At 45.4% G+C, this 288,358-nt stretch overlaps 6 protein-coding genes across 8 annotated transcripts; 3 read left to right on the top strand and 3 right to left on the bottom strand.

Moving 5' to 3' along the window:
- Positions 1–121,901: 121,901 nt before the first annotated feature.
- Positions 121,902–287,430, top strand: LOC143957208 (uncharacterized). Its single transcript, XM_077467352.1, has 19 exons — positions 121,902–121,991; positions 124,853–124,984; positions 125,109–125,206; positions 125,287–125,386; positions 125,493–125,603; positions 125,896–125,997; positions 126,387–126,515; positions 128,725–129,553; positions 178,628–178,706; positions 180,408–180,593; positions 180,680–180,803; positions 180,928–181,013; positions 181,109–181,217; positions 181,312–182,414; positions 278,519–278,714; positions 279,007–279,108; positions 281,130–281,224; positions 281,350–281,422; positions 282,205–287,430. The coding sequence occupies exons 1-19, from the start codon at positions 121,946–121,948 to the stop codon at positions 283,074–283,076; spliced, it is 4,572 nt and encodes a 1,523-aa protein (XP_077323478.1). The 5' UTR covers positions 121,902–121,945; the 3' UTR covers positions 283,077–287,430.
- LOC143957132 (uncharacterized) lies at positions 142,788–168,962 on the top strand. Its single transcript, XM_077467286.1, has 8 exons — positions 142,788–142,926; positions 150,529–150,619; positions 151,035–151,132; positions 151,213–151,315; positions 152,462–152,554; positions 154,307–154,392; positions 164,175–164,280; positions 165,032–168,962. Exons 2-8 carry the CDS (start codon positions 150,586–150,588, stop codon positions 165,793–165,795), a joined length of 1,284 nt encoding a protein of 427 aa, XP_077323412.1. The 5' UTR covers positions 142,788–142,926; positions 150,529–150,585; the 3' UTR covers positions 165,796–168,962.
- LOC143957116 (uncharacterized) lies at positions 186,488–206,523 on the top strand. Its single transcript, XM_077467264.1, has 8 exons — positions 186,488–186,571; positions 187,057–187,142; positions 192,161–192,258; positions 192,407–192,503; positions 195,027–195,097; positions 197,941–198,001; positions 199,032–199,156; positions 201,304–206,523. The coding sequence occupies exons 2-8, from the start codon at positions 187,112–187,114 to the stop codon at positions 202,675–202,677; spliced, it is 1,857 nt and encodes a 618-aa protein (XP_077323390.1). The 5' UTR covers positions 186,488–186,571; positions 187,057–187,111; the 3' UTR covers positions 202,678–206,523.
- On the bottom strand, positions 212,171–229,594 carry LOC143957124 (uncharacterized). 3 transcript variants are annotated; one of them, XM_077467275.1, is made up of 9 exons: positions 229,561–229,594; positions 226,971–227,086; positions 224,277–224,356; positions 222,909–222,985; positions 220,258–220,366; positions 218,292–218,371; positions 218,113–218,206; positions 217,774–217,877; positions 212,171–215,220 (listed from the first exon to the last, which is right to left on the bottom strand). In XM_077467275.1, the coding sequence occupies exons 3-9, from the start codon at positions 224,308–224,310 to the stop codon at positions 214,189–214,191; spliced, it is 1,530 nt and encodes a 509-aa protein (XP_077323401.1). In that variant the 5' UTR covers positions 224,311–224,356; positions 226,971–227,086; positions 229,561–229,594; the 3' UTR covers positions 212,171–214,188. The 3 variants fall into 3 exon arrangements, with proteins under 3 accessions (XP_077323401.1, XP_077323400.1, XP_077323399.1); XM_077467274.1 differs by lacking the exons at positions 226,971–227,086; positions 229,561–229,594 and having other exon boundaries at positions 212,171–215,217; positions 224,277–224,514; XM_077467273.1 differs by lacking the exons at positions 226,971–227,086; positions 229,561–229,594 and having other exon boundaries at positions 224,277–224,468.
- LOC143957118 (uncharacterized) lies at positions 241,228–256,797 on the bottom strand. The gene is made up of 8 exons (XM_077467265.1): positions 256,732–256,797; positions 255,467–255,506; positions 255,267–255,364; positions 253,400–253,508; positions 251,816–251,910; positions 249,515–249,614; positions 245,713–245,774; positions 241,228–243,308 (listed from the first exon to the last, which is right to left on the bottom strand). Exons 2-8 carry the CDS (start codon positions 255,498–255,500, stop codon positions 242,019–242,021), a joined length of 1,788 nt encoding a protein of 595 aa, XP_077323391.1. The 5' UTR covers positions 255,501–255,506; positions 256,732–256,797; the 3' UTR covers positions 241,228–242,018.
- On the bottom strand, positions 265,250–276,525 carry LOC143957120 (uncharacterized). The gene is made up of 8 exons (XM_077467267.1): positions 276,481–276,525; positions 275,930–276,039; positions 274,872–274,969; positions 273,472–273,574; positions 271,283–271,380; positions 269,132–269,246; positions 268,645–268,778; positions 265,250–266,621 (listed from the first exon to the last, which is right to left on the bottom strand). The coding sequence occupies exons 2-8, from the start codon at positions 275,961–275,963 to the stop codon at positions 265,449–265,451; spliced, it is 1,755 nt and encodes a 584-aa protein (XP_077323393.1). The 5' UTR covers positions 275,964–276,039; positions 276,481–276,525; the 3' UTR covers positions 265,250–265,448.
- Positions 287,431–288,358: the final 928 nt, after the last annotated feature.

The following is a 288,358-nucleotide window of genomic DNA, read 5'->3' as shown; positions in this document are numbered from 1 at the left end:
GGGATACCCACCAGTCGTACCTACCCACAGAACAGCCATCTGCAGCCGCCAGCCATAGCCACTGTAGGGCAAAGGGGTGGGGTTGGAGGTCGAGCCAGGGGGCGCCAAAATTAGGTTTCGCCTAGGGTGTCAAAATTCCTTGCACCAGCCCTGGACAGAGGTGACCCATGTCAAGGGTAATGAGGGGCCTGCCTATGCTTTGGTTAGGGGGCCAATAGGTAGAGCTTGGGATTTATCAGAATTCACCCTTAGCCTGGAAAGGCCAGAAAATTCTGAAATAATGTTCAAAGCTGCTCGGAGTGCGGGTCCTGGCTCACTGAGAAATAGCATTAGCTCATCGTCAGCTCGGGCAGGACTTTGACCAACCTAGTTGCAAAGACCTTGGCCAGAATTTTGAGGTCATAGTTTAATAGGGACATTGGCCTATAGGAGGCGCAATATTTCTAGTCTTTGCCTGGGTTGGGGAGGAGTATAATATGGGCACCAAAGGGGGTAGGGAGTTATCTTTAAGGCATCAAGAAAAGAGTTGCTGAAGCTTAGGAGCTAAACTTTCCGCATACCGCCTGTACCAGTCTCCTGGGAGAAGATCTGGGCCAGGGTTTTTGAGGGTGGGAGTGAGGCTATGGCAAGTTCTATTTCAGGGATTGATATTGGAGCGTCCAGAGTCTCTAGCTCTTCAGGGGGCAGGGTAGGTAGTGACAGTTGGTGCAATGCAGAGCTAATAGATTCTGGGGTGGGGCATTGAGGTGATTTGTTCTCGGGCAGCTCCACGCAATGGGAGGCTCCCGCTGTGTGACGCTTCTCTTCTTCTGACAGTTCTTATATAACGGAGGATGGGGCCCCCCGGTGACTCCGTCCCCTCTGACGCACGGTTCTATGCATCAGAAGGACCTGGTATGCTCTTGAACGGGAACCCATGCCGTTTTTTTTTTTTATTAAAGTCGCGTTGTAAATCGCCCCCAAGTCGCGCTGTGATTCACACTCAAGTCGTGTCCAAGTTGCCTCCCAAAGTCATGCTGGAAGTCATGTTGCCCCTGTGTCAATGGACTGTTATGATACAAGTTCAATAGACACAGATTGTTATTGTTAGAGTCACGTCGAATTTCCTATTCTATATCGAACTGTGTCGAAACAAAAACGAAAATAAAGCATTTATTTATGTTGGATCTTTTGTTTTTCGAATTCTGTGCTTTCGTTATCATTTGTCAAAACAATAACGAAAATATCAGAAATTCGGCCGAAAATGCATTCTGCCTAAAACTAATGCATATGTCTAACAAACTCCAGTTTTTGATATCAGCTCAGGTACAACAGTTTGAAAGCATGGTTCCACCACAAGGTTGGCTAGGAGGTGACCATTTTTATCCCCTAATTCAAATATTCTACCTGTCAGTAAGCAGACATCAGTCTGGGTCAAAAAAATAGGATTTTTATATACAGCTTACCTGTAAAATCCTTTTCTTGAGAGTACATCACACAGGAGCTTCATTACATAGTGGGTTATATAGGCACCTCTGGTGATTGGACACTGGTTAACCCCCAATTAAGGAGAATTCCTCCCCTATATAACCCCTCCCATATGGGAGGCACCTCAGTTTTGTAGCAAAGCAATAGGAAACCACGTAAAACCCAAAGAGGGGCGGGAGCCCTGTGTCCCGTGATGTACTCTCAAGAAAAGGATTTTACAGGTAAGCTGTATATAAAAATCCTATTTTCTTGATCATACATCACGGGACACAGGAGCTCATTACATAGTGGGATGTCCCAAAGCAATGCTCAGATTGAGGGGAGGGAGACACAGATCATAATTATAGACCGCCATGGCCCGGAGGACCTAAACTGCAGCCTGCAGTACACTGCGCCCAAAGGCGATATCCTCTTGCCCTCTGACATCCACCTGATAGAATCTGATGAATGTGTGGACTGATGACCAAGTTGCAGCCTTACAGATCTGAGCCAGGGAGACCTGGTGATGCACTGCCCAAGAAGCACTTACAGCCCTAGTTGAGTGCGCTTTCACTTGAAAAGGAGGGATCTTCCCTTTAATACTATAGGCCTGAGAAATAATCTGTCTAATCCACCTTAAGAGAGTGGATTTTGATGCCGCCTGGCCCTTCCTAGGGCTTACAGCAAAATAAATAAGCAATCAGTTTTCCTTATCTGAGCAGTTGCCTGAAGATAGATACTGATTGCCCTTACCACATCCAAAGTGTGCAAAGATTCCTCTTCTGTGGACTGTGGGTCCGGAAAAAAGGATGGTAGGATTACATCTGGATTCAAATGGAATCCTGAAACCACCTTAGGCAGAAAGGACCTGTTGAGATGCATAACCACCCGGTCCTTATGAATAATTAGATACGGCTCTTCGCTGGAGAGAGCTGCTAGTTCTGACACTCTTCTAGCCGTGGATATGGCTACCAAGAAAACCAATTTTTTAGTCAAAAGAACTAACGAAGCCAGATGCAAAGGTTCAAAAGGTTGCCCCTGCAAAGCCGAGAGAACCAAATTCAGATCCCATGGGCATACCGGAGGTTTGACTGGCGGCCTTATCCGCATAGCCCCCTGGATGAAAGCCCGCGCCAGGGAATGTGATGCAAGGGGCTTCTGAAAAAACACTGACAAGGCCGAAATCTGCCCCTTGATAGTGCTTATGGCCAAATTCATTTCTAGGCCCAACTGGAGGAAGGCCAAGATCCTGCTAATGACATACTTTCTAGGATGCCATTCCCTGAGTTTACACCAGGAAACATATGCCCTCCAGATTTTGTAGTAAATAAGCCTGGAGGCCGGCTTTCTGGCATTGACCAGAGTAGAAAGGACTGGCCCCGAAAGCCCACGGTCTCTCAGAATGTGGGTCTCAGCAGCCAAACCGTCAAATTCAGACTGTGTAAAGCAGGATGGTAAATTGGACCCTGTGAGAGCAGATCTGGCGGGAGACGGAGGATCCACGGCCTGCCTACTGCCAACTTCATGATCTCTGCGTACCACGGTCGCCTGGGCCAAGCCGGGGCTACCAAAAGAACCGACTTTGTCTCCCTCTTGACTCTTCCCAGGAACTGCGACAGAAGCGGGCACGGGGGGAAGGCATAAATCAAATTGTACTGATCCCAGGGAACTGTCAGAGCATCCGACCCCAGAGCAAATGTATCTGTTGTCCTTGACACGAATTTGTCCAGTTTTCTGTTGAACCTGGATGCAAACAGATCTACGTCTGGAGTACCCCACCTGCGATATATGTTCCAAAACACGTCGGGGTGCAGAGCCCATTCTCCTGGGCACAACTGTTGGCGGCTCAGAAAATCCGCCTGCCAATTTTCCACTCCTGGAATGAAGACTGCAGAAAGGCATGGAACATGCCTTTCTGCCCAGACAAGTATGCGATTCACCTCTTTTTGCGCAACCAGACTCCTGGTACCACCCTGGTGATTGATATAGGCCACTGCTGTGGCATTGTCGGACTGAACCCGAACAGGGAGACCCCGTAGTCTGAAAGACCAGTTTATGAGAGCCATATAAACTGCCCGGATCTCCAAGACATTTATGGGCAATAGCTTCTCGATCGCAGACCATTTCCCTCCAAGACATTTATGGGCAATAGCTTCTCGATCGCAGACCATTTCCCCTGCGAGCACGTCTCCTCCAACACTGCTCCCCAGCCTGTCAGGCTGGCATCTGTCGTAATAATCTTCCATGGAAGAGGAAGAGAAGTTTTGCCTTTCAGCAAATTTTCAGTTTGTAACCACCAGACGAGACTCTTGCGTGTCCCTGGGGATAGACGCATAGGAAGATCCAAGGACTGGGGCTTCCTGTTCCAAGCCGCAAGAATGCATCTTTGCAGAGGCCTTGAGTGGAACTGGGCGAATGGAACGGCCTCGAAGGAGGTGACCATTTTCCCTAACAGTCTCATGCACAACCGAATGGGGGAAGATCTTCTGCCCAGAATTAGGCGCACCAGATCCCCAATGGCCAAGGCTTTTGGTCTTGGTAGAAACACCTTGCCTTGAGCGTTGTCGATAACCATACCCAGGTATTCCAACCTGGTAGCAGGCTGTAGGGGCGACTTTTCTAGGTTTATAATCCAACCTAGGCGTTCCAGGTGTTCTAGCGTTCTGGTAACACTGTGGTTCAGGAGCACTACTGTTTTCTCTATGAGAAGCAAATCGTCTAGATAAGCAGTGACGGCTATACCCTGAGCTCTTAGGTTTGCCAAGAGAGGGTCCAGAATCTTTGTGAAGACTCGAGGGGCCGTAGCGAGCCCGAACGGCAAGGCAACAAATTGAAAATGGCGCCGCTCTACCACGAACCTTAGATACTTTTGGTGTGCGAGAAAAATTGGCACATGGAGATATGCATCCTTGATGTCTATTGATGCCATAAACCCTCCCCCTTGCAGGGAGGAGACCACAGTGCGAATTGACTGCATTCGGAAGGACCGGATGCGTGAAAACCGGTTCAGATCCTTCAGATCCAGGATAGGTCTGACACTTCCATTTGGCTTTGGAACGGTGAAGAGATTCGAGTAAAACCCTGAACCCTGTTCTTTTGGGTCCACTTCTACTATCACCCCCTGGGATAGTAAGTGATCTAAGGCCAGAAATAGCGGTCTTTGCTTTACTGGGTCCCTGGGGATCCTTGACCTTAGAAAGCGAGAAGGTGGAATCTCCTGAAACTCTAGCTTGTAGCCCAGAGATACCGAAGAGACCACCCACTTGTCCCGGATCTCTTCCAGCCAGGCTCCCGCAAAATGCAGGAGCCTTCCCCCCACTCGGCCGAGTGGGGGCGCCCCTTCACAAGGAAGCTTTTGGGCTCTGCTTGGCAGGCTTTCGCCCCAGGATTTCTTCTGCCCCTGGGCCCGGCCTTGAGCCTTTCCTGTAGAGGAGGGTTGAGAAGGCCGTTGCCACTGCTTAGAGCTTGATGCTCCGGGAGAGAGGGATCGTCTAAATGATGGGCGTTTGCTCCTTCTGACTGGCAGGAGAGTAGATTTACCCCCTGAAATTTTTTGGATGAATTTGTCTAATTCTTCTCCAAACAAACGTTCCCCTTTAAACGGGAACCCAATCAAATGCTTCTTGCATGATAGCTTAGCTGCCCAGTTCTTTAGCCATGGGGCCCTTCGCATGTGTACCAACAGGAGAGACAAACGAGATGCTTGTTGGACAGAATCCAAAATCGCATCAATCATGAAACACAGAATTTGAGGTATTTCTGCATAATTCTCCACTTCCTCACTGGGAAGGAGGCCAAGCATCTGCTTAACCTGTTCCTTGAGTAACTGACACAACCCCACAGCTGCGACTGTAGGTTGAACTACAGCGCCAGTCATGGAAAAGGAGGTTTTTAATAATGTTTCCAGCTTCTTATCAGTTGGATCTTTAAATACCTGAGCGTTATCCAAAGGACAGGTCAGGTTTCTATTCACGCAAGAAACAGCCGCATCGACAGATGGGACCCCCCATTTCTTGGTGAAACTTTCCTCCAGAGGATAAAGCATAGAAAACCTTTTAGGAGGAGCAAACAGTTTATTGGGATGTCCCCAATCCTCATACAACAATTTATCCATTAAGGGATGAATTGGAAAGGAAAAGGCAGTCTGTGGGACTTTTCTGACTCACAGGGAAGAAACAGAGGATGTAGCGACCTCAGCAGCAGGCATTCTGAATGTGGTACGCACCAATTCAGTATAATACTGCACCTGCTTTCTGAGCGCCTGGGAGGAGGGGACTCTCTCCTCTTCCTCTGATCCATCCGACTGCTCAAGATCCCTTTCCCAAGATAGGGATCTCTCCTCATTGTCAGAAGCATCATCTGAAAGAGGAATCTCAGCAGAGGGAGGGGATCTACCCCTTTTCCTGCTATCTTTCAGGGAAGCTGAAATAAAATTCATGATTCTCCCTTCAAAACCCTCCAATGTAGCCCTAAGGGAGTCCTCAGTGACGTATACCGGGGCTGAAATATTAGGAGAGGCTGGAAAACCTGACAGGGGCACTGACTCATCCTGTGAGGCTGGCTCCAGTCTTGCAGGGGGGGATGGTAACTTACAGGCATTTTTAGAACCCCTGGACCTAGGCGGTGATTTACCAGTGCCCTTGTTACCTCCCCCTGAGACCCTCTTCAAAGCAGAGGTACTAGTACAAAGTGCAATCACTGTTGTGCTTAAAGTCTTACAATAAATATATATGCTTAAACTGCACAACCTGATGCTGAGTAGGTGTCTAAAGTTTGCCTGGATCCAATCCCTTGGGATGCTTACTGCCCACAGCTCCTGTGTCTCCACTTACAGCCCCCTGACGCTCCGGGCTTTTTAAAACTGCCACCTGGAGCCTGCGCAGTACACACTCCGCTCTTCTCCATTAGCTCGGGAGCGCTCTTGGCGCGCGTGCATGCGCTAGCGTGCACGAGGGCCGCCGGTATTCGGGGGGAAGGGAATCGCCATCGGAGCTGCGTGGGACCCCCAGACTACGTGGGACCCCTGTATTACCTTTATTGTGGCAGGGATTGCAGTGGAGACGTGAGACATCTGGAGAACCAGGCTTCACTAAGCGTGTGTACTGAAAGGCATGTAAGTATGCATCAGGCTGCTCTTACTGCCTCTAGTGGTGGAAACCAGGTAAGACATACTACTACTCAATGAAGAAATCCATAATATAATTTATATAGGATTAACTTCCCTTACCTGTCCTCGCCGCAGGAATTGCTGAAAACAGACAGATTCCAGCCTTCACCCATCACGGCAGGCAGAGTTGTGCCAACCTTCAGGTTTTTTTGGGGTTCTTTCTCAGAAGAACCTCCTACCTGGACCTTGTAAAAGACTCTGCCAGAAACTTTCGTGCCACTATGTAAATAGTACACCAAGTCTGGTTTTCCCAGAGCCCAGTCTTCCAATAGGAGAGGACTTACAGGCAAAACCTCGTTTCTTCGGATGACGAGGGTCGGGTACCAGATCATCTTGGGAGTCAAAATATCGGCCCGAGATGGATCCGGTTAGTTGTAGCCCTTAGGCCCCCGCAGGGACCTGCACAGAGCTTTCTTCATAGCATATGTTTTACGTGACCAACCACCATAGACACTGGCGAAAAAACTGAGGTGCCTCCCATATGGGAGGGGTTATATAGGGGAGGAATTCTCCTTAATTGGGGGTTAACCAGTGTCCAATCACCAGAGGTGCCTATATAACCCACTATGTAATGAAGCTCCTGTGTCTCGTGATGTATGATCAAGAAAGTATAATGCAATGCAATTTCACTTCGGGCTTGGGCCAGTTGAAGGTGGTTGGATGGCGTGGGATGCTCTGCAAATGAGGCAGAAGCATCAGCTTCCAAACTCTCCAATCTTGAGTTTTCGGAATTACAATCAATTCTTGTGGCTTTAATAGCTGATATGTAGCTGCCTCGGATCACAGCCTTGAAGGCAGCCTATACCATCATGGTTGGTGCAGTATTCATATTGTGGGACCAATATGAGTCAATTTGAGGGGAAACTATTTCATCCACACTTTTATTGTGAATCCATCTGGGAGCCAGTCTCCAAGTACCTGGATCCTTCTGACCACCCAGCCAAAGGCACAATTCGAGAGGGGAGTGATCAGAAAGACCCCCTGAAAGATACGAGGCTCCGGATATTTTAGGGAGAATCTGGGAGCTACCAAAAGCGAGGTCTATTCAGGAGCCTGATTTGTGGGCTGCAGACAAGAGGGAAAAAACCATCACCATCGCTATAGCTCTGTAGGGGCGAAAGTGTCAGCCCACTGGGTGAGATCTAGGGAGGCTGTTCGCTGTAAATTATAGGAATCAAGAATAGGATCTAAGATAGAATTAAAGTCACCAGCAAACAAGATGTATTTAGAAGAGAGGGGGGGCTAGCTTTTCATAGATGGAGAATAGCAAGGTGTGGTCCACTGGTGGAGGTAGATATACATTGACAAAGGCCCAAAATATTGAGTGAAGTTCCAGCAGTAAGATTATATACCTGCCACCGGGGTCTAGTATCACTCTCTCCACCCTGCAGGGCAGTGCTTTATTTAGAAGAACGGGTAACTCCTCTTGCATAAGAGGAGTAGGTAACGTGGAAAGCTTGTCTCACCCAGGATCTACATAAAGCCAGTATACGACTTCCTGTGAAATGGGTCTCTTGTAGAAAGGGTATGTGGGGCTTATGTGATGCTAGAAATTTAAATAACAGGGGTCGTTTGAATTTGTCATTGAGACCCCGTATGTTCCAGGAGCCATATTGGAGTAAGAACAAATAATAGGCGGAGACCATCACCCTGCCCCTCGAGGGCGACCATTATACATTTCCCACAGTGAAACTAAATACAAATAATGAGGTATAATGATGGTAAGCATAATCAGATAAATGGGTACACGAGCAGTAAAAACATTGAAAGTTAAACCATCTACTATATAGCCAACCCCCCCCCCCCCTCCCCCAACATAACTAGGCTAGTTGTAGCATCTATTCTTTATCATTTTCCTTCTATTTCAAAATTATGTGCCACTTTGTGTTAGTCTATCACTTAAAATCACAATAAAATAAGTTTTTGTTTGTAACATGACAAAATGTGGAAAATTTCAAGGGGTATGAATACTTTTTCAAGGCACTGTACATCGAGGGACTTAGAATTTTTTTAAAAACTGTTTCCTGTAGTTTTTACTTTTTCACATTTTTTTGATGAACGGGTACGGGTGGCACTGGCTAGGAAGGGGTTAAACATCTAGGGTGATGAAAGGGTTAAATGTGTGCCTAGCCAGTGTTTTGGTGTACTATGTACTAAGGCAAGCAATAGATTTATTCCCTGCTTTGGGGGGAAATATAAACCATTACTTCCCTGCTGCCAGGACAGGGCTCTATGTGAATTCCCAATGATCAGCAGGTGCCAGTGGTAATCCATTGGCCGGCACCCGCTAATTGACGTCTGCTGTGTTTAATCCCAGTGCTGGCCAGGTTGTGCGCTTCCTACCCGGAGGTGCCGGATCACATCTAGTACGTTATCTGGCGCAGGAGAGACACCTTGCTGGCGTATATGTATGTTATGCGGTCGGCAAGTGGATAAGTGAAACTTAAACAGGAATAGTGATGGCCGAACGGTTCGCCCAGCGGTCGTTTCGCGGCGAATTACAGCTGTTTGCGATTCGCCCGATCGGCGAACTATTGTCGCCGTTCGCCCGGCGGACTTCCATATTTACTGTGTAAAAGAACTTTGACCTATGATGACACATCCATCATGGGGTACAGGACAGCCAATTGAGACATTACAGCACATGGACACTTGGACATTCCCCCTAACTTATAAATAGACCCGATCCGGCGGCCATTTTACATTCTTTCTTCTGTCACTATAGGGAGAGGTTGCTGTGTGGAGCAGGGAGAGATTGCAGTGACCCAAATCGCTAGCTATTTGGTACACAAAAGTTCTTTTCAGGACTGGTATAGGTGTTAGGTGTAGTTGAGGATATAGGTTTGAGGCAGTGCTGTGCTAGTGATTGTTGCAGCAGCCTGATTGTCTTTTGTCAGAGAAAGGGACAGGACGGTGTGTGCTGCAGGGAGAGTCAGTTTAATCATTAGCTGTTACTATCAGGTCCACAAAAGTGCTATTCCAGTAACCAGTTATTGTTCCAGCAGCCTCTGTTTTGTCAGTTTATATAGGGACAGGCAGAAAGCTGTGTGTGAGGCAGTGAGGGTCAGTTTAAACAGTAGCTGTTACTATATTAGGTCCACAAAGGTTCTTTTCAGGACTGGTATCAGTGGTATGGTAATAGGCTTGTACACGTATAATATTCTTTCTTCCAAATATAGAAAGAATATTATACTTGACTGCTGCCTTTCTGCTGCAGTCTGCTAATCATTCACAACTCACTTGGTCCACAAAGCTCTTTATTAGTGATGGACGAACTTCCGACGGGACGTTTCGCGAACGCGAAACGCGAACGGACACAAACGTTCGCGAAAACGACCGTTCGCCGCGGGCTCCATTGACTTCAATGGGAGGCGAATTTCGCAAACCTTTAGGTCGAATTTGCGGCCACGGGGTAATTATTAGGGGGTAGCACGTAGTCCCACCACCTGGACAATAGCATAATACATGTATGAGGTGAATTTGGGATCGATAACTACAAGCATTTTTTTTTTATTTGGGAAATTGTTCTGACAATTCAGGACTATGGAGCTAATGAAGGCAATGGAGGAGAGGGAAGGTCAGGGACCAGGGTAGGCAAACAAGAGGGTGCAGGAGATACAGAGCACTGACAGCAGCACCGTAATACAGAGCACTGACATCAGCACCGTGACATACAGCGCTGACAGCAGCTCCGTGACATACAGCGCTGACAGCAGCTCCGTGACATACAGCGCTGACAGCAGCTCCGTGACATACAGCGCTGACAGCAGCTCCGTGACATACAGCGCTGACAGCAGCTCCGTGACATACAGCGCTGACAGCAGCACCGTGACATACAGCGCTGACAGCAGCTCCGTGACATACAGCGCTGACAGCAGCTCCGTGACATACAGCGCTGACAGCAGCTCCGTGACATACAGCACTGACAGCAGCTCCGTGACATACAGCGCTGACAGCAGCTCCGTGACATACAGCGCTGACAGCAGCACCGTGACATACAGCGCTGACAGCAGCTCCGTGACATACAGCGCTGACAGCAGCTCCGTGACATACAGCGCTGACAGCAGCTCCGTGACATACAGCGCTGACAGCAGCTCCGTGACATACAGCGCTGACAGCAGCTCCGTGACATACAGCGCTGACAGCAGCTCCGTGACATACAGCGCTGACAGCAGCTCCGTGACATACAGCGCTGACAGCAGCTCCGTGACATACAGCACTGACAGCAGCTCCGTGACATACAGCGCTGACAGCAGCTCCGTGACATACAGCGCTGACAGCAGCACCGTAAGCAGCCCCAGGAGGAAGTCAGCACAGCACAGGGATGGTGTGATCCCCTCATAATAAGAACCCCCAGGAGGAAGTCAGCACAGCACAGGGATGGTGGGAGCCCCTCATAATAAGAACACCCAGGAGGAAGTCAGCACAGCACAGGGATGGTGGGAACCCCTCATAATAAGCAGCCCCAGTAGAAATATGACACCGCTCAACCTCTTCAAAGAGGAGGGTAGGGGCATATAGTACGGTGTGCTTTTTTGGGTCAGGGAAGTGAGCCAAATGAATTAAGAAGGTCTGTGTGCTTGATTCCAAAAATTGTTTATAGACATATACATGGTCTACTGATCACATGTGTTGAATTCCTCCGAGATCCATGCCTCATTCATTTTTAGAAATGTGAGGTAGTTAACACTGTGGTGAGCTAGGCGAGTACGCTTATCGGTCACAATCCCCCCTGCTGCGCTGAACGTCCTTTCGGACAGGACACTGGATGAGGGGCAAGCCAACAGTTCGATTGCAAATTGGGCAAGCTCTGGCCAGAGGTCAAGCCTGCCCACCCAGTAGTCTAGGGGTTCATCACTCCTCAGAGCGTCCACATCGGCCGTTAACCCAATGTAGTCGGACACCTGACGGTCTAGGCGTTCCCTGATGCTGGATCCGGATGACACCTGTCGATGGGTCGGCTGAAAGAATGACCTCATATCCGAAGTCACCAACACATCTTCAAACCGGCCTCTTCTTGCAGGCGCTGTTGGATTGGTACCCGCAAATCCTTCTCTGGGAGTGGGAATTGCTCCTCTGCCAGCGCACGCAAAAGCAGAATGCAGCATTTCTCGAAGCAAGGCCTGGAAGTGCTGCATTCTGACAGCCCTCTGCGACGGCGGTAACATTTCCGCCATTTTGTGTTTGTACCGGGGGTCTAAGTACGTTGCCACCCAGTACTGGTCCTTGACCCTCATGCTTTTTATACGGGGGTCCCTATTAAAACACTGGAGCATGAAGGCCCCCATTTGCACTAAAGTGGAAGCGGTGTGGTGGCCTGGCTCCTGCTCATCATCCAGGATAATGTCGTCCTCTTCATTCTCCTCTCCCCATCCTCGCACAACAGGGATCCCAGAAAGGTTTAAAGCATGCTCTTCTTGCTCCTGCTCATCCGCCCCGGCACCATCCTCCTCTGACTCCTCATCAGACTCCTGTTGTTGACTTGTCTCAGATAGAGTAGCCCCCCCTGGGAATTCATCCAGCATTGCGACTTCCTCATCTTCCCGCTCCTGCTCCTCCACAGCCTGATCAATGACACGACGCAATGCACGCTCCAGAAAGAAGGCATAAGGTACCATGTCACTGATGGCGCCATGGCTGCGACTGACCAGTTTGGTGATCTCCTCAAATGGCCGCAGAAGTCTGCATGTGTCGCGCATGAGCAGCCACTGGCGCGGTGAAAAAAAACCCAGCTCCCCAGAACCGTTTCTTTCGCAGAGTTCATACAGGTAGACGTTAACTGCACGTTTCTGCTGGAGCAGCCTATCAAGCATATAGAAGGTTGAGTTCCATCGCGTCGGGCAATCGCAAATAAGACGTCTGACCGGCAGATGGTGTCGCCGCTGAATGTCAGCAAGGCGAGCCATGGCCGTGTAAGATCTTCTGAAATGGGCCGAGATTTTCCTTGCCTGCCGCAAGATGTCCTGGACCCCAGGGTATTTGACAAGGAATCGCTGCACGACCAAGTTTAAGACGTGTGCCATGCACGGCACGTGCGTGATTTTGCCCTGTTTCAATGCGCTAAGCAGATTGGCACCGTTGTCACACACCACTTTACCAACTGTCAAATTGAGCGGTGTTAGCCACTCATCTGCCTGTGAACGCAAAGCTGAAAGGAGTGCCGGGCCAGTGTGGCTCTTTGCTTCCAGGCACAACAGACGCAGCACGGCATGGCAACGTCTCACCTGGCATGTGGAATAGGTTCTGGGGAGCTTGGGCGGTGCAGTGGAAGAGACGCTAGCAGCGGAAAAGGAGGAGGCAGCTGAGGAGGAGAGGGAGGAGGATGGAGTAGGAGGAGGAGAAGAAGAGTCAGGCCTGCATGCAATCCGTGGCGGTAAAACCAAATCTACACGGGTGCCACGGGTTACATGCTTGACGGCCGTCAGAAGGTTCACCCAGTGGGCAGTAAAACTGATATACCTTCCCTGCCCGTGTTTGCTAGACCACGTGTCTGTGGTCAGATGTATCTTGGCACCGACACTGTGTGCCAGAGATACATTCACTTGCCGCTGAACATGGCCATATAGCTCTGGGATGCCCTTCTCTGAGAAATACTTCCTTCCTGGGACCTTCCATTGTGGTGTTCCAATGGCCACAAATTTGCGAAAGGCCTCCGAGTCCACCAGTTTATATGGCAGTAGTTGGCGGGCTATGAGTTCTGACAAGCCAGCCGCCAACCGTTGGGCAAGAGGGTTATCCGGCGTCATCATTTTTTTACGCTCAAACATTAGGCCCACGGAAGCCTGCCTTTTTGCAGAAAAATGTGAGCTTGGCGTGATGGAAGGTGGAGTGGAGGACAATTGTGAGGAGAGAGGAGAAGGAGAAGTAGAAGACGAGGCTGGACGGTGAGAGCCTGCAGTGTGGCTTTGTGTGTTCCGTTGCTCCCACTGGGCTCGGTGATGGCTGCTCATGTGCCTTCTTAAGGCGGTCGTCCCTAGGTGAGTATTGGGCTTACCGCGACTAACGCGTTGACTGCAAAGATTGCAGATGGCAACGCTATTGTCAGCAGCGGACACGTTAAAAAAAGCCCACACTGCGGAGCCATGTGCCGGTGTCCTGGGAGCGCCAGATGTGACCGTACATGGTCGATGACTCGCTCCTGATACATTTGCAGTCTGCTTTGTCCCTGCTGTGCAATGTAAGTCATTGCTGCTTCTCCTCCCTATCTGCTGGTCCATATCTCCCTCTGAACTCCCCTCCTCTTCCTCTCTTGTGGGCACCCACGTGACATCACTAGACACGTCATCATCAACGTCACCTTCCCCACCGCTATAAGTAGAGTAGGCAGCAACACCGGGGACCAACCTCCTCCTTGGGCTGATCTGGGTACTGGCGTCAGACTGCTGAGTAGCGCTTGTTGCTACCTCCTCTTCCTGATCCAATACCAAGAGTGGCTGCGCATCAGAAATGTCCTCTTGATATGGATCGGAAAATAATTCCAGTGACTCAAGCGGAAGGTATGTGGTGGTGGTGGTGGTGGTCGTGTTGTTGGTGGTAGTGTCTTTGGGGGTGCACATAGCAGAGAGTGAAGAAGAGGGTGCAGATCGAGAGGATGAGGAGGGTGCAGAAGAGTAAGGCTGAGCGAGCCACTCAACCAAGTCTGGTGCATCCTTTAAAGTAATTGAACGCACCTTCTGCAACTTCCCACTTTGGCTCAAGCCTGTTGCTCCTGCCCTACCCCTACCACCCCTGCGGAAGGGCCTGCCTCTTCCTCTGCATGTCATTTTTTAAATGACCCTGTGACAAAACTCTTAGTCCCTATACCGCTGAAGGACTGCTGCAGTATAGGTGAGCGGTCAGCAGTGGTGCACGTCAACCCTATCTATTGTGGACCGATAGCGGTCCTTACAGAACAGCAGACTGTACCGCACTCAAGCCTATGTACCGTAGCACCCTATACCAAGTTACCAGTCCTTATAAGAACTTTTGTGGACCAAGCAGGTTGTGTATTAGTGTTTAGCAGACTGTACGTCAGTCCCTATACCGCTGAAGGACTGCTGCAGTATAGGGCAGCGGTCAGCAGTGGTGCACGTCAACCCTATCTATTGTGGACCGATAGCGGTCCTTACAGAACAGCAGACTGTACCGCACTCAAGCCTATGTACCGTAGCACCCTATACCAAGTTACCAGTCCTTATAAGAACTTTTGTGGACCAAGCAGGTTGTGTATTAGTGTTTAGCAGACTGTACGTCAGTCCCTATACCGCTGAAGGACTGCTGCAGTATAGGGCAGCGGTCAGCAGTGGTGCACGTCAACCCTATCTATTGTGGACCGATAGCGGTCCTTACAGAACAGCAGACTGTACCGCACTCAAGCCTATGTACCGTAGCACCCTATACCAAGTTACCAGTCCTTATAAGAACTTTTGTGGAACAAGCAGGTTGTGTGTTAGTGATTAGCAGACTGTACGTCAGTCCCTATACCGCTGAAGGACTGCTGCAGTATAGGTGAGCGGTCAGCAGTGGTGCACGTCAACCCTATCTATTGTGGACCGATAGCGGTCCTTACAGAACAGCAGACTGTACCGCACTCAAGCCTATGTACCGTAGCACCCTATACCAAGTTACCAGTCCTTATAAGAACTTTTGTGGACCAAGCAGGTTGTGTATTAGTGTTTAGCAGACTGTACGTCAGTCCCTATACCGCTGAAGGACTGCTGCAGTATAGGGCAGCGGTCAGCAGTGGTGCACGTCAACCCTATCTATTGTGGACCGATAGCGGTCCTTACAGAACAGCAGACTGTACCGCACTCAAGCCTATGTACCGTAGCACCCTATACCAAGTTACCAGTCCTTATAAGAACTTTTGTGGACCAAGCAGGTTGTGTATTAGTGTTTAGCAGACTGTACGTCAGTCCCTATACCGCTGAAGGACTGCTGCAGTATAGGGCAGCGGTCAGCAGTGGTGCACGTCAACCCTATCTATTGTGGACCGATAGCGGTCCTTACAGAACAGCAGACTGTACCGCACTCAAGCCTATGTACCGTAGCACCCTATACCAAGTTACCAGTCCTTATAAGAACTTTTGTGGAACAAGCAGGTTGTGTGTTAGTGATTAGCAGACTGTACGTCAGTCCCTATACCGCTGAAGGACTGCTGCAGTATAGGGCAGCGGTCAGCAGTGGTGCACGTCAACCCTATCTATTGTGGACCGATAGCGGTCCTTACAGAACAGCAGACTGTACCGCACTCAAGCCTATGTACCGTAGCACCCTATACCAAGTTACCAGTCCTTATAAGAACTTTTGTGGAACAAGCAGGTTGTGTGTTAGTGATTAGCAGACTGTACGTCAGTCCCTATACCGCTGAAGGACTGCTGCAGTATAGGTGAGCGGTCAGCAGTGGTGCACGTCAACCCTATCTATTGTGGACCGATAGCGGTCCTTACAGAACAGCAGACTGTACCGCACTCAAGCCTATGTACCGTAGCACCCTATACCAAGTTACCAGTCCTTATAAGAACTTTTGTGGACCAAGCAGGTTGTGTATTAGTGTTTAGCAGACTGTACGTCAGTCCCTATACCGCTGAAGGACTGCTGCAGTATAGGGCAGCGGTCAGCAGTGGTGCACGTCAACCCTATCTATTGTGGACCGATAGCGGTCCTTACAGAACAGCAGACTGTACCGCACTCAAGCCTATGTACCGTAGCACCCTATACCAAGTTACCAGTCCTTATAAGAACTTTTGTGGACCAAGCAGGTTGTGTATTAGTGTTTAGCAGACTGTACGTCAGTCCCTATACCGCTGAAGGACTGCTGCAGTATAGGGCAGCGGTCAGCAGTGGTGCACGTCAACCCTATCTATTGTGGACCGATAGCGGTCCTTACAGAACAGCAGACTGTACCGCACTCAAGCCTATGTACCGTAGCACCCTATACCAAGTTACCAGTCCTTATAAGAACTTTTGTGGACCAAGCAGGTTGTGTATTAGTGTTTAGCAGACTGTACGTCAGTCCCTATACCGCTGAAGGACTGCTGCAGTATAGGGCAGCGGTCAGCAGTGGTGCACGTCAACCCTATCTATTGTGGACCGATAGCGGTCCTTACAGAACAGCAGACTGTACCGCACTCAAGCCTATGTACCGTAGCACCCTATACCAAGTTACCAGTCCTTATAAGAACTTTTGTGGAACAAGCAGGTTGTGTGTTAGTGATTAGCAGACTGTACGTCAGTCCCTATACCGCTGAAGGACTGCTGCAGTATAGGTGAGCGGTCAGCAGTGGTGCACGTCAACCCTATCTATTGTGGACCGATAGCGGTCCTTACAGAACAGCAGACTGTACCGCACTCAAGCCTATGTACCGTAGCACCCTATACCAAGTTACCAGTCCTTATAAGAACTTTTGTGGACCAAGCAGGTTGTGTATTAGTGTTTAGCAGACTGTACGTCAGTCCCTATACCGCTGAAGGACTGCTGCAGTATAGGGCAGCGGTCAGCAGTGGTGCACGTCAACCCTATCTATTGTGGACCGATAGCGGTCCTTACAGAACAGCAGACTGTACCGCACTCAAGCCTATGTACCGTAGCACCCTATACCAAGTTACCAGTCCTTATAAGAACTTTTGTGGAACAAGCAGGTTGTGTGTTAGTGATTAGCAGACTGTACGTCAGTCCCTATACCAATGAAGGACTGCTGCAGTATAGGGCAGCGGTCAGCAGTAGTGCACGGCAACCCTATGTATTGTGGACCGATAGCGGTCCTTACAGAACAGCAGACTGTACTGCACTCAGGCCTATGTACCGTAGCACCCTATACCAAGTTACCAGTCCTTATAAAAACTTTTGTGGACCAAGCAGGTTGTGTGTTAGTGTTTAGCAGACTGTGCGTCAGTCCCTATACCGCTGAAGGACTGCTGCAGTATAGGGCAGCGGTCAGCAGTAGTGCACGGCAACCCTATGTATTGTGGACCGATAGCGGTCCTTACAGAACAGCAGACTGTAACGCACTCAGGCCTATGTACCGTAGCACCCTATACCAAGTTACCAGTCCTTATAAGAACTTTTGTGGACCAAGCAGGTTGTGTGTTAGTGATTAGCAGACTGTACGTCAGTCCCTATACCAATGAAGGACTGCTGCAGTATAGGGCAGCGGTCAGCAGTAGTGCACGGCAACCCTATGTATTGTGGACCGATAGCGGTCCTTACAGAACAGCAGACTGTAACGCACTCAGGCCTATGTACCGTAGCACCCTATACCAAGTTACCAGTCCTTATAAAAACTTTTGTGGACCAAGCAGGTTGTGTGTTAGTGTTTAGCAGACTGTGCGTCAGTCCCTATACCGCTGAAGGACTGCTGCAGTATAGGGCAGCGGTCAGCAGTGGTGCACGTCAACCCTATCTATTGTGGACCGATAGCGGTCCTTACAGAACAGCAGACTGTACCGCACTCAAGCCTATGTACCGTAGCACCCTATACCAAGTTACCAGTCCTTATAAGAACTTTTGTGGACCAAGCAGGTTGTGTATTAGTGTTTAGCAGACTGTACGTCAGTCCCTATACCGCTGAAGGACTGCTGCAGTATAGGGCAGCGGTCAGCAGTGGTGCACGTCAACCCTATCTATTGTGGACCGATAGCGGTCCTTACAGAACAGCAGACTGTACCGCACTCAAGCCTATGTACCGTAGCACCCTATACCAAGTTACCAGTCCTTATAAGAACTTTTGTGGAACAAGCAGGTTGTGTGTTAGTGATTAGCAGACTGTACGTCAGTCCCTATACCAATGAAGGACTGCTGCAGTATAGGGCAGCGGTCAGCAGTAGTGCACGGCAACCCTATGTATTGTGGACCGATAGCGGTCCTTACAGAACAGCAGACTGTAACGCACTCAGGCCTATGTACCGTAGCACCCTATACCAAGTTACCAGTCCTTATAAGAACTTTTGTGGACCAAGCAGGTTGTGTGTTAGTGATTAGCAGACTGTACGTCAGTCCCTATACCAATGAAGGACTGCTGCAGTATAGGGCAGCGGTCAGCAGTAGTGCACGGCAACCCTATGTATTGTGGACCGATAGCGGTCCTTACAGAACAGCAGACTGTACTGCACTCAGGCCTATGTACCGTAGCACCCTATACCAAGTTACCAGTCCTTATAAAAACTTTTGTGGACCAAGCAGGTTGTGTGTTAGTGTTTAGCAGACTGTGCGTCAGTCCCTATACCGCTGAAGGACTGCTGCAGTATAGGGCAGCGGTCAGCAGTAGTGCACGGCAACCCTATGTATTGTGGACCGATAGCGGTCCTTACAGAACAGCAGACTGTAACGCACTCAGGCCTATGTACCGTAGCACCCTATACCAAGTTACCAGTCCTTATAAGAACTTTTGTGGACCAAGCAGGTTGTGTGTTAGTGATTAGCAGACTGTACGTCAGTCCCTATACCAATGAAGGACTGCTGCAGTATAGGGCAGCGGTCAGCAGTAGTGCACGGCAACCCTATGTATTGTGGACCGATAGCGGTCCTTACAGAACAGCAGACTGTAACGCACTCAGGCCTATGTACCGTAGCACCCTATACCAAGTTACCAGTCCTTATAAAAACTTTTGTGGACCAAGCAGGTTGTGTGTTAGTGTTTAGCAGACTGTGCGTCAGTCCCTATACCGCTGAAGGACTGCTGCAGTATAGGGCAGCGGTCAGCAGTAGTGCACGGCAACCCTATGTATTGTGGACCGATAGCGGTCCTTACAGAACAGCAGACTGTAACGCACTCAGGCCTATGTACCGTAGCACCCTATACCAAGTTACCAGTCCTTATAAGAACTTTTGTGGACCAAGCAGGTTGTGTGTTAGTGATTAGCAGACTGTACGTCAGTCCCTATACCAATGAAGGACTGCTGCAGTATAGGGCAGCGGTCAGCAGTAGTGCACGGCAACCCTATGTATTGTGGACCGATAGCGGTCCTTACAGAACAGCAGACTGTAACGCACTCAGGCCTATGTACCGTAGCACCCTATACCAAGTTACCAGTCCTTATAAGAACTTTTGTGGAACAAGCAGGTTGTGTGTTAGTGATTAGCAGACTGTACGTCAGTCCCTATACCAATGAAGGACTGCTGCAGTATAGGGCAGCGGTCAGCAGTAGTGCACGGCAACCCTATGTATTGTGGACCGATAGCGGTCCTTACAGAACAGCAGACTGTAACGCACTCAGGCCTATGTACCGTAGCACCCTATACCAAGTTACCAGTCCTTATAAGAACTTTTGTGGACCAAGCAGGTTGTGTGTTAGTGATTAGCAGACTGTACGTCAGTCCCTATACCAATGAAGGACTGCTGCAGTATAGGGCAGCGGTCAGCAGTAGTGCACGGCAACCCTATGTATTGTGGACCGATAGCGGTCCTTACAGAACAGCAGACTGTACTGCACTCAGGCCTATGTACCGTAGCACCCTATACCAAGTTACCAGTCCTTATAAAAACTTTTGTGGACCAAGCAGGTTGTGTGTTAGTGTTTAGCAGACTGTGCGTCAGTCCCTATACCGCTGAAGGACTGCTGCAGTATAGGGCAGCGGTCAGCAGTAGTGCACGGCAACCCTATGTATTGTGGACCGATAGCGGTCCTTACAGAACAGCAGACTGTAACGCACTCAGGCCTATGTACCGTAGCACCCTATACCAAGTTACCAGTCCTTATAAGAACTTTTGTGGACCAAGCAGGTTGTGTGTTAGTGATTAGCAGACTGTACGTCAGTCCCTATACCAATGAAGGACTGCTGCAGTATAGGGCAGCGGTCAGCAGTAGTGCACGGCAACCCTATGTATTGTGGACCGATAGCGGTCCTTACAGAACAGCAGACTGTACCGCACCCAAGCCTATGTACCGTAGCACCCTAGACAGACCAAGTTACCAGTCCTGATAAAGAGCTTTGTGGAACAAGTGAGTTGTGAATGATTAGCAGACTGCAGCAGAAGGGCAGCAGTCAAGTATAATATTCTTTCTATATTTGGAAGAAAGAATATTATACGTGTACAAGCCTATTACCGTACCACTGATACCAGTCCTGAAAAGAACCTTTGTGGAACTAATAGTAACAGCAAGTCTTTAAAATTATCCTCACTGCCTGACACACTGCTTCCTGCCTGTCCCTATACAAATTGGCAAAAAAGAGTAGGCTGGAACGATTAGCTGGAACAGCTCTTTTGTGGACCTGATAGTAACAGCTAATGATGATGATGATGATGATGATGAAGAAAGACTAATCTGGCTGAGCTGTCCCTAAAATAGCAGCATACAGCGCTCTGTCCCTTTATCTAAACTGACAAAAGAAACTCAGGCTGCTGACCTAACACCTATACCAGTCCTGAAAAGAACTTTTGTGTACCAAATAGCTAGCGTTTTCTCTGTCCCTACTCCACACAGGATCCTTTCCCTACAGTGACAGAAGAAAGAATGTAAAATGGCCACCGGATCGGGTGTATTTATAGGTTAGGGGGAATGTCCAAGTGTCCATGAGCTGTCATGTCTCAATTGGTTGTCCTGTAACACATGATAAACGTGTCACGAAAGGTTAAAGTTCTTGTATACATTAAACACGTAAGTCCGCCGGGGCGAACGACGGAAAAAGGCGTTCGAACCCGCGGACGGCGAAAGTCGGAAATTCGCCGCGAAACGACCGCCGGGCGAACCGTTCGGCCATCACTACTCTTTATCAGGACTGGTAACTTGGTCTGTCTAGGGTGCTACAGTACATAGGGTTGAGTGAGGTACAGTCTGCTATTTTATAAGGACTGCTATAGGTCCACAATACATAGGGTTGAGGTGCACTACTGCTGACCGCTGCCCTATACTGCAGCAGTCCATTATCAGTATAGGGACTGACGTACAGTCTGCTAATTAGTCACACACAACCTACTTGTTCCACAAAGGTCCTTATAAGGACTGGTAAGGTATAGGGTACTACAGTACATAGGGTTGAGTGAGGTACAGTCTGCTATTCTGTAAGGACTGGTATAGGTCCACAATACATAGGGTTGAGGTGCACTACTGCTGACCGCTGCCCTATACTGCAGCAGTCCTTTATCAGTATAGGGACTGACGTACAGTCTGCTAATCAGTCACACACAACCTACTTGTTCCACAAAGGTCCTTATAAGGACTGGTAAGGTATAAGGTACTACAGTACATAGGGTTGAGTGAGGTAGAGTCTGCTATTCTGTAAGGACTGGTATAGGTCCACAATACATAGGGTTGAGGTGCACTACTGCTGACCGCTGCCCTATACTGCAGCAGTCCTTCATCAGTATAGGGACTGACGTACAGTCTGCTAATCAGTCACATACAACCAATTGTTCCACAAAGGTCCTTATAAGGACTGGTAAGGTATAGGGTACTACAGTACATAGGGTTGAGTGAGGTACAGTCTGCTATTCTGTAAGGACTGGTATAGGTCCACAATACATAGGGTTGAGGTGCACTACTGCTGACCGCTGCCCTATACTGCAGCAGTCCTTTATCAGTATAGGGACTGACGTACAGTCTGCTAATCAGTCACACACAACCTACTTGTTCCACAAAGGTCCTTATAAGGACTGCTAAGGTATAGGGTACTACAGTACATAGGGTTGAGTGAGGTACAGTCTGCTATTCTGTAAGGACTGGTATAGGTCCACAATACATAGGGTTGAGGTGCACTACTGCTGACCGCTGCCCTATACTGCAGCAGTCCTTCATCAGTATAGGGACTGACGTACAGTCTGCTAATCAGTCACACACAACCTACTTGTTCCACAAAGGTCCTTATAAGGAATGCTAAGGTATAGGGTACTACAGTACATAGGGTTGAGTGAGGTACAGTCTGCTATTCTATAAGGACTGGTATAGGTCCACAATACATAGGGTTGAGGTGCACTACTGCTGACCGCTGCCCTATACTGCAGCAGTCCTTCATCAGTATAGGGACTGACGTACAGTCTGCTAATCAGTCACACACAACCTACTTGTTCCACAAAGGTCCTTATAAGGAATGCTAAGGTATAGGGTACTACAGTACATAGGGTTGAGTGAGGTACAGTCTGCTATTCTATAAGGACTGGTATAGGTCCACAATACATAGGGTTGAGGTGCACTACTGCTGACCGCTGCCCTATACTGCAGCAGTCCTTTATCAGTATAGGGACTGAGAGTTTTGTCACAGGGTCATTTAAAAAATGACAGGCAGAGGAAGAGGCAGGCCCTTCCGCAGGGGTGGTAGGGGTAGGGCAGGGGCAACAGGCTTGAGCCAAAGTGCTCAAGGTGCAGAAGGTGTGTTCAATTACTTTAAAGGATGCACCAGACTTGGTTGAGTGGCTCACTCAGCCTTACTCTTCTGCACCCTCCTCATCCTCTCGATCTGCACCCTCTTCTTCACTCTCTGCTATGTGCACCCCCAAAGACACTACCACCAACAACACCACCACCACCACATACCTTCCGCTTGAGTCACAGGAATTATTTTCCGATCCATATCAAGACATTTCTGATGCGCAGCCACTCTTTTTATTGGATCAGGAAGAGGAGGTAGCAACAACCACTACTCAGCAGTCTGACGACAGTACCCAGATCAGCCCAAGGAGGAGGTTGGTCCCCGGTGTTGCTGCCTACTCCGAGATCTCTACTTATAGCGGTGGGGAAGGTGACGTCGATGATGACGTGTCTAGTGATATCACGTGGGTGCCCACAAGAGAGGAAGAGGAGGGGAGTTCAGAGGGAGATATGGACCAGCAGATAGGGAGGAGAAGCAGGAATAACTTACATTGCACAGGAGGGACAAAGCAGACTGCAAATGTATCAGGAGCGAGTCATCGACCATGTACGGTCACATCTGGCGCTCCCAGGACACCGGCACATGGCTCCGCAGTGTGGGCTTTTTTTAACGTGTCCGCTGCTGAGAATAGCGTTGCCATCTGCAATCTCTGCAGTCAACGCATTAGTCGCGGTAAGCCCAACACTCACCTAGGGACGACTGCCTTAAGAAGGCACATGAACAGCCATCACAGAGCCCAGTGGGAGCAACGGAACACACAAAGCCACACTCCAGGCTCTCACCGTCCAGCCTCGTCTTCTACTTCTCCTTCTCCTCTCTCCTCACAATTGTCCTCCACTCCACCTTCCATCACGCCAAGCTCACGTTTTTCTGCAAAAAGGCAGGCTTCCGTGGGCCTAATGTTCGAGCGTAAAAAAATGATGACGCCGGATACCCCTCTTGCCCAACGGTTGACGGCTGGCTTGTCAGAACTGATAGCCCGCCAACTACTGCCATATAAACTGGTGGACTCAGAGGCCTTTAGAAAATTTGTGGCCACTGGAACACCACAATGGAAGGTCCCAGGAAGGAAGTATTTCTCACAGAAGGGCATCCCAGAGCTATATGGCCATGTTCAGCGGCAAGTGAATGTATCTCTGGCACACAGTGTTGGTGCCAAGATACATCTGACCACAGACACGTGGTCTAGCAAACACGGGCAGGGAAGGTATATCACTTTTACTGCCCACTGGGTGAACCTTCTGACGGCCGTCAAACATGTAACCCGTGGCACCCGTGTAGATTTGATTTTACCGCCATGGATTGCATGCAGGCCTGGCTCTTCTTCTCCTCCTCCTACTCCATCCTCCTCCCTCTCCTCCTCGGCTGACTCCTCCTTTTCCGCTGCTAGCGTCTCTTCCACTGCGCCGCCCAAGCTCCCCAGAACCTATTCGACATGCCAGGTGAGACGTTGCCATGCCGTGCTGCGTCTGTTGTGCCTGGAAGCCAAGAGCCACACTGGCCCGGCACTCCTTTCAGCCTTGTGTTCACAGGCAGATCCGTGGCTAACACCGCTCAATTTGACAGTTGGTAAAGTGGTGTGTGACAACAGTGCCAATCTGCTTAGCGCATTGAAACAGGGCAAAATCACGCACGTGCCATGCATGGCACACGTCTTAAACTTGGTCATGCAGCGATTCATTGTCAAATACCCTGGGGTCCAGGACATCTTGCGGCAGGCAAGGAAAATCTCGGCCCATTTCAGAAGATCTTACACAGCCATGGCTCGCCTTGCTGACATTCAGCAGTGACACAATCTGCCGGTCAGACGTCTTATTTGCGATTGCCCGACGCGATGGAACTCAACCTTCTATATGCTTGATAGGCTGCTCCAGCAGAAACGTGCAGTTAACGTCTACCTGTATGAACTCAACGGCAGAACAGGTTCTGGGGAGCTGGGGTTTTTTTCACCTGCTCATGCGCGACGCATGCAGACTTCTGCACCCATTTGAGGAGATCACCAAACTGGTCAGTCGCAGCCATGGTGCCATCAGTGACATGGTACCTTATGCCTTCTTTATGGAGCGTGCATTGCGACGTGTCATTGATCAAGCTGTGGAGGAGCAGGTGCCGGAAGATGAGGAAGTCACAATGCTGGATGAATTCCCAGGGGGGGGCTACTCTATCTGAGACAAGTCAACAACAGGAGTCTGAAGAGGAGTCAGAGGAGGATGGTGCCGGGGTGGATGAGGAGGAGCAAGAAGAGCATGCTTTAAACCTTTCTGGGACCCCTGTTGTTGTGCGTGGATGGGGAGAGGAGAATGAAGAGGACGACATTATCCTGGATGATGAGCAGGAGCCAGGCCACCACACCGCTTCCACTTTAGTGCAAATGGGGGCCTTCATGCTCCAGTGTTTTAATAGGGACCCCCGTAAAAAAAGCATAAGGGTCAAGGACCAGTACTGGGTGGCAACGTACTTAGACCCCCGGTACAAACACAAAATGGTGGAAATGCTACCGCCGTCACAGAGGGCTGTCAGAATGCAGCACTTCCAGGCCTTGCTTCGAGAAATGCTGCATTCTGCTTTTGCGTGCGCTGGCAGAGGAGCAATTCCCACTCCCAGAGAAGGAGTTGTGGGTACCAATCCAACAGCACCTGCAAGAAGAGGCCAGTTTGAAGATGTGTTGGTGACTTCGGATATGAGGTCATTCTTTCAGCCGACCCATGGACAGGTGTCATCCGGATCCAGCATCAGGGAACGCCTAGACCATCAGGTGTCCGACTACATCGGGTTAACGGCCGATGTGGATGCTCTGAGGAGTAATGAACCCCTGGACTACTGGGTGGGCAGGCTTGACCTCTGGCCAGAGCTTGCCCAATTTGCAATCGAACTGTTGGCTTGCCCCTCGTCCAGTGTCCTGTACGAAAGGACGTTCAGCGCAGCAGGGAGGATCGTGACCGATAAGCCTACTCGCCTAGCTCACGACAGTGTTAACTACCTCACATTTCTAAAAATGAATGAGGCATGGATCTCGGAGGAATTCAACACATGTGACCAGTAGATCATGTATATGTCTATAAACAATTTTTTAAATCGAGCACACAGACCTTCTTTCTTCATTTAGCTCACTTCCTTGTCCAAAAAAAGCACACCGTACTATATGCCCGTACCCTCCTGTTTGAAGAGGTTGAGCGGTGTCATAATTCTACTGGGGCTGCTTATTATGAGGGGCTCCCACCATCCCTGTGCTGTGCTGACTTCCTCCTGGGGCTGCTTATTATGAGGGGCTCCCACCATCCCTGTGCTATGCTTATTATGAGGGGCTCCCACCATCCCTGTGCTGTGCTGACTTCCTCCTGGGGCTGCTTATTATGAGGGGCTCCCACCATCCCTGTGCTGTGCTGACTTCCTCCTGGGGCTGCCTATTATGAGGGGCTCCCACCATCCCTGTGCTGTGCTGACTTCCTCCTGGGGATGCTTATTATGAGGGGCTCCCACCATCCCTGTGCTGTGCTGACTTCCTCCTGGGGCTGCTTATTATGAGGGGCTCCCACCATCCCTGTGCTATGCTGACATCCTCCTGGGGCTGCTTATTATGAGGGGCTCCCACCATCCCTGTGCTATGCTGACATCCTCCTGGGGCTGCTTATTATGAGGGACTCCCACCATCCCTGTGCTGTGCTGACTTCCTCCTGGGGCTGTACCTCTGCTGTGCATATTATGAGGGGCTCCCACCATCCCTGTGCTATGCTCATTATGAGGGGCTCCCACCATCCCTGTGCTATGCTCATTATGAGGGGCTCCCACCATCCCTGTGCTATGCTCATTATGAGGGGCTTCCCCCATCCCTGTGCTATGCTGACTTCCTCCTGGGGCTGCTTACGGTGCAGGTGTCAGTGCTGTATATCACGGTGCTGATGTCAGTAGTCTCTATCACGGTGCTGCTGTCAGTGCTGTATATCACGGTGCTGGTGTTAGTGCTGTAAGGATTAAGGTATATGTTGAAACAAAATGGTTGACCTTATGTCTTATATTTTTCTATCCTTCTCTTTAAAATAAGGACTAGTCATCTATTGTCACGTACTCATCAAGAAGAGGCCGCATCAGCCCTAAAAAGCAGTCTACACCCAGAAGATTGTCTTATCAGCTGATAACACCCGGAGAATTGTCTTTACTTTGAAAATGTTGTTTTTTTTACATTTGCTGATGTTTGCCCTTTTCTGTCTATAAAAGATGTAATAAACAAGCCTCAGAGCCACAGTCAGTCAGAGACAGTCAGAGTTAACGACGGACTTCTGAGCAGAAATACTGAATACTTCTGTGTCTCTTTGCTCGGATAAGAACTCTAACTAACAATTGGGAAACGGTAACATAACCTGACAAATAGGTGACTTGTTGAGGTCACACCTAACATTTCTGGCGCCGCGAATAGGGACTCGCTGAAGACACTACAAGAGGCGAACGAACATAAGGACGGAACGAAATGGTCGGGCACATCAAAGAACCACAGACAAATCCTGCGCAGGTAAGAAAAGCTTTATTTTCTTGTAAACTCTGTGCTTCTTAGATTTGTGCCCACCTGATCTGTCTGAATTGTTCTTCAGGTAAAAACCAACCTCTGTAGTATGCGGGTCTTGAACTTAATATTTTGGCTTATGTTACCGTTGTTTCTTGTCTGTCTACTTGTCATCTGTCTGTTGTGAATGAGATAAGCCCTGTTTGTATGGTGTGAATTGAAACATATATCATCCCAATGGGTAACGGAATGCGCCCTTAACTCGTAAGAGTACTTTGGGGGTCCGACACTTAAGTTTGATATACGCTTTTTGATTCATGAGCCTAAAAACGGGTTGAAAGTATAAGTCCTGACTGCCTCAATAAAGCAGGAATAAGAAACGAATGCTGAGAGATTCCATGGTAATGGGAAGGGAAATAAGGTCTCCACAAAGTCCCGGAGACCTAGTCATATGTGTTTGGCCACCAAAAGGGAATGCTTGTATATGTTGTAGCCGTCAGTCTGGTCATAATATTTGTCAGTTGGCTAGCATATAAGGTAATTCGATTTCAGAAATCTCATATAGGAGAGGGTTTTTAGTATTTTGGCACCCTAGGAGGAGAAGGCAACGAGACACTTAGTAAGTGATCCAAACGCCACCTAGGCAGGACTGTCAAAATGGGCCAGACACATGGTAAACCCCAGGAGGAATCTCAGAAATGTTATGCTGTTAAAGACATAATTACAATGTTGTATGGGAAGGATAAGGCACAGGGCACAAATAGGATTCTCAAGAAATTGGGGATGGATGGAGAAAATGGGCTAAGTGTAGAAGGTTGGGAAGAAATAAAGAAAGACAGACAGGGAGAGATATTGCAGAACGGATGGGTATCACAAATACAATGTTTAATTAAGGTTTCCAACAGGGCTAAAGAGGAGGGATGGGAGTATTGTCAGGAAAAGGGTGGATGGGATATGAAGGTCCGACACAAAAGTCTTCCTTCTGCTCCCGGCGATAGGGTAAATACGGGAGATACTCCACCTCCTTATAACACTACCACACCAGGTAATGAAAGACCAAAACTTTATCCTTCCTTAAGAGGAAGAGGATGGGTATGCCGAGTATGCGGTATCCAGAACCCAGACTGGGCACAGGAATGTGTACATTGCGGCGCTCAAAGACCAGAGCCCGTAGCTCCAGTCCATAGTCGGACTAGGGTAATACAAGTAAATAATCCAAATGCGGGTCAAGCAGGACAGCCACCTACAGTGACCCGACAAGTCGTTCTGAGGACATGGACACCTTGGTCGGCTGACACTCTTATGGCATTAATACAGAATGCTCCTGATCCCGTAGCAAAACCTGCCGCATTCTGTAGATTCGTGACACAATTACTAGACACACATGAAGCAACTTGGCAAGATGGGGAAGATTTGTGTAGACATAAAATGACACTAACGATGTTTAATCAATTTATGAATGAAATTGCTCCACATAGACCACAAGGGGATCCTACCACAGATCCACCAGGAGTACATCCTCGTCATATAGACTCTAGACCCCTGTTTATTGCTCAGTTACGAGAATTTTGCCAAGGGAAACAGCAGGAAAGGGGTTCGACAGCGCCCATAAAACAGGCCCCAGGTCAGACTGTTACAGAATTTTACCTCAACATGGAAAGCATGATGGCTGACGAAGGTCTAGATTTAGCCTTACCCGTCACCATTAGGGCTTTCAATCGACAGTTTATGGAAGGACTAGTACCCCAAATAGGTGACAAACTGAAGGCATGTACTCCCGAATGGAGAGCCATACGGGACAGAGGAACATTGTTGCAGAAAGCACAAGGCATAGAGGCTGATTTAGCAGAAACTAAACCCAGAAGGACACCGGGAGTTAACACTGTTGCCCGGGTCAATGAAGGAGGGAATTCCTCCCGTAAACCTCTTACCTGTTATTACTGCAACAAGGTGGGACATATAAAAAGAGACTGTAGGAAAAGGATAAAAGACGAACAGGAAGGAAACACGGACAGAGACACGAGGGACTACAGACAGAGGCGTACCAATGATAGGGACGATCCGACCGCATGACTTGCCCCAGTCCTAGCTGAATCAGAGAACAAAATGCTCCACATGTTGATGAAGGTGGAAGGTAAACATATTCCTTGTTTGGTTGACACAGGAGCGTCACGCAGTCTGTTGTCTGATTCAGTAGTCCCTCCACACATGACGTCCCGTGACACCATACCCATAAGTGGTTATGACGGTCTTTTGACTGATGCCCCACTGACTAAACCTTAAAAGGTAAAAATAGGGGGAATGGCAACCGCCTGACACTTGTGTATTGTTGCAATATGTAGATGACCTATTGTTATGTTGTCCGGATAACGATACTTGTTTAAAAGCCACTCTATCATTGTTACAATTCCTGGCTGAAAAAGGGTGCAAGGTGAATAGAACTAAGTTACAGGTATGCCAGAAAAAGGTTGTCTTTTTGGGCCACTGTATATCCCAGGGTACTCGACACCTCACTGAAAACCGAGTCCAGGCCATAAGACAAATGAATATCCCACGCAACTTTAAGCAACTTCGTATGTTTCTGGGAATGGTATCATATTGTAGACAATGGATACCACATGCCAGTTCTCTGATGCAGCCATTATATGATTGCTTGAAAATAGTACCCTATGTACTCACAGAAGCAGGTCATGAATCTTTTAGCACCTTAAAAAGGTTACTAATTTCGGCACCTGCGATCGGGATCCCTGATTATACCAAAACATTTCATTTGTACATTGCTGAAATCACGGGACACGCAACAGGGGTGTTGACACAACAACACATCAAACAAAGGCCGGTAGCATACTTCTCGGCGGCCCTCGATCCTGTCTCTAGAGGATCACCGTCCTGTGTACGAGCAGTTGCAGCAGTGTCAATTATCATTGACAAATCCTCAGAAATTGTCTTAGACAATCCTGTAGTGGTACATACCACACATGACATACACGCCATCTTATCACAGGTCCAACCAAAACACATATCAATGGCAAGGCAGCTGCGTCTACAATGCACTTTGCTCCTACCCCCCAATGTTACCTTTCAGCGATGCACTTCTTTTAACTTAGCACAGCTTTTACCATTACAGACAGATTTGACAGGGGGGAGTAATGATGATAATGGTGTAGACACAGCACAAGATACTCAGGATTCTGACACACTTTCATTTCATGACATAACATCTGATGAACACGATTGTTTTCAACTTATGGAACAAGAGATCACGGGGTTCCCACATGTCACAGACATACCCATTGCAAATGCAGAACACACACTGTACATAGATGGTAGTAGATTTGCCGATGACAAAGGTAAATATCACACAGGTTATGCTGTGGTAACGGACACACAGGTAATTGAGGCAAAGTCACTACCAGCACACATGTCGGCACAAGAAGCGGAACTAACCGCTCTAGAGAAAGCCCTAGAACACTTGGAGGGACAAGAAGGGAACATTTACACTGATTCCGCATACGCCTACGGTGTGGCACATGATTATGGCCACATATGGAAAGCTAGAGGTTACCTTACAGCAGCAGGCACACCTGTTAAACATGGTGAAGGAATCAAAAGAGTCCTGAACAATCTTCAAAAGGTTAAAAGAGTAGCCATCATGAAGATAGCGGCACACACGAGCGCAAAAACAACTGAGGCAAAAGGAAACGCATTTGCAGATTTAACTGCAAAGAAGGCAGCTCTAGGGGAAGTAAGCCCTGAGACCTTAGCCACGGTACAGGTGAGTATGCCCGAAACCACATGGCAGCAGCTAATGGAACTACAGGAACAAGCAGGGGCTATTGAGAAGGACCGTTGGGTTAAGGAGGGAGCTGCACCAGGCCTTGACAATGTATGGAGAGAAGGAGACAAAATATGTCTACCCGCTTCTCTATACCCAGCAATGGCAGCGGCTGTTCACTTACCCACTCATGTCAGCTCCAATTCTATGTATAGGATTGTAAGCCAAGGATGGCTAGCCCCTGGATTCAGTAGTACTGCAAGGAACTACTGTGCTGCATGCCAAATCTGTCTGATTAATAACCCAGGACAGAGAGTGAAAACCCCACGTAAACATCAGGTCCGGGCCCAATATCCCTTTCAGAGACTGCAGATTGACTACATACAAATGCCTAAGAGCGGCCCCTTTGAATTTGTTCTCGTGTGCATCTGCCTATTTTCAGGCTGGCCCGAAAGTTATCTTGTGAAATCAGCTACGGCAAAAGCCACCGCCAAGAAACTGATTACTGAGCTGATACCTAGGTTTGGTCTCCCAGAAACAATAGAATCAGATAGGGGGACACATTTCACGGGAGAAATAATGCAAAATGTGATGGCAATGTTAGGGGTTCAACAAAGTTTTCATACTCCTTACCACCCACAGAGTTCAGGATCAGTAGAAAGAGTAAATGGTACAATCAAGCTGAAAATACAAAAAGCTATGCAAGAGTTAAATAAACCATGGCCTGAGTGCCTACCCTTAGCTTTGTTCTCTATTAGGTACACCCCAACAGGAAAAACTGGGTTATCCCCATATGAAATACTGTTTGGAAGTGCACCTAGATTAGGTTTATATTTTCCTCAAAGTATGCAATTACAATGTGATAGTTTAACTACGTATGTAATACAGTTGCAACAACGTCTGACTAAAATCCACAAGAGTGTGTATTCTTCTCTTCCAGACCCTAATTCTGTCACAGGTACACACGATCTACAACCAGGAGACTATGTGTATGTAAAGAAACATACCAGAAAGACACTGGAACCAAGGTTTGAAGGTCCTTTCCAGGTGCTATTGATTACAGCAACCTCAGTGAAATTGGAAGGGAAACCTACCTGGATCCACGCTTCTCATTGTAAAAAGGAGCCAGTTGGCAAATGACAACATGTATCTTTTTATTGTTTCAGTAATTCTGGCTAATAGTTTGGTTACCTCACAGAATAAAATACACAAGGATGAAGGATTTTCTAAAAAAATGTTATTACTGAAGTTTAAATATGCTTATGCCCAGAAGTCAGGATATGAGAAATGTTGGATTTGTAGCAAATTACACCCCAGCACAGCAAGTATACCACTGATGGCAGTTCCTATAAACTATACTGATCTTGCTAACAGTAGCATTAACATAATTAGAACAAATACCAGTGAGACAGTAATGTTTAAGTCAAATGGTCTCGCCTTTTTCCCTGATTGGTGTTTCAACTTAGGGAACACAACGGGAGGAAATGGAGAATGCCAAGACAGCAAGTTTAATTTGTCCATTGTCGTATTAAATGGAAGCTTCTATCCCAGTAATTCCAGCACACACCAGACATTATCTGACTTCCTCACTAACATTGTGGATAATAATGTTAGGTGGTTAGTATCCAACTTATCCCTCTATGGATACACCTCTCGTTATAGAAATGATATCAGTTCAAGATCAGTAGCACTGGGAAATAATATATACATCTGTTGTGAGGATAAATGTTGTACTTGGATACATAACACCAGCATTGAGGTACCTGATTATTATGACATCATTGCACAACACCGTACGGAAGTAAAGAATTTACAAGAGAAGGCCCGAAATATTGGTCGCGACTGGGATCCGTTTGGTGGAACTTTTAGTTTCTCAGGGTTATTCTCTTGGGTTAAGAAGGCAGCAATGACGATTATAGTGGTGCTCTTATTCGTATTTTTCTTTTATGCATGCTTTAAACTGCTCATATGCTTTTGCAAGAAAGCCAAGGTAAATGATGCGGAAAAGATGGAACTTTTGTGAAGATAGGTAGATTTAGTTTCTTGACATCACCCATCTGTCAGAAAAGCCACTCTTCCTGAATTTTAGATGTTGGTACTGTCCAGGGGGATGGGTGTATACCCCTCTGACAACTCGCGGTCAGGGAGAGTACTCTGGATATAGGCTGACTAGAACTTGTTCAGGTGGACCCAGGGCAAGAGGGAGGGGTGATGTCAAAGGGGGAAATGTAAGGATTAAGGTATATGTTGAAACAAAATGGTTGACCTTATGTCTTATATTTTTCTATCCTTCTCTTTAAAATAAGGACTAGTCATCTATTGTCACGTACTCATCAAGAAGAGGCCGCATCAGCCCTAAAAAGCAGTCTACGCCCAGAAGATTGTCTTATCAGCTGATAACACCCGGAGAATTGTCTTTACTTTGAAAATGTTGTTTTTTTTACATTTGCTGATGTTTGCCCTTTTCTGTCTATAAAAGATGTAATAAACAAGCCTCAGAGCCACAGTCAGTCAGAGACAGTCAGAGTTAACGACGGACTTCTGAGCAGAAATACTGAATACTTCTGTGTCTCTTTGCTCGGATAAGAACTCTAACTAACAATTGGGAAACGGTAACATAACCTGACAAATAGGTGACTTGTTGAGGTCACACCTAACAGTGCTTTATGTCACGCTGCTGATGTCAGTGCTCTCTATCATGGTGCTGTTGTCAGATCACTCTACCACGGTGCAGGTGTCATTGCTGTATGTCACGCTGCTGATGTCAGTGCTCTCTATCACGGTGTTGCTGTCAGTGCTGTATATCACGGTGCTGGTGTTAGTGCTTTATGTCACGCTGCTGATGTCAGTGCTCTCTATCACGGTGCTGCTGTCAGTGCTGTATATCACGGTGCTGATGTCAGTACTCTCTATCACGGTGCTTCTGTCAGTGCTGTATATCACGGTGCTGGTGTTAGTGCTTTATGTCACGCTGCTGATGTCAGTGCTCTCTATCATGGTGCTGTTGTCAGATCACTCTATCACGGTGCAGGTGTCATTGCTGTATGTCACGCTGCTGATGTCAGTGCTCTCTATCACGGTGCTGCTATCAGTACTGTATATCACGGTGCTGGTGTTAGTGCTTTATGTCACGCTGCTATCAGTGCTCTCTATCACGGTGCTGCTGTCAGTGCTGTATATCACGGTGCTGGTGTTAGTGCTTTATGTCACGCTGCTGATGTCAGTGCTCTCTATTACGGTGCTGGTGTCAGATGACTCTATCACGGTGCAGGTGTCATTGCTGTATGTCACGCTGCTGATGTCAGTGCTCTCTATCACGGTGCTGCTGTCAGTGCTGTATATCACGGTGCTGGTGTTAGTGCTTTATGTCACGCTGCTGATGTCAGTGCTCTGTATCACGGTGCTGTTGTCAGATCACTCTATCACGGTGCAGGTGTCATTGCTGCATGTCACGCTGCTGATGTCAGTGCTCTCTATCACGGTGCTGGTGTCAGATGACTCTATCACAGTGCAGGTGTCATTGATGTATGTCACGCTGCTGGTGATCATCTTCTGCACCCCCTTCTTTGCCTACCCTGGTCCCTGACCTTCCCTCTCCTCCATTGCCTTCATGCGCTCCACAGTCCTGAATTGTCACAACAATTTCCCATATAAAAAAAGAATGCTTGTAGTTGTCGATCCCAGATTCACCTCATACATGTGCTATGTCATTGGCCATGTGGTGGGACTATGTTTGCACAGCTATTAATTATTTTGTGGCTGCAAATTTGACCTGTAGGTTTGCAAAGTTCGCCTCTCATTGAAGTCAATGGGGCCCGCCGCGAACGCGCCGGTTCGCAAACTATCGGCCGCGTTCGCAGTCCGCGTTCGTGAAACGTCCCATCGGAAGTTCGTCCATCACTAAACAGGAATAAATAACTGTCCAAAATGAGCCCATGCTACTGTATATACTGTATATACAGTGAAGCAAAACAAAAATTTGGGCTGGCATTCCATTGAATCCATTTTAGATTAAAACTTTGGAAACAGCAGATCAGGGGATAACTAAACTGCTGACTGAGTCGTGATATTTGTCCCACCTGGACACTAGAAGGCAAATGTTTTAATAAATACACATGGTATCAGGTGTGTGTTCCTAAGAAAAGACTTTTGCGCTAAACTTCAATCAAAACTTCAGTTTACTCAACTTGTTTGTCTTCTATTATGTAAGCCAACCCCGTAGGGTAGAATTCCATTGAAGTCTTCCAGCCGGCTACATTCTCAGAATCTGAACTGAACTTCCTGGTAAGTATATGCTGGAATGTCATTATTATATTATTCCTATTATAATTATTAGGGAAGATGCTTGGTAATTGCCCAATGTGAGCTAATTTTGAAAAACAGGTGATATTAATCAATAGAAGTAGAGGGGTAGTCCACCCAACTGTCCGAGATATTGTTAAATTTGTCAAGGAATCCTCGGGGAGAGTAGAGGACTTTTTTATAGGGAAAGGTAAAATTCACTGCCCTCTTCCACTGCTGAATAGTAGGGGATGGCAGGTCTAAGCCACAGTTGGGCTATCTGCATTCTGGCAGTGAATAGGGTTTTCTGTAGGAATATCGCCAGGTACTTCGCCTCCTCAGATAGGGGGAGGAGACAAAGTAAGCACTGGCGTGGGCATAATGTTAAGAGGGGGCCCAGGTGATCGTGAAGGAATTTGATCTGTGACCAGTATTGCTGGATGAGTGGACAAGACCATATGAGATGGTAAAAAGTACTATTAGGCCACGTACACACGGGCGGACTGTCTGTCCAACTTAGTCCGCTGAAACACATTTCAGCGGACAGTCCGCTCGTGTGTGGGCTTCAGCGGACTTTTTCAGCGGACAGTCTGGCGGACTAAGTCTTTCGGAATTTCCGTAATATTGTCCGTCCAACTTTGGTTTCAGCGGACAGTCCGCTCGTGAGTAGGCAAGTTGGACGGACTAAGTATGGCGCATGCTCAGAAAGGATTTACACGGCGAAAGGTTGCATTGCTGTGTATTGGACGTCCTATTTCTAGTCCCGTCGTACGTGCTGTACACGTCATCGCGCAAGCTTTCAACGGACTGTCTGTTCATCGTGTGTGGTCAAGTCCGTTCATTCAAAAGTAGGACGGACTGTCTGTCGGATTGTCTGACTGACTTAGTTGGCCAGACAGTCCGCCCGTGTGTAGGCGGTTTTAGTATCGCCACACCTGAGGCAGGCTGGATCGACGTCTGATTTATACCTGGACAGACGGGTAGGAGTGATGTAAGACCTATGGAGGATGTAAAGGTGGGGGAGTCGGTCTGACACTTTAGGTGATACTTTTTTTTAGAGGTTTCTAGTATTTCCCCCTATTGCTTGTCCTCAAGGTCAGTCTCCAACTTAGTCTTCAGCTGGTATGCATGAGCTGTGGTCTTGGGTAGAAGAAGGTGATTGTACAGAAAATAGATTAATTTCTTAGGGTCTTCACCAAGGACCACATCCGCCAAGAGCACCGATTAAAGCCTAGGGATGAAGACACTGAATTGGGATTGAAGGGCATGTCGGACCTGTAAGTAGCGAAAGAACATGTGATTGGGAAGATCAATTCTTTGAGGGCTTGGAATGGCTTAACAGCACCTCCCGTGATGAGTTGAGTCCTGGCTATCCATATTTTGTGGTCAGGGATGGTCATTAGTTCTGGAAGGTGGGGATTGTCCCAAAGTGGCGTGTGGGCATGCAGGGGGGCCCCAGTAATGGTTTGTGTTAGTTGCCAGATTTTGCTGTGGTGTGATAGTGTCAAGGCTGGCTTAGCTCTTCCTCCTCTGGGCTGGCCGCTCAGCTGTCGGCTAATTGCCAGCTCTCTTCTCTTTCCACAGTTACCAGCTGTTCCCGATGATGCTTGTCTGACCTGCCTTCCAGCTCACTTTTTCCTTTGCCTTCGCGTTGGTCACATCACAAGGAACCATCTCCTGCTGTTTGTTTCAAGACTGGCTTGCTGACATCCCTCCTGGCTTCTTATCCTGCTTGCGGTTGCTCTCCTTGGATCCCTGACTTCTGGCCTGGCTGATTACCTGATCTAGTTAATGAACTTTGGACTGGCTGACTACCCGATCTGGTTACTCAACTCTGGCTATGCTTGACTACGCTTTTTTCTATTTACCTTTTTATTTTTATTAATAATCAAGTGTGATTTGATTGTACTTCTGTCTCAGTCTGTTTCATGGTTTCTGACAGATAGCATATGTCGCCTATTGCCTAAGCGGGATAGGCCCCGGTGTTTGCAGAAGAGTATCTGGAAGGGATGGGCTACTACATCAGTAGCCGCCATACACACTAGCAAAAGATGGGATAATTGGGAGGCTATGTAATATAGTGCTGGGTCGGGAAGGGCGGTGCCCCCCAGATAGATAGGGCACTTCAAAGTCTGCCATGACAGCTTGTGCCTGGAGGAGCCCCACACAAATGTGTTGAGGATGGATTCCATAGTTCTGAACATGGGGTTGGGATGTATAGTGGGGCATGCCAGAAGAGGTAGAGTGTCAGGTCACCTGAGAACAGGTGACAGATGCACTCCACTAAGATAGTGGACCCTAGGACTGACGGCTGCGGATTGTACCCAGGGAGCTAGAGCATAGATTCCACAGGGCGCGGAGTCTAAAAGCCAGCAGGTGTTCACCAGAGCATCTAGTGGTGAGGATGGACTGCTGTGCAGTCTGGCTCCAGGTCGCGGCCCCTAGGGTCTCACAGCTCAGGCTCACGGTAGACTACTGGAGAAGGAAACAGCAGGCTGGAACAACAAGGATAGTAAAGGGATAAGGCAGAGGTCAGGGCAACTAGCAGACAGGAACAACAGAGTACACGCCAAAGGTTCAGGGTCACAGACAGACAGGGATAGTCGGGTACACAACATAAGGTCAAGGTCAAAAGCAGACAAGAATAGTGGAGAACGCGCCAAGGTCGGTAACAGAGACAAACGTAGAGCACACGGCAAGCAGGAAACAGGAAGCCAAACACACAGTGAATACACAATGGTTGATCAGCACCTCTGGCTTGCAGTGCACAGGTTAATATAGGGTTCCCTGATAGGGCCTGGGGTGAAGCCATGCTTAGAGGAGAGGTTATAAAAACCACAAGGTGGAAGTGGCTGATCTCTTAGTCTGATCACATGAGGAGAGGTGAGCAGACAGAGGAAGATTACTGCATAACCATGACATAGAGTAGTTTGGGGAGGAGAATCATTTTTTACTAGATTGATACGGCCCATGACTCCGAGAGGGAGCCTGGACCAGACCTGGGTTTTATTTTTAAGGAGATCATACAGTGGTTACAAGTATAAATGTGTGTAGTCTGTGAGGGAGTGGGAGCATTGCACACCCAAATATTTGAATTGGTTGGTCCTCACTAGGGGGAGAGCTGTCTGTGTGGCAATAGGGGCAGTGATATCTATAGGAAGGATTTGGGACTTGGACCAATTAATCTGCAGTCCAGAGAAAGTGTTGGATTAGGTGCAGGGCCACAGTCAGCGAAGAGCCTGCATCTTCCAAGTAGAAGAGCATATCGCCTGCATAGAGACTGAACACCTCAGTCAATTGTCCCATGCGGAGGCCCCGTATGTCTGGATGCACCCTGATGCCAAAGGCCAGAGGTTACAGCATTGGAGAGATGGGGCAACCGGGTTCCTCGAGACAGAGAAAATGGACTAGACGTCTTTCCGTTTACCTGGATCCAGGCGGTGGGAGCTTGATAAAGGAGTTGGAGCCACTTGACAAATCTAGGATCGAAGCCAAATCTACGGAGACATTCCCACAAGTAGCCCCATTCCACAGAATCAAATGCCTTGGTGGCATTAAGGCTAACCACCACCTGCGAGCCAACGTTGTCATGTGTAGCTTGGAGGTTCATGTACAATCTTCTAAGATTGAATGCACAGTTTTTATTGGGCATGAATCCTGTTTGATCAGCATGTATGAGGCTGAGTATTACTTTGTTGAGTCTGATGCCCTGTACACAAGGTCGGAATCTTCAGACGGAAAATGTGCGATCAGATCATGTTGTCGTAAAATCCGACCGTGTGTAGGCTCCATCTGACTTTTTCCGTCTGAATTTCCGACGCACAAAGTTTGAGAGCTGGATCTCAAATTTTCCGATAACAAAATACGATTGCGTCAATTACGATCATGTGTAGCTTAGTCCAATGCACAAAGTGGCACGCATGCTCAGAAAAAATTATGAGACGGAAGCACTCAGTCTGGTAAAACTAGCGTTCGTAATTGATATAGCGCATTCGTCACGCTGCAATGTTAAAAATTGTTCAATGCAGCGCATTCTCTTTTTCTTTATAATTCTTTATAATGCTAGAAGAATTAAGTTTTTTTGCTGCTCATATTCACACAGACTTCTCACAAACTTCTTTCTTTATTCTTTCTCCTGATTTCATGAATAGAATATTTTTATTCCCGTGTTACATTTTATATACAGTGAGCATGTGTGAAACTACGCCCGCCCCTGACGTTCTTTCTAGTCTATTCCCCGCCCCTTCTCTTTCGGCGCAGTGGGAAGAGCACATGGCAGAGACACAGCAGGTGATTGGTAATTATTCCAGTAACGAGGACGACGAGGAAAGCCCGGAGCCAGAAACGTCCCGATCCCGGAGGAGGCGATTTAAGGCCTCAAATATGTCTTTTGTAGAGATGTTGGAGATGGTGGACATATTGAAGAGGAACGACTATGATGGGAAGTATGGACCTTACCCAAACCCAAAAAGGCTAAGATCATGACTAAAGTTTTGATGAGTCTTCAGAAGAATTTTGGGGTATGACAATTCAAGGATCAACTGAGGAAATGCTGGTCAGACCTGAAACTGAGGGAGCACAATCAGTACACAAGGATCAAGCGTGTTCTTCAAAAAAGTTAGTAGTTGTCGTGTGTTCATATTCATATTATTATTGTTTGCATACTGCTCCATGTGCCTTTATTTAGTGTTGTACAGTTTAAAATGGCCACTTTCATGTTCATGGGTTCAACAATCGTTCGTAGTAAACATTGTTCGTTCGCCCACTTAAAATACAACGTTTTTTGAAAGTTGCAGTTAACTACATTTGTTCATGCCTATTTCTAGTCAAAGGAAGTTTGTTGTCTAGAGGGGTTTGTAACTAGAATGAAATGCAAACTTGATTCAGTGTAAAGGAGAGGCCACTCAGTAGCTGTTTACAAATCTGGACTCAGGAGCACTAGTGTGGGACACCAGAATACCCTTTTTATTAGGGTGTCTCACACACGTGCTCCAGTGGATACTATAGGGGTGTCTCCATCTGTCAAACTTGCACAAAACAGGTAAGTATTCCAGCTTTAGAAAGTCTCTAAAATAATGTTTTCAGCTTTGAACTCTGCCAAAAAAGACAATTGTACGACACTTCCAAGCAATGTTTCATATTCCTATTTCTGCCCTCAAATATCTCTTTGCTAAAAGTATTCATTTTTTACATTCTCATAGGGGAGAGAAGACTCAGAACGTCTGAGGACACCAGAGATCCCACACCTCCCAAAGAAGGGAAAATCCAAAAATCAGAAGTGGAGGAGGAGGTTGTTGAAATTGGTGAAAATGGCACCACAGCAGGTGAGTGTCTGAGACCACAGCTTCAGGCAATAGATGTATGCCTCCATTTTTATAATACATGGTATGTTTTTTGGCTTATTTTTAGGTGATGTGGATGTTGTGGAAGAATCGCATTTTACCAGTGAAAGTGCCCAGATCCTCATTGGGGAGATAATGGGATGCAATCGCGATTTTATTAATCTCAAGAAAAACATCAATGAGGTTCAACAAAAAATGAAGAACATCATTGATGTTTTAGGGAGAATCTAAAACACCCAAAACTAACTAGCATCAATTTTATCTTTTAAAAAACAGTTTTATATTTTGACAAAAGCCAAATTTGGAAGATGCACACAGTGCTCTCTCCCATCAAGGGGGATCAATGTATGTATTTTGTGGGTGCAACCCCTTCCTTGCTACTAAAGAGATGAAGGGGTTTCACCCCCAAAACACTTACAGCACATGTTGACATTAGGCATGGGATCAGAAGGAAAATGCCCAGTTTGAATCACAATTTGTGTGCATCTTCCAAATTTGGCTTTTACAGGGGTGACACCCCATGTGATGTAGGCAATATCAACACAGTTTGGACATACTCATGTCTGATATTGTCTTCACTTTTCAAAGTTGAACTTTGTAAGTTACTCAGTTCCGTATGTGATGCTTTGATACATGCCTGTTTCCTCAAAAACAGCAAGTTAAATTAATGTTACCAAAAATAATGTTATATACACCAAATATGTTGGTTTGTTGTAAAACCCTTTTATAAACGCACATGTGAATTGGCTTTGAGTAAAAATTTTAATTATCAACAATGTGTGGCTTCCTTTTTCAATGCGCAAAAGCAATATTTGTAGTAAAGTTGTTGTTTTCTGTGGCAATGGGTGTTATTTACTAAAGGCAACTCCACTTTGCACTCCAAGAGCAGTTTCAAGTGCACTTTTGCAGTGCACTTGTAGTGTATAGTGGATTTGCCTTTAGTAAATAACACCCACAGTGCTTTTTAATTTTCCCCAATCACGGCATTTTCATGAATCCACACATTTCTGCCATGGTGCTGAAAATGAGCAATATTTTTGTCAGTAATGCGCTACATACATTAACAACAAAAACAAGGTGTGTGTGCAGCAGACCCACAGCATAATAATATTATCTGAAGAAGAGACTGTCACCTCATCTCGTCCAGAAATTTGGTATGCACTGTTGAAGAAAAAGGCCCAAAAAATAACCAAAAAAAAAGAAGCTAGGAGACACCTAAAACAAACCCAAGCAGTAAATGAAAACAAATATTATTGCAGTTTGAAAGATAAATTTATTTAAAAAATGCCTCTCAGACATTGTCTGGCATATCAATGGCCCCCCTACCCGTACAGTACTCCGCGTATTGGTTTCTGACCTTGCGGCGCTTTGGGGGGGCAAGCCAGGACAGCCAGCTTCAAGTGCCGTCAGGTTGGCAAGTTCCAGAAAGTCTGCCTCAGGCCCAATTAGTTTGGTGAGTATTTTTTTTTTTTTAATTGTGCAAAATGCAGTAGGAAAGCACTATATGGTTCAGTTTATATTCCGCTATGTGGATGGGTGTCAAAAATAGGCAGAGCCGGCTGGCCATTATCCCAAAAGCGTTCACCACTCTTCTGGCTCTGGCCAGCCGGTAATTAAAAACCCTTTGGTCTGGGGTGAGGGTCCTCATCGGGAATGGCCGCATAAGATGGTCCCCCAGTGCAAACGCTTCATCCTCGACGAGTCCTTCCACATTCTCCTCTGGAGGTGGCAAGCCCAAACTGCCACTCTGGAGACGCCAGTAGAACTCCGCTGCGCAATCACTCCACCATCCGACATCCGGCCATTTTTCCCCATGTCCACATACAGGAGCTCGTAAGTAGCTGACACCACTGCCAACATCATGATACTATTATACCCCTTGTATAATAATAGTAGGACCCTGAGTTGGGGGGGAGGGATGATGCGGACGTGTTGCCCATCAATTGCACCTGCACAATTGGGAAAGTCCCAACGGGTGGCAAAGTGGGAGGCCACAGTCTGCCATTCCTGTGACGTTGAAGGAAACTGTGGAGTCAAACAAGAAAAAAAAATTGTCATTTTGTACATCAACATTGCAAGCAGATTAGACACAAACATTTTTGGCCAACATCAGTATAACATTTTTGGAAATGAGTATTTAAAGCCAAAAGTATAAGATCCCCTTATCAGATTCCTCACCCCATCTGATGGCCCATTGCAAACAATTAGGGGGGGGGATGTTTTGGACAGGTAACCCTCTCCACTTCATTGAGAGCCGAATGCATAAATAATGTGGGATACTTTGGCCAGCCCCTCCTTACTTACACTATTGGCAGCCCACTGGACTGGTAAGACGTGTCATAATACCAAAAAATATATACACACTGAACAAATGGAAGCACATTTTTACATTCTGCTATTACCTATCAAGATAATAATAGGAGAAAAAAACTTTAAACAGTAGCATTTGAAAGTATAGAGGCAGGCCCTTGCACTACATGCTTTGGTGAATTTATCCATAAATCTGACCACGAAAGAGGTAGGTATAGTGTGTATGGGTTTGGCAAAGTCAGCAGATAGAGGATTGCTATCTGCTGACTTAGCGGTTGGGGGAGAGGGGTTCCTAATGAGTTTGGCCTACCAAACTCCTCTGGCACTCAGCATGAATTTAAGGACACACGTAACATTTATACACATTTTGGGGGGGTGTTTAGGGGAAAGCACTACTGTGGAGCTGACAAAATACATTGTTAAGTGACTAGGCTTTAGGTGTATATGGGCCCAGAAGAGCATGCTGGGGAGGTTAGTGAAGGCAAATATGCATGAAGGACAAAAAAGGAACTTTAAAAGCTTCCAGCATGCATGAAGACAAAGGGTCACAGCATATTACAGCATATTACAATCATGGTAATTAGGGAATGATGAAAGAAATACAATACATTAGCAAACATTAAATATATAGAATGTGATGTTAAAGGAGAAAACGTAATTATAAAAACTTAATATAGTCCTTCTGAAGGGCCTGAATGATGGCAGAACAGGTCTCTGGAATAATTATCCCCAGAGCCTGGGGGGAGATGCCTGTAGAGAACTTGAGGTCCTGAAGGCTTCTGCCTGTCGCCAAGTACCACAACGTGGCGATTAGCCTCTGCTCTGGAGTGATGGCTTGCCTCATGCAGGTATCCTGCCTGCTGATATAAGGGGTCAGCAAACCCAACAGACAGTGAAAAAGTGGTCTGTCATCCTGAGATAATTCCTGAAATCATCAGGCTTATTCTCCCGGATCTCACAAAGCAAAGGCATGTGCGAGAATTGGTCACGCTGGAGCAACTAATTCTTGCTCTATGAACTCCTCCTCGCCCTGTTCATGGATTGGGCTTGTGTCAAAGCTAACAGCCCAACACCAAGCCCCTGCACAGTACAAACTCTAAGACCAGTATGTACATGCAACATGGCTTCAAAACGGTCGGCTGGTCAGAACGGACTATCAGAAAGCACCGATAAACAGCAAGGCCTGAAAGAACAAACTGAAAATCAGCATCGAGAAGACAATAAGCACTGAAAATCAAGGAGTACTATCTAAAATAGCCCGCAATGACAAACAAATGCAAACTTACTACACGCACTGATAAGCAGATACGCACCGACAAACACAAACTGAAGAGCAATAATCATCTGAAGCACAAGTCTGAAAAGTGCGAATCATCTCTAACCAAACTTCTACTAACACGAGATCAGCAGAAGGAGCCCAAAGGGTTCCGCATGTGGTGCTGAACTTCCCTTTTATAGTCCCGTCGTACGCATTATATGTCACCGCGTTCTTGACAATTGGAAATTCTGACAACTTTGTGCGACCGTGTGTATGCAAGACAAGTTTGAGCCAACATCTGTCGGAAAAAAATCAGAGGTATTTTGTTGTCGGAATGTCCGACCGTGTTTACAGGGCATGAGGGTAAGAATTTGGCCAATATTTTAACATTTAATTGTAGGAGTGAGATAGGGCGATAAGAACTCAACATTGACAATGCTGCAGTGGCTGCACACGCAGCAGAGGGCCATCAATGAGTACCTGTGCGACTATGGCACCAGGAAAGGGTAAGGGGAGCTTGGTTTTTTCCCCATGCCAGTGGACCATGATCAGGGATGCATGCACTGTCCTGTCACCATTTGAGGAGGCCACGAGGATGATAAGCAGTGACAGTGCATGCATCAGTGACACTGTCCCTCTTGTCCACCTGTTGCGTGGAATAATGGACAGGGCACTTGAGGTAGAACAGAGGGAGGAAGAGGAGGACTTCCTTACCTCTCAAGGCCCCCTTTATCCAGACAGTGTCATCCTTAGTGACCCAGAGGACTCCGGACCGAATGCCTCAGCTAACCTATGCTGCATGGCCTCCCTGATCCTGCAAATCCTGCGGAAGGATCCTCGTATTCGTTGGATCAAGGAGGGGGATCATTACTGGTTGGCAACCCTCCTTGATCCACATTACAAGGGTAAGGTTGCGGACCTTATCTTGCTATCACAGAGGAAGTAGAGGATGAAACATCTTCGGGAGGCCTTGCAGAAAGGTCTGTGAAATGCATTCCCAGAGACTGGGAGGTTACAAATTCCTGATCCTGGACAACGTGTTGCTGAGGCTTTGGCCAGTCACAAAAGGAGCGGTGGAGAAGGTGGCCGTCTGACCAATGCATTCAGACAATTTTTTAGTCCGCAGCCCCAAGGTATGATTTGTTCCAGCAACCATTGCCAGCGTCCGATTTACATGGTGCAGGAATACCTAGGGGCAAGATCAGACTTGGAAACCTTTCCCACCGAAAATCCTCTGGGTTACTGGGTCTTGGGGATGGATCACTGGCCAGAGCTTGCACAGTATGCAGTTGAGCTACTGGCCTGTCCTGCATCCAGCGTTCTTTTAGAATAGAATGCACATTCAGTGCTGCTGGAGGCTTTGTAACCAATCACAGGGTGCGCCTGTTCACAGACTCGCTTGATCGACTGACCCTCATAAAAATGAATCAGTCTTGGATCACCACCAACTACCAAGCACCTGATGCTGATGTAACCGAATAATTTTTTTTGAAATGTCAGATCCCTTTAAGACTGCCTATGCTGATGCTGAGTGACTATCCTGTTATGCTGAGTGACTATCCTCTTCCTCCTCAATGATCATGCTGATAGCTTGTAAGAAAATTTTTGGTTCTGGGCACCGCCACCAGTGGCTAAGGCCCAATTTTTCAGCCCCTGTTTGACAGGGGCGTGTAATTAAAAGTTTTGATGCAATAGTTTGCAGCAGGGCTCATTCCTGCACTCCTTTCTGTGAGGTGTTGCAGTGTTGTGGCACCAGTGCCTAAGGCCCAATTTTTCTGCCCCTGTTCAACAGGGACATGTAATTACAATTCTTAATATAATAGTTCACAGCAGGGTGTTCCAGCGCCCACCAAGAGTAACTGTGAGGGCTTACTGTGTTGTGGCAGCACCAGCACCTTAGGTCCAAATTTCTGCAGAACATAAAGGGCAGGCCCCTACTTTCAAACATCCAACTTACAAACGACACCTATTGCAAACGGAAGGCGACAACAAGAAGTGAGATGAAATCTACCCCTAGGAAGGGAAATTCTCTCCTATAAGAGTTGATATGGGAAAACAGTGTCTCCTCTCCACTGATGCTTTATCACCAATCCTTGTTTCACTAAAAAACCCAAATTTTGAAAAAACATTTGTCATTGAGACAGAAAGTGAGGTGAAATATTTTGAAGAGGTGCACAGACAGCGAAAAAAAATATTACAGGGGTGATAACCCTTCACTATTTTTTCCAAAAAACTTAAAATAGATTTTTTGGCTGGAGCTACACTTTAAAAATGTACCAGTTCAAAATTACAAACAGATTCTACTTAACAACAAACCTACAGTCCCCGTCTTGTTTGCACTGCCTGTATACTTTTTTTTTGCATTAATACATGTCCCCTGGAGCAGGACCCGGGCCCCAAACCCTTTTTAGGACAATGAATTGCATATTAGCCTTTAAAATGAGCACTTTTGATTTTGAACGTTCGAGTCCCATAGACTTTAATGGAGTATTAAAGTTTGCGCAAACTTTCGGTCCGTTCACAGGTTCTGGTGTGAACAGAACCGGGGGTGTTCGGCTTATCCCTAGTCTGGAACTACCATCCACATCTACCACCCAGCAAGGACCTCAACCAATAACTAGATCTCAGTCTGGATCCCTTGCTACAGAAGATAGTGAGGAGGAGGAAATGGAGATAAGTTGGTTGTGGTTGTCTGAAATGCCAGGAGTTGATGCAAACTATCTTCCCCGTACAAGAGGAAAGGACAATGGAACCCTTAGGCCAGAGGCTTCAGAATTTGTGCCACAAAATGGACACTCTGAGGATCACTCGTCCGCTAATGACATTGAAGTACAAGAGTCTGAAGTGGGAGAGGACAGTACCTGTCCAAAGATGGTGTCTACACCCAAAGAACAGAGGGAAAAAAGGATTGTGCAGCCGCCAAAGAGACTAACATACGATGTGCTGGGTGAATGGGGACCAAAGATTTAAAGCAGGGGGAGTATGTAGCACTGGGATTTTTGCCATCTAATGTTATGCAATGCTATATTATTGTTAGAACTGCGTTGGCTCCCTCTAGTGGTATGTAATGTGAATAAGACTTAAAGACATGAACAGGAAGTGACTTAATTGTGTTAGGAAAAGGACTCACTTAACCATAGTGCTCACTCACCTACCCATGAACACTAGCTGACTGAACTGCATTATGAGGGGCTCCCACCATCACTGTGCTGTGCGGACTTCCTGTTTTTTTAATCTTTAGTTTTGTTAACTTTTCGTAACAAGTACAAATTTTCGTTATGATGAATTTATCATTATGAGGGGTTCCCACCATCCTTGTGCTGTGCTGACCTCCTGGGGTTTTAACTTTTAGGTTTGTTAACTTTTTGTAACAATTACGAATTTTCGTCATGAATTTGGATTCGAAATTCCTAAACAAAATTTGGAATTTCGTACAGAATTCGTATGCATAAAAATTTCTAATATGACTGTGACGCTAGAAATTTAAATAACAGGGAATTTGTCTTTGAGACCTTGTATGTTCCAGGAGATCAATCTAATGTCATATACAGCCATATTGGACTAAGAACAAATAATAGGCGGAGACAGCCATCCTGCCCCTCGAGGGCGATCATATATAAATTTCCCACAGTGCAATTAAATACAAATAATGAGGTATAATGATGGTAAGTATAATCAGATAAATGGGTACACGAGCAGTAAAAATATTGAAAGTTAAACCCCCTACTACATAGTCAACCCCCCCAACATAACTAGGCTAGTTGTAGCATCTATTCATTTTCCTTCATTTTCCTTCTACTTCACAATTATGTGCCACTTTGTGTTAGTCTATCACTTAAAATCACAATAAAAGACATTTACGTTTTTGGTTGTAACATGACAAAATGTGGAAAATGTCAAGGGGTATGAATACTTTTTCAAGGCACTGTAAATCGAGGGACACTATTTTTTTAGGATTTAGAATTTGTTAAAAACTGTTTCCTGTGGTTTCACTTTTTGACACTTTTTTGGTGAATGGGTACGGGTGCGATGTATCCAAACCCATTCACATAGGAGGGTGGGAATCTTGTTAAAGGGGGCTTCCAGATTCCGATAAGCTCCTCGCCTGCAGACTTCTACAATCGCAGCCCAGGGTTGTCAGGAAGAGGCCCTTGTCCTCATCAACATGCACACCCCCCCATGTTTAGGGTATGTAGCCTGGTATGTTTCAGGAGGGGGGCGCAGCTCGCTTCCCACCCCCCTCCTGACGTGCCGGGCTGCATGCTCGGATAAGGGTCTGGTATGGATTTTGGGGTGGCCCATGCCTTTTTTTTTTGTTTTGTTACATTTAGGCGTGGGGTTCTGCTTACCATACCAGACCCTTTTTTTTTGCCTGTTATTTTAAACATTTTTCTATTGATGGCCAATTGTCAGCCTTCTTTATGTTTACATTCATCTGTCATTGTGGAACCCCACTGACAGATGATGGCTCATGGTTGTTAAGGATGCGGGCGGCCGGCTATCTGGCCTGCTGATTAACAACCAGCTATTTCTTCACACAGAATTTGAATCGGTCGATCATTCTTCGACCGATCCGAATTCTAGTCATTCTGAAAAGTTGGAATTCATTAGAAAATTAATAAACAAAACAAATTTTAACAGATTTAAACTAAATTTGTTACTATTCTATTATTATTTCTATTATTATTATTATTATTATTTAATTCAGAGATTCAGATACATTAGAATCTCTGAAGATCCAAAAATTTGTCCAAATTTGTATTCGGACCAAAACGAATTGCACATCTAAAAATAACAAAGATGCCATACTTACCTGCTTTATACAGTGGTTTTGCACAGAGCCGCTCAGATTCTCTTCTTCTGGGGTCCCCGCTGGTGATCCTGGCCCCTCCTCCATGTCAAGGGCCCTCATAACAAGCCAATTGCTATGGAGGCACTCATGCAAGCTCACTCCAGAGCCGAATTTGTGTGTCCATAAGACACACATATCACAGCTTGGCCTCCTTTTCCTCCTCATTGGCTGTGATTGATAGCAACAGGAGCCAAAGGTTCTTGCTGCTGCCTCTAAGCCAATGTGGTGTTTGAGAGCCGAAAAAGCCTCTGCTGTCATGCACATTGCTGGATCGAGATCGAGCTCAGATAAATTTAAGGGTGGGACTACATGCAGAAGGTTTTTAAACGATAATGCAGAGAATTCATTAGGGTAAAAAACCTTCTCCCTTTAGAACTACTTTAACCACTTAAGGACTCTTGCAATGCAGCACTGTGTCACTTTAACTGAAAATTGTGCAACTCTGTACCCAAACAAAATTGAGGTCTTTTTTCCCCCACAAATACAGATTTCTTTTGGTGGTATTTGATCATCTCAGCAGGTTTTACTTTTTGTGCTATAAACGAAAGAGCAACAATTTTGAAAAAATAAATAACCTTTTTTTGTTATATTAAATATTCAAAACAAATGAGTAAGAGAAAAATGAATTTCTTAATAAATTTAGGCCAATAAGTATTCTGCTACATATTTTTGGTAAAAAATAAATCTCAAAAAGCATTCATTGATTGGTTTGCACAAAAGTTATAGCGTCTACAAACTATGGTATATGTACTGGAATTTTTATTCATTTTTTTTTTCTTTCAGCAATGGCGGCGATCAGAGACTTTTAACAGGACTGCGATGGTATTGCGGACAATCTGACACTTTTGACACTTTTTGGGAAGCAGTGACACTAATACAGTGATCAGTGCTAAGAAATATGCACTGTCACAGTACTAATGACACTGGCTAGGAAGAGGTTAACCTCCCTGGCTGTATGATTATTTCTGAATTTTGTTGCTGAAAGCGGTACAATTATTTTGCATGGGAATTTGCCATTTTATATTGTAGGCCTGTAATTCTTAGGAATAACTCACTTAAATCTGTCCAAACCAGAGTCTAGTAGACATCCCGGGTATGATAAAGTTTGAAAAATGAATCATAAATAATAATATAATAAATAACTATACATAATTATAACAAATAATAAAATAATAATAATAAAAATTATTCAATAATGTAATCAAATCAAAAACACTGAAATTTGCTCAGTTGCAGAATTGTCGCTGTCATTAGATTTAGTGTTTGATGACGAATTTCGCCACAAATCATTATCGCTCAATTCTGCAAGTGATTCTAATTTATAATCGCTGTTTTCTAGCTGGTCTAAAACAACTTTTTACATAAAGGGACACTTTTTGGTTGCTATGGACAATCTCCAAATTCCAGGCAGAAAAAAACTGTATTTATAATATAAAAGTGCATGTAGGGCACTGGACAGACCACTAGGGACAAAGGGAATGTGTAATTTTTTTTATACAGTACTGTAATCTATAAGATTACAGTGTACTGTATATGTACTTTGTTTTTTACATTTTTGAATTTGGCGCCATTCTCCGTCCCCATGTGTCGCAACGCTCAGAGGGAACTGAGCTCGGCGGCACTTGGCACTGTGTGAATTGAGCGAGGAGACAGCTCGCACACACAGCGGGGAGATATCACAGAATCCAGGGGACAAGGTAAGTAACTTTCCCTGTATCCTGCGATGCGATCCCGAGTCTGGTTCGGGGGTTACCGCTAATGGTACGAAATTCCACCCCGAGCCAGACTCGGGAATACCGCCAGGGAGGTTAAACATCTAGGGTGATCAAATGGTTAAATGTGTGCCTAGCCAGTGTTTTGGTATACTATGTAAAGTGCTTTTACTAAGGCAAGTGATAGATTTTATTCCCTGCTTTGGGGGGAAAGATAGACCATTACTTCCCTGCTGACAGGACAGGGCTCTGTGTGAATTCCCGATGATCAGCAGGTGCCAGTGGTAATCCATTGGCCGGCACCCGCTGATCGACATCTGCTGTGTTTAATCACAGCACAGTCGGGTCGCTGGCCAGATTATGCGCTCCCTACCTGGGAGGTGCTATAGATCACATACCTAGTACATCATCTGGCACAGGAAAGACACATTGCTGCCGTATATGTAGGTTATGCAGTCAGCAAGTGGTTAAGTGAAACTTAAACAGGAATCAATAACTGTCCAAAATGACCCCATGCTACTGTATATACAGTAAAGCAAAACAAAAATTTGGGCTGGCATTCCATTGAATCCATTTTAGATTAAAACTTTGAAAACAGCAGATCAGGGGTTAACTAAACTGCTGACTGGGTGGTGATATTTGCCCCACCTGGAGGCTAGAAGGCAAATATTTTAATAAATACACATGGTATCACGTGCGTGATCATAAGAAAGGAACAAACACACGTGACTTTTGCACTAAACTGTAAATAAAACTTCTATTTACTCAACTTGTTTGACTTCTATTATATAAGTCAACCCCATAGGGTATAATTTCATTGAAGTCTTTAAGCCGTCTACATTCTCAGCACTAACTGAACTTTTCGGTAAGTGTATGCTGGAATTTCATTATTATATTATTTCTATTATAATTATTTATTAGGGAAGAATCCTTGGTATTGAACTTTCAGATAATGTTTAAATGACTCCTCTGTTTCATTTTGATTTTAAATGATGGCAAGGTTCCTCATATAGTTTTTTCCATAATGGCTTATTTTAGAAAATGAACATTTAAATTGATTCACAAAATTCAAAAAAGAAAAACACAAGATTGGCTAACCTAGTATTAAACCAGCTATTGTACATATTTCACAATCATTACTAAGCGGATCAGACATCGTTTTATTTTTGTGTCCTGAATGTGAATTTTTTGCTTTTTACCATTTTAAGTCAACATTTATTAAACTCGCATTCCTATATATCTTGCTCACATACATTCAATTTTTTTTTTTTTATCAAATAAAGAGTTTATTGAAAAACCGCACAACAAAACATTCAGACATGCTTTCATTGCAGCCATAAATTCCAATACAGTAGTTATAATATGTATCACATTGTGTGTAACATATGGATTTGTATAAGGGGTCAACTAGCTGTATATAGGCAATAACGTTTGTTCCAATAGTGCAGTATAATTTTCCAATCTCAATTAACAACAATCTGGACTGTGTATCCTGAATCATACGGACTACTATAAAAATTGAACACATAACAATAGCCAGGTATGTGGGAGAGCTAAAAAAAAGTAGTCCACTCTCAGATATTAGGCAAGAAAATGTAACATCACTTTCTCCCTATGCATTTTTGGTTGTTCACCAGGGTTCCCCCATAAGCAATTATTTCAAAAGCCAAAGGTTATACAATTATTTTCATATTTTTGGCACTACCTTCATCACATACATTAGATTTAATTAAATAATTTTATTTATCAAAATCATTTTTACAGTTTAGCAAATTTAGGTAATTTTTCCAAGTTTCCTCAACCTTTAACTACATTTGATAAATAAAGGAGAAATCCATTGTTTTGCTATATTGGTAGCTATAGGAGAAGGGTCAAATAAAAGTATAAAGCATCTTTATGGAAAGAATGATGACCTGCCTGCTCATGTCTACATGACTTTTTTATACCAATCTCCTTAGTGATTTATTTCTGATGTATATTTTAACATGTGGACTCTTGTAGGCTCTCCGGGCTGAATTTAGCTTAACTGGTAATGTTCAGACAGCTCTGAGTCAACTGGCTTTTCAAAGGAAAATGCCATATACTGTACTTGCTAAATTATATTAGTTTGATCCCCATGTAATGTTTTTTGTCCATTCAGTATATTCTCTGCCCTGTGAAGAATTCAGTAAGAAAGTCTTCTGGAAACACAAAGAACAATGAGGGTTATGCGGTAAAACTGTAGAGTGTAAAATCTGGTCCAGCTCTGCATAGAAACCAATCAAACATAATTTCATTGCAGCCATAAATTCCAACACAGCAGTTATAACATGAATCACATTGTATGTAACATATGGATTCTTATAAAGGGTCAACTAGCTGCATATATACAATAACATTTGTTACAATAGTGAAGTATAATTTTCCAATCTCAATTAACAACAATCTAGACTGTGTATCCTGAATCATACGGAGTACTATAAAAATTGAACACATAACAATAGCCAGGTATGTGGGAGAGCTAATAAAAGTAGTCCACTCTCAGATATAAGGCAAGAAAATGTAACATCACTTTCTCCCTATGCATTTTTGGTTGTTCACCATGGTTCCTCCATAAGCAATTATTTTAAAAGCCATAGGTTATACAATTATTTTTATATTTTTGCCACTACCTCCATCACATACATTAGATTTAATTAAATCATTTTATTTATCAAAATCATTTTTACAGTTTAGCAAATTTAGGTAATTTTTCCAAGTTTCCTCAACCTTTAACTACATTTGATAAATAAAAGAGAAATCCATTGTTTTGCTATATTGGTAGCCATAGGACAGTGATGGCGAACCTTGGCACCCCAGATGTTTTGAAACTACATTTCCCATGATGGTCATGCACTCTGCAGTGTAGTTGGGCATCATGGGAAATGTAGTTCCAAAACATCTGGGGTGCCAAGGTTTGCCATCACTGCTATAGGAGAAGGGTCAAATAAAAGTATAAAACATCTTTATGGAAAGAATGATGACCTGCCTGCTCATGTCTACGTGACTTTTTTATACCAATCTTCTTAGTGATTTATTTCTGATGTAGAGCATCACATGTGGACTCTTGTAGGCTCTCTGGGCTGAATTTAGCTTAACTGGTAAAGTTCAGACAGCTCTGAGTCAACTAGCTTTTCAAAGGAAAATGTCATATACTGTACTTGCTAAATTATATTAGTTTGATCCCCATGTAATGTTCTTGTGCATTTAGTATATTCTCTGCCCTGTGAAGAATTCAGTAAGAAAGTCTTCTGGAAACCCAAAGAACAATGAGGGTTATGTGGTAAAACTGGACAGTGCAAAATCTGGTGCAGGTCTGCATAGAAATCAGTCAGACACAGTTTCATTGCAGCCATAAATTCCAATACAGCAGTTATAACATGTATCACATTGTGTGTAACATATGGATTCTTATAAGGGGGTCAACTAGCTGCGTATATACAATAACATTTGTTACAATATTGCAGTATAATTTTCCAATTTCAATTAACAATCTAGACTGTGTATCCTGAATCATACGGAGTAATATAATAATTGAACACGTAAAAATAGAAAGATCCCCTAACAAGTAGATCACAGTAGCTCCCGGTACAGCGGGACTTTTAAGGCAGACCAAAATATGAGTAAAAGATATTTTTGTGAATAAATTTGTAATATGATACACAAAATCGTTTTACAGAACAGTATAAAAATCCATACATATATCAATGCGTGGAATCATACATATAAATATATAGTCTGCACAACATCAAATGTTTCATATATGGTTTTATAATGTGAACTCCAAAACGCCTGACATGTTTCAGGAAAACATTCCCTTCTTCAGAGGCATATCTAAGGAGAACAAATAGCTGTAGTCTGAAAAGGAATCAAAACAAGAGAAATTTCTTTAACAGCATGTTCAACAAGGCAAGATTCACATAGCTTCAAACATATACATCCAGGGTACATACCATTTATTTGTAAATGAACAAAACTACTGAGAATAAATCTCATATCAAGAGTAAATAGTTGTGTGTGAGTATATATATAAATGTATATCAAAGATGTTATCTGCCAGAATTATTGATAGATCACCCCACGGAGATGCACAGCCAGAAAGTGCTAGGGACCCATAGGTGGCCTGCATCAAACCCGCACATAGGTCTAAAAAACAGAAAAAAGAAAGAAAGTACTTATAAATGAACATGTATGTATAAATATCTCAAAACCAAAACAAATAAAAAAATAAATATGATAAAGAGATATAACAATAAGCATCACCAAAAAAAAAAACCTTATATTGTGCTGCTGGGAGAACAGAATATCAATGCGTATGGCGTCTAAACAGTTTGAACAACACATGGAAGCAGGCGTTCGGTGGCCATTTTATATCCACCGGCGCCTGTGCAGTGTAAAATTAAAAATAAATGTAAAGCGCAAGCGCATCGCCTACTGAAAGAGGAAGGGCTGCGCATTGCATTCTGGGACACAAGTGTCCGCAAAAAAGGAAAATCTTCATAACCAGAAACACAACAAAAACACAAACACACCGCCATATCAGCAGTCAGGGCCACGAAGCCCACAACAGTCCAGCATAAACACAGCCCAACAAATAAATAAATTAGAAAAAAGATGAATGAATGACAAAAAAAAAAGGGGGAACTTTTTCAAATTGTTCCTCTCCTATCTAGCCGAGCAAAGAACAAACAAATACAATAAGGAATATTCCAATGAACATCAAAGTTCAGACAGCTCTGAGTCAACTAGCTTTTCAAAGGAAAATGTCATATACTGTACTTGCTAAATTATATTAGTTTGATCCCCATGTAATGTTCTTGTGCATTTAGTATATTCTCTGCCCTGTGAAGAATTCAGTAAGAAAGTCTTCTGGAAACCCAAAGAACAATGAGGGTTATGTGGTAAAACTGGAGAGTGCAAAATCTGGTGCAGTTCTGCATAGAAACCAATCAGTTTCCAGGTTTTAGTGCCAAAGCTTTATTGGACAAGCTGAAGTTAGAAGCTGATTGGCTACCATGCACAGCTGCACCAGATTCTGAGCGCACCAGTTTTAGAAAATCTCCCCCAGTGTCTCTTCTTTCCCTGGTTAGCTTAAGTTTCAGTCACAGCTCACAGTGGGGTCCCATAATAAGTACCAGTTGGTAGGCTGATGAGTGGTCTTTTGTTTAACTTTATTTTTGGTACTTAAACATTGAATAAATACCTTTTGAGGATGAGAAGTGTTTAACTAGTTTCTGCCCAGCCTACAGCCTACCCAGGTCATTGTAGCTGACCGGCCCTGGTGCCATGTGATTGCTGTGACCAATCACAAGTAGGGATGAGCTGAACACCCCCTAGTTCGATTCATGGCAGAATATGCGAGCAGACCAAAAATTTGTGCGAACCTGCAAACCCTGTTAAAGTCTAGGGGACTCAAACGGGAAAAATAAAAAGTGTGAATTTTAAAGGCTAATATGCAAGTTATTGTCCTAAAAAGTGTTTGGGGACCCGGGTTCTGCCCCAGGGGACATGTATCAATGCAAAAAAAGTTTCAAAAATTGCATTTTTTTCGGGAGCAGTGATTTTAATAATGCTTAAAGTGAGAAAATAAAAGTGAAATATTCCTTTAAATGTAGTGTAAAGTAGTAAACAACAGTAACTTCAATCGTGCAATACACTTATGAACTCCTTTTCTGGGAATGTACTCCCAACATCAGTCAATTGTTAGTGAAGTTAGGCTTTGAGGCCTATCTGAGTACGGTTCAATTGAAAGGAACTGTTCCGTGGGACTACAGGTCCCAGAAATACTGTGAGATTAGTATAAGTGTGTGAAATGCGGTATATAACTTCTGGGCAACACCACACCAGGCCTGGATAAATGGATGCCTCCGCTCTGGTTGTCTCAGTCCTGCTGCCAGTCAGCTCCGTCATGCTGCACCGCTCTGCAAGTTGACGGGGACCTTTGCTTGGCTCTGTCAGGCATTCTGGATCCTCCGATCAGGTCACACCACAGCTCCAGCACTCTGTGGTCAAGCACTCTCAGAGGTTGCTGTTCCGCTCCGCACGACGCAGGCCACGGCTCTTCCAAACACCCACATCCTTGTAGGCAGACCACGCGTCCCCGGGAAGAAGAGACAGAAAAATGGCCCCAATGAGACTTTTAATAACTACCCAGCATGCAGTTCAGCCACTCAGTGTTCATGGGTAGGTGAGTGGGCATTGTGGGTAGGTGAGTCCTTTCACAAAGTAAAAGGGTAAAAGGGGGAAAACACTGCGCTACCACAATATAAAACAATCAGATAAGCACAGCGGCTATCACTCAAGCAAACAAAGCTAAACAGAATATAAGAAAACAATAGTAACGTATCCTCTAACAGAGTGGTACTGTGGATACAGAAAAAGTATTAATGTGTCACGTCCTAAAATAATATGAAATGGAATAGAGGAGGGACTATGGACTTTTTAGGCACCATAACACAAAATACAATCTTATAATCCAAAAAATTATTTTTATTCATTAAAAAAGAATATTGTTACAAAAAGGTTTTTTTTTTAATAAAACACACATCACCACCAAAAGTCATGTTCATAGGTAAAAAACAATCTATTACCGCCACTGTAACCAAACCACATTTCGATTGGAATCTATAGATAGATATTATTCTGAACATTTCACAATTAGATTGACATTTTAATAAGAGGCTGAGGAAACAGGATTTGCGGTATAATCATAGTATTCAAGAAGAATGGCTCAACATGTTTCGCGTGTATGCACGCTTCTTCTGGAGCTTTAGCTTTATGACTAGCGGAAGATAGAAGAAAAACAAAATACAATTAAATACATAATATAATAATCATTCAAGTACAAAAAAGATATATTATAAATAAAAATATATATGCAATTGTCAATTATTTGAGCTAAACTGGTGTGTGCCAGGCAGCGAGGATCACCCAACATTCTTGCAACAAAGGAGAGGAACAAAGGCACTGTGGGGGCGTTTATAAAACAATACAATAAGTGCAACCTGAAAGAGGTTACTGACAATAGGAAGTGCCCATAAATATTGTCTTACTGAACAGGTTGCTTATGGGTGTGCAGATTTTATCACCCCAAGCATGCACTCGGGGAGCTCGAAGATATAAATGACAGTGACCATGCACCGACGATGACGCTGGATCGTAACAGAGTATTCAAATATTAGAAAGGGATCCTGAGATTAAAATAGTCGGCAAGGTATCAAAGGCAACCTAAAGAAAAGAGATGATTTGTGCTAGCCTTATATAGAAAACATATATCGTTCAACAAAATTATTTTCTTATGCGATCATTGCAGGCTATCTATCCAAATTTGTATAGATCTATTAAAACACTCACCAAAAATAGAAAACAATTGCCGATAAGAATAGTACTCTTTAAATTATCACTTGGGGATACATAAAGTACTGAAAGCATAGCCCCATGAATGCCAAAAAGACCATTGTAGGGAAGGAGGTCACCGACCACAACCAGGGTTTTAAATGTTAAATAGCCACGCGCCAATTTAAAGGATAGATAGCAGACAGTAAGCCATAATTTAAATATTACCAAGGTGGAGGAGGCCAGCACATCACAATAAACCATCAGTTGCCCCTACAGCCTTTACACATACCTACAAGTTCGTCCTGATGGAAAGCAGCAGTGTCAAGCAGGTCAGGAGGTCAGTATGTAAGTCAGCTGTAGGATAGGCTCTGGATGGTGCAGGTCAAAACAAACCGATCGGAGCTTTTTGTTTTTTCTTTTTCCTATACATCATTCCTATGAGTTTTTTATAAAATTCATTTCTGGATACGCTCCGTCCCAAATATCTGCTCCCTTGGAGTCTGGAGATGACCAGGTGTGGACTCCCACTAGGAGTGCCTGTTTTGTTCGAGTTCCAAGACGGAGAAACAAGCACTCCTTACTCCTTACCATCCTACAGAGCCTGACTGGGACCCATTAAGATTACAAGCCTTACACCATTGGTAAGAGTACCCATCTTTTACTAGTGAAAGATTGATTGCAGACACAGCTTCAGTCAATTGTTTGTTGTTGCTGGTTTCATCCCTTCATACAGTCCTTCTACCTGTTTGGGGTCATCTTATGGGAAGATTTCCATCCATATTTGGCACTTTAAGAGGACTGTTTACAGTGGAAAGAACTAATGGAAGTCCATTTCTTTAGCATAAATTATATGAAGTTATAGTTTCACTGAATCGTACACATTTTTATTTGGGATTATATATCCTCTCAGTATTCACTTTACTAATTCCTATTTTTCAGCTATATTGGCACTTTGTACACTATATTTGTACACATAAATCTCTTGCACATTTCTTAGCGCTACACTAATTATTTTATTTCTTTCACAAAGTAAAACAATTAAGTCACTTCCTCTTAGCTGTTATGTGAAAGTTAAACAAGTCTTTTCTCTTATATTCACCGACCGACACAGCTCTTCTCTGTAACAAAATGGGTTGTCAGCCCAATCACTGGAGACTACTAGTCAAAGTTGTAACACAACACTTCAGAACTTTTAGTTCCGCCCAGGGGGCGGTCACTAGGCTACAACCCCCACAGCCTGCCCTAGCAGACTCAGTTTTATTTTGCCTAGTGAAGGAGATGCACCTAGGAACCCTGCGGGCCCATAGGTCTGTGTTTTTTTGATGCAGGAGCTTGGCTTTTTGCACAAGATGAATGATTCTGTGATCTTCTATCAACAGCCGGCTGGGTGACAGGCTGGTTCACTTATCCTTGTAGTCTCCCCAGTCCGGCCATCGAGCGTGTGCAGGTCGCAGCTACGGCTCAGCAGGCCATGACATACCTCAGCTCCAGAGGTGGTCGTGAGCTTTATGCTCCGGGCGTACATATGACCGGGCTACTGATGTCTACCTCACAGTATGCCGGGCCAGTAGTCTTCCCTGTACTGATCAGGAGTTGGCTAACATGGGATGTCCCCCAGCTCTTCAGGACTGGTAAGTACAGCTCTCCCTGTCTCGGCAGGGTGGAGCAGCTGGGCACTCCCTGGGAGGTTGATTTGGGGGCTCCCCTCACCCCCCTCTCTTCTCTCCCCGGTCCCTAACTCACCTCCTTCCTCCCCTCACGGGGGGGCCATGATGCTGAGTGGTGCGTGCGTGTGCCCTGGGCTCTCACCTGGGGGCTTAGCTGTATGGGGTGCCTGGGTCCTGCAGCTTAGTCCCGCTGGATGCCTGTGTGGTCTGCCCCTGTGTTGGTGCAGCTCTGTGTCTGCCACATGTTTTCTCTAGCCTCTCATATCGCTGATCAGTGGCCATTTTGAGTATGGGCTAGGGTCAGACATGCTTCTGGCTTCAAGCGGCCATTTTCCTAGTGATTCTCTATTAGAACACTGGCGGACATTTTCTTGTAGCCGGACCTCATTTTTTGTGTTCTAGCAGCAGCCCATGTGCCCTCAGCTTCCTGTTTGATCATCACAGAGCGCTGGGAGGTTTATCCTGTGATTCTGGACACGTGTCAGATCGCTCACCAATCGTTCACCGATCGTGTGACCGGCTGGCCACCGACACAGTTTTGCTATCTCTGCATCTGGGAGCGCTGGGGATCGTCAGGCACTGCTGTAATACAGCGCGGAACTGCTCAGGATGGTGAGTCCAGCGGGTTAGAGCCCCTCAGTCAGCGGCAGCAGGAGGGTGGGACTGTCACTGTCCTAAGTCCCCTTCGGGTGGCAGACAGGGTAGGGTCAGCATGGCTTCAGAAACTGCTGTTTCTTCCCCTGAAATCCAGGCAATTGCAACTGGGTCACCTGCGGACTGCGCGGTCCCTATGGACACCCTTACGGCGGTCCTCAATTTGTTCGTTGATAGAGGCGGTACGTGGGCAGAAAGGTGCTAAAAAGCTTTCACCTAAGGTGTTCCCGTATCTGACTTATTTTGATAAGTTTATTTACAAGGAATGGGGTCGCCCGCAACGGACCTTTGCGGTCCCCAAATACATGGCCGTGCGTTACCCCTTTGAGGAAAGCCTTCTCAAAAAGTGGTCGGCTCCTCTGGTCGTGGACCCCCCAGTATCCAGGTTAAATAAAGTAACCCCGATCATGGTTGAGGGGACTCCTGCATTCAAGGATCCCACGGACAGGAAGGCTGAGGCAGTGGCTCGTTCCTTGTTTACGGATGTGGGGTCAGCCGTGCGACCTGTACTGGCATCCGCACTGGTGTTGCAGACACTGACTGAGTGGGCAAAACTTTTGCACCGCGAATTGGGAGAGCAACAGGCCTCCCCTGTCTACATGGAACTAGCAGACCAACTAGTGCAAGGCCTTAAGTACGTTTGTGACAAAGGCCCTGGATACGCTCCCTCTGTTATCCAGGGCTTCAGTGTCAGCTGTGGTGCTGAGGTGCCTGATTTGGCTAAAATGCTGGTCTGCTGACCAGGCATCCAAGAAAGCCCTGACGGATCTTCCTTTCCTTGGTGACCAGCTCTTTGGAGCCACGTTAGATGACATTATTAAAAATTTCACTGGTAGTAAGAGTACTCTACTCCCACAGGCCAGGAAGGCTAAGGAGCCACGCCGCAGGCAAGGGCCCTCTTTTTCCGCTCACAAGCGGCTTTTTCATCCGCCTGGTGCTTCGACAAAACGTCCACAGCCCGACAGGACGCCCACGGAGGGTCAAAAATGTCCCTGGAACCGCAAGCCTAACAAGCCTGCAAACAAAAGTGCTACCGCATGAAGGTTTGCCCCCACCCATGTCTCGGGTTGGGGGTCGCCTTCGGGAGTTTGCGGCCCGGTGGTCCTCCCGGTTATCTGACCAATGGGTCTGCGAACTGATTTCCACAGGCTACAAGATAGAGTTCCTCTCTTGGCCGCCAAACAGATTCTTCCCCACCAGCATACCCGTGTCCCCGGTTCGCCGGGAGGCCCTGTTGGGGGCTGTAAGGGACTTGCTGAATCGAGGGGTGATTGTACCTGTTCTGGAGCGTAACGCTTCCAGGGATTCTACTCAAATCTGTTTGTGGTTCCCAAGAAGGAAGGGGTACGTCCAATCTTGGACTTGAAAGCCCTCAATCACTTTGTAAAACTAAAAAAAAAAAAAAAAAAAAGTAAAACTTGCGCTTGGTAAAAAGTTAGTTGATATAAAAGAAGTCAATTTAAGAGAAACAGCAGCTAAGCACAAAAAACCAGATACTAGGTCTAAATAACAGAAATGTGAAAAACAGTGCAGCGCTTGATATGTATAGATGTAACATGTGACTGAATACAATAAAACAATAGATCAGGAAAAAACTTCAAAACTAGTGTTTCCAAAAAATTGCACATCAATGGTAAAAAATATAGATGTGCATACTGTGCAATGAACAAAAAAATAATAAATTGAAATTGGTTATTAAACCCAAAAAAACAAATTTTAAAAAGCAAATAGTTGTTTAAACTACAGCTTATTGCTATGAGGCACAAACTTGTAATTAAGTGAAAAAAATAAACAACAAGAATAAAAAACAAATCAAAACAAGTCCCATGCCTTGGATGAGTGAAGTGATTTATAAGGTCCCATATATGTGAAGATAAAAGTTCATTAAGTGAAGCGTAAGTGAATAAAACGTTAAAGTTGGTCCCAGGTATCACTGGTGTAGGTGCTTGACCACGTAAATTTTTCCACTGTACAACTTAAGTAAGTAGTAAAGGCTTACCAGAGCAACCATTAGTGTGTGCAGATACGAACTCCCAAACGATTAGGATCGGACAAGATCGTTCCTCCGACGCTCCTCGTATGAATGGATGATTCGAATCACCTTTGGGGGCGGGAAGGTGAAAACTGACCCACACCTTCGGATGTTCCTTGAACGTCGTCCGTTCCGGTCAGTTCGAAAATTTCAAGTTGGCGTGTCACCGAATGGATGAAAAAGGAAAAAACGCCCAATCGTGTGATAAAGTCTAAAACACGTGAACTAGTTCACTGAACTGACCGGAACGGACGACGTTCAAGGAACATCCGAAGGTGTGGGTCAGTTTTCACCTTCCCGCCCCCAAAGGTGATTCGAATCATCCATTCATACGAGGAGCGTCGGAGGAACGATCTTGTCCGATCCTAATCGTTTGGGAGTTCGTATCTGCGCACACTAATGGTTGCTCTGGTAAGCCTTTACTACTTACTTAAGTTGTACAGTGGAAAAATGTACGTGGTCAAGCACCTACACCAGTGATACCTGGGACCAACTTTAACGTTTTATTCACTTACGCTTCACTTAATGAACTTTTATCTTCACATATATGGGACCTTATAAATCACTTCACTCATCCAAGGCATGGGACTTGTTTTGATTTGTTTTTTATTCTTGTTGTTTATTTTTTTCACTTAATTACAAGTTTGTGCCTCATAGCAATAAGCTGTAGTTTAAACAACTACCGGTATTTGCTTTTTAAAATTTGTTTTTTTGGGTTTAATAACCAATTTCAATTTATTATTTTTTTGTTCATTGCACAGTATGCACATCTATATTTTTTACCATTGATGTGCAATTTTTTGGAAACACTAGTTTTGAAGTTTTTTCCTGATCTATTGTTTTATTGTATTCAGTCACATGTTACATCTATACATATCAAGCGCTGCACTGTTTTTCACACTTTGTAAAACTGCAGAGGTTCAGGATGGAATCAGTTCGCTCAGTAGTCACTGCACTCCATCAAGGGGACTCCCTGGCATCCTTGGACATCCAGGATGCGTATCTGCACATACCCATATGCCTTCGGCATCAAAAGTTTCTGCGTTTTGCAGTCGGGGAAGCCCATTACCAATTTGTGGCTCATCCTTTTGGACTGGCATCAGCCCCCCCCCCCCACCCCCAGTATTGGCGTTGCTGAGACAACGTGGGATCGCGATCATGGGCTACCTGGACGATCTCCTCCTGAGAGCATCTTCCGCCTCAGAATTAGAGGAGAATGTGGCGATCACCATGCAGACCCTGCAAGAATTTGGGTGGCCGTTGAACCTAAAGAAGTCGGTGATTGTGCCGACCCAGCACCTGGAGTACCTAGGTTTTCTGTTGGACTCCAGGGAAGCGAGAGTTTTTCTCCCTTCAGACAAATTGCAGACTCTCAGGTCCGCGGTGAAACTGCTGATGAACCGCAAGTGGTCGTCGCTCCGGTTTTGCATGAGAGTACTGGGGCTCATGGTAGCCTCCTTCGAGGCAGTACCTTACGCCCAGTTCCACACCAGAATACTGCAGAAGGAGATCTTGTTAAAATGGGACAAGTCTCAGTTGTCCCTGGATCGACAGATCTAGGTGAGCCAACCAGTCAGGGACTCTCTGATCTGGTGGTTGAGGTCCCCGGTGATTCAGTCCAGAAAATCGTCCCTTCTTCTGAAGTGGACGGTGGTCACTATGGACGCCAGTCTATCCGGCTGGGGTGGAGTGATGGGGGTTCAGTCAACTCAGGGCCTCTGGTCGACGAAAGAATCCGAGTTGTCAATCAATCTGCTCGAATTGAAAGCGATCAGGCAGTGTCTCCACACATGGTTGGTGAGGCTTCAAGGGCGTCCGATCAGGATACAGTCGGACAACACCACGGCTGTGGCATACATAAATCACCAAGGGGGAACAAGAAGCTCAGTCGCTGCTCGGGTGGTCGCGCACATACTTCAGTGGGCAGAGCGACACGTACCGGCCCTGTCGGCCATTTACATCCCGGGAGTGGAAAACTGGCAGGCGGACTATCTGAGTTATCAGATGCTGGACCCAGGAGAATGGGCATTGCATCCGGAGACATTCAGGCTGCTGTGCCTGAAGTGGGGAACACCAGATGTGGATCTATTGGCCTCCTGTCTCAATCGGAAGGTGCCAAGATTCGTGTCCAGGACAAGAGATCCATGGGCAGACGCGTCAGATGCGCTGGTGGCCCCGTGGGATCAGTATCAGCTGGTCTACGCCTTTCTTCCACTGAAATTGTTGCCACGTCTGCTTCGCAGAGTGGAAGCCGAAGGGATCCCAGTGATACTGGTTGCCTCAGATTGGACTCAGCGTCCCTGGTACGCAGATCTGGTGCGTCTGGTGGCAGACGCTCCCTGGCAACTGCCGTTGCGAGAGGACCTTCTGTCTCAAGGTCCGATTTTTCATCCTGCTTTACCATCGCTGGCTTTAATGGCATGGCTGTTGAGAGCCAGGTGTTGAAGAACCGGGGTCTGTCGGACTCGGTGATTCCAATTATGTTGAGGGCACGGAAATCTTCTTCTAGGAAGATATACCATCGTACCTGGAAGTCTTACATCTCCATGTGTGAGGAGAATGGTTGGCATCCGCATTCCTTTTCCATAGCAAGGATCCTGCTGTTTCTCCAGCGAGGAGTAGACCAGAGATTGGCATTGAGCACCATCAAGGGGCAGATCTCAGCCCTGGCTGTCTTTTTTCAATGACCCCTGGCATCGCACTCCTTAGTGGGTACCTTCGTTCAGGGGGTACGACATGTAGTCCCTCCTGCACAGTATACACCTGAAGCTACCCCTTATTGCTGGTGTTGTTCTGTTTCTGTAATACAGGCATCTGCAGTGGTTAAAGTTGGTGTTGTGTGCCTCCTGCACAGTATAAACCTGAAGATACCCTTTATTGCTGGTGTTGTTCTGTTTCTGTAATACAGGCATCTGCAGCAGTTAAAGTGGGTGCTGTGTGCCTCATGCACAGTAAACACCTGAAGCTACCCCTTATTGCTGGTGTTGTTCTGTTTCTGTAACACAGGCAGGCAGCTGCAGTAATTACAGTCGGTGTACTGTGTCATCTGCTCAGTGTGCACCTAAAGCTACCTCAATTGCTGGTTTTGCCATCTCCCTGCAGGCCATTACTATGTCTGGAAGGCCAACAAGGAGAGGCAGAAAGTCACGAGCCAATAAAAGAGGGCAAGCAGGCTCTGTGTCTAGAGACAACAGTGCTGGTCGTGGATGCGGTGCATCATCATCAGCACATGGCCATGGGACACACTTGTCCTTATTTTCGGCAGCTGGACGTGTTGAGCCGCATCATGCCAAAGACTTGGCAGAGTGGATGACCAAGCCCTCCTCATCCTCCTCATTCTCTCTCACCCAGGCTCAGGGTACTAGCAAAGCAGCTGCCAACGTGTCCTCTTCCCTTGTCTCAATGTCATCAGTCACTCCTTCCCTAGACCCACCATGTCCTCCTGAGGAGTTCCCTGAACTGTTTGAGCACAGTGTTGGGTACATGCCCCAGGAGGATGCCCAGCGTTTTGAAGGCTCTGATGATGATACCCAGCTAGAGGAAGGCAGTAGCATAAGTGCAGAGAGAGGGGATGCTCAAGAAGGACAGCAATCTGGCAGTCATGTTCCACCAGCTGCAGCATGTTGCCAGGTTTGCTCCAGTGATGAAGAGGGAGGGGATGATGAGGTCACTGACTCCACGTGGGTGCCTGAGAGGAGGAGGAGGCACATCTCCAACGAGGCAGGATGCCCTTCGGGGGCCCGCTTAAGGGCAGCACATCGACTGAATCACACCGCAGAGCTCCGCCTGTGCTATTTGCAACATATGTCTGAATCGTATGTCACGTGGCCAAAACATCAGCCGCTTGAGCACCACATGCTTGACCAGACATATGTTGACCTGCCATGAACTCGTTGGCAAGCGTACCTTAAATACCCACACCAAAGAACAAAGCGGACCTCTCCTTGCTCCTCATCAGCTGGGATCTCCAACCCCACTAGACCTTCAGTCCTCTCTGAAACCTGCACTGAGAGGAATGAAGATGTAGAATTAGGTGTGTCACAGCCAAATACTTGCGGGCACTCTGCTAGCAGTACACCGACGTCCGATTGAACCAGGCAAATTTCCCTGCCCCAGCTGCTGGACCGTCAAAAGAAGTTCACTCCCAGCCATCCACATGCCCAGTGGTTGAATGCTAGCTTGGCTAAATTGCTAGCACTTCAACTGCTGCCTTTTCAGTTGGTAGACTCGGCCCCCTTCCGTGAGTTTGTGCAATGTGCGGTTCCTCAGTGGCAGGTTCCCAAAGACGATTCCGGCTCTCGACCAGCATGCGGAAGGCAATGTCCATGCCTCGCTGGACAGGGCGGTCGGCGGTAAGGTGCATATTACTGCTGACTCATGGTCCAGCAGGCATGGACAGGGACGTTACCTATCTTTCACGGTCCATTGGGTCACTCTTCTGGCAGCTGGTAAGGATGCAGGACAAGGTGCAGTAGTGTTGGAGGTTGTTCCGCCACCACGCCTCCAAAATGCTACTACTGGTTGTGACACACCTCTCTCCTCCACCCCCTCCTCTTCTTCTTCCTCCATGGTCTCTTCCAGTGCTTTTTCCTCTGAACCAGTGGTCCTCCGTAGGCGTTCAAGGGACTAGGCAAGTACGCAGGCAAAAAGATGCCATGCCGTGCTTGCGCTGGTTTGTTTGGGGGACAGGAGCCACACTGGGGCAGATATTTTGTGAGCTCTGCAGGGGCAGGCCGAGAGGTGGTTGATGCCACACCAGCTTAAGCCAGGAATGGTGGTTTGCGACACTGGCACCAACCTCCTCTCCACCCTCCGACAGGGACAACTGACCCATGTGCCCTGTGTGGCTCATATCCTTAACCTGGTGGTGCAGCGGTTCTTGAGCAGGTACCCAGGCTTATAGGATGTCCTGAGGCAGGCCAGGAAAGTCTGTGTGCATTTCTGCCGATCATATAGTGCCAGTGCTCGGCTGGCTGAGCTCCAAAAGGAGCTGAACCTGCCCAAGAACCGCCTTATATGTGGCATGCCCACCAGGTAGAACTCAACGTTGGCTTTGCTGCAGCGGCTGCACACGCCATCAAAGAGTACCTGTGCGACTACAGCACCAGGACAGGGTCCAGGGAGCTTGGTTACCTCTTGTCCACCTGTTGGGGCATATGCTGCGTGGAATAATGGACAGGGCACTTGAGGCAGAACAGAGGCAGGAAGAGGAGGACTTCCTTGCCTCTCAAGGCCCCCTTTATCCAGACAGTGTTCCTGCTGTCCCACCCATCACAAAGGAGGAGGAGGAGGATTGTGTCAGCATGGAGGTGGAGCCTCACACTCAGCAGCAGCAGCAGTCTTTTAGGGATGATTTACAGTCCCAAGAAACCTGTGGACATATATAACCATGGTGTACTGTTTCGACTATACTTCTGGCAGGCAGGTGATTCAGTTAGCTGCAGTGTATTTCATATATATATATATATATATATATATATATATATACAGTCAGTCTAGTATATATATCCACCACATACAGTTTAGCTAGATCTCACTACAGTCCGTTCCTGGTGCGCTGTTTCTACTATACTTCTGGCAGGCAGGCGATTCTGTGATCTGCAGTGCATAAAATATATATACAATCTCCTACATATATATCCACTGCATTCTACTCTAGCCAAGCCTATATCTGATCTGACTACAGGCCATTCCTGGTGTACGTTTTCAAATAAACTTTCAGGCAGGCAGGTGATTCAGTTAGCTGCAGTGTATATATATAGATATATATATATATATATATATATATACATATACATATATATATATATATATATATATATATATATATATATATATATATATATATATATATATATATACACACACACACAGTCGCATATATATATATATATATATATATATATATATATATATATATATACACACACACAGTCACATATATATATATATATATATACACAATCACACAATCAGTCTAGTGCGTATATATATATATATATATATATATATATATATATATATATATCTCCACTAGATACAGTTTAGCTAGATCTCACTGTGGTCCATTCCTGGTGTACTCACTGTTTCTACTATACTTCTGGCGGGCAGGTGATCCAGCTAGCTGCTGTGTATTACATATATATATATATATATATATATATATATATATATATATATATATATATATACAGTCAGGCTAGTGTAGTGTATATATATATATATATATATATATATATATATATATATATATATATATATATATATATATATATATATATACAATATATATATACATATCCACTGCATACAGCTAAGCTATATCTTACTGCAGGTGGTTCATGGTGTACCCTTTGTAATATATTTGAGGCAGGCACGTGATTCAGTTAGCTGCAGTGTATTTAATATAGAGTATTGGCAGGGTATTGCAGTGTATTGCCAGGGTATTGCAGAGTATTGGCACGGTATTGCAGAGTATTGGCAGGGTATTGCAGAGTATGGCAGAGTATTGGCAGGTTATTGCAGAGTATGGCAGAGTATTGGCAGGGTACTGCAGAGTATTGGCAGGGTATTGGCAGGGTACTGCAGAGTATTGGCAGGGTATTGGCAGAGTATTGGCAGGGTATTGGCAGAGTATTGGCAGGGTATTGGCAGAGTATTGGCAGAGTATTGACAGGGTATTGCAGAGTATTGGCAGAGTATTGCAGAGTATTGGCAGGGTATTGCAGAGTATTGGCAGGGTAAGTATTGGCAGGGTATTGCAGAGTATTGGCAGGGTATTGCAGAGTATTGGCAAAGTATTGCAGAGTATTGGCATGGTATTGCAGAGTATTGGCAGGGTATTGCAGAGTATGGAGGGATGGCTGTGACTGCAATTGTCACAGAGCAGCGCTGTGGGCACTACAGATGCAGTCCACAGCGCTGCTGCCATCCGATTTCTCCCCTCCACTGTACAGATCTGTACAGAGAGGGGAGAGAGGAACCGGCGTCACCATGACGCCGGTTTGTTTACAAGTGATCGATCCGTCATTTGACGGAGCGATCTCATTGTAAACACTGACAGGTGCACCAAGATGGCCGCCGCTCTGGAACTAGGCCAAAGCCGCAGCCTTTCCTAAGGCCGAGACCGCGGAGCGCTCCGCGGAGCGCTCCGCGGGATCGGGGCGTGTGGCGATCCGAGTGGGGTGACCCATTCGGATCACGGATTGGTGCCGATCCGTTGCACCCCTAATATATATATATATATACAGTATATATATATATATATATATATATATATATATATATATATATATATATATATATATACTTTTATATATATATATATATACTTTTTTATATATATATATATATATATATATATATATATATATATATATATATATATATACACACACTTCAGGCGTTGTACACCCCTAGTGCAGTTGCTACTACTTTTCTGCTGGTGTACACAGTACACAATACATACAGTGCACCCATAATTGCTATTAGACTTCTGGTGGTGTACAAAATACAGTGCACTCATAGTGCAGTTGCTACTACTTTTCTGCTGGTGTACACAGTATACAATACAGTGTAGTGTGGTGTTGCAAAACAAAATCCCCATCATGTCCGGAAGGATACCAAGGAGAGGCAGACGCTCATGGGCCACTAAAAGAGGGCAAGCAGGTTTTGTGTCTACATTCCACAGTGCTGGTCATGGAAGTGGTGCATCTTCTGCAGGTGGCCGTGGGGCACGCTTGTCCTTTTTTCTACTGCTGGGACAGTGGCAGAAAAATTGGGCCTTTGGTGGTGGTGGTGCCACAACACTGTAACCCCTCATAGATACTCTTGTTGTGGGCAGGAATGGGCCCTGCTGTGAAATATTAGATCAGAAATTGTAATTACATGCCCCTGTTAAACAGGGACAGAAAAATTTGCCTTAGGCAGTGGTAGTGGTGCCCTAAACTAAAAATATTGTTGGAAGCTAGCATCATCAAGACTGAGGAGGAATAGTCACTCAGCATAGACAGTCTTCAAGGGATCCCACATCCATAGAAAAATCAAGCAGTTACATCAGCATCAGGTGCTTGATAGCTGCTGCTGATCCAAGACTAATTCATTTTTATGAATGTGAGCCTTTCAATGGAGTCTGTAGACAGGCGTACTCTATGATCCATTACAAACCTTTATATGTTTCTATAAAGAAGCCCATACACTATACAGTCTGATTTTAAAATCTCTGTACAATCTCTTTTAGCTTTACCAAAACTATAAAATAGGAGGAGACACAATCTATCCAATCACTCTGTATCCAATCAGGCCGTCTTTTACACTACATCAGGGGTGTCAAACCGTGACCCTTGGGCCGCATGAGGCCCCAGAGAGTTTAGCATGCAGACATAGTAAACAGAATAACTGTGGCAGGCATTGACAAGCCAGGCTAATTCGCATGTGGAGGGATGCTGGGAACACTGAGCAAACACAGTGGGGAAAATAATTATTTGATCCCTTGCAGATTTTGTAAGATTTTTCGAAGTTTCAGCTCCATACATTTTCTATAGGATTAAGGTCTGGAGACTGGCTAGGCTACTCCATGACCTTAGTGTGCTTCTTGAGCCACTGCTTTGTTGCCTTGGCAGTATGTTTTGGGTCATTGTCATGCTAGAAGACTCATCCGCAACCCATCTTCAGTGTTTTCCAGCATGACAATGACCCAAAACATACCGCCAAGGCAACTAAGGTGCGGCTCAAGAAGAAGCACATTAAGGTCATGAACTGGTATTTTCACATAATCTCAATAGTAGATTCTCCTTTTCTCCAAACTTGGAACAAGTTAAAATCACAGAGACCATTATCCGGGAACTCTTCTCATTCATACAAGAAAAACCCTTAAGAAACCCTTAGTCCAGTTAGTACAGCAGATTTATTTTTAATCTAACATCCTTTAGCACTGCTTGAGTGAAGGCCAGAGTGAGTAGCCCAGATTAGGCAAAAGACATCCCTGTTTAGGATAGAAAGCCCTGGAAACCATAAACTATGGAGACTGCAAATTCGGTTCATGTGAACCAGCTCCAATGGCTTCTAAGAACCTGTTGTGCTCTTCTGTGAGATTGAGGAATGAGATAGATCAATCATTGTTTTATCCATGGGTGGGCAGATCTGGTAAGGTCTGGAAAGCATCACAAAAATTCATATTTAAATTCATGTCTTAAAAAAAAAAAAAGCACACTCAACCTATAATGAATGCCAGGTGTATGTGTTCCTTTATGATGGTTTGGACCAAGCAAACATTTGACCATTTATTGTAATGGAACAACCATTTTATGTGTGCCTGACATTCTTTTTCTTTCCATGAATACAAATGATCCACAGAGTCCAAAGATGTTCACCTTGAAGAAATCCCTGTTACTCCTTTTCTTTCTTGGGACCATCAACTTATCTCTCTGTGATGAAGAGTAAGTATGAATAAGACTTTTCAAAATAAAAGTATAGACTTTTAAATCTTACCTATGTGCAAACAGCACATGCCAGACTATGCAAGACCTGTTTTTTCTCTGCTCTAGATACGTTTTAGGTCTTGCTTCACCCCTAACCTGTGATATGACAGTGAAAAGGAGAAGCAGCAGACTGATGAGGTCATTTTTCTGTCGTTTTCTCCTCCTATAAACATGCTTCTTGTAATGATTTTCTTTCTCCTGGTCTTAGCTCTGCTGTACAGGGAATGCAAGAGGCCGATGCCAGGATCAAATTCAAGAGTTACTTACAAACACTTCCTACCTGTAGGATGTCATATTGCGTTCTTAGATTGAAGTGGTGATATCTGGATGATACCTGCAGCTACTGGCATCATCCAGATATCTTTGTTTTCAGCAGGGATGGCTCACAACGTGAAAGCCATCCTAGCAGCTGCTGGATTGCTTTTACAGGCAGTGGGCAGTGCCGGTTTACCACAGAGCTGGCCATGGAGCAGATTGTCCCCGGCCATCTCTATGACCCTGGTTCTGACAGATGTAAACATTGTGAGTTTTTGCCTTTGAAAGCAGAGATTAATTTTTTTTTTTTTATCTCATCTTTTTCATAGTAGAGGAGATATCTAAGGTCTTATTGACTCCAGATGTTCCCATAAAGAGGACCTGTCATGCCTTAATCCTATTACAAGGGATATTTATATTTCTTGCAATAGGAATAAAAGTGATAAAAAATATAATAAATTGAAGGGAGGGCCGTTCACACCATAAAAACGCAGTCCAGATGCGTTCCAGGTGCATTTCTGCGTGCATGTTTTTCATGCATTTCCGGTGCATTTTTCATCCTTGCCAGTGCATTTTTCTTCTTCACCTTAAATGGGGACATGTGCATTCTGGTGTGCTTATGTGCGTTCCAGTGCATTTTTGATGCATTTACTGCGTTCCAGTACAGTTCAGTGCAGAAAAAAATACAGCATGTTCCACTTTTTTTTCTGGAACTGGAACACACTGGTGTGAACTATGTCAATGGGAATTATATAACCTACTATTTATGCATTTCTGATGCAGAAAAAAATGCAGTGGACTGCATGTGGTGAGAACCAGCACGGACAGTGTAAAAATAAAAATAATAATAATACAATTTTCTTTTTAAAGCAACCCCATCCCTTCATGCTCGCACGCAGAAGCGAATGCATATGTTGGTTGCACCAACATATGTATACGGCGTTCGCACCCAGGGCCAGATTAAGAAAATCATGGGCCTGGTGCTGAGGATTTTGGTGGGGCTTTTTATAAAAATTAATTAGTTAAAAATGAAAACATTTTTGGTTATAACAAATTCATTTAAATAGAGAGAGGGAGGATGAGAGAGAGAGAAAGGGATGAGAGAGGAGTTAGGGGTAAGGAAGGGGGATGAGAGAAAGTAAGGATGAGCATGAGCATGTGTGGGAGTGATATCAACGCAGCCCAGCTAAGGCAAGTGACCAAAGCCACAGAACCCCGGAAGGAATACCGGGTGAAGATGGAAGTGCCCGGAACCCGCCAGATTGATCACATCGCATCGCTGGAGGGATCAGTCTGACAGATAAGTGTACCCTAATGTGATCATATTTGGTGCATACTTGTACATTATGGCATAACCTACCTCAGGGCCTCTAAAAAATAGTAATGTTAGTGATGTTTATTACCACTTTAATATCACAGGATCCCAGGAGCCTCTCATGGGGCCTCCTACTGACCCGAAGGCTCTTGGGCAGTGCCCAAGTGCATAGTTGCCAACATTTCAAAATATTTTCAGGGACGCTTTTTTTACCAGTGGTATATTTAGAGTAGTTGACATCCCTTATGTTCCTCTATACATCACAGTAGTAATCACAAATATAAATGAGTACCAATAATGGGGCAGAACAAATATGAGGAGTCAGAAGATTTCCTTTAGTTGAACTAAAAAAAGTGTGCCCCTTCTAGAGCTGGTAACATTGAGGATATTCAATATAATTTTAAAGAACTGTTTTTGTGGGTAAGAGGCATAGGGGAGGAGTATGGATAATATAAAAGTGGGAAGTATGTGCGGGTGAGGGAGAGGAATATGGAGGGTATGGCAGTGGGCACTATGTACAGGAGAGGAGTGTGGGGAGTGTGACAGTGGGCAGTATGCACAGCAGAGGAGTGTGGAGGGTTGAGCGTGGGCACTATGTCCAGGAGAGGAGTGTGGAGTATGCCAGTGGGCAGTATGTACAAGAGAGCAGTGTGGAGGGTATGATGGGGGCAGTATGTACAGGAGAGGAGTGTGGAATGTATGATAAGGGAAGTATGTACAGGAGAGAGCAGTGTGGAAGGTATTATGGGGGCAGTATGTACAGGAGAGGAGTGTGGAGAGAAAGACAATTGGCAGCATGTACAGGAGAGGAGTGTGGAGGGTATGACAGTTGGCAGTATGTACAGGAGAGGATTGTGGAGGGTATGATAGTGGGCAGTATGCACAGGAGAGGAGTGTGGATGATATGACAGCTGGCACTATGTACAGTAGAGGAGTTTATGAAAGAGGGAAGTATGTACAGGAGAGGAGTGTGGATGGTATGATACTGAGCAGTATGTACAGTAGACGAGTGTGGAGGGTAAGACAGTGGGCAGTATGTACAGGAGAGCAGTGTGAAGGATATGACAGTGGGCAGTATGTACAAGAGAGGAATGTAAAGGGTATGACAGTGGGCAGTGTGTACAGGAGTGGAGTGTGGAGGGTTTGATAGCAGGCGCTATGTACATGAGAGAAGTGTATGACAGTTGGCAGTATGTACAGGAGAGTATTGTGAGGGGTATGACAGGGGGCACTATGTATAGGAGAGAAGTGTGGAGGGTATGACAGTGAGCCGTGTGAAAAGGAGAGGAGTGTGGAGGGTATGACAGAGGGCATGATGTATAGGAGAGAAGTGTGGAGGGTATTACAGTGAGCAGTATGTACAGGAGAGGAGTGTGAAGGGTATGACAGACTGCACTATGTACAGGAGAGAAGTTTATGACAGTGGGCAGTACATACAGGAGAGGGGTGTGGAGGGTATGACAGAGGGCACTATGTACAGGAGAGAAGTGTATGATAGTGGTCAGTATGTACAGGAGAGGATTTTGGAGGGTATGACAGTGGACACTATGTATAGGAGATAAGTGTGGATGATATGACAGCGGGCACTATGTATAGGAGAGGAGTGTGGAGGGTACGACAGGGGGCACTATGTATAGGAGAGGAATGTGGAAGGTATGACAGTGAGCACAATGTACAGGTGAGGAGGATGAAGGAATCTGGAAAGGAAAAATGTAAAGGTTTGTGGAAGGATGTTTAGGGACTGCGTAGTGGTTAAATGGACCAGACATGGATTGAAATTATGCCAATTAAGCAGAGACCAGCCATAGTCAATCTATGTATGGACTAGTTGGTTGTACACAAGTCAATCTACTAATCGACTTGAGTACAACCAGCCTGTCAGGTTTTTCCCCCAAAAAATCAGGCTTCCAGCTATAGTTAGCAACACTGATGATTGTATTGTGTGGGTAGGGAAGACTCCCCACTGGCAGATCACAATTACACTGCGGGAGTGATAACCCCACCCACAGGTCAGCAGGTGAGAGGGTGTGTGGGGACAGACTGGGGAGAGAGGTCTGTCAGCAGGGGGGTGTGAGATGGTCATGGAGGGATATCAATCGGGAGGGGGGAGTAACTGGGAGTGACATCTTTTGGAGTAGAATCTGTCATCTGCAGGTTGGGAAATGGTCACCTGTAATATAAGTGGAAGGGAGGTGGCGGAGTGACCTGGATGGTGGTGAGTGTGAAATAAATGATGTGTTTCAAGTTTCTTTCACATTTGCGGTAAAGCTTTCTGCCCTCTGAAAAGTGATCTGTGGTGGATTGCTTTTCAACAAGTGGTATAGCAGCAGCTGACAGGCATTCATGAGGTGCAACTGCCGCCTCCTTGGGGTTTTTTTTTTTTACACTGCTGAATGGCAGTTTTCGATTTTTGGACTATGCTGCTACTGCAAGCAAGTTTGTCTCAGTGGGGGCTGGCGGTTTTTTGTTTGGTGGGGGAGGCAAACAACCCCCCCAGCACCTCACCCCCCACTGTTTGCCATCCCACCGGAATTTACCCAATTGGTGGGAATCATCGGGCAGGGGGAGACAGGCTGCAGCAGGATGGCGTCTTCCTCTGAGATCACGGCAGCTTCCATCGTACCTCTCCTCCCCTTCTCCTAGGCATACAATAGGATCGTCTAAGCTTTCAGTGCTTTAACATATACAGAGCTTGATTCGTGGAGTGGTGATTTAGTGCACATATTCATTTCCTTTTCTAACACATCTGGGTGGACTACGAGCACAATGCTCTGTGCTCCAAGTCCGTATTTTTGAAGCCTATTAGAGTCTATGGTGCTTTAAAAAAACACCCCGCCGCTGTAATTCAGGCACCCGGTATCTGGAATAGGGCAGCTGTGGCCATGGATAGATTCATGTTATGCATGAATCTATCCATTATACATAGAGGGGGTGGCGTCCTCGTGCCCTTAATGCATGGGCTGCCACTGGTTTGGCTAGCAGTTGCAGCGTGGCTCCATTGAAATCAATAGGTGAGTTTGACAGGTGTTGCTGCCTGTAAAACTCTGCAGGCTCCAAGCTGTCCATTGAGCTCAGTGCCTCCGACAAGAAGTGAGGAGAGGCACTTTGAACTCATCCTCTCATCCTCTGTATGTAGCTTCTGACAGGCTGTGCAAGGAGCCCCGTATCTCCAGCACCAAAGATGATAGTGGGCCAATTTTGACCAGTGGTGGGGTAGGTCTTCAACCTGTTCAAGCTGTCCATTGAGCTCAGGGCATCTTACAAGAAGTGAGAAGAGGCACTTTGAGCTCATCCTCTCTGTCTGCTGCAAATAGAGTGTGCCAGCTTGTATGTAAACTGGCCGCACTGTATGTAGCTTCTGACAGGCTGCGCAAGGAGCCCTGTATCTCCAGAACCATAATTGATAGTGGACCAATTTTGACCAGTGGTTGGGTGAGTCTTCAACCAGGGCCGTCTTACTGAGTTGGCACCCCTAGTTACTGCCCAGGGGCCCCATCAGGTCCGGTTCAACTTCTATCACAACTTTCCAGGATGCCTTCAGCTGCGTCAGAGCTGAGGTGTGAAAGAAAGTGTGTGATCCCTGCACTGTAAGTGTGTGACAACGATCAGTGATGCGCTGGGGCCAGGGTCTGTGTATCCACTAGGCAAGCTAGGCAGCCACCTAGGGTGCACTGCTACCTAGGGTGCATCCAGGGCTCTGCAACTGTGATCACTCACTGATGAGGAGATTTGCAGTCACTCAATCGGCCTCCTCTCCTCCTCCGTCCCTGGGATCTGTGCGGTGCCGTGTCCAGAAGCCCTGCCAGGTCACTGCCCACCTCCCTCTCTGGGCTATGTGCAACTACTACTACTACAGGAGCAGAGCGAGCGCATTGTGCCACCGGGTTGGATCCACCCAGGTCCAGACTGGACACATAGAGCACATGCTGGGCATCTGCCCAGACCGGAGCCGCCGTGCCACTTGTCCTGAGTCCAAAGTAGGGAGGACCCGAACACCCCCCGGTTCGGTTTGCACCAGAACTTTCAAACGGACCGCAAATTTGTGCGAACTTTAGAACCCCATTGAAGTCTATGGGACTCGAACGTTCGAAATAAAAAGTGCTAATTTTAATGGCTAATATGCAAGATGTTGTCCTAAAAAGGGTTTGGGGACCTGGCTCCTGCCCCAGGGGACATAGGTCAATGCCTAAAATGTTTTTAAAAATGGACGTTTTTTTGGGAGCACTGATTTTAATGACGATTAAAGTGAAAAAAAGTGAAATATTCCTTTAAATATTGTGCCTGGGGGGTGTCTATAGTATGCCTGTGAAGTGCCACGTGTTTCCCGTGTTTAGAACAGTCCCTGCACAAAATGACATTTAACGGGAAAAAAAGTCATTTCAAACTGCTTGCGTTTTTAATGTAATATCTGGTTCCGACAATATGGATGAAAATCATTGAGAAAAATGGCATGGGTAGCCCCCCGCCCATTACCAGCCCCTTTGGGTCTTGTACGGATATTAAGGGGAACCCTGTACCCATATTAAAAAAAGGAAAGACGTGGGGCCCCCAGGCCCTATATACTCAGAACAGCAGTATACAGACGGTGCAAACAAGACAGGGACTGTGTAGGTTTGTTGTGTTAAGTAGAATCTGTTTGTATTTTTGAACTGGTACATTTTTAAAGTGTAGCTCCAGTCAAAAAATCTATTTTTACTACTACTACTACAGGAGCAGAGCGAGCGCATTGTGCTGCCTGCAACCCCCTCCACCTGGCTTCACCCTCTTCTACCTGGCTGCATCCCCCCTTCACCTGACTGCATCATCCTCTCCACCTGGCTGCACCCCCTCTCTACCTAGCTACATCACCCCCCTCCAACTGCCTGCACCCCTCCACCTGGCTGCATCCGCCCTCCACCTGGCTGCATCCCTCCTCCACCTGGCTGCATCCCTCCTCCACCTGGCTACATCCCCCCTCCACCTGCCTGCATCCCCCCTCCACCTGGCTCCATCCCCTCTGCACCTGACTGCATGCCTCCTGCATCTGGCTGCATCCCCTCCACCTGCCTACATCACCCCCTCCACCTGCCTGCAGCCCCCTCCACCTGGCTGCATCTCCCCCTCCACCTGGCTGCACCCCCCTCCACCTGGCTGCATCCCCCCTCCACCTGGTAGCATCCCCCTTCCGCTGTCCACCTGGCTGCACCCCACCCCTCCACCTTGCTGCATCCCCCTCCCCTGTCCACCTGGCTATAGCCCCCCACCTGGCTGAATCCCCTCCACCTGGCTGCATCCCCTCTGCACCTGGCTGCATCCCCCCTCTCCTGTCCACCGGGCTCTCCCCCGACCCCCCCCCCCCGCTCTACTGCCTACCTGTGTTCCATCAGCTGTAGAGGAGTACAGAGGAGACATAAATGGTCTAATTGACCCTGAATGTCTACAAAAAGAGTACCTGTCACCTATATGCTATTGGTCCCCTATGTAATGGCAATAAAAGTTACGTAAAAAAAAAATAAAGAATAAAAATATAAAAACAAAATGTGTTAAACATCAAAAGAGACACATAGAAATACAAAACATTTTAGAGCTCACCCTCCCCTACACACATACACACAAATGCATGTGATTGCTCTACACGTTACGCATCACTGTGCATGCTGGAATGAGAGCAATAATTTGAGCATCAGAACTACTGCATAACACTAACCTGATGTCCTGCAGTGGCTTTTACATTTTTTGCCTATGAAATAATATAGGGTAGTACTGGTGCTAGAATTAGTATTTTTTTTTTTCTTGAAGTGGGGGGCGCAAGTATCTGGTCTTGCCTGGGGCACAAAATAGTCCAGCACCGGCCCTGGCTGGGGCTGCCTGGTTTGGGCGGCTGCTTCTGCTTGCAGGGACAGGCTGGCTGACCTTTGTCTTTCCTCTCGTTCACTGAGAGATCTGAATGTCGGAAGATGGCAGCTCTGCCTCCGCGATCTCCAGGCAGCAGGTTGGGACTCCCCAGTGAAGTGTGCTGCCTTGTGAACTTCCTAGCCAACCCTCTACCCTTCATTGAGAGACTGTTTTGTCTACTTGTTGTCAAATAAATATCCCAAAAGTGGATCCAGTGTCAGTTATTGCAGTTCTTTGGGCCATCTACCTCGGGAAACCCCTAGACGTACACGAGGTCAGGAAGGTAACGGTAAGCCCAATTAAACCAGCTGCTCTTTCGGGGGTCAGTGCTACACATATATATATATATATATATGTACGGTGGAACAGCGGCTCTCCTGCGCAGCATCACGTACCTAGTACATAATCCTGCACTTCCAGGTCTGAAAGTGCAACACACACGCCGCTCTCAATCCACTCCCACTGTGATTGGACACAGCGGAAGCCAATCAGCAGGTCTTGATATCCACCAGCACCTGCAATCAGTCGGGACACTAGCAGAACAACAGTCTTCCTATGTAAACAAGACAGACTGCCGTTCTGACAGTAGGCAAGGTATTGATCTTGTGTTCCTGCAAAACAGGAACATGGATCAATGCCTTCCCCTAGTAAAAGCACTTCCCACACAGTAACCAAGCACAGGCTAAGCACACAGCAAGCACTCCCTGGACACACAGTTAACCCCAGTTATCATTAGCACAGTGAAAGTGCATGTTTTTAGCACTAATCACTGTATTGTTGTCTATTTACTGGTGTCTATCAACTATTTATACTTTGATTCTTGAGAGTAGGTGCACAAATTGGGGAAGGCTTGTAGGGGCCCCAGTGCACTACTTTGCCCATGATGCTGTTAAGATGGCCCTGTCTTCAACTATCTATCCCCCAAATTTTGGGTCTCTGTGAGCCCTGGTGGCTGAGCCACGACCCTCAAAGTCGATCGTTTTTTTTGGGGGGCAAATGGGCCTAGTGTCACGAACTTGGTAGGAAGCCGAGATGCTGGGAGGGTTCCCCTTGCGGCCCAGCGCAGCACAACAATGAAGATGACACAGGGATGCGGTGCCCACAGGAGCACGGGTTGCCTGGTAGATGAAGATGATTTGCAGGAACTTGGTAGAACAAGTAAAGTCACGGGAAGCAGGCATCTTAGGAGGTCCAGTAGATGGAACCAGAGGAATGTCTGGGGAGCAGAGTCAGAAGCCAGGCCAGGGGCCAGACACAGCAAGACAGTCCAAGATCAGAGGGCAGCTGAGTCCTTAGCACAGGAGGCAGGAACAAACGGAGTCCGTTAGCCAGGCAGGGGTCAGGTGCAGGAAGCAGGCAGGAGGAACTCAGGTACAAGCTGGAAGGTCAAGCCAGGGGATCAGAAGAAGCAGGTCAAACAAGCCGGGTTGATACACAGGAGATCAGGTAAGTGGGAGACACAAGACACAGGAACGCAGGGAAAGCTAACAATAATCCAGTGATGCGCCCCTGTCAGCAGAGCGTTTAAATAGGCAGTGGTGCCCACATCACATCGTGCACACGCGCATTCACCTGATCGCGGCGCTGAGAGTCCGTCTAGTTGAGACAGCGCGTCCCTGCCTATGCTGGTTCACCAACCTTGCGGTATTCTGCCTATTTCCCTGACACCTATCTTAAGGTAAGGGGCCTGGAGCTGCAGCTCCAATAGCCCCTATGTTAATCCGACCCTGTTTGCACCACACATGTGAGGCATTCCCGCAAACATTATAGCAAGAGCAATAATTTTAGCACTAGACTTTCTCTAACTCTAAACTAATAACCTGTAAACATTCTTAAAGCATAGCTTATTGAAAATTTTAGGACCGTAGTCTGTCACCATTCCATGAGCATGCGCAATTTTAAAGCATAACATGTTAGGTATCTATTTATTCAGCGTAACATCAAATTTTAGATTTTATAAAAAAAACATTGGGTTATACGTTTTTTCTGCTTTAAAGTGTATTTTATTCCCAAAAGTTGCTGCGCAAATACCATGTGACATAAATTGCAACACCTGCCATTTTATTCTCTAGGGTTTCTGCTAACAAATATATATATATATATATATATATATATATATATATATATATATATATATATATATATTTCCGGTGTTCTACTGAGGGCATGGATAGATGCGGATCATTTGAAGGTAACCAGCCTAGATCGAAAAGTTCCGGAAACCGTCGTACGTCCTGCTTCTCCTCTCGGTCACCGTAGAGAAAGGCAAAGTGGCCGTCCGATCTCCCTGTATGCCTGGAGTTATCTAAAGCTCCCCAGCGAATCGTCGGATGCCAAGGTTTTTCAATGCGCAAACCTGGGTAGTGGTGACTGAGCCTGGAGCTAAAACGAAGAGCTCTTGTCTGTCCGAGAGCCACTTTGCCTTTCTCTACGTTGACTGAGAGGAGAAGCAGGACGTACGGCGGTTTCCGGAACTTTTCGATCTAGGCTGGTTACCTTCGAATGATCCGCATCTATCCATGCCCTCAGTAGTACACCGGAACGGAATACACGCAAAAGAACCCCGCAGAGGGCTGTCTGCTCGCGCTAACGACTCCGCTGGTTTGGAGTCCACCCATTGCTGGAAGAGTCAAACCTTTTTCAGATCTGGATGTGATAGTGGCAAAGTCAGGAAGATTCCACTGTATTCGTAAAAAGGATTGATTTTCCTGTTCGCTGGCTTCTTTTTGGAACTAAGATTCCCTGATTACAAAGACTCCTTTTTTTCTTGATTGAACTTTACACAGGATGTTTTTTTGATTTACATTTTCTTTGTGATTTGTATTGAGTTTTTCACTTCAATTTTCACGTATATTTAGCGCAACTTTATGTATAATTTTTTTGATTTGACCCATATTTTGATATTAGATGGTTTTTAGTTGCAGCTCTCAGGTTTGCCCCAAGCGCGATATTTTTGTTTGGTTTTTAAAAGAACCAAATACATGGGTAGTAGAGAGAGCCACCTACACAGGGTGGTACTAAAGCCACTTACATAGGGATTTACTACAACCAGGTAGGAGTGCGGGGTTGGTGTTTCACACTGTGCATATTCCACCCCCAAACCCTGCACTCTGTACACAGCACACCCCTAAACCCTGCACTCTGTATGTAGCATACTCATGAACTCTGCACTCTGTGCATAGGGCACCTCTGAACCTTGCACACTGTACATTACGAATTTCGAAACTCTGCTTTCTGTATGTAGCTTACTCCTGAACTCTGTACTCTGTATGTAGCATACTCCTAAACTCTGCGCTCTGTATGTAGCGTACTCCTGAACTCTGTTCTCTGTATGTATGTAGCGTACTCCTGAACTCTGCTCTCTGTGCATAGGGCACCCTTTGAACTGTATTCTGTACATAGCACACCCCGGAACTCTGCATTCTGTACATAGCATACTCCTGAACGCTGGACTCTGGACATAGAGCACTCCTGAACTCTGTTTATAGAATACTCCTGAACTCTGCTTTTTGTGCATAGGTCACCCCTGGAACTGCACTCTATGCATAGCATATTCTTGAACTCTTGAACTGTACTCGGTACATAGCACACCACTGAACTCTGCATTCTGTACATAGCACACCCCTAAACTCTGCACTCTGTACATATCACACTACTAAACTCTGCATTCTAGGCATAGAGCAACCCTAGAACTGCACTCTTTACATAGCACACCCCTGAACTCTGCACTCTGTACATAGCATACTCCTGAACACTGCTCTCTGTGCAAAGGGCACCCCTGAACACTGTACTCTGTACATAGCGCACCCCTGAACTATGTACTCTGTACAAAGCATACTCCTGAACTCTACACATAGCATACTCCTCAACTCTGCACTCTGTACATAGCGTACTCCTGAACTCTGCACTCTGTAGATAGCGTACACCTAAACCCTGCACTCTATACATAGCGTACTCATGAACTCTGCACATAGAATACCCCTGAACTCTGGAATCTGTATGTAATAATCAATGTTGTTTTATTTACTGATAACTGTGCCTTCTCCCAGGAGAAATGCTAATGAGGAAGAAAGAAAAGATCATCAAAATAATCATCAAGATAATTGGAAGTGTGCATTGAAAAGACTAGTTAAACGAGCTTTACCATTTTTGCCAACTGTGGCTGCCGAATTGCTGGAGAATGTGTACTGTGAAATTCCCATAATTCGTCAAAACTGAATTGGAAATCATCTGATGTGGAAAATCATTTAGCTAAATGCTAAATATCTTATAAAAAAAAAATAAAGATGTTGCATACATGTTTTCTTCTTTTTTATTATTTTTATATGATGAACCTACTTTAGTTGGAAGAAATAATGTCCTTAGCACACTTTCCAGGGAATGTAATTATTTATCCACTTTCAGTTGGATTCAGCAGCCCCACTGATCTGGATAGATCCTCCATTTTATCCAATCAAGATAAAAGCATACAGAATGGATCAGTCTACAATTACTTTATACTTTTACTTCCTTCTAATATTAATAAACCATTTTCCATCCAGCAAACCGCCATCAGTAACGCTTACTGGAATTCATTGCAGAATTTATTCCCGTATAAGATTAGCTCTATAGGAGTAAACGGTTTCTCTATTTTCAAAGTGCTATCATCCTCTGTCCATTAACCACCTCCATACTGAGCACTTTTACCCCCTTCCTGCCCAGGCCAATTTTCAGCTTTCAGTGCTGTCACACTTTGAATGACAATTCATTCAACACTGTACCCAAATTACATTTTTAATTACCAGCAGGGTTACCAGCAGGGTTTTTAATTTTATTTTTTATTATACACACTAAATGAACAAAAAAAATAAAATAAAAAAAAAAGCTTTTCTTAGTTTGTGGTATAAAATTTTGCAAACAAGTAATTTTTCTTCTTCGCTGATGTGCGCTGATGAGACTGCACTGATGGACACTGATGAATAGTCATGAGGCTGCACTGATGGGCACTGATCAATGGTTATATCGGTGAAGGTGTCCCTGTAGGGTGCCACATCCAAATTAACTAGACAAAAGAGAAAATCCCCTAGGTGGACTTTTAAGGCACTGATGTAATTTTTAGAGAAAACATATATTTTATTAAACACAGTCAAAACAAAATATATTGGAATGGTTACAATATCTGAGAAGAAGGAGACAGAGATACTCTGAAATGCGTTGGGTAAATTATGAGAATTTTAGTCAATCATTGTAGTGATTTTGTACCTAGTATATGGATATTGTAACCATTCCAATATATTCTCTAAAGTGCCTTAAAGGTCAACCTAGGGGATTCTATTTTGATGGGCACTGATGGACAGTGTTGAGGCCGCACTGGAGGCGGCATTGAAGGGCACTGATAGGCAGCAGGGATGGGTACTAATAGGTGGTATTAATGGGGCTGCATTGATAATCAGTGTAAATGTTGTAAATGTTGTACTCACTGTGTCTTGATAGATAGACTCTCCTTTCCTCACACACTGTCTCTGTCTCTGTGAGGGAAGGAGAGCCCATAACTGGCAAGTCTGTTTACATGTGACTAATCACATCTAATCTAATCACATGGTAAAGGGCTACTGTGGCCCTTTACCCCAATCTGTGATCTTCTGTGTGCAAGGGACACAGCAATCACAGAAACATCCCAATGCATGCCCCAGGGTGCATGCAGGAAGCACGTTCTCCAGAGGATGTCCAAGGACGCCCTCCCAGAACTGATGGACCAGGTTGTAGCTGTATATCGGCTATAGCATGGTATTAAAGTGGCTAAAGGAACTCTGGTTAAAAAAAAAATTCTATTCAAGCGTTTATTCTTAAAATGGAACTTCTGTTCTCCTAATCCTGGCTCTGCCCCCTTCCCCTACCAGAGCCACCATATTTAACAATCAGAGGCATGTGCAGATGTCCTGGAGGGTTCTGCCTGGCCTTCAAGACCAGGCAGAGACCAGCAGTATATCTGCACGTGCCCAGTTCCCTGACCGTGCACAGATAACCAAAGGACAGGGTCTTCACAGCGGTGTTGTCTTTGCGCATGCATGTGGGAAACCCCCTGCATGTGCAGATACACTAAAGGTCTTTGCCAGGTCCTAAAGAACAGTCAAAGCTCTTCAGTAAACAAAATTATGAGGGATGGTGTTGCGCTCCTTATATAGAATTCTATGTTATCCTATATGTGAAATTATCAACTAGTGATAATAACTAAAAAGACATATATTGCAAACATAAAGTGCAAATATGTGGATATCGTATGCCAAAGAAAATTGCATAAATACGTAAGTACGTTAAAAAGGACATAAATATTCACCATTAAGATACCAAAAGTGCAAAGAATCTTGAAAATTATATATGGAATATATATCCAATATGTGCAAAATTGCATAAAAATAAATCAGTGGGTAAGTGATCTGTGATAATTGTGCGAGATATATAAATAATTCATACAGTACTTATTTCATCAAGAAGCGATCAATAAACAAGATTAAATATATATATAGCGATACCCTCACTTAAGAGGGCCGCAAGTTTGGTTTGGGCCCTGAGCACAGCTCCGCCAACCCCCCCCCGGCAATCTGCTCTACCCACTCTGGCACAGTTAGTATCTAGCAATACACATTAAATCGCTTATACTCTAAATATGTGTGTGTGCGTGGGTGGATAACTCAAGCTCATAGACAATCTTTGAAAGTATATAACTGACTTTACTTGTTGTTTTATAAAAGGAATAACATGAATCGAACATTTGGTTTGCAACACATAAGCAGGTCCCTGCAGTAACCAGTAATAAAGATAAACAGAGTAATCAGCATAATAAAGTATTGCTATGCAACTCTAGCGCTGCCCTTTTTCAACTACTTCCCCGCATGGGTAAACTAACACCCAGCACTATCTACCTATGCAGTCAGGCCTGACTGATCTAGATGGAAGTCCAGTGAAACAATATTCGCTAGCAATCTTTCGGTGGTGCACTTGAAGAAAAACTTTGTAATCCAAACGAATAATAAAGATAAAGTATCTGTCTTTAAACAGCTCTCACCACCCGGACAAGTCCAAGTCCGTTTCCTCCGCCGATTCGTCTAGGAACAGGAATCCACCGACCTCCGAGTCTTCAATCCTTCTGGTGTACTGCAGCAAGGATGAGAAAATGTCTCTCAGGTGCAGCTAGGCTGGCAGAGGGCTCTTTGGAAAAGAGCACAAGGCCCAGGCTTCAGGCCTTGTGCCTCCAGCAGTTCAGCACAGACCTCCTCTTGCTAGGAGAGGGGGGGGTGTCCAAACAGAGAGACCGAACTAGGCCTCTCCCCCTCCTTTTATGCCCTCCCCCATGAGTCTCTGGGGCATAACTCCAAACATCCTGGGAACCAGCGGGGTTCTGGGAACAGTAGTTTTATAGTCCTTAAAGAGACCCCGCTACACACTCCCCCCACTTAAACTCTTTGGTCCCCAAAGATAAACTTTTAACACATATCCTGTACCAATTTTGAAAGTGCTGGGTATGATGTTGGTACAGGGAATTTCCACCAGAACTCAGAGGTGGGATTCCCTGTCCCACAGGTCACACTGGCATGAGTGGCCTGCCTAACTGTGCCAGAGAGTGAGCTGGGGTTGCCCTCCACCAAATGGTCAGTGGAGGGATTAGAGCGTTCAGCACTTCTTCTAGCAGTCACAACAGAGTCCTCAGAGCTCTACCCCATTTGAGAGTAGGTCAGCTTCTTGGGGGGTCTCACAACTCGGCGAGCTCTCTGTTCTCTTGGGACTTCAGGCTCTGGTGCCACAGGCTCTACTTCAGGAACACACTCTGACAGCATCACTGGTTCTGGAACATCGGTCCTTTCCTCTTCTGAGTAAATGCTAGGGATATCTTCCCAGCCTTCAGGCACACCACTAGATGGAATGAACTCTGTAGCTTCTGGGTTCAGTGTCCCATCCTGTGTATCCTCAGTAGGTGGGAGATCTATGGCAGAATTTCCTGGAGTTGATGAAGGCCACAGCCACTCAAGCTCTCCTCTTCCACCTTCACCTCGTTGGGAATCTTGTCCATCTCTAACCTGGGAGGTCTAAGACCGAGTGCTAGGTTCCGGGGTATCCAGAATGGAAACAGATTCTGGTGGATTTCTCACTGGAGGTATTCTGACTGCTTCAGTAAGCGGGAGCAAATGATTCCTGTGCCAAGTCTTCAAGGGCCCCACTTTCCCCTCTGGTTTTAACTTATACACAGGCAATCCAGGTAGCTTTCTGCAAATGACATAGGGCTCCGATCTCCATCTATCAGAAAGCTTGTGCTTCCCAGGGATCCCCAGGTTGCGTAGCAGTACACGGTCCCCAGGCTGCAGGTCTTGCACTCGAACCTTCAGATCGAAGTTCCTCTTGTTGCGGACTCCCCTTTGGTCCGAGGCCGCCTGAGCTCGTTCATGGGCCACTTCAAATTGTGTCTAAGTCGGTCCACATATCCCTTGTGGGAGGTAGCAGAGGCATGGTCTAGGGAAATGCCAAAGGCCAGATCCACCGGCAATCTTGCTTCTCTCCCAAACATGAGCCAGTAGGGGGAGTAACCCGTCACATCACTTGTGCTGCAGTTGTAAGCATGCACCAAAGCTGATATGTGTTGGCTCCAGTGTTGCTTCTTCTCTGTCTCTAGAGTTCCAAGCATGTTTAGTAAGGTCCGATTAAACCTCTCAGGTTGGGCATCTCCTTGTGGATGATAAGGTGTAGTCCTGGTCTTCTCTACTCCCAATGAGTCCAGTAGGTTCTGGATCAGACGACTCTCAAAGTCCCTTCCTTGGTCTGAGTGGATTCTCTGTGGTAATCCATAGTGGACAAAGTATTTTTCCATGAGCACCTTGGCCACAGTGGAGGCCTTTTGGTCTTTGGTGGGGAAAGCCTGGGCATAACGGGTGAAATGATCGGTTACCACCAGAACATTTCCCAATCCACTCAAATCGGGTTCGAGGCAGAGAAAGTCAATGCACACCAGATCCATTGGACCCTGACTCTGTAGGTGGCCCATTGGGGCAGCTTGATGGGGTAGAGTCTTCCTCTGGATGCATCGTGCACCAGAATGGCAATATTCCTCCACTTCTGCCCTCATACAGGGCCAATAGAACCGGCTTCTGACAAGCTGGAAAGTTCTCTCCGCCCGTAGATGGCCATGCTGGTCATGTAAGGCAATTAGTACCGTCTCTCGGTGCTTCTCTGGGAGAAACAACTGCCACTTATCTTCTGAGTTATCAGAGGGGCCCCTTCGGTAGACCACTCCCTGATGTACTTGTAGCTTATCCAACTCTTTCCTCAGCGGGCGAGCCTCCTTGAAAGGGTGATGTCGAAGTCCCTCTGGATTCTCGTTCTCCAAAGCTTCAAGGACCAATCTCCCCATGGGGTCTTCCAATTGGTCATAGCTCAGCTCCTTTCTGGACAGCTTTGGCAGGAGTTCCTCTGCTAGTTGAGTTACCCCACAGTAGGGTTGAGGGACTCCCACTGCGGTGACTCCTATCTCCTCTGCTCTGGAGCCCCCTCTTGCTTGAAACTCAGCACCCTGACAGAGTGCTCGCACTCCTTCCGGTGCTACCTGGGTCCAGTCTTCCCAGTCATTGACCATGACATGAGATCTTCGGGACAGGGCATCTGCATCCCTATTTCCAGCCCCTGGTCTGTACTTTAGACTGAAGTTGAATCCGGATAATGCAGCCAACCATCTGTGTCCGGTTGCATCTAAATTTGCAGTAGTGAAGAGGTAGGTCAGAGGATTGTTATCTGTCTTTACGGTAAACTCCGCCCCATAGAGATAGTCCTTCAGTTTGTCTACTACTGCCCATTTGAGGGCCAAGAACTCCAATTTATGAGTGGGGTAGTTCTTCTCCGAGGGAGTCAGGCTCCGGCTCACATAGGCCACTGGTCGCAGATGCTCTTCAAACTCTTGATAGAGCACTCCGCCTAGGCCCTCATGACTGGCATCGACATGTAGCTCATATGGTCTGGTGGGGTCGGCATAGGCCAGGACTGGGGCCATGGTAAGGCTCCTCTTCAAGGTTCGGAAAGCATCTTCACACCTTGGGTTCCACTGATCTTGAACCGACTCACCGGCCCTCCTAGGTCCCAAGCCATCCTCTTCTCCTTCAGTCTTGAGCAATTCGTTTAGTGGCTTGGCAATCCGGGCAAACCCATCCACAAATCTTCTATAATAGGAGCAGAACCCCAGGAAAGATCTGAGCTCTGTGACTGTTGTCGGTCTTGGCCAAGAGGTAACTGCCTCCAACTTCTCAGGGTCTGTAGCCACTCCCTTTTCAGACACTATGTGTCCCAGATAGTTCACAGAGGATTGGTAAAACCGGCACTTCTCGGGAGAAAGCTTGAGTCCCTCTTCGCTGAGTCTTCTCAACACCTTCTCCAACCTGGCCTCATGTTCTTCCAAAGTCTTCCCGAAGACAGTGACATCGTTCAAGTACACAAGGACTTCTATGAGGTTCATGTCTCCAACGGTCTTCTCCATGAGGCGTTGAAAGGTAGCAGGGGCTCCAAACAGGCCCTGAGGCATTCTGTTGAATTCAAAGAATCCCACTGGGGTTATGAAAGCTGTCTTCTCTCGGTCTTCCTGGTGCATGGGGATTTGGTAGTACCCACTCTTGAGGTCCATTACACTGAACCACTTGGCACCAGACAAACTCTGTAGAGCATCCTCTATTCTCGGTGTGGTATACTGGTCAGGGATGGTCCTCCTGTTGAGAGTCCTGTAGTCGATACAAAGCCTCAACGACCCATTCTTTTTCCTGACCACCACTATGGGAGAGGCATAGGGACTTCTAGACTCCCGAATCACACCAGTCTTCTTCAACTCCGCAAGCTGCTCCCTCAGATCCTCCAGATCAGCTAGAGGGACCCGCCTAACCCTTTCCCTGAAGGGTTTGTCTTCTTGGAGGCGGATTCGGTGGGTGGCACTCCTGGCACATCCCACATCAAACTCATCCTTTGAGAAAATCCTCTCCCATCTAGTCAGCTGGGCCTTGGCTCTCTCCTTCCAGGCTCCAGGTAGGTCCGGGTTCTCCATGGAAAGTTTTTCCCAAACATCTCCTCCTTCACCCGTTCCTTTTACTTCTGACCAGCTGACTGGGGCCGCAGGACTCACCTGCCCCAACAGCATCCTGGCAGGGATCTCTATGGGTCTCTCCGTAGGGTTTCTCACACTCACTGGGACTCTTCCTCGAGTCTTCTTCAGGGCCTTGATTGGAATCACTTCCGGTATCACTTCCAGGCCTGAGTGGTCCTCCCTTGGATCGGATTCCAGCATGACAAAGGGGCCAGGCTGCTCCCAGGTAAGCTTCGCCGTGGCCCTGAGGCAGGCTACCTCTCCGGGCTGCAGCACCACTCCTTCTCTCCCAAGTCTCCACACCTTCCCTATCCCCTCTCCTGGGTCTTCTGCTCTAGGACCAACCGTTGGTAGGCTGTCTTCAGCATGGGATGGATATTGGGATCTTGATGGTTTCTCGTCTTCACTAGAGGGGTCAGAAGTCTTCGCACCAGATCCGTATTGGTCCCTATGATGAGGGACATCTTGCTGGCCCCGGGCGGTCTAGGACACACAACTGCCAGGGTGTCAAACACCTCTGTTTTCCCCGCCACAGATGGATCGAAGGTCAGCTTTATGGGTAGGTAACCATCGTAGGGGAAACTCTGAGCTCCCAGGCCCCATATCTCCAGCTCTTCTATCTTCTGTATAGGCAAATAGCTCAAGTGCCTATCATAGAAGTCTCTGTACAACAAAGTCACTTGAGCTCCAGTGTCCAGGAGGGCCTTCGTGTAGACTCCTTCCACCTGGATGGAGACAGTGGGGGACGGGCCGACCAATTCTTCTGGGTAGGGCCGGGTTGAGGCCACCCTCTTCTGGGGACCCGTCTTCATCCAGTTGGTTTTTGACTTTATTCTTTTTCGGGCCTGGTATGCATTGACCCTCCCCAAAGTAATGGGAGTACAAACCCGCTGAGGGATGTTATTGTTTCTTATTTGTAGACATTCCTTCTGAGGGGTCTGGTTTTCTCTCTTTCTCTTCCTTCTATTCAGTTTGGAGTTCACTGAACGGCATGGACACCCGGTTGACTCCCTCACCGGGGCCCTCTGGAGTTTCCCGCCGGCTGGCGGTTATCTATCTTCTTCTTCTTGGGACTGGAACATCTACTGGCGAAGTGGCCACTGCCCCCGCAGTTGTAGCATAGCATCTCTTCTCGGTCTCGAGTGGGGCTTGGTGTTGGTGTTTCTGGAAACAACTCCTTCCTAGGACTTGGTTTCTCGGCTCCCCCTTGACCTTTCGCCATCATAGCAGTCAACATCTCCATCACCTGGGACATCTGTAACTTCAAAGCGGGAGTCATGGCCGGTGTAACTATTGCTACCGGTTGTTCGACAGGCTCGATGAGATGTTCTTCCCTTTTCTCTTCCAGTAGGGCCTCTTCCTCTCTGATCATTCGGATGAGGTCAGTGTACTTCAGATTCTTCCCATCCTGTCGGGCACGCAGTGTCCATGCAATAGGATCCATGGGTTGAGCTCCCCTCAGTACCTGTTGAGAACGGGCCTCATCTACTTTCCTTGGGCTGATCCCCTTCCTTAGGATCATCCTATGCAGGATTTTATCTAAACGTCCCATGTAGTCTGATAGTTTTTCACCTTTCTTCTGGTAGCAATGCTCTAACTGATAAGCAAGTTCAGAGATTTTCTCTGTCCCACCAAACACATTCTGTAATACATCTAGGTACTCCTGCGCATTACAGTCTGTCCTGCTCATCTTCAGATTGCGTACGGCCTCTAGAGCAGGCCCCTTTAGACTTTCCACAATCCTCTGCTTCTTTCTGCGCTCTGGAACTTTCCATTCCTCTAGTGCCTGAGTTGCGCTATCTAACCACTCTTCAAATCCCTCTTCTTCCGAAAGTACAGGTTTCCTCCCTGAAAACATCCAGAGTTTTCTGTACCCTGACATCGGGCAATCTGTGGGATCCTTCTGGCACTGGGCCACAATCTCCCCCAGGACAGCACACAGTTCTGCGCTAAGGGTGGCCGGTGCTGGTCTGAGACTCTCGGGTGAGGTACGGGCCACAGCCTGCGGTGATCCCGTTGGCGATGGCTCCTCCTTTGTTGCGTGCGCCAACCTATAGGATCTGTTGTCTTGTGTCCGTACACAGTTGCGCTTGCAAGCCTCCAGCATCCCATCCCAGTATTCCACTAGCGCGTACTGATATGAGATGTCTGGGTCTGATTTTATCTCCATCACCCATGGTTCATGGTCTGGGGACACTGACTTCATTAACTCCTCTACGGTCTCAGTCGACCATTTCTCCCCTGGGAGGCTAATGACCACTGACTGACTTGGGTCGGCCTTAGCCGCTTCACACCACGCTCTGACTCCCTGTGGGTCCATGCCGGTACCTCTGGCGTGTTCGCCGCTGTCTCAGAAATCCCGGATTTACGAGCCCCCACGTATAGCGATACCCTCACTTAAGAGGGCCGCAAGTTTGGTTTGGGCCCTGAGCACAGCTCCGCCAACCCCCCCGGCAATCTGCTCTACCCACTCTGGCACAGTTAGTATCTAGCAATACACATTAAATCGCTTATACTCTAAATATGTGTGTGCGTGGGTGAATAACTCAAGCTCATAGACAATCTTTGAAAGTATATAACTGACTTTACTTGTTGTTTTATAAAAGGAATAACATGAATCGAACATTTGGTTTGCAACACATAAGCAGGTCCTTGCAGAAACCAGTAATAAAGATAAACAGAGTAATCAGCATAATAAAGTATTGCTATGCAACTCTAGCGCTGACCTTTTTCAGCTACTTCCCCGCATGGGTAAACTAACACCCAGCACTATCTACCTATGCAGTCAGGCCTGACTGATCTAGATGGAAGTCCAGTGAAACAATATTCGCTAGCAATCTTTCGGTGGTGCACTTGAAGAAAAACGTTGTAATCCAAACGAATAATAAAGCTAAAGTATCTGTCTTTAAACAGCTCTCACCACCCGGACAAGTCCAAGTCCGTTTCCTCTGCCAATTCGTCTAGGAACAGGAATCCACCGACCTCCGAGTCTTCAATCCTTCTGGTGTACTGCAGCAAGGATGAGAAAATGTCTCTCAGGTGCAGCTAGGCTGGCAGAGGGCTCTTTGGAAAAGAGCACAAGGCCCAGGCTTCAGGCCTTGTGCCTCCAGCAGTTCAGCACAGACCTCCTCTTGCTAGGAGAGGGGGGGGGGGTGTCCAAACAAAGAGACCGAACTAGGCCTCTCCCCCTCCTTTTATGCCCTCCCCCATGAGTCTCTGGGGCATAACTCCAAACATCCTGGGAACCAGCGGGGTTCTGGGAACAGTAGTTTTATAGTCCTTAAAGAGACTCCGCTACACATATATAAATAAAAAAATATAGAAGAAATAGGAGAAAATATATATATAAAAAATATGAAAAAATATATAAAAAAAATATATATATAAAAAAAATATATAATATATCTTAAAGTAAAATAAGTGTAACAAGCCTCTTAGTGCAAATTTTGGACGTCTATTTCTTGGTCCAATGTGCAACAGTAGTGGAAGTGTGGAAGTGTTTCACAAGGACACTTTGTGCTGCTATCTTAATATTCGGGGGTACTGTGCCTTTAAGTGATGTGCTAAAGGTCTTCAGTGTCACTGACACCTGTGGCTAAAATGAATGGTTACCTTACTGCTGTAAGGTATACAGCATGTAGTAAAATTTGAAGGAATGGATCCCTCCGGATGGACCTTTTCCTAGGCGTTCCTATGGGATGAAGCCAGGAGGACGGGGGGGGGGGAAGGGGGGGAAGGACCCCCCCTTCCTTTAGCCACAGGTGTCAGTGACACTGAAGACCTTTAGCACATCACTTAAAGGCACAGTACCACCGAATATTAAGATAGCAGCACAAAGTGTCCTTGTGAAACACTTCCACACTTCCACTACTGTTGCACATTGGACCAAGAAATAGACGTCCAAAATTTGCACTAAGAGGCTTGTTACACTTATTTTACTTTAAGATATATTATATATTTTTTTTATATATATATATATATATTTTTTATATATTTTTTCATATTTTTTATATATATATTTTCTCCTATTTCTTCTATATTTTTTTATTTATATATATATTTAATCTTGTTTATTGATCGCTTCTTGATGAAATAAGTACTGTATGAATTATTTATATATCTCGCACAATTATCACAGATCACTTACCCACTGATTTATTTTTATGCAATTTTGCACATATTGGATATATATTCCATATATAATTTTCAAGATTCTTTGCACTTTTGGTATCTTAATGGTGAATATTTATGTCCTTTTTAACGTACTTACGTATTTATGCAATTTTCTTTGGCATACGATATCCACATATTTGCACTTTATGTTTGCAATATATGTCTTTTTAGTTATTATCACTAGTTGATAATTTCACATATAGGATAACATAGAATTCTATATAAGGAGCACCATCCCTCATAATTTTGTTTACTTACACATTTGGACACGAGTTTGGTCCCTACGGTGTACGCAGCACCCTGGCTGCGACTGACCAGTTTGGTGATCTCATCAAATGGCCGCAGAAGTCTGCATGCGTCGCGCATGAGCAGCCACTGGCGTTGTGAAAAAAACCAAGCTCCCCAGAACCTGTTCTGCCACAGGGTTGGTACAGGTAGACGTTAACTGCACCTTTCTGCTGAAGCAGCCTATCAAGCATATAGAAAGTTGAGTTCCATCGAATCGGGCAATCGCAAATAAGATGTCTGACCGGCAGATTGTGTCGCCGCTGAATGTCAGCAAGGCGAGCCATGGCCGTGTAAGATCTTCTGAAATGGGCCAAAATTTTCCTTGCCTGCTGCAAGATGTCCTGGACCCCAGGGTATTTGACAACGAATCGCTACACAGCCAAGTTTAAGACGTGTGCCATGCATGGCACGTGCGTATTTTTGCCCTGTTTCAATGCGCTAAGCAGATTGGCACCGTTGTCACACACCACTTCACCAACTGTCAAATTTAGCCACTGATCTGCCTGTGAACGCAAAGCTGAAAGGAGTGCAGGGCCAGTGTGGCTCTTGGTTTCCAGGTACAACAGACGCAGCACAGCATGGTAATGTCTCACCTGACATGTCGAATAGGTTCTGGGGAGCTTGGGCGGCGCAGCGGAAGAGACGCTAGCAGCGGAAAAGGAGGAGTCAGCCAAGGAGGAGAGGGAGGAGGATGGAGTAGGAGGAGGAGAAGAAGAGCCAGGCCTGCATTCAATCCATGGCGGTAAAACCAAATCTACATGGGTGCCACGGGTTACATGTTTGACGGCCGTCAGAAGGTTCACCCAGTGGGCAGTAAAAGTGATATACCTTCCCTGCCCGTGTTTGCTAGACTGTGTGTCTGTGATCAGATGTATCTTGGCACCGACACTGTGTGCCAGAGATACATTCACTTGCCGCTGAACATGGCCATATAGCTCTGGGATGCCCTTCTGTGAGAAATACCTCCTTCCTGGGACCTTCCATTGTGGTGTTCCAATGGGCACAAATTTTTGAAAGGCCTCCGAGTCCACCAGTTTATATGGCAGTAGTTGGCGGGCTATCAGTTCTGACAAGCCAGCCGTCAACCATTGGGCAAGAGGGTTATCCGGCATCACAATTTTTTTACGCTCAAACATTTGGCGCACGGAAGCCTGCCTTTTTGCAGAAAAATGTGAGGATGGCGTGATGGAAGGTGGAGTGGAGGACAATTGTGAGGAGAGAGGAGAAGGAGAAGTAGAAGACGAGGCTGGACGGTGAGAGCCTGGAGTGTGGCTTTGTGTGTTCCGTTGCTCCCACTGGGCTCGGTGATGGCTGCTCATGTGCCTTCTTAAGGCAGTCGTCCCTAGGTGAGTGTTGGGCTTACCGCGACTTATGCATTGACTGCAAAGATTGCATATGGCAACACTATTGTCAGCAGCGGACACGTTAAAAAATCCCACACTGAGGAGCCATGTGCCGATGTCCTGGGACGCCAGATGTGACTGTACATGGTTGATGCCCCGCTCCTGATACATTAGCAGTCTGCTTTGTCCCTCCTGTGCAATCTAAGTTCTTCCTGCTTCTCCTCCCTATCTGCTGGTCCATATCTCCCTCTGAACCCCCCTCCTCTTCCTCTCTTGTGGGCACCCACGTGACATCACTAGACACGTCATCATCGACGTCACCTTCCAAACCGCTATAATTAGAGATCTTGGAGTAGGCAGCAACAGCGGGGACCAACCTCCTCCTTGGACTGATCTGGGTACTGTCATCAGACTGCTGAGTGGCGGTTGTTGCTACCTCCTCTTCCTGATCAAATGCCAAGAGTGGCTGCGCATCGGAAATGTCTTGATATGGATCGGAAAATAATTCCTGTGACTCAAGCGGAAGGTATATGGTGGTGGTGGTGGTGTTGGTGGTAGTGTCTTTGGGGGTGCACACAGCAGAGAGTGAAGAAGAGGGTGCAGATTGAGAGGATGAGGAGAGTGCAAAAGAGTAAGGCTGAGTGAGCCACTCAACCAAGTCTGGTGCATTCTTTGACGTAATCGCACGCACCTTCTGCAATCCTTCAAGCCTGTTGCTCCTGCCCTACCCCTACCACCCCTGCGGAAGGGCCTGCCTCTTCCTCTGCCTGTCATTTTTTAAATGACCCTATGACAAAAGTCTCTAGAGAAATGCAGTATGTATGTGGAAGAAGGTATATAACACCCCGCTTCAATCTGTCGTTTTTGGGGGCCACTGGTCTATCACACCAGTTATAATACTTTTTTTTATTGCGTTTGTCACTCTTTGTAGTATCGCTGCAGAACCGCTCAGCAGTCACAATGCTGCACAGTGGAAATGCACTATACTATGCTTTCTATATGTGCAAGTATTTTATATGTGTATTACACACCTATATACTGCACACCAAATAGTACAACTATACCAGTCCTTAAAAGGACCTTTGTGGACCTAGTAGCTAGTGATTTGCAGACTGTCCCTCAGTCCCTACACTGATAAAAGACTTCTGCAGAATAGGGCAGAAGTCAGCAGCAGTGCACCACAACCCTATATATTGTACACCTATAGCAGTCCTTAAAAGGACGTTTGTGGACCCAGTAGCTAGTGATTTGCAGACTGTCCCTCAGTCCCTACACTGATAAAAGACTGCTGCAGAATAGGGCAACAGTCAGCAGCAGTGCACCAGCACCCTATATATTGTACACCTATAGCAGTCCTTAAAAGGACGTTTGTGGACCTAGTAGCTAGTGATTTGCAGACTGTCCCTCAGTCCCTACACTGATAAAAGACAGCTGCAAAAACGAGCAGTAATCTGCAGCACAGCAATGCACCAGCACCCTATATATTGTACACCTATACCAGTCCTTAAAAGGATCTTTGTGGACCTAATAGTAATAGCTAGCTAGTGATTAAACTGACTGTCCCTGCTCCACACAGAGTCCTGTCCCTACACTGACAAAAGACAGCTGCAATCACCAGCACAGCAGTGCACTGAACCCTATATACTGTACTACACCTATACCAGTCCTTAAAAGGACTTTTGTGGACCTAATAGCTAGCGATTTGTGTCACTACAGTCTGTCCCTGCTCCACACAGCAACCTCTCCCTACACTGACATAAGACAGAATGGAAAATGGCTGCCAGATCAGGTCTATTTATAAGGTAGGGGGAATGTCCAATTGTCCATGCGCTGAAATGTCTCAATTGGCTGTCCTGTACCCCATGATGGATGTGTCATCATGGGTCAAAGTTCTTTCACACTGTAAACACATATGTCCACCGGGCAAACAGCGGCAATCGTCCGCCGATCTGGCGCAACGCGAACATGCAAAAATTTACCGAGAACCGATCGCCCGGCGATCCGCGAGGACATCCCTATTCCCGAACCAGGACAAGTACTGTCAGCGAGTTAAGTGGTGATGTGATGGCCTTTTTTGGGCATCAGATCAGCCGGGGGAGGGGGTGGCTGTGTCAGTTTTGTTCCAGGACACTGTATTGTCCTGGAATAAAGGTGCCCATGGCCTGGGACAGACTTGCAAAATGAGGAACTGTCTTGGCCAATCCGGGAAACGTGGTCATCCTACCCTCATATTACACATCCCTCCTCCAATCACAGAGCCCCCATATCACACATCCCCCCTCCAATCACAGAGCCCCTCATATCATAAATTCCCCCATATTACACATCCCTCCTCCAATGACAGAGCCCCTCATATCACACATCCCCCCTCCAATCACAGAGCCCCTCATATCAAACATCCCCCCTCCAATCGCAGAACCCCCACGTATGAAGAATAGACAGTGAGGAGACTAGTGTCAGGATGGGGGGTATACTGTGTGAGGGATAACGGAGAGGAGGGGGAGGGGACACACACGGTCATGGTCTCACCTGGCTGGCTTTGTGGCCCGGCCACTGACTAACATGCTGTCCTCGGTGTGTGATGGAAGGGGTAGGGATGCCCGGTGTCCACGATCAGCTTCTGACAGAACACGGAGGAGTGGAAATGGAGAGGCACAATCCCTGAGCCCTGCCCCTTGCTTGTGTTTGGAGAGATCATAAATCTCACCTCTTGTGTCTAATTACTGCAGGGCAGAGCCAGCCGTGGAACAAGATAAAATGTTGTATGTTATACATATGTAGCGCTACCCCCACAGGAGCTGAGCAAAAGGTGCCAAACATTACCCATTCGGGTGTTCCCAGAACATTTTGTGTGCGTTTGGTGGTTAGTGCTGTTAGTAGCAGAGCTGGGAAGCTGGCCGCGTCCTTAACAAGAATGAGTCATCACCTGTCTATGGGCTTCCCCGCTGATAGCTAAAAGGAAAAAAATTGCCAGCAATATAAAATAAAATAAAAAACGGTGTGGGGTCCCCCCTCCAGTCCATACCAGGGGCTTATCTGAGCACGTGGCCTCAACATGGGGACAAGGGCCTCCTTCCGACAACCCTGGGCTGTGGGTAGGGGGGGTCTGTGGGCAGGGGGCTTATCGGGTCAAGGGGGCACCCAGATATCCCGACCCCCCATGTGAGTGCGTATGGGGTACATTGTACTCCTACCCGTTCACCAAAAAAAAGTCAAATATAAATAAAAACAGTAGATAGGTTTTTGACAAATCCTTTATTAACCACTTGCTGACCGCCTCACGCAGATATACTGTGGCAGAATGGCACGGGCAGGCAAATTAACGTATGGGTACGTTACTTGCCTCCCACGGGCGGGGGCACATTGCGCCCCCCCGGAGTGATCCGTGCTATGGGGGAGGCCACTGATTCATGACCACCCCCTCACGATCACACCCCGCGAATGAGAATCTTCCTCTGCTGATGTAATGTAAACAGCGGCAGAGGAAGTGATGTCATCTCTACTCGTGTTGGTCTTTTCGTTCCGGCGCCAAGGAGAGAAGACATCAAGTAAGCTTGCACCAACACTACACTAACAGTAGAACATGCAGGCACACTTTTCACCCCCAATCACCCCTTGATAACTCTCCTGCACCCCCTGTCACAGTGACACCAATAGTTTTTTTTTACTGATTATTGCATTGGTGTCATTTGTGACTGTTATAAGTGGTAGAACAGTTAGCAGTAGACCCCTTTAGGTCAAGGGTACCCCCCTAAGCCCCCCTAATAAAGGTTTAACCACTTGATCACCCACCATCGCCAGTGTCACTAAGCAATAATTTTTCTAATCGCTGTATTAGTGTCTGAAGTAGAATAGTAAAGTATTGAACCAGGCAGAATTTCAGCAATGCAGGTTTATTAACAGCTGGTAACACACAGGTTTATGTTCAAAGTATTACAACATATAGGTCTAATTTATACAGTTTTTTTTACAATGCAAGCATATTAGATATAGGTATTTTTATTCCCTAACCAAATTGAAACAATTGTGAATTGTTCTCACCTTCAACCAGAATTGTCATTTTATGCCAATTCTTGGGAACCCCTCACCTGATAGGGACCTGTCGATCAACCAGTAGTCCGGTCCCCTCACAGAGTTCTGGGTTCCAGCTCGACCAAGTTCATGAGGGAAATTCACCTGAGACCACACTCTGGAACAAGTTAAGAAGTCTTCTGACTCGTACAAGGAGACAAGTTATGGACAGATATTTGCCCATTGGTTCTGACCTCTCTGACCCTTTCATTAGGGCAGCATACACAGAGTACAGCCTTATGAGCTCCTATCTGACTTGTCTGACTAACAATTGTAGAGCTTACATTTATATACCCTTTTTACAAGCCTTATCTTAATCGTCACTCCTACATGTGATTGGTCGCTAAGATCTAGGTCAATGTAACTATCCATAAATCTGACACCTGTTTTATAACCAGATAAACTTAATTTTTTTCAGAATTCCTATATGTTCATTAAAGTGATTTATAACTGCTTTTGTCCAATTAAAAACACCTGTGTAGAGATAGCCTGGCACCCAGCTGTGTTATCAAACTCTCCTCATCTTGACAAGATTTAACTAAGTTCAAGAATTACAGCTTTACGACTTTTGGGAGAATGAACTTTCAATAACCCCACCAGATGTGTTTTATGTGTTACTACATAATCATTATACATATATACATATATATATATATATATATATATATATATATATATATACACATACATATACATACACACACACACATACATACATGCACACAAAGCCAATTACCATTAACATACGTATATATATATATATATATATATATATATATATATATATATATATATATATATCCTTATTCAATGTATTTTAACAGTTTTAATGAGGGCTCAAGCAGACCTTTGTTTGACCCTGTCAAACTTAATTTGATGTTCTGTATTCCACCTAATTATTTTAACCACCTTTTTTTTTATCTTTATCTGTCTAATTTATATGCTGTCAAGTGTTTTCCTTTCTAATTAGTGCCTACTTAAAAACTAAAACAATGAACTATCCTAATGAACTTTTACCCAGTAAACTATCTTATAGAAAGTATGAAAAAAGAATCAGAGGGGCCATCTAAAGTTCAACATTTAAAATGAAATCTTTCTAAATCTATGGAAAACACAGTATAAATTATTAAGGAATAATAATTGTTGCTTTACTTATTGAATAATAATATTGATAAGACCACTACTATATAATAATAACAATAATAATATGAATAATAATATGAATAACATAAAATATATATTGGTTAATATGAAATTCTACTACATTTCCCCCCTGTTGAGGCATAAGCCTCACAGCAATTACAGTACAGATCACCCACCATGCCCATCAGAGACCCCATGCACCTGACACTTATCACATAAATTGTCCAAAAAAATTAAAAAATAATTAAATTGTCCAAAAAAATTAAAATAAGTCGGTCCGATCAAAAACACACTGCATCTTCTTCTGTAGCTGCAAAGTCCTTCTCCATATGTGGCACAGAAGACATAGTTGTCAGTATCAGTGGCATCGTGATCATCCTGATGAGAGTTCTTGCAAATATCAAGCTATAAATACCATAACGTATCTTATAAAGCATAAATAACATTTATGGTCGGAGCCCTCCGCTCTAAGAGATATGAAAGAACACATAAACACGTCACAAGACTAACAACATAAAATAGACCTGAATTGTGCCCTTGGTCTGCTGTAAGGTAAGCCCTGGTGAGCTGGGCGGTGAGCCCTGCTCTGCTGGGCGATATGCCAAGAGAAGGCCGCATACCTTAAGAAAGTAAATGGATGTTTCTGTAGAGAAACGTGTTTTAAGTGAAGTACTCTGAGAAGGGAAATGGGTGGGTGGGTACCTTGCACTGGAACCGACACAGACCGTTGTGGGTGGTCTGATTATATACCCTCCGGGCTCCTCCCATAATTACGGGCCACCATACTGGCCCTCTTATTTATGGTCAGAGCCCTCCGCTCTAATGCCCCGTACACACGAGCGGACTTTTCGACATCCAAACTCCGACGGACTGAGTCCGGCGGACTATCCGCTCGTGTGTGGGCTGCAACGGACTTTATAGCTTCGCAAAAGTCTGACGGACTTTAGAAATGAAGCATGCTTCAAATTTTCCCGACGGAACTCCGCCGGACCCGGTCCCCTTCGAAAAATTCGCTCGTGTGTGTGCTACTCCGACGGACTAAAACCGACGCTAGGGCAGCTATTGGCTACTGTCTATGAACTTCCTACGTCGAATCCAGTCATACGTCATCACGTTCGACTCCGTCGGAGTTTGGTGTGATGGTGTGTGGTCAAGTCCGTTCGGTCGAAAAGTCCGCCAGAACTCCGTCGGAACTCCGGCGGAACTCCGGCGGAACTCCTTTGGAGGTCTGTCAGACTTAATCCCTCTCGTGTGTACGGGGCATTAGAGATATGAAAAAACACATAAACACGTCACAAGACTAACAACATAAAATAGACCTGAATTGTGCCCTTGGTCTGCTGTAAGGTAAGCCCTGGTGAGCTGGGCGGTGAGCCCTGCTCTGCTGGGCGATATGCCAAGAGAAGGCCGCAAAAGATTTGGTGTAGGGAGGTAATTATTAATTTATGTACAACAAGACACTACAGGGCAAAGTTGCTGAAAGCTCAGGACATTTCCACTTGTGGACTGGAGATGTATCGAGTAAAGCAGGTGGATTCCCGCCTGCCCATCTTTGATCGCGTGGACTGGGACCCCGTTTCGTGAGGCTGCTGATGCTGCTCCTATGCGAAAGAATGTCCAAGAAAATGACCAAGGTCCTGGCCTAATTTGCTCAAAAGGAACCTGACGTGACTAATGGACTAGTTGCTGCCTGGGGTACTAATCGGGAACGGTAGTAATGGGCTGTCCTGCGAGGGATCGAACATATGGGCCAAAAATTGATCTAGGATGGACACGGGGCACCAGGCTTTGAGAGTTTGGAAAGGTTTTATGTCAACCCCTGGACCGGACTATTGTATTTTGGACACGCTGAGGAGCAAGATGAAGTCTGATGCCGTGTGATGTGGCGTCTACGTAACACTTTACAACTGGGATGGTGACAGTATTCACTGGGGCGTAAGAAGCTGTAGAAAGCCAGGTAGATGGCTGCTTGAACGACCAGGCTGAATTTAGCCAAAAGGGGAATGTGACAGGATGAAAGACACGTCTCGGAATATGGCGCTGGTGACGGGTAGCCGTTTGATACTGATTTGGGGTCATTGCCTGTGAATATCACACAACATGGTCTTGACCGTATGGGCGGCGAACAAGACGGTTTGTTAGGATCTCATAAGGGGATGAAATACTGGATGTCAGCTGAGTGGGGTCTAAGGTATTGTGTGACAATGCCAACTGTGTGCGGTGGCATAATATGAAGACCAGGATGTGATGGAGAACTCTTGGTATTGCTCTGGGGTTTGAGGCTAATAACCTGACATAGAACCTCTAGGCTGCCCGGTAGGCCTTCAGGGTGTTGTGAGATAGTGAAAGATTAATAAGGCAGGTAACGTCGTGAAAGTGTTGTTTGAATCCGAGGTTAGCTACGACCAGTGTGGGATAAGAGACATGGTCGGGTCGGTTCCAGGTTCCTGTAAAAAATAACGAAACAAAGTTAACGGGTAGTGCGTCGGCCAGATTATTGCGTTTTGTCTGGGATGTGGACGCATAGGACGTTAGATTGGTGCTGTGGGGATAGTGGCACCAGCCTGCGCAGGAAGGCCACAATGGCAGGCTACTAGGATTTCCTTTATTCATAATGCTGGCTGTGGCTTGGTTGTCTGTGGCGAACGTCACTGTTTGTCCTGCCCAGTTGTTGCACCAGACTTGAGCTGCTGCAACAATGGGCTAGAGGTCGAACAAAGAGGAGGACTAACTGAACCCAGGAATCAAGAGGATTTCTGACGGCCATGGCCCTATAAACCCAATTTGGCCAAAATTGAGGCGAGGACCTGTGGAGGCTGTGGTGACCATGACTACCTGAGATGAAGAGAGATGCTGAGGGAATACACATTGGCATGCCATTCCAATTTGTAAGAAATTCAACTCCCATGGGCAGATCTGCTATAGCTGGCACATCTTAATTTAAGGATTTAGTCAGGGTCTTTGCCTGGAAGAGAAACACTAAAAGATGGGAGGTAAAAGATCCCCTTGAGTCTGGCTGCTGCCTTGGCTGAAAATGAGCAGTGATAGTCAAAGGATGGGCACCCTGCGTACTTGTGACCTGCTGCATGCAGATACGGGTCCAATTCTACCCTCCTGTTGGGGTTGCTCTGCCTAGCATGTCTCTGACTGTCCCCAAGGCCAGCACAAACTCTGTGACAGTGAGCTTGCGATTAAGTAAAGGGTCTCTGGCCTTCAGGATGACGGAGACATCTCCCCGCGAATATGATTTGTTCTAGGCCAAGTTGTGTACTGCTATGAGGAGGGATGCTAAGTTAACGTCGTTGTCATCCAAGATGTCCTCCTAGATGCCCTGCTAGGACAAGGTGTGCAGGGAAGACGATGGTGCAGAAGTTGGGTGTATCTGTAAGTGAAGGTACGGGAATGACGGTGGTGACTGGAGCTAGTAGGGGCACGGCTGGGCGTACCTCCAGGGCTGTCACTCTGCTTGGACTTCGGCGACTGCTGTTGACAGTGTGGTTACCCAGGAGTGCAGCTGAGTAGTTGCAAAGAAGATAGACTGAAGTGGTGCCTGGAAGGGCTGCCACTGGCGGTGGAAACAGTAGCCTAAAGGCTTGGTTTCCTGGCTGCAGCAGGGTAGGATTTACTCCTGCGACACCGTTCTGCTATGAGTTTTTTTTTTTATTGGTCCAAGCTCTTGTGAGACTGTAAACCGCCGCTGAGCCCGTAAAGGGTGATGGCAGGGCTGAGGCAAAGTCCTCACTGTCTGCCTGCGACATGGCGTCAACTAAAAGCAAGGGGGGGTGCGTATGTTTGAGGTAAGTTGCAAAGGTAGGAGGGGATAGTTGCGTTGGGTAGATAAGATGAAAGGCGGAAGGAAACAAGAAGAATAGGACAAGGAACGACAGCCATAGTGACAGTTGGTTTGCGCTCGAGCGCTGTTGAGTGTGACTTTAGAAAACTCAAAAGAATGCATGACAACCGAGGTGAGCCAGGAGGTGACTGGCTAGATAACCGATAGCTCGGGTGTCAGTCTGTGCTCGGCACAGACTAATGAACCAGAGCGCCCCAGGGCGGACTGGGGTGGGTAGCTGAAGTCTGGTATACTAAGTAGGAATGTTGCGATCTGTAGTTAATTGACGTGGGTTCGGTCTACTAATGCTTGCACTGCCAGCAAGTATGGAGATTAGGCGACCTTGTCTGCGTATTGAAGGCTTGTGCTTCGAAAACAGAGTGAAGTGCACAGAAGTATGTGACAGTTGCTAACGCCTCAGGAGCAGGTCACATTCTGTATGTGAAGTAAAAATATGTAGTGAAAGAGTGTTTAAGAGAAAGGGGGAATCCCATTGAACTAAACACCTGACTTTATGCACTAGTTGTGAAGTCGACTGGTTGGGGGCGAGAACTGAGTTGACCGGGAGCCTGTAGTAAGGTGACATGAGAATTTCGTTTTGACAAGGGGGATTGCAAAGAGCTCTTTGGGGGCAAAGCTGGCCCCCTGGTGAAGATGCAAACCCTCAACAATGTGTTTTTTTTTTTTTTGGGAGATACTGTCCAAACCTGGTGCAGGGTGGACTAACTGGTGTTCTAACTGGCCTAAAAAGGGGAAAGCGACAGAGAAAATGATGAGCAGCCGTGTTGCTACTGGAGACAATGAGTGGCAGTTTGAGCCACTTGCTGAAATGCTTGCAGCGATTGCAAGGAAGCGGCCTTATTTGAATTATGAGGTGAGAATGAATGGATGAATGAGGTGAGCAGCTGTGTTGCTACTGGAGATGAGTGGCCGTATTAAGCTATAGCAGAGATGCTTGCAGCGATTGCAAGAAAGCAGCTTTATTTAAATCTATAAATTAAATCATAAGTGTGTAGGAATGAGGAGAGCAGCCGTGTTGCTACTGGAGATGAGTGGCCGTATTGAGCCATTGCATCGATGCTTGCAGTGATTGCAAGGAGCTTTGTTGAAAGGCGAAAGAAAAGGTTTATAGAGGAAATGTGATTATGTAGGAATGACCATGCGCAACACTGAGCAAATTGGTGGAGAGAATTGTGTATGATCATGTATGGATAGACTGAGAAAGTCAAAAAGTAAGTACTGCTGAATTCGTACAGTCGATGTGACTAGTTTGAACTGGGTTATAGCTATGGAATAGTCTGCGAAAGATTTGACCCATTTGAGTCGGAGATGCAACAGGATTCGGCTTGGTTGTTAGAGTTGCGTTTGGCAAGGACTGGAATCGTTGCGCCGATGCTGCGACTAGACTCGAATCCTCTGTAGATGCGACTGAGAGGCTCATATATGGGATCCGACCGTATCGCTGAGGATATGGCTGGGTTCGGATTGATTGAATTGTGGTGGTGGTTGAAGGGGCTGGTGATTGCCAATGATCCGAAACATAGAAGCGAAGTTGCGACTAGATTCGAATCGGCCGTAGATGCGAAGCGACTACAGGGCTCGTATGACAGAGCTGCCCGTATAGCCGATGACATGGCTGGGTTTGAATCGACTAAATGGTGATGGCGGTTGAAGGGGCTTTGTGATTGCAGAGGATCCGAAACATAGAAGCAAAGTTGCGACTAGATTCGAATCGGCCATAGATGTGAGGTGACTACGGGGCTCGTATGACAGATCTGACCGTATTGCCGATGATATGGCTGGGTTCGAATCAACTAAATGGTGATGGCGGTTGAAGGGGCTTTGTGATTGTCAAGGATCCGAAACATAGAAGCGAAGTTGCGACTAGATTCGAATCAGCCGTAGACGCGAGGTGAGTAAGGGGCTTGAATGTCGGATTAAACCGCATCGCCGTGAAGTGAACGGCTTGAGTAAACCCGCGTTGGGTAGAAAGCATGAAATACATGAAAGACTTACGGTGGCGTAAGTGCGACTTTTTGCAAAACGAACATGATAACGAACATGATAACGTAACTACTAGAGTTTAGAGGAGCGGTAACAACAAAGTCCTACCTGCAACAGCGAGTGTGTAGCGGTCCGAGCGTGGGACAATCGATGAAGATATACGACCGATCTCAAAGGTACAACTGCGTGGACACGCAGTGAGTTGGCAGAGTCAGCCTGTGCAATGCATTTGACACGAATCAGCTTAAAAAATGTATGAGATGAATCTGATATAAATTGGCAGTAAGGAGTATCTGATACGAATTGGTTGTAGAGTGTATGCCATTCCTTACTGTGAAATCAAACACCTATCAACTACCCATCCCCCCAGGCTAGTCAAGTGCAGGAAAAACATCAGGTGGGTTTAATTACACCTCAATCAGCCACAGAAACCCATACAAACAATACCTGTTTATCTCAAAAAAGGATGAGAACAGTGAATCTTATAACCAGTGAAGCCTATGGCGAGTGATAACGACCGACAGCGGCTCGGAGGCTTGGATCTATGAATGAATCGTATGTTGGGTAGAAGGAATTTATGAATGTACTATGCCTGTGCCGAAAGATGTCGGGACATGAGTGTCAACAACTCAGAGGTAGGTTTTGCGAAAGGGGTGCAGGATAGTAAGCATGATAAGCTGCAAGTTTGCACATGATATGAAAAGATTCGGATACTACTTATCTGCGACCATGAGCGGGAACCGCCGACGAAGACCACGAATGAAGAAGCCGAAGTGCACCTGCGATTGGACGCACAGATAGTCGACCGAGAGGGCGCTGAGAAGAGTCGGCCACTTGATGTGCAGTACCTTGCACTGGAACCGACACAGACCGTTGTGGGTGGTCTGATTATATACCCTCCGGGCTCCTCCCATAATTACGGGCCACCATACTGGCCCTCTTATATAGTCTTAGCGAAATGTCATACTCATTATATTACACCTCCCCACTTTTTTTTTCTTTCAAAAAATGATAAAACTATTTATTTATACTAGTTACATAGTTAGTAAGGTTGAATAAAGACACCAGTCCATCCAGTTCAACCTGAGTGAGTGTCTACAATTGTCCCTATCCCTGTACATGGCACACTCACATCAGTCCCTACCCTCAAGGAGCCCACAATCCAAGGTCCCCATTCATATACTAGAGCCTATTTTGTATAGAATCCAATGAACCTAACAAAATGTCTTTGGAGTGTGGGAGGAAACCAGAGTACCCGGAGGAATCCCACGCAGGCACAGGAAGAACATGCAAACTCCAGGCAGGTAATGTCATGGTTGGGATGACGATTGAACATTTTCTCAAAGTTGAACTCTACTCATAAAAATGTGATAAAAATAATGTTAATTTAACAAGAAAAATACATTCCACATTAATTATTATGCTACCAGTTTACTGAAGCCCAGAACCTTTGAGCAGCAGTAGAATTTCAGGCAGACTGGCCAGTAGATTTTAATCAGTGCAAAAACTAGAGCACAACTGAGCATGTGCTGAGCAGAGTGGAACAGTGGATTTTAAACAGTATAGGCATTTATTTTTTACTGTGGTCAGCCTCAAGTGATCCAGCAGGATTAAATTTTCTGACCAAAGTTCCACTTTAAGGTGTTCACAATAATAATACTTATAACATATATATAACCATTAAAACAATTGTAATTCTCTAAATACAGAGTATCACATATAATTATTTAGAATTGTCCATTACTGAAATACTTCCAATCTTCTACCACTGTTAAAATCTTGTACTATGACCTCATGCATAATAAAAACCGTTTGTAAACAAAAACAAAAAAAAGAAATGCTTCCAATGTTTTTGTCTTCAACAATCTCTTGTATACATTCCACTTGCACGTATGTGAATAACACTCCTGCTCGTCTCACTCAGACTTTGACTACTATAGAAACTGAAAATGTCACCGTCATAAATGTGGGTTTAAATAGACAATTGAATTGTGAATTCTTCCACTTCCTTTTATGATCTTTAATGTACTTGCAGTCATCAAGAGTTACTGACATACATTCCTTTAGTGGCTTTGATTGGAACAAGAGATCACATCTAAAACAAGGATCTGTTTAAAAACAAAACTACATCAATTTAGTTACCGTATTTATCGGCGTATAACACGTGCCGGCGTATAACACGCACCCCAAGTTTAAGAGGGAATTTTAAGGAAAAAACTTTTAGGAGGAAAATTTAAGGAAAAAAAACTTACATTTAAATGCCCATCAATGCAGCCTTATCAGTGTCCATCTGAAGCCTTGTCAGTGTCATTTGCAGCCTTGTCATGCAGCCTGTCCATCATTGCAGCCTTGTCATTGCAGCCTGTTCATCATTGCAGCCTTGTCATTGCAGCCTGTCCGTCATGCAGCCTGTCCGTCATGCAGCCTGTCCGTCATTGCAGCCTTGTGCATCGTTGTCCCCTCAGCTTTTGTTTTTAAAAATGGCGAGAGCGGCCGAAAGCCTCCGAGTACGGCCGAGGCGGCCGAGAACTTCCGGGCGCCGCCGAGATACGAAGGACATCTCGGCGGCGCCCGGAAGTTCTTGGCCGCCTCGGCCGTACTCGGAGGCTTTCGGCCGCTCTCGCCGCTTCTCGGCGGTTTTCGGCCGCCTCGGCCCTACTCTGAGGCTTTCGGCCACCCCGGCCATACTCGGAGGCTTTCGGCCGCTCTCGAAAACCGCAGAGAAGGGCCGAAGGCAGCCGAAAGACGTGAGAAGGGCTGAAGGCGGCTGAAAGCTGCCCAGAGCCCAAAAATCGCAAGGAAATCGTGGCGGATCAGCGTATAACACGCACCCGCGATTTTCCCCTGATTTTAAGGGGAAAAAAGTGCATGTTTTACGCCAATAAATACGGTAATCTTTTTTTTTTCTTTAAACACATGAACATTTTATCTCCCACTGTACAGCATTAAGTCTAAGAAACTATCGTTTGCCTCTAGAACTCCTAACTTAGTGACAAATCTATCCAAAGTTTCATATGGCCCAGTAAATTGTATTTAATTTGGTCTACAACAGCCCATACATCCTATCTACCAAAGAATATGAGTGTGGACACAAGATTCTATCGTCTATGCCAAGCATAGAACAGAATGGAACTGATTTTTTATAAAAATGGGTACAATTATCTGATATCACCCCCTTCCTGGGAAACACTTCCCACATCAGACACTTAGCTGTTGTCTCATACATTTGCATGACCATATGAAAAACTTTGATTTATTGTAAAAAGGAGCAGACATTTATTAAAGTATATTTATATCTACAGCTTTGTTTTTTCATCGCAATAAAGTCTATATGCAGAGACAAAGGCATGGTACAGTAGGTCTTGGCGCAGTTCCTTAGGTTGATAAACGGTGTATTTAAATGACAGTTTTTACGAGGGGAGAGAAACTTTATATTAGGCTAGAAAAAACTTCATAAACAATGGCTTATCCCAAAATACTATACCCCCTTATGTTATTTCAAATACCAAGGGAAATAATAGAAAAAGGGGAAGGGGATTTTTTATATTTGTGTTACAGTCTCAGCCTGCATTTAATTCTTGCCCAAAAAAATAATATTGGGGCTTTTCCCTTATATTAGGTTAAACAAATGGCATCAGGTGACATCAAAAATATATTGGAAAACAGAAAAACTTTTTTTAAAGAAGCTTTTTGGAAAAATGCTCTGTGTTAGAACCTCTGTGATCTTTTTTGTAAAACCCCAAAAGATTTTGGGGCTTTTGCCTATTTATTCTGACTGTCTGCTACCCTTGCAAAAGGACTGCATAGACAAACAGTCAGCCTGATAGACGCCTATCTGACTTGTCTGTCTAACAATTGTAGAGCTTGCATTTATATACCCTTTACAAGCCTTATCTCAGTCATCTCTCTTAAATATGATTGGTCGCTAAGATTTACGTCAATGTAACTATCCATAAATCTGACACCTGTTCTACAACCAGATAAACTTAATTATTCCCAGAACTCCTATACAGTATGTTCATTAAAGTGATTTATAACTGCTTTTGTCCAATTAAAAACACCTGTGTAGAGACAGTCTGGCACCCAGCTGTGTGATCAAACTTTTCTCATCTTGATAAAATTTTACTTAAATTCAAGGGTGACAGATTTATGATTTGGGGAGAATTAACTTTCACCAAATGTTTTATACGTCTCACTATATGTATGTATTTTAACAGTATTTATGAGGGCACAAACAGACCTGTTTGACTCTGTCAAACTTAATTAATGTTCTGTACATAACTTTCCCATATTCCACCGAATTATTTTAACCTGTCTGAGACAATTCTATGTAACTATCTATCTAACTATCTAACTTGAATCTATTCTAATGAACTTTCACCTAGTAAACTATCTTATAAAAAGTATGGGAAAGAAGCAGAGAGGTCATCTAAATTTCAACATTTAAAATGAAATCTTTCTAAAACTATGGAAAACACTGTATACATTATTAAAGATTAATAATTGTTGCTTTACTTATTGAATAATAATATTGATAAAACCACTACTATATAATAATAATATGAATAATAATAATAATCAAAAATTATATGCAAATCAATACGAATAATATGAAATACATTGGCTAATATGAGATTCTACAACAAGCCTCAGCTCTGTTACTATGTGCTGTCTGAAATACCAATCAGCTCTCAGACCTCCCCTCACTGATGTAACTTCAGCTCACCACCCTCTGCTTTTCAGATTTGAGAGATCCTGTATAAATTCTGCACTTTGAATGAATGCAGGGGACAGATGTTGCAGATAAACAGGTATAACTTATGTAGGAGGCTTTGTTTCCTCTCTGTGTATCACCTGAGGCCAGTCCCTTCACTGGGTGTATGTATGTAAGTGTTTATTACACTTTAATAAATATTTGGCTTCCTGGGCTTATGGAAAGAACCTTTCTCTTTGTAAAAACAGCAGCTGAACACCAAACTACAGTCCCCAATGGGTAATAGTATTATAGACAAAGTAGAAAGAAGGGGTGCAGCTCTCTAAGACCTTAAAGATATATAAAACCCTAAAAAACAAGCATTATAAAAAAAATTGTAAATCACAACTATGTCCCTTAGTAACAAAACATACAAGTACATACAAGTACATGTGTAATAATTAAACATATCTATGTGTGCTATAACACAGTGCTCATTACAATATATGTTGAAGTTGATTCTTTAGTGCTCAAAAACAATAGGTGGAGAGAACAAGAGAGTCTAAGATCAGAAGTTCATGGGAGGAGCCAAGATGATGGTTTGGGTGACGTCATGAGTTGGGGATGCAGCTCAGAGCAGTGTTCTGCATGGGGTAGAGAGTCCCAGAAGAAGAAATAAGCTCTGGAGAAGACCCAGGAAAAACATGGAGGGACATGATGAGAGAGCAGGAGGACTTTGAAGGAGAGAATGAAACAGTTTGGGTGATATTATGAGATGGAGTTGGGGATGTAGCTCCGAACAGTGTTCTGGATGGGGTAGATCGTCCCAGAAGAAGAAAGAAGCTCTGGAGAAGTCCCGGGGCAAACATGGAAGAACATGATGAGAGAGCAGGAGAACTTCGAAGGAGTGAAGAAAACTGTTTGGGTGATGTTATGAGATGGAGTTGGGGATGTAGCTCAAAGCAGTGTTCTGGATGGGACAGAGAGTCCCAGAAGAAGAAATACGCTCTGGAGAAGTCCCATGGCAAGCATGGAAGGACATGATGAGAGAGCAGGAGGACTTCAAAGGAGTGAAGAAAACAGTTTGGGTGATGTTATAAGTGGAGGTTGAGATTGTTGTGAATTCATGAAGAAATACATTTAATATTCACTGGCAGAGATGAGAGATTTCAGTAGGCCTGAAAAATAGATAAACTATGATATTGCTCTCTTAAAGCCAGTTAAAACAAGATTCATGGACTCAAAGGACTTTGTGATCTCACATGTTTTTCCAAATGTTCAGGGGATTAGTTATCTATAACTGTTACAAACCCTGTGTTGAAACAAGAGACTGGAACAATGGTAACTTTTGTCACCAAACAAAAAGATGTGTACTTATCTTTGTTGGTTAGATTGAGAAGACCAAACCTGTATAGGAAATGACTAAGTATTTATCACATGGAAATAATCCTTAATTAGAAAAAAACATTGTACTCAAGTAAAGACTGTTTGGACAATATAGAACTATGAAGACAAAAGGTTATTGGACTACGTTCACCTTGAGATAAACCTCACATGGCCTAAACTATTGTGTAAGAGTGAGGAACTGTTTAAATAGCTGACACCTTGGCTAACAACCCATTGTATGAATTTTTAGGAACTTGTGGACACAGCTAAGCTATCTAAACACATGGTGTTAGAGAGATGCGAATGGATATGCAAGTCAGGCATATTTTAAAAATACCTATATCGTGATTATAAGTCATTCAAATTATATGTGATATTTGTAGGTCACAAAATAGATATTAGAATTTTTGGATCTAATGATCTAAAGAACTTTGTTATAAAGAAAATATATATGAAAGTGTGATCATAAGTAGAAGTGTTTTATCAATGAATTAGTATTATGAAAAACATATAATCGTGATTATAACTATATAAGAATTTAACCTATGTTTAGATAAACAAATATTAATTGGATATATCAGAATTATCCAGTTATCCATATAAATAATTTTATGTGATATTGATTGATATATATAACCTGTGTCCTTTCTAAATGGACTAAATTTTTATAGATATACATTGATATACATATATCTAACCATTTTATATAATAATTATGTTAAGCATATTTTCTATTATGTTGGTTACGAACATCCCTGAATACTGGATCTATATATATATATTCTTTTCACTAAGATACAAATAATACACATTATAAATATAAAATATATGAACTTAAAGTGGTTGTAAACCCTTACAAACCCCTTTGACCTACAGGTAAGCCTAGATTAAGGCTTATCTGTAGGTCCAAGAAATATCTCCTAAACCTACACGGTTTAGGAGATATGTACTAAAACACAGTCACAGCTGTCTACGGCGCATGCGCCGTAGACAGCGGCGCGCAGGCGCACTATCAGCGCAGGCGCACATTAGCAGTATGCTGCTGCTAACGGCGATATGCCGTTAGTGGCAGCTCCCATGCGCATGCGCGGAAGTGACGTTATTGCTGCTCCGGCGCTGTGAGTGGCCGGAGCAGCAATACCCGGAAGAAGATGGACGCTCCGGACTACAGGGGACAGCGGTGACATCGCTGGCTCCTGTGTCAGGTAAGTGACACATAATGGGCTACTATGCAATGCATAGTAGCCCATTATGCTTTACCTTTGCAGGGAGACAAAGAGGAAGTAAACCCATCAGGGTTTACTTCCTCTTTAAAGAGATAAACTCCAAACACCTGCGAGACACCTGGTGGTTGAAGGTGCTATTACCTTAAAATCATTAGGCTCCTGAGAAAGGTTAATTATTAGGTTTTGCCTGCCAATGAGGAGGGAACACATACCTTTTGGGCAGAACTTAATATAATTTTATGATCTTATTGTTTAAGAGGATATTTAAGAAGCAAGAAAGATGTCAGAAGGGGAAGCTTGGGGACCCACCCTGAAGGGGGACACTGGGAGATGCACATACTCCCAGACAGACTGACACTCATGCACCATGCATGAATACATATTTTAACATTCACGAAGATTCCTGAACCTGGCAGCCATCTTAAAAATCTTGATAACCAACAATCCAGATTAGTAGCCATTTGGAATGAGTAATTATGTCATTTTGATTTTACCTTTTAGGTTCTCTCAAATATTGATGTATTGAATATTCTACTATTGATAATCGTTCTCCCGAATCAATAACTGTCTTTTAGATTTTTTCTCTAAAATTCTAATTTTCATTATACATTTCTTTTTGAATGAATGAATGAATGAATGAATGAAATACTTATATAGCGCACAATGCGAACTGAATCGCCTCTAGGCGCTGTGGCGAGCTTTGATCATCTGCTAAAAGAGGAAGGTCTTGAGTTTTTTCCTAAAAGCCAGGTGATTTGCTTCCAGGCGGATGTTGATTGGTAGAGCATTCCATAGCCGAGGCCCTTGGACAGCGAATCTTCGATCACCCTTGGATTTATACCGGGCTTTGGGCACGAGGAGGAGGTTTTTGTTGGCTGATCGAAGACTGCGGTTTGGTGTGTAATGATTTATTTTCTCCATTAGGTATTGTGGAGCTTCTCTATGCACGCATTTGTGGGTGAGGCAAAGGGTCTTGAACATGATCCGATTTTTTACGGTTAGCCAATGTAAGCTCCTCAGTGAAGGAGAAATGGATTCCCAGGGTTTTTTTCCTGTTATCAGCCTTGCCGCCGTGTTTTGGATCAGTTGTAATCGCGCAAGTTGATATTGTGGTAATCCTATGTAAAGCGAGTTTGCGTAGTCCAGTCGTGAATTAATGATTGTTCCAACTACCACTGCTTTGTCATTCTTTGGGATAAAAGGGATGAGTCTGCGAAGCATGCGCAGCAGATGGTGAGATCGACTGACTACAGATCCTATTTGCGCATCCATTGACATTTGTGCGTCTAAAATAACCCCAAGACTCTTCGCTTTGGTCTTTGGGGAGATAGTCTGCCCAAAGACGGTTGGTGGAGACCAGGAGGTTTTGGTTGCGGGCTTATGATTTGGGTGTAAGATAAGAAGCTCTGTCTTTGATTGGTTCAGCTGGAGGGAGTTGGTGGTCATCCAGTCCTCTATTGATTTGAGACAGTTTTCAAGTTGTTGTTGGTGATCTTTTTTTCCATTGATCCGGAAATAAAGTTGCGTGTCGTCAGCGTAAGAGTGGAAGCAGAGATCTGAGCATCTGATGATTTGAAGGAGTGGGCGAATGTAAATGTTGAAGAGAACGGGTGACAACGGAGAGCCTTGAGGGACTCCGCAGGTGACTGCCCGAGTTTTGGAGAGGAATTTTCCTAGTTTCACTGTCTGTGACCGATTTCCTAGGAAGGACGCAAATCATTGGAGATCTATGTCTTGGACTCCGGCTACTTCTGTGAGGCGGACGAGTAGAGTATTGTGATCTACTGTATCAAACGCTGCACTTAGGTCTAGCAGTACGAGGAGACACGGCTCTCCGTCATCTGCTGCTTCGAGGGCGTCATCCCAAATCTTGAGGAGAGCTGTTTCTGTTCCATGACCCGGGCGGAAGCCTGATTGCAGCGGGTCCAGGAGTTTGTGAGTATCCAGGTGAAGTTGTAGCTGATGTACTACAGCTTTCTCCATGATCTTAGAAATGGTGTTGAGGCTTGTAATCGGCCTACGGTTGTTTGGATCCTGAGGGTCCAGGTTTGGTTTCTTGAGTTTTGCATAGTTGCCACTTTTATTGACAAACAAACGTCTAATTTATTTCACATTGTTCACCACTTACTTACCTGCAGTATAGTAACGGTTGGATGTGTGAAATACAGACGTTCTGTTTAATTGTCAATTATCAATAGGTTATTGATTCTACCGAGAAGTTATCATGGTGATATTAAGTCCAAGGTATTACACTCACATTTTTTTTGGGCGTTTCCATTAATTGTCAAGATGTTCATGTAATGCAATCTGTATTTTAATTTAATGTAAATATTTGTTTTTTGTCAACCAATAAATGTAACTATTTTGTATGATCACTCGTCTCCGTGAATAAGTTTCACATGTATAGACTGTGACATATAGATTGATTTTGTATCTTAAAAATATCTTCGTTAAAAATTACTTATAATAAATACTGTGCGGGAAACTGTCCTTAACCACTTCCCGACCAGCACACGCCGATGTACATTGGCAGAATGGCATGGGCAGGCATACTGGTGTACAGGTACGTCTAATCTTAAATGCCGCCCTGCCTTCGCTGGTCGGGACCCCCTTGAGTGCGGTCGCGGGTCCCGCGGACTCGATCGCCGTGGGCATACCTGCGATTGTCTCACGGGGCGGCTGAACTGGGAGATGCCATTGTAAACAGCATCTCCCCGTTCTGCCTAACAACAAGTGATGCTGATCTCTGCTCCATGTGATTGGAGCAGAGATCAGTGTTCACTAAAAGAAAGCCCAGCCCCCAACAGTTAGTAACATGCCCCTAGGAACACTTAAACCCTACACTGCCACCCACTGGTTAACCACTGCCAGTGTCATTTACACAGGAATCACTGCATTTGTATAGCAGTGATTGCTGTATAAATGACAGTGGTCCCAAAAATGTCCGAAGTGTCCGCCATAATGTCACAGTCACAATAAAAATCGCTGATCGCCACCATTACTAGTAAAAAAAAAATTATTAATAAAAATGCCATAAAACTATCCCCATTTTGTAAACGCTATAACTTTTGCGCAAACCAATCAATAATCGCTTATTGCGATTTTTTTACCAAAAATATGTAGAAGAATACGTATCAGGCTAAACTGAGGGAAAAAATGTTTTTTTATATATTTTTGGGGGATATTTATTATAACATAAAGTAAAAAACAATGCGTTTTTTTCAAAATTGTCGCTCTATTTTTGTTTATAGTGCAAAAAATCTAAACCACAGGGGTGATCAAATACCACCAAAAGAAAGCTCTATTTGTGGGGAAAAAAAAAGACATCAATTTTGTTTTTTTTTCGCAAAAAGTGGTCTGGTCTTTGGCCAACAAAATGGTCCAGGACTGAAGTGGTTAAAAGGCACAACAGGATGTACCTTAGGGCAGAGTTGTGGGTGGGGTGAGGGACCTCCAGAGGATGGAAGAGGCTTTGGAGAAGTCCTGTAGGTGAGCATGGGAGGAGGTAACAAGGTAGTTGGATATAAGGAGGCTTTAGTAAGAGAGAAGAGGATAGTTTTGGTGAACTTTTGAGATGAGGTTGGAGATATAGCTCAGGACAAAGTTGTGAATGGTGTATGTACAGTATCTCACAAAAGTGAGTACCAGGGTTGCCAACTTCCCGCAGCATTTTTTACTGACAAAACATGGACAATTTACTGGCGGAGTACATTTTTTACTGGCAACCTGAGAAATTACACAACTCCTATGAAAAACAAACACAGTGAGTATTTAAACAGTATAAACATGATATGGAAACACTAAGGCCGCGTACACACGCGCGGACTGTTCGCCCAACTTTGTCCGTCCAACAGTTTCGGCAAACAGTCCGCTCAAACTTAGCATGGACGGACATGGCCACACACGACGGACGAACAGTTTGCTGAAACCGTGCGCGATGACGTGAACGGCACGCACGACGGGACGAAAAATACGACGTCCTATACACTGCATTATAGCTTTCGGCGTGAAAATCCTTTCTGAGCATGCGCGCAACTTTGTTTGACGAACAAGCCTACACACGAGCGGACTGTTTGCTGAAACAAGGTTTCAGCGGACAGTTTTACGGAATTTCCGAAAAACCTTGTCCGTCCAACTGTCCGCTGAAACTGTCCGCTGAAAGCCCACACACGAGCGGACTGTCCGCCCAAACACTGTTCAGCGGACAAAGTTGGGCGAACAGTCCGCACGTGTGTACGCGGCCTGACAATACCTATGTAGCACTGACCCACGAAGGAGCTGCTGGTTTTTATTGGGCTTACCATTACCTCACCTGCTCTCCTCTCCGTCCTAGGGGGTCCCGTTGGAAAATAGCCCAAAGAATGTTAATTCCGACACTTAGTCCTTTTTCAATATTTATTTGGGATAAACACAAAGTCCTTCAATAGAGGGTTGTGGGGAGTTCAGGTACCTGGTAATTATGCGTGTTAGAGGTATTTTCCCGATCCAGAGGACAACAGCTTCCACAGACTGGATTCAGCAACCACTGGATAGGTTTCTCTCACCAACCTAGCAGCTGGTGAGGTGCTCAGCAAAAAGTCTCTGCCACAGACTTGTAAATTTAGATGGAACTTCTTGTAATATTAACCTCTTCCCGCCCAGCGTATGCAGATCTGCGTACTCGGCTTCCGGGGGTTATATCGGGATGATGCCCGCACCTGCAGGCATCATCCCGGTAACGTTTTTTTACAGCGAGCGATTGGCTATCCTGCCATAACAACCGAAGCGGCTAAAAGCTGCAGGAGCGGGAGGGGACGTCCCCCCCTCCCGCCACCTCCCGCCGCTGTTACCGGTGCTCCCGCTCAGTCGGGAACACCGATTCAAGCTTCGATGCCTCCGGCTGCTGGGGAGGAACTGGAATGAAGCCTGTAATCGGCTTCATTCCAGTATCCTAATAGTAAACACGGAAGCAACGTCATGACGTCACTTTCGGTTTACTTGGCTGCCAATGGCGCCGGTTTTAAAAAAATATACAGTATTCAGAATCTCCGTTTTCGGTGATCTGAATACTTTGAAGTGTAAAGAGTACCTGTCACCACCTATTACTGTCACAAGGGATGTTTACATTTCTTGTGACAGCAATAAAAGTGATCAAATTAAAAAAAAAACTATTTATTCATTTTAAAATAAAATGCATACAGAAGTCGCGCTCCCACATATGTAAACAGTGTTCAAATCACGCATGTGAGGTATCGCCGCGATCGTCAGAGCGAGAGCAATAATTCTAGCCCTAGACCTCCTCTGTAACGCTAACCTGGTAACCATAAAAAAAATTTAAGGCGTCGCCTATTGAGATTTTTAGGTACCGTACTTTGTCGTCATTCCACGAGAGCGTGCAATTATAAAGTGTGACATGTTTGGTATCTATTTACTCGGCGTAACATTATCTTTCACATTATGTAAAAAAATTGGGCTAATTTTACTGTTTCTTTTTTTTTTTATTCATGAAAGTGTCCCTTTTCCCAAAAAGTTGCGTTCAAAACACTGCTGCGCAAATACCGTGTGACATAAAATATTACAACAATCGCCGTTTTATTCTCTAGAGTCTCTGCTAAATAAATATATATATATATATATATATATGTTTGGGGGTTCCAAGTAATTTTCTAGCAAAAAATATGGATTTTAACTTGTAAACACCAAATGCCAAAAATAGGCTTAGTCATGAAAGGGTTAAAGAACTGTCACACAGTACCTGTTTCCTTCAGTTGACCCTGCGATACTGTATGGTTGATGACCCGGGTTGCGTCCTCCAACCGAGTCTCACGGCTCCTCCAGAGATACCAGCCTTGATGCTCGGTCCTCTCCTGGAAAATTCCTCCAGTCGCTTGGCTTCTCCCCGCAGGTGAGATAGCACAGGACCACTCCTGGATCAGTAGACCCCATGACTTCTGGGTCTAACATTTCAGTTGCAAATCCTCTGGCCCGTCGGCCCCGAGGCACAGGAACATGCAGCACACACCCCAAGGCCAGGAGAGCCACAAGGTCAGGATAGCGAACCCCGGAAAAGGAACCCAACAAAACGGCGTCAGTACCCTAAATACCCCCACCCAGAATGCACAGCGTGTGAACCACTCCCACTGAGCTATCTCCGAGCAAAGGTGGTATCCAATGCATCCAGTCTTGTTGCATTTCTACACCCACCGGTGGTGACAGCGACACCCACGGTCAAGTGGAAACCAACACAACCCAGCTGAACTGGTACAGAAACCAGAACTTTGGAATAATTAACCTGAGCCAAACTGCAGCTTCAGGCAACTTAAATTTAAAAAGAAACAATAGCGTCTGCTCATTAGGACCTAGAACAAACTAATTTGCTTGATTTACACTAAAAACATCAACTCAGCATGAAATGATAAGCCCCTGATATTTACTGGTAGTTGAAATAAAAATCACAGATTTTAACAAACTGTCAGTAAATTTACTAGCGGTTGGCAACCCTGGTGAGTACACCCCTCACATTTTTGTAAATATTTTTTTATATCTTTTCATGTGACTCATTTGTGTGTCTCAAAATACATTTTACTGTATTTCTTTCCTAAAAATATGTATAGTATGAAAAGTTGCGCAAATATTTTGTCACACATAAAATGCAGTTGCTGCCATTTTATTCTGCAGTGCCTCTGTTTTTGGAAAATATATATATATCGTTTGGGGTGTTCACGTGGTTTTATAGTAAAAAAATAAATAAAAAATGTGCGAGAAACTAAAAAGAAAATTGTCCCTGTAGACAAGTGGTTAACAGAACATGTCTACAGCAGGAGGTGCCTATCTATTCACTCCGCTGGGCGTCACTATGGTAACCAGGAAAGCAGCTGGGCGGTCGTGGAACGCACAGAGCGGAAGTGCAGAGCCACAGGGCGGAAACTATTGTTCCTGAGCTGCCTAGTAAGAAGATCCCGCCTACTGAATTATAATCACAGCTAACGCTAGAGGGCGATGGTTAGAACAAAGCATTTCTTCCTGAAGCGGAGAGGCTGCCATTTTCCCTTAGTTCGGTCTCCATTCCTTTTCACGACATTGGCAGGCGGCGGCCATTTTTCTGTAGCTCCCTAGGAAAACACCAAAAAGTTACAACGACCTCCCTCTGCCTGCAGCAGCTGATGGCAGGGGGTGTGATGCTGGAGAGTGTGTTCTTTATGAGAAGAGGTAATAATGTTTGGTGATGGTCAGGCCAGGGGGTCCCCTTACTGGATATGGACGTGTGGTAGTCATGGGGGATTGTGTGGTCTTTTGGGGCAAGGGTGGGAACGGGTACTTCACCTAGGCTGGACTGTACATGACATATACATAGTGGGAGCCAGGGCAGAGCTACACTTATAGGTCAGGTTCCCAGCTCCCCCCACCCGTCACCAGGGGGCGTCTCCAGTCTGTCCCCGCCCTTCTTTCCCTATTTCCCCTCCCCCCATCTACCCCTCCTTCCTCTCTCTGCCCCCCGTCTACCCCTCCTTCCGCCTTCTCTGCCCCCTGTCTACCCCTCCTTCCTCTCTCTGCCCCCCTCCCCCCATCTACCCCTCCTTCCTCCCTCTCTGCCCCCTCTCCCTCTTGTCTACCCCTCCTTCTCTGCCCCCCTCCCTCCTGTCTACCCCTCCTTCTCTGCCCCCCGTCTACCCCTCCTTCCTCTCTGCCCCCCTCCCCGTCTACCCCTCCTTCTCTGCCCCCCGTCTACCCCTCCTTCCTCTCTCTCGGCCCCCCTCTCCCGTCTACCCCTCCTCCTCCTTCTCTTCCCCCCTCCCCATGTCTACCCCTCCTTCCTTCCTCCCTCCCTGCCCCCCTCCCCCCTGTCTACCCCTCCTTCCTCCCTCTCTGCTCCCCCCCTCCCCTTCCTCCGTCTACCCCTCCTTCCTCTCCCTCTGCCCCCCCTCTCCTGTCTACCCCCCTCCTCCTTCTCTGCCCCCCTCCCCCCATCTATCCCTCCTTCCTCCCTCTCTGCCCCCCTGGTCTCCCCTTCCTCTGTCTATTACTCCTTCCTCACTCTCTGCCCCCCCCCCATCTCCCCTTCCTCTGTCTATCCCTCCTTCCTTCCTCTATCTACCTCCCTCTCTGCCCCCCTGGTCTCCCCTTCTTCTGTCTACCCCCCCCCCCCCCCCCGTCTTCTGTCCTGACCTCAACACAATTCTCCCGAGTCTTCTTTCTTCCTCTCATCATCTCCTCTTCCCTTCTATTGTCTTAAACTGGCCATACACCAGTAGATTTTTAACGATTCATATAGAAATTCACAGAACATTCCATCAGTTCATGAATGCCATTCTAAAATTCTTCAAAAGTTTCTTTGCTTTTAACATTTGATTATGGAACATAGGGACTTCAAAAACCACATACACTGTTAGGAAATTTTTCTCCAACAAATTTCTATCTTGCTCCTTTGAATTTCCTCATCACTGTGGTTGAATATGAATGTCGCTTTTACCCCAATAATGATTAGAAAGTCGAATAGGTCGAACTAGTGTATGGTAGAGCTGCATGATTCTGGATAGAATGAGAATCACATTTTATTTTTTTCGTTTAGAATAAAGATCATGATTCTCTCACGTAACATCATCTTTCACAATATGCAAAAAAATTGGGCTAACTTTACGGTTTTTATTTTTATTTTTTTAAATTCATTAAAGTGTATTTTTTCCCAAAAATAATGCGTTTGAAAAGACGGCTGCGCAAATACAGTGTGACATAAAATATTGCCACGACCGCTATTTTATCTTCTAGGGTCTCTGCTAAAAATATCTATATAATGTTTGGTGGTTCTAAGTAATTTTCTAGCCAAAAATACTGATTTTAACTTGTAAACAACAAGTGTCAGAAAAAGGCTTAGTCTTTAAGTGGTTAAACTGCCCTCATCTATAAACAGAAGTTCATTCTTGATCCGAAAGAAGGAAATGTTACAATGTTTCTCTTTATCTCTGCCCAAGCATGTTGTGATAGACTTGGCAGGCTGCCTGTTTTTATTTTATTTGTATTTACTTTGACAGCTGTCGGCTTGAGCAGAGAACTCTTTCCTCTGAATCGAGGAAATGCTGTGATCATGGGGGGTGGGGTTGAATCGCAATCTCGATTCTTTAACCACTTGCTTACTGGGCACTTAAACCCCCCTCCTATTCAGACCAATTTTCAGCTTTCAGCACTGTCGCACTTTGAATGACAATTGCGCGATCATACAACACTGTACCCAAATGAAATTTGTATCATTTTTTCCCCCCAAATAGGGGGGGGGGGAAGTTTGGTGGTATTTGATCACCTGTGCAATTTGTTTAAAAAAATCTGACCGAATGTTGAAAAAAAAATGTTTTTTTTTTCTTTTAAAATTTTATAACGGGTCATTTTTTGTCCGTCATTGATGTACGCTGACGAGGCAGCACTGATGGGCACCGATAGGTGTCAGTGATGGGCACTGATCGGTTACACTGATAGGTAGCATTTCTAGGTGGCACTGATTGGCACCACTAGGGCATTGATAGGTGGCACTGGTGGGCATCGATAGGTGGCACTTGTGGGCATAATTACTCAATAAATGAGGCATAATTGCCTCTTTCTTTTTGGGACCGATGTCCGGTGATTGGCTTTTTTTTTCTCCTCCGCTGTCAGCGTGAGGAAAAAAAAAAAAGGATCACCGAGCTTTTGTTTACATCTTGTGATCAGCTGTCATTGGCTGACAGCTGATCACATGGTAAGGGGCGGGACTCAGTGATCAGTGACTCGGTGATCACAGCGCTCGCAGGGAGTGTGCACAGGGGAGGCCATCATATGACGGCCTCCCGGAAATTCACATCCGCACTGTGGCCATCATTCGGCCATAGCGCGGATGCCAGGAGGTTAACGATTAATTGTGCAGATCTTGTGTATGGCCAGCATTACTTTATTCCCCCATTTCTTCTTTCTCTGCCATTTAAGACTTTTCTTAACCTATCTGAGCCTTTGTTTTTGGTCCATTTATTGGAAGTTAAACTGAAAGATCATAAATTATTGGCGCTTTACATACCGTATTTATATCCTTTTTATTCTACCTATTGCAGCCATATCGTTACAGATCTGTGTTTTTTCTAAGTATGAGCTTTCACGTACCAAGAAGTGGGAGTATATAGAAGGACACGAGGATCTCTACAGGGATATCATGATGGAGAACCAACCGCCCCTCACATCACCGGGTAAGAGGAGACCCTCATTTCTTATAAAGGAGAGAAGAGTATTGAGGATCCACCTAGATACACACATCCTCTGATATAAATATATAGAAACAATGTATTCAGTCAGTGTGTGTGTTTCCTACAGATAGATCCAGTAACAGAAATCCCCCAGAGAGATGTCCCCGTCCTCTGTATTCCCAGGACTCCACACAGGAACATCAGGAGATCCCTCAGGAGGATCAGGTAGGAAGGAATGGGGATCTTAATTTTAAAATGATTGAGTTATTAAAAAAACACTGACTGACTAATTCATTTTTGCCAAGGGTAAAAGCCTATTTCATGTTAAAGATGAAGCAGAGGAGACGGATATGGAGGGTGATGAGCCATGTAAGGAAGACAAAATCTCTCCAAAGATCCGCACAGGTTAGTAATAAAGAAGACCAGTCCCCCCCCCCCCAAAACACACACACTCTCCGGGGTCTCTCATACATCTCAGTACAGGGGGCTTCACTCTCATCTTTATTCACAGACCCCAGAGACACCAGAGAAACTCAGGGAGACGTCAAAAGCGAAGAGGAGGAACTACATATAATAATTAAAGAGGAGGAAGAGGAGAACGTTCCTCCAGAGATCAGCACAGGTGAGTAATAAACACTAAATCCAGAGAAGAGTCTCAGATTCTCCTTGTTCAGTCACTACAACAATCTCTTCTCCTCCCCCCTCCTCTGTCAGTAGACAGTAATGGGGAGACAGTATGTGCCCAGTGGGGGAGTCAGGAGACATTAGACTCTATTAGACTCCGGCTCTCCTCCTCACATCATGTCATTGTGTGTTACCAGCCAAGAGACGTGACCAGTCTCCCCCCACACACACTCTCTGGGGTCTCTCATACATCTCAGTACAGGGGGCTTCACTCTCATCTTTATTCACAGACCCCGGAGACACCCAGAGATGCATCAAAAGTGAAGAGGAGGAATTACATATAATAATTAAAGAGGAAGAAGAGGAGAAAGTTTCTCCAGAAATCAGCACGGGTGAGTAATAAACATAAATCCAGAGAAGAGAATCCCAGATTCTCCTTGTTCAATCACTACAACAATCCTTTTTTTTTTTTGTTTATTTCTTTAATGGCACTTCAAACAAAAAAACCTGCAAAAGCGCACTTGGCTCAGTGTCAAAAAAGGTACATAAGCTACTTTGGTGCCAAACGCGTTGCGTCCCTCAGGTGTTAATGCAGTCTCAATCCAGAGAAGAGTCTCAGATTCTCCTTGTTTAGTTACTACAACAAAATCTCTTCTTCTCATCACATCATGTCATTGTGTGTTACCAGCCAAGAGACGTGACCAGTCTCCCCCCACACACACTCTCTGGGGTCTCTCATACATCTCAGTACAGGGGGCTTCACTCTCATCTTTATTCACAGACCCCGGAGACACCAGGGAGACGCCAAGAGATATTACTGAAGAGGAAAAAAAGGAAGAGGAGGAAGAAGAGGATGAAGTAGAACCTGTAAAAATCGAAGAGGATGACATGTTTCCAGAGATCGGTACAGGTGAGTAATGAACATTAAACAAATAAAGGAGCCTCTCTTCCCCCCCCCCCCCCCCATTTCATTAAAGGGCATCCAAACCCAAGATTAAAATGTGATACGCTATTTTACCAAAAGTATTGGGGCACTTGCCTTTACACACACATGAACTTTAATGGCATCCCAGTCTTAGTCTGTAGGGTTCAATATTGAGTTGGCCCACCCTTTGGAGCTATAACAGCTTCAACTCTTCTGGGAAGGCTGTCCACAAGGTTTAGGAGTGTGTCTAAGGGAATGTTTGACCATTCTTCCAGAAGCGCATTTGTGAGATTAGGCACTGATGTGGACGAGAAGGCTTGGCTCGCAGTCTCCGCTCAAATTCATCCCAAAGATGTTATATCGGCTTAAGGTCAGGACTCTGTGCAGGCCTATACAGGTCCTCCACCCCAACCTCACTCATCCATGTCTTTTGTGTGTGATTGGCTGCAGCCGAACAGCAGGTTTCAGTCTAAATCATTGGCTGAAATCTGCTGCCAAACTCATGCTGTGACCAATTACAGCACAGGTCGGCAGGGGGCACGCATTTGCCAAACCCAAATCTAAAAGAAGGCCAGTCAAGAATATATATGTGGGTTGTGTCTGTACCTGCCACCCATTCGCAGTATATTTACTGTGCTCGTTTGACAGGTGGTTAAACATGCCCTTAACAGTCCCTGCCACTGCTGTTACCACCATATAAAAATTCCAGCTGCTTTGCTGTTATGCCAATCCCTGGGCTTCATTACTTTACAAACCCAGAACAAATGTGGAGATGAGGAAAAAGATGCAGCATGGTTTGGTGTTGACAATGGCAGTGTACGGTGATGCCTGGAAAGTCAACCCAAAGCCAAAGTCCTCTTCTGTGTGGTCCCTCCCTCCATTGGCCTTGGTAAATCTCTACCAGAGCTCCTCCAAGTGGTACTAATCCTTAATTGGATTAGATTATATTTATCCTTGTAAATTGTTATATTATCACCTTGTTCACTCTTGATAGAGGCTACAGAACAAAGTTGGTCAGATACTAAACTGCAGTATGGTAGGTTTGGCTTTTCCATAATGTTTGAAAGCACCATTGGTATAAACTGGAAGAGGGAAGGATTAGAGCCTCCATCAGGTTTCTATTACCATCTATGTCCTGGTTGAGTAGATTCCCCCTTACGTTCCTGTCAGGAGAGGAACTGATGGGGAAGCTCTCCGATTAGGACAAAATTATATTTTTAGTAAGTTGGGGAAGGGTTAAAGCTTCTGGCCATGTTTTTTTTACTGCCGGCAAGGCCTACCTTCACAAAATTGGCTGGACTTCAGAAGTAGGGGGATCGCGCGCGCACGTGCCTGCGCAGCGGCGCGATCCCAATGCGCTTGTGTCACCCAGACACGGTGCATCTCGGATCGGCAGGAGGGCTCTGCTATTGGCCCTCCTGATCACATGACGGCTGTGTCCAATCACGGCCATCATGTGATGTAAACAAACAGCCAGTTGCTAGGCAATCAGCTCTTCTCACACGGAAGTCGTCACTGATGAGAGGAGAGCGGATCCCCGCATCCAGCTGGTGATCAGTGAGTATGAGCTGTTTTTTACAGCTTTTCACTCACTGATCACCAGTCTAGTGAAAACACACAACACACCACACAGTGTAAACACAATGTCCCCACACATGTCCCCAAAATACACATGTCCCCAAATAATGAAAACACATGTCCCCCACATATGTCCCACTAAAATCACATGTCCCAATGATTATCTGCACACATATGTACATGATCATTTGCGTACATATGTCCGTGATCACACAAACCAATTATTATACACTTAACCAAATTTTTTTTACCAAAGATATGTTGCAGAATACATTTTGGCTTAAATTTATGACAAAATTAGATTTTATTGGATTTCTTTTAAAATAGAAAGAAGAAAATATTGTTTTTTTTTCCAAATTTCTGCTCTTTTTTTCGCTTATATCGCAAAAAATAAAAAACGGAGTCGTGAATAAATACCACCAAAATAAAGCTCTATTTGTGCAAACAAAATTATACAAATTTCATTTGGGTACAGCGTAGCATGACCACGCAATTGTCATCGAAATTGCGAGTGCGCTGAAATCTGAAAATTGGGTTGGGAAGGAAGGGGGCGAAAGTGCCCTGTATTGTAGTGGTTAATGCACTGTATGTCCCCCCCACTTTTTATTTTCTCCAGATGGACGGTACACCAAGATCCCGGATCTGGATCCCGATCCTCCCAGTGTGGATCCATTACTCGGTCCAACGAGGTGTTCTAAGAACTTCCCTTGCTCTGAGTGTGCAGAACGTTTTTCTAAGCGATCAGAACTTCTTGCCCATGAGCGAATTCATGTAAGGGAACGCCTTTTCTCCTGTTCTAAATGCAGCAAAGTCTTTACCCAAAAAGCCCACCTGGTAAAACATGAAAAGGTTCACTCTGATGAGAGGCCATACTCGTGTTCTCAGTGTGGAAAGTCCTTCTCAGATACGGCCATCCTGGCCCAGCACCAGAAGTTCCACTCAGGGGAGAAGCCATACCTATGCTCGGAATGTGACAAATGTTTCACGCAGAAAGGCGATCTTGTTAAACATCTCAGAATTCACACAGGGGAGAAACCATTTTCCTGCTCGGAGTGCGGGAAGTGTTTTACGCAAAAAGGAGACCTCGTCAAACATCTCAGGATCCACACAGGATTGAAACCATACATCTGCTCTTACTGCAGCAAACCCTTCCCGGTCAAAGCCCGTCGGGATCGGCACGAGTTAATCCACACGGGGGAGAAACCATATTCATGCTCCATCTGTGGTAAACTTTTTGCACTGAAAGATTTTTTGGTCACGCATGAAAGGACCCACACTGATGAGAAGCCGTATTCTTGTTCTGTATGCGGGAAACGGTTCACTCAAAAGTCAAACCTGGCCACACACGAAAGGACTCACACAGGGGAAAAGCCTTTTTCCTGCTCAGTTTGCAGCAAGAGTTTTAAAAGGAAAACCTCTCTGATCGCCCATCAGTATTTGCACCAGTGAAGGTGTGACGAGAGACCAAGGACACTTATGACTTTTGGGACAAGCTGGTAATTCTTGGTTTCAATCAATTGCACTTGATCTGTAATGCTGAAGACATTTGTAGCTTATCAAAGCCACGTCTTCATACCCAAGCATTTCCATTCACATGGGTAGCACTGACACCTTAAAGTGGTTGTAAAGGCTGAAGGTTTTTTACCTTCATGCATCCCGAGAAGAGGAGGATTGGGGCTGCTCTGTGCAAAAACCATTGCACAGAGCAGGTAAGTATGATATGTTTATTATTATAAAAAAATCCAATCACCATGGAATGTGTCGAGGAGATGTTGGCTGGAGTGTCAGTAAAAGTCTGAAGGATCTTTAACCACATGAGGACCTAGGGGAAACCAGCATAGGCAACTGTATACAGTTATGAGCGGATATTGTTAGTCCGCTCCGATACTAACCAACAAAATGCCCGCCCTTGCCGCGGCGATAACTTTTTCCTCGTTACTTGCTGTTGTGTCAAAACAGCAAAGTCTTCATGTACCAGAGTGTGTACCCACTTGCCGGTATTGTGTCAAAACGGCAAGTCCTCAAAAGCTCCAATTAATGGTGGTTTACAGTAACCGGAAATGACGTAATTGGAGATCTTGATGAATTGGCTATTAGACAGAACATGGGTGTTCTATCGAATAGTGCATCCCTGTCAGATGATGCCTCTAATGATCTGCGCATGTGCAGTACGCAACGTCACTCCAGCTGATATGTTGATCAGCAGGCGTGACGTCAACACTGCGCATGTGTAGACCGTCTGAGGCATTATCCGACGATCTGCAAAGGAAGAGTGTAATCGTCAGATTCTGCCTGCCTGGCTGTCTGCTAATGCGGGAGAATTGACCGATCATGTTGGATTTGGGTGTGTTGCAGGGCTGGCCACTGTCCTTCAACACACCAAAACCCGCCCTGCAACACAGCGAGAATGTAATCGACAATTCTCCCACATGAGCAGAGAGGCAGAATTTGATTACATTTTTCCTTTGCAGATCGTCGGATAATGTACTATTCAATAGTACATTACGGCATGTTCAACCCTCTTCCTGTCCAGGCCAGTTTTCATTGTTTAGCATTGTGACATTGACTGACAATTACACTGTCATGCAAAACTGTACTCAAATTAATTCTATATCTTATTTTTATTTATTTTTTCTAAGCAGATAGAGCTTTCTTTTTGTGGTATTTAACCACTAAAGGTTTTTTACTCCCTTCATGACCAGACAATTTTTTGCTATTCAGCATTGCGCTAATTTAACTGGCGATTAGTCAGTCATGCAACACTGTACCCAAATTACATTTATACCCTTTTATTCACAAAAATAGAGCTTTCTTTTGGTGGTATTTGATCACCACTAGGTTTTTAATTTTTTTAGATAAATGAAAAAATACTGAAATATTAGAAAACAAAAAAAAACAATATTTTTGACTTAAAACATGTTGAATAAAAAATGTTATTTCTTCGTAGATTTAGGCCAAAATGTATTCTGCCACATGTCTTTGGTAAAAACCAAACTGCGTTTTTGGAGACACTAGTATTGTTCTGATTGTGATACTAATATACTAGTGATAGGCTATACTAGTAATGGCGGTGATCAGTGAGTGTGATCTTTGATAGTGGGACTGTGATCGAGTGGCGGCCAATCTGGCATTAAAAGACACTAGCTGGGAGGGACACCTAACTGACACTGATTTCACTAGTGACAGTGATAGTTACATTAAAAAAAGACACAAGTTAATCTAGTTCATTGATTCAGTAATAGTGCTCATACATGCACTAGATGGCACACAAAGGACCCAAAAATGCATCTTAGCCCTTGTACACACGGTTGGAGATTCCGACAACCAAATCCGTCGGATTTTATCCGAAACTGTTGCATACACACGGTCGGACGAAGTTGTCGGAAAATCCGATTGTTCAGAATGTGATGACGTTATTTCGTTACAACGGGACTATGTTCAGGCTAGTAGCCAATAGCTTTGATGTAGAAATTTGATCTGAGCATGCGTGGCACTTTGTCCGATCGGAATTCTCTACACATGATCGGAGTATGTCCGATCGGAGCATTTTGTCGGAAAAAATATTTCCGGCAAGTTGAAAAATTTGGTCCGATGGATATTCCAACGGAAACAGTCCGATGCAGACCACACACAGTCGGAGTATCCGACAAAACGCTCCGATCGGACACATTCCGTCGGAATCTCCGATCGGGTGTACAAGGGCTTACAGTGGTTGTAAAGCCAAAATGTTTTTTAACCTTAATGCATTCCCTTCATTAAAGTAAAAAAAAATATTTTATAGCTTTCTGTCCTCCCCTTCCCTGTGTGGGGGAGAAAAGATCCAGCACTGGTCAAGGCTACCTCTCTTTTTATTCACACAGGGATTCAGGCTCCTGCTGCTATCAAATGCAGTGACCAGGGATTGCGTCAAAACTAGGTACCTGCTCCCCTTGCCAATGTGTGCCCAAAGGTGCTAGAGGAGGTGGAAAAGATGAACATTCTTTCGAGGACAGGAAGGTGTACCTCTTGGACAAAGAGCACAGCAGGTCCTTTTAGAGCAATGTTTCTCAACTCCAGTCCTGAAGTACCTCCAACAGGTCACGTTTTCAGGCTTTCCATTATTTTGCGCAGGTGATTTGATTAGTTTCACTGCCTTAGTAATTACCACAGCCGTTTCATCAGAGGGGAAATCCTGAAAACATGACCTGTTGGGGGTACTTGAGGACTAGAGTTGAGAAACATTGCTCTAGATCAGGGGTCTCTAACTGGCGGCCCTGCAGCTGTTGCGAAACTGCAAAAAGTCCCATTATGTCTGTGCCTGTGGAAGTCATGCTTGTAACTGTCAGCCTTGCAATGCCTCATGGGATTTGTAGTTTTGCAACAGCTGGAGGGCCGCCAGTTTGAGACCCCTGCTCTAGAAGCTTGAAGGAGGGCAGTTACTTCATACTGGAACTTCCACATATAATGCTGTTATAACATGTCTACCCAGACAATTTGACATCAATTCACAGTTTCACCTCCATATGAATCGAAAGATCAACTACGATGCAGAGTTCCTGACACCAGTGATGGAAATATGTACTGTAACTAGAACAACTACACGTTCCATGGTGCCTGGATTAATGTGCTACTTGGGGTATTTGCGTGATACTCACTAGAACTAAAGAAGTTGCTAAAATTAGCTACGAAATGTCTCCAACATTACAGAACAATTCCAATGAAATGTGACCAATTACTACTAGATATGACCTGGATAAATGAGAACATTCCCAGACTTTGCAACAACTTCAGATAGGAGTTCTCAAAGAGCCACACAGCTCAGTAGGGTAACGTCTCAGTAAATGTTTGTTTGTAAATGCCATGGACATGACCATCTTACGTAAGGCTGACCACTTTCTGAAAATGAGAAACCAACAAAAAAAATGGGGGTAGGAACTTTTAAGGGAAGGTTGGGGTAAGCAAGAGTTGCAGGTCCACAAGGAGATCACCAATAAGTAGCAAAATATGCTGTATTATGGGGTAGTCACTTTTGGATCCTTAAAGGGGTTGTAAAGGTTCGTTTTTTATTTTCCAAATAGGTTCCTTTTAAGCTAGTGCATTGTTGGTTCACTTGCCTTTTCCTTCAATTTCCCTTCTAAATGTTTTTTTTCATTGTCTGAATTTCTCACTTCCTGTTTCTCGCTTACTGAGGAGGAACAGGAAGTGAGAAATTCAGACAAAGAAAACAAAGAAAAAAAACATAGATAGGGAAATCGAAGGAAAAGGTAAGTGTACCAACAATGCACTAGCTTAAAGGAACCTATTTAGAAAATAAAAAACGAACCTTTACAACCCCTTTAATGGTTAAACCTTTTTGGCAGGAGGTTGGCCTTCTTCTTCCATTGTGATATACAAGGACTCCCATGTACTATAGACTCAATTGATTATGTAAACCACGGCTCAGTCATTGTTTCTCTTGCCTCTGTAAAAAAAAAGATTAAAGAGTTCACCCTAATGCCTTCATGATGGCTTAATTTAACATGAGGAATAGTCTTCAGCCACACCAATTGTGGTGGAAAGGTTTTCAGGGACAGTGGTTCGGCATGCAGTGGTGCAAGCAACTTTAGAAGAACTCCTGCCATGAAAGAGTCCGACTGATCCTCCAAGAGCGACATAATGGCCATCGGCCGCCCACATAGGAGCATAGGGAGCTTACCTGGTGATGATGATGTGAATTGGGGAGAGAAATTAGAGGCCCCTTTGGCAGTCTGCTGTCTAAAGTCAGTGGATAACTTCTCATGTATTGCTTAAGTCATGTATTATTAAGGTTGAGGGGTTCTGTGGACTCGTTGCCTAACATTACACAGCCATGGAGGGATACATTTAAGTCTCCAAGGGCACATGCATGCTTTGACTTTTGTTTTAAAGGGGTCTAATGATAACTCCAGCTCATTAGTACCACCATTCAGCAGATCCACAGACCATTGGAACCTCCATTCAGCAGATCACCAGCTCATTAGTACCCTTGTTCACCAAATCCCTGGCTCTTTAGTACCCCAGCTCTTCTGATGTTTTTTTGAAGCTTTAATGAGCCTTGGTAAATGCCCTGTGTGTGCATGCTGATTTTCTATTAAACCCTTCAAAATTTGCAGGTGCCATTAGTGAGCTTTGTCATAGACTTCTATGGAGGTTTTGGAGATGCTTTGAAGCACCAAGAAAGAGACACGGGGTATATTATTTTAAGCACAGCAAACATGTGTGAACAGGACTGTAAGGTGGCCATTATGTCCAATGCCACATTTTTTTAGGCAAGTGTAAATGAGCCCTAAGTGCTGAGTCTTTGCTTAGTGATCTCAGGGAAGTCAATTGGTTTCTCCACATCTGTGTAATGATGACAGGACCCTTTAAGATATTAAAGTCCATAAGAGATTGTAAACTGAACCACCATGTTTTTATCATTTAGTAAATCTTTTATTAAACATTTTTTGTGAGGAGCAAGTGCTACTATATCACAGATGGTTCACTTAGGCTACAGGTATTCTGCATTCCGGGCATATTTCCTCGAACGCTTGGGGCCTTAAACACGAGTACACATATTTCAGCCTGTCATAGATTCTGGATGCTGCATCTGTGCCTCCTGGGGTTGGATTCACAGAACCAAGTGCGAGTATTCTTAAAAGTTTATTTTCCCCCAAAATTGATATTTCAGCTTTCGTGGATGTTGTCGATATAAAACATCTGCATTGAGTTCCTGGCTCTCTATACCTACTTGCCCATTTTGAGAGGTCCCCAACATCTTTGTTCTGAGTTCCCAGGTCTGTAAACCTGATGTGTGTATTATGAGTAGGGATGGGCCGAACACCCCCTGGTTCGGTTTACACCAGAACACCTTGAACTGGCAAAAAGTTCTAGCGAACATGTGCACCCTGTTAAAGTCAATGGGACACAAAAATTAAAAATCAAAAGTCCTAATTTTAAAGGCTTATATGCATTAATGCCATAAAAAGTGTATGGTGACCCGGATACTGCCCTAGGGGACATGTATCAATGCAAAAAAAGTTTTTAAAACAATCATTTTTCAGGAGCAGTGATTTCAATAATGCTTAAAGCGAAACAATAACAATTAAATATCATGTCTGGGGGTCCCCTTAGTGTGCCTGTAAAGTGGCGCATCTGTGCGATGTATAGAACATGCTGCAGAAATAATGACATTTCCAAAGGAAAACATTTAATTCAAACTTGCTTGCGGCAGTAATGTATTGCCAGTGTTCTGGCAGATAGTGTCCTGCCATCATATAGTGTCCGAAGAAGAAGCTTCGGAAAACCTCCGAAGATGAACGGCGCCTGCGCCGTGAGTGGAGGTTGTAGCACCACCATCAAAGCAGACATAGGGTTGGAAAAATTAGAGGGCCCCTCGTGGGCGAGCTTCGCTCGCCACGCTTCAGGCTTGGCCTCTCTGTGCTTGGCTCTTTTATATTGCAACTCCAATGTCCACTTGGATGGTGGGGCTAGAACCTGGACTCACAGCGCAGGTGCCATTCATCCTCGGCTATTTTCGGAATCTGTGTGTGCTGTGTACTGCGCATCCGCAGTACACAGCGGACACTTTCCGATGGGGGACCTTATATGATAGGACACCGGCTCCTGGATAAATATATAGATGAAAAATCTATGAAAAAAAGGCATCGGTATCGTCCATCACACCACCTGACCGACCTGAAAAATAGAAAAACCATGAGGGCCTGGTATGGATTTGGGGGGGGGGGGGGGGAGGGGGGCCACGCCCTTTTTAAAAAAAAAAATTATTTTGTCATAGGGTTCTCCTTAATCACTTCAATACTGGGCATGTTCACCCCTTCCTGCCCAGACCAATTTTCATCTTTCAGTGCTTCAATTACTCAGTCATGCAACACTGTACCCAAACAAAATCTGTATAATTTTTTTTCCACCCAAATAGAGCTTTCTTTTGGTGATAATTTAATCACCATTGTGTTTTGTTGTATCGCAAAAAAGAAAAAAAAAAAACAAGTCAAAAAAGAGCAAAAGTTTTGAAACAAAAACAACACTTTTTTTTTATCTTCTATTATAAAATGTTGCAAATAAGTAATTTTTGTTCATAAATTTGGGCCAAACTTTATACCGCTACATATCTTTGGTAAAAAATAACCCAAATTATTCTATATTATTTAGTCTGTGTGAAAGTTATAGAGTCTACAAGCTATGGTGCAGATTATAAAAAATTGATAACACCAGATATACTGACGGCCTATCATTTCTTGAGTCCCTGAAATGTCAGTAGAGTACAAATAACCCCCCAAATTACCCCATTTTGGAAAGAAAACACCCCAACGTATATTCTATGAGGCAGGGGCTGCAGATAGGTACTCGGGTAATCTAATGGGCTGCAGGAGGGAGGGAGAGTTGCTGCTGGCATCATTTTGCAATGTGCTGGTGGAAAGTGGTTAAAAACCATACCAGACCCAAAGGGTCCCCCCATGCTGGTTTTTCTCCCAATTTATTTAAATTTACATTCTTGTACAATATTTTTTTTTAAATTTAGCTCTTAGCGGGGAAGCCTTAACAACCTATTGACTGTGCTCGGTGGGCGAACATCCCACTAAGTGCCCAGAAAGTTTAGGTGTTATGCGAGTACCTAAATGGGCGATGTTCAGGCCAAACTTATGCTCGACCCAAACCGTTCGCCCATCCCAGGTGGTACCTGAACACTGTAACTGCTCATAGTTACTCTTGTTGGGCACAGGAACATGCTGTTAAAAATGAGTAAAAAAAAAAAAAAATTGAAATTACATGCTCCTGTCAAACAGGTGTAGAAAAATTAGGCCTTGGGTCTTGGTGGTGCCCTAAACCAAAAATATTGTATGAAGCTAGCATAATCAAGATTCAGGAATAGGATAGGCAGTCTTCAAGGGATCACAGATCCCTAGCAAATTCAATCAGTTACATCAGCATCAGGGGCTTGATAGCTTCTGATCCAGGACTGATTTGTTTTGATAAACGTCAGCCTATCAACGGAGTCTGTGAACAGGCGCACTCTTTGATCCATCACAAACCCTCCAGCAGCACTGAATGTTCATTCAGGAAGCCTGCTGGATGCAGGACAGGCCAGTAGCTCGATTGCATATTGAGCAAGTTCTGGCCAGTGGGCCATCCTCAAGACCCAGTAACCCAGTGGATGCACAGTTGGAACGTTCTCCAAGTCTGCTCTTGCCCCTAGATATTCCTGCACCATATAAGGCAGACACTGCTGATGGTTGCTTAAATCTATCAGCCCTGGGAGCTGAGGACTAAAGAATTGTTTAAAGGAATTGGTCAGCCAGCAACCTTCTCCACCACTCTTCCTCTGACCAAATGAAGCCTCAGAAATACGTTGTCCATGGTAACCTCCCAGGGTCTGGAAAGGCGTTACACAAATTTTTCTTCAAGGTGACCTGAAGATGTTTCATCCTCTGCTCCCTCTGCAAAGGTAGGATGCTCTCTGCAACTTTACCCTTGTAACATGGATAAAGAAGGGTTGCCAGCCAGTAATGATCCCTCTCCTTGATACCACAAATCCTCGGGTCCTTTCACAGGCTTTGCAGAATCAGGGAGCCCATACAGCTTACGTATGAAGAGGCATGATATTCTGTGTTCTCTGGGTCACAAAGGATGACATTGCCAGGAACTACCTCCTCCCAACCACATACAGCGCCTTGGGTGTATTGGGAATGAAAACCATCTCTTGAAGACTGCTGTGTTATCTTCCACATCTATGCTGACATGATCCTCCTCCTCTTCCTCCTATGTGTTTGGTGGCCTTGCAGAAATGGTATCTGCATAAAAGGGGCCTTGAGAGGAAAGGAAGTCCTCCTTTTCCTCCTGCTGTTCTGCCTCAAGTGCCCTGTCCATGATGCCACGAAGCGTGTGCTCTAGCAGGCAGGCTAGAGGGACAGTGTCACTGATGCATGCATTGTCGCTGCTCACAATCCATGTGGCCTCCTCAAATGGTGACAGGACAGGCCAAGCTCCCCTGAGCCTGTCCTTGTGCCATACTCACACAGGTATTTGTTGATGGCCCTCTGCTGCATGTGCAGCTGCTGAAGCATTGCCAATGTTGAGTTCCACCTGGTGGGCATGTCATAAATGAGGCGGTTGGTGGGCAGGCTGAATTCCCATTGAATGTCAGCCAGTCATGAATTGGCATTGTATGACTGTCGGAAATGGCCACAGACTTTTCTGGCCTGCCTCAGAAGATCTTGTAAGCCTGGGTATCTGTTCAAGAAACGCTGAACCACCAAATTCAGGGCGTGTGCCAAGCATGGAACATATTTCAAGTGTCCCTGTTGGAGGGAGGAGAGAAGGTTGGTGCCATTGTCGCATACAACCATTCCTGGCTACGTCAACCACCTCTGAGCCTGCCCCTGCAGAGCTGACAGAATCTCTGCCCCAGTGTGGCTCTTGTCCCCTAGAAAGACCAACCGAAGCACCACATGTCATCTTTTAGCCTGACTGCTTGCGTAGCCTCTTAAACGCTTAGGCAGCACTGCTGGTTCAGAAGACAATTCAGCAAAAGTGGCCATAGAGGAAGAAGAGGAGGAGGGAGTGGAGCAGGCAGATGTATCAGAATCCCCACCAGCTTTTTGGAGGTGTGGTGGCGGAACAAGCTCCAACACTGAACCCTGTCCTGCATCCTTCCCAGCTGCCAGCAGTGTTACCTAATGTGCCATGAAGGAAATGTAATGTCCCTGACCATGCCTGCTGGACCATGAGTCAGTGGTAATGCGAACCTTGCTTCTGACTGCCCTGTCCAACAAGACCAAAACATTGCCTTCCACATGACGGTACAGAGCCAGAAAGGGTCTTACGTGAAAATAAATGTATTTTTGGAACCTGCCGCTGTGGCACAGCACATTCCACAAATTCATGAAAAGGGGCAGAGTCTACCAGATGAAAAAGCAGCAGTTATAGTGCTAGCAATTTGGCCAAGCTAGCATTTAGACGCGGAGCATCTGGATGGCTGGCACAGTACAGTATTTTTTTTTTTTTTTTTACGGTTCAGCAACTGGGGTAGTGGAATTTGCCTGGTGAAATCAACAGGTGGTGTACTGTTAACAGATTGGGTGCAAGTACTTGTGGCACCTATTGCTGTACCTTCATTCCTCAGTGAAGGTTTTTGAGAGGACTTGAGGTATAGTAGGGATTGAGATCCCAGACGAGGAGGAAGGAGAAGTCTGCGTTTTTTTTATGATGTGGGTGTTTCAGGTGCTGTTGCCAATGGACTGCATGGCGGGTCATCATATGTCTTATCAAGCATGTGATGCCCAAGCGGCTGATGTTCTGGCCACACTTGATCCACTTCAGACAGAGACTGCAAACAGACAGAACACGCCCTGGCAATGGACCGGCATTCTGTCCGTCACAGGTGCGGGGTCAGGAAGGCGGAGCTGTTGTGTATGGCAATGCGCGGACTGCAGTTCTAATGTAAGCTGTTACAGCGGGCAAACCCAGCTCTGTGATCAAGCTGGCTCTCCTCATCCTCCACACTCTCTTTGGCCATGATGATCTGGCCAGCCCCCTTTCCACGGGTGAGACTGCAATAATGAACACAGGTGTGGCTGCAATGATGGACAGAGGTAAAGCTGCAATGATGGACGCAGGTGAGGCTGCACGGTTGAAGCTGCAATGATGGACACAGGTGATGCTGAAATGATGGACACAGGTGAGGCTGCATTGATGGACATGGGTGAGGCTGCATTAGTGGGCACTGGTCACGCTGCGTTGATGGGCACAGGTGAGGCTGCATTGATGTGATAAAGTTATTAATTTTTATTTTGTTTAACTTAATTCTGCATAAAACATTTACGTATCATTTCATGAAAATTTATGAGGGCATGTTTAGGGGTGGGACAACTGGGGGTGAGTAACCCTTGAAGTGGTTGTAAACCCTTACAGACCACTTTGACCTACAGGTAAGCCTAGATTAAAGCTTACCTGTAGGTCCAAGAAATATCTCCTAAACCGTGTAGGTTTAGGAGATAAAAAGATAGGCACTACTGTCTACGGCGCATGCATAGTAACCCATTATGCTTTACCTTTACAGGGAAACAAAGAGGAAGTAAACCCATTAGGGTTTACTTCCTCTTTAAGGCCTGGCTTGTAGCTCAGGACTTGAAATTTTGAGCCCTGATATACTGTGCACCGCCTGCACTGTATTATATATTGTACACTGCCTGTACTGTATTATATATTGTACACTGCCTGTACTGTATTATATACTGTACACTGCCTGTACTGTATTATATACTGTACACTGCCTGCACTGTATTATATACTGTACACCGACTGCACTGTATTATATACTACACTGCTTACATGCTCTATCCACTAACTAACCTGCCTAATCTTTCTCCAGTCGCCACATTAACACTACATGCGGCCACCATGTAAGCAGCCTTATATAGTGTGGGGCATGGACTTAGCCTCTGAGCCATGATTGGTCAAAGGCACCCTGCCTTTGGCCAATCATGGTTCTGACAGTACATTGCACTGTAATTGGCCAAAGCATGCAGTTCAGGTGCATGATTAAACCAATCAGCAGCCGTTAATGTACCACGATCTTGCAGTGCATTATGAGGGCACTCATCGGCGTACGAACGTCCCACGAGCACCCCATATGTTCTTTTGTTCTACGAACAAGCAAACGCCAGATGTTCAAGTCGAGCTTACGTTTGACTCGAACATCGGGACCATCTCTAATTATGAGGGGTTCCTACTATCCCTGTGCTGAGTTGCTAGGTCTGCAAACCTGATGTGTGTGTTATGAGGGGTTCCCACTATCCCTGTGCTTAGTTCCCAGATCCACATTACTGCAGTGTCCTTGTGAGGGCTTCCCATCATCCTTTTTTCTTTTTTTTTTTATTCCCAGGCCTGCACATCTGCTGAGCCCAGTATGAAAGGTTCTCACCATCCCTGCGCTGAGTTCCAAGGTCTGCAAACATCATGTGCCCATTATGAGGGGTTCCCACCATACCCGGGTCTACACTACTGCTTTGTCATGATGAGGGATTCCCTTCATCACTGTGCTGAGCTCACAAGTCTGAACACCTGCTGTGCCCATTATGAGGGGTTCCCGACATCCCTGTGATGAGTTCTAAGGCCTACACACCTGCTTTGTCCGTTATAAGGGGTTCCCCCCATGCCTATGATGAATTCTCAGGCCTGCACACCCGCTTTGTCCATTATGAGGCGTTTCCACCATCCCTGCACTGAGCTCCCAAGTCTGAACACCTGCTATCCCCATCATGAGGGGTTCCCACCATCTCTATGATGAGTTCTAAGGCCTACACACCTGCTTTGTCCATTATAAGGGGTTCCCACCATCCCTATGATGAATTATCAGGCCTGCACACCCGCTTTGTCCATTATGAGGGGTTTACACCATCCCTGCACTGAGCTCCCAAGTCTGAACACCTGCTGTGCCCATTATGAGGGGTTCCACCATCCCTATGATGAGTTATAAGGCCTACACACCTGCTTTGTCCATTATAAGGGGTTCCCACCATCTCTATGATGAATTATCAGGCCTGCACACCCGCTTTGTCCATTATGAGGGGTTTCCACCATCCCTGCACTGAGCTCCCAAGTCTGAACACCTGCTGTGCCCATTATGAGGGGTTCCCACCATCCCTATGATGAGTTCTAAGGCCTACACACCTGCTTTATCCATTATAAGGGGTTCCCACCATCCCTATGATGAATTATCAGGCCTGCACACTTGCTTTGTTCATTATGAGAGGTTCCCACCATCCCTGTGCTGATTTGCCAAGTCTGGGTCTGCACACCAGATATTTCCATTATGAGGGGCTCTCACCGTCGCTCCTGGATTTTATTAAAATGATTATGAATGTAACATGAAGAGGGGGACCACACACACAGGTGGGAGCGAACATTCCAACCTCCCGAGTGGACTGGAACGCATCGAGTTTGAGGCCTATAGGAAGCCTGAGACTGACTCGGGCCCCCCAGCCTCCACCAATAAATAAACTATCACTGTTGGGTGGACTGGTCTTTCTTTAGGTGTGTCGTTGCACATTTTACATAAATATTTTTGGGTGATAAATTACCATTTTTTAAAGAGCAGCGGCATTCGTTGTCAATGGTGTAAGATCGAAAATGGCAGAATGTTACAGGTCAGTGTACGCCGATCGGTGGTGGTGAACTCTCTTAATATAGCAGACCCCTCTGAGATCTCTTCAGGAAACGCCAACCTTTCATTACACGGAACAACAGAGGAAAATTAGGTCTCTTCCCCTTGCAGGCAGAGCAGTGTACATTTTAAGACTGGATGGACAGTAGTAGAAATCCTTTCTTTTTTTTATATAGTGATTTGCCTAGAGTTGTACCCATTGATTTCCCAGCTAAAGGTCTGAGATGGGATTTATGTCATTGTTCTGACCCAACAGGTTTTATGTAAAGATTTTTATTCAGGTTTCTTAGATCGAGCCCTGCGCATGTGCCAAGCCAGCCCGGAAGTCGCTGGGCGGCCGTGGAACGCATACAACGAAAGCTCAAAAAAAGCGAAAATCGCTGCTCAGCGTGCTGCTTGGCAACCGGGTCCCGCCTCCTGACCCTGAGAGCTTCCCCGCAGCAGACGCTAGAGGGCGCGCACAAAACGAAACGTTTTCCCACTGGAGAGCGGCCGCCATTTTTCGTTAGTCCGTGAGTCCATCGAATCCTGCTTAGCTGCAAGGCGGCGGCCATTTTCTTGTAGCGGGAGATGTATTCTCTCACAAAGTTGCAGTAACTTTTCTCTTTTTCCATGGCTGTTGGTGCTTTGTAGCTGGAGAGTGTTGTCAGTGATAAGGTAATGATGTCTTTGTTTTATATGCAGAAAAGAAAGGGGGTAGGGGGCATGGCTATGGGAAGAAGGGGAGGGGACATGGATAGCTGAGCCAGTGCGGGACAGATATGCTAATTAGCTTGGAGGTGGTGCTGTAACCCTAAAAATAGGGCAGCCTGGGTGACAAATTGGGGTTCCCAGCTCCGCCCACCTTCCCTGGCCTTTACACAAAGTCTCTTTCCTGCCGTTGCATTATCGCTTTCCTTTGAAAAGCTGCGATCATTTTAGACATAAAGAGCAGCCCCGGCCTTGGCCCTTATCTGAGCTGCATGTGCTTCCTGCAGCCAGGATTCCAGACATCACCTCACAGGGTCTGTGCAACTTCCTCCACATTCATTGGCAGCTCTGCGTCAAATTGGTGGATGAAAAACAGATTTTCTCTATGTGAGAGACAGCAAGAAAGCCGTAGAGGGCGTGTTTGGGAACTCCCCTCCCGTACCTTGAACCGGGGTTCCTAGATCACCAGATGGTGGGCGATCACCAGCTCGACCCACCAATGGGAGTGGGTGGAACCGGTGCCCTACAGCAAGCATGGTCCCACTGCCCACAAATCGCTTGGGAATACAAAAGGACGGATTTGTGCAATAATGAAATGCCTTTATTTTTGTATATTTGCCTTTTCCAGAAGTCTTCAGGTCAGTCATGTGAAGCGCTGGAGCCTCTTCTTTCTTGGATATTCTCCAGCAGAGGGCAGGCTCTGATGATGCTGCTCTCTGCACAGATACATTAAAAAGGATGTCTTGGATTACACCCACTCAGGGGGCGGGTCAGTGACGCCCACTCAGGAGGCGGGTCAGTGACACCCAACACTCACTGTATGTCCTCAGTCTCAGTCCTCAGTCTTTCAACCCCGGAAGACTGAGGACATCTAATGGTGGAAAGTAGAAACTGCAAGGGACAGGTGAGAATCGCAGACCGAGCTGTGTTTTTTTTTTTTTTTTTAAAGGATAGTCCACCTTTACAAAAAATCTGCCTATGCAGGTAAGGGATGTTTGTGGATTAAAGCAAACTGTGCGGCTGTGACTAAAAATGAATAACACTCTTGCTATAGGTGTAGGCCATTTACATACCTTATGAAGCCTGGCAGAAAATACTCCCAGGACGTTTATTATCAACTTGCCAACTGCGGCATGTCGACTCTATTGCGCAAAATCGCGTACCTGTATGTCGTTTTGTGCCATAGCCACTGGTGGGGGCACATGCTACAGGAGGCACGATCGCATGCTGATTGGACACAGGGGATGCCAATTAGCGGGTCCGGCTGGCCATCTGCGATCGTTCCCCAGAGAGGCAGAGCGGAGATCTGCCTATGTAAACAAGGCAGATTGCCGTTCTGACAGGGGAGAAGATGGAGATCTTGTGTTCCTGCTAAGCAGGATCACCAATCTCTGTCTTCTCGCAGTCAGAGCATCCCCCCATAGGTAGCAAACACCCCCTAGGGACACAGTAAACCTTTGGATCCCCCCTGTTGTTTAGCCCTTCCCTGACAGTCTCATTAGTACAGTAACAGTGCATATTTTTAGCACTGATCACTGTAATAATGTTACTGGTTCCCAAAAAAAGTGTCAGTTAGGTGTCTGATTTGTCCGCCACAACGTCGCAGTCCCACTAAAAATTGCCGATCATCGTTATTACTAGTAAAAAAAAAAAAATGCCACAAATCTATCCCATATTTTGTAGACGCTATAACTTTTGCGCAAACCAATCAATATACGCTTATTGCCATTTTATTTACCAAAAATATGTAGAAGAATACATATAGGTTTAAATTTATGAAGAAATTCGATTTTTTTTATTGGATATGTTTTATAGCAGAAAGTAAAAGATGTTTTTTATTTTTATTTTTCTAAATTGTTGTTCTGTTTTTGTTTATAGCGCAAAAAATAAAAACCACAGAGGTGATCAACCAAAAGAAATATCTATTTGTGGGGAAAAAAAAGGATGTCAATTTTTTTTTTGTGTACAGCGTCGCACGACCGTCAGTTAAAATAACACAGTGCCGTATCGCAAAAAAAATGGCCTGATCAGGAAGGTGGTAAGTGGTTAGGTGAGGCCTAGTCATCACAGCTCACCTCCACCATCACAGGAGTGAACTCTTTCTTGGATTCAAACCCCTGACGCGCTCTTTCTCTCCCCTCATGCAGTAGCTCTGAGCTCAGCATTTGAGATCTCACTCCTGTGATGGAGGAGGTGAGCAGTGATGACTAGGCCTCACAGCAACGTTCTGGGAGTTTTCCAGTCAGGCTTCATAAGGTATGTAAATGGCCTACACCTATAGCAAGGGTATTATTCAACTTTAGTTAGGACTGCACAGTTTGCTTTTAATCTACAGATGCCCCTTATCTTCAGAGGTAGTTTTGTGGTGAAGGTGAACTATCCCTTCAAGTTTAGATGTCGGGGGACCTTTAACCACTTGACCTCCAGAAGATTTACCCTCTCTACGACCAGGTCATTTTTTTGTGATACGGCACTGCGGTAATTTAACCACTTGACATCTGCGCTATGGCCAAATGACGGGCACAGCGCGGATGTGAATTCCAGGGAGGCCGTCATATGACGGCCTTCCCTGTGCACGCTCCCTGCGCTTGCCCTACAGGGTGTGCGCAGAGTGCTCTGTGATCACCGAGTCACTGAGACTCGGGGTGATCACCAATCCGAGTAAGGGGCCAGTCCCGACCCCTACCATGTGATCAGCTGTCAGCCAATGACAGCTGATCACATGATCAAAACAAAAGCTCTGTGATTGCTTTTTTTTTCCTCCTCACGTTAACAGCGGAGGAGAAAAAAAAAGGCGATCACCGGCTCATCTTAAAGGGACATTGGTCCCGAAACGGAAGAGGAAATTATGCCTCATTTATGCCATCTGAAAGTGCCCACAAGTGCCACCTATCAATGCCCACAAGTGCCACCTATCAATGCCCACCAGTGGCACCTATCAATGCCCACCAGTGCCACCTATCATTGCCCACCAGTGGTGCCAATCAGTGCCACCTAGAAGTGCTGCCTATCAGTGTAACTGATCAGTGCCCATCACTACCACCCATCAGTGCCCATCACTGCCACCTATCGGTGCCCATCAGTGCCACCTCATCAGCGTACATCAATGACGGACAAAAATTAAAATTTTATAACAAAATACATTTTTAAATCGGTCTTTTTACATTTTTTTTTACAAAAAGTAAAAATCGCAGAGGTGATCAAATACCACGAAAAGAAAGCTCTATTTGTGGGAAAAAAATTATAAAAAATGTATTTGGGTACAGTGTTGTATGACCGCGCAATTGTCATTCAAATTGCACCAGCACTGAAAGCTGAAAATTGGTCTGGCTAGAAGGGGGGTTTAAATGCCCAGTAAGCAAGTGGTTAACTGACAATGGGTTCATTCGTGCGACACTGTACCCAAATATTTTTCACCATAAATAGAGCTTTCTTTTGGCGCTATTTGAAAAAATATATATATTTTTTACTTTCTGTTATCTAATAAAAAAAATGTAAAACATCTAATTTCTTCATAAGTTTAGGGCACTATGTATTCTGCTTCATATTTTTGGTAAAAAAAAATCCCAATAAGTGTATATTGATTGGTTTGAGCAAAAGTTATAGTATCTACAAACTATGGATATATTTTTTTATTTTTTACTAGTAATGGCAGTGATTAGCGACTTATAGCAGGACTGCGATATTGCGGCAGACAAATCGGACACCTTTGATTCTTTTTGGGAACCAGTGACACTAATATTAATAAATAATGACACTGGCAGGGAAGGGGTTAACATCAGGGGCGATTTAAAGTAAAAATTTGTGTCTAGCCTGTGCTTACTCACTGTGGGGGAGGTGCTTTGACTAGAGAAAGGCAAAGATCCATGTTTCTGCTTTGCAGACACACAGGATCAATGCCTTCCTTACTGAGAGAATGACAATCTGCTTTGTTTACATAGGCAGATTGTCTTTCTGCCTGTGTCCTGTGTAATCGGCGAGTGTCGGCGAACATTGAGTCAGCTGTTCCCGCTGTGTGTGTGTGTGATCATGGCGGGAGCGTGCTGCTGGCAGCATGTGTACGTGCCCCAGACCCTGAAGTGTCAAGGCATGTACTATGTATGTGATCTGGCACAAAGTGTCCTCCCTGCCACAGTGAATGTATAGTGGGCAGTCCATAAGTGGTGTCCCAATGGTCATCTGCGCACATATGTACATGATCATCTGCCACATATGTCCCAATGATCATCTGTGCACATATGTGTCCCAATGATCATCTGCCACATATGTCCTAATGATCATCTGTGCACATATGTCCCAATGATCATCTGCACACATATGTACATGATCATCTGCCATATATGTCCCAATGATCATCTGCCACATATGTCCCAAAGATCATCTGCCACAAATGTACCAATGATCATCTGTGCACATATGTACATGATGATCTGCCACATATGTCCCAATGATCATCTGCGCACATATATACATGATAATCTGCCATATATGTCCCAATGATCATCTGTGCATATATGTCCCAATGATGATCTGCCACATATGTCCCAATGATCATCTGCGCACATATGTCCCAAAGATCATCTGCCACAAATGTCCCAATGATCATCTGTGCACATATGTCCCAATGATTATCTGCCACATATGTCCCAATGATCATCTGTGCACATATGTCCCAATGATCATCTGTGCACATATGTCCCAATGATCATCTGTGCATATATGTCCCAATGATCATCTGCCACATGTGTCCCAATGATCATCTGCGCACATATGTCCCAATGATCATCTGCGCACATATGTACATGATCATCTGCCACATATGTCCCAATGGTCATCTGCGCACATATGTCCCAATGATCATCTGTGCACATATGTTCCAATGATCATCTGCCACATATGTCCCAATGATCATCTGCGCACATATGTCCCAATGATCATCTGCGCACATATATACATGATCATCTGCCATATATGTCCCAATGATCATCTGCGCACATATATCCCAAAGATCATCTGCCACAAATGTCCCAATGATCATCTGTGCACATATGTCCCAATGACCATCTGCCACATATGTCCCAATGATCATCTGTGCACATATGTCCCAATGATCATCTGCCACATGTGTCCCAATGATCATCTGTGCACATATGTACATGATGATCTGCCACATATGTCCCAATGATCATCTGCCACAAATGTCCCAATGATCATCTGTGCACATATGTTCCAATGATCATCTGCCACATATGTCCCAATGATCATCTGCGCACATATGTCCCAATGATCATCTGCGCACATATGTCCCAATGATCATCTGCGCACATATGTACTTGATCATCTGCCATATATGTCCCAATGATCATCTGCGCACATATGTCCCAAAGATCATCTGTGCACATATGTTCCAATGATCATCTGTGCACATATGTTCCAATGATCATCTGTGCACATATGTCCCAATGATTATCTGCCACATATGTCCCAATGATCATCTGCGCACATATGTACTTGATCATCTGCCATATATGTCCCAATGATCATCTGCGCACATATGTCCCAAAGATCATCTGTGCACATATGTTCCAATGATCATCTGCCACATATGTCCTAATGATCATCTGCGCACATATGTCCCAAAGATCATCTGTGCACATATGTTCCAATGATCATCTGCGCACATATGTCCCAATGATCATCTGCCACATGTGTCCCAATGATCATCTGCCACATATGTCCCACTGATCATCTGTCACATGTGTCCCAATGATCATCTGTGCACATATGTTCCAATGATCATCTGTGCACATATGTTCCAATGATCATCTGTGCACATATGTCCCAATGATCATCTGCGCACATATGTCCCAATGATCATCTGCGCACATATGTCCCAATGATCATCTGCGCACATATGTACTTGATCATCTGCCATATATGTCCCAATGATCATCTGCGCACATATGTCCCAAAGATCATCTGTGCACATATGTCCCAATGATCATCTGCGCACATATGTCCCAAAGATCATCTGTGCACATATGTTCCAATGATCATCTGCCACATATGTCCTAATGATCATCTGCGCACATATGTCCCAAAGATCATCTGTGCACATATGTTCCAATGATCATCTGCGCACATATGTCCCAATGATCATCTGCCACATGTGTCCCAATGATCATCTGCGCACATATGTCCCAATGATCATCTGCCACATATGTCCCAATGATCATCTGCGCACATATGTCCCAATGATCATCTGCTCACATATGTCCCAATGATCATCTGCCACAAATGTCCCAATGATCATCTGCGCACATATGTCCTGGATCACAAAAAACAATTATTATACACTTAACAGGATTTTTTTTTACCAAAGACATGTAGCAGAACACATTTTGGCTTAAATTTCTGCCAAAATTTGATTTTATTGTTTTTTTTTTAAAACAGAAAGTAGAAAATATTGTTTTTCTTTTAAATTTCCGCTCGTTTTTTCGCTTATATCGCAAAAAATGAACTGATTTGTGAATAAATACCACCAAAAGAAAGCTCTATTCGTGCAAACAAAATGTTAAATATTTCATTTGGGTACAGTGTTGCATGACCGCGTAATTCTTCTTGAAATTGCAAGAGCACTGAAAGCTGGCCTGGGAGGGAAAGGGGAGAAAGTGCCCGGTATTGAAGTGGTTAAAAATTAAAATCAGCCCGAGGTTGGACTTTTGAAAGAAAAATGACCCACATTTTCCACGTGTACTGTGGCACAATGAAAAGCCACACATAGGCCTATGTCCGATTCCCCATCTGTCCATCACTGGCTGGATTTTTGTACTTGTAATCATTTTATAATACATATATAAATTTATATACGTTTACATTTTTATGTACATTTGTGTTTTGAAAAGGTATAGTTTACCTTTACAAAAAAAGTCCTATGTAAGGGGCGTGTGTAGATAAATACAAACCGTGCAGCTTTGGCTAAAGTTGAGAATTTCCCTTGCTATAGGTCATGTTTTGGAACTACATTTCCCATGATGCTCAACTACACTGCAGAGTGCATGAGCATCATGGGAAATGTAGTTCCAAAACATCTGGGGTGCCAAGGTTCACCATCACTGCTATAGGTGTTAGGCTATTTATTTACCTCCTGAAGCCTGACCTGAAAACTCCCCGGACTTTGCTAAGAGGAGACTGGTCATCACTGCTCACCTCTGCCGTCACAGGAGTCGGCTCTTTTTCTGATTCAACCCACTCACATGCTCTTTCTCTCTCTGGATGCAGTAGCTCTGAGCTCACTCCTGTGATGGTGGAGGTGAAAAGTAATGACTAGGCCTCACTTAGCAACATCCTGGGAATATCCCAGTCAGGCTTCAGGAGGTACATAAATGGCCTACACCTATAACAAGGGCATTATTCAACTGCAGTCAAAACCTCAAAGTTTGTTTTTTATCTATAGACGCCCCTTAATCTGCATAGGTAGTTTTTGGTAAAGGTGAACTAACCCTTTAAATATTTATGAACCTCTTGTTGCAACTTGATTTTTACAAAGCTGTGTTTTTTTCCCCAAAGATGAGCTCAGGTAGACCAAGAGGTGAGAGTATATAGGAGGATCTCTACAAGGACATCATGATGGAGAATCTGCCACCCCTCACATCACCGGGTAAGAGGAGACTTGTAAAGGAGAGAAGAGTATTGAGGATCCACCTAGATACACAGATCCTCTGATCTATGGAGATAGTATGTCAGGTTCTTATAAGGTGTCAGGATGTCATTATTTCTCCATGGAGGAGTATATAGAAGGACACAAGGATCTCATGATGGAGAACCAGTATTGAGGGTCCACCTAGATACACACATCCTCTGATATATGGAGATAGTATGTGAGGTTCTCATAAGGTGTCAGGATGTCACTGTGTATTTCTTGATGGAGGAGTGGGAATATATAGAAGGACATAAGGATCTGTACGAGGACATCATGATGGAGAACCAGTACTGAGGATCCACCTAGATACACACATCCTCTGATATAAAGACATAGAAACAATGTATTCAGTCAGTGTGTGTGTTTCCTATAGATGAATCCAATAACAGAAATCCCCCAGAGAGATGTCCCCGTCCTCTGTATTCCCGGGACTCCACACAGGAACATCAGGAGATCCCTCAGGAGGATCAGGTAAGAGGAACAGAGGGTCTTAAGAAGAAAAGAAGGAGATTCCTCTAAATCATAAATTATGTATTTTTTTGTGTGTTTAGAATGACAGTCTGATTGTGGTTAAACTTGAAGATAAAGAAGATCCATATGTGATGGATGATGATCTGTGTAAGGAAGAGGACGTTCCTCCAGAGATCAGCACAGGTGAGGAATAAACACTAAATCCAGAGAAGAGTCCCAGATTCTCCATGTTCAGTCACTACAACAATCTCTTCTTCTCCCCCCTCCTCTGTCTTGTTTACTCTTGCTTCAACACATGGCTTTGGATAGGCTTTGTTAAAGCTCTCTGAACGCCAGTTAAAGCCCCTTTCACCAAATAAAATGGTTAGCTTACAGTCATGTTTACATCTTGTTCTTGCTTAGTGCTTCGGTGGGGCTTCAATGAGGCTTTGGTGGAGCTTCGATGGGACTTCGATCAGGCTTTGGTGGGGTTTGAGAAGGCTTCAGTGGGGCTTCATTGAGGCTTTGGTGGGGTTTGATAAGGCTTCAGTGGGGCTTCAAGCGAGCTTTGCCCTAGACTTCTATGGAGGCATTGAAGCACAACTAAAGCGACATGGGGTATAATTTTTGAAGCAAAGCAAAAAGCTTTGTAAACATGACTGTAAGCTAACCATATTATTTAGTGATAAGAGCTTTGACTAGCATTTACGGGTCTGAAGCCTTGTTTTGAAGTGTAAGGGCTTATTTACACTTGCTTCGGCTTCAACACACATTAACGGCTAGTTTACACTTGTTTCAAAACAAGGCTTCGGACAAGCTTTGTTAAAACCTGTCACTAAATAAAATGGTTAGCGTACAGTCCTGTTTACACCTTGCTTTGCTTTGCTTTGGCTTTGCTTCAAAAATTATATCCCATGTAGCTTTAGTGGTGCTTCAAAGCATCTTCAAAGCCTCCATAGAAGTCTGTGGCAAAGCTCGCTTGAAGCCCCACCAAAGCCTTATTGAAGCACCAAGCAAAAGCAAGGTGTAAACCATTTTATTTAGTGACAGGAGCTTTGATTGGCATTCAGAAAGCTTTAAAAAAGCCTGTCCGAAGCCTTGTTTTAAAGCAAGTATAAACTAGCTCTAATGTGTGTTGAAGCAAGTGTAAACGAGTCCAAATGGGGAGACAGTATGTGCCCAGTGGGGGAGTCAGGAGCCATCAGCCTCTATTAGACTCCGGCTCTCCTCCTCACATCATGTCATTGTGTGTTACCAGCCAAGAGACGTAACCAGTCTCCCCCACACACACTCTCTGGGGTCTCTCAGACATCTCAGTATAGGGGGCTTCACTCTCATCTTTATTCACAGACACCAGAGCCACTCAAACAGAGGTCAAAAGTGAAGAGGAGGATCTACAAGTCATAATTAAAAAGGATAAAATCCCTCCAGAGATCAGCACAGGTGAGTAATAAACACTAAATCCAGAGAAGAGCACCAGATTCTCCTTGATGAGAAAACCCTTTTCATTCAACATTTTTTTTTCTGATCATCTCATTATATGACACTGCAGTGAAATCTAACGCTTGCAGCAGTTTCTAAAATGCAGCTAATAGATAGCAAGCATGTCTTCATTACAGAAGCCTGGCCTCTTCCAGAGGGGTCACCATAGCAACAGGCAGCAGTGGTGTCATTATTTTAGAGGTCTAACCTCTTCCAGACACATCTCCATAGCATCAGGGAGTAGTAGTGTCACTGTGTAGAGATGCCTGGCCTGTTCTAGAGGGGTCACTATAGCAACAGACAGCATCAGTAGGATTATTAGAGAGGCCTGACCTCTTCTAGAAATGTCCCCATAGCAACAAAGAGTAGCAGTGTCACTATGTGCAGAGGGCTGACCTCTTCTGGAGGGGTCACCATAGCAACAGGCAGCAGGAGTGTCATCACTACAAAGGTCTGGCCTCTTCTAGAGGGGATAGCATTAGACCCCTTTCACACTGGGGCGTTTTTCAGGCGCTTTAGAAAAAGCGCCTGAAAGAAGCCTTATCTGCAATCCCAATGTGAAAGCCTAAGGGCTTTCACACTGAGCCGCTGCGCTGGCAGGGCGTCAAAAAAAGTCCTGCAAGCAGCTTCTTTGCAGCGGTTTTGGAGCGGTGAATACACCTCTCCTAAAGCGCCCCTTCCCATTGAAATCAATGGTAAACGCCTGCAAAGCACTTTTGGTAGCGTTGCTTTGTGGGTGCTTTTAACCCTTTATTTGGCCACTAGCGAGGGTTAAAAGCGCCCCACTAGCGCTCGAAAAACGCTGGTAAAGCGCCGCTAGTTTAAGCGGCGCTTTACCATTGTTTTTTGGGCGCTGGCAGTGTGAAAGGGCTCTTAAAGCACTTGGGCGTTCACATTGGGATTGCAGATGAGGCTTCTTTCAAGCACTTTACAGGCACTTTTTTTAATGCTAAAGCATTTGAAAAACGCCCCAGTGTGAAAGGGGTCTTAGAGCCCTTTCACACTGCCAGCTCCCGAAAAATGCTGGTAAAGCGCTGCTTAAACTAGCGGCGCTTTACCAGCGTTTTTCAAGCGCTAGTGGGGAGTTTTTAACCCCCGCTAGTGGCCAAATAAAGGGTTAAAAGCACCCACAAAGCACCGCTAGCAAAAGCGATTTGCAAGCGTTTCCCATTGATTTCAATGGGAAGGAGCGCTTTAGGAGCGGTGTATTCACCACTTCAAAAGCGCTGCAGAGAAGCTGCTTGCAGGACTTTTTTTGACGCCCTGTCAGTGCATCGCCTCAGTGTCAAAGCACGCGGGCTTTCACATTGGGATTGCAGATGAGGCTTCTTTCAGGTGCTTTTTTTAACGCTAAAGCGCCTGAAAAATGCCCCAGTGTGAAAGGGGACTTATAGAGGCCTGACCTCTTCTAGATGCATCACCATAGTAACAGGGAGTAGCAGTGTGATCACTACAGAGGCCTGACCTCTTCTACAGGGGTCTTCATAACAACAGGTAGCAGCAGTGTCATCACTACATAGAGATCTGACCTCCTCAAAAGGGGTCACCATAGTAAGAGGCAGCAGCAGTGTCATCACTATAGAGGCCTGGCCTCTTCCAGACATGACAGAATAGAAGCAAAAAGTAGACCTGACCTCTTTTAGAGGTGTAATCATAGCAACCATGAGAACTGGTTTCATTACAGCAAGTCAGCTAGATTTGTGTTCCCTACAGATGGATCCAGTAACAGAATTTGTCCCCGTCCTCTGTATTCCTGGGACTCCACACAGGAACATCAGGAGATCCTTCAGGAGGATCAGGTAGGTGGAAGTGGGGGGGTCTTACCTTGAAGGGTAACAATAGTAGTTTTTGTGGGTTTTAGTTTATAAACTAATATTTTATATCATTCTATTCTACAATAAAATTCTATATCTTGTGGGCAAGTGTCTTTTATACCAGAAATTCTCAGAGCTTTTCATCCTGTGAAACTGCGTACACATTTATTCTGTGCAAATGGGGGAAAAATTGGATGTTACTAGTCTATTCTTCTGGTCAAATATACAGGTGCATCTCTAAAATTGGAAAACCATAATAAAAAAGGATTTTTAATACAGAAATGTTGGCTTACTAAAAAGTATGTCCATGTACAGTATAGTATGCACTCAATACTTGGTCGGGGCTCCTTTTGCATGAATTAGTGCATCAATGTGGCATGGCATGGAGGCGATCAGCCTGTGGCACTGCTGAGGTGTTATGGAAACCCAGGTTTCTATGATAGTGGCCTTCAGCTTGTCTGCATTGTTGGGGCTTCTGGTGTCTCTCGTCTTCCTCTTGACAATACACCACAGATTCTCTATGGGGTTTAGGTCAGGTGAGTTTGCTGAACAATCAAGCACAGTGATCCCATGATCATTAAACCAGGTATTGGTACTTTTGGCAGTGTGGGCAGGTGCCAAGTCATTCTGGAAAATTAAATCAGCATCTCTATAAAGCTGGTTAGCAGAGGGAAGCATGAAGTGTTCTAGAATTTCCTGGTAGAGGCCTTCGCTGACTTTTGGACTTGATAAAACACAGTGGTCCAACACCAGCAGATGACATGGCTCCCTAAATCTTTCACTGACTGTGGAAACTTCACAGTGGACCTCATACAACTTGGATTTTGTGCCTCTCCAGTCTTCCTCTAGACTCTGAGACCTTGATTTCCAAAAGAAATGCAAAATTTACTTTCATCCGAAAGAGGACTGGATACGTCTGTGTGTGGTGGCTCTAGAAGCACTGACACCAGCCATAGTCAACTCCTTGTGAATCTCCCCAAAATTCTTGAATGGCCTTCATAATCCTCCTCAAGGCTGTGGTTATCCCTGTTGCTTGTGCATCTTTTTCTACCACAGTTTCCTTCCACTCAACTTACCAGGGAAATGCATATCTTGTTTCCCCTTGCCCCTACCAATTTTCTTACAATCTGGGCAAAACATTAGATCCTATTTGGTACCTTTTTTCAGATATGCTATGCGTTTGCTCTTGATGAGTGGCGACTGGGCACGAAACGCGTCGAGCCTATCAATATCATCATGTTCCCAACACATAGCTTGACCTCAACTGTGATTCATTTGTATCCATTACTCTATCAGCATTTGGCTTTTTATACTAATTACTTCCATGGGATACTATGCGATTTCAGATGCGTGCATGTGTGTGTGTGTATATATATATATATATATATATATATATATATATATATATATATATATATATGTATGTTTATATGAATTATTTTCTTATGTGCTATCACTTTATACATAGAAAAAATACTTATGTTCAATCATGTATCATGCTTATGCGGTATGCTTTGTTTATATGCCAATTAAACAATTTTACAATTTCTCCTACCACGTGTCTTGTGCCTCGCTCAAAGGCCCACAAACCCCTTGCTTTTTTCTGATTTAGGGATGGAGGTACATGTTATCATGCACCTCATTTAAAGTCCCAAAACCCCTTTTGCCAACTTTCCATTAATATGCTTGGATACAGCACTCTGTGAACAGCCAGCTTCTTTAGCAATGACCTTTTGTGACTTAACCACCTTGTGGAGGGTGTCAGCGACTGTCCTCTGGACAATTGTCAAGTCAGCAGTCTTCCCCATGATTGTGTAACCAACTGAACCAGACTGAGAAACCATTTAAAGGCTCAGGAAACCTTTACATGCGTTTAGAGTTAATTAGCTGATTAGAGCGCGCCACCACAAATCTACAATATTCAACTTTTTGACAATATTCAAATTTCCTGAAATACTAAATTTGGGGTTTTCACCAGCTGTAAGCCATAAGCATCAAAATTAAAAGAAAGAAACACTTGAAATATAACATCCTGTGTGTAATGAATCTATATAATATATGATTTTCACTTTTTGAATTGAATTACTGAAATAAATGAACTTTTTAAATGATATTCTAACTTTTGGAGATGCACCTTTAAGTTATTCCTTCTGCGGCCCTCAAATTTTCCAACTGCCTACTCACATTTTGCGAGTGGAAAATGAGGGCCTGCGAGCTGGGCTGCCTGCCTGGGAGAGCGGTGGAGAGCACCGCCAACGGGGTTGATGAGGAGCTGTTCTCCCAGCGATCGCGCCGGGGAGGAAGAGGAGAGCCGCGGGATAGCACGCTGTTACCGGCGCTTACATTATAATTGTCTCCACTCTGCTCGACACAGCCCCATCGGTCCAATGCTGGGATGCCTTCTATCTGTCACAGGCACAGGTCAGGAGGAGGTGGGGCTGTGTCGAGCAGAGCGGAGACAATTGTAATGTAAGCGCTGGTAACAGCATGCTATCCCGCAGCTCTCCTCTTCCCCCAGCCATGCATTCCTCTGCCAAGGTGAGGCTGCAGTGGGCACAGTGAGGCTGATATGGGAATTAGTGTGGCTGCAATGGTTGGCACAGTGTGGCTGCAATGGTTGGCACAGTGTGGCTGCAATGGTGGGCACAGTGTATCTGCATAGGTGAGCACAGGTGGGGCTGCATTGAGGGGCATAGGTGAGGCTGCATTGAGGGGCACAGGTGAGGCTGCATTGATGAGCACAGTTGAGGGTGCATTGAGGGGCACAGGTGAGGTTCCACTGATAAAGTTGTTAATATTTATTTTTGTAAATTATATTTGCATAAAACATTTAAGTGTCATTTCGTGAGATAACTTATGAGGGCATGTTTAGGGGTGGGGCAGGGTAGGGATTGAGTAGGGCCCTAGTGGCGAGTAACCCTTGAGGCCTGGTTAGTAGCTCAGGACTTGATATTTTGAGCCCTGCCTACTGAATAGAGCGAATCTGGAAAATACTGCATTATAGCCAATAGATGGGGCTGACGATCATAGTAAAATAACAGAAAATTGTACCATACTTACCGTAATTTTCTTTTCCTGGTGCCTATCCATGGCAGCATACCTGTGACAAGCTCCGTCTTGGCTCCTCCCTCAGGACTAGTGAATATTATAAAAGAAATGGTTAGCGCAGCCCCAGCATTCTCCGTAATATAGAATACCGAGGGTGGGATTGTATGCTGCCATGGATAGGCACCAGGAAAAGAAAATTACGGTAAGTATGGTACAATTTTCTGTTTTCCTGGTGCCTCCATGGCAGCATACCTGTGACAAATAACTAGCTGAGACGGGTGGGATGCTTAGAAGTTTATTTTAAAGAAATTATTATTTAGAAGAAGCGAAGGCCGAAGTGACTGCCTGTCTGCCAAACTCCACTGAAGAGAGAGGGTCCACCCTGTAATGTTTCAGAAATGTATGTTGGGACGACCAAGTCGCTGCCCGACAAATAGTCTCGATCGACACATTCGCTCTTTCCGCCCAAGAAGCAGAAACCGCTCTGGTGGAGTGCGCCCTGACCGCCGAAGGGGGTTCCAGTCCCTTCGTCCTGTACACCTTGTGGATGAGTTTAACGTTCCATGAGGCAATCGTTCTAGCTGATGCCTCCTTTCCTTTGATTTTACCCCAGGGAATTATAAACAGCCTGATGGAAGCCCGGAATGATGCTGTGGCCTGCAGATAGCATTTCAAAGTGGAGGCGATGTCTAGCACATGAAGAGAACCGGAGTCCTGTTCTGAAAATGTTGGGAGTGCCCAAGGTTCCGACATGTTCAAGGATGATGCGACCTTGGGAATAAACCATCGCACTGTTCTGAGTTCCACTCTGTCTGGGTAAAATATAATGTGATCGTGATCTGCTCCTAAAGCTTGGAGCTCCGAAACCCGTCTGCCAGAGGTTATAGCTATCAGGAAGGCTAACTTCAAGGTTAGATTCCAGAGCGATGCCGAGTCCGAAGGGGCAAAGGGTGGATTGGCCAAGGACTCCAGGATGACGGCAAGGTCCCAAGTGGGAAAAAGATTGTTTGGTTGGTGGTCGGATCTTTCTGACAGCTTTGAAGAACTGGATTAACAATGGATCCTCTGCCCATCCTCTACTGGTTGCTGCTGAGATCGCTGATACCTGCACCTTTAGTGTACCTAATGCAAGACCTAGGTCTAGGCCTGTCTGCAAGAACTCGAGAATTTGAGAGAATGATGGGGAACCTGGATCATAGCTTCTGTCAAGCATGAAGGCCCTGAACTTGTTCCACACTTTATCGTATATGTCTTTTGTGGATGGTTTTCTTGCTTTGAGCAGGGTTGCAATCACTTTGGATCTGGATGGGTGTGACATCCCTGCGACAGGAGAAGAGGTATTATTGGAACCTTGACCAGAGGTCGGGTGCTCAGATCCATTGCCGTGGGGAACCAAGGCCTTCTTGGCCAATATGGTAGGACCACTATCACCGTCGAGGTTTCCCTCACAAGTCTTGACAAGAATCTTGGAATGAGAGGCCACAGGGGGAAGGCATAGGCCCGATTGCATGCCCAAGGGGCTGAGAGGGCATCTGTTGCCTCCGCCTGGGGGTGAGGAAGCCTCGAGATAAACCTTGGAAGCTTGGTGTTGAATGCTGTCGCAAAGAGGTCTAGCTCGAGGGGACCCCACTGGTTCACTATCCAGTTGAAGATTTCCGGGTGTAGCGACCACTCGTTGGTATTCGTGAACTTGTGGGAAAGGCTGTCTGCCCTCGAGTTGAGATGACTGGGCAGATAGACTGCCCTTAGGTCCTTCAAATTCCTTTCCGCCCAGAGGAATATGGGTTCCACCTTGTTCAGGAGGGACCTGCTGCACATCCCCCCTTGTCGGTGCACATAAGATACTGCGGCCCTGTTGTCCATCCTGAGGAGAACTGGTTTCCCTGAAATCTCGAACTCTAGGGCTAGTAGTGCAAGGTAGGCTGCTCTGAGCTCCAAGACATTTGACACCATGCCTGCTGCATGGAAGGACCATCTTCCTTGCACTGAGGTCTGGTTGGAGTGTGCTCCCCAACCAGCTGCACTGGCATCGGTAGTAATTATGATCCAGTCGACATGCCCTAGCGGGCGTGATTTCAGAAGTGTCTGTTTCTTCATCCACCAATGTTGACTCCTGAGCATCAGGGTCGTCAAGTGTATGGGTTGGGATAGATATCGTCTGTTCCACAGTCTTAGGAACTCCATCTGGAAATGTCTCAAATGCCAGTGGGCCCAGGGGACCATAGGGATACATGACGACATCCGGCCTATCAGGCTCAAGCAGTTTGAGGCTGTCAGGTAGGATCTCGTGCTCACTCTCTTCATTTGCTGAATAATGGAAGTTGCCTTCTGCGGTGGGAGAGACACTGTTCCGTTCCTTATGTTGAACAGAGCGCCCAAATAGACCATCTCCTGGGTTGGAGAAAGGTGACTTTTCTCCTGGTTTATCTTCCATCCGAATTCCGTTGTCAAAAGGATGCTCCTGTGCTCCACTAACTGGGCTGGATCCTTCGCCAGGAGGAGAAGGTCGTCCAAGTAGTGGTATACCCGAAGCCCCAATTCTCTCAGAGGAGCTATGATGACAATCAGGGTCTTTGTGAAGACTCTTGGTGACGTGCAGAGGCCAAATGGAAGGCTCTGAAATTGGAGATGTACCTGCCCCACCGCGAATCTCAGATACTTCTGGAAAGGAGGGAGTATGGGTATATGCAGGTAAGCATCCTGCAAGTCTATTGACAACATCCAGTCCCCTGGTTGGACTACATGAATAATCGTCTGTAGTGACTCCATCTTGAATTTTTCTAGAAAAATATTTCTCTTGGGGACTAGAAACAGGGTGGAGTAAAAACCCGAAAATCTCTCGGATGGAGGTACTGGGACTACTGCTTGCTGTTCCTGCAAGGAGAGAAGAAATCGCTTTAGCGCTTCCGCTTTTTGGGGGGACCTTGACACCCTTGTCGGGGAGAAAAAGTCCTTGGGAGGTTTGTCTAGGAAAGACCAGAAATGGCCGTGTTTGACCGTGGCAACTACCCAAGGATCCCTGCACTTTTGTTCCCAGATCTTTGAGAACTGTTTTAACCTGGCCCCTACAGGGATCACTTGGGCTGGCCTGGCGTCAAAAAGGATTTCGATGAATCCCGTGGGGTAGGCACTAACCTCTGTCTCCGGGTCTTGAGAAACGTAGACTGTGTGCTTTTCCAATTATGCCTGAAGCCTCTCCCTTGCCTGGACTGTCGGTAGTCCTTATTTTTGGAGTATTGGAACCTGGGTGCGAATGACCTGGAGCGTCTGGATCGCCTGTCTTGGGGAAGTAGGCCTGATTTTCCGCCAGTGACCCGAGAGCTAGCATTGTCCAGCTTTTCCCCAAACAAGGCTTTACCGTCAAAAGGTATCTTGCACCAGTTCTGCTTCGAGGCAATGTCCGCTGCCCACAGTTTCAGCCACAGGGCCCGTTTGGCCATTACTGAATGGAGCATTGCCCTTGCGGAGCAACGAATTGAGTCAATGGTGGCTTCTCCAATAAAGTCCGCTGAGAGCTTCAGCTCATCTAAGGCCTTAATTATATCTTCCTTTGGGATGTCCTGTTGGTTTGCCGACTCTATATTATCCGTCCAGACACGTAATGCGTTAGACACTGATGTCAGGGCTATCGCAGGTTTACAGGCGTTGCCTGCCATCTGATAAGCCTTCTTAAGGTCAAGGTCCATCCTTCTGTCCAGAGGATCCTTGAAAGAAGTTGAATCTTCCAGGGGCAAAGTGACATTCTTTGCCAGCCTTACCACTGCGGCATCGACTACTGGAGAGCCCTCCAGCATTGCGAAATCCGCCTCAGAGAGAGGGTATAATTTTCCCAAGCGATTGGTGGAAAAACTCTTTACCCCAACCGATCGCTTGTTTAACCGCCTGTACATAAGGCTGGACCATGGGGAAGGCAAAGCCGGAGGCATCTAGGTCATCAGATGATTCCTCTGAAATGACCATCTCATCTTGATGCTTAGAGGAAGATGCAGGCGTCGGACGAAAAATTCCACTCGTGGATGGCCCGGGAATGGAGGCCTCAGCCAACTGCTCCTGAGGAGGGGATGCTGGCTGTTGCGTCGGCATTGTAGCTACCAATTCCACAAGGGAATCTTTTACTGCCTTTTAAGGAGATCCGCCACTTGCAGGCCCTCAGATTCTCTGTCCGCTGCATAGTCTCTAAGACAATTTCAACAAATCAGTTTGTCCGGAAGTGGGGTACCTCCACAGGCCTGGCATCTAGTGGGTCTAGGTCTCGGGGAGCGCGAATGACGGTGCTTCTTGGCCGAAGCTTTCCTGCCACTTCCGTAATCCCCACGCCTGGCCGACCTGTCTCTACTGTGACTAGAGTCATCGTTGTCTTTATATCGCCTTGAGGTCCTCTTGGACGTCTTCTGGCGTAGAGGACTGAAGTACAAAAAGTACCATCCTCAGTGCACTCTTTTTTTTTTTTTTTAAGACTTACCTGGACGTAGGTCCTTACCTTGGGAGTAGAGTAGGATCTTGAGCGGGCGGCGAAAGGCTCATGTTAGGCGGCTTAGCAGAGGCAACGGCTAGGAAAAGAGTCAGAGGAGAAGCATCAACTGGTCGTGCCCTAACTTACGAGGAAAAAGGGAATTTACCTGCATAAATGTTGACTTTCCCCCTTTTTTTTATTTTATTTTTTTATTTGGAACCGTAAATGATCAATTAATTAATTAATTCAATTTATTAATTTACATTTATATAAATAAATTAATATATATATTATCCATTTATATTATTTAGTACAATATATATATACATCAATTCATTTGCCTACCTTTAGAAGAATGGGTATAACTTCCCTGGAGCTCTAAAGTGCAGTTCTCCCCACAGCCACAGGCATCCCACTGAGGCTATTAGGGAGATAAATAGGAGGAGGAGGGGTGGGGGCACTCCTGTGCTCCACCCCTGACACTCTGAGGGCAAAGTGGACACTCCGCCCTCAGCAAAAATGGCCGCCGTAGCCTCTGAATCCACTGCGCATGCACCGAGCGGCGGAACAAGCCGTCGAAAAATCCGACCCCCCGGCGCATGTGCAGAAGACGGCGGGGGAACGCCGACAGTAAATAAAAACCCCCTGCGCTGGCCGCGCGTGGCCCCTAGGGAGCCTGAAGGACGGCAGGGGCGAGGGGGGAAGGGAGGGGGGTCTCTGAGGGGTATGGGAAGCCAGGGGAAAGAAATAGAAAGTTGGGGAGGAGAGGAAAAGAGAGAGGGAAGAGGAAAGGAGAGGCAAGAGATGGATTGCAAGCCTAAAGATAAAGGGAAAAAGGAAAGATAAGGAGGACAGGAGGGAAGAGAGAGACAGAAAGGACAATAGAAATAGCTGCTACCTCTGCTGCCGTGAGCTGAAGCCTGAATACCCAAACTGCAGATAAAGCTCTTAGTTAAGAGACAAACTGCTTGTCCCAAAAGATCCTACAGAAGGGACTTCCAACCTTATAAGCGCATTTAGCTGCCCAAGAGAAGGAACTGCATCCGGGAGAGGCTTGAACCCGGACGGAAGCTGCCGAATGCAGAAGGTAAGGACACCGACCAGAATTCACTGCCATGAGGTATGAGGAAAAAAAGGAGAATGCTGGGGCTGCGCTAACCATTTCTTTTATAATATTCACTAGTCCTGAGGGAGGAGCCAAGGTGGAGCTTGTCACAGGTATGCTGCCATGGAGGCACCAGGAAAAGTATTTTTATTTCCTATGATCATCAGCTCCATCCAGTGGCCAAAATGGAGTCTTTTCCTGGTTCACTTTTTTTCAGTTTGAACAATTAACCATTTAACCTGGAGAGAGGTGAGCCCAAAAACATTTGATTTTGCCCCCATTTTCACAGAATGAATGTACACATGAATCTGGCCAGTAACACACCGCTTATATTAGTGAGACTCAACTCTGGAGGAGAGAGAGCAGGAGGCACAGCAGGCAGCAGCATTGTCAGTCTGGGAGAGGGGGGAGGGTAGTGATAAATGTGTTAGCAGATTTAATTACACTAACAAACTGAAGCCAAACTCCAGCACACACTTTATAATTCAATAAGGAAAACTTTTTTATTTATTTTTTTACAGAAAGATAAAGGATTTACAGGAATGAATAAAAGTTGATCATTTTAATCACCCCTACCAGTGGTAATTGGTTTGTTTCATCCATGTAAACTGATTCATTCTGCTAGAGAGCTTGTTAATCCCTCATGACAATTTATTTAAAAAATACTCCCCAAAGTGTATCTGAACCCAAGAACAAAAATGTAATATATTATATTGCAGCTTACCGCTACTTAGATGGTGGCTGCATTAATTTTTTTTTTTTACAGGAGTTTTTTTCCTGGTGGTGGGAGGTCCTCAATGACGCAGACAGCAGCACTAACTTGATGATGTCATTGCTAACCTCTGCAACTGTAAGTGCAGTACTCCTTTTGACACCCTCTCTGGAGGTGGGCCCATGATCCCCTGTACTCAGTCAATCTTCCTGGAAGGTCGAGGACACCTTGTGGTGGAGAAGAGGTACTGTAGGGGACAGCGCTGGAGAGAAGGTGAGTATTGCAATCAGAGCTGTGTTTTTTTTTTTTTTTTTAAGTTCACAGGGCAGCTTTTAAATGGACATGATATAACCTAAACTCTAATTCCATTAATATAATGGCCTTACACTGTGTGGTGTGTCATTTGCCATTAATGAAATGTTCTCCTTTTTCCGATTTCTGTTATGCAGGATTCAGATCTGATTGACGTTAAAGTTGAAGTTGTAGGTGAAGAAGATCAATATGTGAGGGGTGATGAGCCGTATAAGGGGGGCGTTCCTCTAGAGATCAACAAAGGTAAAAAAATAAATCCAGAGAAGAGTCCCAGATTCTCCTTGTTCAGTCACTACAACAATCTCTTCTTCTCCCCTCTCCTCTGTCAGTAGACAGTAATGGGGAGACAGTATGTGCCCAGTGGGGGAGTCCGGAGCCAGGTATAGACTAGGGGTAGGCAACCTTTCAAAGGACAACATGAATCCAATAAAAAGACAGCATCACAATAGTATTCTCTGTCCCCTTCACCTCACCCCTCCACTCTAGTGTGCTCTGCTCCGCAACGCAGTTTCCTCTGCCCCCCCCCATACAGTAGTGTTCTGCCCCCCCAACGCAGTGTCCTCTACCCCCTGCACATTATACCCCCCCACCTGTAGTGTCCTCTGCCCCCTTCCCCCTACAGAAGTGTTCTGTACCCCCCGATGCTGTAACCTCTGCCCTCCTCAAATCACCCCCATCGTGTCCTCTGCCCCCTTTGTTTTGTTTTTTTTGTTTTTTTTTCATTTATATAGCAAAAAAAAAAAAAGAAACCTGGTGGTGATTAAATACCACCAAAATAAAGCTCTATCTGTCTTTAAAAAAAATGATAAAAATTTGGGTACAGTGTTGCATGACTGAGTATTTGTCATTCAAACTGTGACAGCGCTGAAAGCTGAAAACTGGCCTGGACAGGAATGGGGTAAAAGTGTCCAGTAATGAGGTGGTTAAAAGTTACCCGGTACAACCTGGAATTCCCCTATTATCCTACTACTCCTCTGTTTCTTATCTCCACCAGATGGACAGTACACCAAGATAGCAGACCTTCATCCTGGACTTCCAAATACAGATCCACCACCCGATCCCTGCCACCCCGCTGTCGGCAGACGTCCTAAGAAGTTCTTGTGTTCCGAATGCGGAAAGAGTTTCTCCCAAAGGACTAAGCTTTTTGCCCATGAGCGGATTCACACCGGGGAGCGGCCTTTCTCGTGTTCCGAATGCGGGAAGGTCTTTACCCAAAAGGCCCACCTGGTGACACATGAAAAAATCCACTCCGGGGAGAAACCCCATTCCTGTTCACTGTGTGGGAAGTGCTTCACTGACAAGGCCGTCCTGGCTCGCCACCAAAAGTTCCACTCAGGGGAGAAGCCGTTTTCCTGCTCTGAGTGCGGGAAATGTTTTACTCTGAAAGGAGACCTGGTCAAACATCTCCGTATTCACACGGGGGAGAAGCCATATTCCTGCTCTTATTGTGGTAAACCCTTTCCAGACAAAGCACGTCTAGACCGGCATGAGCTGATTCACACAGGGGAAAAGCCATTCTCCTGTTCCATGTGTGGGAAAGTCTTTGCCCTAAAAGCTTTTTTAGTCACGCATGAACGAACTCACACTGACGAGAAGCCATACTCGTGTTCTGTGTGTGCAAAGTGTTTTACCCAGAAGTCTAATTTGGCCACGCATGAAAGGACTCACACCGGAGAAAAGCCGTTTTCCTGTTCGGCTTGTGGGAAGAGTTTTACTAGAAAAGCGACTTTGATCTCTCATCAGCATTCTCACAAGTGAAAGCACGCTATGGTTTCAGGGACAGAGCGACATTGTCAAGTTTCCATAACGTCTGCCCTCCCCAGTTGCTCATACACTCACCTTGCTCTGCTGCCTTGCATCTCTGTTTGGTATGGGGATCATGTGACTGTCAGGACCTAGATCACCTGCTGGTGGCACTGTGGTTGCCTGAGCAGAGGGTTGTAATTCCAGCGCCCACCAGTAGGGGTCTCCCAACAGCCACCGGATCCCAATAATCAGTTTCCACCTGATTCTGCCTCCATGTGCTCTGGTGACACTGGTTTTAATGTAAACTTAAAGTGGTTGTTCACGGCAGCTACCGGCTCTCATATAACCAGCTCTTTCTCCTCTCTGCCCACCCTGCAGAAGCAGCGGATGGGGGCGAGGTTTCCCTGCTAACGTCGGCAGGATGCGAGGAGGAGGGAGGAGACACAGCCGGTCACGTGATCACCGGGAACCGCCGTGAGATACGGCAAAGAATGTATTTTTTTTAATGAAACACAGAGACAGGGGGCCACTCTATTAGGATACAGAACTAAGTATGTAAACATATATATGTTATTTCTGCAGCAGGATGGGGATGGAGCGGCACTGTCTCTAGGTGACACGCTGAGGGGGGAAGCACAGAGGAGACAGACACAGGAGAGCAGGCTGTGGCTGACGGAGGGACGCAAACAGACCACGATGTCAGGGGCTTAGCAGCCATGAATATCGTGGTCTGTTTACATAGGGACATGGAGAACCGGGCAGGATTAGCCAAGTTTTTTAGGTGTTGCAGGGGTCCAAATTATACAGCACAAGCACAGTGCTGTATAAAAAGCTTTTAAGGAACAGAATATGTGTTTTTTTTTTTTGTTCTACATTCTCAAGCAGCTCTTTGCTCTCCCACTGCTCCATTCAGCCACCAGGAAAAGCACTGTTTGGAGATGACACATGCATAGCTGCCAACAGTCCCGATTTTCCCAGGGCATTCACAGTATTTAGACCCTTGTCCCGGTCTGTCCGTGTCTTGGGAAAAATCACAGGAAATTGGCTTTGTCCCAGTGTTCGGTAGGCAACCCGTCACCGGCCAACAACCGGCCACAGCTTCTGGCTATGAAGACATTGCCACGGGATCTCCCTCAGGCTAGCAGGTCTCTTTCCTGTGTGGACAGTGGAGAGGGAAGGGGCCTTCGACCTGGGCAACCAGCCGGCTTAATTGTACACGCAAATTGCTTTACTTGTACACTGAACAGAGAAGCCAATTAGCTGCCCGGGTTGGAGACCCCTCCCGGTGGCGTGTTGCCTACTGAATACCGGGAGATCCCTCTCTGACAGTCTCCTGTACCATGTCTGCACCCTCTCTGACTGTCTCCTGTACCATGTCTGCACCCTCTTTGACTGTCTCCTGTACCATGTCTGCACCCTGTCTGACAGTCTCTTGTGCCATGTCCGCACCATCTCTGACTGTCTCCTGTACCATGTCTGCACCCTCTCTGACAGTCTCTTGTACCATGTTCTCACAATCTCTGACCATCTCTTCTATCTGTTTGATGGGATCTGCCTGGGGGAATGGTGTTTGGAGTATCTTTATCTGCTGATTGTTAAACTTTCTGGAATACACATATTGCTATTTTGATGTAGGATCTGGGCCTGCTGTCCCTCCATCCCTCTTTCTTTCGTTCTTTTTTCCTTCCTTCTCTGTTCTTCCCTCCAAATCTCTTTCTTTCTCCCTTTCTCTCTTTTTCTCTCTTTCTCCCTTTTTATCTTTCTTTATTTCTCTCTCCCTCTCTTTCTCCCTCTATCCCTCTCTTCCTTCTCCCTCTATCCCTCTCTTCCTTCTCCCTCTATCACTCTCTTTCTTCTCCCTCCATCCCTCTTTCATCTCAGACTTCAGCCATACCCTCTCTAAGCCCGGCCCAATATTTAGTTTAAACGATGGCCATTTTTACGCTCCCCGCATTCTTTCTCACCGCTAAGCCACACCTGCACGAGAATGCCCCACCCCTAATTAAAATAAGACTCCACCTAAATAGTGTCCCTATTAAATTTTTCAGGATGTTGGCAACTATGCACATGGCATCTCCTCCTACCCGTGCTGGCCCATCTCAAGCACTGTTGTGTTAGATGAAGTGTAGTGAGACTGTCAGGGCCTGGATCACCTGTCGGTGGCACTGTTGTTCCCTGGGCATAAAGTTGTAATTCCAGTGTCAACCAGCCAGTGTCTCCCAGCAGATCCCAGTAATCAGTTTCCACCTGATGCCGACTCCCTGCATGCACTTCGGGTTGAGTGACACTGTTTTAATGTAAACATGAGAGTTACCTCCATTCTGAAACTGCACCTTGCTCTCCCACAGCTCCAGTCACCCTCCAAGAAAGCACTGCTTGGAGATGACACGTGGCTGAGGACTATCTCCTTCTACCCATACTGGCCAATCATCAGCAGTGTTGTGTTGGAAGAAGTGAAGTGAGACTTTCAGGACCTGGATCACCTGCTGGTGGCACTGTGGTTCCCTGGACGGAGGATTGTAATTTCAGTGTCCACCAGCAGATGTCTCCCAGCACCCAGGAAATCTCAGTAATCAGTTTTCACCTGATGCTGGGAGACACCTGCTGGTGGACACTGGAATTAAAACCCTCTGCCCAGGGAACCACAGGGCCACCAGCAGGCGATCTAGGTCCTGACTGTCTTATTCCACTTCTTCCAGTGCTGGTGATTAGCTAGTATGGGTAGGTGGAGATAGTCTTCAACCATGTGTCATCTCCAAGCAGTGACATAAAGCTTGCACTGCTTTCCTGGTGGCTGAATGGAGCGGCAGGAGAGCAGGGAGCAGCGTGAGAATGACGGTAACTCTTAAGTGTGCATTAAAACCAGTGTCACCCAACCCAAAATGCATGCATAGAGTCATGGTGACACCCCCTGTAGTTATCAGTCAATATGGCAGCATACACACGTCACTGGATGAAAAACCGGTTGGAGGTCACCTTTACACAGTGTAGTGGTGGAGGGAGGCAGTATGTCCTGAAATATGTAAAGGGCAGAAGGACAGGTAAGTAAAAGGTCAAAATTGTGTGTCCGTATAATTATGGAGGGAACATTGTAAGCTCCTGTGGGGTCAGCATTTTTGTAAAATGATGCAGAATATATCAGCATTATTTGAAGGAGTAAAATAAATTATTTAACTGAAGCGCTCTGTATTTATATATTATGGAGGTTATCAATGTTGGATCTACGACAATCTGACTTCGAAATAAGTGGTGGCTTATATAGGGAAATTATAAAAGTTTTGGGACTTTTTTTATATATTTGTTTTTGCTGTTTTAAATTTATGTTTTTTTACTATTTTTATAAAAATCTGTTTTCACAAAAATGAACATTTCAGACATACGTGGTACAGCTGTGATTTCCATTGTACTGTAGGTTTTCTAAAGAAAGGAGCTGATCCCTTTCAGATGCTCTGTCTCCGAAACCTCAGACAAAGCACATAAATTCCAGCTTGAGCTATTGGGTTCTGTTAACGTCAGGCATGTCCTCTGGTCATGTCAAGTTCTCTTTAGATGAGTTATGATGACTTGAGGCTTCACAGTGCATGTCAGGCGGCTTTTCTCTAAGGGGTCAGAGAGGAAATTGAGGATACACGCAACTTTGGTAAGGAACTGGGGCCAAGTAAGCCTGGCTATAGGCTGGATAGGCCTGAGATTGCCACCCTTATCTAGATGGCCTGTTTGAATCAAAGAAGAGGAACGCTCAACCAGATGGATAGGTTGCAGTGATGTAACAACCTGCCTTGAGACGAAGACGCCAGAATCCATTCTTTGGGTGCACTGATCCCAAGGAGACCACTGTTGGTAAATGACCAGATTGGGCAACAGCAAGCAACCCAAACTTCACTCAATAACATATTCTCATGTATAATAAAATTTGCTATACAGTCTACCATTGGTGGGCAACTGAGGCCCTCCAGCTGTTGTGGAACTAAATGTCCCATGAGGCATTGCAAAAGTGACAGTTATGCAGGCCATACACGGTCGAATTTCGAACGAATTTTCTTTTCAAAATCAGAAAATTCGTTTTTTTTGTGATCCAATGATGCCACCATTGATTTTTCGAAATTCGGCCGACTAAGCCTTCAATTTCACCTCATGTTGCTACAGAAAATAATTTTCTTGGCTGGGAATCTTCTTTTCTCTCCGTAAATTTTCTTTTATCTCCGTACATTTTCTTTTCTTATTACGTTTCTCGCGCGATTCTCCCATCATTGATTAGAAAATTGTTAGTTTTTCTAAAAATTTCCAACATGTCCGATTCCTCAAATTTTATTTCCGCACGAAAATCGGCTGTTGCTGCAGCCCACCAATGGTGCGAAATTCATACGAAAATTCTTAGATACGATTTTCAAAAGAAAATTCTTTCGAAATTCGAACCGTGTATGGCCGGCATTACAAGGCTGACTCCCAGAGGCATGATGGGACTTCTGCAACAGCTGAAGGGCAAAAGTTGCCCATCCTTGGTCTATGCTATCCAGGCTGGTCCTATTTGCTGCCATCTTTGCACAGCCCATGAACCTTTGTTAGTGGAATTGAGACATCAAAGCTCTCCATACCTCTTTCATGCTTTGAACTGCAAATGGAGGCGGTGCAAGACATTTGGTGTAGTTGAACAAATGCCACAAATCCAGCTTTGTCCATGGTAGCAAAGGCTGGGTGTGAAGAATTTTCCTTTTTTTTAACAGGGTATCGAAGTTCTGGTCCATCAAATCGCAACCGGAGACCTGAGTTGAGAAAAATGTGTAGAGGGCCATTGGTAATCTCCATTTGAACACACTTCTTGCCTGGCCACTTGAAGGTCCTTATCTTTACATTGAGTTAGTGGTGAAGCCATTGGATCAGCAGTCATGGCTGGTACGTAGGATTTCCATAAGGTCAGCACACAAAGCCCCTTTTATTTCTCTTAAATGTGTACCTCTCAGGTGTTCACCTATGCTTGTGAGGGTCCTCCACTTCCATTGGTTTGGTAGAGTTTAGTGTTTCCATGAGCTAAACCACCTGTCTACCATGGCAATTTTTACATTTTTCGAACATATATTAAATCTGCATTTTTTGCTAGAAAATTACTTGGAATTCCCGAACAATTGCATACGGTATATCTTATGAAAGCAGAGACCCTGTTTTTTTTATGTTGCACTATACTTGCACATTTATGAAAGGCAAATTTTCTGCGAAAAGATAAACTAAAATGAATTGAAGTGTAAACAAACAGAATATATTACTGAGTTTTTGGGTAAAATATAAAGGATGTTGTGTGGAGTAAATAGATACTCCAAGCCGTAAACATGCGGACGCCCATGAAATGGCAAAGAACTAGGGTACCCAAAACTTTCCATAGGTGATGCTTTAAAAGCCTTTACAGGTTTTCTGTTTAGAGTTAACAGCGAACGACAGCCCTAGACTTATTGCTCTCGCTCTGACGGTCGCGGTCAGGCCCGGACTGGCCATAGGACACTTTGGGCATTTGACAGGTGGGCCGGGGGAGCTGGGCTGCAGAGCTGGCAAATGCAGGGATCCCCAACCCGATACAGGTCCGTGGCCTGTTAATGACCAGGCCACACAGACAGTGCTAAAACAGGCTGCGGTTGCTGATCATCTCCCACTATGAAGCCATGCCAGTGTCTCCTCTTATGGCTCTCCTGCTCTGCCAACCATGTCATCCTATCAGCAGAGCAGGGGGCGGGAGGAGCTGGAGATCTGCACAGAGGGCAGGAGTCTTTTCATATTAACAAGTGGGTAATCACCCGCTTGTTAATATGATCCAGATCTGCACTTCCTCCCTCCTCTTCCCTGCTGATAGGAAGACATTGTTGGTGGGGCGGGAGACCCTAAGGAGGACACACCGGCTTAATTTTGCCTCTGCCCTGCCAAAGGTAGAGGAGGCAGAGAGTAAAAGGAGGGGGCATGACTGCAAGGGGCACTGTGATTAAGGAGAAAAGGGGGAGCATGGCTGCAAGGAGCACTGTGATTAAAGAGAAAAGGGGGAGCATGGCTGCAAGGAGCACTGTGATTAGAGAGAAAGGGGGGCATGACTACAAGGGGCACTGTGATTAAAGAGAAAAGGGGGAGCATGGCTGCAAGGAGCACTGTGATTAGAGAGAAAAGGTGGGGGGGGGCATGACTACAAGGGGCACTGTGATTAAAGAGAAAAGGGGGAACATGGCTGCAAGGAGATCTGTGATTAGAGAGAAAGGGGGGGGCATGACTACAAGGGGCACTGTGATTAGAGAGAAAGAGGGGGCATGACTACAAGGGGCACTGTGATTAGAGAGAAAGAGGGGGCATGACTGCAAGGGGCACTGTGATTAAAGAGAAAAGGGGGAGCATGGCTGCAAGGAGCACTGTGATTATAGAGAAAAGGGGGAGCATGGCTGCAAGGAGCACTGTGATTAAAGAGAAAAGGGGGAGCATGGCTGCAAGGAGCACTGTTATTAAAGAGAAAAGGGGGAGCATGGCTGCAAGGAGCACTGTTATTAAAGAGAAAAGGGGGAGCATGGCTGCAAGGAGCACTGTGATTAGAGAGAAAAGGTGGGGGGGCATGACTACAAAGGGGCACTGTGATTAAGGAGAAAATGGGGAGCATGGCTGCAAGGAGCACTGTGATTAAAGAGAAAAGGGGAGCATGACTACAAGGGGCACTGTGATTAAAGAGAAAAGGGGGAGCATGGCTGCAAGGAGCACTGTGATTAGAGAGAAAGGGGGGCATGACTACAAGGGGCACTGTGATTAAAGAGAAAAGGGGGAGCATGGCTGCAAGGAACACTGTGATTAGAGAGAAAAGGTGGGGGGGGGGCATGACTACAAGGGGCACTGTGATTAAAGAGAAAAGGGGGAGCATGGCTGCAAGGAGCACTGTGATTAGAGAGAAAGAGGGGGGCATGACTACAAGGAGCACTGTGATTATAGAGAAAATGGGGAGCATGGCTGCAAGGAGCACTGTGATTAGAGAGAAAATGGGGAGCATGGCTGCAAGGAGCACTGTGATTAAAGAGAAAAGGGGGAGCATGGCTGCAAGGAGCACTGTGATTATAGAGAAAAGGGGGAGCATGGCTGCAAGTAGCACTGTGATTATAGAGAAAATGGGGAGCATGGCTGCAAGTAGCACTGTGATTAAAGAGAAAAGGGGGAGCATGGCTGCAAGGAGCACTGTGATTAGAGAGAAAAGGTGGGGGGGTGACTACAAGGGGCACTGTGATTAGAGAGAAAGAGGGGGCATGATTGCAAGGGGAACTGTGATTTAAAGAGGACTGTACTGCACAGTATATATATCACAGCGCCTCTTTACCTTATAGTGCGGAGGACCAACTCTGTGAATATCTTGTCACCACCCGCCCCCATGAACATTCACCATCTGGTCTCTGGAAAAATTGGCTGCTCAGTCTAAAATGCCGAAGTCTATTATTTTGTCCCAGTCCGGGACTGGTCACAGTGATATCTTGACATGTGTGGCGCAAATTATATCTACATACACACATATCAGAACACAATAGCTTAGCCGGATCGCTGTACTAACATTGTATGTTTAGTACAGAGATCTCCTTGTTTTTGTTTGTTTTTATTGTTGTTCAGACATCTGGGCTTACCATGTGTACCAGGTATAAGACCCCCAATGCCTCCCCTGCCCTCCACTGCAGTTAATCAAGCACAGATCATGCTTGATTAGCTGCTTTCTTGGCTACGGCAGCCGGAATATGACAGCCGGGAACCCAGAAGTGATGGATTGCTCATGGCTTCCGGGTTCATTAAACATAAAGGATCAAGGAATTGCAGCTCTAGCAGCTTACTAGCCCCCCCTAGAGGAATGGGAGCGCCTGGAAACTAGTTTTGGCACATCTTCAGAGCCCATAAAAGTGACTGAGTGGCTCTAAAGCCGCCTGGATCATTTTACCTGAAATGACATTTATAAATGTACCTTGGTAGACATGAGCCTACTCTCACACAATACCTATGGGGGGAGGGGTGTAACCCCCACTCCCTTCCAACACCAATGTAAGGCATTCGACACTGGCAGTAAAAGGGTTAAAGCATAACTACATGAAGACTTTAGTTGGAGTGTTGGGTGGAGTAGAGAGGAATTAGAACCCCTCTCTATTTGTTCTGATTACTATTATCATCAGAAGTGAAAATCAAAGAAAATCGCACATTTTTGGTTGTCATCATAACAGGAACAGGAGAAATCTTCCCATGGGGACACTAGTTCTGGTGACAGCAAGTGATTTCTGTCACAAATTTCTTTTTACTTCCTGTTATGGCTTTGGAACAGGAAGTGAAGGGAAATCTCCCCAATCAACAAAAGATGCTCATTGGCAAACAGATGGCAAAAAAAAAATTGATCCAGGCCCCCTACTGTATCCAAAATGAAGGAATAATATATACATCTGAACCTGATCCCTCTTAAAAAACGAACTGCTTGCTACTTGACAGTGCAAGATACAGACACTGGGCAGAGCAAGGGATGCTGGGTAATAAAATGTGTCACTTGTGTGTGTTCATATTTCTAGGCCACGACAAAATGGTGGTTGGTCTTCCCCTTGCTCTCACTTTCATTTCATTCCCACTAACATGTTGGAATTGAATTCCATTAAATAAACAAGGTGAAGATGTTTGCCTATGCTGGGTTTAAGGGAAAAGTAGTAGAGACCACCGGAAATGTGGGATTATACTTCTATGTCAGCAGAACGTGCGCTACGACAAAATGGGCGTGGCCGCTGATTCTTGCAAATGGAGAGGAGTGGGTGACGGCCAGCAGGGGGCGCGGGTCGGCGCTCTCAGTTTTTTTTCCAGCCCTACCATAGAAGTGGTGCAGAGGCTGAACCCGGAAGTGTCAGGGAAGAGAAGGACAGGCACTTCCGGTCAAGTTGATTTGGGGCTGCTGGTGAGTTTTGGGGGTGATGGGGGGCCTTTGGAGGGCAGAGAGGAGTCATGGATATAGAGAAAGGAAGGAGAGGGGCATTGTGGGAAATGTGCTCTGCCTATAAACCCACAAGTCACAAGCTGACTGTGCAATCTTCTTTACAACCATATACTGTACAATCTGATTGTACAATGACCATTTACTATACAGTCTGTGCAATGACAATATACTATACAATTTGATTGTGCAGTCTCCTTTACAATGACCGTCCGTTATGCCATGCCTGATATAAAGGGGAGTTCCAATGGGCATCCTGTAAGAAGGTACTTTGATAAGGGTCCTGATGTAAGGGGGGACTCTGATGTAAAGTGGGGCTCTGATATCTGATAAGGATTCCAGATGGTGGGGGGGGGGGTACTCTGATGGGCATGCTAATGTAAAGGGGGACCTTGAGGAAAGGGGAGACCTCCATGGGAACCCTGATGTAAGGGGGGCTCTGATGAGGATTCTGATGGATGGGGGTGACTACTTTGGGCATCCTGATGTAAAGAGGGACTCCAATGTGAGGGGAGACTGATGGAGACTCTGATGTAAGGGGGGACTCTGATTGAGACCCTCATGTAAGGGGGGAACTCTGATTGAGACCCTCATGTAAGGGGTGGACTCTGATGGAGACCCTGATGTAAGGGGTGGGAGCTCTGATGGAGACCCTGGTGTAAGGGGTGGGATCTCTGATTAAGACCCTGGTGTAAGGGGGGAGGGGGTCTCTGATTGAGACCCTGGTGTAAGGGGGGGGTCTCTGATTGAGACCCTGGTGTAAGGGGGGGGTCTCTGATTGAGACCCTGGTGTAAGGGGGGATCTCTGATTGAGAGCCTGACGTAAGGGGGGGATCTCTGATTGAGAGCCTGACGTAAGGGGGGGATCTCTGATTGAGAGCCTGACGTAAGAGGGGGATCTCTGATTGAGAGCCTGACGTAAGAGGGGGATCTCTGATTGAGAGCCTGACGTAAGAGGGGGATCTCTGATTGAGAGCCTGACGTAAGAGGGGGATCTCTGATTGAGACCCTGACGTAAGAGGGGGATCTCTGATTGAGACCCTGACGTAAGAGGGGGATCTCTGATTGAGACCCTGACGTAAGAGGGGGATCTCTGATTGAGACCCTGACGTAAGAGGGGGATCTCTGATTGAGACCCTGACGTAAGAGGGGGATCTCTGATTGAGACCCTGACGTAAGAGGGGGATCTCTGATTGAGACCCTGACGTAAGAGGGGGATCTCTGATTGAGAGCCTGACGTAAGAGGGGGATCTCTGATTGAGAGCCTGACGTAAGAGGGGGATCTCTGATTGAGAGCCTGACGTAAGAGGGGGATCTCTGATTGAGAGCCTGACGTAAGAGGGGGATCTCTGATTGAGAGCCTGACGTAAGAGGGGGATCTCTGATTGAGAGCCTGACGTAAGAGGGGGATCTCTGATTGAGACCCTGACGTAAGAGGGGGATCTCTGATTGAGACCCTGACGTAAGGGGGGGGGAATCTCTCTGATTGAGACCCTGATGTAAGGGGGGGGAATCTCTGATTGAGACCCTGATGTAAGGGGGGGGAATCTCTGATTGAGACCCTGATGTAAGGGGGGGGAATCTCTGATTGAGACCCTGATGTAAGGGGGGGGGGGAATCTCTGATTGAGACCCTGATGTAAGGGGGGGGGATCTCTGATTGAGACCCTGATGTAAGGGGGGGGGATCTCTGATTGAGACCCTGATGTAAGGGGGGGGGGAATCTCTGATTGAGACCCTGATGTAAGGGGGGGGGGAAATCTCTGATTGAGACCCTGATGTAAGGGGGGGGAAATCTCTGATTGAGACCCTGATGTAAGGGGGGGGAAATCTCTGATTGAGACCCTGATGTAAGGGGGGGGGAAATCTCTGATTGAGACCCTGATGTAAGGGGGGGGGGAAATCTCTGATTGAGACCCTGATGTAAGGGGGGGGGGGAAATCTCTGATTGAGACCCTGATGTAAGGGGGGGGGGGAAATCTCTGATTGAGACCCTGATGTAAGGGGGGGGGGAAATCTCTGATTGAGACCCTGATGTAAGGGGGGGGGGAAATCTCTGATTGAGACCCTGATGTAAGGGGGGGGGGAAATCTCTGATTGAGACCCTGATGTAAGGGGGGGGGGAAATCTCTGATTGAGACCCTGATGTAAGGGGGGGGGGAAATCTCTGATTGAGACCCTGATGTAAGGGGGGGGGGGGAAATCTCTGATTGAGACCCTGATGTAAGGGGGGGGGGGGGAAATCTCTGATTGAGACCCTGATGTAAGGGGGGGGGGGGGAAATCTCTGATTGAGACCCTGATGTAAGGGGGGGGGGAATCTCTGATTGAGACCCTGATGTAAGGGGGGGGGGGGAAATCTCTGATTGAGACCCTGATGTAAGGGGAGGGGGGGGAATCTCTGATTGAGACCCTGATGTAAGGGGGGGGGGGGAAATCTCTGATTGAGACCCTGATGTAAGGGGGGGGGGGGAAATCTCTGATTGAGACCCTGATGTAAGGGGGGGGGAAATCTCTGATTGAGACCCTGATGTAAGGGGGGGGAAATCTCTGATTGAGACCCTGATGTAAGGGGGGGGGGGAAATCTCTGATTGAGACCCTGATGTAAGGGGGGGGGGGGAAATCTCTGATTGAGACCCTGATGTAAGGGGGGGGGGGAATCTCTGATTGAGACCCTGATGTAAGGGGGGGGGGATCTCTGATTGAGACCCTGATGTAAGGGGGGGGGATCGCTGATTGAGACCCCACTGATTTGCCACTAATTGAATGGGTTGTTTAGGTTTGTCTTCATATTATCTTCATTTTAGATCAGCTAAAGGAGATTGTACAATCAGATTGTATAATGTATGGCCAGTTTAAGATTTACTAAGATGATGTAATATGAGGACAAACCTAAACAATCCCTTCAATGGGTATTCAATCAGACAGGCTCTTGCAATGGTAGATCTAAAGGAGATTGTACACTCAGGTTGTATAGGGCAGGGATCTGCAATTAGCGGACCTTCAGCTGTTGCAAAACTACAAGTCCCATCATGCCTCTGCCTCTGGGTGTCATGCTTGTGGTTGTCAGAGTCTTGCTATGCCTCATGGCACTTGTAGTTCTGCAGCCGCTGGAGGTCCGCTAATTGCATGTCCCTGGTATAGTGTATGGTCAGCTATAGACTGGCAGGAAACGGACAATTCGCGATGTCCGATCATCTGGGGCCACAAGTGAGTCCCGATCAGTTCAGATCAGAAGATGACCTCTCCATTCATATTGGACAGATAAGACATCCTCACCTCCATTTCCCTCCAGCATGGTCATCTGACCCGCTCCGTCTACCGGACACCTTCATTAGTTCCAGGAGACATTTGGACTGTCCTCCCTACAGGCACCTCTGTGGAAGAAGATGATGGAGAGGAGTTCAGTTCTTCAATGGACCTCAGCGATGGATCGTTCCAACTTCCAGTGAGATCTCCCCACCAAAATTCCCAGTTCCTTCCACAGGCAATACAAACCCAAGTGATGGTGTCGCCCTCCCCGATGTGTTCTCCTACATGTAGCGTACACTAATAAGGGGGAGGAGTTGTCGCCTGTAGCGCAGTGGGAGGGGTTTATAAGAAGATGATTGCAGGGACCTCTCACCTTCCTTCACAGATCTACAAAGCCGATTCCACTCACCAGAACCGAAATCTCATCAATATTATCAATACAAATAATGAGTTTTTGGTTTCGAAGCCCAAAAGGCATTTGCAGGTGGAGTTGTCCTTGAAGTCGCTCTAATTTATTTTTTTACAGACAACGCCAAATGTTTCTGAACATGTTGATCTTTTTGATTTACAGGGATTTTCTGTTCAGAGCTGACAACTCTGGCAAAATAACGGGAAAGCCTCAAAAATACGTCTCATGACGGAGAATGGAGAAGGAGCGCAGTCACATGACTGAGAGGATATTAAACCTCACCCTGGAGATCATCTACCTGCTGACCGGAGAGGTGAGGAGGATTCTGGGAGGTCACATGGCTTCACTCTTATCTCTATTAAAGTGATTGTAAAGTCTCTTCTTTTTTTGTTTTTCCTTTAAAAATAACAAAAATGTTATACTTACCTGCCCTGTTTCTGTGGATTTGCACAGAGCAACCCAGATCCTCCTCTTCTCGGGTTCCTCTTCGGTGCTCCTGGCCCCTGCCTCCTGTCGAGTGCCCCCCACAGCAAGCAGCTTGCTATGGGTGCACCTGAGCCGAGTCGCAGCTCGCTGTGTCCATTGAGATAGGGAGCAGCGGCCTGGCTCTGCCCCCTTTCTCTCCTGATTGGCTGGCTGACTTTGACAGCAGCAGGAGCCAATGGCGCTGCGCTGCTGTCCCAGCTAATGAGGGGAGTCCCAGCCAGCCGAGTGTCTCATTGCTGGAGAGAGACGGGGCTCAGGTAAGTATTAATGGGCTGAGAGGCTGAAACACACAGAAGGCTTTTTATCCTAAAGTGTAGAATGCAAGATAAAAAACCATCTGACTTTACAATCACTTTAACCACTTAAGGACCGGAAGGTATTTGCCCCCTTAATGACCAGGCCATTTTTTGAGACACGGCACTGTGTCAATTTAACTGACAATTGCGCGGCCGTACGACGCTTTACCCAAACAAATTAGACATTTTTTTTTTGCCCCACAAATAAAGCTTTCTTTTGGTGGTATGTGATCACCTCTACGTTTTTTTTGTCTACATTTTGCTATAATAAATATCCCCCAAAAAGAATGTAAAAAAAACAAAAAAATCTTCTACATATTTTGGTAAAAAAAAAAATCGCAATAAGCGTATATTGATTGGTTTGCAAAAAAGTTATAGCATCTACAACGGGGATATGCAATTAGCGGACCTCCAGCTGTTGCAGAACTACAACTCCCATGAGGCATAGCAAGACTCTGACAGCCACAAGCATGACACTCAGAGGCATGATGGGACTTGTATTTTTGCAACAGCTGGAGGTCCGCTAATTGCATATCCCCGTTGTAGATGCTATAACTTTAGATGCTATAAGGGATAGATTTATGGCATTTTTTTTTTTTTATCAGGACTGCGACATTGCGGTGGACAGATAGGACACTTTTGACACTTTTTTGGGGCCATTGACATTTATACAGCGATCAGAGCTAAAAATAGCCACTAATTACTGTATAAATGTCACTGGCAGGGAAGGGGTTAACACTAGGGGCGATCAAGGGGTTAAATGTGTTCCCCTTAATGTGTGTTCTAACTGGGGGGTCTGCCTGGAGGAGGAGACCGTTCGCTGTTCCTAATCTTTAGGAGCAGCAGATCTCTCTCTCCTCCCCTGACAGACCGGAGATCTGTCTGTTTACATTGACAGATCTCCATTCTGTCTCTGACAGGAGCGATCACGGGTGGCTGGCAGGCATTTCAAACGTTGGCCACGCGCATCGGCTGCAGCGTCAAACGCGCCCTCTAGAGGGGCAGACATACCAAGATGGCGATTCGTCCAGGAGCGCCAACCTGCTGCAGTATAACTACAGCAGCTGGTCCTTTAAAACACAGGCCTGACCGGAGAGGTGAGGAGGATTCTGGGAGTGTTACAATGGCACTGTTATTTCATCCTTCAGAAGAGGGACATGTAAAGCATTGAAGGTCCTTCAGTCATATTACTGTCTGGTATTTACTGAAAATTTATATTTTTATTTTTTTAGATTTATGGGCCTTTAAAGGAGCCAAGAGGATGCGTAACACCCAGATATCACCCCCATATGACAGGATGGTGGGATAGAAATAAGAGCCCCATTATGGAGCCTCCATCTCCCTCCCTGACATCAGAGAGAAATGACAAGCAGATCCTAGAAGTCACCCAGAAGATCATTGAGCTCCTGACGGGAGAGGTGAGCGGTGCCGGGAATTCTGGGATATTATCCAGTATCAGACAAGGGATGTGTCTGGATGGTGACTGTATCATTGTGTGTGTCAGGTTCCTATAAGGTGTCAGGATGTCACTGTCTATTTCTCCATGGAGGAGTGGGAGTATATAGAAGGACACAAGGATCTCTACAAGGACGTCATGATGGAGAACCGGCTGCCCCTCACATCACCGGGTAAGAGGAGACTTTCATTTCTTGTAAAAGAGAGAAGAGTATTGAGGATCCACCTAGATACACACATCCTCTGATATAAAGATATAGAAACAATGTATTCAGTCAGTGTGTGTGTTTCCTACAGATGGATCCAGTAACAGAAATCCCCCAGAGAGATGTCCCCGTCCTCTGTATTCCCGGGACTCCACACAGGAGGATCAGGAGGATCAGGTAAGCAGAACTATAAATCAGCATTCCCAATGTGATTGTGCTGATCTTGTTATCTCACATTCATTTAAAACGTTTCTAAATTGTGCTTTGTGTAGAATGATGACCTGATTATTATTGAAGTTGAGGCCGTAGATAAAGATGACGCAGACGAAAGGGGTGACGAGTGGGGTAACGAGGAGGAACTTCCTCCAGAGATCGGCACAGGTGACGAATGAACACTAAATCCAGAAATGAGTCCCAGATCTTACCATGTGCCCAGCAATCATCATAACTATTTCTGGTATTTTATCTCCCCTAGACGGACTATACAAGAAGTGTGAACAGGGGATCCGTCGCCTTAATCCTCCAAATGATGGACTTGAGGAAGATGATGACGTTACAAAAGAGTCTGCGAGAGAAAACCCTGTCACCCCAAACCATGCAGGACTTCACCGAGCACATCTATTATCTGGTCCTCCCATACACAGGCCATTGCTTTCCCATGACGCACACCCAATTGACCATTACACAGGTCATAGACGGGGTGAGGTGTTCGTGCCTTTTGAATATTCCAATTGTTTTACCCAACATGTCGTCTTTCATCCACACCTCACCGCCCGTGGAGGCGAAAGTCTGCTGTCGTGTTCGGACTGTGGAAGGCAATTTACAAAACATTCACATTTACTCGTCCATGAACGAATTCACACCGGGGAAAAGCCGTATTCGTGCTCTCAATGTGGAAAAGCCTTCACGAAGAAGTCCCATCTTGTAACCCATCAACGTATTCACACAGGTGAGAAGCCCTACTCCTGTTCCTTGTGTGGCAAAAGCTTTACCGACAAATCCAACCTCGCGAAACACGAAGTCATCCACACAGGTGACTACCCGTTCTCGTGCTCCATCTGTGGGAAAGGCTTTGTACAAAAGTCCTTTCTGGACCTCCACAAAAGAGTGCACACCACCGACAAGCCCTACACCTGTATGGACTGCGGCAAAAGCTTCGCCAGGAACTCCCATTTCGTCATGCACCAGAGGACTCATTCAGAGGAGAAGCCCTACTCCTGCCCCGATTGCGGGAAGAACTTCACCAAGAGGTCCCATTTCATCGCACACGAGCTCATTCACCGCAACGAAAAGCCATTCTCCTGTTCTGTCTGTGGGAAAGGCTTTGCCCAGAAGTCCAACTTGGTCACTCATGAGAGGATCCACACTGGGGACCACCCATTTTCCTGCTCCATGTGCGGGAAATGCTTTACCCACAGGTCAAACCTAGTGAGGCACAAGCGGGTTCACACTGGCGGACTGGCCTACTCTTGTTCTTGGTGTGGGAAATGGTTTGCGCAGAAGGCCCAGCTTGTGGCACACAAGAATTGTCACAAGGAGGGAACGTCAAGCCACAGCACTGATTTGGGAATATGTTTATAGGCAATTAACCCCTTTCACGCCTAAGGGTAAAACAAATGTTAATGGCTAAGCACAATTTTGACATGTGTTAGTAAAACTGTACATATCATCACAATTATTTTGTGCATCCAGGTGGATTATACCTTTTTTTATTTTATTTTTTTATTATTTTTTTTTTCAGGACTAATTGGGCTTTCATTTGGTGGTAAATGGTAATGGATATCTCCTGATTTTTTTTTTATTATTATTATTTATTATTATCATAGGAAAACTGGCCCAAAATAATAAAAAAATATATTTTTTTATATTTAGCTGTATATTTTTTTGCTACTACCATAATTTACCACCAAAGAACAACTCAAAATAAATTCTCCTGCTCCAGGCAATCAGTGATACCACATATTTGTATGTTAGTTGTATGTACCCGTACAACATACCTAAAACAATAGTGCGCATTTTCCTTTTGTTTTATCCTACCTTAAACACATTGATACTGCTACTAATTAAAAAAAAAATCTTGGCAAAATGTACTGACCCTGAACTGTGACCTTGACCTTTGAACCTTACTTGACCCAAACACTAACCCAGTTACTGACCTATATCAAACCTTGATCTAGCTATTTTTTTTTTTTTATTATTTATTATTATTATTATTATTATTATTTTTTATACACATTTTTTATTTATTTTTTTCCCTCTCTGCAAGGATAAAATATATCTCTCGCCTCCATTCCCAGAGAGAGAAAAACACAGGGGCGGGCTTCACAGTGACTCATCACTGTGATAGCCAACCAGAGGCTATCACAGCAATCAGGTGACCCAGGTTTAGGAGTTTCCGGGTCCTTAGTACAGTATCCAGGGCTCCCTCTGGGACAGATACGCATATATGCATCCACAGGAAAAAAAGCCCAGTCCAGTAGGCCGCGTATATGTATAGGTTGGTGCAAATAAAGGGGTGGGGGTCCCTGGAGTAAAGTTTATTTATTGCAATTTGTTTGATCTTTTATTGTAATATTCCGAGCAGGTTATCAAATTTACTAGCTCAAGTTTTTTTTTTTTGCAGTGTTGTATGAGCAGCTTTGAGCTGACCCATTTTTAAGGAGTGCTCAGTTATGCATTTTTCCTGTTTACAGTGCTAGACTGCATTACACTTCTAATCATTCTCCGCCCCTGAGGAGCTCTGACCATATCCTCTACTACAGTCACACACAATGAACTGTTCGCATATAGTCCACCTCTGAGGAGCACAGTCTCAGTCAATTGCAAATTCTATCATATGAAAGAGTGTTAAAACAAGTAAACTAGTTCATATCATGCCCCACCCCTGAGGAGCTCACATTATAATGTTTCCACTACAATCACACACATTGGACTATTTGCATCTGACCCGCCTCTAAAGAGTTTACAGTCTCTGCTATCCATATTATCAATTTTAAATTAAAAAGCTAGGTCATATTCCAATGTTTACAAAGTCTTATGAAATATTCACATCCGTTGCTGTTCAGTGTTTACAGTCCTCATCATTGTTACATATAGTATTATTGGTTATTTATATGACATATTCTGCAGTGTTGTACAGAGGACACTGAACCAATCACATCAGTCTCTACACCCAGGGGATCTCTAGGCACACACTCTTATTATTAATATTAAGCCTTTATATAGCTTTGCCATATACCGCAGTGCTGTGCAGGGGACACTAAACCAGTCATATCAGTCTCTGCATCAGAGGAACTTTCACTCTACTTTCCTACCAGCTGTAAGGTAAATGCTGGGGACCATTGTACATGACAGTGTTATTGCTGCTTTCCAGAACCTAATAGGTTCCTTGGCCAAAATTGGACAGCGGTGGTAGGGAAAAGCAGACTGTGCTCTCCTTGGGCGAGGACTGAGGTGATTGGCCCGTGTACTTTTATATATACCGTATTTTGTTGCTACATCTATTCATAAAATAAAAAGTAATAATCACCCAGCTACGCTTGTACCCATTCCAGTACCTGCTCAGGGGGTAAGGAAAATCAAACTGTGCTCTCCTCAGGGGCAGGGCCAAAGAGGATTTTCCTATGAACTTCTCTGTACAGTATTTTGGTGTTACATCTCTTCATAAAATAAAAACATAATGCAGCCGCCTACACTTGTACTCCTCCTTCCTTCCAGTATCTGCTGTCTCCCAGGTCAAACTGTGCTCTCCTCTGGGGTGGGGCCTAAGAGGATTAGCTTATTTACCTCAACATATAGTATTTTGGTGGTACATTTTATTCGTAAAATAAAAATGTGATACGCACCCGGCTACACTTTTACTCCTTCCAGTACCTGCTGTCTCCCAGCGGGTAGGAAAATAAAACTGTGCATTCCTCAGGGGTGGGGCCTAAGTTCTCTGTACAGTATTCAGGTGTTACATCTGTTCATAAAATAAAAACATAAGCACCCAGCTACACTTGTGCCCCTTCCAGTATCTGCCAGCTCCCAGATGTTCGATATATCCCAGAAGTACATGGGCCAGACAAGTGAACCAGCAGTAGCTACTACTAAGGCTTTTGCCGAAAACACATAAGCTTTATTGTTGTCGCTCTAATGTACCAATAAACGACACTTCAAGGATTACAGTTTTGCTGGCTCTTCTTACTACTGTAGTATTTGTTCTTGTTTAGAGTGGATCAGAGTATAGAGCGGTGGTTCTCAACCTCATTCTTTAAGTACCCCCAACGGGCCATGGTTTGGGCTCTTCCTTTAGATAAAATAGCTCTTATCAATACCATGTCATTGATATTGATTTAAAGCAAAGTAAAGGGAAAACCTGAAAACGTGGCCAGTTGGAGGTACTTGATGACTGAGGTTGAGAACAACTGGATCCGATTGGCAGTCAGAAAACTGGCACTTTACCCACTTGTCGACCAGCTGCCATCATTATACTGCGGGTTGTTCCCATGAATTGCATTAGCTGTACGTCAGTCCATTTTACAGTTATAGCAGGTGCGAGCTGCACGGCGGGGGAGCTGATGTGCGTGGCCAGCAGCCGCGATGTCCGCCGGCCACCCACAATCGCTCCTCAGAGCGCCAGAACGGGGATCTGTTAATGTAAACAGATCCCCGTTATGTCAGGGGAGTAGAGAGTAATCGTCTGTTCCTAGTGATCAGAAACAGCAATCTCTGTACTTCCAGTCAGTCCCCCCCCCCCCCCCCACACAGTTAGAAACATTTCCCAGGGAACACATTTAACACCTTGATTGCCACTAGTGTTAACCCCTTCCCTGTGATATTTATACAGTAATCGGTATTATCAGTTTTATAGCTCTGATCGCTGTATAAATGTCACTGGTCCGAAAAAAAGTGTCGCAATGTCACAGTCCTGCTAAAAATCACTGATCACTGCCATTACTATTAAAAAAACTGTATAATAAAAATGCTATAAATGTATCCCCTATTTTGTAGACACTATAACTTTTGCGTAAACCAATCAATATACGCTTATGGCGATTTTTTTTTTTTTTTTTTTTTACCAAATATATGTAGAAAAATACATATTGGCCTAAACTGATGAAGACATTTTTTTTATTTTGGTATATTTATTATAGCAAAAATTAAAAATATATATATATATATTTTTTTTTCAAAACTGTCGCTCTTTTTTTGTTTATAGCACAAAAAATAAAAACCGCAGAGGTGATCAAATACCACCAAAAGAAAGCTCTATTTGTGGAAAAAAAAGACGTCAATTTTTTTTTGGGTACAGCGACTGTGCAATTGTCAGTTAAAGCGACGCAGTGCCGTATCGCAAAAAATGGCCTGGTCATTAAGAGGGAAATCTTCCGCTCCTTAAGTGGTTAAGAAGAAGAGTTCGACAGCAGCAATTATTTTTTTTCTCTTCCATGCACTTCCCCTTTAAATATCTCTTCCCACCGGAAACATTTCTCTCGCTTTCGCCCTTTGTGCGTTCCACAGCCGCCTAGCTGCTTCCTGGTTGCCATAGTGACGTTAAGCGATGTGACCGTGACTGGGAGCCGTTTATTCCAGAGACGCCACTAGAGAGCGGCCATATGAGAAAAGGAAGTGTCTTCAGTGCAGGAAGTTGGTGGCCATTTTGTCGTAGACCAAAAGTGGAAAAAGGAGGGGGAATTTTAGCTTAAGAATCCTCCTGAAGGAAGTGTGGAGAGTGTGTGCCCAGTGAGGAGGAGGTAATAATGTCTTCTTAATATGAGAGAAGGGGGTCCCAGCACTCTGTGTGGTCTAGATAGGAGGTCAGCCAGGAAAAGGCTACATACACACCTCAATCTCTCAGTATTATCTTGGAACATTCCTTTTTAAAGAGGACCTGTCAGGTGTCAACATAAATTGAAATCATGCAACCCTGATTCTTGCGGCATGCAACGCTGCTCCTAAATCAACAGGCTGTGTGCAAATGAGACCAAACCAGGTGCTGGTCGAGAGCTTCGCTGCTGGTTGTGTTCATCCCCCGCTACCAGCAACAATGTCACTGAATGAGCCCCCCGCATCCAAAGCCGATCTCCTCTGCCGGCACAAATCCTCCAGGCAATGGATGGCAGGAAAACCGCTCTTGCCATAAGGCACAAGTACTGCATGACCCCCACTGCTAATGTAGGCGCTGCACCCCAGTAGTCCTTCACCATTATACAGAACTCATATTTGTTTCCTATTACAGGCTCTGTACGGTGATCGTCACCAAGGAACGGTGATCGTCACCAAGGACAAAAAAGATGGAGATCCAGCGACCCCTCACATCAACGGGTAAGAGAAGACTTTCATTTCTGGTCCATGCTGGACACTCCATCCTCAGTGCTGGTTCATCCCCTGCTGGTCACACAGCGCCATTGATTGCTAAGGCATTGTCAACTGTGCAGCTGACCGCATCATAGCAACCAGTGATACATCCTAGTAACCTAGGAAATGCTTGTCCTTGTCCAAATATTGCCATAAATGGTAATGACATCAGCAACGCCCCCCATCCCTTTGTTATCAGGGGGTAATCTCCTAGCTGGTAGTTGAATGGAGCCAGGGATATATCATTGGTTGCTAGGATCCCATCGGCCACTGGCATCCTAGCAACCCACAAGCCCCGAGCGGTAAGCTGTCACATTGATGACAGCTTCCCAATACAGACATTTCCCCCTCTGAGCACTGGTGTGCCTCTGTACCCCAACTCACCGTTGGTCTTAACCACTTCCCACCCGGCCAATGCATATATACGGCCGGGTGGGAGCCGTCTACTCCTGATAGGCCGTTCAGGAACGTCCTTCAGGAGTAGCGGGATCGCGCGCTCGCGCAGCGGCGCGATCCCGATGTGCTCGTGTCACCCGGACACGGCACATCTCAGATCGGCAGGAGGGCTCTGTGATTGGCCCTCCTGATCACATGACGGCCGTGTCCAATCACGGCCGTCATGTGATGTAAACAAACAGCCGGTTGCTAGGCAATCGGCTCTCCTCTCCTCACACGGAAGTCACCGCTGAGGAGAGGAGAGCAGAACGCTGCAGCCGGCTGATGATCAGTGAGTATGGGCTGCTTTTTACAGCTTTTTACTCACTGATCATCAGTGTAGTGTAAACACACAACACACCACACAGTACAAACACAGTCCCCACATATGTCCCCAAAACACACATGTCCCCAAAACATACATGTCCCCAAATAATAAAAACACATGTCCCTAATAATAAAAACATGTCCCCCACATATGTCCCACTAAAATCACATGTCCCAATGATTATCTGCACACATATGTACGTGATCACCTGCACACATACAGTGGTGTGAAAAAGTGTTTGCCCCCTTCCTCATTTCCTGTTCCTTTGCATGTTTGTCACACTTAAGTGTTTCGGAACATCAAACCAATTTAAACAATAGTCAAGGACAACACAAGTAAACACAAAATGCAATTTGTAAATGAAGGTGTTTATTATTAAAGGTGAAAAAAAATCCAAACCATCATGGCCCTGTGTGAAAAAGTGATTGCCCCCCTTGTTAAAACATACTATAACTGTGGTTGTCCACACCTGAGTTCAATTTCTCTAGCCACACCCAGGCCTGATTATTGCCACACCTGTTCACAATCAAGGCATCACTTAAATAGGAGCTGCTTGACACAGTAAGGTCCACCAGAAGATCCTTAAAAGCTACACATCATGCCGAGACCCAAAGAAATTCAGGAACAATTGAGAAAGAAAGTAATTGAGATCTATCAGTCTGGAAAGGGTTATAAAGCCATTTCCAAAGCTTTGGGAATCCAGCGAACCACAGTGAGAGCCATTATCCACAAATGGCGAAGACATGGAACAGTGGTGAACCTTCCCAGGAGTGGCCGGCCGCCCAAAATTACCCCAAGAGCGCAGCGACGACTCATCCAAGAGGTCACAAAAGACCCCACAACAACGTCCAAGGAACTGCAGGCCTCACTTGCCTCAGTTAAGGTCAGCGTTCATGCCTCCACCATCAGGAAAAGACTGGGCAAAAATGGCCTGCATGGCAGAGTTCCAAGGAGAAAACCACTGCTGAGCAAAAAGAACATCAAAGCTCGTCTCAATTTCTCCACAACACATCTTGATGATCCCCAAGACTTTTGGGACAACATTCTGTGGACCGATGAGACAAAAGTGGAACTCTTTGGAAGGTGTGTGTCCAAGTATATCTGGCGTAGAAGGAACACTGCATTTCATAAAAAAGAACATTATACCAACAGTAAAATATGGTGGTGGTAGTGTGATGGTCTGGGGCTGTTTTGCTGCTTCAGGACCTGGAAGACTTGCCGTGATAAAAGGAACTATGAATTCTGCTGTCTACCAAGAGATCCTGAAGGAGAATGTCCGACCATCTGTTGGTGTACTCAAGCTGAAACAAACTTGGGTTCTGCAGCAGGACAATGATCCTAAACACACCAGCAAGTCCGCCACCGAATGGCTGAAGAAAAACAAAATGAAGACTTTGGAGTGGCCTAGCCAAAGTCCTGACCTGAATCCTATTGAGATGTTGTGGTATGACCTTAAAAAGGCCGTTCATGCTCGAAAACCCTCTAATGTAACTGAATTAGGACAATTCTGCAAAGATGAGTGGGCCAAAATTCCTCCAGGACGCTGTAAAAGCCTCATTGCACGTTATCGCAAACGCTTGGTTGCAGTTGTTGCTGCTAAGGGTGGCCCAGGTTTAGGGGGCAATCACTTTTTCACACAGGGCCATGATGGTTTGGATTTTTTTTCACCTTTAATAATAAACACCTTCATTTACAAATTGCATTTTGTGTTTACTTGTGTTGTCCTTGACTATTGTTTAAATTGGTTTGATGTTCCGAAACACTTAAGTGTAACAAACATGCAAAGGAACAGGAAATGAGGAAGGGGGCAAACACTTTTTCACACCACTGTATGTACATGATCATTTGCGTACATATGTCCGTGATCACACAAACCAATTATTATACACTTAACGGAATTTTTTTTACCAAAAACATGTAGCAGAATACATTTTGGCTTAAATTTATGACAAAATTTGATTTTATTGGATTTCTTTTCAAATAGAAAAAAGAAAATATTGTTTTTTTTTCCAAATTTCCGCTATTTTAGCGCTTATATCGCAAAAAAAAAAAAAAAACGGAGTCGTGAATAAATAACACCAAAATAAAGCTCTATTTGTGCGAACAAAATGATAACAATTTCATTTGGGTACAGTGTAGCATGACCGCGCAATTGTCACTGAAAGCGCTAGAGCGCTGAAAGCTGAAAATTGGGCTGGGAAGGAAGGGGGTGAAAGTGCCCTGTATTGTAGTGGTTAAAGAGGGGTTTCAGTCTGTAAAAAAAAATAAAAGTCAGCAGCTACAAATCCTATAGCTGGATTCCTGGACACTTGCCTGTCCAGGAATTCAGGGCCATCCTCACCCAGGCTAGTTCTTCACTAGCTTTCGGGTTCCTGGTGCCGACACCCTAACTGTGGGCAGCCGGCTGTGTGCCTTTCGGCTTTACAGCCGGCTGCGCATGCATGAGCCGCTCTGCGCTTTGTGAATGGTTCCGCGATCTTATGGGACCTGTGACGTGTCCCAGAAGACTGCGGAGAGGCAGAAGTGGGAGCAGGTACATGTCAAAACCAGGTACCCGCTCCCCCCCCCCCAAATCACATGCCAAGTTAGGCGCAGAAGGTGGGAGGATGTCTTAAAGCAGAACTTTTGGGTGGAGTTCCAATATAATTACCACCGGTTTCCTAATCTGAGAACTAGCCCTAATCCTTTTTGTTGCAGCCATTGCAACTGATTCTTAAGCAGGATCTCCATCCTACCTTTCAAAAACATTTTATATCTCTTAGCCCTTGTACACACGGTCGGAGATTCCGACGGAATGTGTCCGATCGGACCGTTTTGTCGGATATTCCGACTGTGTGTGGTCTACATCGGACTGTTTCCGTCGGAGTATCCGACGGACCAAGTTTTCCAGTTGGTAAAATTTTCAGACAAAATGCTCCGATCGGACATACTCCCGACATACTCACAAAGTGCCACGCATGCTCAAATCAAATTCCTACACCAAAGCTATTGGCTACTAGCGTGAACGTAGTCCTGTCGTAACGAAATAACGTCATCACGTCGGATTTTCCAACAGTTTCGGACAAAATCCGACGGATTTGGTTGTCGGAATCTCCGACCGTGTGTACAAGGGCTTAGACTTTGTTCACATGTGCAGCAGCCCCTGCTGCCCCTCTGAGAAGCATTCAGCAGTGGTTCACTTTTTAGAGGGCTGTTTAACCCTGTAAGTGGCAGTAATGCCCACTGAATGTGACATGCTGTTTAAGTTTTGCATGCCCTGGCTCAGGTGGCGGTTTGGGAGTGGGGGAATAAAACCGTGGCTCAAATACCTGGTTTACCGCCCATAAGCTGCATGGGTGAACAAACCCTTACACTTGCCCCTCTATGAATTTTTTTTTTAAATTCCTAATTATTGGTCTATGGAGTCCTGCACTGCTAAAATTTACTGCTCTTCTCCAGTGCCGCCATCTTGAATTGAGATCTGGCACAGATGGGACATGCTGTTTCACTTTTGCATGCCCTGGTTCAGGTGAGTGGTAAACCAGGTGGTGGAGCTGTGGTTTTACACCACCCACCTGAACCAGCACATGCAAAAATGAAACGGCATTTCACACCAGTGCCAGATCTCAATTCAAGATGGCAGCACTGGAGAAGAGCCATGAACTTTGGCAATGCCGCATGACTAGCCGCAAGTGTGAACAAACCCTTATACTATTTCCTGTATACAAAAAAAAATTCCTAATTATTTGTCTATGGAGTCCAAAGTTCACAGCTCTTCTCCAGTGCTGCCATTTTGAATTGAGATCTGGTGCGTGTGTAGACAAGCCAAGGGGGGACCTGGCAGAGCCCTGTGCACCCACATGAGTGGACGCACCTTGTGGCCCTGCCAGTGAACATCCACAAACCCCACAGTGTCTCTGCACATTCACAAGATCTCGGAAGCTTCCTGCTGGGATGCATGACGTAGACATACCAGAAGACAGTTTGCAAGATCTTGTGCATGTGAAAAGATGTCATAAGGACTCCCAGAGTCTAAATACATCATCCTCCCCAAGGGATTAACTTTTCTTTAACAAAAAATGTTTGCAGTTGCGTGAAAAGTATATTGGAGGGGGCAGGAGAGACTCGCAAGGCTTTCCAGAATTAGACACACACCATTTTAAAGGGACTATACCATCAGAAGTGTTGTAAATCTTTACTGAATTCCTCTAATGTATTCAGTCAGTGTGTGTGTTTCCTACAGATGGATCCAGTAACAGAAATCCCCCAGAGAGATGTCCCCGTCCTCTGTATTCCCGGGACTCCACACAGGAACATCAGGAGATCCCTCAGGAGGATCAGGTAGGGGGGTCTTTGGAAACCCAGCCAGGATGGGTTGCATTTAGTGTTGTATATAAGAAGATTATCACATTCTTGTTGTCACTTGTCCATGGACATAATCTCATTGGTTGGTCTTCCTCAAACTGCGTTGTGCTTTGTGTGCTTCTAGTTCAAAGACCTGTTTGTCATCAAACTTGAACCAACAGATGACGAGGAGGACAGATCAAGTGAGGATGAGGAAGAAGTTCCTCCAGAGATCAGCACAGGTGAAGAATAAATAGTAAATCTGAAGAAGAGTCCCAGATTCTCCTTGTTCCAAAGAGACTTTTCATTGGCTTTTTGGTTCTGTACGTTCGTCCTGTCGTGATTGGATGGCCCAGTCTGCTAAAATGGCTAATTTTTCCAAGTTGCTTGTTGCATCTTAAAGCTGTTATGCAGTCCTTTCCAGGGCCTTCACAGCCAGTCTCAGCTGAGCCTAAAAAGACATTTTTTACTAAAACTGGAGAGTGCAAAATCTGGTGAAGCTGTGCATGGTACCCAATCACCTTCTAACTTCAGCTTGTTCAAATAAGCTTTGACAATAAAACCTGGAAGCTGATTGGTTTCTATGCAGAGCTGCACTGGAAGTTGCAGTCTTCAGTTTTAGTAAATCAACCCCCTTGGTGTCCGTGAATTACACCGCAGCTCCAAATACAATCTGACATGGCACAATGTAGCCCCCTTGTCCTAAACAAGGGCTACTATGTCAATTTCCTTTTGGCTTGGCTGTAGTTAGCTCCTACTGATTGTATAGCTTTTCACCTGTTTTTTCCCTAAGCTTAAAGTGGTTGTAAAGGCTGAAGATTTTTTTACCTTCATGCATTCTCTGCATGAAGGCAAAAAACCCTTTTGTGTGAAACAGCCCCACTCATACTTAACAGAGCCTCCTCTCAATCCAGAGATATGCACAGGAGCCTCAGCTGTCCCAGGTCTCTCCTTCCTCATTGGCTGAGGCACGGCAGTGGGAGACATTGACTCTCTAACTGCTGTCAATCAGAGACAGTGAGCTAATGAGGAGAGAGTATGGACACATAGAGTGGGGCTCAGGAGGGAGCACACACCAGTGCTATTGGGGGCACTGGTCAAGGGGGAGAAGCCAGGAGGACCAGCAGTAGATCCGAAAAGGGGAGGATGGGGGCTGTTCTGTGCAAAAGTATTGCACAGAGCAGGTAGGTATAACATGTTTACAAAAAAATGAACCTTTAATAACCAAAACTAAGTCATGGATATTTATATTTTCTTCAGCCAATCCAGTGGGAGGTTTAGGACACTGGTGTGTGCTGGGGGAGGATATAAATATTTGGGACAGGCTCGCTCTCTTCCCCTGGGCTGAGGCCTAGGGAGGCGCTGCTGAATGGAGCTCTGCTCTTAGACCCTTTTTACACTGATTCCGTGGCCACTGTAAAGCACTGCTCGTTTTAGCGACGCTTTGCTACTGTTTTTTCAGCCCCTTATAAGGGGTTAAAAGCTCCTGTGTTGCGGCACTTCCGAAGCGTGTTTTTCAGACGTTTGGGAAGCGCTGCCCATTCATTCCAATGGGCAGTGCATTGTGGGAGCGCTAAATACACTCCTCCCAACCCTCCCCAAAGATGCTTGCAGGACTTTTTCAGAAAAACGTCCCACCAGTGCACCCCTCGAGTGTGAAAAGTCACACTGGAATGAATGGGAGGTGGTTTTCAGGTGCTTAACAGAGGCTATTTCCAGTGCTAAAGTGCCTGAAAACCTTCCCAGTGTGAAAGTGGTCTTAGGCCCAATAGACTGTTTAGGGTCCTAACGTGTGCTGAAGTGGTCCTGAAGCTGTCCTGCCTGATCTGGAGGAAGCCAAGGAGGAGACCCAGGGGAGGCCCCCTTGCTGGAGAGGGCCAGGAAGAAGGTTACTTTCTCAGAGGGTACAAAGAACTCCAAAAAGAGTACAAATACTGCAGCTGCTGACTTTTAACATAAGGACACTTACCTGTCCAGGGCGCCCGCGATGTCGGCACCCGAAGCCGATCTATCCCTCGGCTGTCGGTTGCTGCCGCCACCATCCTCGGTATTGGAATCAGGAAGTGAAGCCTTACAGCTTCACTTCCCTGTTCCCTACTGCGCATGCACGACTCGCGCTGCACTATCCCACTGGTCTCTGCTATTTTCTGGATCCCGTGTGTCTCCCAGAAGACAGCGGGGGAGGGGGGGGAGGGGCAGAGATACCTGTGGGTGGCTCGGGTACCCGGAAGTGGGAGCAAAATACCTGTATCAGACAGGTATCTGCTCCCCCCTCCCCCTGAAAGGTGTCAAATGTGACACCGGAGGGGGGAGGAACTGGAAAAGCGTTTTTTGGGTGGAACTCTGCTTTAAGGGTTCTGACACTGAAGCTGAACATTGATCTGGATCTGGAGAGTCTGTAAGTGATTTGCTATGGTATCTGGGACCCCAACTCTCCCTCCCTTAACCCTTCTGCAGTAAAACTTTCTGAGCCGCTATCTCCGTCCATGGTGAAGCTGAACAATACCTAAACAAAGATGGCTCTGTGCTTCTGGAGAAAAAAAACAAAAAAGCAGGTGAAGGTATTGTCAGGGGAAGTCCTGTGATCTCTGTGGGATGTAATAAATACAGGATACATTACTTAACATGACCAAATATATCTGATGTCAGGTCCACTTTATTAGTTTGCTGTGTATTAAATCTTCTCTTTTGACTTTCAAATGTGAGTACGGTTTTACAGATCAGAATCGAGGAACTGGTGTCAATACATTTTGTGTTTCCTACAGATGGATCCAGTATGGATCTTTATTCCCGGGACTCCACACAGGCGGATCAGGAGATCCCTCAGGAGGATCAGGTAGGTCCACCATCAGATTTTATAGAAGCTTATGCTGTTCCTTTCATCTATCAAAGATTGAAAAATCTGACCTCCAGCCTTTCTTTAAGTCTTGCACAGTTGTACTCCTCTTCTGGACTGAAATGACTTCCTCTGATTTCACTGCACACTGTGAGCTTCTCACAATGTGCATCAGAAGCTGCTACAAGCCAGATAGAGCCCGCCTGCTGGAGGCCAGCATCATCTAGGTTCACCCCTTTCATTCTCTGGATTTCAGGTCTTTCAATCATGAAGGCTCAGCATCACATGCGGGTGGTCTTCATGCAAAGACCCCTTCTCTAGGAACACCCACTCCTCCAGACCACAAATGTATTTTGATATTTGCAAACGTTGGCCCACTGCTTGCATCAGGGCTGAGAGCTCCTGAGAGGAGTACTGAGGCAGGGTTTTGTGATGTTTTCAGTAGGATTGCACCAATACGTTTTTTTTTATCGACGAGTAGCGATACTTTCGGTCAAGTACTCGCTGATACAGAGTACCGATACTTTGCGGTGCAAATTTGGGTCAATACAAAATAAATGGGCGCATATCGCACTGCAAAGAATCACATGCGGTTTCCCCCCACCGTCTGTGTGTGTGTGTGTGTGTGTGTAGATAGGGAAAAGGGCCAACTAGCGGGCAGTATATTAACCACTTCCAGCCCAAGGACATCATATGACGTGGGGATATCTGAATGATGCCTGCATGCAAACCACAAAATAGCCACAAATATAAAAATATATTATGACAAATTATGTGACAAAGTATTGGCTTTTAGCTGGGCCTTTCATATGAGGAAGTAGCTGTGTTCTTGCAATGTCCTCCCTTCTTTTAGACCATTGGTGTTATCTTGTAATTTTTTTGAGTGTATTCTCAGAGCAGGTGCGAACTTCTTTTGTTAACTCTTGCAGTCCAGTTCCACCGTAAGAGAGGGGCAAGCTTTGATATCTACTGAATATGGTTTTAAGGCTTATAAGCATAGAAGCTGATATATGATAGATATATAAAACATGTACATATATATATATATATATATATATATATATATATATATATATATATATATATATATATATATATATATATATATATATATATATATATATATATTGGAATAGACATTTCATGATACTCTTAATCACATCCATTACACCGGGACTCCCTGGGTATAGGGCACAAGTGATGTTAGCTTGGGGGTGTACCGCCTCTATATCTCCTCAAGCCCTGTGAGCAACTCCAGTGGCTGTGACTTTCTGTCGTCTGCGGGACCGGGACACCTATGCAGATTTTGCCTTTGAACTGTACTTATTGCAAGTTCTAACACTTTCAATAAACTGCCCACTAGATTGCGCTTTTCCCTTTCTATAGACATACACATAGGAGAAATCGCATGCATTTCGGATAGGAATTGCACTACATTCCTGTTCAAATTGCAGTGCGATTTGCTCCCACTCGTTTTGTATTGACGCAAATCACACAGCAAAGTATCCTTTTTCGATATCGGGAGCATTTTCACGAGTACTTGTGAAAATGCTCGGTATCGGCACTGATATTGGTATCGGTGCATCCCTAGTTTTCAGGAAGCTATGTACAGCATCTTAGCGGCCCCTCCTACCAGCCATGATATGCCTATGTTGCATAAAAAAACAGAGATCCAGTGATTATTTAACATTTATATTATCATGTTGAACAAAAAAAGGAGTGAGGAACCTAGGGAAAACAAAATGTAAGCAGATTAACCACTTCAGCCCCAGTGACAAACTGGTGTGTTGGGAGGGGTTGAGGTGATTACCCTGGGATGATGCCTGCAGCTAAGGGCATCCACCCAGTATATTTATATCAGCCAGCAATGGACTTTTGTGTAAAAGTGATTCTGGCGGCTAATTAGCCACTGGAATCGCTTTTACAGGCAGCGGAAGGGAGTCACTGGCTAACCATAGAGAGGACTCTCCAATCATTTCTGTGGTCTAAGAAGCCAGAGAGTATTTTGTCACTTGTAAAAAAGTCATTACTGGCTTGGGAAAGCATCAGATTAAACTGATTTTGGTTTCATTTGATGCTTTTAAGGGCAGAAGAGAGATCTGGGGTCTAATAGACCTCATATGTCTCAGTAAAGTGGACCTGTTACTGCCCATGCTGTCACAAGGAACATTATTCATATAGTAAAAATAAAAATTTTATGGAATCAATATAAAAAAAAATGTAAAGCGCCTCCTTCATCCCATGCTCGCGCACAAAGGGGAACGCACAGGCTGGTCACGCATGCATACGTAAACCGGGATCGCACTACACATGTGAGGTATCACCGAGAACACCAGATCAAAAGCAATAACTCTAGCAGCAGACCTCCTGTGTAAATCTAAAGTGGTAACCCGTAAAGGCTTTTAAAGCGTCGCCTATGGATAATTTAATGTACCGTAGTTTGTCACCATTCCATGGGCATGTGCAATTTTAAAGCGTGACACATTTGGTATCCATTTACTCGGCATAACATCATCTTCTATAGTTTACCAAAAAATTGGGTATGATATTGTGTTTGAAAAACCGCTGGCCAAATATCACGTGATGTAAAAAAAATATGAAACACCCACCATTTTATTCTCTAGGGCCGCTGCTTAAAAAAAATTAAAAAAAATAAATAAATATATATATATATGTATATATATATATATATATATATATATATATATATATAATGTTTGGCGATTCTAAGTAATTTTCTAGCTAAAAAATGCAGATTTTTCCATGTATGTGAGAAGTGTCAGAATGGACCTGGTCTTAAAATGATTAATCTTTAGCTTTAAAATATTTTGTGTCTGTTGTAGGCCGAAAATTTGATTATTAAGGTTGAAGTGAAGGATGAAGCAGAGGAGCCGTATGTGAGAGGTGAAGAGCCGATTGAGGAGGAGGAAGTCCCTCCAGAGATCAGCAAGGATGAGTAATAAACACTAAATCCAGAGAGGAGTCCCAGATTCTCCTTGTTCAGTCACTACAACAATCTCTTCTCCTCCCCCCTCCTCTGTCAGTAGACAGTAATGGGGAGACAGTATGTGCCCAGTGGGGGAGTCAGGAGCTTCGAGCTTTGCTGTTGAATAAAACAAAAAAAAAAATCCTGATTGCCGCATACCTTGCAAAGCCATCTGCTGTGTGAATGATAGACGCCTCAGCCAGCTCCGTCTGAGCCACACTTCTTACGCGTTTCGTTCCACTGGGGAGCGGCAAAATGCACTGGGGGCATGGTTCATACAAATCTGGCTGAGGCTGCTAATATTTACACAATGGATGTCTTTGCATTGTGTACGGCGATCAGGCTTTTTATAGTTGGCATTGAGTTAAGACGACAGCTTACCCAGCCTGCACCCACAGCGGAACCTACCAGATAGAACTACAGAGACCTGACTAGGGACCCAAAGCTTTATTTAAAAGGAGCTCCAGGCTCCTTAAAAAAAAATAAAAGTCAGCAGCTACAAATACTGTAGCTGATGACTTTTAATATAAGGGCACTCACCTGTCCAGGTATCCAGTGTTGTCCTTACCCGAGCCAATTCTTTGGGTGCAGGCACCGGCATTTTTAGTAAGAGAAACAGGAAGTGAAGTTTCCTACTGCACAAGTCACACTGCGCCTTGTGAAATATCCCAGAAGACCGCATGGGAAGGGTGGGCTGTTGGGGATAACTTCTGGCTCAGTTCACCATGGCGATTTGAGTCAGAAGTGGGAGTGGGCACCTGTCAAAACCAGGTACCTACTCCCCCCAAAAAAGTGCCAAATGTGGCAGTGGAAGGGGGAGGAGGGGGGGGTTGCAAACAAGCAGAGCGTCCCCTTTTGTTTAGAGCTCTGCTTTCAGGTCAACTTTGCTAATGAATGATGCATACAGATTAACCGTTTCAGTTCCTCTCCATACCCTATTTTCTCCAGATGGCCAATACAGAAGGATCATCAGGGAGAACAGATCCACTACATCTCCAGAAGGCGAAACGGAAGATGATGATATAACAGCAGATTCCTCCAGAGAGAACCCCGTTCCCCCAAACAAACAGCCGGTATGTTTCTCCGCCATAGTTCCCACTTGTGCGCATTATTGGCTGCCCAATACTAGAGGGGGCACGCTGATTTACATCATGTAGATCAGTGTTCTTTAAGCATATAGAGACCAGGGACTGAAAAAGTGAACCTTCCATGCCCCAACAGTAAAAGAAAAAGTTTATGCTCAATCAATAAAGTATGCAAATATAAAACATTTTCTGAAATTCTGTAAGGCTTTGGATGAGGCTGGGTATCACTGGGGGGGGGGGGGGGGGGGGGGAGAAGGTTTTGGAGGGAGTTTGGGCAATCTGCAGCAGAATTAGTGGCCATGTAGAGGAAGGGATCTCTGGAGTAGGTTGGGGGTCTCTCCAGAAGGCTGCAAGTTTTTCAAGGGCAATGTGGGATACGGGGGGCTGTAGGACACTGTTTGGGGCACTGTGGCAGGCTAAAGGCTCTGTAATAAACTTAGGGGGCACTGTGAGAGGTTGGCAGGGACTGAGGGCTCTTAGGAGGGGGGCAGTGAGAGGTTAAGAGGTACTGAGGCCACTATGGGAGGTTGGATGGCACTGTGAGAGGTTATGGGATCTGCAGGACAATGTTTGGGGCATTATGGGCTCTGCAGATAGCTAGGAGACGCTTTTGGAAGTTGGCAAGGACTGAGGGCACTTAGGGGGCCCAATGTTTGGTTAAAGGGTACAGGGGGCACTATGGGATGTTGGGTGGCACTGTAGGAGGTCACAGGATCTGCAGCTTGCTGGAGGCCCAGGACTACCAACCTGGTAGTGTGCCATGACCCAGTGATTGATAACCCCTGATGTAGAGTTTATATTTGCTTCTATAGTCTGGCTTTTCATTCCTTAAGACGCCACCTTCATCCACAACTAATTATACAACTCCCACACTAATTAATTTAATTTTGATTAGAGGTTTCTACAGATAATTTTGACTGGGCCACTGGACTGTGCATGATTTGGAGGTCAGATTGTGACTGTTCCAATGAGCTTTATACAAATGTATTCCCATAGGGCAAATATGTATGTATGCGCCTATGATGGGGGAGCGGGAGCCTTTCTGTTGATCCCTCTGGTGCCTGTCAAAATTCCATCCCATCTAATGCTCTACCCAGCCAAGAAAGTCAGGGTGTTGGTAAAAGGTTCCCTAACATCTGCAGGTATCTTAAATTTGTTTCATTCATGAAGAGCAAAGCAACAGGTTTTTTAACGGAATTAATGGTGGCCCCACCAGCTGCACATCTCTTCCTTTCATTCTTTGCTGCTCTGATCACCTAGGTGAGTAGTTCTGTGTATGAAGAAGCATGTAACTCGCTCCCCTTATATCCATGTTCTTGGTGATTGGCTGCTTAGGCACACAGTGCAAAAACATGGAGTCAGTGGATGGTCTTCAGCCACTGTAAGCTCCAAGTCACAAACTGGAACTTACAGAGGGATTCCTGTCTTTGCTACCAGTGACTGAATGGAGGATGGGGGATTGAATAAAAGGGTATAGGCTGCTGAATAGACTGGCAATAAAACAAACCGATTGCTTTGTCTTATGGGTTTGCTTCAAAATAGTGGCTTGTGTAGAGTAAAAGGCTGCACAGCAAAGTTACACATAGATGCATTGTAAAGCTCTTTTATGTGTACCAGTGCCAAACTACAGGTGCTGCTTGAGGCTCCAATGGGGTCTCTTCTATAGTGAACCGCTGGGAGTGCAGGTGAGAATGGAGTTCGCCCCAGCTCCATGGATACCAATACAAGGAGAAAAGAGTTCTATAAGCTGCACATTAATACAAGGCCCTGTATGTGAAAAGTGAAAACAGTCTCAGTGTGGGCTCCATCCAAGCCAAATGTGCTTCACCCTGCCCACAGGGCTTAATCATGATGATCCCCATGACTAAGTCACATGGGTGGGGTAAAACAAGTTGGAGGGGTGGCCTGGATGGAGCGGGCTGAGGCTGTTTTTACATACTTGTAATGATGTGTGGCTTATAGGACTCTTCTCTATTTGTATTGATATTCACAAGCTAGTCAAAGCAAGGCAGTAGATTTGAGTATTGCTTATGAGCCCAAGTGAGGTAAACTGACAAATAGTATGAGCACTTCCAAGCATCAGTTTTCCACAATGGCCTTCCTGTGTTTAAAATATTTTTTCGGTCCTTTCTCAGGGGAAATGGAAAAACAGGAAGCCTATCTTGTGCTCCGAGTGCGGGAAGAGTTTCAATCGCAATTCTCAGCTAGTCCATCACCAGCGCTGGCATGCAGGAGAGAAGCCTTATTCCTGTTCCGAGTGCGGTAAAGGTTACAGACAGAAGGACCATCTCATCCGGCACCAGAGATCCCACTCGGGAGTGAAGCCCTATTCATGCTCGGAGTGTGGAAAACGATTCACTCTTAAGCTCTCTCTGGACAGACACCAAGTGGTTCACTCGGGGAAGAAGCCGTATTCTTGCCTCGAGTGTGGGAAACATTTCACCCAGAAGGCTTCTCTCAGCAGACACCAAGCTCTGCATTCAGGGGAGAAGCCCTATTCTTGTTCAGACTGTGGAAAGTGCTTCCGGCAAAAGTCAACGCTTATTCAGCACCAGCAGATCTCCTCAAAGGAGAAGCCCTTCTCCTGCCCTGACTGCGGGAAATCCTTTGAGAAAAAGTCTATCCTGATTGGTCATCAGAGAACACACACAGGTGAGAAGCCATTTTCCTGTCCCGATTGTGGAAAAAGCTTCGCTCTTCGGTCAACTCTTCTTGTCCACCAGACAATCCATACAGGCAACAAGCCACTGACATGTTCCCTCTGTGGTAAGGGCTTCCTGCACAAGTCCCGTCTTATCCTCCACCTGAGGATCCACACGGGGGAGAAGCCTTTCTCCTGCTCGGAATGTGGCAAATGTTTTCTGTTGAGGTCACGCCTAGTGGACCATCAAAGGCGCCATACAGGAGAGAAGCCGTATTCATGCTCTGCCTGTGGGGATAGTTTCACAGAGAAGCAACTGCTCGTTGTACACCAGAGGAAGCATGCAGACAAGAGCCAGAACTCCTGCAACATCTGTGGAAAATGCTTCACACACAAGTCCTACCTGGTCAAACACTGGAAGACCCACACCAGGGAGAAGCCATATCCCTGCCCTGAATGCGAAAAGAGCTTTGCGGAAAAGTCACAATTGGATCGCCACCAGAACATCCACACAGGCGAAAAGCCTTTCTCCTGCCCAGTGTGTGGGGAGAGCTTTCGGTGGAAGACCACCTTCATTGACCACCAAGCCTCACACACAGGAGAAAAGCCTTTCTCCTGTGCTGAGTGTGGAAAATGCTTCACGCAAAAGACACAGCTTGTCAGGCATCGAAGGGTCCACACCGGGGAAAAACCTTTTTCTTGCTTGGAGTGCAGCAAGTCTTTCCGATGGAAGGCTGACATGGTCTCCCACCAGGCGACGCACAGAGGAGAGAAACCTTATCCGTGTTTAAAGTGCGGCAAGTGTTTCACCCAAAAGTCATCTCTAAATAGGCATCTAAGCAAGAAGCTGTGTGCCGAGTCATTCTAAACTCTGTTCAGGACATTATCTGAGTGTGTACTAGACCCAAAGTACATGAGTAAACTAAAGGACACTGTCGGGAATGCCATACAGGCAACACGCTGCCTATAAGTTGATGTCAATCTCTGTACCTACTTATCAGGGGTAAAAATTCTGATAAATCCTGTTTACAAACTGGTGCCATGGTTTACAAGGAATACAAATGTAACTTTTTGTCCATTATTGAAAGTTATGAACAAAGACCAAAATTGTGAGGGAGGTTGTAGTAGCATTAAAGGCCAGCTCCTCACAATTTAGGTTTTACACAGTTGCTATCTGGTTAAACCACATGCTGGGTTCTCTTGGGGTCCATTAGAAAGCCAGTGATAAAATTCCTCATCCATAGCTCACAGCTCCAACCAACTGCAGCTGCCAATCCAATCCAAAGCCAAGGAATAGTGTCATGCTTCACCCATTGGAAAGGTGTGCCTGGTGTCCAATAATATATATATATATAGTATATCTATTGGAAGGTTGCATGCAATGCTGTCTTTGCAAGCACAGCCGGCACTCTAATGCCCTGTACACAGGGTCGGACATTCTGATGACAAAATCCGTCTGATTTTTTCCAACTAATTTTGGCCCAATCTTGTCTTGCATACAAACAATCGCACAAAGTTGTCGGAAAATCCGATTGTTCAGAATGAGGTGACGTAATACAAGTACGTCGGAACTATAAAGGGCCAATAGCTTTCATCTCAAAATTTATTCTGAGCATGCGTGGCACTTTATGCATCGGATTGGAATTTAAAGGATCGGATTTTGTTGTCGGGAAAATTTTAGATCCCGCTCTTAAACTTTGTGTGTCGGAAATTCCGAAGGAAAAAGTCAGATGGAGCCCACACACAATCGGAATTTCCAACAACACAATCCGATTGCATATTTTCCGTCGGAAAGTCCGACCGTGTGTACAGGGCATAACAGTTATCACTCTTTTTTTCCATTAACATACCTGTTTGGGAACCCCTCCCATTTATTAGCATGCAGCAACAGCCATGAACAAGGGAGAGTCCCCATTCCCCCAAAATGCATTGGCTCGATGTACTTGTTGCTATTTTCAATAAACGCCTTCTATTTCGATTTTGTGCGGGCTTCATCGGACCTTTGCTGTCCAAAAATCTGACGGACTTTAGAAATAGAACATGTTTCAAATTTCTCACCCGGAACTCCGCCAGACCCAGTTCCTATTGAGAAATCTGTCTGTATGCTAGTCCGATGGACAAAAACCGACGCTAGGGCAGCTATTGGCTACTGGCTATGAACTTCCCAATTCTAGTCCGGTCGTATGTCATCACGTTCAAATCCGTCTGACTTTGGTGTGATTGTGTGTGGCCAAGTCCGTTCATTCGGAAAGTCAGTCGGAACTCCACCGAAAGTCCGTCGGGAAGACCGTCGGACCTAGTCCCTCGAAAAAGTCCAGTCTTGTGTACGCGGCATAAGGCTGCACTTGAAGGAAGCAGCCCAAGTCCTAAGAGTCCTTACCATCGCCATCTTTAAATTGGGTACCAACCACTGGAAGGAATTTCGTCCTACTCGTGCCAATGTTATCACTTACTCATGACTAGTGACTGATCAAGTCAGTCCAGTGTGATCTCCAACCCTAACAAGTATGCTTCATCACTGGAATCTTATAAACCTAAAAAAAGGGCCATCCAGCTGTAGAAAGCTATCTGGTTATTGTTCTTTTTGGGCAGGACTGAGACACAAACTTATGGAAAATCTCCACACTGAAGTCTCCAAGAGACAAACAGTTCCAGCACGTGATTCAACCCACCAGCACCCCTCTTTGAAGATTCAAATTTAGGGCAAAGTGACATGTTATCAAACTCCCCATCCTTTGATATCTTCTGCTCTCCTCTTGGCTTTAAAGATGATAGGTACTTCCAACCTTGGCAAGATACAGCTGTTGGTGGCCTGGGCTCTTCATTCCAACTTGGCTCCCTTTTTGCCTGGCCACACAAGTAAGGCTGCCTTTGGGAGAGTTGGCCTTTTGTCTGCTCCCAGAGGGTTTATCATACTTGCAACAGAGGAGAGGGCATTTAAATTTACATTCTTGGAACCCGGCCTGAGGATAAAAGTCATAGGTTGATGTATACACAGCCTGGGCTTTTTAGCCCTGGTCCTGGGGTGGAGCGAGGGAAAAAACACAGTATTTCAACCGCTATGTATTTGGAAAATTGTAAATCTAAGTTGTAGACAGAAACAGAAGAACAATCATCAACTGTCTTCATTTCTGTAACCAGTGATCTCCAAACTGCATTCCAGGGGCCAGATGTGGCCCTTTGATAGTCTTGTGGCACTATTCCCCTCATTGACACCAATCATTGGACACTATTCCTTCCACTGATACAAATAATGGTACACTATTCATCCCACTAATACCAATGATGGGGCACTATTCCTACCACTGACACCAACGATGGGGCACTTTTCCTACCACTGATACCAATGATGCTGCACTATTCCTCTCACTAATGCCAATGATGGGACACTATTCCTCCCATTGATACAAATGATGGGGCACTATTTCTCCTAATAATACCAATGATGGGGCTCTATTTCTCCTAATAATACCAATGATGGGGCACTATTCCTCCCACTGACGCCAAGGATGGGGCACTATTCCCCCACTGACGCCAAGAACAGGACACTATTCCCCCACTGACACCAATGATTGGGAACTATTCTTACTCCTACTGACCACAGGCACTATGTAATTTATCTACTCCCACTGAACACCTAGGCATTGTTTACTCCCATAGAATACAGGACAGTTTGTATTCCCACTGGCCACAGTTAAGGACAGTAGACTGCTATAAACCATAAAGGATAACGCTAATGTAATATAGACTTCCACAGTGTATTGATGGCATTAACGGTTGAGACCTTAGTAGTTGTTTAATTCTTTGCTCTGGAATTGAAGTGGAATTTTGGTTTTAGTTAAGGGCAGTACAAGCAAGAATAGACATTGGTTCCTTGCTTCCCACCTCTTTATCCAAAACTAAACATTTCACTTAGACCCCTTTCACACTGGGGCGTTTTTCATGCGCTTTAGCGTTAAAAAAAGCGCCTGAAAGAAGCCGCAACTGCAATCCCAATGTAAAAGCCCGAGTGCTTTCACACTGAGGCGCTGCGCTGGCAGGGCGTCAAAAAAAGTCCTGCAAGCAGCTTCTTTGCAGCACTTTTGGAGTGGTGAATACACTGCTCCTAAAGTGCCCCTTCCCATTGAAATCAATGGGAAGCGCCTGTAAAACGCCTGAAAAACGCTATTGGCAGCAGCGTTTTGTGGGCGCTTTTAACCCTTTATTTGGCCACTAGCAGGGGTTAAAAGCGCCCCAATAATGCTCGAAAAACGCTGGTAAAGCGCTGATAGTTTAAGCGGCGCTTTACAAGCGTTTTTTGGGCGCTGACATTGTGAAAGGGCTCTTAAAGCACTCGGGCTTTCACATTGGGACTACAGATGAGGCTTCTTTCAAGCGCTTTACAGGCGCTTTTTTAACGCTAAAGTGCCTGAAAAACGCCCCAGTGTGAAAGGGGTCTTAGAATCAACAACCATTACTTGGTTTACGTCATGTCGATGTTTTTGCACGCGTATGTTATATGATATTGTTGGGTTTGTTTTGAACCACAAAAAAGTGAATTTCTTCATGTACACTTATAAAGAAAATACGGTTTTTATTTTTGCATTTTTTTGTATTCACAGCTGTAATTGTATTGTTATTAAATTATTATTTTTGCTTTTGGGGGGAAAAAAAGTCTACAACAAGATCCCAAGAGAATAAAAGGCAAATTATCAGTTATATGTAATTAATGGCATTATGACTGAGTGCAAGTGATTTTTATTTGTCTTTTACATTTTGTTTTAATTTATATCAGTGGTCTTCAACCTGCAGGCCAGATGTGGCCCATTGCTTGCCTTTATCCAGCTCTTGGGGCACTGTTCTTCCCACTGACACCGATGACGGGGCACTGTTCCTCCCACTGACACCATTATGGGGCATTATTTCTCCCACTGACACCAACGATGAGGCACTATTCCTACCACTGACACCATGATGGGCACTATTCCTCCCACTGACACCGATGATGGGGCACTATTCCTCCCACTGATACCAATGATGGGGCACTATTCCTACCACTGACACCATGATGGGCACTATTCCTACCACTGACACCATGATGGGCACTATTCCTCCCACTGACACCGATGATGGGGCACTATTCCTCCCACTGACACCGATGATGGGGCACTATTCCTCCCACTGACACCGATGATGGGGCACTATTCCTACCACTGACACCATGATGGGCACTATTCTTCCCACTGACACCATTATGGGGCATTATTTCTCCCACTGACACCAATGATGGGGCACTATTCCTACCACTGACACCATGATGGGCACTATTCCTCCCACTGACACCGATGATGGGGCACTATTCCTCCCACTGACACCGATGATGGGGCACTATTCCTCCCACTGATACCAATGATGGGGCACTATTCCTACCACTGACACCATGATGGGCACTATTCCTCCCACTGACACCGATGATGGGGCACTATTCCTATCACTGACACCATGATGGGCACTATTCTTCCCACTGACACCATTATGGGGCATTATTTCTCCCACTGACACAAATTATGGGGCACTATTCCTACCACTGACACCATGATGGGCACTATTCCTCCCACTGACACCGATGATGGGGCACTATTCCTCCCACTGATACCAATGATGGGGCACTATTCCTACCACTGACACCATGATGGGCACTATTCCTCCCACTCACACCAATGATGAGCACTATTCCTACCACTGACACCATGATGGGCACTATTCCTATGCTAATGGTGGGACAGTACGGCCTCTAAAGTCTGAAGAGCAGTAAACTGATCATAAAAATAATCCTAATTTAATTCACCCTAATGGGGCTGTCTTGCCATTTCCCACACTGTCACCAAAAGTAGGTCATCATTACATTTTGATATGTCCTACAACATCTAAGCTGTCTAGAATTGCCTCCAATCTTTTCAAAGGAGCGTGCTCCGCCCCTGAGGAACTTACTTTTCAATATCTCCTGCTCTAGGCCTACAGAGCCTCGCTGTGCAAACAAGGCACTTATTATTTGTACCCTAACATGTCAAGGAACAAGTGTGGAAAACAGGGTTTATGAATTTACTTTACTTTCACCTGAATACTTCGTCTGGGTCTGTGACTGACTTCCGGTACTGGTCAGTATCCTAGCAGAAGATCAGAAATGGCAACCCCTGTGGTAGGTTCATTGTAAAGGGGAACTTCACCCAAAAGGCGATTGCCTGCAGCCCTCTAGGACACGTCACAGGTCCCAGGAGGCTGTGGGGCCATTTACATTTCAAGCTTCAAGGAGTCACAGCCAGTTTCCCAAAGTAAACATGCCGGCGCCAGGTAACAAAGACCGGCAAAGAACCAGCCCGGCTGAGGAGAACACTGGATACCGAAACAAGGGAGTGTCCTTAAATTAAAAGTCAGCAGCTACAGTATTTGTAGCCGATGACCTTTATCTTTTTTTTTTGGGGGGGGGGGGGGGGAGGTCTTTATTGGGCTGCTATTTGTTGACAAGTAGCATTTAAAGCAGTGGTCATCAACCCTGTCCTCAAGGCCCACTAACAGGCCAGGATTTATGTATTACCTTGGGGAGATGCAGACAAGAATACTGCAATCACTGAGCAGCAAATGATACCACCTGTGATGTATTTCAGTTATCTTGCAAACCTGGCCTGTTACTGGGCCCTGAGGACAGGGTTGATGACCACTGATTTAAAGGGTAAGGTACTAAAGACTAGAATTCAGTTTAACAAATGGGTATTATGTAAGACCCCTTTCACCTCAAGGGCATTTTGCAGGTGCTACATCGTTAGAAATAGCGCCTGCAATCTGCCCTAAAACTGCTGCACCATTGTCTGTAGTGTGAAAGCCCCGAGGGCTTTCACACTACAGCGGTGCACTGGCAGGACATCAGAAAAAGTCCTGCCAGCAGCTTCTTTGGAGCGGTGACGGAGCAGTGTGTTTACCGCTCCTCCACCGCTGCTCCCCATTGAAATCAATGGGGCAGCGCTGTAATACCGCCAGCAAAATGTGGCGTATTGCCGGCGGTTTTAACCCTTTCTTGGCCGCTAGCGGGGGTAAAAGCGCCCGAAATGCGCAGCAAATCCCGCGGTAAAACGCAGCAAAAAATTGCGGCGTTTTACCGCCTACGCAATGGCCGGTGTGGTGTGAAAGGGGTCTTAACTGCTTACAAAAAGAACAAGAGCCTGGATCTGATTGGCTGACTCCTCCCAACAGCTCCAGGCTTAACAATGTTATGATTTTTGGAACTCAAAAGAGGTGGTGCTGGTCATAAATGGGAGGTGGTTAGAGAAGGAACATTGACAAGACTTAAAGGTAAACTTCAGAGTTGTACAGTCTCCTCTCCTGGAGCGTTGCATAGAAAAGCACAGAAATCAAGTAATAATGTCATTAGGTCTAAAATAATGTATGTCATAAAAACAGTAGTAGTGTAGTTAGCATGTTGATAAGGAGGGAAAGAACTAGAGAAGGCAAAATTGCAGCAGAATAAATTACAAAAGATTGTAAAGCTTTATTTTTTTTATTTAAAATAATAAACATGTCATATTTAATTGTTCTGTGTAATGGTTTTGCACAGAGCAGCCACGATCCTCCTCTTCTGGTGTCTCCTCTTTAGCGTGTGACCCCATAGAAAGGCGCTTCTTATGAGGGCTCGGTCTCAAGCCACCCTGTCTGTTTCTATAGACAAAGACAGCGCAGCTCGATCATCGCAGAATTGAGTACCTTCCTGTTTAGGCGGTCTCCGTCTCGCCTTGCATGGAGATCATTCTCTCTCTCCAGATATCTGTCGAAGCTGTGAGCGCATGCAGGGATCTGTTAGATCCGGGAGCCACTGAGCAAAACTGTCTCTTGTAAACACAGGTTTCTGTGTGCAAAAGTGACCGCAGGAGCGGGGGTTGAGAACCCGGAGGGGGTGGAATGGAGTTGTTCCACATTCCGGCTGGAAAACCGGGTGCAAGGATTAGGCCTGCGGGCCTTGTGTTTGACATATGTGGTTTAGACCTTCCAAGAAAGTATCTTTTCTAAACAAGAGCCCAACTGTTTTATCACAGAAGGGGTGGGGGACCGTTAATAGGGGTATACCTGATAGGAGTATACTTCCAGATTTTCCTCACAGCAATAAAAAACAGAAGCCACACCTTTTGCTGTTAAAGAGGAAGTAAACCCTGATGGGTTTACTTCCTCTTTGTCTCCCTGCAAAGGTGAAGTATAATGGGCTATTATGCATCGCATAGTAGCCCATTATGTGTCACTTACCTGACACAGGAGCCAGCAAAGTCACTGCTGTCCCCTGTAGTCCGGAGCATCCATCTTCTTCCAGGTATCGCTGCTTCGGCCACTCACAGCGCCGGAGCAGTGATGACATCACTCCCGCGCATGCGCACGGGAGCCGCCACTAACGGCATATCGGCGTTAGCAGCTGCATGCTGCTAACGCCGATAGTGCACCTGCGTGCCGCTTTCTACGGCGCATGCGCTGTAGGCAGCTGTCACTCTTTTAGTAAATATCTCCTAAACCGTGTAGGTTTAGGAGATATTTCTTGGACCTACAGGTAAGCATACCCGCGATCGTCTCACGGGGCGGCTGAACTGGGAGATGCCGTTGTAAACAGCATCTCCTCGTTCTGCCTAGCAACAAGTGACGCTGATCTCTGCTCCATGTGATTGGAGCAGAGATCAGTGTTCACTAAAAGAAAGCCCCCTAGTAACACACCCCTAGGAACACTTAACCCCTACACTGCCACCCACTGGTTAACCCCTTCACTGCCAGTGTCATTTACACAGGAATCACTAGATTTGTATAGCACTGATTGCTGTATAAATGACAATGGTCCCAAAAATGTGTAAAAAATATCCGATGTGTCTGCCATAATGTCGCAGTCACAATAAAAATCGCTGATCGCCGCCATCACTAGTAACAAAATAATTATTAATAAAAATGCCATAAAACTATCCCCTATTTTGTAAGCGCTATAACTTTTGCGCAAACCAAACAATAATCGCTTATTGCGATTTTTTTTTACCAAAAATATGTAGAATATGTATCGGCCTAAAATGAGGGAAAAAAATTTTTATATATTTTTTTGGGGGATATTTATTATAACAAAAGGTAAAAAATAATGCGTTTTTTCAAAATTGTCGCTCTATTTTTGTTTATAGCGCAAAAAATAAAAACCGCAGGGGTGATCAAATACCATCAAAAGAAAGCTCTATTTGTGGGGAAAAAATGACTTTTTGTTTGGGAGCCACGTCGCACGACCGTGCAATTGTCAGTTAAAGCGACGCAGTGCCGAATCGCAAAAAGTGGTCTGGTCTTTGGCCAGCAAAATGGTCCGGGGCTGAAGTGGTTAAAGAACCCATTTGTTTACCATCATGACTTGAATATTTTTCACCTTTGTCTCTACTTTTCTGCATACAATGTAAACTCAATAACCCATCAATACTGCCAAAGCACTTTTGTGTGTAACATAGACTACTATACTATATTTTCATCTGTCATTGATCTAGTACTGCTTCCTCCTCCACGATCTAATGCTACATACACACCATAGATTGTATGATACAGAACAGTTTTCCCCCTAGCTCTTTATAAACCCTAGGGCAGTGATGGTGAACCTTGGCACCCCAGATGTTTTGGAACATTTCCCATGATGCTCACCTACACTGCAGAGTGCAGGAGCATCATGGGAGATGTAGTTCCAAAACATCTGGGGTGCCAAGGTTCGCCATCACTGCCCTAGGGCATGTGTCAAACACGTGGCCCTCACACCTCCTGCAGCTGCAGAAACCCCCTCGTCTCTGCCCTCACCTAGACTCAGCAGTAGAGAGGACAGAACCCTTCGCCAGATCCTACACTTCTCTGTGCAGCTGTGGAGGCTTATCTCTGTGCGCGCCCCATCTCAGCAGCAGAGAGGACAACAGAACTACTACAGATCCTGCTCCTCTCTGTGCAGCATCCCCTCGTCTCCACCTCCCCGGTCCCAGTGTTCATTAGACCCTCCTCCAGACCCTGCACATTCTGCTTCCCAGGTTCTTCCCAGCAGCAGCACAACATAAGGGTGGTGCACAGTGATGTAAGGGAGGGTGGGGGACTCTTGACTTCTGATGGTTAGGGTGCCCTTGATATCTGCTGTTAAGGGGGGTGGGGTGCTCTGGACATCTAGTCTTACAGATACAACTGGCCTTTTGAGTGCAACCACAATCCTGATGCGACCCACAATTAAATTGAGTTTGACACCCCTGCCTAAGGCAATTAAAAGTCCTTAATTGTGCAATCTAGGCATCCGAAAACCTACTGTAAGCAGTCTGTGTATTTTGCAAAAAAATAAAAATTACAAATGTTGAGCAAAATTAGGCTATTTTTTGTATAATTTATTGATCAGATTATTTTCTGGAATAAAAATCAATGGTTCCCATTAAAAATATAAAAAAAGTTGCTTGTCTTCTTCAATAAACATCTATTATATACATCAGTCTAGTGTCCTTAAGGTCATTATTCTACAATCTTTGCCGAGTCTTCCAGTCTCAGTGAAACTCTCTTTCAAGGTTCACATTCAGTCTACAGCCCACAGCAAGTTGAATTTTAAGGGAGGGTTAATGGATGTTTGAAGACCCCTTATCCAAAACCAACCAATGCAAGGACTGATAGTCTGAAGATCTACTGCAGAACCTCCTAGTCCGTATCACCAAGGACTTGGGGTTCACCAATACTGTGCTGTCAAGCTTATCTGCCCCCCATATCCCTAGAGTAAAGACGTAACCTCTCTATGCAGGCCTTCTCTAGGTCCATTTAACCCTTTCGCTGATGGGGGGGGGGGGGGTTACACACCTTTCTGGTGGCCACAGCCACCTGGATTGTGTGTAAATCTGACAAGTGGACTCCTGTCTGTCAGATGGAAGCATTTGGGTGGCTGCGCTGTGTTTCCACAAACACTCAGTAACAGCTTGCTCCGCCCTCCCCGCCATGTATCCCGTGCTGCGCTTGCCAATCTGCGGGCCCAGGACTGACATAGCAGGTGCTGTCCAGTGTGTGTGTGTGTGTGTGTGTGTGTGTGTGTAGACTTGTGTATGCTCTCCTCCTCTTCTTGTTGCTGACCCAGAAAGCGACATTGACATTACTTCCAGGTCTGCTTCTCAGTGTCCCCAGCCGGTATGGCCAGGAAAGAATGTAATACAATGCGATCTGCATTCCATTACATTACATTCATTGGAGCACAGGGGAGACATGCAGGTTCTTCTAGACTCCGGATGTCTCATTAAAAAAACCTTTCCCAAAACAAAAAATCTTAACATAGGGGACTTTTTGTTACTTAAAAAATTAAGTAAAAAAATATTTTTTTTTGAAATTGTAAAAAATGTAAATTTACATCCAAGCACAGAAACCCCCCACCAAACAAAACATTTTTTTGGCCCCTCCACATACATACATATCGCAGAACACACTGGAGTGAGAGCAACATTTCTAGCACCAGACCCCCCCATAACTCTAAACTGATGACCTATAGGGGGCTTTTAAAGTGTTACCTATAGCAAATATAGGGTACTGAAGTTTGTCGCCATTTTACAGGCCCACGCAAATTTAAAGTTTGGCATATTGGGTTTACTCGTTGCAACCTCATCATTTATATTTTACCAAAAAATTGGGTGATTTATTGCATGTGTGTGCCCTAAAATTAACTTTAGTATATTTTTTACTTTCCTAGACCTTTGCGGTAATATCGTGTGACCTAAAAAATTGGAACTGCCACTATTTTATTTCTCTGGGACAGGCTTTATCAACCTTTTTAACATGGAGGAGCCCTTGCAATAATCATTTGGCTTCATGGAACCCCTGCTAATAATTATTACTCTTACAGCTCACAGTAGATTAGTGTGATGGTCAGTAGGAAGACTGCTCCTAATATTTTTGGGGGTCATTGTGAAGAAACCCCCACCCCCTTAAAAGATAGCTAAAAATATCAATGGTGTCAGTGGGAACTTATCCGAGAGGCAGAAATTTCTTATTGCTCAGGGAACCCCTAGCAACCTCTGGAGGAACCTTGGTTGAGAAACCCTGCTGTAGGGTGTCTGCTTTCAGAAAATATGTATGTTTTGGGGGTTTGATGTAATCTTCAGGACTAAATCATTTTCTATAAGCGTGTGTGCAAACAAAATTTATGCAAAAAACAGCTCAGGCAGCGAAAAGGGATGTGAGGCTTCATGTTTGAATCTCTGAAGGAACCTGAAAATGTATGCTTTCTCCTATTTTGCTGATATTTCTCCAAGAGTTGGCCTGTTGGCCCACCTTTCTATTTTCCAATGTGGCCCACCATAGTCTCACTGGTTAGAAGCTTTATCTTTCCCAACACTTTTGATCCATAAGGAAAGTGTCATTCTAGTTTTGCGCACAGTTTCTTCTTCTGGTGCTTCTCCAGAGAGGTTTTCCGGGTGAAGCACGAGCCACATTCCTGACATGAAAACAAGTTGCCATCGGTGTGAATTCTCTGATGGGCATCGAGACGCGACTTCACCTCGAAGCTCTTCCCGCAGTCAGAACAGCAATACGACTTCTCCCGCGTGTGGATCCTCTGATGCCGAACCAGATTGGTCTTGTGCGTAAAGCACCGGCCGCACTCGGCGCATGAATTCAGGCTCTTGTCGGCGTGCTTCCTCTGGTGTATCACCAGCAAGGTCTTCTCCGTAAAACTCTCCTTGCATTCAGGGCAGGAAAATGGCTTCTCTCCCGTATGGCGTCTCTGATGGTCCATAAGGCGGGAGCTTTGTGCAAAACACTTTCCACACTCAGAGCAGGAGTACGGCTTCTCGTGAACTTTCTGGTGCAGGAGAAGGCGTGACTTATTCACAAAACCTTTCCCGCACTCAGGGCAGGAGAAGGGCTTCTGGTCCATGTGAACGCTCTGATGGGAGTGAAGATGAGACTTTAGGGGGAATCCCTTCCCACACTTGGCGCAGACAAATGGCGTTTCTCCCTTGTGTTTTCTCTGATGACCGATAAGAGACGATTTTACTGCAAAGCACTTCCCACATTCGGAACAGGAATACGGCTTCACCTGCAAGTGCTTCCTCTGGTGTTTGATGAGAGATAACTTGTTTCGAAAGAGCTTCTCGCAGTCAGAACAGGAATAAGGCCTTTCCCCTCGATGGGAGCCCTGGTGGTGAACTAATGATTCTTTCCGGGTGAAACAATTCCCGCACTCGGGACAAGTGTATGGCTTCTCCCCCGTGTGAGTCGTCCGGTGTTTGCTCAGATGGATTTTCAAGGTGAAACGCTTCTCACAGTCAGGACACTGGAAAGGCCTTTCACCTCGGTGGATCCTCAGATGCTGGACCAGCTGAAACTGTCTTGTGAACCATTTACCACACTCCGGGCAGGATGCCGGCTTTCTGATCCTCTTCTTCTTCTGACAAGACAAGGAAGAATAAACACATGACCTTCTTCAGGGTAAAACTTCCTTCATTCTCGTTATTTACATTGACCCAGCACTGTTTTCCCCCCAATCCTTCTTCACTATCTGACAAGACACAGTGTTGCCTTATATACAGATTACTAATCCAGTACTGCTTCCTCCTCCACTATCTGATAAGACACAATATGGGGGCGATTTACCAAAACTGGTGCAGCAGTGCATGGTAACCAATCAGCTTCTAACTTCAGCTCGCTCAACTGAGCTTTGCCATAAAACCCCGGAAGCTGATTTTGTTTTAATAAATCCCCCCACACTGTCACCTTATGTGCAGCTTACTGACCCAACACTGCTTCCTCCTCCACTATCGGCACACATTGTCACTGTATATACCAGGGATCCTCAAACTACGGCCCTCCAGCTGTTGCAAAACTACACGTCCCATGAGGCATTGCAAAACTCTGACATTCACAGACATGACTAGGCATGATGGGAATTGTAGTTCCTGAACAACTGGAGGGCCATGGTATATACAGTGCCTTGAAAAAGTATTCACACCCCCTAAAATTATCCACATTTTGTCATGTTACAACCAAAAATGTAAATGTATTTTATTGGGATTTTATGTGATAGACCAATACAAAGTGGCACATCATTGTGAATTTGAAGCAAAACGATAAATGGTTTTCAACATTTTTTTACAGATAAATATCTAAAAAGTGTGGGGTGCATTTGTATTCAGCCCCCTTCACTCTGATACCCCTAACTAAAATCTAGAGGAAACAATTGCCTTCAGAGGTCACCTAATTATTAACTAGAGTCCACCTGTGTGTAATTTAATCTCAGTATAAATACAGCTGTTCTATGAAGTCCTCAGAGGTTTGTTAGAGAACCTTAGTGAACAAACAGCATTATGAAGGCCAAGGAACACACAAGACAGGTCAGGGATAAAGTCATGGAGAAATTTAAAGCAGGGTTAGGTCCTAAAAAATATCCCAAGCTTTGAAGATCTCACAGAACACTGTTCAATCCATCATCCGAAAATGGAAAGAGTATGGTACAACTGCAAACCTACCAGGACATGGCCGTCCACCTAAACTGACAGGCCGGGCAAGGAGAGCATTAATCAGAGAAGCAGCCAAGAGGCCCATGGTAACTCTTTAGGGGCTGCAGAGATCACAGCTCAGGTGGGAGAATCTGTCCACAGGACAACTATTAGTCGTGCTCTCCACAAATCTGCCCTTTATGGAAGAGTGGCAAGAAGAAAGCCATTGTTGTAAGAAAGACATAAGAAGTTCTGTTTGCGAGAAGCCATGTGGAGGACACAACAAACATGTGGAAGAAGGTGCTCTGGTCAGATGAGACCAAAATTGAACTTTTTGGCCTAAAAGCAAAACGCTATGTGTGGCGGATAACTGATATTGTACATCACCCTGAACAAACCATCCATGAAACATGGTGGTGGCAGCATCATGTTGTGGGGATGCTTTTTTTTCAGCAGGGACAGGGAAGTTGGTCGGAGTTGATGGGAAGATGGATGGAGCCAAATACAGGGCAATGTTAGAAGAAAACCTGTTAGAGTCTGCAAAAGACTTGAGACCGGGGCGGAGGTTCCCCTTCCAGAAGGAGAACAGTCCTAAACATACAGCCAGAGCTACAATAGAATGGTTAGAGTAAAGCATATTCATGTGTTAGAATGGCCCAGACTTGAAAATTGCTGTTCACAGACGCTCTCCATCCTATCTGACAGAGCTTGAGCTATTTTGCAAAGAAGAATGGGCAAAAATGGTACTCTCTAGATGTGTAAAGCTGGCAGAGACATCCCCAAAAAGACTTGCAGTTGTAATTGCAGTGAAAGGAGGTTCTACAAAAGTATTGGCTCAGGGGGGATGAATACAAATTCACGCCACACTTTTCACATATTTATTTGAAAAGAATTTGGAAAACCATTTATCAATTTTACTTCCACTTCACAATTATGTGCCACTTTGTGTTGTTCTATCACATAAAATCCCAATAATATACATTTACATTTTTGGTTGTAACATGACAAAATGTGGAAAAGGGGTATGAATACTTTTTCAAGTCATTGTATACAGATTACTGATCCAGCACTGCTTCCTCCTTCACTATCTGACAAGACACACAGGGGTTTGTTTACCAAAACTGGTGCACTCAGAATCTGGTGCAGCTGTAAATGGTAGCCAATCAGCTTCTAACTTCAGCTTGTTCAGTTAAGCTTTGACAAAAAGCCTGGAAGCTGATTGGTTTCTATACAGAGCTGTACCAGATTTTGAATTCTCCGGGTTTAATAAATCAACACATTGTCACCTTATATACAGATTACTGAGCCAGCACCATAGATGATTTGTTCCCCTACATTTTACATCTACCTCTTATTAAAAACGTACTCCTAAACGTTTTCCCATATAAGCATACAGAACAGCTGTGGAGAAATGTGCTATAAGAAGGAATCAATATTTTTAATAACGTAATAATAATGTGGTCAGAACAGAGGCCCAATGATATTACACCCACACTGTAACATACCAGCTGTTTATTTTCGGTCGGAGGCCCTGCAATGTTATTATCTTCTAGTTCACCATTTGGAGGAATAAGGGAACTCTTCTCAGCATGATTGCTGTATCGGCCATCTGAAGAAAAAAAACAATGTACAATATGTTCCAGAAAGTGCCTGGATGTTGTTTGAGTTCAAGCGGCAGGCTTCACCAGCTTAACCCTGCCACAGGCTGATGGCTCCTGACTCCCCCACTGGGCACATACTGTCTCCCCATTACTGACAGAGGAGGGGGGAGGAGAAGAGATTCTTGTAGTGACTGAACAAGGATAATCTGGGACTCTTCTCTGGATTTGGTGTTTATTCCTCACCTGTGCTGATCTCTGGAGGGACTTCTGAACCCGTCACATCCGTTTCTTCTGCTTCCTCCTTCAAATCAACTTTAAGCACAATCAAGCCGTTGCTCTGGACAACACACAATACACAATCCAACTTAAAGAGAGACAGGAAAGTAAGTACTCCTTTGGCTTAGAACTTTAGATTTACATACCTCATATTCTGTCACGATCCTGTGATCCATGTGATGTTCCTGTGTGGGATGCCCGGAATACAGAGGACGGGGACATCTCCCTGGGGTAGGAAAAACACATGGGAGTCACAAAACTATGATATTGATTTTTGATGTCTGTATTCAGAAGGGTTATTGTAAAAGCCTACATCTGGATTTTTTTTTATTTAAAAACGGAACTCCGTGAATTATCTTTTTTTTTTTAACTTGGGCTAGCTTGGTGACAAGTATTTGCTGTCTGTACACCATCAATTATCCTTGTATCCTTAGGAAAAAAAATATAAGATGTCCTCTGATTGGATGAGGTGGTGATCATGACATCATCCATCCCTCATCTCCAACACATCCAATCAGAAAGCCTTGCATTTATTGAAGAAAAAAAAAAAAGACATCAGATGAATGGTGGAGGTGCTGAGGGAGTGACCCTGTATGTTCAGTGTGCAGACGGCAAGTCGCTCCAGCAGCACTGGCTGTGTACTACAGTGAATTCCTGCATCCCCAGTGGCCCTCTGGGTGCTACACATGGCAGGATTACATGTAACCAAGCTGATCCAATATAGGTTTAAAGTGTTACTAAACCCACAAAAGTAAAAGTAGTCTGTATATGCATGCTTGTTATACTCACTGTGGAGCCTAACCGGGAAGCCAATAAAGATCACTGTACTAACAGTGTCTACTACAGTGATTTCCAGCTTCTATAGGGATCCCACAGGTATGGCACATACATACTTACATGGGTCCAAGCTGGACCAATGCAATTAAGAATTGGAATTCATCTTTAATGTGACTGTAAAGCTTCACAATAACAAATTATACTTACCTGCTGTGTGCAATGGTTTTGCACAGAGTAGCCCTGTTCTTCCTCTTGTGGGGTGCCCCACCGGCGCTCATGCACGCTCGCTCCTGAGCTCCGCTCTGTATGTCCATAAAACGCACAGAATGGGGCTCGGCCCCGCTTCCTCGTCACTGGTTCTGACTGACAGCAGCAGCAGCCAATAGCTCCTGCTGCTGTATCTGAGCCAACGGGGAGCAAGAGAGCCTCGGCTCTCATGCACATGGCTGGATTGAGATCGGGCTCAGGTATGTATTTGGGGGGGGCTGTATGCAGAACGTTATTTTACCTTACTGCAATCTATGCAGTAAAAACCTTCTGCCTTTACAACCACCTAAAGCCTGTAAAGCCTTAAGGTTTTTCACCTTAATGCATTCTATGCATTAAGGTGTAAAACCGTTTGTGCTAGAGCTGTCCCCCAAACCCCCCCCCCCCCCTTTTCCTTAACTGAGCCCGATCCAATGATGTGCACGAGCGCAGCAGCTCCCACCGCTGTCTCTCCCCTCATTGGACAGATTTCTAGCAGCAGAGCGCTGCTGTCAATCAACTCCAGTGACACGGAAGCAGGGGGTGGGGTGAAGTCCAGCTGTCTATGTCAATGAACGCATCAGCTGGGCTCAGGAGCGAGCACACAGAGGTGCCCCCAAGGAAAGCGTCTTTCCCTGTAGCCACCCAACGCAGAAGAGGGTCCAGGAGTGTGTCAGCGGGGGACCCCAGAAGAGGAGGATTGGGGCTGCTCTGTGCAAAACTATTATACAGAGCAGGTAAGTATGACATGTCTGTTATTTTTATAAAGAAATAACAAAGCTTTATAACCACTTGAAGTTGTGTGTTGCAGTGAGGATGTGGGTGAAGGGATCTGTTATGGGATAGTCAAAGAGGCGTGTCCGCAGGTTTAAGATTTTTTTTTAGATTTTTAATTTTGTGACTTCATTGGGGAGATTCCCCCTCACTTCCTGTCCCTGTGACACCTGTATGCCTGCCTACAGAACAGAGGGGAAGCATACAATAGAGATGAGGTCTGTTATCTATCTAGGACTCAGAGAACACATCTCTGCAGAACGCTGAACAAGGAGAATCTGGGCGTCTTCTCTGGATTTGGTGTTTATTCCTCACCTGTGCTGATCTCTGGAGGGATTTCATGCTCCTTACATGGATCATCGCTCCTCACGCAAGACTCATCCTCATCCCCAGCTTCTATTTTAACAACAATCTGGCCATCATCCTGGATAAAATAAAAGGTTTGAATAATTAATTTTGGAATCTGATTTTTGAGGAAAAATTTAAGTAGATTTAAACCCAATCACTAAAATCTCATATATCAGCTCCAGTCATTTTCATTCTTATCAAACCTGCAGCTTTCTTTAGTTATTCGCCCCCCCAGCCTATTGCCAAATGACGGCTGGGTGAGACATTCCTCGTTCCGGGTGGAAGTCATACAACACCCCCCAGGAATGGGCCGGGCTGCGGTGTGATCTGTCACCACCTGTGTCCACCGGACACAGCCAATGACTGATCACTGTACTGGACGCTGCCAGTATCATGCGATTCCCCGTGACCAATCACAGCAGATCACATGACAATTGTATACAATAGATGGATTCCTTTTATGCCATTCATAATGTACAATTGTGTTGGCAGCTGTGACTGGTCACAATGATCACATGGAACAGACAGGGCCAATCACAGCCCATCTGTACAATGTGATTAGCTGTGACCAGTCACAGCAATACACACTGAATGAACCAGTTTCATTCAGTAAAAAATGGTTGCTTATGCCAGTGAAATTCATTGGTATGAATGAATGAATGAATGAAATACTTATTTAGCGCACAATGCGAACTGAATCGCCTCTAGGCGCTGTGGCGAGCTTTGATCATCTGCTAAAAGAGGAAGGTCTTGAGTTTTTTCCTAAAAGCCAGGTGATTTTCTTCCAGGCGGATGTTGATTGGTAGAGCATTCCATAGCCGAGGCCCTTGGACAGCGAATCTCCGATCCCCCTTGGATTTATACCGGGCTTTGGGCACGAGGATGAGGTTTTTGTTGGCTGATCGAAGACTGCGGTTTGGTGTGTAATGATTTATTTTCTCCATTAGGTATTGCGGAGCTTCTCTATGCACGCATTTGTGGGTGAGGCAAAGGGTCTTGAACGTGATCCGATTTTTTTACGGTTAGCCAATGTAAGCTCCTCAGTGAAGGAGAAATGGATTCCCAGGGTTTTTTCCTGTTATCAGCCTTGCCGCCGTATTTTGGATCAGTTGTAATCGCGCAAGTTGATATTGTGGTAATCCTATGTAAAGCGAGTTTGCGTAGTCCAGTCGTGAATTAATGATTGTTCCAACTACCACTGCTTTGTCATTCTTTGGGATAAAAGGGATGAGTCTGCGAAGCATGCGCAGCAGATGGTGAGATCCACTGACTACAGATCCTATTTGCGCATCCATTGACATTTGTGCGTCTAAAATAACCCCGAGACTCTTCGCTTTGGTCTTTGGGGAGATAGTCTGCCCAAAGACGGTTGGTGGAGACCAGGAGGTTTTGGTTGCGGGCTTATGATTTTGGTGTAAGATAAGAAGCTCTGTCTTTGATTCGTTCAGCTGGAGGGAGTTGGTGGTCATCCAGTCCTCTATTGATTTGAGGCAGTTTTCAAGTTGTTGTTGGTGATCTTTTTTTCCATTGATCCGGAAATAAAGTTGCGTGTCGTCATCGTAAGAGTGGAAGCAGAGATCTGAGCATCTGATGATTTGAAGGAGTGGGCGAATGTAAATGTTGAAGAGAACGGGAGACAACGGAGAGCCTTGAGGGACTCCGCAGGTGACTGCCCGAGTTTCGGAGAGGAATTTTCCTAGTTTCACTGTCTGTGACCGATTTCCTAGGAAGGACGCGAACCAATGGAGATCTATGTCTTGGACTCCGGCTACTTCTGTGAGGCGGACGAGTAGAGTATTGTGATCTACTGTATCAAACAGTACGGTACAAGCCAGGGGTCTCCAGACTTTCTAAACAAAGGGCCAGTTTATTGTCCCTCAGACTTTAGGGGGGCTGGACTAGGGCCAGTGGGAGTAGAAGATGTCCTGGCATCCAGTAAGTGTAAACAATGCCCTGTCTTTGGTGTTAGTTGGAGGACGAGTGCCCCATTGTAGGTGTTAGTGGAAGGAATAGTGCCATATCATTGGTGTCAATGGAAGGCATTGTGCCACATTGTTGGTGTAAGTGGGAGGAATTGTGACCTTTTGATGGAGTCAGTGGGAGAAATAAATCCCCATTGTTGGTGTCAGTGGAAGGAATTGTGCCCCTTTGATGGTGTCAGTGGGAGAAATAATGCCTCACTGTTGGTGTCAGCGACAGGAATTATTCCCCTATTGTTGGTGTCAGTGGGAGGAATAGTGCCCCAAGGGCCAGATAAAGGCAAACAAAGCCACATCTGGCCCCTGGGTTGCAGTTTGGAGACTGCTGGTATAAGTAATGATAATGTGTAAAATAAAAAAAATAAAAATCCTGATCACTTTCCCAGCTTGTTAAAAAAAATAAAAATTATCTACATTTTGTATTTTTTTTTCTCTTTTTTTTTCTTGATGCTGCACTGCACTGGTGACAGTATGTAAAAAAATAATAAAAAATTGTGAAAGAAATTTATTTAGAAAAAGAAATTAATTTAAAAAATATATATCTTCATTTTAAAAAATTTGTAGAAACATTTTAAATGAATATGGCATAACAAGATCAGCACAATTACACTGAGAATGCTGCATTATAGTTCCACTTGCCTGATCTTCCTGTGTGGAGTCCCGGGAATACAGAGGACGGGGACATCTCTCTGGGGGATTTCTGTTACTGGATCCATCTGTAGGAAACACACACACTGACTGAATGCCTTGAAAAAGTATTCATACCCCTTGAAATGTTCCACATTGTGTTATGGTACAACCAAAAACAGGAATGTATTTTTATTGGGACTTTATGTGATAGAACAACAATAAGTGGCACATAATTGTGAAGAGCAAGGAAAATGATAAATGGTTTTCAACATTTTTTACAAATCAATATGTGAAAAGTGTGGTGTACATTTGTATGGCGCCCCCCGGAGTCATTACTTTGTAGAACCTCCTTTCACTGCAATTACAGCTGCAACTCTTTTTAGGGATGTCTCTACCAGCTTTGCACATGTAGAGAGGGACATTTTTGGCCATTCTTCTTTACAAAATAGCTCAAGCTCTATCAGATTGGATGGAGAGCGTCTGTACAGCAACTTTCAAGTCTTGCCACAGATTCTCAACTGGATTTAGGTCTGGATTTTGACTGGGCCATTCTAACACATGAATATGCTTTGATATAAACCATTCCATTGTAGCTCTGGTTGTATGTTTAGGGTCATTGTACTGCTGGAAGGTGAACCTCCGCCCCAGTCTCAAGTATTTTGCAGACTCTAACAGGTTTTCTTCTAAGATTGCCCTGTATTTGGCTCCATCCATCTTCCCATCAACTCTGACCAGCTTCTCTGACCCCTAAAGAAAAGCATCCCCACAACATGATGCTGCCACCACCATGTTTCACGGTGGGGATGGTGTGCTCAGAGTGATGTGCAGTGTTAGTTTTCCACCATACATATCCTTTTGCTTTTAAGCCAAAATGTTACATTTTGGTCTCATCTGACCAGAGCACCTTCTTTCACATGTTTGCTGTGTCCCCACATGGCTTCTCACAAGCTGCAAACAGGACTTCTTATGGCTTTCTTTCAACAATGTCTTTCTTCTTGCCACTCTTCCATAAAGGTCAGATTTGTGGAGTGCACGACTAATAGTTGTCCTGTGGACAGATTCTCCCACCTGAGCTGTGGATCTCTGCAGCTCCTCCAGAGTTACCATGGGCCTCTTGGCTGCTTCTCTGATTAATGCTCTCCTTGCCCGGCCTATCAGTTTAGGTGGATGACGACAATTATGTGCCACTTTTTGTCGGTCTATTACATAAAATCCCAGTAAAATACATTTATGTTTTTGGTTGTAAAATGACAAAATGTGGAAAAATTCAAGGGGTATGAATACTTTTTCAAGGCACTGTATATCAGAGGATGAGTGTATCTAAGTGGATCCTCAATACTCTTCTCTCCTTTACAAGAAATGAAAGTCTCCTCTTACCCGGTGATGTGAGGGGCGGCCGGTTCTCCATCATGACTTCCTTGTAGAGATCCTTGTGTCCTTCTATATACTCCCCTCCCCTGTAGAGATAAAATTTCACAACCATATCCTATACAGAACTTCCCAATTGTACAGTAGGTCGGGGTGCATCAAGTTATATAAATTGAGAAGTAAACTGAACAAGTAGCTAAAATTTTGTTTCCTGGCAGACGAAGTAGCCATGAGGAGGAGCCCAGTCTGGCCCGTGTAATAGATCACCGGGGCGGACTGACCATTGGGCCACTCGGGCACTGCTCGAGGGCCCCATGCCACTAGGGGGCCCCATCAGGGTTGCCAGCCTCAGTAAAACCAGGGACAGTATGTAAAAAATTGTGTTTTCTTTTACATCTGTCTCTGAAATGTCCCTTACCGACATCCTTTTGGTATAAAAATCCAGAGATTATAGCTGCCTCACCTCTCCAGTACCTTCTCAGCCAATAGAAACATGTCTGTGTATACTGTGTGTGTGTGTGTGTGTGTTTGTGTATACTGTGTGGCCCCATAATCTCTGATTGCCCAGAGGCCCCATAAGTTGTCAGTCCGCCCCTGCAGATCACCCATTCATTGAAGCAGCTTTGTGTTCCCTCAACCATAAGACTCCATGCACACTGGAACTTATAAAAACGCCAGTAGCGTTAGACATGCATGGACACAGAATAACAGGCTGGGGAGTTTACTGGCTGCAGAAAAAATGCCTGAAGCCAAAAACAGCAGCTGTAAAAGCATCCAGTGTGCAGAGTCCTAAAACTGGTTGAAGCTGCAGCAACTTAGACAGAGCCCCCCCCCCCCCCACCTAATTTCCTGGCTGGAGGACATCCAGCTATCTTATATCAAAAATAAGTGTGTAGGGAATCTCCTTTTATAAATCAACAGGACCGACCTCCCTAAGGCTCCTTTTACATTAGCGCGTCTTCAAAGTTGCACGATTTGCAGTGCGATTTTGAAGCGTGACTTTGATCTGACTTCTCTGGGCCAAAGTCTCATCAAAAGTCGGACCAAAGTTGTGATGAAACCAGGAACTAAAGTCGCAGTGACCTCTGTTGGGTCAGTAGGAATGGCTCTCATAGAAATACATCAAATTTCACATGTCCTGCGATTGGGGGTCTCACAAGTCGGATCCCAGGTTGCACAGGTGTGAAAGGAGCCTAAAAGGACGGCTCCAGCCAAAGAAACAGCTTGGGGTTCCATTCACACATGTGCGACTTTGGACATCAAAGTCAAAAGGTCCATAAGCCACACATCATGAAGCCGACCCATCTGCATGAAGTGAGATGAATGCCAGACTCAGCCCGGACTCCAGCCAGGCCACACCCCAACACGTTTCACTCCGCCCCACGGAGCTTAAAAGAAGTATGGACTTTTTTTTTTCTTTCAGATTTATACTTATCTAGGTGGAGGCAGCATCTGTCCCTGACGACTCTAACATTGAGAACCAAGCGATCAAATACTGCAGATCACTCGGTTCTCAAAGCTCCAAGAGCAGAGAGCAGCTGACTGTCAGTCACTGGATCTCTGCTCTGCCCACCCCTCTCACTGGAGCACTGGGCTGTGGAGGGGGCGGGAGCAGGAGTGATCGGCTCAGGCTCCCGGAGAGGCTAAGCCAGGTGCCAGCCCAGGCTTGCCCAAGCCTGGACCGGCTCTGTGACGTCAACCCGCTGTCTGCTGAAAACAGGTCACAGGAGTGCAGAGGGAACTGCACTGTGATCCACAGGAGAAGTACAGCCAAACAAGCTTTACTCCTTCTTTAATCACATTCCCCATCATTAAGCTCCAAAGGGTGGAGTAAAATGCATTGGGGGCGTGGCCTGGTTGGAGTCCGGGCTGAGGCTGCCATTCATCTCACTTCATGCACATGGGTCTGCTTCATGATGTGCGGCTTATGGACCTTTTCCTTTGACATAGCTTCAGCTTGGAGCTAGTTGGACTTTACCTCTCTTCCTGAGCAGCACCTAAATTTAGTCTTCTTTGGACATCAAAGTCTCAGAAATCGCAGCCCATTTTTATCAATGACACCCGTTCAAATGGGTGCAACTTTAAAGTCGAAAAGACTTTGAAAGGGTGCCTGCACGACTTTTGATGCGACTTTGGTCCAGAGAATGTAAAGTCAGATCAAAAGTTGCACTGCAAAGTCACACTGGAATACGTGCGACTTTGGAGACGCGCTAATGTGAATGGAGCCTAAGGGGACAGTCAGAGGAGTGGTAAAAACACGCTTTTACAGCCCCCCAACTGCAAGTGTACACAAGCCCACATTACACAAGTACACATTACCATGACTTAACAATATTTCCTATTCTTAGATCCAAGACCAACGATCTATTATAATACAGCTTATCATTCGTTAGATGTGGTGGCTGCATTCGTTTTCTTTTTTTTTTTATGCTTTTTCACCTGGTGATCTGGCCGGTAACACACCTTCTGTAGAGCGTCCCCACTGTGGCGAAATGAGCACAGGAGGCGCAGAAGACAGCAGCATTGTCAGCCTGGGGGGGGGGGGGGGGGGGGAGGTGTTAGATGTACTAGCAGATTTGAATACACTAATAAACTGGGGCCAAACTCCAGCTCACACTTTATAAACAGTTACAGAAAAAAATTTTGTTCCCTTTTGGAATAAAGGTTTTACATGAATAAATAAAAGCTGATCATTTTAATCACCCCTGTAAGTGTTAAGTGGTTTGTCTCGCCCATGTAAACTGATACAGAACTTGAGCAGGTGGAAAACAACAGACTTCCTTGGCTGGATGACCAGATGAAAATAGAAGAAAGCAAGCCTAAAAAAGAAAACAAATGCAGTCATCAAATCTAAGAATTGGTAAGCTGCGATATAATAAATGTTTGTTTTTTTAGTTTAACACCGCTTTATAGTCAGTATTTATTGATATCACTGTATAGAACCGCATTCTTAAAGTGATTGTAAAATCAATTTTTTTTTCCTATAACAATAACAAACATGTCATACTTACCTCCTCTATAGAGTGGATTTTCACAGAACAGCCCCGATCCTCCTCGTTGCTCCTGGCCCCTCCCTCCTGTTCAGTGCCCCCACAGCAAGCAGCTCGCTATGGGGGCACCCGAGCCGAGTTACAGCTCCCTGTGTCCATTCAGACATGGAGCCCCGACCTGTCCCCTCTCTCCTCTGACTGGCTAGCTGGCTTTGATTGACAGCAGCAGCCAATGGTGCCTCTGCTGTGTCTCAGCCAATCAGGAGGGAGAATCTCGGATGGTTGAGACACTCGTGGACATCACTAGACAGAGAGGGACATCAGGCACATACACCCCCTTCCTGCCCAAGCCAATTTTCAGATTTCAATGCTGTCGCACTTTGAATGACAATTGCGCGGTCATGTGACACTGTACCCAAACAGAATTTTTTGCATTTTGTTCTCACAAATAAAGCTTTCTTTTGGTGGTATTTGACCACCTCTGCTTTTTTTATTTTTTGCTAAACAAATAAAAAAAGTCCTAAAATTTTGAAAAAATAAAAATGTTTTCTTTTGTTTCGTTTATAAAATTTTATTAATAAGTTTTCTCCTTCACTGATGGGCACTGATAAAGCGGCACTAATGAGGTGGCACCGATGATGTGGCACTGCTGGGCACTGATGTGTGGCACCGATGGGCACTAATGGGTGGCACTGGTGAGCAAGGATAGGCAATACTGATGGGCACTTATGGGTGGCACTGATATGAAGCACTGATACGTGGCACTGATGGGCACTGCTATGCGGCACTAATAGATGGCATTGATAGGCATCACTGATGGCACTGGGAGGCATTGGGGATGGGCACCGATTGGTAGCTGCCTGGACACTGATTGGCTTTTCCCGGGTGGCATACCTGGTGGTCCAGGGTGGTGCCCATCCCTGGTAGTCCTGGGAGGGCATCCGAGGGGGGGCTGCACTGATAAACAATCAGCACAGACCCCCGTCAGGAGAGCAGTCGATCGGCTCTTCTCTACTGGCGTCTGTTAGACGCGAGTGAGGAAAAGCCAAGCCAATCAACGGATCAGCAGAGTTGGGGGTTACTGCTGAGCAGTAAGTCAGCCGAGCTGGGGGTACTATTGAGACGGGGATCAGCAGAGCTAGGCGTTACTACTGGGCAGGGGGTCAGCAGGGTTGGTTGTTACTATTGAGCGAGGGATCAGCTAATCTGGGGTTACCACTGAGCGGGGGATCAGCAGAGTTGGGGGTTACTACGGAGTGGGGATCAGCAGAGCTGGGGGTTACTACGGAGCGGGGATCAGCAGAGCTGGGGGTTACTACGGAGCGGGGATCAGCAGAGCTGGGGGTTACTACGGAGCGGGGATCAGCAGAGCTGGGGGTTACTACGGAGCGGGGGATCAGCAGAGCTGGGGGTTACTATTGAGAGGGGGATCAGCAGAGCTGGGGGTACTAATGAGAGGGGGATCAGCAGAGCTGGGGGTACTAATGAGAGGGGAACCAGCAGAGCTGGTGGTTACTACTGGGAGGATCAAAAGAGCTTGGGGGTGTAACTACGCAGAAACTGACATACCTGGAAATCGGTGTCTGTAGAGGACAACAAACTGTGTGCCTCGGACTAGAGCTGAATAACGCTCTTGCTGAGGCTTAGGCCATTTATGTACCTCCTGAAACCGGGCCAAAAAACTCCCAGAGATGGCATCCTCCCGTCATGTTGCTAGGTCGTTGCAGAGACACTCCCAGCTGTTACTGCTCACCCCCACATTTCACACCCCTCCCCCACATGTGTAGCCCCCCTCTAGCTCTTCTGTTGCACTACAGGAGGGAGAGAACGCATGCGAGGGGGTCTGAATCTTCTAAGAGTGCCTTAGCCACGTCCTAGTAACAAGGTCATCCCTCTGAGTTTTTCATCCAGGCTTCAGGCCTACACAAAGGCCATTATTTAACTTTAGTCAAGCTGAACAGTTGTTGTTTTTTTTTTTAACCTGTATATTATTTTTGGAGGAGGAGAACTAACATTTTAAAAGAACATTTGGTTCGGACAGGAACACGGGGGTCAAAATGGTCAGTGAGGAGACTTTCCCTCACTTCCTGTCCCGGTGACTCCAATGCAGAAAATGGGCGGTTGTCATGAGGCAGTGACCACAAAAAAAACATTGTCAGAAGTTCTCATCCCCTCAGAACTGCAGTGCCTGGCACCACAGAGGTCCAATTCCCAACATTACCCAGCATGCTGCTCCATGACTCCTTGCCTCCCCCTTCATATCTCCTGGGACCCCCTTATTTCATAGAAGAAGGCATAATTACCTTTACCTCACCGGGCACACACTCCCCTCCAGGAGAATTCCCACACTGCTTCAGCGAATCAGCTCCTCCCTGTCCTCAGCGCTGGGCTACAACAAAATGGCCGCCGCCTTGTCTGATGTGGGGGGGGGGGGCTATAGAAATACAAATATAGTACTATCCGTTCAATAGACAATGCATCGGGACGAACGAACGACTGCAGTTAAATGTTAGCCCAAAACTCTGAGGTATCTAGGGATACAAAGTTTAACAGAGTTCGTGTTGCACTCCAACAAAATGGCTGTCGCTCTCCTGCAGGTACAGCCATGCTGCGCATGACCGTTACTATGGTAACAGGAAGTCCACGAGTAATTTGGGATGTAGATCAGTGCGGGAGCGCAGGGAGGAAAGGGGAGGGGCGTTTCCGGTACAATGATAATGTATATAAAATCATACAGGGGAGTGTGCATTACCATACCTCCCAACATTGTGCGACAGGAATCAGGGACACTTACCAGCAAATGTATGTAGGCATAGGGCACGCCCCCGCCACACCCCCTTAAAGGAGAATTGACCAAAAAAAAAAAGTCAATTAAATCCACAAGGGACTTTTTTAACAATACTATTCTTTTATATTGGCTTTTAGAAATTATATGAAAGGTGTGAAAGGGTCATGGGGTACTAGTAAGAAAAGGGAAGGGTCATGGGACTACTGGAGAGAGGAACAAGGGGAAGGCAGTGTCATGGGAGTACTGGTGAGAGGAACACAGGGAAGGAAGGGTCATGGGAGTACCGGTGAGAGGAACATGGGGAAGGAAGGGTCATGGGAGTACCGGTGAGAGGAACATGGGGAAGGAAGGGTCATGGGAGTACTGGTGAGGAACATGGGGAAGGAAGGGTCATGGGAGTACCGGTGAGAGGAACATGGGGAAGGAAGGGTCATGGGAGTACCGGTGAGAGGAACATGGGGAAGGAAGGGTCATGGGAGTACCGGTGAGAGGAACATGGGGAAGGAAGGGTCATGGGAGTACCGGTGAGAGGAACATGGGGAAGGAAGGGTCATGGGAGTACCGGTGAGAGGAACATGGGGAAGGAAGGGTCATGGGAGTACCGGTGAGAGGAACATGGGGAAGGAAGGGTCATGGGATTACTGGTGAGAGGAACACAGGGAAGGAAGGGTCATGGGAGTACCGGTGAGAGGAACATGGGGAAGGAAGGATTGTGAGAGTACTGGAGAGAAGAACATGGGGAAGGAAGGGTCATGGGAGTACTGGTGAGAGGAACATGGGGAAGGAAGGGTCATGGGAGTACTGGTGAGAGGAACATGGGGAAGGAAGGGTCATGGGAGTACTGGTGAGAAGAACACGGGGAAGGAAGGGTCATGGGGGTACTGGTGAGAAGAACAAGGGGAAGGAAGGGTCATGGGAGTACTGGTGAGAGGAACATGGGGAAGGAAGGGTCATGGGAGTACTGGTGAGAAGAACACGGGGAAGGAAGGGTCATGGGGGTACTGGTGAGAAGAACAAGGGGAAGGAAGGGTCATGGGAGTACTGGTGAGAGGAACAAGGGTAAGGAAGGGTCATGGGAGTACTGGTGAGAAACATGGGTAAGGAAGGGTCATGGGAGTACTGGTGAGAGGAACAAGGGTAAGGAAGGGTCATGGGAGTACTGGTGAGAAACATGGGTAAGGAAGGGTCATGGGAGTACTGGTGAGAGGAACATGGGGAAGGAAGGGTCATGAGAGTACTGGAGAGAAGCTCATGGGGAAGAAAGGGTCATGGGGGTACTGGTGAGAGGAACATGGGGAAGGAAGGGTCATGGGAGTACTGGTGAGTGGAATATGGGGAAGGAAGGGTCATGGGAGTACTGGTGAGAGGAATATGGGGAAGGAAGGGTCATGGGAGTACTGGTGAGGAGAACACTGGGAAGGAAGGATCATGGGAGTACTGGTGAGAAGAACACTGGGAAGGAAGAATCATGGGAGTACTGGTGAGAAGAACAGGGGGAAGGAAGGGTCATGGGAGTACTGGTGAGAGGAACATTGGGAAGGAAGGGTCATGGGAGTACTGGTGAGAGGAACGTTGGGAAGGAAGGGTCATGGGAGTACTGGTGAGAAGAACACGGGGAAGGAAGGGTCATGGGAGTACTGGTGAGGAGAACACTGGGAAGGAAGGATCATGGGAGTACTGGTGAGAAGAACACTGGGAAGGAAGAATCATGGGAGTACTGGTGAGAAGAACACTGGGGAAGGAAGGATCATGGGAGTACTGGTGAGAAGAACACGGGGAAGGAAGGGTCACGGGGGTACTGGTGAGAAGAACAAGGGGAAGGAAGGGTCATGGGAGTACTGGTGAGAGGAACAAGGGTAAGGAAGGGTCATGGGAGTACTGGAGAGGAACATGGGTAAGGAAGGGTCATGGGAGTACTGGTGAGAGGAACATGGGGAAGGAAGGGTCATGGGAGTACTGGTGAGAGGAACATGGGGAAGGAAGGGTCATGGGAGTACTGGTGAGAGGAATATGGGGAAGGAAGGGTCATGGGAGTACTGGTGAGGAGAACACTGGGAAGGAAGGATCATGGGAGTACTGGTGAGAAGAACACTGGGAAGGAAGGGTCATGGGAGTACTGGTGAGAGGAACATTGGGAAGGAAGGGTCATGGGAGTACTGGTGAGAGGAACATGGGGAAGGAACGGCTGTGAGTGCTGGCCGGGCAGGGAGCTCGTTTATGCTCCAGGCAATGGTAGAGAATGACGAGGTGTCCCGGGAGCCGCACATCAATACCAAGCCTGCTGTGTGATAGTAAATGGCAGTCTCAGCCTGGACACCCACCATACCACACCCACAACACTACTCCAAATGGAGCTTACTCATGGGGCCAGTCAGGAGCACACACGTAGAGGTGGCTACCTTGGGGCTGCAGGGAGACCCTCAAGGCAGCGTAACCACCCAATAGACAGAAGTGTAGTTTGTAATCGATCTGAGACCTTCTGAATAGATAGCTTTTGAGAAGGAAAGCAGTCTGCCTTTCTGAAAGCATGTAAATGATGGTACCACAGGAAAACACGCTTCAAACCGTTTAGGTATGAACTGGACCTTCACTGGGAGAAAACTTCCTCAGCAGGGACCTAGACCCCAATAAGCCCCCAGTGACACTTGGAGTGAGCTTAGTCAGGAGATTTAGAGGCCTTCTGTTTGTACACGTTACCTGTAGTACACAGTAGAATCACACATTTTGGCTTCAAACTTTTTAATGGGAGAATCTGAAAAACACATGTATACACTTCTTTCAAGCGTTCTTCAAGGTGAGCACATTAAAATCTATGGAACCAAAACGGTGCGATTCTGTCCCAAAGAAGCTTATTGAATTTTTTCAGGCTTCACATGGAAGGCTGCACAAAATTCAGGTGTGAACAGGCCCTTTGAGAATAATAGTATTCTTCATTGTGAACGTTGTCACACTTCAAGAATCATGCAACAAAACACTCAACTGTGAATGGCGACTAAAAACCCAAGTTGTATCCTTTTACCTCTTTATCCAATTTTTTTTTTTAAATGTGTTTTAACGACAGAACTAGCCAATCAAAAGGCATGGGAGCAATAGCGCTCTGTGATCTACTAATGCCTTATACACGCACCTTCGGAAGTGCCACTAGCAAAACTCTGATGAGCATGTTCTCTATTTTTGGTTCGGGAAAAGTTCCTATCCGAAAATGCGATCGTCTGTATCCAATTCGGATACGCAAAGAAAATCACGCATGCTCGGAAACAATTTGACGCATGCTCGGAAGCATTGAACTTCATTTTCTCAGCTCGTCGTAGTGTTGTACATCACCGCGTTCTTGACAGTCAAAAGTTCAGAGAACTTTTGTGTGACCGTGTGTATGCAAGCCAAGCTTGAGCGGAATTCCGTTGGAAAAACCATCCAACGTTTTTCGGACGGAAATTCCGCTTGTGTGTATGGGGCATTAGGCTATCCTAACCATTATGCCCATGTACTTTATATTTCGGCCCATGATGTGTCAGGAAATATATATATATATCTCTATCAAAAATACGGTGATAGACTTTATAACACTGTCTTGAGAAATGCCAAAAATCATCAATCGTTGGTGGTGTCTGTTTAATGCCCACCCCGGTTTTATATGTAGGGACAGCTGCTGAACTACGGAGGGCTTGAAAATGTTGCAGGAATTATTACATTTATCAGTCTTCTAAAACATCATAATAAAAAAAACCGTCAGCTGAATTTGGTAAGACTTGGCATGAAATTTTTGGAGGACCGCCGTTATTATTAGTTCCCCTTCCAATGCTTGTCAACTACTCTCCCATCACATTTCATAAGGCTCCATTCATACCAATGCATTTTTTTCATGCTTTTTGCAGAAAGGCAGGACATTATTTTTAACATGGGTTCCTATGGAAAATGTTCACACCAATGCATTTTTGTGCCTTTGCGTTTTTGGAAAGGGTCAGGAAACATGTAGTGCGTTTTTTACCGTGTTTTTAAATCTGCCCAACAACAGTTTTGTATCGATAACTAAAACTTTTCAATAAAAATAATGAAAAAGAATAAATAAAAAATGTGAATCGTGGTAAAATCATCTATAACATGTCAATTCTTTTTTCCTGAAGAATCATAAAGGAGCATGAAAATGAGTTTAAACGGTTGTAAAACCTAAAAGGAAAAAAAGCTTCTGTTCATCTAAGGCATGATCTATACCAGGCATATGCAATTAGCGGACCTCCAGCTGTTGCAGAACTACAATTCCCATGAAGCATAGCAAGACTGACAGCCACAAGCATGACACTCAGAGGCAGAGCATAATGGGACTTGTAGTTTGCAACAGCTGGAGGTCCGCTAATTACATATCCCTGATTTTTACCATGGTGTTTCTGCAGTGCAATTTGTTCCTTTGATCTAAAATACCTGGTTGATCCTGCCTATTCCTGTGTTCCCCTGTGTGTACTGACCACACGGTAATCATGGCTGCTGATCCACGATACCGTGGTCAGTTTACGAGCCTCCATCATCCGGCTGTGTAGTCAGTCTCTCCCTCTCCCTCTCCCTCCCTGCCTGTCAGCTCCAAAGCCTGTGTGTGAGAGCCAATCTCCTCCCCACCCCTCCCCTCCTGCTGCTGTTCCCTGTGTCATGAAAGTAACATTTTAAAATAACTTGCATCCCCCTATTTTATCAATATACAAAATACAGTGTGTCCTTTTTTTATTTTATTCTATCTGCTTGCACAGCACCGATGTGCAGTCACGTGACCTTCCTTTGCTGGCCAGCTGCCATCAGAGGGGTATCTCAGCCCCTTTCTCCGCATTCTTTAGATTGGGGGAAGGAGAGACACGTGACAGCACAGAGGAGCTATGAGAAAAGGTATTTAGGATTAGAATAAAAAAAAAAAAAAACGGACACAGTACTTTGCATCTTGGATAAAACAGAAGGGATGGCAGTTATTGAGGACTATGACTTTACAACCACTTTAAAGCAGAACTTTACCCATAACAACTTGATAAAAATAATGTTCTGTAGCAAGGACCATACATTCTACATTAAGAACTATGCTACCAACATGACTGTGTGCTGTAAATTGTCTCCAGCATGGTTCCTGTTTCTTCTTGCTGGAGGCTGACATTGTCCTGCAGCCCAGAGCCCCAGCTGTAGATCATAAAGCAGAACTAAACCCATCAATTCAAAAAACAGTTTAATTTGATTGTGCTCTCAACCAAACTGTCAAACCATCAAATAGCTAGTGTTATAATTGATCACATGTGCAACACCATGGCAGTTGCAGATCAAACAGAAGCAGCTTCCTTGGCTGTAAAGGATTGGAGGGTTTGATTCTGCTTTAGTGCTAGTTCACACCAGGCGCAGTTCTGTGTGCTTTTTTTCTGCACTAAAAATGCTTGCACCGTGGTTTCCATGTATTCCAATGGCTCTAGTTCATACTAGTGCAGTCAGTTACAGTCAGTTAGCGGTGCAGAAAAAAAAAAGTAGAGCATGCTGCATTTTTTCTACACAGAACTGTACTGGAACATAGCAAATTATATCAAAAACGCGACTGCCGAAAAACAAGCTCTGGACTGCCGCACTCTTCAGAAGACCACTTTCTTTTATTGGAAAATCGCAGCTCAACAAACACAGCGAACAAGGAAAAATTGCTTACGTTTCGCACTAGCTGTAGTGCTTATTCATAGCAATGATACGAATAAGCACTATAGCTAGTGCGAAACGTCAGCAATTTTTCCTTGTTCGCTGTGTTTGTTGAGCTGTGATGTGATTTTCCAATAAAAGAAAGTGGTCTTCTGAAGAGTGCGGCAGTCCAGAGCTTGTTTTTCGTCTGTTGCTAGTGGTAAAAGCCAGCATCTGTGGCTTCCCAGCCGAAGAGACAGTTTACAGCCTGCATGTGTGCTCCTGGAGCGGTGAGATCCCTTCTCCTTCATAAAAACGTGACTGGGTTGGAACTGCGTGTGGTGTGAACTGTAAGCAAAAACTAATCTGAGTTGTATCTGGAGTGCATTTTTGTGATGTGGACTGGCCATAAAAATGCATGCACAGAGTTTTCCATGTATTCCAAAGGCTCTAGTTCACACCAATGCAGTCTGTTCCAGTCAGTTTCTGCACTGGAAACTGACCTGGAACTGCTGCATTGGTGTGAACTAGAGCCTTTGGAATACATGGAAAACACAGTGCATGCATTTTTAGTGCAGAAACTGCATCTGGTGTGAACTGGCCCTTAGGCTGGATTCACATCTATGCATTTTTAGTGCTTTTTGCACTACAGAACGTGTTCCATAGGAAACCATGTTAAATGGACTGTAGTGCATATCTGCAAAAAGCACTAAAAATGCATAGGTGTGAATCCAGCCTTAAAGCAAAAGTAAACCCATTGATTTAAAAGTTTTTAAAAAAAAAGAGTTACATTCCCGGCATGCTGGAAATGCTAACTGTCACATTGGTTGTGCTCTCAACCAAACTGTCAAACCATTCAATGGCTGGAGTCATAACCGACCACATGTGCAGCATCATGGCAGGCTTTATGGCATCATGGCAGGTGAAGATTAAACAGAGGCCAAGATGGCCCACTTTAAGGCTGTCAGCAGATCGGCCTCTACAAGCTCAACAGTGCCTAAAAATGGAGAGCAATTGAGCATGTGCAGAGCGGGGTGAGACAGCGTTTTTCTGAATTATAAATAGTATAGACCAGCCATTCTCAACCAGGGTTCCGTGGAACCCTGGGGTTCCTCCAGAAGTTGCTAGGGGTTCCTTGAGCTGTGGCTTATGAACCACCTTTTTGATGGTGCCTACAGGGTTCAAGATTCAGCTTCACTTAGCAAAGCCAGCAGCATGACCCACAATATATTTTTAGCTGTCTAAGGGGAAAATAGAGCAAAAAAAGGGGGACTGAGAGGTAACGAACCTCGCGACTTTAACGGTATCAAATGCATGGATCAAAATACCAAGAATCGAAAATATAAAACACAAGGGTTTTTATTCAAATTACAAAATAGTAAAAACAAAAGGAAAACAATAATACATCCATACAGCAGCACATAAACATTAAATTGGATGTAAACATACAAGGCGCTACCACTCTCGACATGTTTCACTCATTAGAGTTTCTTCAGGAGATTGATGGTAAAGCTCTTTTGTATGCTGCAATAACAGAACATAAATAAGAAACATCTATTTGAAGAGCATATAAGCATAGATACACTGTATACATGTTAATTCATAAAGCAATAATAAAGTATCCAAATTAGAAGGGCATAGAAAACAGATGATCAAAGAGTAGGAAAAACAGGTCTCACCACATATGTTTAAACTCCACAGTATGAGGATAATAAAATATACTGTGGAATTTAAACATATGTGGCGAGACCTGTTTTTCCTACTCTTTGATCATCTGTTTTCTATGCCCTTCTAATTTTGATACTTTATTATTGCTTTATGAATTTTTTCTTTGTCCTTGATTACAGTCATTAATCTCAGTTAACATGTATACAGTGTATCTATGCTTATATGCTCTTCAAAAGGATGTTTCTTATTTATGTTCTGTTATTGCTGCATAAAAGGAGCTTTACCATCAATCTCCTGAAGAAACTGTAATGAGTGAAACATGTCAAGGTAGCGCCTTATATGTTTATGTTTAATTAATGTTTATATCCTGCTGTATGGATGTATTATTGTTTTCCTTTTGTTTTTACTATTTTGTAATTTAATAAAAATCCTTGTGTTTTAGATTTTCGATTCTTGGTATTTTGATCCATGCATTTGATACCGTTAAAGTGCCGAGGTTCATTACCTCTCAATCCCCCTTTCTTTGCTCTATTTCGCATATTTGGGATGTGGTCTCTATAGTTTGATTTCTTCATCTTGTCTGTTTGATACACTTTAAGCCCTTGTACACACGGTCGGAAATTCCGACAACCAAATCCGTCAGATTTTGTCCGACGGATCTTGTCCGAAACTGTTGCATACACACGGTCGGACAAAGTTGTCGAAAAATCCGATCTGTCAGAATGTGATGACGTAATTTCGTTACGATGGGACTACGTTCAGGCTAGTAGCCAATAGCTTTGATGTAGGAATTTGATCTGAGCATGCGTGGCACTTTGTCCGATCGGAATTCTCTACACATGATCGGAGTATGTCCTATCAGACCAGTTTGTCGGAAAATATTTCCAGCAAGTTGGAAAATTTGGTCCGACGGATATTCCGACGGAAACAGTCCGATGCATACCACACACAGTCGGAATATCCGACAAAACGGTCCGATAGGACACATTCCGACGGAATCTCCGACCGTGTGTACAAGGGCTAAGGGGCATATTCTTCCTATTGACCACCAGTATAAGGGGCATTGTTCCTATTGACCCTTCCTTAATTAATTGGTTTTAGTAAGGGTTCCTTGAGACCTGAAAATTATGTTCGGGGTTCCTCTAGGGTTAAAAGATTGAGAAAGTCTGGTATAGACACTTATTTTAATGTTTTACATAGCTATACCTGCAAAAGGGGCCAGCATGAAGTCATCTAGCAGGACTTCATTTTAAAGTTCCACTTTAAGCATAAGCCATGTATCATGAGAGATGCTCAATGACTGATATGACTTTCTGTAATCAGATTTGGTGATAGTTGTTGACTGTGCATGCATCGACCAACTTTTCTGAGAACGTGAGGCCTTATGTCGTTTTCTATCAGCACTGCACATGCTATACCAGACATCGTCCTCCTTCTGGCTGTGGTTGCACACGTGAAGGTAGCCCAAAGCACCATAGCACTGGAATAAGGTAAGGAAATCACTTTTAAAGGAATTCTCCAGGAAACTTCTGAATACTTTCTGCCCTCACAAAGGCTATGCTTTTTATAATTTGACAGTACTCGGCTCATAAACATTTATTGGATAGTCCCGGGATAAGCCATGGTTTTGATCGATGGTGCAATAGATCCTCAAGGAACAGAACACGCAGCTATAGCAGACATTACCTCCCCCCTTCATCCAAAAATCAGTCCCGATAGAATCCAATGAATCCTAATTGAATTAAAGTATTTGCGGCATATCTCCTCACGCAATCAACCCACCTCATAATGGCTAGTTTTTAATAAGTTTTTGTTTTTTACATTCCCTTGCTCTACTACAGAAGGTAATGGGCTGAATGGTTGAGCACCGGCACTGCCAATGGAGTACATTTATGGTAGAACCTCCTCCGGCAACCTGTCCACCAGATCACAGCAAATGTCAAAAAAAGAGCTCCTCTGTTCTCACCTGGTAGGTAAATGAGCTGAATGTTGTAAATCACAGGTCAAACCCTTCCATAAATGGAAGAAATGTTAGTCTTTACTGAAGAATATCTATAATGGAGCAGATGCAAAACAAAAAATAAAAAATGGCAAAAACAAAAGAAAAAGCCGCACTCCCATAAAGTCCCACCATGAAGATAAATCAAAGTGGTGGGCATCTGACATAGCCCCCCTCTGACAGGCATGGCTGTCCACAAAATCCATCTGATTTTTTCCGACGGATTTTGGCCGAAACTTGTGTTGCATACACACGGTCGCACAAAGTTGTCGGAAAATCAGATTGTACGGAACGAGGTGACGTACAAAACGTACAACGGGACTACGTAGAGGTCAGTAGCCCATAGCTTTCGTCCCCAAATTTATTCTGAGCATGTGTGCGTCAGAATTCTATACACACGATCGGAAAAAGTCAGGATTTTATTGTCGGAAAAGTCCTGCTCAAAAAAATTTTCTGTCGAAAATTCAGACGGAAAAAGCTTGCTAGAGTCCGCACACGATTGGATTTTCCGACAACATAATTCGATCAGACTTTTCCCGCCTGAATTTCTGACTGGGTGTATGGGGCATTAGAGCAGTTAGAAGCCTACTGCTTTGATAGACCACTAGACCTCTGGAAAGTTTTACCCCCTTCATGTTCATTTTTTGCTATTCAGCACTGCACTACTTTAACTGGCAACTGCACAGTCATGCACAGTGCTGTACCCGAATGAATTTAATATAACTTTTCACACAAATAGAGCTTTCTCTTGTTGGTATTTTATCACCACTGGGTTATTTATTTTATAAATGAAAAAAAGACAGAAAAATTGGAATAAAAAAAAAAATCTTTTCTATTTTCTGTTATAAAACATATCCAATACAATCTAATTTTATTCATTTAGGCCCAGATGTATTCTGCTACATGTCTTTGGTAGAAATAAAATATTAACCATTTTTAATGTATTAATTGGTTTGTGTGAAACTACAAACTATACAGTATCTCACAAAAGTGAGTACACCCCTCACATTTTTTGTAAATATTTTATCTTTTCATGTGACAACACTGAAGAAATGACACTTTGCTACAATGTAAAGTAGTGAGTGTACAGCTTGTATAACAGTGTACATTTGCTGCCCCCTCAAAACAACTCAACACACAGCCATTAATGTCTAAACGGCTGGCAACAAAAGTGAGTACACCCCTAAGTAAAAATGTCCAAAGTGGGCCCACATTGTCAATATTTTCTGTGGCCACCATTAGTTTCCAGCACTGCCTTAACCCTCTTGGGCATGGAGTTCACCAGAGCTTCACAATTTGCCACTGGGTTCCTCTTCCACTCCTCCATGATGACATCACGGAGCTGGTGGATGTTGGAGACCTTGCGCAACTCCACCTTTCATTTGAGGATGCCCCACAGATGCTCAATAGGGTTTAGGTCTGGAGACATGCTTGGCCAGTCCATCACCTTTACCCTCAGCTCCTTTAGCAGGAGGTGTGTTTGGGGTCATTATCATGTTGGAATACTGCCCTGCAGCCCAGTCTCCGACAGGAGGGGATCATGCTCTGCTTCAGTATGTCACAGTACATGTTGGCATTCATGGTTCCCTCAATGAACTGTAGCTCCCCAGTGCCGGTGGCACTCACTCAGCCCCAGACCATGACACTCCCACCACCATGCTTGACTGTAGGCAAAGCTTGACACCATCCAAACCAAATAAGTTTATCTTGGTCTCATTGGGCTAATTGGGCCGAATTTAGACATTTTCACTTAGGGGTGTACTCACTTTTGTTGCCAGTGGTTTAGACATTAATGGCTGTGTGTTGAGTTATTTTGATGGAACAGCAAATGTACACTGTTATACAAGCTGTACACTCACTACTTTACATTGTAGCAAAGTGTCATTTCTTCAGTGTTGTCACATAAAAAGATATAATAAAATATTTACAAAAATGTGAGGGGTGTACTCAATTTTGTGAGATACTGTATACTGGAATTTATGTAGCTATAGACGCTATACTGTAATGGATGTGATTAGAGACATATAGTGTGACTGTTATAGGGTGGTGGGAAATCTGGAGACACTGATGACACTAATACAGTGATCAGTGATAATACTGTACTAATGACACTGGCTGGGAAGGGGTTATCTCCTAGGGGCAATTAAGAAGTTAATTGGGTGCCTAACAACGTGTGCGGCTTTTACTTACTAAATCTGGCTGTTTTTTCTCCCTGCTTTACAGGAAGAAGAAACAGCCAGACCGCTGTTCCCTGTACATAGAGCTCTGTGTGTTTGTAAACACAGAACTCTCTGTGTGATTGGACACAGCCCATCAGCTGACATCATTGGCTGAAATCTGCTGCCAAACTCCTGCCGTGACCATTCGCAGCATGAGTCAGCAGGGGCAAGTACATGCATGCCCCAAACCTAAAAGAAGGCCATCACGTACATGTATATATTTACTGTGAGCGGTTGGCCGGTAGTTAAACTTCATGGTGGGATTTTATGGAAGTGCGCCGTTGTCTTTCGGTTTTGCCATATGTGCCGAGCAGGATGAATTTATGATGCCAGCACTTGAGGGGGCCAGAGGAATAGGTTCAGGACTTGGAGCAGTTCAATCTTTCCTTTGTATCTACAGATGCAAAAAATATCATGTCCAATGCAATTTGAGGCTTCTAGGGACAATATGCATGGACGTCAAACTGGTTTTGCACACAGTTGCTTTTTCTGATGCCTGTTGAGGGAAGACTTCCTGGTGAAGGATCTTCCGCAATCTGGACATGAATATGGATTCTCACTACTGTGCGTGGCCTGGTGGCAGACCATGTCGGCCTTCCACCGGAAACACTTGCCGCATTCCGCACAGGAAAAGGGCTTTTCCCCAGTGTGAACCCTTTGGTGCCTTTCCAGCTGCGACTTGTGTGCGAAGCATTTCCTGCAGTCTGAACAGGAGAACGGCCTCTTGCCCGAATGCATGGCTTGGTGTTCGACGAAGGAGGTCTTCCACCGAAAGGTTTCTCCGCACTCTTCACAGGAGAAAGGCCTCTCGCCAGTGTGGATGTTTTGGTGCCGGTCCAAGTGTGATTTATGAGCAAAGCTTTTCCCACAATCGGCACAGGAAAACGGCTTCTCACCGGTATGGATTTTCCAGTGTTTGACCAAGCTGGACTTGTGTATGAAGCATCTGCCACAGATCATGCAGGAGTTTTGGCTCTTATCAGCGTGCTTCTTCTGATGGAAATTGAGCAACTGCCTCTCCGTGAATCTCTGGCCACATTCAGAGCATGAATATGGCTTCTCTCCCGTGTGGCGCCTCTGATGTTCAACCAGCCGAGCTCTGCGCATAAAACACTTCCCACATTCCGAGCAGGAGAAGGGCCTCTCCCCCGTGTGGACTCTAAGATGAAGGATAAGACGGGACTTGTGCAGAAAGCCCTTTCCACAGAGAGAACATGAGAGCGGCTTGTCACCCGAGTGGATGGACTGATGAACCAGGAGAGTAGAGCGCAAAGCGAAGCTCCTCCCGCACTCAGCACAGGTAAACGGCTTTTCCCCCGTGTGGGTTCTCTGATGCCCAATGAGGATGGACTTCTTCTCAAAGCATTTCCCGCAGTCATCGCAGGAGAAAGGCTTCTTCTTCATGGAGACCTGCTGGTGTTTGACCAGCGTTGACTTCTGCCGGTAGGACTTCCCACAGTCTGAGCATGAATAGGGCTTCTCCCCCGAATGTAAAGCCTGGTGTTTGCCAAGAGAGGCCTTCTGGGTAAAAAGCTTCCCACATTCCGGACACGAGTATGGCTTCTCCCCCGTGTGGGTTATCTGGTGCCGGAGTAGATGATCTTTTTGCCTGAAACATTTTCCACAGTCAGGACACGAGTAGGGCTTCTCTCCTGTGTGTATCCGCCGGTGATAGTTTAACTGGGACCTCTGTGAAAACCTCTTTCCGCAGTCGCTGCAAGACAGCGGCTTACCGATTCTTGATTTTCTCTAAAAGGGAAACATAGATTTATATTTTACAACTTTTTTTCCGTAACTTACAAAAATAAATAAATAAATCGCCCTAAAAGAGGGGTGGGGGGGGGGGGGGGTGTTGGGTGGGAACTGAGTTGGTGTGTGTGCTGCCCGTCACCTCGGAGGGGGGTTGGAGGCGTTACCACAACCTGTCACCTCTGGGCTGCCCTGGCCCTTCTCCTTTCCCTTCTGCTCCCTCTTCACCCCCTTCCTCTCTGTAGGTTAGATGACCACAGAGAGGGAAGGGATTAGCTAGGCTGGGAAAGAAGCGGGCACCCCCCGGTGGCGGGAGGGTGACAGTGCAGGTTATGCAGGCTGCCTGCTGACCACCCACCTCTGCATGGCCCAACATACCACAGATCGGCAACAGTCCATGGCCTGGGGGTTAGGAACCCCTGCTTTAAATCACATGTAAAGAGAATAAATAGCTTTTATCAGACTTTTTATTTTATTACAATCAGTAGTAAAAATTTAATGTTTACAGTTATGTTTAAAATACTGCATACGAATATTTCATAATGCACACTTGCATACAGTATGTGGTGGACGCAAAGCAACAGTTCATTGACTGTGAGAAACAACTATAGGGCTGGGGAGATCAGATTACATAGCATGCTAAATGACTTGCATACTTAACTCTGCTCTCCAACTCACCCAACTCCATGTTTTTGGTTATTTTGGACAAAGTAGAATAGGATCTAACCTCTGTCTAATTTTTACTGTGGTCTGTGCTCCATTAGAGATGTTTTCCTTTACTTGCTATAGGGACAGGAAGTAATGGGAAATCTCTCCAGCGGTGACACAGTCCTAAACAAAACACACAGGTTATTACTACTGTCAGTATTTTTCTGACAACACGACTCCCTTTTTCTTATACTACTGACACTGGGAAAGGAAAAATGAGGCTACATCTCCCTATCTGTGTCAGTGACAGCAATATAAATACAGAATTATCTACCTTTCCTGAGTCCATCTATAACTATTATGCCGCGTACACACGATCGGAATTCCGGCCAGAAAAAGACAGATGAGAGCTTTTTATCAGAAAATGCGACCGTGTGTATGCTCCATCAGAATTTAGCTGTCCGAATTTCCGCCAGCCAAAAATTGATAGCATGTTCTCAATTTTCCTGACAGAAAAACTTTCTATCGGTAATTCCGATCGTGTTTATGTAATTCCGACAAGCCAAAAATCACACATGCTCAGATTCAACTACGAGACGGAAGCTATTCGCTACTGGCTATTGAACTTCCCTTTTCTAGTCCCGTTGTATGTGTTGTACGTCACTGCGTTATAAACGATTGGAATTTGATGTGACCGTGTGTAGGCAAGACAGCTTGATCCGAATTCCGTCGGAATTCCATCGGGAAAACCATCAGAGCTTTTTCCGACGAGAATTCCGGTCGTGTGTACGTGGCATTAGGAAAAAAAAATAAAAAAAGAAGAAAAAAAGAAAGTAAGACAAGACCCATCGGGTGTAGTTAGTTATAAAGAGGCTGCCAAAAAGAAAATGCATCACATTATAAATTATTAATATAGTAAAAATAATTAAAATACTAATATATAAAACATGTTTTTTTGTTTTGTTTTTTAAGTATTTTAAATAAAATTTGATAAAAACCATTACACCTTCCTGTGACGTCCAGTACCCAGTTTTGGCGCTTCCCTCAGTATAGGGCTTCCTCCAGTCTAGAACCAGGTATTATAGCTGAGCACCCAAGATCTAGATGACACCAGCTTAGGTGCAAACTGGAACTCTCTTTATTGTAAACTCACACAGAACATAAACCACACAAGATCAGATAAGAGGCTGATCACATTATCCTAAGCAATGCGCACATCTAAGCAACAGCTTAGCAGCAGTATGCTAATCCACATCTAGCAACTAATAGCTGATAGTGATCTGATCCAATTAACATGAACTAATCAACAACTAGTCACCTAGACAAGCCAAGGTAACTTAGGGCACCGTCCACCCAGACAGTCTGGCACCAGTATTCAAGAAGACCTAGGGCTGTCCAAATCTCGTTAACCAGCTTTCTTTTCACAACCATCTTCTCACTGTGTTTCAAGTTGGCAGAGACCATCATGGCTTCCTTGACTGTTATATGATGCAAGATGACATTATTACATTTAACAGGACATCTTCCTGAATGCTCGTAGATCCCTGAAACGCCAGGGCCCATAGTCAGTAGGTGAGAGGTTATCCTGCAATTCCCTCCAAAAGTCCCTGTCCCGGTTGGGTCTGTCACACTTTTTTTTTTAAATCAATGAGCCTCCTGCTATGCCCATCTTAATTTTAACAGTATTTCATGATCTGTTTAGAGAAGTCTGCCACGTAAGAAACATGGAACCCACCATGAACTGTGCTAAACGTACCTTTTCTCCATTCGGAGCAGCGAGTTGACGTTTCCGCATTTTTAATCTTCTGTATCGTCCATCTGAAAGGAACAGGAATGGTCAACCCTTTTCTTCAGAAGCAGCATACACCTTCCCCAACACCCCAGTCCTCTCTCTAGGTATAGGAAGAGACCCTCAGCAGAAGAGCCATCAAGTATGATTTAATCCTTTTCTTTAAAAATGCGGACTTCCTAAAACGGACCTAAACCCCCCTATTGTTTTCAGCAAAGGAAGCAGCCATATTGGCTTCTGTATTATCTGCAGTTGCCATGGTGCTGTTTTTTTGAAACTGTTAAATTGATGAGAGGACCCCATTGGCATTTATGTGACTTTTCATGCAACTTTGGATATCAGACTAGCATGACAAATTGTACCCCATGTTTTTTACTGATAACCATTCATATATGTGCCATGTAACCACTTGACCTCCAGAAGATTTACCCCCCTTCATGGCAAGGCTTTTTTTTTTTGCTATATGGCACTGCGTTACGTTATATACATTATGTTAGGTTATATATGACATTTTAGTCTTCAGTGAAAAATTTCTATAATGGAGCAGATGAAAAAAAATGGCAAAAAATAAAAGACAAAGCTGCACTTCCATAAAGTCCCACCATGAAGTTTAATCAAAGGGGATGGCATCCGACATTGTTCCCTCTGAGAGGCATGGCTTAAGGCAGGGACCATGTTAGAAGCCTCCTGCTATGATCAACCACTTAACCTCTGGAAGGTTTTACCCCCTTCATGACCAGGGCATTTTTTTGCTATTCAGCACTGCGCTACTTTAACTGACAACATGGTCATGCAACACTGTACATAAATGAAATATAGGTCTTTTTTTTCACAAATAGATATTTTTTTTGGTGGTATTTGATCACCTCTGTTTTTTTTTGTTGTTGTTTTTTTTCACTTTAAAAGAAAAAAAATGTTTTTTTTTGTTTTGGTTTTTTGCACTTTAAAAGAAAATAATATATATTATTTTTTTTCAAAATTGTCAATCTTTTTACTTTGAATGAATGAATGAATGAATGAATGAAACACTTGTATAGCGCACAATGCGAACTGAATCGCCTCTAGGCTATAAAACCTATACAATAATAAAAAATAAAAAAAAATGTAAATGTCTTCACAAATTTAGGCCAATATGCAATCTGCTACATATTTTTGGTATAAAGAAATCCCAATAAGCATATATATTGATTGGTTTGAAAATGTTTTAGCATCTAAAAACTATGAGATATATGCTGGCATTTTTAATGGATTCTTTTTATACTAGTAATTACGGCGATCAGTGACTTATAGTGGGACTGCGATATTGCGGTGGACATTCTGACACTAACTGACACTTTGTGGGAATCAGTGCCACCAAAACAGTGATCAGTGCTAAAAATATGCACTGTCAATGTACTAATGACACTGGCTGGGAAGGAGTTAAACATCAGGGGCGATCAAAGGGTTATCTGTGTGCCCTAATGTATTTGTGTACACTATGTGGTCCTTTCACTAAGGGATGTTGTGGATTTTATTCTCTGCTTTGCAGGGAAACAAAATCCAGCACATCCCCGCTGACAGGACGGAGCTCTGCCTTGTCCTTTGTCTCTCCTCACCAATCAGCAGGTGCCGGCGGACATCCATTGGCTGGCACCCGCTGATCGGCTTTTGCTGTGATTAATCACAGCAGAAGCGGCACACGCGCACTCCCTATGCGGAATACATTTTTATGTGTGTGTGTGTGTGTATGTGTATATGTGTATATGTGTGTATATATATATATATATATATATGATTCTGCACAGAACAGCCGCCGTGTAGCAGTAAATCTGCTATAGGGTGGTCGGGAAGTGTTTTTTAAAGTCATAGCGACTTCAAAGTAGTTCATGCACTACTTTGGTCTGACTTTCATGCAACTTGGAGGGTCATATACTTCAATGTTAACCCTCAAAAATTGCATGAAAGTCGTACCTGAATGTTTTACATGCAACAGTTGGTCAAAGTTTGCAGAGGGATAAGTCACATCCAAGTCGCACCCATACAAAGTTGTATCAAAGTTGCACTCCAAAGTCATGCAACTTTGGAGTCGTACAAGTGTGAACGGAGTTAAGATCTTGTACACCATTTGTGGACACCAGCTATGATACCTATATGAGCTTGTTGGACATCCTATTCCAAAACCATGGACATTATTATGGAGCCATCCCGTGGATCCATAATGATACTTTGTACTGCCAGATGTGAGAAGATGGGAAAAGACCCTCAACATAGAGACCTGAGCATACAGAGTTCTCCCTCAATGTACAACGTAAGCAGAAGAGCACTACAGTATTATCTAACTGAGGCCCATTTTTAGAGATGTTGACTTCTTAATAGGATCGTGTACACCATTTGTAGACACTTGACCATCACACTTATGTCAGCTTGTTGGACATCCCATTCCAAACCCATTGGCATTGAGTCGCATTCTTCTCTGTTTGCTGCTATAACAGCCTCCACCCATCTGGAAAGATTTCAGAGTGTGTCTGTGGGAATTTGTGTCCATTCAGTCAAAATAGCATTTGTGAGGTCAGGTACTGGTGTTGGATGAGAAGATCTGACTCACAATCAGCATTCCAAATCATCTCAAAGGATTTCTATAGAGTTGAGGTCAGGACTCACCACTTGAGTTCCTTCACACCAAACTGGTCTAACCATGTCTTTATAGGGCTGGCTTTGTGCACAGGGGCACAGTCTTGCCGGAAAGGGGCCTTCCCCAAATTCTTACCACAATGTTGGAAGAGCACAATTTGCTGTAAAATGTCTTTGCATGCATTAACAGTACCCTTCACAGGAAGCAATTTGTAGGAGGGTCTGCATCCTGCTGGCCATACAGTGTATGTGTGATAGTCAGGTGACCACAAACTTTGTATATTGTAGAACAGAGGTCTCCAACCTTCGGGTGGCGGACTGGTGTTGGGCCAAGGAGGCGGCGAGAGGTGGGTGGCAGGCAAGCGAGCCAGGACTGCCTGCACTGCCACCTTCCAACCACCAGAGGGAGCTCATTACCCTTCTCCCACCACCACTTTTCCCTTATCTCGCTGTGGTCACATTGGTGACAAGCGGGAGGAAGAGAGATGAAGGGAAGGGGCAGAACAATGAGAAGGGGAAGGAAAAGGGGAGGGAGGAGAGTCAGGAGAGGGACAGGATCGTCACAGAGCACTGGTGAGACCGATACACTGCTACAGTCAATATGATAGAAAGATCATCACTGTGTCCTGGGGTCCTTTATACTCAGCTGACTTCAGGTGACAGATTGCACCCCCCCTTCCCGTCCTCTCCCATACCCAGGTGACAAGCTGTACCCCCTTCCCCAGTCTGTGGCGGGGCTGTCTTCTGTGAGGTGGTCCCTGTTGCCGGAGAGGTTGGGGGCTGCTGTTGTAGAACACTGCTGTCAATTTGTGTATTTTTGGCCCAAAAGGATATTTAAAACCAAAAACAATAATGTAAAATATTGCAGCTACACCAGTCCTTAGACTGGTGGCTACATTAGTTTTTTTCAGACTAAGTACACTTTCTGCAACTACAGAAAATACATGATGATCTATCTATAACTACAATGTTCTTGTAACATCCTGTCTAGTGAACTGATCAAATAATATCCTTTCCGGGCAATGGAGATGAAGAGAGGAGGTGTACAAATCAGGGTGACAACACTGCTCCTCAATAGATACAGTGAGTGGGTGTTGTCACACTATAACAGGCAGTGTGTTACTGGCAGGATCGCCAATAAAGGAATAAAAAAGCTCACCTGTGCTGATCTCTCTAGGAATTTCCTCCTCCTTATTTGACTCGTTACCAGATAAATTGTCTTCTTCCTTCACCTCTACTTTAATAATGAGATTTTCATTCTGAACAACACATATCCATTATTCAATACATTGTATGTTATATGAAATAAAACAGAATAGAAATACAGATAATGCCATGCAAAATAAATAAATGAAAATGAATGGACTTGTACAAGAAAAAATGCTCCCCTACACACCGGCATTGTCCCCTGCAGTGATTCCTTTTCACCACTAGATGCCCTCAGTCTTTTGGGCTGAATGACAGCCAGTATCATTCAACCCACTTTCTGTGAGCCCAGGGTGTCATGGATCTGCCGCCTGGGGCATGTCATCAACCTGAAGACAGAGTACATGTACTGAATGAAGCTCACCTCTTGAGAATCCAAGGTTCACCCACCATCACCATTAAAGGAGAAAAGGAAGGACCTGCAGGGGACCCAGAATTTTTTCCTTTTCAATCTTATTAAAGTTTTTCAAATACATGAAACAGAAATTAAATTTAGAGTAGACGAGGGGGAGGGTATGAGGGTAGAAAGGGGCAGCCAGAGCGGAGAAGTAAACATCTAGGGAGGGAAACGGAAAGTCCTCTTTGGCCCAAGTCAGAAGCTCAGATGATTATCGGAACTTCGACCAAGTGGTCAAGGTGTAGAAAAACTTTCCTTTTGTTTCCATTTCCTGTGCCAACAGCCATTCCATAGTTAGTAAGGTTGAATAAAGACACCAGTCCATCCAGTTCAACCTGAGTGAGTGTCTACAATTCTCCCTATCCCTGTACATTGCACAAGGAGCCCACAATCCAAGGTCCCCCTTCACATACTAGGGCCAATTTTGGACAGAAGCCAATTAATCTACCTGCATGTCTTTGGAGTGTGGGAGTAAACCGGAGTACTCGGAGGAAACCCACAAAGGCACAGGGAGAACATGCAAACTCCAGGCAGGTAGTGTCGTGCTTGGGATTCGAACCAGCGACTTTTTACTGCTAGGCGAGAGTGCTACTCACTACACCACTGTGCCGCCCTCATTCCAGATCCCTAAAGCCTGTTACACACAATCCGAAAATCGTACGTAAAATGCCGCATTCGAATCGATCATACGATAATCGGATCGTTAGTACAGAGCTTTCGAGAGCCGATCATTACAGTTCATCCAATATTATTCTATCAGACATGCATGGGAATTTTTGTTCATATAATGCCAGATCGTACCATTTTAGTTGAATCAGTACAGCTATCATTCAAAAATGCAATACAAATGCATTACAACACATGACATCACTTCCGAATTTTTATTCTGTCGTACGTAACTTTAGTAAACTCATCAGATTCGACGTGAGATTAGCATGCAAAAAAAACAAAAAAACAGACGATCATTCGTCCGATAATCGGATCGTGTGTACGGGGCTTAACAGAGTCTAGTTTGATTGCCCACCCCCCAAGGGAGAGACTTTTTTTTTAAGGGGGTAGAAGTTGGGGGTAACACTAGAGTTCCGCTTTAAAGTGTAACTAAACCTAAAAATGAAAAACGCTAAAATGGTAGCTCAAGCTCCAGATTCGCCAACATTTCCTCTTTTTCTTCAAGCTTTGTTTTAATATTACTTTGAGATCATGTAAGTTTCTTGCATTCTTATGGTGACAACACTCCATGAGCAGCCTTCTAATCAGGAGCAGTGTTGTCACCATAGGATGCCAGCTGCCGGTGGAACCTAAGCAGATGCCAGCACATACAGCTTGAAGTCCAAAGGGAGCACAAGGAATGATGGGACTCAGAGGAAGATGTACACCAGAGCGTACCAAAGCGGGACAAACTAAAAGGAACAAGGTGGGATGAGCGCAGCATGTTGCATATAGTTACATAGGTAGTCTGGTTGAAAAAAGACACAAGTCCATCTAGTTCAACCAATAGGAGCGAAAAAAGAAAAATTATACAATCCTATATACACAATACTATACCCAAAGTTCATCCAGAGGAAGGCAAAAAACAAAACAAAAAAACAGCAAAGCATGACCCAGAAATAGGCCTGGTCCTAAAGTGGTTAAAATACACCTATGATAAAAATGATAGACCCTTCATTTCTTTGTAAGTGGGCAAACTTACAAAATCTGCAGAGGATCAAATAATTATTTTCCCCACTGTATGCATGTGGACTGCTCAAGCCAAAAAGTTACAAGAAAATAAAACATTCCACAGCCTACTAGACATATGGCATCATAGATGGAAGAACGTTTATGCCAAGGTTTAATTCTACTTTAATTTCAACCCACCAGGTCCTTGTTTGAAATGTTATCATCCTGTGTGGAATCCTGAGGATAAAGAGGACTGTAGCATCTCTCTGGGGTATTTCTGTTACTGGATCTATCTGTAGGAAACACACATAAAAAGTCACATGAATACTGTATATCATTTTCATAATGAGCGTTTCGCAATAAGAGCAATTATTTTTTTTAAATCCCGACTCGGGTTGTGAGTGTTGTCTTGCAGGATTCAAGCCTCTGCGGTGTGCAGTACCGCATTTGGCCAGAGGTGCAGGGGCGCCAGTGACACTCTGAGCCATTCGGAATGGCTCAAAAATACTTCCCGTGTGTTTCCGAGCCTTTCACAGGTTTTCCGAGTGCATCCGAGTGGTCTCTATTTCTGAGTCTCCCCGATGCCCCCCACCTCTGGCCACATGTGTATTGCATGCAATAGAAGTCAACGTGAAACGAATAATCTTCATTTCCATTGACTTCTATGGGGAAATTTGCTTTGATTTGCAAGTGCTTTGGATTACAAGCATTCTCCTGGAACGGATTATGCTTGTAAACCAAGGTTCCACTGTATATCTATGTTATGTACCTTGAAGCTGACCTCCAGCCTTCCCTTCAGTTTTGCACAGGTATTGATCCCCCTCTCCTGAATTGAAATGGCTTACTCTGATTTACTGCACACTGTAAACTTCTCACAATGGGTAGGATAGAGCGACTTTAACTGCTTCCCACTTGGCCTATAGCAAAATGACAGCTGAGCGGGAGCTTCCCCATCCTAAATGGATGTCATACAAAATCCTGCGTGCTTTAGCGGCCGCGCTGTGGCTCAGATCGTTGTACTGGGTCAGCCCTAGTACCATGTGATTGCTGTAATTGGTCACAGGGATCACATGATACCAGGACTGGCCCGTACAACACATACACATCCGTTGTACTCAATGAATGGCTTTCAGTCATAGCCATTGATTGTGTATTATTGTGATAATCTCTGTGATTGGTCACAGTGATCACATGGTAAAGACAGGGACAGTGCATATGTACCACGTGATAGCTGTGGCCAATCACAGCTATCACAATAGAAAACACTGGCAACAAATATATGCTATTCATAAAAATGATTGCATATAACGGTGATTATCACTGTTATAAGCATTTATAGTGTAAAGAAAAAATCCTGATCATCTCCCCAGTAGTAGTAGCGCAGTGTCACTATGGTAACACAGTTTCCAAAAAAAAAAGATTTCATTTGGTACAGTGTTGCATAGCTGAGTTATTGTCATTCAAAGTGTGACAGCGCTGAAATCTGAAAATTGGCCTGGGCAGGAAGGGGGTGAAAGCGTTCGGTATTGAAGTGGTAAAATTCCTGGCTCATGTACAGGCACCATCCAGCATTTTCCGCTTACCCGCCCTCTGTGTGTAAACCTACACTAGGTGACAATGGGCAATAAAAAGGAAGCGGACCTTTGAGGGTAGAACATCCATCTTAGCCAGCAGAACTGCACTATGAGAAGAACTGGATGACTATGGGAAGGTCCTCTGAATGTTCTATAGGCTGATGAAGGAACACAGGAGGAACCTGGAGCTCAGACAGTACACACTCACCTGTGCTCATCTCCAGAGGAATTCCCTCCCCTTGACAGTGCTCCTCATCCTTCAGATACATCTCATCTTCATCTGTATGTTCCTCTTTAATGGCAACCACATGGTTCTCCTAGATAAAGAATTAAGAACTCATAAGATCGGCACAACTTCTCTGCAATGTAAACCAGCGTTTCCCAGCCTTTTTTCAGTCGTGGCACCCTTTTAAAGTATGCAAAATCCTAAGGCACCCCAGTCTAAAAAATGTAAATGTTACTTATCAATGGGTGACCTGAGCCTGGGATGATGCACACAACTGCCTTGATGAAACTAACTTGGCATCAAAAGCCCCCCTCACCACATCAAAGGTCCCTTCAGCACAGCAAACTCCTCAATCATATCAGAGGCCCCCCATCATGTCAGAGGTTCCCCATCACATCAGAGTTCCTTCCACCACGTCAGAAGTCGCCTCTATCACATCAGAAGCCCCCCTTCACATCAGAGGTTCCCCATACCATTAGCGGTTACTCCATCACATCAAAGGTCCCCCCCCATCACATCAGAAGCACCCCATCACATCAGAGTTCCTTCCACCACGTCAGAAGTCGCCTCTATCACATCAGAGGTTCCCCATACCATTAGCGGTTACTCCATCACATCAGAGGTCCCCCCCATCACATCAGAAGCCCCCCATCAAATCAGAGGTCCTTCCACCACATCAGAGGTTCCCATATCACATTAGAGGTCCCCCCATCACTTCAGAATCCCCCCCCATCACATCAGATGTCCCCCATAACATCAGTGGTCCCCACTTCACATCAGAGGTCCCTCCATCACATCTAACTCCTCAATCATGTCAGAATCCCCCCTTCATGTCAGTGCCCCCCCATCACATTAGAGGTACCCATCAAATCAGAGGTCCTTCTACCACGTCAGAGGTTCCCATATCACATTAGAGGTCCCCCCCCATCACTTAAGAAGCCCCCTCATCACATCAGACGTCCCCCATAACATCAGAGGTCCCTCCTTCACATCAAAACCCCCCTTCACATCTAACTCTTCAATCATGTCAGAGTCCCCCATCACATCAGAGGTACCCATCAAATCAGAGGTCCTTCCACCACGTCAGAGGTTCCCATATCACATTAGAGGTCCCCCCATCACATCAGATGTCCCCCATAACATTAGAGGTCCCTCCTTCACATCAAAACCCCCCTTCACATCTAACTCTTCAATCATGTCAGAGTCCCCCCTTCATGTCAGTGCCCCCCCATCACATCAGAAACCCCCCATCACATCAGATGTCCCCCATAGCATCAGAGGTCCCTCCTTTACATCTAAACCCCCCCCCCCCCCCCCCTTCACATCAGAGGTCCCTCTATCACATCTAACTCTTCAATCATGTCAGAGTCCCCCCTTCATGTCAGTGCACCCATCACATCAGAGGTACCCCCTATACATAAGTACACTCATCACATCAGAGCCTCCCCATCATCATAGAGCCCTCCAGTCATACAGCCCCCCCCCCCCCACTTCACAGAGCTTTCAAAATCACACAGCCCCCCTCTTCACATCAGAGCCATACTTTTTGACTGTAGCAGCTTGGCAGAGGTCAGAAGGATTTTACTATTGTTACATGCCCGTGCCTTTAAAGTCCCACCCTTAATGGAAAGCTGTGTTCTTGAGGTCAGAAGGTGAAGGAGGTCTGCAGGAGATGGACTTTCCTCCTGACACTAGAGCATCATTGGTTGTTATACCACTGGTGTCCGGCCTGCCAGCACCATGGCAACTCATGACTCTATACCAGTGGAAATTGGTCCCGCGCTCACTGCACCCCAGTTGAGAAACACTAATGTATGTTATCTGGAACATTTGATATCCATCAACCTACCACATGGCCTTCAAGGATCTCCTGATCTTCCTGTGTGGAGTCCCGGGAATACAGAGGACGGGGACATCTCTCTGGGGGATTTCTGTTACTGGATCCTTCTGTAGGAAACACACACACTGACTGAATACATTGTTTCTATGTCCTTATATCAGAGGATGTGTGTATCTAGGTGGCTCCTCAATAATCTTCTTTCCTCTTACCTGGTGGTGTGAGGGGCAGCTGGTTCTCCATCATGATCTCCTTGGCAAATGTTTGGATAAAAAAAAACAAAAAAAAAAATCAGAAATTACAAAAAGAAGAACAGTTCTCATGTTGGATAAGTACCGGGGGTGCTAGTCCTTGCAGGGCAACCTATTTCCACCTCAAGACTCATTTTAGCTGGTGTGGAGAAAATCAGGCTGAAGACTGTTTCCAAATACGCCTAGACTGGCCAATTTTACAACCTAAGCTGATAAAAGTATATTGATACACCGGCCTGTCAATCCACTTCAAAGCCGAAACCCCCTCCCAAAACACACTATGCAAGGAACTAAACCCTCCATTCCTTTGAAGCCATCGTAGCCTCTGTTTGATCTGCACTTGCCATGGTGCCCACCGATGCGATCAGCTATGACTTTTGGCTATTGGTTTCCATGACAATACGGTCGGGAGAACAAGCAACTGTGATGTTATCCTTCATGGTATGCCTTAAATGGAACGGTTTGGGGAACAGTTGAATCGATGGGTTGGCGTAGAGAATGAAGCCAAAATACTTACCTTATTCTTCACTCCAGAAGGCATCCCCCTTGCTGTCCTGACCGGAAGCCTCTTCCCTTCGGAGCTCCAGGTGGCAATCACACCCTGATGCCATCATGTAGAATGCAGGGCCAACCCTAATTAAGATTCCTTGGTTTCCTATCGTATAAGCATTGGGCAACCAGTAATACGCATCTGGTGTGAATGGGCCCCGAGGTAAGTCTTTGCGCTTCTTCCTCTACCCTTACTGAAGATTTAACCCTTGAGGGTGGGGGAGGGGGGGGGCTCATAGGGTGATTTTTAAAAAGAGATCTGGCAGATGAGCTTTTCATTCAAACTACAAATGTGAAGAAGATCCAATACTTGGCCCCTAGAACGCTGCAAAAATGTTGACTGCCGCAAACAGAGCTGCACGCTGGTGGCAGCCATATTTGTCAATTGTGTATTTGATGAACATTGGCAGTCAGCGTTATGGAAAATTAGGCTATTGCTCCACACTGAAATACTACTACATATCATTTTTACCTGGTTGCCCCCCCCCCCCCCCCCCCAATGTGCAGAAATCCAGGCAGCCCCCCAGCCTGATGCCACTCTCTGCCCTGCAGCCTGGATCTATGATCTGATACAAAAACTCACATGACCCCCAAACCACAATTCAGTCCACTAAGGCTGCTGGCACCCCCTCTTCTCTCTTCCTTCCTCCATACAAAGAATATGTTCAAATTGTTACCTGCTCCTCACTGTGCACACACTTTTCAGCCTCACAATCACAACAAGATTCTGACAACAGCTGGAACCACTTCCTGTCCTCAATTATGGGCTACAACAAAATGGCCGGCCTATTTCTTGTATGTCATTCTTCAAATACGTTCAACAACGATGAAACAAACGTTTATCGTTTCTTAGAAGCTGAGCAAGGCGCCACAAAAAAAAAAATATTCGTCCATATTGATGAATATTTATATGTATTGTTGTTAGAACCAGACACTCAGCGTTTGGTCTACAACAAAATGGCAGCCGTCACAAACGCGGACAATACTATTAAAAACGTTTTGTATAAATTCACGAATTTATTTGTTATTTTAAACATGCTTAAAAAGATTAAAGAAAACTATTTTAGAAAAACTGAATTTTTTAAAAAAGGCTTCCGATTAATGTCAACAATCTACAAGAAAATGGCCGCTGCTCTCCTGTCTATGTCTCCTGTCTATCAGGTCGCTGTCATCGTGTGATCGCGTCACCATGGCAACAGTGGAACGCATAGAAAGGAAGTGCGGAATTCAGAGGGCGGAAGTGAAAGCTGTGTTCCTGGTGCTGGAAGAGAATAAGAGCTATGAATGGGAGAAAAGGGCTGGGGGGTCCAAATTATGCTGGTGATAATAATATGATAATATTTATACTATTATAATATTATTATTATAATATTACACTAATAACAATTATAGGCGTGATTGCAATGAGTTTAAAGGTAAATAAAGTGTAATGTTCCAATTGGCTATTGTTCCGCCCACATATATATATATATTTTTTTGCCATCCATTCAGCTTGTATGAATACGATAAAATAAATCATGTTTATTATATAATCGCGTTTCGAGTACATCTTTTTTTTTTATAAATGATTTACTTATCTTAGTTTTCGTCTTCCTAAATGCTTCCATCTTGATTGTGGGCATGTGAAGCTCACTAGGACTCTGTTCCGGAATAAGGTGCTGCTGGCTACCCAGCATGCACCTCCCGATCTCACGCATGCGCATTCTACATTCTACAAATCTTACATGGTCCAAAGTCCTCATGGAGAATTAGACATAAAAGTGCAGTAATCTTGTAAAACGTCACAAAGATCCCCGCTATAGCCGCTCTACACACCTCCGTCACCGCAGCTGCCTGCTGTGGATACAAACACACTGGTAATGGCAACAAAGACCTTTCTTTTCCCTTTTTAAAAATGGCGCTTAGATCCACTTTTCATTGCGTAATTTCCTGTTTGAAAACAACACAATGCAAAACTGTGGCGATGCACAATTACTCCTGGGAACGATGACACACATCTCCCAGGAGGAGAGGCACCGCAGGAAATGAATACATTGCAATGTCCCGGAGCAGTAATGGGGCACTATTCTTCCACTGACACCATTGATGGGGCACCATTCCTTCCACTGACACCATTGATGGGGCACTATTCCTCCCACTGACACCATTGATGGGGTACCATTTCTTCCACTGACACCATTGATGGGGCACTATTCCTCTCACTGACACCATTGATGGGGCACCATTCCTCCCACTGACACCATTGATGGGGCACTATTCCTCCCACTGACACCATTGATGGGGTACCATTCCTCCCACTGACACCATTGATGGGGTACCATTCCTCCCACTGACACCATTGATGGGGTACCATTCCTCCCACTGACACCATTGATGGGGCACTATTCCTCCCACTGACACCATTGATGGGGTACCATTCCTCCCACTGACACCATTGATGGGTCACTATTCCTCCCACTGACACCATTGATGGGGCACCATTCCTTCCACTGACACCATTGATGGGGCACTATTCCTCCCACTGACACCATTGATGGGGTACCATTCCTCCCACTGACACCATTGATGGGGTACCATTCCTCCCACTGACACCATTGATGGGGTACCATTCCTCCCACTGACACCATTGATGGGTCACTATTCCTCCCACTGACACAATTGATGGGGCACTATTCCTCCCACTGACACCATTGATGGGGCACCATTCCTTCCACTGACACCATTGATGGGGCACTATTCCTCCCACTGACACCATTGATGGGGTACCATTCCTCCCACTGACACCATTGATGTGGTACCATTCATCCCACTGACACCATTGATGGGGCACTATTCCTCCCACTGACACCATTGATGGGGCACCATTCCTCCCACTGACACCATTGATGGGGCACCATTCCTCCCACTGACACCATTGATGGGGTACCATTCCTCCCACTGACACCATTGATGGGGCACTATTCCTCCCACTGACACCATTGATGGGGTATGGGGCACTATTCCTCCCACTGACACCAGTGATGGGGCACCATTCCTCCCACTGACACCATTGATGGGGCACTATTCCTCCCACTGACACCAGTGATGGGGCACTATTTCCTCCCACTGACACCATTGATGGGGCACTATTCCTCCAAATGACACCAACTATGGGGCACTATTCCTGCCACTGACACCAATGATGGGGTACTATTCCTGCCAATGATGGGGCACCATTCCTGTCAATATATCAATGATGGGGCACTATTCCTCCCACTGATACCAATGATGGGGCACTATTCCTCCCACTGATACCAATCATCGGGCACTATTCCTTCCCCTGACATCCACTATGTAATTTTTAACTCCCACTGACCACCAAACTTGTGACATAGTTTACTCTCACTGTCCACAGTCCGGCCCCCCTAAAGCTCGAATAACAGTAAACTGGCCCTTTGTTTTGAAAGTTTGGAGCCCCCTGCTGTAGAGCACAGGAAGACCAATCACATGAGACTTCTGCCTGGTCTGCTGGAAGTGGGTCAGGGACAGAGCCAGACTGGAGAAAACAGAGCTAGATGATGCTGGACGTTCTCCAGCCAGGAAATGAGATGGGCTCTTTTGGACTTGCTGCTTCTAATGCACACTCTGAGAAGCTCACAGTGTGCAGTGAAATCAGAGTAAGCCATTTCAGTCCAGGAGAGGAGACTGTACACCTGTGCATGACTGAAGGGAAGGCTGGAGTTCAGCGTCAAACTTGGATGGAACTGATTCTGATTGGTGCTGCTGGCAGATGTGCATGTCACCTTCATATGTGCTTATGTATGGGGGGGTCCCTCCAGCGAATCCGCCGTTGAGACCACTTTTATCTGAAAGAGGACCGTCTGCCATTTTTAAAAATACCAGAATTATGGCAGCTAGCTGCTGCCATAACAATGCTATTTAATGCAGAGGTCCGCCGAAAAAAAAGTATTAAAAGCCAACAGATACAAATACTGCAGCTGCTGACTTTTAATATATGGACACTTACCTGTCCAGGGAGCCTCTGCAATGTCGGCAGCCGAAGCCGATCTGTCCCGTCAGCTCTCGGCTGCTGCCGCCACCATCTTCGGTAAGGGAATCAGGAAGTGAAGCCACGCGGCTTCACTTCCTGGTTCCCTACTGCGCATGCGTGAGTCGAGCTGCGCGTCCTCACTGTCCCAGAAGACAGCGGAGGTGGAGAGAAGAGGAGGCGCCGGAAGTGGTGTAGGTCACCGCAGGGATCTATGCCAGGAAGTGGGAGCAAATACCTGTATTCCAAAAAGTGGAAGTTCCATTTTCGGGTGGAAGTCCTGAGTTCCGTGACCATGGCCGCGGGACCAGCGGACCCGAACGCCGCTGGTGTCCCACGATCGGGTCACAGAGCTGAAGAACGAATAGAGGTCTGTGTAAACAAACCTTTCCCTGTGCTTCCTACTGTGGCTGTCACCGATCGTCTGTTCCCTTTTATAGGGAAAGACGATCAGTGACGCCACATGCCAGGCCACGCCCTCTACAGTAAAAAAAAAACATAACGTCACACATAACCCCTCCTCGCCCCCTAGTGGTTAACTCCTTCACTGCCAGTGTCATTTACACAGGAATCCGTGCATTTAAATAGCACTGATTGCTGTATAAATGACAATGGTCCCAAAAATGTGCCTGCCATAATGTCGCAGTCACAATAAAAATTGCTGATCGCCGCCATTACTAAAAAATATTAATAAAAATGCTATAAAACTATACCCTATTTTGTAAACGCTATAACTTTTGTGCAAACCAATCAATAATCGCTAATTGCGATTTTTTTTTTTTTTTTACCAAAAATATGTAGAAGAATACGTATTGGCCTAAACTGAGGGAAAAAAATGTTTTTTTATATATTTTTTGGGGATATTTATTATAGCAAAAAGTTAAAAATATTACATTTTTTTTCAAAATTGTCGCTCTATTTTTGTTTATAGCGCAAAAAATAAAAACCACAGGGGTGATCAAATCAACCCATGCGACATCAACCGATGACACCGCCCCTTGTCCCTATATAAGTGGCCGCGCAGCGCGTCCCTGGCATTGCGGCCGGAGAGAGCGTTGAGTCAACATTTCCAGGAGAAGAAGAAGAAGAACGGAAGGCAGCGGCTGCGGCGACAGAAGTCCGGGCCACCGCCTGTAAAAGAGCTATAAGAAGGCGCGAAGGCCCGGCAGAAGAACCGAAGAGGGGGACAAGACCCCCGAAGTCAGAAGAAGAGGCCGCGGCGACGAAGAAGAGTCCGGCGAGAAGACCCCCGAAGACGGAAGACCCCCGGAGCTGTGCAATAAATTATTTTATCTTGTGTGTTGTGTTTTTTTTGTACTTTATTTTACAGGTGAATGGGTAGGGGTACATTGTACCCCATACTCATTCACATAGGGTGGGGGGCCGGTATCTGGGGGCCCCCTTATTAAATGGGGCTCCCGGATTCCGATAAGCCCCCCGCCTGCAGACCCCGACAACCAACGGCCAGGGTTGTCGGGAAGAGGCCCTTGTCCTCATCAACATGGGGACAAGGTGCTTTGGGGTGGGGGGGGCCGCGCGGCCCCCCCTTCCCCAGGGCACCCCCCATGTTGAGGGCACGCGGCCTGGTACGGCTCAGGAGGGGGGGGGGCGCTCGCTCGTCCCCCCTTTCCTGGCCGGCCGGGTAGCGTGCTCAGACAAGGGTCTGTTGTGGACTTGGGGGGACCCCCACGCCGATTTTTTTCGGCGTTGGGGTTCCCCTTTAAGTCCATACCAGGTGGCGGGGCCAGCGACGTCTCCTTCGCAGGCCCCGCCTACCTGGAGACCCGCTCGAAATGAGCGGACTTTTCTCCGGGCGGTAAAAGTCCGTTCATTTCAAAAGTACGGCGGACCGGCACACACACGGCAGGATTGTCCGGCGGGAAGATTGGAGTGCAAAACTACTTTCTAAGTCCGCCGTACTTTCGGGTCAAAAAAGTATGCCGGAGGCTACACACGGGGGGATTGTCCGGCGGACTTGTAATATAATAGCCTGTGGATGGGTAAATATTTTTGTTTATTATATCTTCTATGTTCTCTTAAATATTGATGTTTTTGAATATTCTATTATTGAAAATCTTTCTCCCGAATCAATAACCGCCTTTTAGATTTGTTTCTTTAAATTCTATTTTTCATTATAAATTTCTTTTTGCATAGATGCCAATTTTATTGACAAACAAATGTCTAATTTATTTCCCATTGTTAAAGAGGAGGGCCGTTTAAAAAAAAAAAAAAAAAAAGTCAGCAGCTGCAAACACTGCAGCTGCTGACTTAATAAACACACTTACCTGTCCAAGGCGCCCGCGATGTCGGCCGCCCGAGGCCGACCCGTCCCTCGGGTCTCGGGTCCCGGCGCCGCCATTCCCTCTAAGGGAAACAGGCAGTGGAGCCTTATGGCTTCACTGCCCGTTTCCTACTGCGCATGCGCGAGTCCCGCAGCGCTTTCTGAATGGGACGCGCTGTGTTCTGGAACACACAGTTCCCAGAACACAGCGCGACCCATTACCCAGAAGACGCCGCGACGAGGACAGAAGACAGAAGATCTCCGCGGAGGAGGAAGAGGAAGATTAGGATTATGTGCCTAGCAACAGGCATTTCTGGTAAGTAAAAAAAAAATTTTTTTTCATTTTTTTTTTTTTTTAGATTTTTTTGTAATTTTTAATATTTTTTTGTTTTCATGGTGGCCCTCCACTTTAACCACTTACTTACCTGCAGTATAGTAACGGTTGGACATGTGAAATACAGACATTCTGTTTAATTGTCAATTATCAAAAGGTTATTGATTCTACCGAGAAGTGATAATGGTGAAAATTGTGTCCAAGGTACTACTACGCCCAGTCTGAGGGTGTTTCTATTAATTGTCAAAATGATCAAGTAATGCAATCTGCATTTTAATATTTCATGTAAATATTCGTTTTCTGTCAACCAATAAATGTAGCTATTTTGTATGATCACTCGTCTCCGTGAATAAGTTTCACATATATAGACTGTGTCATATAGATTGATTCTGTATCTTAAAAATATCTTCGTTAAAAATTACTTACAATAAATACTGTGCGGGAAAATGTCCTTAAAAAGCACAACAATATATATATATATATATATACTGCTTGTTCAAATTATGCAACTGCTGTATATGACTGTCCATAGCCTGGGCACAGTTCTTCTTTAAAGTGAACCTTTCTTTGCCCGTCTTTCATTCCTCACTCACCAGGATATGCTCCCCTTATTTCCACTTTCCCTGCCTACTCCTTTAGCTGTCAAGGAGAAGCACTCTGAGTCGCTCAAGTGGTGGCTTGCATGGGCTGTGGGACTCTTCCCATGTGACAGCATTCATTCTTGGCCTGGCACTGTAGATTGTATGGACAATCTCCCAAATGGGGACACAGACTGCAATAAAAGTTGGCAGAGGTTCAAAGCCTTCTCCGTTCTATCCAAAAGTTAAACAAAAATCATCTGGAGCAGTGCTTTTATTCGTTTTATTCCATTTATTCATATTGTGCTGGCCTTTGTTCTGCAGAGAGCACGGAAACAACCTCATTAGTCCCCGCCCCCAAGGAACTAACACCCCAATGTGCCCTCACTAGGGATGAGCTGAACACCCCCCTGAACCTTCGAACGCACCAAAAATTTGTACGAACTTTAGACCCCTATTAAAGTCTATGGAACTCAAACGTTCGAAATCAAAAGTGCTAATTTTAAAGGCTAATATGCAAGATATGCAACAGACAACACCAGCAATAAGGGGTATCTTCAGGTGTATACTGTGCTGGAGGCACACAACACCCACTAACTCCTGCAGATACCTGTATTAGAGAACACCAGCAAAAAAGGGTAAATACGGGTGTATACTGTGCTGGAGGCACACAACACCAACTAACTCCTGCAGATGCCTGTATTAGAGAACACCAGCAAAAAAAGGTAGATACAGGTGTATTCTGCGCTGGAGGCACACAACACCCACTAACTCCTGCAGATGCCTGTATTAGGCCGCGTACACACGGGCGGACTGTTCGCCCAACTTTGTCCGCTGAACAGTGTTTCAGCGGACAGTCCGCTCGTGTGTAGGCTTCAGCGGACAGTTTCAGCGGACAGTCTGACGAACAAAGTTTTTCGGAAGTCCCGTAAAACTGTCCGCTGAAACTTGGTTTGAGCGGACAGTCCGCCCGTGTGTAGGCTTGTTCGTCAAACTAAGTTCCGCGCATGCTCAGAAAGGATTTACACGGCGAAGGTTGCATTGCAGTGTATTGGACGTCGTATTTCTCGTCCCGTCGTACGTGCCGTTCACGTCATCGCGCAAGTTTCAGCGGACTGTTCGTTCGTCGTGTGTGGTTAAGTCCGTCAATGCTAATTTTGAGCGGACTGTCCGCTCAAACTGTTTGACGAACAAAGTTGGGCGAACAGTCCGCCCGTGTGTACGTGGCCTTAGAGAACGCCAGCAAAAAAGGGTAGAACTAGATACAGGTGTATACTGTGCTGGAGGCACACAACACCCACTTTAACTCCTGCAGATGCCTGAGAAAAGAACACTGTCCCTGCCTATCTTGCGCTTTCCCTGCACGCCGGAGCACACTACACAAGGCCGCCGTGCAGGCGGCCTTATATAGTGGGTAGCGTGTACTAAAGCCCCTGAGCATCCTGCCTGTGGCCAATTATGGCTCCCCTCGCTGCCGGCGCTGTGATTGGCCAAGCATGCGGGGTCACAGTGCATGCTTGGCCAATCAGGAGCCAGCAATGCACTGCGATGGCGTAGTGCATTGTGGGCCGTTCGTGCCACGCGAATTTGGTGCGTACGGTCCACAAAGTTCTGAATGCGCGCCGAACAGACGAACGGCCGATGTTCGACTCGAACACCGAGCTCACCCCTAGCCCTCACCATAATACAGACAAACCTTCCACAGACATGGGGAAAACATATGCAGACAGCCTCCATGGTGGATATAGAGAAATTGTTTTTTTGTATTAGGTCATGGATGCTTCCAAAAAATTTTCTTGAGAGATACCGAAAGCATTTTCTGAACCTTTCATCTATTTAAAAAAAAAAAAAGTATGGCTTCAGAGCACACTTGTCTGGGGCCCATTCAGCTTCAAGAATAAGTACACTTTTAACACTACTTGGCTCCTTTAATACATCCAAAATCTCCTATATTATACCTAGAAGAAACATAAAGCAAGTTTGCAAATATTATATTTTACTTTTTCCATGCTGTCCTCAGAGATGTCAATTAGAATCCTCACTCAGACTGCCAGTTCACTTTTTTTTTCCTTTCCACATTTAAAAATTCAGAAAGAGGTTTAAGGCCACAAGGAAGTACTAACAAAAGTTGGTGATTTACAGAATAAAAATCCTCTACTCCCTCTTTCAGACTTTTACAAGTCGACTCCACCGTGTTCTGCCAACAAGCAGTCTGCATGAAAAATGTCTCCCTTTTTAGGAGCACCATGAACTTTCTGGTGTTTAAGTAGAGATGTCCTCCAGGTAAAACATTTCCCGCACTCAGGACATGAATACAGACTGTCCCCGTTGTGGCTTTTCTGATGGTACTCCAGGGAGGATTGCGATAAAAATCCTTTGCCGCACTCAGCGCAAGCAAACAACTGCCGATCGGTGTGAATCCTCAGGTGGTTGACAAGCTGAGACTTCTGGGTGAAGCGCTTCCCACAGTCGGAGCAGGAGAATGGCTTCTCACCCGAGTGGATCCTCCGATGCCGGAAGAGGTTGGCCTTGTGTGAAAAGCGCTTGCCGCAGTCGGGGCAAGTGAGCAGGTGCTGGTCGGAGTGCACCTTCCGATGCTCGGCCAGAGACGACCTATCTGCAAAGCTCTTCTGGCATTCAGGACAGGCGTATGGCTTCTCCCCCAGGTGCCTCCTCTGGTGGTCAACCAGACGGGACTTCTGGACAAAGGATTTCCCACACTCGGAGCAGGAGAAGGGCTTCTCCCCAGTGTGGATGGTCCAGTGTTGGTCAAGGTGGGACTTTTGGGTGAAGCTCCTCCCGCATTCGAGGCATGGGTACGGCTTCTCATCTGTGTGAATCCTCTCATGTTTAATGAGCAGGGCTTTCTGCGTGAAAGACTTCCCGCATTCCAAACAAGAGAAAGGTTTCTCACCTGTGTGAGTCCTCTGGTGAGTGACGAGGGTGGACTTGGCCGAGAAGCACTTGCCACACTCTGAGCAGGAGTATGGCTTCTCTCGCATTAACATGTGCTGGTGATTCATCAGCGATAGTTTTTGGCGGAAGCATTTGCCGCAGTCCGAGCAAGTGTATGGCTTCTCCCCGCGGTGCATCCTCTGGTGCTGGAGCAGCGTGGACTTCTGGGTGAAGCTCTTGCCACATTCAAGGCACGGATATGGCTTCTCCCCGGTGTGGACCACCTGATGCTTGACCAGCGAAGACTTCAGAGTGAAACACCTTCCGCATTCTGGGCACACAAAGGGCTTCTCCCCTGAATGCATCCGCTGATGCTGGACAAGGCTTGACTTTTGGGTGAACCATTTTCCGCATTCGGGGCATGAAACGGGCTTCCTGACTCGCCGCCTTCCCTGACGAGAAACAAACAATTTCTTGGTAAGACTTTTCCCACTTGCAATAGAAACTCAAACTTGCCCCAGATCAGACAGGTATACCACTATATCCAAATCAAAGTATACCTCCAGCCATCTTAGTGCAAGGAAGGCCAAGAACACCCATCAGCCTTTTACTGCTCTCTGTGGCTCCTTTTGGGCAGATTTTCCCTCACTTCCTGTCCCAGTGACAACGCTGTCACCTGAACAGGAAGTAAGGGGAAACCCCCCCCCCCCAACAGACACAACTCTGGCTGTAGCAAAGCAGAAGGCTAGATCCCCCGACTTTCTCTACAAAGGTAACAAGCCAAGCTTTTGAAGCACATATTTTGAGGAATGGGTTGAAGTAACCACCCTGATGAAGATAGAAAGTTAAAGCCACTAAAACATGTTGATTGTTACCCTCAGACTTCCAATGGAATAAACAGTCATCAATAAAAATGTGATTCGTGTTCTAAGCATTCCCCACAATAAATAAAAATTGGGCTGAAAAACACTTTGGGTTATACTTATAAAAAACTTGAAGAGCAATTTATCCAGGTCAAATGTTATTAATTCATATAAAATAGAGGGAATCAGGAAGATGCCACATTATGGCCACTAGATGGAGCTGATGACCATAGAAAAATATTTATTTCCTATGATTATCAGCTCCATCTAGTGGTCATATTGCGGTATTTTCTTCTATCACTCAATTTTTATGAATGAATATTTGATCTAGAAAGAAAATAGCTCAGTAACATTCATTCTTGTTCACCCAGAACAAATGTGCATGCAGTTTCACAAGACGAACAGCTCTGCAAGTTTTTTTTATAAACACAACCCTTAAAGTGGACCTGACTTGTAGGTACAGATTTACTATGTGACATGGAACACTCGCTCATTTACACCCATGTCACTCATTGAGTATTGATCAGACAAGAATTCAGAAATTGATACTGTCACTTCCTAAATTACTGTTTTTTGGTGGTTTTTTGGACAGTGGAACAGGAACTCCTCACTGCAAATCCAAGCCTGGCGTTTGGTTAATGGTTGCAGCGTGGCCCCATTCACTTGAATGGGTTGTGTTCAATGGCGGTACTGCTTGTCCAACGCGACAAGGGGGATCATTTTTGCTGCACCGCAAAGCATGCAGAAGTGGCATATGTACAACCCCACCCGGGTGCCTTTGCAGCTTAAGGGGGGTGGTCGGAGGGTGGTAAAAAAGTGGTTCAGCCATCTGTTTTCACGGTCTCTCAACTGCCAGTATTAACTAATGCCACGTACACACGACCGAACTTTCCGACATACACAGTCTTCCCGACGGACTTTCGGCGGAGTTCCGAACGAACAGACTTGCCCATACAAGTCCGTTCGTATTGAACGTGATGACGTAAACGGGACTAAACAAGGAATTTCGATAGCCAGTAGCCAATAGCTTCCCTTGCGTCATATTTGGTCAGTGGGACCAGCATACAGACGAACGGTTTTCCCGATTTTAGTCCGTCGGAATTGAGTCCATCGGATAGGTTTGAAACATGTTCTATTTCTAGGTCCATCTGATTTTTTTTCCAGAAAAACTATCGGACTAGCCCACACACGATCAGATTGTCCGACGGACTAATCCCTTTGGACCTAGGCTGCCGGAAAGTCCAGTTGTGTGTACGCGGCATTAGACTTAGAACTGGTAATTGTGTCCTGAAAAATTGATTGATGGTGCCTAGGTACTCCTGTACCTACCACTTTATAGCTGTATATCTACAATGTCTATGGAACTGCTGCTTCTAGAGATTTGGTGATGCCACTACTGTGCTGCTCACTGTTCTCCTTGCTGGAGGTTCTGATGTGAGGAAGCAAAGCCTTGCCTCTACCAGTGCATCGCAGGGCATGGTAATGGGGGAAAAAGCTGCAGGGAGACCACAGGTATTACTGGTGACTAGTCCTTTGCTTTGTATCTGTCTCCATAGCTCAGTTCCACCTTAAGAAACTTGTATAACAAGCAGGAGATCTATTGACTACTTACCTGCTGTACATGTTTTGTAATAGGGTCACCTTCTGGAAAATCGGCCCCAATGTCATTGTCCTCTACCTCGCTGTCTGGAGAAGATGCAGGAAATTCCTCTATGTTACTCCTGCTGTCTTGCCCATCTGGAGGAGCTGAGAAACAAAGGGGACATTAGCATATCCCATATATTCAAAATTACAGTTTGTCCACTGACAAATCAAATATGGTCCGGTGGCTCCTAACTCCCTCACTGGGCTCATACTGTCTCCCCATTACTGTCTATTGGGTTAGTGATAGACGTACATTCACAGCTTCCCACTTTTCATATCTCTGCTCTGTATGGTTCTATATAGATTTTCATTTAGAGAGAGAAGGTCAGAAAGCAAGCTGCCTCTGAAAAGCCCATAATGCTCTTTGAGTCCAGGTTCAGGGCTGCACCTTGTATTAAATGTTATGAACAAAGAGAATCTGGGGCTCTTCTCTGGATTTAGTGTTTATTACTCACCTGTGCTGATCTCTGGAGGAAGGTCCTCCTCCTTACATGGATCATCATCCATCATACATGGCTCTTCTTCATCTTCTTCTTTAAATTCAACTTTAATTGTAATCAGATTTTCATCCTGGACATCACAAAATAATATGATCAGCAAAGTATATTATGGAAATAATCACTTTATTTGATTTGGGAAGGCTGTGCAATTCTATTAAATTGCACCATTCTATGAAATGTAATGAATGTTCTGGATGGGAAAAGATGTTACTGTTGGATGGTGAAGGTTTAAGATGGGGCTAGGTGTCACTGTGGGGGATGAAGGTTATGGATGGGGATAGATGTCACTGTGTGTGTGGGGGGGGGGGGGATAAAGATCCTGGATGCGGCTAGATGTCACTGTGGGGGGGGGGGTGAAAGTTCTGGATGGGAACAGATGTCACTGTGGAGGCTAGGTGGGGCTCTGGATGGGTCTAGGTGCAGGGTTGCCAACGTTCAGTAAATTTACAAACAGTTTTAAAATCCATAATTGTTGAATCTGTCCATGAATGTCAGTTACGTACATGTTTGTAAATTTACTGACAGTTGGCAACCCTGGCCAGGTGTCACTTTGGGGGTTTAAGGTTCTGAGTGGGGTTAGGTGTCATTGTGGTGGAATGAAGGTTCTAGATGGGGCTAGATGTCACTGTGGGGTAACAGAGTTCTGGATAGGGCTAGGTGTCACTGTGGGGGGATAAAGACTCTGAATGGGGCTAGTTGTTATCTTAGGGGGATGAAGGTTCTGGATGGGGTTAAGTGTCACTGTTGGGGGTGAAGGTTCTGGATGGGGCTATATGTCACAGTGGAGGAACTCTGGGGGAACTCTGTTCCCATTCTGGATAGGGCTAGGTGTCACTGTGGGGGGGATAAAGGCTCTGAATGGGGCTAGGTGTGATCTTAGGGGAATGAAGGTTCTGGATGGGTTGAAGTGTCACTGTTGGGGGTGAAGGTTCTGGATGGGGCTAGATGGCACTGTGGGGGAACAGAGTTCTGGATAGGGCTAGGTGTCACTGTGGGGGGGGGGGGGGGGGGATAAAGGCTCTGAATGGGGCTAGGTGTCATCTTAGGGGGGTGAAGGTTCTGGGTGGGGTTAAGTGTCACTGTTGGGGGTGAAGGTTCTGGATGGGGATAGATGTCACTGTGGGGGAACAGAGCTCTGGATAGGGCTAGGTGTCACTGTGGGGGGATAAAGTCTCTGAATGGGGCTAGGTGTCATCTTAGGGGGGTGAAGGTTCTGGGTGGGGTTAAGTGTCACTGTTGGGGGTGAAGGTTCTGGATGGGGCTAGATGTCACTGCGGAGGAATCAAGGTTTTTGATGGGACTAGGGGGGTGAAGATGTTAGGTGACATGTGTCCAGCAGACTCATGAGGTTTCTGGAGGTATCTGGGAGAACATGTTGGGCCTACGCTAGGGGATTTTCAGGGGCAATGTGGGAGACTGGAGGATACTGCTGGGACTGAGGGATTCTGTGGGACTACTGACGGCTCAATGCAGGGCTGGGGGTTCTACAGCAAGTCAAAGGGTACTGTGGGAGGTTGGCAGACATTTTGGGAACAAAGGGATCTTGCGGGGCTTGGTGGCACTGTGAGAGGTTGAGAGCACTGTGGCCTGTATGGGAAGATGGGTGGAACTTTGGGAGCTGTGAGACACTGTGGGGGGTTAGGCTAACTGGAAACCTGGGAGCAGGGAGGCCGCGGCTCGGTGGCTGGGAACCCTTGTCCTACTGCACATGCACCACATCATCTGACTCTTCATTTTTTTTCAGCTGTCCACCTGATGATAACCCACAGGACATGCTCGTCATCAAGAGCCCAGAAAAGACAGCTGGCTTCCTGAGGACCTTTTGGAAGATGGCGGTGCTGGAGTGGCGCAACATAAGGGAGGAGCGTGAAGAGAGTTCCTCTTTAAAGCATACATCAAGTCACTCAGCTCTTGTTTCCTGTGGTAGGCTGGCAACACACATATCATTTTTTGTGGACTGGTGTCAGCCCTGCCCACTGTCTTTTGCTACCACTAAAACACTTCCACTTGCAGATCTCCACACCATAAAGGCTAATAATCCATGATAAGTGAGAGCTTCATTGTTGAGGTTTACATACACTTTAAATAACCTTCAGTTCCTCCTACCTGATCCTCCTGAGGGATCTCCTGATGTTCCTGTGTGGAGTCCCGGGAATACAGAGGACGGGGACATCTCTCTGGGGGATTTCTGTTACTGGATCCATCTGTAGGAAATACATATAAGTGTAAAAATGTTTCTGAAATGTCTTATTCTTGTATCCTAACTTTGAGGCAAGTAATCTCATTATGAACACTTCAAGTGGACCTATTCTTAGATGTATATCCCCATATTACATACATGTAGGCCAAGGGATGTGAAACTGTAACCCTTCCATGTATTTATTACCTCTCACTGAGCTCAGAGTACTCCCCCTGACATCTCTATTTTTTTCTCCAGAAGAACAGTGACTTCTTTGTTCACGCATCATTCAGGGTCACCGCCTATGTCCTGAACTGAGATGCTGGCTCAGAGATGACACAATTATGTAACTACTGGGTCCTGTATGCAGTTCTTGGCTGTGCTCACAAATATCTGACACAGATCAGCCCCTGTTGCAGTTTCTTTACTTGCCACACAGTTACAATGTACAGTCTCACTCTCAATGATCACTGAGGGAAAGAAGACTGAAGAAATGCCTACTCCTGCCAGAAACAGAATGATGACACGATCTTGGTGCTTTTGTTGCTGTCCATGCCTACATTGGAGAGGTTTCTCATTGCTCACCTTTCCTGGAATACCCAGTCACTGGGACGGGAAATTACAGAAATATCCACAGTGGGGACACTAACAAAAGTTAAAAACCTGACATGTTCTAATCTTTCACCAATACCAATAAAATGTCTGGAGTTGGGTTTTACACAGATGTGGGGAACACAGCCTACCTGTTGGGTAATCCTTTTTTGCATCTCTATGGTGGTAGTTTACATTGTCACAAAATGCCTGTAGCTCAAAAGATAGGTGAAGGTGAAGTTAAAAGAGAAGTTAGGGTTTTTGTTTTTTAAAGAATCATACTTACTTATGCTGCATCTGTCCCCCGCCGGCTCTAAGACCGAGAACTGAGCGATCTAAGACCGCTGATCGATCGTTTCTCAGAGCTTCTCGAGTAGAGAGCTGGAGACTGTCAATCACCACTGTCTGCTCTCCCCCCTGTGTTCACTGGAGTGCTGGGTTATGGAGGGGGGCGGCTGGCCCAGGCTCTCAGTAGATCGCTGAGAGGCTTAGCCAGGTGCCGGTCCAGGCTCCTGGGTGGATCCCGACCATATGGTCACGATCTTTCCCCAGCCTGGACCGTCTCTCTGGCATCAGCCGACAACGGGCTTCAGCCTTCGTTCTGCACTCCTGTGGTCCACATTTGAAATACAGCCAAACGAGCTTTGGCTGTACTTTTCCTTTAATTTTGTAGCTCCAATTCCCCAGATTGGTGCGGTTAGGCACGTTTTTTGCTCAAATGTACAGTACTTCAGGCTAGAAACAATTTATTGCCATGCCAATCAGGAAAGCTGTCCCCTTATTGGGTGTGTTGCTGGCACTCAGGGTAAGTAGAAACTCAGCATTGGGTTCCAGGAGAGGTAAGCGTGATCCTTTTTACATATCTACCAGGCTAATGCCATGTACACATGACCGCACTTTTTGGCATCAAAGATCCAATGGTCTTTCCGACTGATTTACGGCGGACTTTCGAAGGACCGGACTTGCGCCCACACGAATGGACTTTAGACTGTTTGAAAGTCCAGTCGTTTGAATGTGATGACGTACGAAGAGACTAGAATAAGGAAGTTCATAGCCAGTAGCCAATAGCTGCCCATGCGTTGTTTTTTGTCCATTGGACTAGTATACAGACAAATGGATTTTTTGATCGGACTCGAGTCCGTCTGAAAGATTTGAAACATGTTTTATTTCTAAAGTCTGTCAGATTTTTCGACCAAAGAGGTCCGATGAAGCCCACACACGATCGTAATGTCTGACAGATTCCTTCCGTCGGACCAGTTCGGTCGAAAAGTCCAGTCGTGTGTACACGGCATAATCCTAATGGCTTTGCTGATAGAAATATATTCAAAGCGTGTCCCTACCCATCTCTCTGCTCTATAAGGCTACATACAGATTTCCAATTAGAGAGAGAGGGTCAGAAAGCAAACTGCCTCTGAAAAGCTCATAATGCTCTTTGAGTCCAGGTTCAGGGCTGCACCTTGTATTAAATGTTCATGAACAAGGAGAATCTGGGACTCTTCTCTGGATTTTTGTGTTTGTTACTCACCTGTGCCGATCTCTGGAGGGGTTTCATTCTCTTTAGATGGATCATCTCCCATCACATAAAGATCTACTTCAGCATCAACTTTAACAACAATCTGACTGTCACCCTGGATGAGACAAAAAAGGGTCATGACCAGAACAGGCTGCCTGGTGTGTGAATTTATAATATACTATACTACTCCATAAAATAAAAAATAATTCCTTACAACCATGGCACAAGTACTTCATTTAACTAGCACACTAATGCAGATGTCTGCACAGAGCATGAAGCCAAATCGCAGGCAGTCTGTTGCATAAAATATACCAATCCTGGAAATGTCATAAGGTTTACTGCTCTGGGAGTTTCGTTTTTCACAAAAGAGTTCTTGTGTATAGGGCTGCTAGAGTAGCACTGGTTCTTATTATTGATCCAAGATTGGTCATGTGATTATAGTAAAAGCAGGAACTCACACTTAGCATACATTTTGAATACTTTCCACAAATATACTAAAATGACCCATTTCAGTAAGTACAGAAAAGAGGTAGGTAAGAATCTGAATTAAGATTATCTGAAAGACCTGTAATGTATATAGCTGATCTGTGGGGGGGGGGGGGGGATTGTTTCCCATTAGGGTAGGGGGGCTTCTGATGTCCTAATGAAGAATAGTCTACCTTCATTATGACTTTGCCTGGATACCTCCTACTATAAGCTAAGCTTATCCTCAGTGTTTTGTGGATGTTTGAGAGTTAAACTCTCTATCAGTTTCGTCTTTCTTCCAGAGACCCTTGGTAAAATCCCAGCTCTGCCCACCTGCTGTGCCCATTATGAAAAGTTCCTATAATCACTGGATTTCTGAGTTTGCACACATGCTGTACCCAGTATGAGGGGCTCCCACCATCGCCAAATTTAGTTCTCAAGCCTGTACACCTGCTGTGTCCATTACGAGGGGTTCCTACCATCCCTAGGGTTGCCACCTGATCCCTTTAAAACCTTTAAAACTGAACACATATTAATTACACAGGTTCTGTGGCTGGTTAAGGTGGTAATTAAACTTACTTGGTGCCTTATTTGCATTAAATCAACCTCGAGACCTGTGTAAGTCATATGTGTTTGGGTTTAAAGGGATGAAGTTGCAACCCTAACAATCCCTGAGCTGAGTTCCCAAGTCTGCAAACCTTCTGTGCCCATTATGAGGGGCTCCATCCTCGTGCTGAGCTACGGGGTCTTCAAACCATCTGTGCTCATTATGAGGGGTTCCTACCATACCTGCTCTGAGTTCCCAGGTCTGCACTCCTGCTGTGCCCATTAGGAGGGGTTACCACATTGAAACAGGACAAGTTGGCAGAATCACCTAAAACTTATATCCAATATATGAGTCAATGAGACAAGATTCATGCATGCATGTGGAATCTAATTAATCCCACCTGATCCTCCTGAGGGATCTCCTGATCTTCCTGTGTGGAGTCCCGGGAATACAGAGGACGGGGACATCTCTCTGGGGGATTTCTGTTACTGGATCCATCTGTAGGAAACACACACACTGACTGAATACATTGTTTCTATGTCTTTACATTAGAGCAGGGGTAGACAACCATTTGAGCACAGTGTGCCAAAAAATGCTTTCAAATAAATTGAGCGTGCCGATTTTATACCAAAAAAAATGTCTACTTCACATTATCAATCACGAAAAGGATTTTTTATAAAGTAAATACTTTAAAATACTTGAGTAGTGAGAAATTAACATCCTGCACTCTCACGCCTCAGATCAGCCCCAATTCCTGCACCTTCACACCTCTGATCAACCCCGATTCACCTGCTCATCTGCCCCACCACTGTAACCCATCTGCTCATCTGCCCCATCAATGTACCCCTTTTCTCATCTTCTCCTTCACTGTACCTCCCTGCACATCTGCTCCACCGTATCCCCATGCTCTTCTCAGTGCTGAATCACTTTCCCATCTATCCTAACACTGAACCCATCTACTTACCGGCCCCACCTCTGTAACCCACTTTCTCATCTTCCCCACCACTGTAACCCGGTTTCTCATCTGTCCCACCAATGTACCTCCTGCACATCTCTCTCACCTCTGTTCCTCCTGCTTTCCTGCCCCATCACTGTCATAGTTGCCAACTGTCCCGGGAAATGTCCCGCGAAATTCGGTTTGTCACGGGAAATTGAATTTCCCGTTTTTTTGCCGCCGGGCGCTAGAGGTCGGTGGCTGGCGGAGACAATTTTTAAGAAGACCAGATGTTGGTCTACACCTGTGGCGCCGCCCACCCCCGCTGCTAGTGTTTGTGTCAGTGTAGGGCGGTGGGCGGCGCCACAGTTATGTCTGCGCGCGTCAAGGGCGGCCAGTATGTCAATGTGTATGTCGGGGCACCAGTGCCAGGGGGTGCCTACCCATGCATTAGAAGATTTGTGTAACTAGGAGGATCCTCAATACTCTTCTCCCCTTTACAAGAAAATAAAGTCTTCTCTTACCCGGCGATGTGAGGGTTGGCCAGTTCTCCATCATGACGTCTCTGTAGGGATCTTTGTTTCCTTCCTCCTTGGAGAAAACACCCAAAGCTCATCCATACCTGACAAGCGACCTATTAAATTTAAAAAGACCAATAATGGTGGAGAGGGACTCCTATAATAGTTACCAGCCCATCCCAGGAGCCATCAGTTACTACATATTTAGCCAAAACTGATTTAAAAGGCTGCAGTTGCATCTTAGGAACCTCCATATTGGTTGCATCCTGTGAGGGGAACGTCCTTAGGGGGCAAGAACAGCATGCCAACCACTGTGCTGAAGGACACCTTTCCAGATGTTGGTGTAGGTAGGATCTACATGCCCACCCAGGTTAGGCATGCCAGATCTTAAACGCCACAATTAATTTGATGTTATATAGCAATTAGGCTAGGATGGAAATTAAACACTTTGGCTAATTATGTAGCAATGTGTTCATGCATGATATGAAGGGTTTTGGTTTAATCTGAAAGGTGACTGATTGCATATTCATAAAAGAACATTATCATCTTCTGCTCACCATGCAACCACTTTTCAGGCTGAGGACTCCTCCTTGAGCTACAACAAAATGTCTGCCTCCTGCAATGAGCACACTAATTAAAAGAAAATACATTTTAAAATAAATTGTGATATACACACACACACACATATGTGTGTGTGTGTGTGTGTATATCACAATCAATATTATACACAGGAGGCTAGTTAGAAAAAATATTACATATACACACAGATATATATATATATATATATATATATATATATATATATATATATATATATATATATATATATATATATATATATGTGTGTGTATATGTAATATTTTTTCTATCTAGCCTCCTGTGTACATTATCCCCTTCTCACTGTCCAGATCCCAGACCCCCACCAGGCATCCAACATTGCTAATCTCATTCCTGTCCTCTCCTTTGAGCTACAACAACATGGCTGCAAGAAGGCCCTGCCTATTGACCTGAGATCACACACTGCTCCCTCTAGAGGACGAATTCTTTACATTACATCTACAGCGTTGATGCAGCCATTTTCTTGTAGCACACAGAGCCTGTTTGCTCAAGTACAGTTCCTTAAATACAACGAATTTCGGTTTTCATAAGCCAGATGTTCTTTGCTTTAATTGAGGTATGCTATTATGATTCAAAATTTAAAGATTTGGATGTGTGTGCTTGCTTTGGAAAATCTGGTGGCCATTTTGTTGTAGTCCAGGGGAAAAGACAGGGAGGAGTACCATTGAGTGCAGAATGTTGGTGGAGGGTTCAGGCTGGAGAATGGCTGCACAGAGACGAAGAGGTAATATTGCATTTTTATTCTTATACAGGGGAGACAAAGAAATGACATTACTACAGTACATATCTGTCACATTGTAGACTAATCCCAAATCAGTCATTATTGGGGTGTCAGTAAAATGTAAGGGTGGTGGGGGGGACCCATACTAACCAATAGGGCAGTTCCTTTTTTCTCTTTATCTGCTCTTAAATGATGATATCTTCCATGCGATTGGCCGGTGTGCCCTAAAAATACTCCAATAATCTGCCAGTGAAGGGTATATATAATGCAGTATATACAGGCTATGGCTGAATTTATGGAATTTGGAACATGATGCAACATCTTCGAATAGTGAGACCAGGGGAGGCGAAGACTAGGTGGTGCTTCGGCAGCAAAGAGAGGCGCAGGATCTGTAGGAGGAGTTCTGTCCTACTCTCTGCTGCCGAATGCTGAGACAGGGGTGGGGGTGCAAAGAGACAAGCATCTCTGATGATGTGCAGAGGAGTGTAGGATCTGTAGGAGGAGTTCTCTCCTACTCTCTGTTGCCGAATGCTGAGACGGGTGGGGGCGCATAGAGACAAGCATCTCTGATGCTGTGCAGAGGAGCACAGGATCTGAAGGAGGAGTTCTGTCCTACTCTCTGTTGCCGAATGCTGAGACAGGGGTGGGGGCGCGTAGAGACAAGCATCTCTGATGATGTGCAGAGGATCGTAGGATCTGGTGGAGGAGTTCTGTCCTACTCTCTGTTGCCGAATGCTGAGACGGGGGTGGGGGCGCATAGAGACAAGCATCTCTGATGATGTGCAGAGGAGCGCAGGATCTGTAGGAGGAGTTCTGTCCTACTCTCTGTTGCCGAATGCTGAGACGGGGGTGGGGGCGCGTAGAGACAAGCATCTCTAATGATGTGCAGAGGAGCACAGGATCTGTAGGAGGAGTTCTGTCCTACTCTCTGCTGCCGACTGCTTAGACAAGGTAGGGGCAGATACGAGGTGGGTGCCACAGTTGCAGGAAAGGTGTGATGGCCACATGGAATGGCCCAGCGGGCCGGATTTGGTATGTGGGCCTTTTGTTTGACCCATGCTGTAGGATCTCTGAGACAGAAAACAAAGCAAATCCCCCCAAAGGGATACGGCAGCAAAAAAGAAAATCAACTGATGGGTTTTAACCCTTCTTACTCTGTCCAAAACTATCCTGTTGGGGTTTTTGGACTCTTAACCAAAATTGCAAGTTATATTTCTTCCTTTCTAAACTCATCTATTGCAGGTAAATATATGTAGCAGCCAACCAGATGGACTTCTAGTCATGGACAAGGAAAGCTTTTAGAAGGACACAAGGATCTATACAAGGACGCCATGATGGAGGACCTCGAAGAGGACGACCTAAATATCATTAAAGTTGAAGCGATGAATGATGACGAAGAGATGGACAAAAAGTTATGTAGGGAGCAGGAATTTCCTCCAGAGATCAGCACAGGTGAGGAATAAACACTAAATCCAGAGAAGAGTCCCAGATTCTCCTTGTTCAGTCACTACAACAATCTCTTCTCCTCCCCCCTCCTCTGTCAGTAGACAGTAATGGGGAGACAGTATGTGCCCAGTGGGGGAGTCAGGAGCCATCAGCCTCTATTAGACTCCGGATCTCCTCCTCCCATCATGTCATTGTGTGTTACCAGCCAAGAGACATGACCAGTCTCCCCCCACACACACTCTCTGGGGTCTCTCATACAGTCCAGTACAGGGGGCTTCACTCTCTTCTTTATTCACAGACCCCGGAGACACCAGAGGGACTCCAGAAAATGTCACATTGGAGAAGGACAGAAGACCTTTGAAGATTAAAGAGGAGGAAATCCCTTTAGAGATCAGCACAGGTGAGTAATAAATACTTAATCCAGAAAAAGAGTCCCAGATTCTCCTTGTTCGGAGATTCTTTATTGACCATTTGGGCTCTGTATATTTGTCCTGCAACTGGTTGAAAAGGCTAATCCCAAAATCCCTTTAGACATGTCAGCCTTGGCCATTCAGACCCAAAGGAATGCCAGTGGTGCTTTCTTTGCCATAACTCCTATAATCAGATAATAATCAGCGTTGGAACTGCAGGCAGCCTTATCGGGAATTGGACCTGGCATGATTGACTTCAATTCTTAGAGCACAGCAGGGGGAAGATGAAAAACTGTTCTCCAAACTGTGGCCCTTTGCTTTCCTTTATCCAGCCCTTGGACCACTATTCCATCCACTGACACTAACAATGGGGCATAATTCCTGTAGCTGGCACCAACAATGCGGCATTATTTCTTCCAATGACACCATCAAAAGGGCACTATTCCTCCCACTGACACCAGCGATGGGGCACTGTTCCTTCCATTGATACCAACAATTGGGGCACAGTTCCTCTCACTAACACCAACAATGGGCCACTATTCCTCCCACTGACACCAACAATGGGCCACTCCCACTAACACCAGCAATGGGCCACTCCCCCCTCCCACTAACACCAACAATGGGCCAAAATTCTTCCCACTAACACCAGCAATGGGCCACTATTCCTTTCACTGACACCAGCGATGGGCCACTATTCCTCCCACTGAGACCAACGATGGGCCACTATTCCTCCCACTGAGACCGACGATGGGCCACTATTCCTCCCACTGAGACCGACGGTGGGCCACTATTCCTCCCCCTGAGACCAACGATGGGCCACTATTCCTCTCACTGACACCAACGATGGGCTACTATTCCTCCCAGTGACTCCAACGATAGGAAATTAGGTTGTGGGCAAGTTGGGTGGCTGTGTCCATGGGCTTTTGAGATTTTGTCTATAACATCAGTTTGAGATGATTCTGAGATCATTTAGAATTCATTGACACCAACAATGGGCCACTATTCCCCCCACTGACACCAACAATGGGCCACTCCCCCCACTGACACCAACAATGGGCCACTCCCCCCACTGACACCAACGATGGGCCACTCCCCCCACTGACACCAACGATGGTCTACTGACACCATTGATGGGCCACTTCCCCTCACTGACACCAACGATGGGCCACTTCCCCTCACTGACACCGAAGATGGGCCACTATTCCTCCCACTGACACCGACGATGGGCCACTATTCCTCCCACTGACACCGGAGGTGGGCCACTATTCCTCCCAGTGAACCCCAGGGATGGGATACTATTCCTCCCACTGACACCAAAAATGGGCCACTATTCCTCTCATTCACACCAGCGATGGGCCACTAATCCTTTCACTGACACCAGTGATGAGACACTTCCCCCCACTGACACCAACGATGGGCCACTATTCCTCCCACTGACACCAACGATGGGCCACTATTCCTCCCACTGACACCAACGATGGGCCACTATTCCTCCCACTGACACCAACGATGGGCCACTATTCCTCCCACTGACACCAACGATGGGCCACTAGTCCTTCCACTGACACCAACGATGGGCCACTATTCCTCCCACTGACACCAACGATGGGCCACTATTCCTCCCACTGACACCAACGATGGGCCACTATTCCTCCCACTGACACCAACGATGGGCCACTATTCCTCCCACTGACACCAACGATGGGCCACTATTCCTCCCACTGACACCAACGATGGGCCACTATTCCTCCCACTGAGATCAACGATGGGCCACTATTCTTCCCAGTGACACCAACAATGGGAAATTAGGTTGTGGGCAAGTTGAGTGGCTGTGTCCATGGGCTTTTGAGCTTTTGTCTATAACATCAGTTTGAGATGATTCTCAGATCATTCAGAATTCATTGACAGGAGCAGTAGACCTCCAGGAAAGCAAAATATAGGCTGGTTAAACTTCAGCTTTGAAAATACAGACATCTAGGAAATCCAATCTATATTTTTGTGTTTCCTACAGATGGATGCAATAACAAAAACCCACCGGAATGTCCTTGTCCTCCATCATCTGAGGCGTCCACACAGACAAGCTGTAGGATATCCCAGGTTTATCAGGTAGCAGGATTCTTAGGATCGTACTAAATATAAATTTGAATTGATATGATCTGTGCATGGATTTAGGGGATATGACGAAGCCGTTATCTGTTTAGTTGATATAATACGTGTATTCTTTATTTCAGGCTGCAGATTTGCTTAATTTTAAAATCTTTGTTAAAGAGGAAGAGGATGACAGTCCTCCAGAGATCAGCACTGGTGAGTACTAAGCACTAAATCCAGAAAGGAGTCCTAGATTCTCCATGTCCTCGGTCAGTAGACAGTATCAGCAAAACAGTATGTGCCCAGTGTCAGAATTCTGTCAACTGATTGTATAAATCAAACATTTTGACAAAAAGTTTATGGCAATAATTTGGCGCAATATGGCCCAAAGTGGATATCTTACTATCACACTTACTGTATATGGGTTATTTGGATATCCCATTCCAAACCCATGACCATCAACATGGAGTTTGCTCTCCTTTTGCATCTTTAGCAGCCTCCACTCATCTGAGAAAGCTTTCCCCAAGATCCAGGAGTGTGTCTGTGGGAATTTGTGCCCATTCTGCCTATGGAGAATTTGCAGGGTTAGGTACAGATGTTAGATAGGATGACCTGGCTCGCAACTTACGTTCCAGTTCATCCCAAAGGTGTTCAGCAAGGTTGAGGTCAAGGCTCTCTGCAGGGCACTTGAGTTTCTCTATAGCAAAGGTGGGAAGCCATGTATTTTTGAAGCTGCCTTTGTGCACAGGGGCACGGTCATGCTGGAACAACGAGGTTAGAAGTGTACAATTGTCTAAAATATCTTTGTATGCTGGAGCGTTAGCAGTACCTTCACCTGAAACTCATGAACTCAATAATCTGAAGGGGTGACTAAATATTTAGTTCATATAGGTTGGTGTGATCATCAGGTGTCCACAAATGTTTGGCCATAAAGTGTATTTCCCCTAAGGTCTTTGTTTAATAATACCAGTTCTCTTCACTTTTCTTATTTCCTCCAGATGGCCAATATGAAACCCATACCTTGACCTCAATGGACAATGAAGGAGAAGACGCTTCCAAATCCATAACATCTCGTAACGCCCGTAAAGGCGATGAATCGGCTTCATGTTCTAAGTGTGGGAAGTGTTACAGCCGGAGGTCAAGCCTCCTCAGACACATCCAGACTGTCCACCTGGGAGAGAAACCATATTCGTGTTCCGAATGTGGCAAGTGCTTTGACCAGAACTCCAATCTCATTAAGCACCAGAGAGTTCACACGGGGGAGAAGCCATTCTCCTGTTCGATCTGCGGGAAGCGATTTGGAGAAAAGTCAAATGTCGTCCTCCATAAAAGGACCCACACAGGAGAGAAGCCATATTCCTGCTTTGAGTGTGGCAAATGTTTTGCCCAGAAGGCTTCCTTGGACTCCCACCAAAGGACTCACACAGGCGAGAAGCCGTTTTCCTGTCTCGAATGCGGCAAACATTTCACCAACAAGAGAACGCTCATTAGCCACCGTAGGATTCACTCGGGTGAGAAGCCCTATGAATGTTCCATATGTGGGAAGTGCTTCACCGACAAGTCAGACATGGTGAAGCATAAGCGGATCCATACAGGTGACTATCCCTATATGTGCTCCGAATGCGGCAAAGGTTTCATCGCCAGGTCCGTCTTTATCATTCATGAAAAGATGCACTCTGGAGAGAAGCCCTATTCCTGCTCGGAGTGTGGGAAAGGTTTCACCAAGAAACAACATCTCATGGACCACATGAGACTTCATACGGGGGAGAAACCATTTTCCTGTCCGGACTGCGGCAAGTTCTTCAGGCAGAAGTCGGGGCTGGCCAAGCATCGGAGGAAAATGCACAGGATAGAAGTGCCCATTATCTGAGCCGTCAGTCGAAACAAGAGTCCTGTCTTCAGGTCCCCACTTAGTTTTTGTACAGAAATCAAGTCGGGTGTCCTGCCCAAATACAAACAGCTTGCTTTACCCCATAGATTCCCCAAGTGGGTCTAATCTTTCTTTTTTAAATGAATGATTATAGTAACATTGCAGGAATCCAATGGAGCAAATGTTGGCATTTTTCCCGGGCCTCCATATAGGACATTCACATCTCTCCTTTCTAAGGGGGATTTGGAGAAAGTCTCTAACCAAGTTCAACATGGTGGAAAATCTTGAAATTCTTGATGGTTCATGTTGACCCAATTCCACCTACACACCTCTGGCTTCCTTAGATTGGTTGAGTTGATAACGGCAGTTGAACCTCGTATAAAAGAAGGAGCTGGCATCTGATGTCACCATCTTTCATGATCCAATGTAAGGAACCTATCTATTCTGTAAGGTACGAACATGACCCCCGTTATACAGATGCTATGGAAATCCTTGTGCCTACGGACCTGAAAACATTTTAAACTTTTTTGATGATCCTCTTTAAACGTTCTGATGGACTCGTATTGAAGCACAATTTTTTGAGGTTTAAACACTACGTTTTTTTTCTAAATTCCAGCACCCCTGTGTACCAATAGGTCACAACAGCTAGCCTAGCGTTTGGTTCGCGATTGTAGTTTAGCCCTATGGAATTAAATATGTGAGTTTAGCTGGACTTAAATGTGTGAGTTTGACAGGCGGTGCCACCTGTCAACTTGACATATCCTACTGTGTTAAATTTGCCACAGCCACAACTCAGAGTATCTGGCTGTGGCATGTGAGCAGCCCCCTCCGGCTGTATGAAAGGCTTTAGGTGGGAGGTTTGGGGAATAAAACTGCATCTGAATCCCCTGTTTTTACTGCCCTCTGGCCATCTGTGTGAAAAAGGCCTTAAATGCGTTTCATTGTTAAAGCGAAGCCTCAATGCCATGACATGTGTACAACCCTGAGTGGCTACATGCCCTTCAGAGGTATGCAGGCGTGGGTCAGCCACCTGCTATTATCTGTCACCCGTGGAGTTTTTTTTTTTTTTCTTTCTGCTATGAGCCTGTTTTTTGGCAATACTGGGGATAGCAAAACAAAGTAATACATATGGGGGTAGATTTATAAATAAAATGTCAGATCTATTTGCTCTGCTAAACTGCACGTACATTTGTTCTATGTGAATTCCAGAGGATCGAATGTCACTAGGCTATTTTCTTTCCAGATCAAATGTTATTCATTCATAAGTGTGTCAGAAAAACTACCCCTAGATGGAGCAGACGTTATAGAACAGTGATGGCGAACCTTGGCACCCCAGATGTTTTGGAACTACATTTGCCATGATGCTCATGCACTCTGCAGTGTAGTTGAGCATCATGGGTTCCAAAAATGTGGGGGGCCAAGGTTCACCATCACTGTTATAGAACATCTAGTGGCCATAATGTGGTATTTTCCTGATTTACACTATTAAACAACAACATTCAGCCTGGATAGAAAATTGGCTAATAACATTTGATTTTCTGGAATTCAGACAGAGCACATTTACATGCAGTTTCACAAACGCAGCTCTGCATGTTTTAAAAAATACACCCCCTATCCATGACAAGCAAGGCTTTCTTCTGCTCAGACAGTTTAGCACAAAATGGTTTTATTTATGCACAATCCATAGACTGAACAGTAACAAAACTTAAACTAAAAACACTTTTCTTCTTTGATCAGTATTACTTAAAAAAAAAAAATATATATATATATATATATATATATATATATATAAAATGCCTTGAATAAGTATTCATACCCCTTGTGATTTTGTCATGATACAACCAGAAATGTAAATGTATTTTATGTGATAGACCAACACAAAGTGGCACATAATTGTGAAGTGGAAGGAAAATGATAAATGGTCAATACTTTGTAGAACCTCCTTTCACTGCAATTACAGCTGCAAGTCTTTTTGGGGATGTCTCTACCAATTTTGCACATCTAGAGAGTGACATTTTTCTTAATTCTTTGCAAAATAGCTCAATCTCTGTCAGATTGGATGGAGAGCGCCTGTGAACAACAATTTTCAAGTCTTGCCACAGATTCTCAATTGGATTTAGGTCTGGACTTTGACTGCTAACACATGAATATGCTTTGAGGTAAACCATTCCATTGTAGCTCTGGCTGTATTTTTAGGGTCGTTGTCCTGCTGGAAGGTGAACCTCCACCCCAGTCTCAAGTCTTGCACACTCTAACAGGTTTTCTTCTAAAATTGCCCTGTATTTGGATCTTCTCATCAACTCTGACCAGCTTCCCTGTCCCTGCTGAAGAAAAGCTTCCCCACAACATGATGCTGCCACCACCATGTTTCACGGTGGGGATGGTGTGTTCAGGGTGATGTGCAGTGTTAGTTTTCTGCCACACAGCGTTTTGCTTTTAGGCCAAAAAGTTCAATTTTGGTCTCATCTGACCAGAGCACCTTCTTCTGAATGTATGCTGTGTCTTCCACATGGCTTCTCGTGGGACTTCTTTTGGCTTTCTTTCAACAATGGCTTTCTTCTTCCATAAAAGGCAGATTTGTGAAGTGCACGACTAGTAGTTGTCCTGTGGACAGATTCTCCCACCTGAGCTGTGGATCTCTGCAGCTCCTCCAGAGTTACCATGGGCCTCTTGGCTGCTTCTCTGATTAAAGGGGTTGTAAAGTAAAAATTTTTATTTTTTTAAAATAACAAACATGTCATACTTACCTCCACTGTGCAGCTCGTTTTGCACAGAGTGGCCCCGAACCTGCTCTTCTGGGGTCCCTCGGCGGCTGTCTCTGCTTCCTCCCACAGGTTCTTCTCACGTTAATGCGAGCTCCCTCGCATTGGTGAGAAGCACTGCGGGCGCGCTCCCGTGATACAGCCGGCGGCTATAGCCGCTCGCTGTATCACAAGGCCCCGCCCCCCGGCGCGCTGCGTCATTGGATGTGATTGACAGCAGCGCGAGCCAATGGCTGCGCTGCTTTCAATCCATCCACTCCAGCCAATCAGCGGCCAGGCTGAGCGGCGAAGAGGACGGCGGGGGCGAGTGCGGGATTTTCGAGGGGTCAGGTAAGTAAAACGGGGGGACTGGGGGCGCCGGCAGTGTGAGATGTTTTTTCACCTTAATGCATAGAATGCATTAAGGTGAAAAAACATTTACCTTTACAACCCCTTTAATGCTCTCCTTGCCCGGCCTGTCAGTTTAGGTGGACGGCCATGTCTTGGTAGGTTTGCAGTTGTGCCATACTCTTTCCATTTTCGGGTTACGGATTGATCAGTGATCCGTGGGATGTTCAAAGCTTGGGATATTTTTTTATAACCTAACCCTGCTTTAAACTTCTCCACAACTATAGGCTCCATGCACACTGAAGCTCAAAAAAGCTTTTTCTGGATGCCAGATTGCTGGCAGAAAACGCTGGTTGAAAAACCTGCTTTTAACAGCGTTTTGTACTAGCGTTTATGAGCGTTAGCATTTATGGGCGTTTTTAATAAAAATACACAGAGGACACTCCTAAAATCCCACAGTGCATTCCAAACTCCTACAATGCATTGAAAAAATAGAACGCCGAACACTAATTAACGCGTGTTTATGAGCGTTTATTGGCGTTCGTCGTTTTTTTCTGGTGAAAAACGCAAATTTCTGGCATTCAGAAAAAAGCCCATAAACTCCACTGCTCATTAAAGCTAAAAAACGTCCATGTGTGTATGGACATATAGGCTAACACAGAGTGGAGTTTATGGGCTTTTAAAAAAAACGCCCAAACTCCAATAAACTGCAGTTCATGAGCTCCAGTGTGCATGGAGCCTTATCCCTGATCTGTCTGGTGTGTTCCTTGGCCTTCATAATGCTGTTTTTTCACAAATATTCTCTAACAAACCTCTGAGGCCTTCACAGAACAGCTGTATTTATACTGAGATTAAATTACACACAGGTGGATTCTATTTACTAATTAGGTGACTTCTGAAGGCAATTGGTTCCACTAGATTTTAGTTAGGGGTATCAGCGTAAAGGGGGCTGAATACAAATGCACGCAACACTTTTCACATATTTATTTGTAAACAAATTGAAAATCATTTACTTCCACTTCACAATTATGTGGCACTTTGTGTTGGTCCAACACATAAAATACATTTACGTTTTTGGTTGTAACATGACAAAATGTGTAAAATTTCAAGGGGTATGAATACTTTTTAAGGCATTGATATTGTAAATAAAAAGTAGTCATTGTATGCTGTAATTTATCCTGTTTGAAATGAAACTAAAACTATAAATCTGGTACAAAGCATTGCAAAGTTATTTACAAATGAAATAAAGGCTCTTTTTTAAATTTTGTATGTTTTTTTTTTTTTATGCAACAATAAAAAAAAAACTGTTAAAGCGGAACTTTACGCACCTTCAATCCAGCGATGCACCGTCTCGGAACTCCCTACTGGCTGCTGACATCTCCGGGTGGCCCGGCTTCCAGGTCTCGATCACCTGCTGCTGTCATTGGCTGTGCCGAGATGACATCAGTCCCGTGCCTGCGCTGGGGTTACGTTAGTTTCAGCATTGCTGAATTTTTGCAGTGAGGGTGGTTCATAGCCTGTAGACACAGGCACTCTTCTCTTCTCTTTGAGGAAGCCCTTGTTTTTCCTAAGCACCTCTAGCCTGCAACTTCAAGCTCTCATATCTCCGAAGAAAGCCTTGTGCTTTCTAAACACCCCAGCTTATTAGTACCCTTGTTCAGACGATCCCCTGCTCAGTAGTACCCCTAGCTCTGCTGACGCCAAATTGACTAGTAACCACCAGCTCTGCTGATCTTCTGCTTTGCTGATCCTCCTCTCTCTCCTTGGTCCCCACTCACCTCCCGCTATATTGCTTCCAAGCTGCGCACCACATGTGACATCTGCTAGTTTCTCCTGCTCGGTCCCCCAGCTTTGCTGATCCTCTGCTGCTCAGTCCTCTCTCCACCAGTCCCCGCTCACCTTCTGCTATAGCATTCCCATGTTGCACACCACATGTGCCATCTGCTAGTTGCTCCTCTCCAGTGCGGACCCCGCTCATCTTCCCGCTGCACACCAGATGTGAAGTCTGCACCAGACACTCCCAGATTATATACACATGAACCTGAAGTGACTGGAGACTGCCACTGCTGACCCCACCTTCTGCTTGTTGTCTGGCTAATCCGATAGCTTCAATACTTTCTGAGTCACTCTCAGCCCAGAAGATGTGCGCAATCTGGAGGTTCTTCCTTTACTTTGACTTTTGAGATCCATATG

The sequence above is a fragment of the Lithobates pipiens genome, unplaced genomic scaffold, assembly GCF_037356315.1.
Source record: "Lithobates pipiens isolate NorthernLeopardFrog02 unplaced genomic scaffold, aLitPip1_a1.2 Scaffold_51, whole genome shotgun sequence".
In the NCBI taxonomy this organism is placed as follows: domain Eukaryota; kingdom Metazoa; phylum Chordata; class Amphibia; order Anura; family Ranidae; genus Lithobates; species Lithobates pipiens.
Note: the sequence above shows the minus strand (reverse complement) of the source record. Positions and strands in the feature narration are given on the sequence as shown.

Excerpts from the sequence above, each read along its gene's own strand:
- LOC143957208 (XM_077467352.1), top strand. The coding sequence starts at position 121,946 with ATGGCAGGGGGTGTGATGCTGGAGAGTGTGTTCTTTATGAGAAGAG. Across the intron at positions 129,554-178,627 it reads GCCCATCAGTATTTGCACCA|AATGGAGAAGGAGCGCAGTC; the intron begins GTGAAGGTGTGA and ends CTCATGACGGAG. Across the intron at positions 181,218-181,311 it reads TCCTCCAGAGATCGGCACAG|ACGGACTATACAAGAAGTGT; the intron begins GTGACGAATGAA and ends TATCTCCCCTAG.
- LOC143957132 (XM_077467286.1), top strand. The coding sequence starts at position 150,586 with ATGATGGAGAATCTGCCACCCCTCACATCACCGG. Across the intron at positions 152,555-154,306 it reads CCCTCCAGAGATCAGCACAG|ATGGATCCAGTAACAGAATT; the intron begins GTGAGTAATAAA and ends TGTTCCCTACAG. Across the intron at positions 164,281-165,031 it reads TCCTCTAGAGATCAACAAAG|ATGGACAGTACACCAAGATA; the intron begins GTAAAAAAATAA and ends TATCTCCACCAG.
- LOC143957116 (XM_077467264.1), top strand. The coding sequence starts at position 187,112 with ATGGAGATCCAGCGACCCCTCACATCAACGG. Across the intron at positions 195,098-197,940 it reads AGATCCCTCAGGAGGATCAG|GCCGAAAATTTGATTATTAA; the intron begins GTAGGTCCACCA and ends TGTCTGTTGTAG. Across the intron at positions 199,157-201,303 it reads TTCCCCCAAACAAACAGCCG|GGGAAATGGAAAAACAGGAA; the intron begins GTATGTTTCTCC and ends GTCCTTTCTCAG.
- LOC143957124 (XM_077467273.1), bottom strand. The coding sequence starts at position 224,382 with ATGGTTGTGAAATTTTATCTCTACAGGGGAGGGGAGTATATAGAAGGA. Across the intron at positions 222,986-224,276 it reads GCCGCCCCTCACATCACCGG|ATGGATCCAGTAACAGAAAT; the intron begins GTAAGAGGAGAC and ends TGTTTCCTACAG. Across the intron at positions 217,878-218,112 it reads CCCTCCAGAGATCAGCACAG|ATGGCCGATACAGCAATCAT; the intron begins GTGAGGAATAAA and ends TTTTTTCTTCAG.
- LOC143957118 (XM_077467265.1), bottom strand. The coding sequence starts at position 255,500 with ATGATGGAGAACCAGCTGCCCCTCACACCACCAG. Across the intron at positions 245,775-249,514 it reads TCCTAGAGAGATCAGCACAG|ATGGACGATACAGAAGATTA; the intron begins GTGAGCTTTTTT and ends TGTTCCTTTCAG. Across the intron at positions 243,309-245,712 it reads CTGCTCCGAATGGAGAAAAG|AGAAAATCAAGAATCGGTAA; the intron begins GTACGTTTAGCA and ends TTTCCCTTTTAG.
- LOC143957120 (XM_077467267.1), bottom strand. The coding sequence starts at position 275,963 with ATGATGGAGAACTGGCCAACCCTCACATCGCCGG. Across the intron at positions 273,575-274,871 it reads AGATCCCTCAGGAGGATCAG|GGTGACAGTCAGATTGTTGT; the intron begins GTGGGATTAATT and ends TGTCTCATCCAG. Across the intron at positions 268,779-269,131 it reads TCCTCCAGAGATCAGCACAG|CTCCTCCAGATGGGCAAGAC; the intron begins GTGAGTAATAAA and ends TTTGTTTCTCAG.